The 288,358-nt window shown below is 41.9% G+C and overlaps 1 protein-coding gene and 10 non-coding genes across 11 annotated transcripts; 2 read left to right on the top strand and 9 right to left on the bottom strand.

The window, feature by feature from the left end:
* The first annotated feature begins 61,610 nt into the window (after positions 1 to 61,610).
* On the top strand, positions 61,611 to 238,475 carry LOC117826857 (contactin-associated protein-like 4). The gene is made up of 24 exons (XM_034703237.1): positions 61,611 to 61,779; positions 114,777 to 114,887; positions 137,689 to 137,882; positions 145,087 to 145,234; positions 149,821 to 150,027; positions 158,352 to 158,527; positions 158,697 to 158,843; positions 160,969 to 161,236; positions 165,375 to 165,524; positions 165,843 to 166,017; positions 175,006 to 175,112; positions 183,118 to 183,237; positions 183,775 to 183,975; positions 187,893 to 188,055; positions 190,566 to 190,693; positions 191,897 to 192,067; positions 196,703 to 196,921; positions 211,530 to 211,769; positions 216,518 to 216,742; positions 218,474 to 218,607; positions 224,981 to 225,068; positions 234,211 to 234,429; positions 235,944 to 236,015; positions 237,534 to 238,475. The coding sequence occupies exons 1-24, from the start codon at positions 61,695 to 61,697 to the stop codon at positions 237,728 to 237,730; spliced, it is 3,945 nt and encodes a 1,314-aa protein (XP_034559128.1). The 5' UTR covers positions 61,611 to 61,694; the 3' UTR covers positions 237,731 to 238,475.
* On the bottom strand, positions 141,800 to 141,882 carry trnal-uaa. Its single transcript has one exon. It is a non-coding gene; the product is annotated as a tRNA-Leu (tRNA).
* On the bottom strand, positions 144,624 to 144,706 carry trnal-uaa. Its single transcript has one exon. It is a non-coding gene; the product is annotated as a tRNA-Leu (tRNA).
* Positions 152,728 to 152,811, bottom strand: trnal-caa. The gene has a single exon. It is a non-coding gene; the product is annotated as a tRNA-Leu (tRNA).
* On the bottom strand, positions 153,522 to 153,604 carry trnal-uaa. The gene has a single exon. It is a non-coding gene; the product is annotated as a tRNA-Leu (tRNA).
* trnal-uaa lies at positions 154,153 to 154,235 on the bottom strand. Its single transcript has one exon. It is a non-coding gene; the product is annotated as a tRNA-Leu (tRNA).
* On the top strand, positions 154,356 to 154,438 carry trnal-uaa. Its single transcript has one exon. It is a non-coding gene; the product is annotated as a tRNA-Leu (tRNA).
* Positions 155,414 to 155,496, bottom strand: trnal-uaa. The gene has a single exon. It is a non-coding gene; the product is annotated as a tRNA-Leu (tRNA).
* Positions 162,371 to 162,453, bottom strand: trnal-uaa. Its single transcript has one exon. It is a non-coding gene; the product is annotated as a tRNA-Leu (tRNA).
* Positions 163,080 to 163,162, bottom strand: trnal-uaa. The gene has a single exon. It is a non-coding gene; the product is annotated as a tRNA-Leu (tRNA).
* On the bottom strand, positions 163,789 to 163,871 carry trnal-uaa. The gene has a single exon. It is a non-coding gene; the product is annotated as a tRNA-Leu (tRNA).
* Positions 238,476 to 288,358: the final 49,883 nt, after the last annotated feature.

Below are 288,358 nucleotides of genomic sequence, written 5' to 3'. Positions count from 1 at the left end.
ATGCTATTGCAGTAATCGAGTCTTGAGGTGATGAAGGCGTGGATGAGAGTTTCAGCTGCTGTGAAGGAAAGGGAGGGGCGGAGACGGGCGATGTTTTTGAGGTGGAAGAAAGCAGTTTTTGAAATATTGTTAATGTGTTGTTGAAAGTTAAGTGACTGATCAAAAATGATACCAAGGTTACGGATGTGGGTGGATGCTGAAACAGTGGATTTATCAATAGTGAGTGAGAAGTCTGGGCAGGTGGAAGTGAGGGATTTTGGGCCTATGATGAGAATTTCGGATTTGTTACAATTGAGTTTGAGAAAGTTTGTTTGCATCCAGGAGTTTATTTCAGTGAGGCAGTTTGTGAGGGTGGTGTGGGAAGCAGCGGTGATGGATGTGGTTGAAATGTAAAGCTGGATGTCGTCGGCATAACAGTGGAAGTGGAGGCCGTGGCGGCGTATGATGTGACCAAGAGGGAGCATGTAGATGATGAAGAGGAGGGGACCAAGCGCTTTCAAAGTAAAATTAACAACAACTGCAAGCTATTAGGTAATTTATAACAACTCTGCCATAAATCCTTCTGTTTTGATCTCTAATTATACATCGTACATATAAAAATATATAGAAATAAGTAAATGTTGTTTGGGGAGTTAGAGGTCTTTAACAGTAAACTTTGTCATCATGTTAAATTTCAGTCAGTGTAGGGACCAAGGTTATTATAGTTAACGAAAACTAACGAAATAACGAAAACGAGAGGTGAAAAAACATTTTCGTTAACTGAAATAAAAATAAAAACGAGGCTTCACAAAAAAACGAAAACTAACTGAAACTGTATTGTGAGTTTACAAAACTAACTAAAATAAACTAAAATGATAGAGAACATGTCTTTAGTTTTCGTCTTAAACTCAGTATTTTGAGTGGATATGTAATAAAGTCAGAGACTGATCGGATGGACGTCTCTGCTCTCTGCTCTCTGCATCTGCGCGGGAGCGCGCCGAACGGAGCCTGCAGCTGACGGGCGCGCGCACTCACAGCGAGGCAGAACTGCAGGGGGATTAAATCGAGACGAACTCTCTCGCTCCGACTACCTGCCCTGTTTATAACCGTTCCTGTGTGAATGCCCAACAAGTAAGTATAATGAGACGGAGAACTGACTTTTCCTGTCCATAAGCATTCACGTGTGTTAAAACTCCCGAGAGAGAAAATAGACGCCATGAGCGCATGCGTCATCTCATATTATGAATCACCCATATGATCCTGTTCTGTTCATTTATCATTATAAGTGTTAATGGTTAATTGGTGGCAGTGGTATTAGAGTGATATGATTATTAGTATACTTGTAGTGGTAGCATCTGAATCATTATCTCTGTATCAATGATTATTGTTCATTGCTTATTTTATTGTTAAAGATGTATCAGTGAGTCACCATATTATTTAACACTATAGAGGGTCAGTAATGCTAGCCTAAGTGTCCATATTGTGACCATCACCCTTATGTTTGTGTATTTATTTGATGTGTTTCCGACCACACTCATACCTATTCCTCTGTGGCCTCATTGGGTCTGCTGTACTGTTGTGCTGTACAAGGAGAATATTCACTAAACGGTTAAAGCTCCCTCCTGTCTCCTGTCCAGTGTGTTCTGACCGACACCCCAGGGAGAGTACTATCCTACAGAGTATCCACCAGTATTCCCTATTTTTTAGGATATGAATTTTTTGTTTGTTTTCTGCCAGTTTCACTTCAGTTGGCTCATTCGCACAAGCAGGCACACGTCCACACTTTGCCTGCAGAGCGTTAATGGCAGCGAAAGTCAGGAGAAAGCGGCAGAGCCCCATTTGGGATTACTTTGAATATGACTGTCTCTGATAGGAGTAAGTGCCTTGCAATGGAAGGTGATAAAATATGTTGAAAATATGTTTCTCAAGGGGGAAAATCCCACTAATCTTAAAGTCCATTTGAAAAGCTCACACAAGACGGCTAACCTAGCATACCTTGTCAAGGCAAGAGAGAGCGGCCAGGCCCCTTACCCTGAAACAGAAGCTAACCCCCGGCCAGGCACACAGGCAAAAAAGACTAAAACTAATACTGAAACTAATAAAAACTAAACTAAAACTAAGCATTTTCAAAAAATAGAAACTAAACTAAACTAGCAAACCCGCTTCAAAAACTAATTAAAACTAAACTGAAATTGAAAACAAAAAGTCAAAACGAAATAAAAATAAAAACTAATGAAAAATGCAAAACTATAATAACCTTGGTAGGGACAGAAGTCGACAAGGTAAAAAAAGAGATGTTTGGACTGGTGTTTCACCCTTGTCCTCAGATAAACAGAAATCTCTCGCTGTTTATTTGCGGTTGAAATATCATTAAATTTGCACTTGATTAAGTTTGTGAAGTACAGTTATTTGCTGAACAAACTTTTGCCAGCTCATGTTTACTTTGTAATGATACTCTGACACAGTGAAATACCACAAGCTGTCATCTGTCTGCATTATAATTAACCAGAGAGCCAAATGGGAGACAAGTCAAGTATTGATGTGAATATCTGACAGCATTACAGCTTGTTACCAGAGCTGAATCAGAGGGGAAATGAGATCCACTGTTATGGCTGATGGTTTGTGCGCCCCATCAGGGCCTGGATGTGTGTGTGTGTGTGTGTGTGTGTGTGTGTGTGTGTGTGTGGGTGCTGAATGCATGTAGAAAGTGTCACCCTTCAACAAACCGCACAGAGAATCTGTCAACGTGACAGTAAAGCAGGACTCGGGCTGAAAACATCTGTCAACATCACCATAAACAACTCCTCCCCCCCCCACCTCGTGTTTCAGTGTCAGCTCAGACTGGATAATGTGCCGAGCAAGACGCTCAAATGAAAGATGATTATAAGCTTTGGAGGAATAACAGATACATTAAATCCCAAGCAAACAAAGGACTTTGAATGTAATAAAACTACTGTGCTGAGTTTCACTTCAGCAAAACTCTTGAAGGACAGGGTTACTATGGCGAACACCTGAACCGAGGCCAGTGCCAAAATACTCAACAGGTTCTATCTATCATAGTCTAATGATGATTTATACCTCTGGGAAATGATGCCAACGTCACAATGTAGCCAGCGTTGGCATTCAAGTTCTGCTCGACACTGCTTTGACGATGAATCCAGACCTCCTCCTCTGGTTCAGATACAGATTATGTAGAACCTGTATATAGAGATTACTGTATGTAACAACATCCTTCATATGTTCACCCCTCCTTATTGCTACGACCACGAGAGGCTGCTAACTCACTAAAGTATGGACATGGAGTCTAAAGAGTTGTAACAATCAGCTCATAGAGAGGAAAACTTGTCTCTTGCAATGTCAAGAAATCTTTCTGGGATCTTCACCTGCTGCCTTTGAACATGCCTGGGCACACTTGAATCCTGCCCCCCCATCACTTACTTTCACTCTCCCTGTCCCAATAAAGTTACTAACCACAGACCTTTCTGGAGTCCCTGAGCTCCCTTGTCTCGTAGATTCCTCTGAGTCGCTGCCGTAGATGGCCTGCTGCCGTGGACGTTCCAGACTCCAGCTGCAACAACTACTCCTATCTGTCTCTGCACTATCATCTCTCCCTCTCTTTATCTCCCTCTATCCCTCTCTCCAACACGGTCTCAGCAGATGTGTGTCTAACATGAGTCTGGTCCTGCTGGAGGTTTCTGCCTGTTAAAGGAAGTTTTTCCTTGCCACTGTAACTTGCTAAATGCTGCAAAGTGCTCTGCTCATGGTGGATTAAGATGAGATCAGACTGAGTCATGTCTGTAAGATGGGACTGGATCTTATCCTGTCTTGATGTTGGGTCTTTGTTAATAATAGAACATAGAGTACGGTCTAGACCTGCTCTGTTTGTAAAAGCACCTTGAGATAATGTTTGTTGTGATTTGGCGCTCTATCCAAATAAAGATTGAATGATTGATGCTGTTTTTATTGCTTCGATATTTTGTACTTCCGGTATATAACTTTTCATATTGAAAGCATCAATGTTTATACTTAGCAGGAAACAAAATATGCTGGTTTAAGAACAATTCATTCAAAGTAAATTAACAGTAACTGCAAGCTGTTGGGTCATTACAAAAAGAAAAGAACATGGATGAAACTTAATTGATCACCATATTTGTGCATCTTAAATATAATCAAAGGTCCCTCAGTTCTAAATACAGAAGCTGAAAACATTCCTCCAAATACCACTATAGTGTCCATTTAACAAGAAGAGAGACAAAAATAATCCCCAAAACAACCGCGAACACATTCAAGTCTCCCTTTTTAGTTCCCTAATCCTTTCATGCAAGTGACCGTTTGACATGCAACAAGATGAGCATTTACAGAGTGATTATACCAAACAGGCTGTCAGCCATGTGACTGTGATAAAATGTTCCTCCTCAATCTGTTAGGGCTTTGTCGCCACATCCTAATGGCGAGCAAATGGACATAAATAGTCCAATTAGAGCTATTTATGTGGAATAGGCCTTGAAATGTCTGCGTAGGGTGAAAAGTAAATGTCTGAGTGCATCGGCATTTATAATGTTTTAAAGAGCATGAACTGAAGAACACGCTCAGAATACTGAAGCTTTATTTGTTACGCTGCTTATTTCTATTTTGACTTCACTGGACCAGGGGAGAATCCTTGATTCAGCAAATAAAGCAGGAAAACCTCTGTCACATGAGTCCAACAGTCCGACAGCGAATAGGAGAGGGACTGGACATGGATCTGGTGGTTCCGCTAACAGCTACAGTGTTCCCGCCTGTCAGTCAAGTTAGTTGCTCCTCTAATTATGCACAGCTTTAATATCTTCAAAACTACTGAGCTATGGATAAATTCACGCCGTACAGTGTGTGCTGATAGAGAAATGAGCTATTTAGACCATAATCGTTTTTTGTACCAGGCTGTAAACATGTTTATTTCTGCTGTAAAGATCAGCTTTTTTGAATAGGTGTGTATGTGGTTTCCAGAGCTGTTGGAGCCAGCCTCCAGTGGACACTCTAGGCACTGCAGTTTTTAACACTTCCACGTCTTTATTTCTATTGGCTAGATGTTGCTGCTTGATCCATACCCTGTTCTTACATGGGTAACTTGAGCTGAGCATAAATCCTTCGTAAATTTGATTGAATCTGAGGATCTTAAAGGTTATAATATGCTTGGATTAAATCTTTGACTGGACTTGGATCTTGGGGACACTTTCTGTTGCAGTCTGACTTTCGATACGTTTTTTACGTTATTGTTAACGTCTGTTTCTTTTGAGCAGAATTGGCGCTCAGATGTATTTGAGGTAATGTCAGTACACAACTTAAGAAGATACCTAATAGAATCGATTCTAAAATTTGTGATGCTGAAATATAAGACTTAAAAACAAAACACCTCATCAGGGTTAGACCTCCTCCTGGCGTACTAACTCAGATCTCAGGTTTTTTTTTTCCACTCTGGCACAATGACTTCTCTACTCCAGAGTTCATCAGCGGCTCATCAGAAGGATTAGATGACTGAGCTTCGACCTCGATAAACGTGAGAGAGTAAATGTGTGTGCTCTATCTCCCTGGGGAGCTCCATTCAGCATCTGAACACACAGCTCCAGTGTCTTTCTCTGTTCATTGACCTCCTGCCAGCTGATGAAACCTGCCCGCTCTTTTATTTCCATACAGACACAAAAAACACCTTTATTCCTCTCTGTCTATCTGCTCTCTTTCTCTAGTGCTCGTTTATTCTGTCCATATTGGAATACTCTTTCTTGTCCCATATCTTTGTCTTGCTTTCTCTCATTACCTTCCACTATTTCCTTTTATCCTTTTTTTTTACTCCTCTTTGTGTTGAGACACATTACTCTGACCACAGAACTTTGAATACACTTAAATCTGTTATCTCTCTAAAGGTCTGTGACCCTTTTGGGCTGCAGCAACCTCACCAAGGAGGGATTGGATGCACCTCAAAAGACGAATAAACGCAGATACTTTTAACATAATTCATGTCAGTATGAAGGAGGGTAACAGACATTTGTTTGCAGAGTTTCTGCTTCTAGCAAGAGTGAGCAAGAGTATCTTTACTGACATTTTTCTAAAAATGAGCAGCTCTGTTGCAGGGATAGTTGGCTACTGTAATGACCAGCTACAATAAAAGGTACAAATTGTGCTGTCTGAACAGGATCTGGAACCTGGATCAGCACCTCCTTTGTCAATTATAAAATCTCCTAAATAACTTTTATTATCTTTTACTACTTACATTACTTGAATCTCTTTTTTTCCAATTTGCATGTATATTTAATCTCATTGAAAAAAGGAGAGAGGGGGTGTTAAGACCAACATGGTCTCAGCAGATGTGTGTCTAACATGAGTCTGGTCCTGCTGGAGGTTTCTGCCTGTTAAAGGAAGTTTGTCCTTGCCACTGTAACTTGCTAAATGCTGCAAAGTGCTCTGCTCATGGTGAATTAAGATGAGATCAGACTGAGTCCTGTCTGTAAGATGGGACTGGATCTTATCCTGTCTTGATGTTGGGTCTTTGTTAATAATAGAACATAGAGTACGGTCTAGACCTGCTCTGTTTGTAAAAGCATCTTCAGATAACGTTTGTTGTGAGTTGGTGCTATATAAATAAAGGTTAAACAGTAAACACAAGTTTGCATCCTTAATATTGTTCACTGCTGTGCTGTTGTGTGTTGATAATTTGAGAGTGACAAGTGTGATAATTTTGGTTAATGCCAATAAATAGGAGGGCATATAATCACTATAAGTCCTGTGGTGTACAAGTGATGTGAAATGGTGAAATTCTCGATGAACGTGCTGTTGAAGGTGAAATTGTTGTTGTTTGTGCTGAAAATGACGAAATAAGTTAATGTGGCGCTGTCCATGGTGCTGAAGCAGAGCAGCTTGACAGCCTGTCACTCAGAGAGAGAGGTGCACACAGTGAACAGCTGATTCTACGCACTTCTCTTAAAGGTGACATATCATGCAAAATTGACTTTTTAATGGTTCTCAACCTGAAATATGTGTCCCTGGCATGTCTACAAACCCCCCGAGAATGAAAAAAATCCATTCTGCCCCTGTTCTGATTTCTACACCTTTCTGTAAATGTGTGTGAAACGAGCCGTTTCAGACTTCCGTGTTTTTGTTACGTAACAACAATATCCGGTCTGTCACGGAGTCAGAGCTCGGAGCTTGTTCAGCCCATAGACTGTATAAAATAATACTGAATCCCTCCCCCGTTTTTCATTACCTGCACAAATGTGTGCTAACAAGGAGCTTAGGAGGGAGGCATGCTAGTTGTAGGCTGTCTTAATAAACACAAAGGTCGGTTTTACTCCCCACGTCTGCAGATTTGAAGATCTAGTGGATGATTTTTATTTATCATGGATAAGTGCTAGCGCTGGTTAGCATAGCTACATAGCTACATGTTCGTAGCTGTAGCTGTGTAGCAAGACACACGTCGACATACTGACAAATAAAACAACAAGAAACACTAAATCTGTGACCAATCCTTCAGAAAGGTCCTGCTGCCTTTCTGGCAGAGGTCGGTTTTACTCCCCACGTCTGCAGATTTGAAGATCTAGTGGATGATTTTTATTTATCATGGATAAGTGCTAGCGCTAGTTAGCATAGCCACATAGCTACATGTTCGTGGCTGTGTACCAAGACACACGTCTACATACTGATAAATAAAACAACAAGAAACACTAAATCTGTGACCAATCCTTCAGAAAGGTTCTGCTGCAGGCGCCTCTCCGTCAGGATCAGATTCTGGATCAGATTCAGAGGGTTGAAGTAACGTGATCTCTGAGCAGCCGTATATATTCAGCCAACATGTAAACATTAGATCAACGTGCTGGAGAGCCGAGGCACATCCACTTCCTGAGGGGGCGTGGTCAGAGGGAAAACAGAGTGTTCTGAGGAGGACTGAAGAAGAGGGTTTTTCAGGCTTGCCAAAATCTGATTTCAAAGTGTTTTTTTGAGCATAAACTTTAAAGACATGTTTTGGGGACCTCTTAGACCAATATATATTGATGAAAAAAGCGTGATATGTCACCTTTAAATTGATTTTGAGGTTTGCCTGTGAATAATCCAGCGTGCCTCAGGCTCTGTGCATTTTTGATGCATACAGTGACCTGACCCGCTAGACCAGCTCTCTCTGTCTGTGCTCCTGTATTTCTGGATTTACAAATCAAGCACTGGAGGAGCTGCATGATCAGGTGGTATTATACATCAAACTATCCCCACTCATCCGTCGAAGAGTAATGGCACCAACTGGATTCAGAAGCCCAACAATCTGACTTTTGGTCAAGTTGGAAGCTGGATGAGGGGCAGGTGGGTTTCGGCCTCCTAGCAAACAGCTATAGTGTCATCGCCTGTCTGTCAAATTAGTCACGCCCTAATTATGTAAATATATAACTCCTGGCCATTTGCAGAAGTAGAGAAATGGGTGCTTTGTTTTTTCTGGGGAGATAGTCATTTTTAGTATGGGTGTTAGCTGGGTCTCTAGGCTTTTATCCAGTCCCAAGTGGACACTCAGGGAACTGCACTTTTTTAAACTTGCATGTTGGCTTCAGTTTTCAACACTGGGGTCTACTGCAGAATGCTCTACACCTTCACTATGATAATAGTCTTTATCACATTGCTGTCTGAAGTACTTGATTCTGATTGGTCAATGCATAACAATGATCATTTGTTGCACTGGAGCCCAGCCTGTTGCAGGGGATGCTGCTCTGATCACAAACTCTGGAGGATTGTCAAGAAATCGAGCCTCAGGAAAAAGAAAATGTGTTGATGGTTGTTTTATGTATATAAATATTATACTTCCTACTACCTTTTACTGATTTTATGTAAAGAAAATGGGGAAACCAGTGAGAGGTATCTACTGTAGTCAGATGAAGTGAACATATGGTGTGGTTTACACTGAAAGAAGTCCCACTTTTATTTCAAGAACTAACTGGCAGACAGACAAAGTCAAACCTGCCAGATTCGGATCACATTCCAGTCACACAGCAGTCAGGTTTGGTTTTAAGAAAAAGTTTCTATTCAAAACTACTTTCGGTTGAAACAGTAGATGCTCAGGCGCTGCATAGAAAAAGTCAGAGGGCCAGGATCTTGAAATCTGGCTCTGCTTCAGCGTGATTCTCTGCTCTCTACTCTGCTCTCTACTCTGATCATGTTCTGCTCCTCTTCACAACGACTGACACGAGGAAAACTTTTAATCTCTTCTCCTTTTCTGACAGACTGACGGCGCTGTGTAGGCTGGAGGTGGTGCACAAAGGTCATGTTGGAGAGGAAGAATAAATGATTTTGTTTTGCCTCTGGAACATATTCTGCTTGTCTGATTTTCAGTTTATTTCCTCCCACTGAAAGAGTTGTCTGTCTCTGCAGTGTTGCTGCAAACTCTTCAGTGGTTTAATTAGAAAGGCGCAAACATAAATCCAACAAAGTGTCTGTTAAATCCTGCAATAACCTTTATGAACTGATGTGTCTCGCAGTATAATGCGTCTACATCTTGTGTCACATCGGTTGTTGTTAGTTAAATGCGAGTTTTCAAGGTCTGTTGCATAATCACATCATTTTCTTGTCAGCTTAATGTGTTCATGTCAAACCTGTGTTACATCAACACTGATTGTTTGAATTTGTTTACTGTAAATCCACTCCTGTGTAATTTATGTCAGCTGAGCATTATTCAATTAGCGCTTCTTTCTGCATGAACCCATTTACCGTCAGATCAGTCTGAATCTAGCAGACCGGCAGTGTAAACAAGGAACAGTCAGTGTGTCAGAGCCTCCAACAGTTCTGACGTTACTGCCGGCAGCGATGATGACTTTTCCTAAACAGTGCTGTTGTTTTTATAACAGTGTGAGCTGTGCTGTGAAGCTCTCTGTCTCTCTGTGCTCTCAGCAGACAAATAAATAAGCCATGACGGAAAACGGCTTTAAAACATGCTGGAAAAGTGTGTTTATTTTTCTAAATATTCTCTGCACAAACATGATGAATCTGAACACCAGGGTCTGTAAAGTGTTATGGTTTTATGTTTGTAGTTAGCAGAGTAGTAGTATTCACCAATCACGTATCAGCAGGCTTTGGTATATGCATAAAAACAGTCAGTATGGAGAGCAAAAGCAAGCAGGATGCACCAGCTCCCATCAGTGGCTAATCTCTATATTTAGATATCTTCAGTCAAGTGCAGCTGACTGCAACGGAAAAGGTCAAGCTGACATCCGTTCAACAAACAAGCATTTTGCGGGTTGTTTGCTTTTCCGCCTGACTAGAGCTGAGCGGGTTTATTCGACTTAATGATTAAACATCGTCACACTTGCTGGTTGGCACCAAGTGGCAACCACCTGTCTAAAAATACGAGTCCAATAAGGAAGTGCTATAAACTGCAGTTCATCGAGGATCCGCTTGAGGCTGGCTCCGGAAGTACCGGAAGTCACATACACATGAATGGGAAAAAGACGATGTTTACAGCAGAAATAAACGTGTTTACAGCCTGGTACAAAAGACGAGTGTAGTCTGGATAGCTCATTTCCTAACGGTTCACACTGTGAGGGGGGTGAATTTTTTTCTAACGCGGCAATATTGAAGATATTGAGATAACAAGTCTTCCAATGAGAATCACAGCTGACTGCTAGGAGGCTCAAACTCCTCTTCTTTACGTCACACTGGCTCGACAGAAGCAATATGGCTGCCACCGCCGCCGATTGGTCTCAAATCAGCAACAGATGGGTGACATCATGGATCCTATGTCCATATTTCATACAGTCTATGGTTTGCACCTGAATCACTGGTTGGTCTGGCTAATTATAAATGGTCTTATAATTGTATGCTGGAAATGCTGGTTGTATGTAGTCACTAAGCTGAAAGGCTGCCACCAGCCAGGGCGGTAGCTATGGTGAATGGCTACTGCCATAATGCCTGCACAGAAGAAATGTGGCCGCTCACAATGTCGATTGTAAATATTTTGATCTGGAAAATGGAGATAAAGTTGTATGCAGGCTGTGTCGAGCTAAGAGATATGTAACCAGCACAAGCATGTGGATGTTCACCTGCAAGGAGGGCTGAAGGCTCTGCTAGTGTTAGCCACACTTTGCAAACCAATTTGACACTGTTGACCTGTGATCCTGTGTTTAGCTGTGGTTAACAAGTCGGCACAATTTTGACTGTTTAACTGAGTGTTGTCTTAGTATCATCGGCTAAATCACTAAAGACTCCTATGAAACACATCTTCAATACTTGATCTCCTGTGCAATACTTCATACCCATGTGCAATATTGTAATTTAATCTATAACATTATTTATTATTATATTCATCTGCAAAAAATGTGCACTCTGACTTAAACCTGGAGTTGGTAGTCAGATTCAGATCCACTTTTTGTTATACTGGTTAAAATTATCTTTCTGTCCTGATGATAATCAATACATTATGGGCCTGATCTGCTAAGATCCCAAATAACGAGCGCTAATTTGCGTGTGCAAATAATAATTTAGCACGTGTTATTTCTGGGCGTATTGCGGGTGATCTACTAAGACTGCGTGCGCAAATGATAACGAGTGCAAAAGTGGTGCGGACCGCCCTATTTTAATGAGGATTTTGCGTGTGCTATCGGCTGTCACCATGGAGAGTTTTAGAGAACAGAGTGGCCTTAAGTGATAAATGAAGTTTGAAGACATGGAGTTGGAGGTTTTAGTGGAGGAGGGAAATAAACACATCAGTGAACTCCAGCAGAGACATCTCAGTGTTAGAAACACGATTTGGGAGGCCATCTGTCCCAGGGAGCAACTTTCAGGTGAACGTTTTCAATGCCTGATATCATCATCCAGCAACTGTCCCAAAGATTCACCAGCTTAAATGGAACTGGGAACATGTTTGAGTCAATTCACCCCAACACACTGCTGCAAGCACGAGATGAGGAGTTACGCAGAGCTGCCTGGTGCAGCTCAGAGAGCGCTCATTCTCCAAGTTAAAACTAACTAAAAACCCCTTGATGAGCACGATGGGACAGAATAGACTGAGTGGACATATCATGTTATCTATTGAGAATGACAGATCAAAGAAAATGGACATACAGTGCATTGTGGACAAGTCTGCGGAGCTTAAGACTCGTCCAAACAGTGGTGAGTAGGCCGAGTACTTCATATTGATTTTTTGTTTGTATGTGAAGATGTGGGCCGCTGTGCCAATTTGACTAAACTTTATATCTGTTGATACAGTGACCTACTGTGCTCTCATTATATGAAAAAGTTAAAGTGGGTGTCAGAATGATGCGGTCACTATCCGTGGTGCTGAACTGCTTTGAATTTGTGTTGTTTTATTATTATTATTTTGTTCTCTTGGTTTGATTGACTAAAAACATGTAGTAATGCTTGTAAGCCCCGCTGTTGCGGGCATGTTGTAAAGCGATGTTATGATGAGCTTTACAGTGACCGCAGCCAAGTGTGCGTAACGCTGTGCCAGTTTGCACCTGCCTTTCAAACATGCTAAATATAGACGCAAATACAGCGCTCGCTATCTGCTTCAGGTTTGATAAATCACATTGCGTGTGCTAAATGATTACATTTGCATCTCCTCCTCCCAGTATTTTGCGCGTTCTGATGATCTGCATGTATTCTGCATATTCATGAAGGCAAACACACTAAATGTTTTGCGAGTGCTATTTTGCTCATTTGACAGACGCAATCCTCGGTGCTCCCGGTTAGTACGTCAGCTTTGCGCACGCTATCAAGTTTGCACGTGTTTTTATACACGCAAACCTTTAGTAGATCGGGCCCAATGTGTTCTTAAAAAAAGAGGTAAAAAAAGTCTCTATCTACAGCCGGAGTAAACCTGGGAAAACACCAACCAATCCCTGCCATCAGGAGACAAATGATGAAACCAATCAAATCCCTTCCTTCTGTCTGCCCGCCTCCTGCAAAGCGTACATTTCATGTTTGTTTGTGTTTTTAACTTTCACTATGAGAATGTTTTGGTGTTTTCTTACCGCTGAGTGAGACATGAGTTGACGTAGTGCAAAACACAAACCATGTGCTGAGGACCGGTTTTGAATCAGTCACCATCATATGATCCCGAATCAGGGGCGCTCTTTCATGGGAGCGGGGGCGTTGTTTGGGAGGAGCTCTGAAGGGTCCTCAGAGTCCTGAGGAAATGCTACATTCAAATTCATGCTAGTTTTCCGTGACTACCAGCCCTAGCTTTAAGCAATTTATTTATGTCTTTAAATAGTACTTCTATACTTTTCTTTGTACAGATAGTATTCTTAAGGTATTTTTTGGGGCATTTTTGCCTTTAATGGACAGGACAGCTGAAGAGAGACAGGAAATGTGGGGAGCAGAGAGTGGGGGAGGACAAGCAGTTAATGATCGAGGCAGGAATCGATCCTGCCCCTATGTCGAGCTTTTAGACTAAGCTTTTAGGTTTCTATATTTATTGCCCTTACTGTCTTGTCATGTCTTGTCATGTCTTGTCATGTCATGTCACTGTATTTAACACAAACTGAGCAAACTGAAACACGTTGTGTGTAAACAAGAACTGAAGTCTTTCTTCATCAGACTTGGAAAACAAATCTTGATAATCTTCTAACATTTGTTGAAAAGAAGACATCTAAGAACATGGTATGATGGACAGTAGAACAAAAAGTGCATTTCATTTTCACCTCCTCCAGATCACACAAGGAGCACTTCCTCTCCTCCTGAGGTACTATATAAGGTACTCTAGTCTATAATAGGGATCAATAGTAAGTGTATTAACCACAGGGAATCTCCGTCAGCTGGGCTCCTATATTGACGAACTGGCTGGTGAACCGGAACAGAAGCTAGGCAGTCAACTGTTACAGCTGGGGTCAGCTCCACCACATATTTTAACAAACTCCACCAAAGCACCACCTCAGCACAAGTGTACACTCTTATACGCACATAGGTGTTCACGTGAAAGTTTCCTGCCTCCACCTTTGATTCCCTTAAACAGCTACAAATGTACATTTTTTTTTCCTCAGTCCATTTTGTTTTTACTTCCATCCAATTTCTCTTGAATGTCTGCCATGACAAACTTATGATTTCCAATCTCTGAAGTTGATGCTTGTAAGATACAATTAGCCAGCAGGGCCATTAGCCTGCCAGTCAGGCCCTGACGAGGCGAATCAGCGGGGGCCTCTGCCTGTTATATCACTGCGGGGACTAATGAGGCATGTCAGAGCCAAGAGCTGCTCTGCTGACAACGGAAACTGCACGATTTATTTCTTTGAAAGTCCGGACAGAGCCTACAAATCATCTCTGCCCATGATTACAGTGATGATGAAGACAGGGGAAATGTCCCTCATCTTTCAGTGGTCTTTAAAGGTCTTCATTTGGAAAACAGCCTTCTTGATCTGGAGTGGGAATTAATCAACACCTCTCTGCAAATACCAGGGATACACGCTTTTTAAAAAACACGTCTCTCAACCTTCAGAGCCAAAAAACAGCCTCAGCAATTAACACGCTTTCCTTCACCCACTTCAAAAGGGATTTAGTTTCTTTTGTCACATATCAGCCTTTGAATGGAGCTGAAATGAAGGGATTGGATTTAATTTACAAGGATGTCTTTGTGTGTTCTGGATTAGCATATTTAAGGGAGGTCAAGACTAAAGAGGACGTTTAAAAGGCCTGATCTCTACTTTCTTTTGATCAGGGGTCTGTGAACAGGATGTGATGACAACCTGCCTGGACTTGACCCTTGATATTTGAGGAAAAGATTCTCATGAGCCATTAAAAACAAACTCACACGCACAAAGAGCTGCTCACCAAAAGCAGGTTTGGGTTTGGTGCCTCCGTAAACCTGTGACACACTGGCTGATTTTCAGGATTTACAGGAAATCACCTCTGAAAAGAAATAAACGAGCAGCCTGAAGACGTGAGGGAACAAATCTTCACAAACAAATAATCGTTGTGTGTTAGCTGACAGGAGCAGAGGCGTTGATAATTCTTTCGGGTACAAGCTTTCGGTTCGCTGTGATCTCCGCATCTTGATCTTCCTCGTTTATATTCCAGACGAGACACTCAGACTGTGTCAAATTGGTGATAATTACACCGAGCTCACAGAGTCTCACTGATACAGCCAATGTAAAGTGACCGAGACCAGTCCAGCTCTGATGATGGTAGAAACAGTTTGGCAGAACATTCCAACAATCCTCTGCTGTGTTTCATGAGAGAATCAGCCTGCCATTGGCTGGTTTAGGATGAAGCTGTAAGCAGATCATTGTTGTGATCCCAGCCTATGCTTTGTTGCTATCAGATGTATCTAGAAGGATATCGGTTCACTTTCTGATCATAACTCAGAGTGTACGAGAGTATCTCTGTGGAACAAGTGTACGAGAAAAGGGCTGCCGTTTCCTCAAACCACTGAGCCAAACACCTGCAACTGATCAAGATCAATATCACTGCTTGTGAATTAACATGGACAACACGCCTCCATCTCCTCGCGTTGTGAGATGTGGGGCCAAAACACTGCCTCAGTGGGTGCTGACATATTGTGCTGCATTCAGAGCGACATGCACAGTAGGGAACTAAGTGGTGGAGTCCTGGAATTGACGTCACGTCTTCCTCTAACCAAAACATGCATTCAACTCACAGATGCAACGTCAGAGAGGCCTCAGGTTGGTACAAGTGCAAACTTCTGGTCTTAGAATATGAAGCTCATGTGGGAGTGCTAAAAACTGTAGTTCATCAAGCGTCTGCTTGAGGCTGGCTGCAGAAACACCGGAAACCACATACACACCAATTCAAAGAAGATGATCTTTACAGCAGAAATAAACATGTTCAAAAAACAGTTTAGGTCTGAATAGCTCATTTCTCCATCAGCACACACTGTACGGGTGTTCATTTCTTTTATAACTCGGTATTTTCGAAGATATTAAACTTACGAGTTTTGCCCAAATAAGGACATGGCTGACTTGATTGACAGGCAGGCACCTTGTAGCTGTCAGCAAAAGTTCTAAAGGCCCGTCTCTTAACCTCACACTAGCTCGGCAGACGTTAGGTTGAGTTCAGCATTTCCAATATGGCAGCCGCCGACCATAGGCTTCAAAACAGCGCTTCAGAAACAGATGGGTGACGCCACGGATACTACATCCATTTTCTATATAGTCTATGGTTTTGATTCAGTTGTGTCGTCTGAAACATACTCTGAGGTTGGAATTCCTTCGCTATCCAAGATGGCTGCTCCAGGATTAACAGTAAAAAGAGTGTGTTGTTATCGCCTGGTATTGGCTAACAATGTTAACAGAATCAAAAACGAATGGCCGAACAACTTTATGACTTTGTTTTCAACTTGTAACTGTAATGCAGTCAGCTCAGATGTGACGTCATTCCCTGCTATGACATCCGACTTCTGAGGTACATCGATCATAAAACCATAACATCAATGTTCCTGAAAACACATTAATTTCAAAGTTCTGTTAAAATGTTATTTGTTTGGGGTGAAAGGAGGATGGGAATGACTATTGGACCAAAACTATCTGTTTGGTGACATCACACATTTTATTTTTTTTATCAATTTAGTTGAACTGCCCCTTTTAATGCTGTCAAATTCTGTCCCTCAAGCATCCTGGGCATACTCTATCTAAAAAATATCACCTAAATTGATTGTTAATTACAGTAAATAGCATCCATTTAATCACAATTAAGATTGTGAGCTGTTGAATGTCAACATAACGGTGTCACTTTTCATTTCCATGTTTATTCATTACAGACACAAAAAGGAACAGATGATGGAATGTGGATTTTTTTTTCTCTTTGGTCGGGTCAGGGCATTAATTAATCCCTCCGTGACAAGAAAGGGAATATTAAGCAGCTCATTAGACCTGGCAGAACCTGAATGAGTGTAACTAGGAATAAATGACCTGCTTTTAACACCTTTGAGGAGAATTAAAATGCGTCTGCAGTTTGCACCTTCAAAGACAAAGATTAAGAAAGAGCTGGATAAAGGCACCAAGGAAAGAACAACCATTCTCTCCCTTTCTCTTCCAGATTAAGGTTTGACCAAATAGTTTGGCTTTCTGGCCCTAAAGCAGCAATAATCCATTAACCTTTTGAACCTGCAGCCGCTGAAGCACAAACAGCTCTGATTCAGTGGAGTCATTAGCGTCTCCATTAATTCCACTCAGGAGTTCAGATCCAGCAGTTTAACCAGCCTGTGGACTAAATAAGCATTACTTCAGCTCATTACAGCAGAGTCCAAATACTCAGCTCAGAGGAAATGTCACAATTCAAACATCTCTGAGCAGGTCAAACATTTAGACGGTGAATCAAAAGAACATTAGTGACATTTTGAAGGTGAGCGCTGTGACAGTCTCGAGCTCGGAGGATCTGTGCAGCTTGGACATAAAAATGCTGAATTGCCGGATGATTGCTTGACCTTTGCAGCAAAGAGCTGATGGGAAATGAGGTGTTAAACTTATTCTGTGTCAGTCTGAGCATGAGTGTCCCTGCAAACTGAGTCAGACCTTTGACAGGACTGAGCAAGAATCTCCTGTGCTGTAAAAAACGATCCGACAGTTTTATGGTCAGGTGTTGACGTCTCAAGAGCATCGTGTTCTCCTTTTTAAAGGAACCATTGTGCATTGTCTCATCATCCAAGGCGCCATTAGATTGATGTTACATCCATAATGATGGATGACATGATGGACGTAAAGCTATTTTTTTTACAGCAAGTATTAAAACTATGACTGGAATGGCTGCAGAGAATAAGGACAGGTTTTTTAATCAGCTGAACATCCAGAATATTGTTACACAATCTAGATTCTGACACTGGTCGTCATGATTGTGTCTTTGAATGTCCAGCTCTCGTTGTTTCTGTTGATGTACTGTAAAATCTTATTTTTCTCAGATATTCTTTAGATAAATGTTGGTTGAAATGACAACAATTAAGTCATATCTTTATGATCAAAATCGTTGTTCATGGAAATCAGCCTAAATCAACCAAAACAGATTAACCCCATTTCCTGAAGCATTCAAAAGTTGGTTGACCCCAAACTGAAGCTAAAAGTAGACTCAAAATAAATCCTAATTCAGCTGAGTTTGAAGACAAATGCATACCTACATCTGCCATTCAGGGTCTGGGAGGCAGACACCCTCTCTTCTTTTAAGAGTAGTCTTCAAACTTTCCTTTTTGATAAAGCTTATAGTTAGAGCTGGATCAGGCTTGGACCAGCTCTTAGTTATGCTGCTATAGGCTTAGATTATTTTAACTCTCCCTGTCCTATTAAAGTCATTAACTATTGACCTTTCTGGAGTCCCTGAGCTCCCTTGTCTCGTAGATTCCTCTGGATCTCTTCCGTAGACAGCCTGCTGCTGTGGATGTGCCAGACTCCAGCAGCAACTGCTACTATCCGTCTCACCACTATCATCTCTCTCTCTTTAACTTCCCCTATCCCTCTTTCCAACTCTGTCTCAGCAGATACTTTTGAAGTTACCTTTTTGCTCACATGCACTCAGTCATTAAGTTTCCTCAGCTGTATTTGCATGATGAAATCTCTCTTTACTGCTCATGTTATTTGTATCATATTCTGGTTTGGATAAAGAGCAAACTTGTTCTACTTTTGAGCAACTTTGTTCACCGTGTCTTTGCCATCGTGTGCAGAGACGTGAAGACAAAAGATGAAACCAAACTTACTTCAAAATGTTCAGGATAAAATCCACAAAGGTCCGAACGAAAACATCAGGGAGCACAAGAAGGAGAGTCACAAGGGAGGAAACACAGAGGCTGTTTGCAAAACTGCCTACTACATACTGTGTTTGAATTTAGTATGTAGTATGTTGGATCTGGTCTGCAGTATGCTGGGCCAGACGTCGCTGAATTTCGGGTTTCAGAAAACGGAAGTAAACAACGGCCAAGCTGATAGAGAAACTGCTTCTTTAGCATCACTTATGATTTAAAAAGTTAGGAAGTGGTTTATGGAATTTAATCATTTTCACAGCACCTAAAAACTGAGTTCCCCGTCAAATAAAGAAGAGGAAAGAAATCTGGAATCCAAATCAGTACGTACTGTTAGTATGGTAGGCCGTTTCTTCTTCTTCTTCTTCTTCTTCTTCTTCTTCTTCAAATTATATTCCGGCAGGCTGTACTCTAGGTAGTGTAATGCTGCCCTCCACAGGCTAGGTTTTAATACCTATATCATATTCTGGCATTCAGACCAGTTGATTTCATTAACCGTAATACCACTCTACCAATTAGTGGAAACTGTTTATCAGAGGAAAAGTAGGCAGTTTCAAAAACAGCCAGAGACTAAATACACACAAGATAATGAGCAACAGGTGTGGACTCAGATCACAGGTGAAACCAATGAGGGTAATCAAAGTGGAGGAATACACAGAAGGGCAGGAAGTAAAGCTAAACAAGACTAACAGGGAGGAAGAACTACAAAATAAAAGTGCAGGAAACCAGACTTCTATCGTATCTCTCTTCATCTCCCGCTATCCCTCTCTCCAATACGGTCTCAGCAGATGTGTGTCTAACATGAGTCTGGTCCTGCTGGAGGTTTCTGCCTGTTAAAGGAAGTTTGTCCTTGCCACTGTAACTTGCTAAATGCTGCAAAGTGCTCTGCTCATGGTGAATTAAGATGAGCTCAGACTGAGTCCTGACTGTAGGAGGGGACTGGATCTTATCCTGTCTTGATGTTGGGTCTTTGTTAATGATAGAACATAGAGTACGGTCTAGACCTGCTCTGTTTGGAAAGAGTCTTCAGATAACATTGGTTGTGATTTGGCGTTATATAAATAAAGATTGATTGACATACGTATATCTTTGCGTGAATAATGTGTTGCTCAGTGGGATAAAACCAATATGAACAATGTTACAATGTTACAATGTTACAATGTTACAATGTCATTTAGCAGACGCTTTTATCCAAAGCGACGTACATACGAGAACAAGAACAACACAAGCAAAGATCTAGACAAGAGGAAACAAGATCAGTAAGAGTAACAAAGTGCTTCAAGTCAATCTGGGTGCAGGTACTGCCAAGCAGTGTAAAGGCAATGCACAAAAATAAGTAAGGAATTTTTATTTTTATTTTTTTTTCCTCTGAAATAAGGAACATCTACAATGAAGCAACCAACCAATTTAAGACCTTCCATTATCATCATCAACAATTAACATCACCACAATAATGACCAAAGTACCAAGTGCTGGGTCCCTAGAGAGCTAACACCGATTCCCAGAGTAGAGCAGGACAGTGCGAGTCAACTGTAGCTGGAAGACATGATCTGCCACTGGGGACAACAGTGGAGAACAGTCTAGCTAAGTGCATAGTGCTTCCTAAAGAGCTGGGTCTTTAGCTGTCTTTTGAAAGTAGAGAGGGACTCTGCAGATCGAATGGAGTTGGCCAATTCATTCCACCATTTAGGGGCAACAGAAGAGAAGAGTCGAGCTAGTGATTTTGAGGCCTTGTGTGCTGGAAGCACTAGGGGCTTTTCAGAGGCTGAGTGCAGCGGGCGAGAAAGGCAGTAGACCTGGATGAGGGGTTCCAGGTAAACTGGAGCAGTTTTGGTTACTGCAATGTAAAGCAATTCTTACTGGAGTCTTGATTTGAGTTCATCCACACTCCAACACATCAGTCTAACCAGCTGCATCTGCATGCTTAGCTCAAAGGTGGTGGCTCTATTCCATTTGACTCAAAGTGAATGTTGTTGAACTTGTCAATGAAAGGTTCGGAGGTGTAGTTACTTTCCATCTCAGCAGGAAGCAGGAAGAAGCTGCGGCTACAAAACTACAGTATGCCAAAAAGGACAAAATAGCACACGATTAAAAAAAACTACCTAGACCTTATTGCATCATGATTTAAAGCTTTGCAATAAACACAGATCTGTGTTTAACATGAATTATAATAAGGATTACACAAGGTCAGATGATAGCGCTAATTAAGGATCTGATAGATGTACCTAAGCTGCTTTGAGTCACTCTTCTATGCTGTGGAAAGAAAATGATCACTTCTGCTGTGATACATGCCGATTATATCACCCTTCTCCTGCTTCCTCTTTGCTTCTAGTGCTGATGTTTTCTTATTTGTCGTGCTGCTCGTGGTGTTTTGTAATTGAGGCGATCTGCTGTACAGAAATGTCCTCACCTGCTGGGAAATTGAGGTCAAAGCTTTCACTGTGTTTGTTTTGTTCAGAACATCTGAAACACATCAGCTGTGGATGCACCAACATCCAGTAGCAGCTTCCATCCTCTCCATCTCCATCTCCATCTCCCTCTCCTCCTCCCCTTTTCTCGTGGTCAGTAATGGATGTTTACATGGGAGGAGAAATAGTTTGCTCAGATCAGGCGCAACTCTGTCAGCAGGAGATTGGAGGAGGGGGAACAAGTGTCAGCTGTGACAGGAAGAAACCCTGCAGAGGAAATGACTGACTGACAGGGGGAAAGACAAGGGGGGAGAAAGAGGGGAGAGAACAAGACAGGCAGGCAGAGAGAGAGAGAGACAGGAATACGATGGCGTATAGTCAGGGACACAGGAGGAGGAAATCACATAAGTGAAGAGGAAAATTAATCTAAATGCAGAATGTAGCCTGAGGCAGTGCAAAATGCATTAAGAGTTAGGGAAGAGCAGGAAATTATGTTATTACTGAGGAGTGTGACGCAGGTTATTAGAATTGAGTAATTGTCCAAACGTATGTGCAGGCAATATGTTTTTTTAAATAGGTTTGAGCCCTGAAACCAGAGCAGCAGACCTGCAATACTTCACCAGACGAAACCCTCAAACCAGACGGACAGCAGCCCTCTCTTCATCTGTTTTTACCTTATAGACATTTAACTTTTTAATACTTTATTGGTAAGACAAACTATAGATTCATATTTGCATTAGTTTTAAGGAAGCATGAATCTCAGGGATAGAGGCTCTTTGATTCTCTCCAGCAACACTCGCTTTGTCTTTTCTCACAATTCCTTGAATCCATCTGTAAGGACCTTCTCACAAAAAAGCTCAACCATTAATCTTCTGCAGAAGTATGCATCTGGACTGTAATCATTTTTTTGAACATCTAATTAACATTTCCAATTATCTCTTTAATCAAATACTGCACTACAGTCTTCATTCTGTTTCCTCTTTCCAGCTGTCCTCATTGGACCTGCTGCATCGCTCCAAATGAACACGGCTGCTTGTGGTCTTTTAATATTCAGACAGAAATGCACAAGTGAAATGTAACAATAACAATCAATACTCTCAGCAGCAAAGGATTACAAACACTTCTCTTACAATGGCTGGTTCATTAAAAAAATCAGTTTTGAATTCAGGAAGAGTTCTCTGAGATTTGCAGGAGGAAATCAACTAGTATATCTTCTTTAGCAAGCAGGATTGTCATACTTAACTTTTTGAGCACTGATGCCGATGTAAAGATAATGTAGAGTTAGCTGGTGGTTATAAATATCAAATGCAAATAAGTGTCCCAACAGGGTGTGCAGGACCCTGGTGCAAAATGGAAGGGTCTCACTCATAGACTGTATAAAACGTGGAGCTATCCTCAGTAGCATGTTGGAAATTCTGCCTCAACCTAACTTTTGGTTGACCTACATGCTCCCCTTAGGTCAGATAATAAGAAACAACCAAATAAAATACCATAGCTATGCAGATGACACACACATTTACATCACCATATCACCAGGGGATTATAGTCCCATACAAACACTGAGTAAATGCATTGAACAAATCAATGACTGAACGAGCCAGAATTTTCTTCAGTTAAACAAAGAAAAAACTGAAATGATTGTTTTTGGAGCCAAGGAAGAAAGGTTAAAGGTTACTGCTCAGCTCCAATCTGCACAGATGAAATGTTAAAACCAAGCCAGAAACCTTGGTGTAATCATAGACTCAGACCTTAATTTCAGCAGCCACATTAAGACAATTACAAAGTCTGCCTACTATCACCTTAAGAATATATCAAGGATTAAAGGACTTATGTCTCAGCAGGATGCAGAAAAACTCCTCCATGCATTTATCTTTAGCAGACTAGACTACTGTAACGGGGTCTTTACAGGACTCCCTAAAAAGTCCATCAGACGGCTGCAGCTCATACAGAATGCTGCTGCTCGAGTCCTAACAAGGACCAAAAAAGTAGACCAAATTACTCCAGTTCTTAGATCTCTACACTGGCTTCCTGTCTGTCAGAGAATAGACTTTAAAATCCTGCTGATGGTTTATAAAGCACTGAATGGTTTAGGCCCAAAATACATTGCTGATCTGCTGCTACTTCATGAACCACCTCGACCTCTGAGGTCATCAGGTACTGGTCTGCTTTCAGTTCCTAGAGTCAGAACGAAACATGGTGAAGCAGCGTTTAGTCATTATGCACCACATATCTGGAACACACTCCCTGAAAGCTGCAGGTCTGCTCCAACTCTCACCTCTTTTAAATCAAAGACTAAGACTTTTTTATTTGCCACTGCCTTCCTATCTTAGATTATTTTAACACACTTTAAATTAAAATTTTAATGTAATTTTTAATATATTTCTAATTTTCCTTTTCTTTTCTGTTTTATCATATTTGTCATTTTAATTGTGTTCTTTTATGCCTGTCTGAATGTCTCCAATGCTTTTAATGTTTTAATGTAAAGAACATTGAGTTGCCCTCGTGTATGAAATGCGCTATACAAATAAAGCTGCCTTGCCTTGCCTTGCCTATAAAGAGGCAAGGAGGCGTACCTTCAGTCTCCTCGAAGCGTCAAGCTCCGGTCTTGAAATATGTAGCCCATGCCGAAGTGCTACAAACTGCAGTTCATCGAGCATCCACTTGAGGCTGGCTGCAGAAACACAGGAAACCACATACACACCCATTCAAAGAGGACGATCTTTACAGCAGAAATAAACATGTTTACAGACTGGTTAAAAAAAACACAGTTAAGTTCTGAATAGCTAATTTTTCTATCAGCACACACTGCATGGGATGAATTTTTCATACCTCGTTATTTTTGAAGATATTACACTTCCAAGTTTTGCCCAATTAACGGCATGGCTGACTTTATTGATATGCGGGCTCACTGTAGCTGTTAGTAAAAAGGTTAAAGGCCCGCCTCTCTAACTCACACTAGCTCGGACTAAGTTTGGTTGTGTTCAGCATTTCCAATTTTGCACCCGCTGACTCTTGGCTTCAAAACAGCGCTTCAATAACAGATGGGTGACGTCACAGATACTGCGTCCATTTTTTATACAGTCAATGGTCTCCTTGCTAACATCTTCCAGTGTGATAGCTGTCAGTCAAGTCAGCCGTACCCTTAATTTTGCAAACTCATAATAGTAAACTAATGAGTTATTACGAAATTCACCCGTTGATAGGTGTGTGTGTGTGGACACATAAATGAGCGATTCAGTTCAAAGCAATTTTTTAAACCAGCCTGTAAACATGTTTATTTCTGCTGTAAAGATCAGATTTTTTGAATGGGTGTGTATATGGTTTCTGAGACTTTTGGAGCCAGCCTCCAGTGGACACTTGAGGAACTGCAGTTTTTAGAACTTCATTTCTCAAGACCAGACATTGGTGTCAGCATGATAGATTTCTAATTCGCATAACCTCTAATTCACTACACATTAACTCATTTATTACCAGGCTATCACCTAAATACATAAACAACATTACACTGTACATTCAAACTCACAGTCAAAACAGTAGCCTTGTTATTTGTTTTAATTCACATAATACAACATTTACATTGATGGTAATGTTAGACAAGGTGAACAGGACTTTTTGTCATCATTCAGGTCTCCTTGTTCTCATAGCTTTACAGTCGACACACCTTAAAGGGCCGCACGTTAGTTCTGATATTTGCCTCATGTATGTTTAATGTTTGGATTCCCATTCACACAGTAAATTAGTTTAAATTCCTGCAGACTATAAGCACAAGACAGTGTTGTTGAGGTGTGTTTCCTGTTCATCACCGCACTTTAATATCAAACATTTAGCCACAGTCCTACAGTAGGAAGTGAGTATTAGCTAATAACCTTTGTATTGTGTGTTACTGTGTCAAAAGAGAGCAAAAACTCTTGACCTTTGGCACAAGTTCATTTTATTGTGGAACACTTAAGGTGATGACTGCAGCACTGTTTCTCTGACTGATGAACTCGCTCTGTGTTTTCTTTGCTCAGGGGCTCTGAGAGTGTGGTGGAGCATGACAGCCCGGAGCTTCACTGCAGGACTCAACGACTGACTGAGCGGGCGAGTGTGTCTGTTTGACTGACTGATTTTCTGAGGTTTGTATTTTGCTGAGGATCCCTGAGGAGTGTTATGAAGCGTGATATTAGACCCTGAGCTTCACATCAGGAGGCTTCAGAGTCCTTACAACCTCTGAGTATCTTCAGCTCGTCAGCTGTGACTGACAGATGCCCTCATCTGGAAAAGAAAGCAGCTAATGGAGAAAAAGGGGACTCAAGAGTGTGACATGACGAGGGCCGGGTCAGAAGACTAAACCTACTATTAGGACAGAGTCTGTCTAAAGATTATTGGAGAACACTGACGTGACCAAGACGTGAACCTGCTAATAGGAAATTGGACCAGCCATAGATGGCTGGACAACATGATGCCCTTGTTAAAGGTGCAGTTTGGCTGCCCAGTCACACCAGAGAGTGGGAAAGTCATGACAATGGGCCTTGGTGCTGCTGATGGCCATGTGGCACACTGACAAAGGCAAACAACTGTTCACACAAGATTTATTGTGGCAAAAATTAATTGTTATTGGTGTTTTTTGTCCATATTGGAAACACCGGACTCCACCTAACCTCATCTAGCTAGTGTGAGGTAAAGGGGTAGGCCTTTAGCCTTTTCGCCAACAGCTACAGGGTTCTCGCCAGTCAATCAAGTCAGCCATGACCTTATTTGGGCAAAACTCATAAGTTTAATATCTTCAAAAATAACAAGTTTAAAAAAAAAAAAAATCACCCTGTACTGTGTGTGGAAATAGAAATTAGCTATTCAGACCTAAACTGTTTTTTGAACCAGGCTGTAAACATGTTTATTTCTGCTGTAGAGATTGTCTTCTTTGAATTGGTGTGTATGTGGTTTCCTGTGTTTCTGCAGCCAGCCTCAAGTGGACCTTAGATGAAATGCAGTTTTATCACTTCCGCATGGGCTTCATATTTTAAGACCAGAGGTTACCGCATGGTGTCGCCACAAATCCTGTTAGGCCGACAGATGTAATTGACGTGGATTTTTTAAACATCTAACCTTTGTTAGAAGGGAAGTAAAACGTAGGCTACATACACACGTACACAACCAGTCAAAAGTTTGGACACACCTTCTCATTCAATGGTTTTTATTTATTTTAATTATTTTCGACATTGTAGATTAATACTGAAGACATCAAAACTAAGAAATAATCTGGTTTTGCCATAATCTGGATTACAACAGTAGTCAAATAGGGCTATCCATTGTGTACTAACCCTACCTCTGAACAACACAACTGATGGTCTCAAACACATTAAAAAGGCAAGTCATTCTACAAATGAAGTCTTGACAAGGCTCATGTTAATTAGAAACCATTCCAGGAGACCACTTCATGAAGCAGACTGAGAGAATACCAAGAGTGTGCAAAGCTGTCATGAAGGAAAAAGGGGGCTACTTTACAGATTCTAAAATGTTAAACATATTCTGCTTTGTTTAACACTTTTGTGTTCATTAAATAATTCCATATATGTTCTTTCATAGTTTTGATGTCTTCAGTATTAATCTACAGTGTTTACAATAATTCAAATAAATACAAACCCTTGAATGAGAAGGTGTTTCAGAACTATGACTGGTACTGTATATGTATTATTTCTCTCCATTTTCACAGAAATTCACATCAGAGGTACTCATGAATATTCCTCTGTCCTCATGAAAAGGTAGAAACTGTTGAAATCGCCCACATGAGCATGCTAGACGTGGTGATAATGTGTATTCAGTCTTTCACATCAGACACCACAGAAGAACATTGTGCTTACTGAGCTTCTTCTTGAAAAAGTGACAAATGTTAAGAGTGTTTTTTTAAACTAATAAGCATGATGCATCTATCTGCCCCTGCGCCATGGATAAAGTGAAGTAGTAAAGATAGGCTTCCTTCCAAACATGCCATCAAACTCAATGGGAGCATGCCTATGTTCCCACAGCGGTATGTTCCTACATTTCTAAGATGTTTTTCAAAATTAGGCCTTATGTTCCCACAGTTCCTTTTTCATAAATTTGTATCAGATTTTATCCCCCTTTCTCCCAATTTGGTAGCCAATCACACCCAACCTATTGTCCAGTACCAAAGTACTACAGATGGAATATATGTTTTAGCCAAATCTGGTGCTTCCAAAAGATCTTGTGGGAGGATAGGGCTTAAATTGAAGGGAAATGTAGGAGCACAAGACCTAATTTTGAAAATGTGCTAGAAATGTGGGAACATAGGGATGACCCCAACTCAGCAATACTGTGCAAACAAACCAATGTCTCGCCACCTTGTTGCCATGTGTAATTTGATGTAATGACGCCGCCATTTTCAAAAATCTCTGTTTCATCTGTCCCCATGAATACAGACACAACTTTGGGTAACACTTCATATTAACTACACACTTTTCAGCATTAGTTAAGCATTAATTAAGCATTAGTTAATACTTAACTCATCATCTGTAAAGCATTGTTCATACATTAATACTCATTTATATATCATGTACAAACACAGTTATACATGTTTTATTATTCATGAATATGACTCTCTATAATGTGTTAACTAACTCTTTGTTCATACTTTATAAATGATGGATTCACCAATTACAAATTAGCTATTATGGTCATTATAAACCAGTTATAAGCACATTTACAGGTTATGATTCTAACATTTAGTAAGGGTTAGTGAACACCTTATTACATAGCAAATTATGATTAATTAAGGTAGTCACAAATAATAAGCTGCTTGTTCATGGTTTTGTGAGCTGATCTAAAGTGAGGACTTTTTATGCTTTACAAAGAATTCATTAATGAAATTGAAGACCAGCAGCACCTTAAAACACAGAGGTCACAGATATTGATTCAACAGAATAAGGAAACAGACACAACACATTTACTTAAACTTGTATTTATTAAAAGGAAACAACCTCTGTATAAAACCGCATTTATCAAAACAACTCTTCATATGAACTTAAAATACTCTGCAACTGAAAATAAAAATCTCTCAAACTTAAAGTGCTCACAGTGGAAAAACTCAAATAAAATATGACATATCAAATATATGAAAAGACAGTAACATTTAAACGCTGGCTGTATAAAACCATTTGTAAACACAAGTTAAAATGCAGCTGCAAAACTGAACAATAACTTGGATTCTGTGTTTTAAGGTGCTGCTGGTCTTAAATCTCATTAATGAATGTGCTATGTAATAAGGTGTTCACTAACCCTTACTAAAGTTAGAATCATAACCTGTAAATGTGTTTATAACTGGTTTATAATGACCATAATAGCTCATTTGTATTTGGTGAATCCGTCATTTATAAAGTATGAACAAAGAGTTAGTTAATACATTAGAGAGTCATATGCATGAATAATAAAACATTTATAACTGTGTTTGTACATGATATATAAATGAGTATTAATGTATGAACAATGCTTTACAGATGATGAGTTAAGTATTAATTAATGCTTAATTAATGCTTTAAAGTGTGTAGTTAATATAAAGTGTTACTTTATATACTTACTTGGATACACTGAAAGTGTGTAGTTAATATAAAGTGTTACCAAACTTTGTTTTTAAAATCTCCACCTTGGAATGAGTTTTCCCAAACCTCCGCCTTCAGTGACCTAAAACTGTGTTAACATGGAGACAAGAGACCGAACGAAGAGAAAAAAGGAGGTTTTCAAAACTAACATTTGTATGACCGGGACCTAAAAGGCAATTATTTTCCCCCAGACTTTTAGCTGGATCATTTGGCTACAAACATACTCAAAGCCACTGCATTACCTCAGACCAGAGTTAGAGAACAAATCTTCTCTATAACTACATCAGTATGTTATTTACCTTTCCTCTCCTCTGATCAAACCTCTCCTCTGCTTATTATACCGGAGAACAAATCGATTCAACACTTGGTAAACACTTCTCTCAGTGTTCATAGAATGCTGTGAAATTATTGCAACATCTTGTTTTCTGTGAGAAAAATGTCTTCTGGTAAACACTAGAGCAGCACACTGAATCTATTTCTGTTTGTTTCTCAGCGTCTCTCAGGATGTTTGTTTGTTCCCGCCATCGTTCTTTAAGAGAAAGGAATTGACAAAAACAACATAATTGATTCACGGTGTATTCTCTGGTTCACAGAGAAAAATAATGGAAGAAAAAAACAGTGACGACACCTTGATAACCATCTACGATATGAAGAAGAGGATGTTGCTGTGAGACTCTGAGTTTGTCTCCTTTTTCCTTTTAATACCAAGAGAAAATATAACTCTCAGAAATAAGCTCTCAGATCAACACGACATTTCAACTCTGTGGCAAACCTCTCTCCGCCTGATCGGAGATAAACAGATATTGTTTATCCTTCATATCTTCGACAGAACTTGAGAAGATGTGCCGTCTCTTATCTTAAAAGAGCTGTTGCACGTCTAAAGTGTGTTAGGAAGATAAACCAAACACAGCTTTGTAGATTCAGACATCAGCTTCATGTATATCTATATTTTTCTGTCTGTTCAGATGTGATTTATTCCCACGTCAGACAAAGTAAACAAAGATCTGAAGCACAATTTTAACAGCTAACAGAAGATTTCCAGTTCCATTCATGAGGCTGTTTAAAGAAAGCAGATACACTTGAACTGCGAAGCATTTCTGCAAGTGCAAATGTGTTGAGATACTTTTTTTTCATCTCTCTATGAAATGTTCGCAAACAGTGTCTGATGGTTGATCAGCATTGCCTGCTAACAGGCCAATGCTGATTTTGGATACCGTAAAAGTTTGTATAAAAGCCTATCCCAATTAAAGCAAGGGTCTCTTTTAGTAGCTGGGTCTGACAATTAAAAGTTGGTCTCAATTCAAAGCCTGGATACTTTAACTGGTTTTCTTCCTTACAGTCCATGCAAGAAAGTGCTTGTTTTTTTTCTTGTCACTCAAATGCCACATGTGACATTTACTGAGAACAATGTGGTGACCTTAGTGCTGTCAGGTTGTCAAGTTTGAACAGTAAAAAGCAGCATGAGGCACATTTTCAATTTTTTTTCAAGAGAATGGGAGCTGAGCTGAACTTTAACTTAAGTCTGAGAAGGATCGTGAAAAGTCGACTGCATAGTAGTGGGAGGAGGAAGTTTAACGATCAGCTGGTGTGTATGTGCAAATAAATTCATAGCATGCGAGCACAGCATAGATCAGTGTTACCGCCAAATTCCACTGGATCCGTGTCCGTCACAGCACTCAAGACTTCTATGCCGGAGCACAACACATCAATCTTAACAGAGCAGATGTAGCGGGACAGGAAGTCAGGCACCAAAACAAAATGAAAACATCCGGTTCATTTTCAGAATAAAACACTCTGTGTTATCACCAGATCGTATTTCACTTAACTACAACAACAAACTGTCATGATGAGCGGAGCCAGGCCTGGAGTCAACAGGTCAGAGGTTTTCAGAGGACCAGAAAGACAACATGGATGAGGAGAGGAGGAGGAGGAGAATCCTAGATTCAGTAAATACTGCGGGAAAACCTCGGTCACAAAACTCCAGCTGTCCGGCGGTCTTGCTCTGTGCTGCTGGAAACTCAGCCTGTGGGTGTGGATGAGAGAGCACGGAGCCGGACCTCAGCAGATCGGAGACGGACTGGAACGGATGTGGTGGAAGGAAATGTATGTATGCTTGCTTCACAGTTGTAAATAAAGTCTCAACAGAAAGCCCATCTTTTCAGGGCAAACTTTTTTATCCATAATAATTAAAAGCCTGCCCCAAATAAAGGCCTGCAGAGCTTACAGATTGCAACACATAGAAGCCCGGTCTACTACTTGAAGTTTCATGGTATGCCTTCAGTCACTCCCCTTCACTACTCTTCATTGTCATGTGAGAGAGAGATAGCTAGCATGAAATCAGAAGAGCTAAGGAAAGAAGATGAGGAGAGAGCTGAGGGAATTAACTTTGTATGCCGCATTAAAGTCATCGAAAATTTTACTCTTGAAGTTTCTGATGGTGATGTGGTGAATGTGGATACACCAGCAACCATGAAGGCTCACAATTTTGAGAGAGAGTTGCTGAAGGACTTCTAAGCCTGTGGGATGGAGGTTGCAAGAAAAATTGCGTTCTCCACAGAATCCAAAAATTTTAAGTACGAAAGTTTGCCCAAACACGGATGGTGCCAAACTCCAGAAATGCTGGGACAAGTGTGTGGCTGAGAAGGATTCAGAATCGGGTTACTCTGTTAAAGCTTTTAATCCTTAGGATGAAATGAAATGTTAATATATGTATATTGTTTTTTTGCTCATGTAACTGTTACCTTAAGCATTTTCATTTGACCAGAGCTCCTTGTTGTAGTTTCCTTACATAAATGAGCTATTGAGCTCTGATGAGATGGTATCAAACACGTCAGAATCATGGCTTAATGGTGCTCAATGGCGATGATTGGAATTCCTGATGACCTGTTTTTTGTATAGTTGGAGAAATCGCCAATTCTTTGACCCATCAGTGCTGTCCGATGAAAAAATGAACCAATCCTATAGCTGCATATAAGACTAGCTGATATACAGCAGAGCCACACCTGCATCAGTCTTCCTCTGTTAGTGTGTTTAGCTTTGTGTGGTTGGCTGCTCTTCCCTCTGTCTGCAACACTCTACTGCATGTGTCAACTGCTGATAAGATCCTATCACAAGGTGAAATTAATTCCTCCAGAAAAAGTCAATTTTTCCTCGCACTCTGCTGGCTGACCATCCATCCATCCATCCTCCCTGCGTGTCTGTGCGCTGGCACAGTGACTGAAATGAGCAAACAAATCTGCTTCACAACAGCTCATTACAAGAAGGAATAAATCCAACTGAATACATGTTAAACTTGTGCATCAGTTTGAATAAGTCCTCACGACTGTGTCTCTCTGGACTGAAGGTTGGAGCTGTTCAGACGGAGACATTCAGCCAATATCCAAGGTGGTAATTATGATCTGCAAGATTAATTTCCTCGCTAGTTGAGCTGCTGGTCTCCAATAACGGAGGATTTTGGCTCTGATGAATTTCCTCTGGACAACATTTTTAATGAAGGAGGAGAGGAGAAAGTCTATTTTCAGGTTTAATGAAAACCTATTTTCCTCTTTTCCCCAAATGAGGTCATTAAAGACGATATTAGAGGAGCTCAGGTGGAGTCAGTGTACGATCCAGTTATCTGCACTGATCAAATTCACTCTCAACATCACACATTTTCTACTGAAAGCATACCATAGATACTTTCACAAGTAGAGTGCTGTATGTTATTTTATTTGCAATCCATCAGTCCTCATATCCAAGGTTGCGTTATCTTCCTGGCTCATCTTCAGTTTTATAGATTTCTCTCCTGTAGCCTACAGTTTTCTCCTCTCCTGCCCTTTCTCCACAGTCTCTCTTTTCTTTGCTCTCCCACCTTAACCAGACCCATCTCAAAGGCACCATCTCTCTGCACATGGTATTATTATCACCGTCAGTCCTGATTAAAGCTGCTACGTTGTTGGTAAGACAGAATTAAACACAAATGCATTTGAGGGATATTGTGGAGAAAGCAGATTTTGTTTTTGCAGATCATATAAAAGAGACAATGAAGTTGATAATTATTGTAAAATACTTCATTCAGGGGTGAATCTAAAGGGTGGCTAAGGGTGGCCGCGGCTGTTTGCCTTGTCAGAGGCAGGACTTGTGTTCGAACAAACTATTCGGGCTGTGCCCAAGTGGCAACCTCCGGTCTAAAAATATGAGTCAATGCGGAAGTGTTATAAGCTGCAGTTCATTGAGGATCTGCTTGAGGCTGGTTCCTTAAGTACCGGAAGTCACATACACATGAATGGGAAAAAGACGATCTTTACAGCAGAAATAAACATGTTTACAGCCTGGTACAAAAGATGAGTGTAGTCTGGATAGCTCATTTCTCGATGTCCTCTCACTGTGAGGGGATGAATTTTTTTCTAACGCGGCAATTTTGAAGATATTGAGATTACTAGTCTTCCAATGAGAGGCACAGCTGCCTGTGGGAACACTGCAGCTGTTGACTAGGAGGCTCAAAGCCCGCCTCTTTACGTCACACTGGCTCGACAGAAGCAATATGGCTGCCGCTGCCGATTGGCTTCAAAACAGCGTTCAGAAAAAGATGGGTGACATCACGGATACTACGTCCATATTTTATATAGTCTATGGCTGCGCTGTCATTGGCTGCTAGCACATTTTTTTGCATTTTAAGAGTTTTTTCTTTAAACCCTGACTTTAGACAAACACATTTTTTAGTCCTTAAAGACAAAGTTAAAAAGATTTAAATGTTACTGCACTGTTCTGTGACTTTTAAAAGTAGAAACAAAATATACACTGGAATATAAATATGGGAATTTACGGGATACTTAAATTAAAAGTGTGTGTGTGTGTGTGTGTGTGTGTGTGTGTGTGTGTGTGTGTGTGTGTGTGTGTGTGTGTGTGTGTGTGTGTGTGTGTGTGTGTGTGTGTGTGTGTGTAAAAACTCTAACTTTTAACCCCTAACTTGATTCTGACTGGTCAAAACTCCAGAACTACAGCAAAAGCAACACCGGGTACAACCTGCTCACACCTGTCCGACACATGCTCCCTCTGCCTGTTGACACTGTGGTAAAAACTTAAGTGTCATTCGTGTCCGGTCTGTCTTCGATCTGTAATGGCACCGGATCTGATAGGTTTCTATTCTGGTCAATGTGTTAACTTCCACTGGATCCACTCCGTTTCGTTCAGGTAATCTCTGATCTGGCAGTTCGGAGCCCTCTGGATCAGATATGTAAGACTTCTATTTTTGCCCGATGCCGGAGCACGACGCATCAATCTCAACAGAGCAGATGGAGCGGGACAGGAAGTCAGGCACCAAAACAAAATGAAAACATCTGGTTAATTTTCAGAATAAAACACTCTGTGTTATCACCAGATCGTATTTCACTTAACTACAACAACAAACCGTCATGATGAGCGGAGCCAGGCCTGGAGTCAACAGGTCAGAGGTTTTCAGAGGACCAGAAAGACAACATGGATGAGGAGAGGAGGAGAATCCTTGATTCACTGATTACCGCTGGGAAAATCTTGGTCACATGACTCCAGCTGTCCGGCGGTCCTGCTCTGTGCTGCATTCCGAAAACGCAACCGGTAGGTGTTGACGGAAGAAAGGCTAAGGAGCCGGACCACAGTGGATCTAAGATGGACCGGACACGGATCTGGTGGAAGCGCATTTTTCCCAATTTATAATTAAGTGTGCAGACTGCAAAGCTCTGAGAAGAAGAGCTGAACGAAGACAGAAGTGTTGTGTCAGATAAAATCAGCATATATGATTGACTGTTATTTTGATGTTAATTGTTACTGGGTTTCAGAGTGAGGACTACACTGACATTCATCTTGAAGCTGCTGAAAGTTTAGACTTGATGATGCTGATGTTTAATCTGTTGTGTGTCTCTGTTTAATCCAACAGTAAGCGTGTTAACTCTTGGCAGAGAGGAGCTGCAGTAAACCAACAAATCATCGGTCTGAAGCTTCCAGGAGGCTGCTGCCAGTCTGATCTGCTTTGTTCTGAAACAACAAAAACCTGAGTTTCCCTGCAGGAGACAAACCAACAGGATTAGTGAAGCTGCTGTCTGTAGCTGTCTAACATCAGTGTTTCAAGGATAAAACAGACGGAAAGTTATACTCTGATAACTTTTAATACCGTTTGGATCTTCTTTGTTCCTGACCTACCTTCATAAATCCTGGATTATAAAACACCTGGAGGCTGTTTTTAACTGTTATTGAGCCGGTCGTGTTGTGTAAAACATTCATATTTATAGTTTCTGCCAGGAGGAGTTATTCCAAGGTGAGGTAATATCAGGTGAGTAAGCCGAGTTGTTGCTAGATTTGGCTTCACCTCTATCCAGCACAGTGATGGTCTCACCTGACTTATAATGAAGCTGGATTGTGAGAGTGTTTCCAACAGTTTGTATGATTTCTTACAAAAGTAAAGGGCAGTGTTTGTTTAGCTTTTGGTGCAAACTCATGAGGTTAAGTGGAGGAAAAAACTGAATGTACTTACTTTAATGATCCAACCATTCATGAGCCACTGACCCATGCCATCACTCATATTTTAGATACAATGACTGAGAAGAGCCTTGAAACTGTAAATGTAGAACTTTAAATAAAAAAAAATGTGACTCTTTCCAGGTCTTATGCATGCAATGATATAATAATATAAGAACATTCTTGTGGTGTCTGTGTTTAATTTTCAGCAGCAAATGAGCACTTAACACAAAAACACTGCAAAAACTGAAAACTAAGAAATGTTTTGTCTTATTTCTTGTAACAAATATCCAAATAGATTTAAAATAACTCGCAAACACCTGACAAGTCCGATTTAACGTCTTATTTCAAGATATTACAAGACAAAAATAAGGCCAGAGTTGTTTGTAATAAGTATAATAATCTTCCAATGGGATATGTTTTTATTATAAAGCTTATAATTAGAGCTGGAGTAGGCTTGGACCAGCTCTTAGTTATGCTGCTATAGGCTTAGACTGCTGGGGGAACTGGTGCACTAGGATCCTGTCTTTCCCTCTCTCCTCTCTCCCTGCCTGTCTCTTGCTTTAACTCTCCCTGTCCCAGTAAAGTTCCTAACCATAGACCTTTCTGGAGTCCCTGAGCTCCCTTGTCCCGTAGGTTCCTCTGAGTCTCTGCTGTGAAAGTGCCAGACTCCAGCTGCTACAACTACTAGAATCCATCTCACCACTATCATATCTCTCTCTCTTCATCTCCCTCTATCCCCCTCTCCATCACAGTCTCTTCAGATGTGTGTCTAACATGAATCTGGTCCTGCCTGTTAAAGGAAGTTTGTCCTTGTCACTGTAACTTGCTAAATGCTGCAAAGTGCTCTGCTCATGGTGGATTAAGATGAGATCAGACTGAGTCCTGTCTGTAAGATGGGACTGGATCTTATCCTGTCTTGATGTTGGGTCTTTGTTAATAATAGAACAGAGTACGGTCTAGACCTGCTCTGTTTGGAAAGAGTCTGAGGAGAACATTTGTTGTGATTTGGTGCTATACAAATAAAGATTGATTGATTGATAAGTAAAATTTAGTTTCTTGAAATAAGAATATTTTTTTAAATCAAGGAACTTAATATGTACATTTTTCTTATTCCACTGGCAGATTTTTCAGAAGTCATCACAAGCAACTCAGGCCTCATTTTTAGCTCATAATATCCTGAAATTGGAAATACATTTTATGGACTTGTCAGGTGAACGTGTCTTAGATTAAATGCAATTGGATATATTTTACCTGAATAAAGAAAAAATCCCTTAGTTTTGAGTTTTTTGCAGTGAAGACAAACTCTGCCTTTAGGCAAAATTTTGCTGTTGGAGAAAAATGTTGGAAAAATGTACATTTTTTTCTGATGATGGTGCAAAATAAGCAGGATCATTTAAGTAGGAGGAGAGAAGAAGAAGGTGCACCATAAGCAGTAAGGATGATTATCAGCGTCTTTAGTGTTTATCCTCTGGGAATAATGAATGTCTCCACCACATGTCTCGACAATCAATCAGGTTTTATTTCAAATCTTTAAGCCTCCACCAAAGTGATGAAGTCACTATCAGACCAACAATAAAGCTCCTGTTACCAATATGACCCACTGCTATAGCATCACTACACTGTTTTGAATGATTGGGAACTCTTTGGTTTCTCAAAGCATCATATTCTAATCAGTTTCCAAAGATATCACAGCTCACACTTTGTTTAAATATCATGCAGTATTCTGTTGTCGGGTAGACTTACATGAGTCAGAAATACTGCAACATACGTCAATATTACCCCGCCGTGTGCTCTGCAAAGTAGAGTAAACCTTTGAGGCCTTGCACACATCTGATGAAGACAAACTGTGGTGTAGAAAGGCTTCGCTCCATGTTGCTTCCGACAGTTTGGAAACTAAAACACTTTGCTAACCTTTGGGACAAATATTATGATCAACTTTTATATTGCTGTGCCCTCTTTTCACTCCATAACTTTGAATGCTGAGAGAGAATTGTTAACCAGCAGACAAGGGAAGAGGAGAAGAAGTAAAAGGGGAAATTTGAGTTAAATACTCAGTGAAATAATATTGTTCTGAGTAAACAAATGCCTCGAGTGTATTCATCAGACTGGAAAGATATCTGCTCCAAACAATTATGGATTTTCTTCATTTGCTTCCCACAGATAAACTGCACAACAGAGAGTGTGTGAAAACTTATGAAGGAGAGAGTAAATCCTGACTTATGTTAAGACAAGCAAAACTTTCACTTGAACTCTACTTGCACTCGTGAAGCTGTTCTACTGACAGTATTAACCTGCGTTTGAGAGCCAGCGGTGATGAAGATCTACAGATGACAGACGGAGACCCTGAAGTCCACCCGGCAGAGGCAGAGAGTGCGTCTCAGATGATGAAGATAGCCACAGGTTTCCTCAGAGTGGCAGCCTGCAGGCATCTCACATCATCTGTCAGGTAAGGATTGAACCAGTCACACCCACTGCTCTGCAGCTCTACCTGACAATCTACCTTCTGACATACGACTGTCAGAGAAAAGCCGGGGTTTAAATAATGTCAGACGTCTTCATAAAACGTTCTGATTGTGTCCAAAAGGTTTTAGAAGTCTAAACCAACCTACGGTAACTTTAACTCCTACAATGCAGACGGACATTCATCAAGCAATACTCCCCAAGGTATTCCAGACTCTTACACATTCCCCTACTGAGGGGCAGCAGTCTGAGTCATAAGCCCCGCCTCCTCCATGTTAACAGATGGGACATGGGTCAACTAGAAAAGTTAAATTCACATCAAATAAACGTTTCTCTAGAAGATAACTCTCATCATGCTCAGGAATTCATTTTCTGGACAGGTTAAGTTTTAATTTGTTATTTGGTGTTAGAAACATTTTTGATTGACAGCTCTGTTGACCAATGAGGACTCCTGCAGCGTTCTTTACTGGATTAAAGGAAAGGAGGAACGAAGAGAGACAATTAAAACCCTAACACAAGAGTCATTGAACTTTCTGTGACCATGACAGCCAAATTCCATCAGATCCATGTCCGGTCTGTCTCTGATCCGTCACGGCACCGGATCTGATAGGTTTCTATTCTAGACTTCTATGTTTGCCGGATGCCGGAACACGACGCATCAATCTCAACAGAGCAGACGGAGCGGGACAGGAAGTCAGGCACCAAAACAAAATGAAAACATCTGGTTAATTTTCAGAATAAAACACTGTGTTATCACCAGATCGTATTTCACTTAACTACAACAACAAACCGTCATGATGAGTGGAGCCAGGCCTAGAGTCAACAGGTCAGAGGTTTTCATAGGACCAGAAAGACAACATGGATGAGGAGAGGAGGAGGAGAATCCTTGATTCAGTGATTACTGCAGGAAAACCTGTTCGGCAGTCCTGCTCTGTGCTGCATTCTGAAAATGCAACCGGACAAAAGAAATACACTTGCTTCAAATCATACCCTCAATGAAACATACAAAATGAGCACAGAGCTAGAACAACACAGAAAGGAAGCCATGCAAAATACAACTCAGCTCAATTTTTCTACCTCAAATTAAATGAACCGACTGCCAGTTGTTGCATTTGCCACTATCAAACTAATAAACTGATTTTAACCTTTAAAACTTCATCAAAAAAAAGTGTTCATTTTTACTATATTTAATGAAATAGTTAAATTATATATTATTTAATATGTGTGTTTCAATCATTTTAATGGTATTTATATTTATTTAATAAAAAGTATAAATAATAATAAAAAAACTGTCAATACAAGGACACAACACCAGCAGAGCACAGACTCAGCACATGCCAATCACTCTGATGACAGAAGCAAAAGAAGTCCAAAAGTCCAAAATGTCCAGTTTCTCACCGGCTGCTTCCTCAGTTCTTTGCAGATCATCCATTCTGAACAGTTCCACCACGGATCTACTCTCTAGAGCAATCTTTCAGTAAGTACAGCCCTTTATTTTTGGCACTGCTCTCCCAGCGTGTGCTCATCACCTGCTCCAGGTGCGCTTAGCGTGACAGATAAAGTCCTTCCGTGGGGATGTGAGGAATTTCTATCGTTTAATTATCTATTCATTACCTTGATAATCTATTTATATTTTATCTATCATTATAGAATATACCTTTTTCTTTTTATACATGTAACTAAGACAATTACATAGATCAATCACATTTAACTACTTTAATACATTAAAGACTATTTTATTCATTTATTTATTTTATTTTTGCAGTTCGACTTGACAGTATGCCTTGGCACTACCAGCACAATATGTCAGCGTCTACCGAGGCGGTATTATGGAGTCACATCTTACAAAGAAGGAGTATGGAGGCACAGAGTTCAAGTAATATACTGTCAATGTTTGAACCTATAGCATTTGTAAAGATGTATGTGCATATTTTCATGCCGCTAAAGAGTGGATTGAGTTGTATTTGATATGCATTGACAATAAAGGACCTACTGTATCTATTAAAGTAAGAAGACATGCTGCAATTATCTACAAAAAAAGCTCTGTAGCACATGCTGATAAGATAGGCAGTGTGTCCTCGGTGAAGACTTTCGGCTCTACAACACTTTAAAGAAAAGTTACCTTCTGTGGCTCGCTTTCCAAAACATGAACAGATGTCTGTCCTCAGCACAAACAGTCACAAACACAGACAGTATTCTGTGCCATCTGTGTCACTCCACTGTCACCACTGAAATCATCTCTAAGTGTTTTGCAGAGCTCACTTGTCCAAACAATGGTCATACATATACATGGGGTACATGTGTCATTATGTGGCTCTGTTCAAGCTGCCTGACAGTTTGTTTTCCTTTCGGCAGGTTGAACACTTCACTCTGCTGAATGTGTGACAGGCTGTATCACTCTGTACCTGCTGCCCAGGGAGCTGTGAAATCCACTCTTGCAGGCTGTTCTAACTTTCAATCTGTTAAAATGTCTTCATCCCTAATGTGTAAAATGCAGAGCTTTGATTGTAACCAGCAGAACATGAGGAACAACCTTATTTCTGTGCTTTGCAAACAGAAATTTAGTTTTTGCATGAGAACTTTTTGTATATTTAATCTCTGCAAAACTGTTTTCAAAAGAAATTCTCACTATCTTTCACTCAGGTGAACTTCTTTTCATACACGTACGAGTACTAGAGTGTTTTGTTTTCAGAAATAAATGCCCTACAGGCGCTAAGATAAAGTCTTGAAGTACACTGATGTAGCCACGCTCTCCAGTAACAGTTTGATCCTAACAAGAGTTGGAATTGACGCAGCAGTAGCAGAGATATTGTATTCATATTCCATGCTTTCTACTTAGCACTTTAGTCAGAGATTCATGCATGCCTGTGTTATGATGGAAGAAAATTATCCAGCTTTTTTCTTTTTTTGAAAGACAAGACAAACAAAGACACAAAGAAAATTATATAAGAAGACAACTACAATGGTGACAGGCACATATTTAAAATGTCCAAATGTAGCTACTCTGTGTGTGTGAGTGTGAGTGTGAGTGTGTGTGTGTGTGTGTGTGTGTGTGTGTGTGTGTGTGTGTGTGTGTGTGAAGAAGTCAAACATCTTTGGTAGCACAGTTAACATCTGGTATTTTTCCTCTGGCCATTGAGGTCAGTTGATTCAAAAATAGTATAGTTATGTGATTTGAATGAAGTGGAAACAGAGTCGCATTTTCTTCTGTACTGTACAGTATGATGACCTCACAGAGATATTGTTTCATGAAATTGCCTTTAAAAATCCTGAAATATTGTGGTGGAGAGATGTGCAAAAAGTACAATGATTGTTTAATTCTGACGTGTTGAAAGTTGCTAATTTTGTATCAAAAGCCTGGAAAAGAAGACATGATAGTGTTTTAAGTGGTGCGCATTTTTATTTTTAACTTTTATTCTGTTATAATTTTCTCCCTCAGTTTCCTTTCAAGGAATGATCATGCTGTGCGCTCTGACCCTGGACTGTACAAATTTATGGTGTCTTGTAAGCCCATGCGGGCTGGGCATATGATTGTATGCATGACTCAATAAAAAAGTAAAAAATTCAAACTAATAATAATAAAAATAATAATAATAGTAAATATGATTATAATAATTACAATAAATGTTGTGATAATGATATGAATAATGATAATAAATAAACAAATAAAATCAATAAGTACATCACCATGATACATTACTATAATCATCATAATACATTAAATAAATATAGCAATACAAAATATCATTATAACAATAATAATTTAATAATAAAAATAATAAAAATAAATGACAATAGCACAATAAATGAATAAATAAAATAAAAAACGTATGCAGCTTTGACCATCTACCCTTCAGCAGGATTAAGGAGTGTGCAATTTAAGCCATGCAAGGTTATGTTTTTTGACCATATCCCACCACCACATTTTTAAACTGCTGGTCATTGACGTTTCTGGTTGTCATTATGAAAACGTACTCTGATAATCTCTGGAAAAGGTTGAAGTCACTTTCAGCAAAAAAGTTTGTTCTCTGTTCCCAGCAGATGAAACTCAGAATAACCCCTGAGTCTCCTCTGGAGCAGACTAAAGATTCAACTACTGAGCAGTACTGTATGACAATGTGAACCTATTGATGATTGGAGGAACACTTTACATCTTGTAATTGCATGACTATAAAACCAACCATGACCAGAGGGACTTTCATCTGGAAACCACAAACACACCCCAGAAGCTTCACGTATGTCCAGGGGGCTGGAGCTCCAAACGCAAGCTCAGCAGGATAAACCCAGCCTTATGTGGATAAAAGTACTCACCTTCTTCCTTCTACGTGCATCTCTTGAGCCAAACATGGTTAAATCCACTACCTTTTCTTGAGGATACAGAGAACTCTTCATGCATCCTTTACACGTACCGTTCTGAGCTGTAGACAAGAAGTTTGTTCCCTTGAAAAACATCTGAAAAAAGTGTGATTGTCTTTAATTCAGGGTTTAGTATTTAAATGTCATGTCACACTAAGGCAGGAACAAAAGAGGAGGGACCAATATGCAGATGGAAAAGAAAGGTTAAAAAACAAAAACATACTTTCTTCAACAAGTCCAGAAATCACAGAGAACGCCAAAAGGAACATCATGTGGACGGGTTTGACTAACACAGGAGAGGGGAAACAGAGATACTAAATACACACAGAGTATCAAGCAATAGGTGTGGACACAGGTGAAACTAATGAATGCAAAATGGAGGGAAACACACAAGGGCAGGAAGTAGAACTAAACCAGACACACAGGGAGCAAGAACTTCAAAATAAAAGACTAGACTAGAACCACAAGGAATACAACACAGGACAAGGTACCAAGAGACACAAGGAAGACTTGAGGAACTTAATATAATGCAGAATATAAACAGAACAAAAGACAACTTTATGACAGGAAATCAAACAGACAGGACTCAGTCTGATCTCATCTTAATCCACTGCCGCACATTGCAGCATTTAGCAAGTTACAGTGGCAAGGACAAACTTCCTTTAACAGGCAGAAACCTCCAGCAGGACCAGACTCATGTTAGACACACATCTGCTGAGACCGTGTTGGAGAGAGGGATAGAGGTAGATGAAGAGAGAGACGATAGAAGTCTTGTTTCCTGCACTTTTATTTTGTAGTTCTTCCTCCCTGTTAGTCTTGTTTAGCTTTACTTCCTGCCCTTGTGTGTTTTCCTCCACTTTGATTACCCTCATTGGTTTCACCTGTGATCTGAGTCCACACCTGTAGCTCATTACCTTGTGTGTACTTAGTCTCTGGCTGTTTTTGAAACTGCCTACTTTTCCTCTGATAAACAGTTTCCACTAATTGGTAGAGTGGTATTACGGTTTATGAAATCAACTGGCCTGAATGCCAGAATATGATATAGGTATTAAAACCTAGCCTGTGGAGGGCAGCATTACACTACCCAGAGTACAGCCTGCTGGAATATCATTCGAAGAAGAAGAAGAAGAAGAAGAAGAAGAAGAAACGGCCTACCATATTAACAGTACGTACTGATTTGGATTACAGATTTCTTTCCTCTTCTTTTTTTGACGGGGAACTCAGTTTTTAGGTGCTGTGAAAATGATTAAATTCCATAAACCACTTCCTAACTTTTTAAATCATAAGTGATGCTAAAGAAGCAGTTTCTCTATCAGCTTGGCCATTGTTTACTTCTGTTTTCTGAAAACCGGAAATTCAGCGACGTCTGGCCCAGCATACTGCAGACCAGATCCAACATACTACATACTAAATTCAAACACAGTATGTAGTAGGCAGTTTTGAAAACAGCCTCTGTGTCTCCTCCTTTGTGACTCTCCTTCTTGTGCCCCCTGATGTTTTCGTTCGGACCTTTTGTGGATTTTATCCTGAACATTTTGAAGTAAGTTTGGTTTCATCTTTTGTCTTCACGTCTCTGCACACGATGGCAAAGACACGGTGAACAAAGTTGCTCAAAAGTAGAACATGTTTGCTCTTTATCCAAACCAGAATATGATACAAATGACATGAGCAGTAAAGAGAGATTTCATCATGCGAATACAGCTGAGGAAACTGAATGACTGAGTGCATGTGAGAGCAAAAAGGTAACTTCAAAAGTATCTGTGTGAGGCCCACTTAGCCACAGCAGTGCTTCAAGCTAAAAGGTTTATTTATACCAAAAAGCTTTCACTCCTGCTGTGACAATGATACCATGTTTAACAGGTATAATGTGTACCATGGTAACACTCTTATATACATTCATCCTAACATGAAACACACCTCACAGCTGAGGGGGTTGGGACTGTCTTTAGTTTTGCAGGTTTCAAACCAGAACATGTGGAAGTAGAAGAAGGTTTGCAATGATTTCAGTAAAATTATTTTATAGATATTTAGGGGAAGTGAATCTCAGTGTTTCAATCATTAGCTGATGAGACACTGGAGGAGTAAAAGCTGGATGATCATCAGATCAGAAGGATTCCCTTCCGAGGAAACATGATTGTACAAGGCCGCTCATGAGGGGGGGCCAAGTTGTTGTAGGGGCCCATGGAGGTCAGCAATAACACTTAATACTATATTTTATTTATTTATTTATTTATATATATCAGAGTCAGTAACATCTTTTAAATGTCTTCTTAAGACCCATTTTTGACAACTTTTTATTTTAATTTATTAATATTTGTACTTTTTTATCAAACTAATGAATTGTTTTGATTTGATTTTATTTATTTTTTTTAATTTTTTTTTTCCTTTAGTATTTTAATGTTGCTAATTAATCCTTTTACATTTTCTATTTTCTCTGATGTGATGTCATCTTCTTTGTAAAACCTTCTTTAATGCTTTTATTTACTTATCCATTTTAATTTATTTATGGATTTTTTGAAAACCTCTTTAATGATTTATTGGTCCACTGTCTCACCACTTTATTCTGTTAAATTTGCATTTATTCTTTTACATCTTTTGCGTTGTTTTGCATTGTTAGATTTTCTACATTCCTGTCTGTCAAAGGTTTATTTTGTCCTCCAAATCCTGCCATGCTTGTTGAATCCTGCCATGCCTCACAAACATTTTTTTTTAAAGGTGCTTTACAAATAAAATTGTTATTTGAGCTAATATAATCATACATATATATAATAAATCAGTTTTATTAAACACGGGCTAATTTATATTAGTTTTTTTTAGATTAATCTTTGTTATCTTATTTATTCATTCTTTCTATTAATATTCTGATCTTCTTAGTTTCAAGCTAATGAAAGCAGGAATGATGGTAAGTTTTATAAAGCTTTAAAAGCTGTCTATCAGGCCCCTGAATCATGTGTACAGGTAAATGACTACAGAACTGGGTGGTTCCCTACACCTTCTGGTGTAAAGCAGGGGGATGTGCTCTCTCCCACTCTGTTTTCAATTTATATAAATGACCTTATAACAGAAATTAAGGATACTGCCATTGGTGTCAGAGTGGGTGAACTAAGAGTCTCCACCCTGCTGTATACACAGATGACATAGTCCTCCTTGCAGAGACTGAAAATGACCTCCAGAGTGTGTTAAATATTGTCGAATGCTGGTGTAATAAATGGAGATTGAAGATAAACAAAGATAAAACCCAGGTTATACATTTTAGGAAGAGGGGACAGCTTCAGACAAAGTTTGAATTTTGTTTTGGTTCAACTGCCCTGTCATTCACTGAGAAATACAAATATCTTGGACTCACTGTAGATGAACATCTCTCATTTGATGAAGGAATACAAGTTCTCTCAGACTCTGCAGGTAGAGCTTTAGGAGCTGTTAAATAAAGTTAAACTATGTAGTGACCTTGGTTACAAGACGTACACACAACTGTTTAAATCATGTGTCTGTCCGATTTCAGATTACTGTGCAGGAGTCTGGGGTTATTTTAAACAATCTAAGTGTGAAGTAGTTCAGAACAGAGCTATGTGTTATTTTCTGGGTGTACATAAAAATGCCCCCAAACTTGCATTGTATGGTGACATGGGATGGGAACCTTGTGACATACGGCATATGGGCGACATGGTGAGACTGTTGAATAGATTAATTAATATGCCAGACAACCGGCTAACTAAACAAATATTCTACTGGGATTATTCTAACAGCTACACCTGGACCTCAGAGCTTGCGAAAATATTTGACAAGGTAGGTCTCCAATATATTTATAGAAACATGTTAACCTGTAGTGTGAGTCAGATTAAAACAAAACTATCTGACACTTACAAACACAAATGGTTAGAAGAAGTCCTGTGTAAGCCCAAACTAAGAACATATAGTCTGTTAAAATTTTTTATCGGCCACAGCTTTATGTAACTCTTCACCTAACCAGAGCTCAGAGGTCTGTCTGTGCTCAGCTGAGATGTGGTATCCTTCCTCTGGCATTAGAAACAGGTCGCTTCCACTCTGTTCCAGAGGAGGAGAGAAAGTGCTCCTTGTGTGATCTGGAGGAAGTTGAAAATGAAATGCATTTTTTATTCTACTGTCCTTCATATCATGATCTCAGGTGCCTCCTTTTCAACAAAATATCAGAAAACTGTCCTGATTTGTTTTGCATGTCTCATGAAGATAGACTTCAGTTCCTGTTTACACATGAAGTGTTTCAGTTTGCTCAGTTTGTGTTAAATGCTGTTCAGCTGCGTAGGAGCACACTCTGTCTGATTTAGTTGTTGTCACTGCCAAATGTCTGAAGTGTACCACTGTGCTTTTGAATTACTTTAGGTCATTGTTGGACATGTGCGGTATTGTAACTGCTCTTCTTTCTTCTATTTTTTCTTTCTCTTCTTATGTTGTTGCTCCTATTTTGTTTTGTAGTGTCTTGTAAGTCCATATGGGCTGGCCACCTGAAGGTACACTACATGATGAATAATAAACTAAAAAAACAAAAAAACAAAACAAAAAAAAACTTGTTAAGTATTGTGTGTAAGAGCAAATGTAATGACTAAATCCCTCCCCCGGGACAAATAATGTATTTCTGATTCTGATAATCATTTTGATAAATTTGCCAAATCTGAGTTTGGACTCAATGCCACCTAAAAATCTACTACTTGCTGCTCGGTCTGTGGCTTCTTTGTCGCAGGCCGAGCGAGAGAGGAAAGCAAAAGAAGGCTGCAGACATTTTTTATTTGCATTTTTAAAAATGGTGATTTTGATTCCTGTGTTGAGTGCTCGCTCATGACTCTTTGATGACTACATTCTCTGACCAATCAGTGGCCGGCAGTCCGTCGACGTCACCTTTTAGTATCGGCTCAGCTCACTTGGAACCAGAGCTGGACACCAGGTACCGCGCCCGTGGAAACGCAACACAAACCGAGTAGAGTCGGGTCAAGTGGAGTAGAGTAGGGCTGAGGCGGGCCGGTGGAAAAGGGCCATTAGTCTTGGGGAATACCAATTTATTTAGTAGAGGAGCATACTTTTTGAGTCAATCTTCACACACTGCTCTCTTGACTTTAGATAAGAAGCCATTCAACTTTAAACGTCTTCTTTAGGTCATAAAGCACTTTACATTTCAACAAATAAACAAGTTTCTGTTTCTGTGGCGTGTTTATGTCGAGAGCCAAACTGTGCAGAATATAAAATTTGATTTGAATGAAAAAAATCACAACTTTTTCTGAAACCTTTGACAACACAGCAGGAATAGAGATGAGGTGATGTTTATGACAACATTTAAAAATGTTAGAAAAACCTTGAAAACCTTAATATTAGCCAAACATTTGGACTATTACAAATTACTTTGCTCCCCCCAAAGACAAAGAAAGAGGAGTGTATAAGGGGGAAAGATGATTGAGGTTAATGTGTGGTTTAATCAGATCTGTAGTGGGGTCACTCACCTTTTTTAGGACCCCAGTCGTTGCTTTTGGCCACCCTGTGTGTAGCAAATTTAATTCAATCCTTAAAATATTTAATAAAATCATTTATTTTCTGATGATTTTTGCTTACATTTGAAAACATTGTCACTATTTGCGAAACTTACAAAAACTGTTGTTGATGTGTTTACCCTGACTTCTTTACGTCATACATTTCCTCACCTGTCTCTAAATTAAGATCTCACACCTCATAAACTGAGCTGCTGTCGTCTTTAGAGAGGGAATGAGCTTTTCAGGTGTTTCTGTTATTAAGTACCCTGAGAGTGCAAATGACTTCACTCTCACTGGGCTGAATGTGCTCTGTTAAATGAGTAAAGGAATTAACATTGAATACATTCTAAACACATCAGCACTTTGGCAGAAAGTGACTCCCAAAAGCTACCCAAACATTCTTTTAACAGACTTTAAAAGAAAACAGAGCAGGTCTAGACTGTACTCTATGTTCTATTATTAACAAAGACCCAACATCAAGACAGGATAAGATCCAGTCCCATCTTACAGACAGGACTCAGTCTGATCTCATCTTAATCCACCATGAGCAGAGCACTTTGCAGCATTTAGCAAGTTACAGTGGCAAGGACAAACTTCCTTTAACAGGCAGAAACCTCCAGCAGGACCAGACTCATGTTAGACACACATCTGCTGAAACCGTGTTGGAGAGAGGGATAGATGGAGATGAAGAGAGAGGGAGAGATGATAGTGATGAGATGGATAGTAGTAGTTGTAGCAGCTGGAGTCTGGCACGTCCACAGCAGCAGAGATCCAGAGGAACCTACGAGACAAGGGAGCTCAGGGACACTAGAAAGCTCTATGGTTAGTAACTTTAATGGGACAGGAAGAGTTAAAGTAAGTGACAGGCAGACAGAGGAGAGAGAGGGAAGTGATACGGTGAAACACACTACGAGATAATCAGTTTTTGGGCCTCCTCTGATCTGCTTTGATGACGGTTGTTTACTCAAAGTCATGTTTGACTCTGAGATTTTGTGAGATTTCCAGTTTTAAGAATTTACTCAACACACTGTAAGAATTTTTTTTTTTTCAAATCTGTCATCTGTTCTCATCATGTGTGGGGTCTCTCACATTTTCAACATCTGTTAAGATTTTAAGAGTCATTCAGGCGTGAATGTATAATTGGGATTTAACCCTAGTTTGACTCTGTTCAGTGAATTGGTGGTTGTCTCAGACTTGTCTCAGCATATATATATATACATATTTTTGATTCATGTTGAAAGAGCTGAATATTCATGAACAAACCGTGGAGATCTGAGGAAACATTGACTCTGGATTTGTTGGTGAATCTGTTTGTTTTGCTGGATAAATATTGATCGGAGGCTTTGTGTTTGTGTAGTTCACTGCGGTGTCCTCTCTGATCTAAGGCGTCTGATCATATTTGCTATGTTTTTGTCTGATACTGACGAGAGGAGCTCTTTTAAAAGTTTGACTTTTCAGAGTACTTCTCTGGAGTAAACTTTGACACATTAAGTGATCATTTCAAAAGCGTCTCTTTGATCGGTCAATGAAAGCTGTCAGGAGGTCACACCCACAGTGAGCCATGTGTAAACACTGAACTGAAGTATTAAAGGCTCTGTAGCATCAATGTTGAGTTTATCGTCGTGTGATGTGCGTTGTTTCTGAGCCGCTGCCTCGTCTCCTTTTTGTCACCACACCTATATTTATGTAGAATAGCAGATGGAGTGAGCTGCTGATGGATGCACTCTGACTCTGCTTTAAATTCACAGCAGCAGCTGCAGGCTGCTGGAGGCCTGCTGCTTGGCCGGCCGGCCAGTTGGCTGAAACAGAAAAGACACTCAGAGTTTCTTTGAAAGCAGAAATCAAGCTGTGGAGCTAAAGATGAGGAGGGAGGGGGAGATCACGTGCGGCCCTCTTTGTACTGTACACTGATGTGTGTAGTACAAGGAGTGAAGCTTGTTCCTTTTAAATGACAGAAAATGAACGCCCTGTTCAAGAACTACAGAGCTTATTATTATTATTATTATTATTATTATTATTATTATTATTATTATTATTATTATTATTATTATTATTATTATTATTATTATGTGGAGGGTGTTTTGTTCCCTCAGTGCAGTCTGGCAGGCTCTGACCTCCTGCTAGGCTGCTAACACACAGAGCTGACATCCTGAACTGCTTTTTAAGTTACCCTCTGTTTCACAGCCTCCTAACTCGCTCTGCTCTCACTTTGTGTAAGTTCACAGCCTCACAGCAGGCTGAACACAGAATCCAATAAAGGCTGGAGACTGCAGTTTGCTTTTTTAAGATTTTAATGGAGGTAGTTTAGGAACTCTGGGAACAGTGGTGGACACGGGACTTAATAATACAGAGTGCAGATGAAAATTCAGACTAAATTGAGACCATAGGTGTCATGGTTTGGAAAAAAATTGGGAACCTAAATGCAGACTGTGAAGATTTATTGATACCAAAGGATCAAAAAGACAAAATCAAAATGCTAATTTGAAGTGAAAAACAAAAAACAAAGGAGGTAAAAGAACACTCAAGAGACATTGGAGATCACAGGGAAAAGATGCAGGTAAGACTCAACAAGCTGACCTAGGAGGGAGGCATGTTTGACACAACACACAGGTGACACTTTGCAGCATTTAGCAAGTTACAGTGACAAGGACAAACTTCCTTTAACAGGCAGAAACCTCCAGCAGGACTAGACTCATGTTAGACACACATCTGCTGAGACCGTGTTGGAGAGAGGGATAGAGGGAGATGAAGAGAGAGAGATGATAGTGGTGAGACTGATAGTAGTAGTTGTAGTATTAGTAGTTGAGGTCCAGAGGAACCTACGAGACAAGGGAGCTCAGGGACTCCAGAAAGGTCTGTGGTTAGTAACTTTGATGGGATGGTGGAGGGAGATAGGACCCCACCGTGTCAGGTTGATAGTTCCTCAGCAGTCTAAGCCTATAGCAGAATAACTAAGAGTTGTTTTATCCTTATTGCCAATGATATCGCTTTTTTTATAAAAACAAGATTTGGTCTTAAAGTATGTTTCTGACATCTGAGTCTTTATAAGGATGCTCGTCTTGTAATCAGGCGCATCCTATTTTTGGGCCATGACAGTGCCTGCTGCACATCAGCTCACCCTGACTCCTGCAGACTTTTGACTTGGATGATGGAGGGAAAACAGTCTTCATGACGTTGGGATGAACAAATACTCTCCCCACTGGAAAATACACATGTGAATGGGTGACAATCATAAAAGGCGCTTGCTTATTTGTACGCACTTCATTGTGTAGTGAAATTGCACTGACATTTCCATGCTCCCCTGCAGGGATGAGTCAAAAGGAGTCTGCTGTTATGTCCACAATGCAGAGTATACGAGGTAGGATGCAGATGCACTGATCAGATACTTGTATAAACGAAATTCCTTCCTGATATCCGAGCTCTTTCCCAAGTCCCTAAGGACGAGCCCCATCGCTCTGTGAAGGAAATTTATTTGACGTCTCCTATCTGTGATCTTATCTCCCCCCTGTCGCCGCTCAAAGCTCACGACCTCAAACGGCACTTTGTAAATCAGAGCGTCCCCCTCAGGCTCTACTCCCTCTTGACCTCAGCTTGAAACGTTGATCCACCTGTCAATCTCGCGCCTTCTGAAAAGAACTGCAGGATCATTAAGCCCCTTTCATTTGAGGAAAAAGGACCATAATGCAACTTGTTTTTCAAACAGATAATCACAGCCTCACTCTGTTGTTTTAAAGAAACAAATATCTTAATGAGAAGTTCCTGGGATTTGTTTTCAAATCATTACCCCGAGGTATATCGCACACAAAACTCTTAAGTCTTTTCATTACAATCCCATTTTGCACATTTCTGTGAAAGCACACTTCTCTTTGAAATGAAACAAATTGCTTTCCTCACATTTCCCATTGTGGCCCAGTTTCGCTCACGGCTGCCAAGAGATTTTATCAAACCTTTGAGACGCCGCAACAAGTAATCTTCCCTCAACAAAACCGAAATAGCACCATTCTACTTTTTCCACAGGAGGTAGAGCCGAGAATGGGGAAATGATTTTTCTAACAATGAAAGAAGGCAACAAAAGTCACATAAAGAAGGTGACATTGTTGTGCACTTGAGTAGGAAGAGTGGAGGATTGTGGGAGGGAAGCTGAGCTATGGCGAGCACAGCCAACAGGCAGAGAACGTCTTCATTAAATAACATGTTGCACCTCTCAGGTTGGCATAGTTTTAAAATCTGTCACCCGTCTGACTCAGCCATTAAACAACCAGCTGCTCTCTCAGTGTGAGGTGTGTCCGCGGGCCACTGAGGTGTGTGTCGCTCACGTTGAGTGTGATCCCTTGTTCCTCAGTCTCTGTGTTATCTGATTCCCCCGCTGTGTTTGCTCTCAACAGGTTTTTTATCTTCTGACTCCCCTGCTGTCTGTACTCTCTCTGGGTTTTCATTATGAGACTCCCCTGCTGGCTCTTTCTGCACGCCTTCCTCTCTGCTCTCTGTTTTCAGGGCTTTTTCTTTAACATACAGACCCTGATGAATGCAGCTAAGAGCCCCTCTCCCATGTGGGTTCACAGTCACCCCTCTTGTCCCCTGACTCGGCTGTGCATCTGAGTCGACACAGAGCTGTGTCAGTCAGGTTTTCACAGCAGCAGGATGAATAATGGCTCAGTCGCACTGGATCCACATCTCACTGTTCTTCATTTTAATGCTGTTACAAACAGAGCAGACTGCTCTGACCTGGCCCGTTCAGAAAGAATATTCTTTCTGGTCAGGAAGGGCGATCTATACCATTGTTATGCAGGTTCATATCCACTTAAACACTTGATTTGATCGTGTCTGATCTAAATGATCTTGGCTATATTTCTCAAGTCAGAGCCGCTCAAAGGCAAAGACGATCCTTTAAGCGCCTCACCACGAGGATGGAGGGTCACTTATTTTAGGAGCATCAAATTAAACTTGAAACAGGCTATAGACTTGTTACCATTGCCAAAATACTAAGGACTTTGGGACCTTGTGTCAAGACCCTAGACTGTATAATAAATGGACGTAGTATCCGTGACGTCACCCATCTATTTTGATGCCATATTGGAAATGCTAAAGGCAACAGTCTGTCGAACTAGTGTGAGGTAAAGAGGCGGGCATTAAGCCTTTTCGTTAACAGCTACAAGATGCCCGTTAATCGAGTCAGCCAAGACCTTAAATGGGCAAAACTCGTAACCTTAATATATTCAAAATGCAGAGTTATGAAATAATTCACCTCACCCGTCTAGTGTGTGCCAAGAGAGAAAAAAACTATTCAGACTAAACTACTTCCTCGAACCAGGCTGTAAACATGTTTATTTCTGCTGTTAAGATTGTCTTCTTTGAATGGGTGTGTATTTGGTTTCTGGTGTTCCTGCAGTTTGTAACACTTCACTGCACTGGCTTCAATTCTCGCTTGGGAGGGGGTTCTGAAAAGTTTTCCCAAAGGATTAACCACTAATATCTCAAGTGATGAAAGTGGAAAGGGAAAGAGACAATAATAATGAGCAAATAAACAAAACAAAGCTTGGGTAAGGCAAACTAAATCACCGCTGCCGAGCAGCTGACCAGAAAGCGAACTCTCTGGGAGATCCCTGAAAAACTCCTTTAGGAAACACAAAGACGGTCCAAATGGCTTTAAGGGTGAACAAAATCCGCTTGGATGAAAAGTAGGCCCAGCGACAACCTACTACTATAGTAAGAAACTAGAAACTGATGTTATATCACCACATTACTTCATATTACTCCACCACTCATACTCTGTTTGCATTGTCAGAGTGTGAGAGCATGTTTTGAGTCTGTATTAAAAAAGTTTTCAGGAGAAGCTCATTAAACTAAACCCCAACACCCCAAGTAGTGCACAGATCTGCACTGAGCTGTTCAGTCGTAGTATGTTTTTGGACTAAAAATACTTTTGTACTTCTTTTTTTTTAATTTGACCTTCAGCTTGCTAGGAGCAAAAAGTTTACAGCCATGTATCACTGAATATCTGAATATACAGAACGAAGGTAGAGATGGAGATCACGCTGCAGGAGTGCTCGGAGAAGTTTCTTTTAAGATGTGAAACTTTCTCCTCTCTGAAGTCTTCTCATGCTGATTCAAATCAACCACATCCATGTTACCCTTTCTGGAACAATGTGCATTTAACTTCACCTTAAATACTTGAATTATTAGAACATTTTAACAAGTGACCTTTACGGCTATACAATTCCAACAGACACCTGCAGGGCAATCAAGCGTATATCTGCTTTAGACTCAGCATGAATAACTGAAATGTCAAATTTATTTCCCTGAGCCAGTCAGATTATTATTTTCCAACTGGTAACCTATGAGGAAAAACTAAACTGAAGCAGAGGTGTTATTGTAGTCTGAGCGACGTCACCCATTTGTTTCTGAAGCAGACTTTTGAAGCCAATCGACAGCCGGCCCCCATATTGGAAATGCTGACTCAAACAAGCTTGAGGTGGAGTTGAGGCGGGCCTTTAGCCTCCTCGCTATCAGCTACAGTGTGCTGGCTTAGCCAAGTTAGCCATGCTCCTAATAATGCAACATTCTTAACCTTGATAACTTCAAACTATAACCCGGGACTTCCACCAGATCCGTGTGCATCCGTCTCTGATCCGCTGCTGTCCTGCTCCGTGCTCTCTAGTCGGTCAACACACCGGTTACATTTTCAGAACGCAGCACGGAGCAGGACTGCCGGACAGCTGGAGTCATGTGACCGAGGTTTTCCAGCGGTAATTACTGGATCAAGGATTCTCCTCCTCCTCTCCTCATCCATGTTGTCTTTCTGGTCCTCTGAAAACCTCTGACCTGTTGACTCCAGGCCTGGCTCCGCTCATCATGACAGTTTATTGTTGTAGTTATCGAGCTGATCTGGTGATAACACAGTGTTTTATTCTGAAAATGAACCGGATGTTTTCATTTTGTTTTGGTGAAACCTGACTTCCTGTCCCGCTCCATCTGCTCTGTTGAGATTGATGCGTCGTGCTCCGCCATCCAGCAAAAATAAAAGTCTTAAGCATCTGATCCAGAGGGCTCCGACCTGCCGGGTCAGAGACTGAGCCAGATAGCAACGGAGCGGATCCAATGGAAGTTAACACATTGGCTAGAATAGAACCGTAGGGACCGGACACGGATCTGGTGGAATTTGGCCATAAGTAATTTAACAAATTCTTCCCCCGTACAGTCTGAGAAATGAAAAATTGATTTTGAACCACTCTGTAATCATATTTATTTCTAATGTCAAGATCAGCCTTTTTGAATGGGTGTGTATGTGGCCTCCAGTGCCCTTGCAGCCAGCCTCTAGTGGATGATTGAGGAACTGCAGTTTTTCACACTTCTGCGTTAGTTTCATTTCTCAAGACTAGAGGCTGCTGCTCATTTTCTGTTGTAACAGAGAGGCAAATCCCTGCAGCGCTGTCACATGCCATCACTTGATCACTGTGCCACAGTTCCTTCTCATTGCAAACACCAACACCTGCTTTAACACGGTGAGGAGGTGCTGCTCTCTGGTTAATGAGTGTGGCTCTGCTCTGAAGTGTCAATCCACCTTGTTAGTCAAAAAACCCCACTGTTGTACTACTTTACTTTTAACCGCCATTGTGGCTGCATCTGTGTGAGGGGAAGTCAATCTCTGTTGTGTGTGGACTGAAGTCAAAACTACGGGGGCCCTGAAGGTCAAAACAAATTTACAAAAGATGAAACACTTTTACAAAGTTGGAGACAAAATAACATTTTGGAAAACATTTTTACATTTTATAAAACAAAGTTACATTAGCAAAACACTTTTACCAAAGCCAAAACAAATTTACAAAATAAAAAAAACACTTTTACAAGCGGTGAGACTATTTTACAAACAACTGAACACTTTTACCATTTCTGAAACAAATTAACATTTCATTTTTTACGGAAAGGCAATGTACCAAATACTGGAAATGATCCAGAAGTGATGGAGTGAGGGGTCATTTAGTTTGTTTTGATGGAGAGAAACCAAACAGAGCGACGATACACAAAGTGTAGGAACCCAGAACATCCTCAGGTCTCAGAGAGAGCTGTCAGACGTCAGATGAAAAAGCATCATGTCTCTGGAAAAAACTCTGTCATATCTCCACAAAACCTTCGTCATGTGTCAGAATTCAGATTAAACGGCCTCAGACTACACAGACTCATACTTAAAGCTGGGGTTGGAAGTCAGATTTAGATACACTTTTTATCATACTGGTTAAAATGATCTTTATGTCCTGATGGTAATCAATAATGTGTTCTTAAAAAAGAGTGAAAAAAAGCCTCTATCTACAGCTGGAGTAAACCTGGGAAAACGCCAACCAATCCCTGCCATCAGGAGCCAAATGATGAAACCAATCAAATCCCGTCCTGCCGTTCTGCCCGCCTCCCGTGCGTACATTTCATGTTTGTTTGTGTTTTAAACTTTCACTATAATGTTTTGGTGTTTTCTTACCACAGAGTGAGACATGAGTTGACGTAGTGCAAAACACAAACGATGTGCTGAGGACCGGTTTTGAATCAGTCATGATCATATGGTCACGAATCAGCGGCGCTCGTGCATGTGAGCGGGGGTGTCCTTTTGGAGGAGCTCCAAGGGGAAGGGGGGAGGGGTTAGACGGAGTCCTGAGGAAATGCTACACTCAAATTCATGCTAGTTTTCCAAGGCTGCCATCCCTAGGTTTAACGGCCTCATACCAAACAGACTCGTAGTGTTTTGCTAATCTAATTTTGTTTTATTAAATGTAAAATGTTGTCCTTCAGGGTCCCCATATAAAACTGTGTACATAAAACAAAATGCATGCTCAAACCGGTGATGACGGTGCAGCAGAGTCATTGGTGATGGTATGGGAACTGATAAGATGGCTTTCCACCGATCAATGCATGATTTTGAGTGTTTTGTCCACTTCATATGATTCAAACCAAATGAGTCTTACCACTGCCACTTTTCGTTTTACACGTGGAAACAAGCTTTCAGCAGCCACTTAAATATCAAGTAGAGTGACCTTTGAATGTACCTAGTTTAGAGAAAAGTGCAACCAATGACCTTTAAACATGCGGCACAGAGAGGCTGTAACACTTACACAGACTTCTGCCCGGCAATCAAAGGTGATACTGCCTATGACCGTGGTTTGGAAACTCAGACTCAAACATCTAGTGCAATCTGAAAAATCCTGCTCATCCCTGGTCCCGGCACATCCTGCTGGTCTTAATCGAGACTGGAAAAACAAGGAAATGAATCTTGTAGATGAGAAAAGAGAGAATAAAATCTAGGTAAAGTTGACGTGATGTCTGAATCCTCACAATCCTCAATCCCCATCCAGCTTTTCAAACCCTGTCATTACAGTAAGCACGATTCATCTGCAGAGTACCTCCTGCTGTACTCCTTTCTGATTCCCTGTCACCACCACATACGATCAGAGGGCTCCACTCTCTCGTGACCTGGATAGGATCACGTAGATCTTCTCATATCTATTCTGAGTTCTCGTTATTTTCCGTAGAGTCTACATGATCTTCCTCCCACTCTTTCTATTTTGGTTTGTTGTCTTTCGCGCATCAGCACACACTTCTGTCAGTCTGTCACAGTCTCACTCAGTCTCATTTCACGGCTAACGATCCGAACGACGCATGATATTTGATCCCCCCCGGGGGCTACATCGGCACAAACTCCCCAGGTATATCTGTTCTGAAACAGGATGGACTTTAATGATGACATTTCACTCCTTTCTGCTCTTGACTCATCCTCCTCTTATCTGTTCTGCCTCATCCTCATAAATTAGCTTAAGTTACCTGTCTCTCTTCAAGCAAACTTTCTGAGCAACCTGAGCATTCATCCTAAGGGAGCGTTAAAGACGAGGCACGTCATACTTTTGACGTGCCTTTTCTTTTTATTTCATGACTCCTAGCAACACTTAAAGATAGCACATTGGGTCAATCAGTTGGTTTGAGTACCGTATTAGTTCAGCATAAATGGCTTTAAATGAGTTGTAATGCAGGCTGTTTGTGAACCTGAATAATTTGGGGTCCCCCGACTTCTAGTCTTCTTGTCCAGCAGGCCATTATTCAGTTACTGGGGGTAAGGTCAAACAGATGGGTTGGCACAAAATGCCACACATGCATATAGTTTGGCAGAATATAGAGAGCAGGACAGTCACCAGCTGTCCCTGTTAGCATGCACCAACATTTCATAAGACCTCCCTCAGAGTTATTCCTACAACCTGATTTAGATCGCTGCTGTAGTTCTAAAAGTAAAATACCTTCTCAGGGGAAATACTTTAGTTTGTTTAGTTTATTCACACACATCATCACAAAAGTACATCTTTGTTTGACTGGTTTCATCCTAAACTGCAGGTAATGTTTATTAGCCAATGACGAGCCCCTAAACCTCAGATGCTTTGAGACCCAGATGCTGACTTGAGACAAGAAAGGCATGTGGAGGGAGGGTCCTTGTCTTTCTTCCTCCAGACATTCTGTATTGTTTTATTGTGTTGCTTTCATCTGTGGTGGTTAAATGATTAATATTGAATCCTCTATATGTCAATAACAAATCTCAGGGTGTGGAGTCTTTTAAGGTGTTTAGGTTGGGGTGTCACAAAGCCAATATTTTTAATGATGCCATTAAAAACCAAATGATATTTATACCCCTTCTGTTACAAGCACCACAAAAATCAACTCCTGGGCCTCCACTGGAAAGAGTCACTGAACTCAAACATTCAACAACCTGTTCGTATATGAAAGCAAAATAATAATTTTCCTAAACCTGTGTTGCCTTTATCTCAAATAAAATATTCACATAAGGTATGTGATGGTTTGTGTACATGTCAGTATCTTTTAATTTTCTAACTAATGTACTCATTGTAGGAGCTGTATTCTACTTTATTTCTATTTTGCATAGTTTGTTCATTTTCTGCATTTATTTATCGTCGTTTTTACAGTCGTTTAACTCTCCTCTGCCTCGCTCAGTAGCTCACCCTCTTCCAGCTGAACGCTCCGGGGCTGTCATTGGTTAATCAGCAGTGGCACTCTTAGTCTCTCATCCAATAACACAGTGGCACGCCCTTATCGTCAACCTATCACTTTCCTGCTGCTCTTGACTGACTCAAGCATTCTTTTGTCCTTTTGCACAGCCAGAGAAAAGTCCTTACATGACAGGTCACAGTTTACAGATATTTGAAGTTCATGTTTGATCAGCTCTGTGCTGCATCTGTGTCTTTAGTCTGATCATTTAATGGCCATCAGAGAGAAAATCCTCTCCACACTTTTTTGCAGGACTTAACGCATTTGCGCTAACTGATGCTCGTGAGGGGGCCTGTGATTGGATGACAGGCGGTGTGATTGGCACATGATCTGCCACTGTTGTTTTATCTGATCTAAGATCTGTAGAGTGCAGTCTGCTGTATTTACAAGAGTTAATAGTCAATATATGGGACAATTGAGGTCTTGTATGAAACAAACCAATTTAGCCCAATATACGGGATGTTCCAGCTAATACAGGACAGTTTGCAACCCTATGCGCACCCCTTCACCTCCCCATCCCGACCTGGTCTCCGCAATGTCTTAAATTTCGTGGTAATCCTCAGCTACCACCACCATTGTCTGGACCCTAGGGGGATTTCTTCTGCTGCCAAAGTCAGACATCCTACACTCACGAAATATCCCCATAGAGTCCTTAAGTCCTCTTCATCATCTACCTCCTTCCCCTCGGTAATATCTTCCGCAAATTCAACATTCACTTCCACTGTTACGCAGATGACACCCAGCTCTACCTCACCACTAACCCCTCATCCACTCTCCCACCCACCTCCCTCACTGATTGCATCTCTGAAATAAAAACCTGGTTCACCCTAAATTTCCTTAAACAGTAATAAAACCGAGGTTCTCCTCATTGGCACCAAATCCACTCTATCCAAATCCAATAGTTTCTCACTCACCATTGATAACTCCTCCGTCTCACCCTCCCCTCAGGTTAAGAGTCTGGGTGTCATCCTTGACAGCACATTATCCTTTCAATCACACATCAATAACATCACCCGGACTGCCTACTTCCATCTTCGTAACATCAATCGTCTCCGCCCCTCCCTCACCCCCCACACTGCCGCCATCCTTGTCCACAGCCTTGTCACTTCCCGTCTGGACTACTGCAACTCTCTCCTCTTCGGCCTCCCTCGCAAATCCCTCCATAAACTCCAACTGGTCCAGAATTCAGCTGCCCGTATCATTGCCCGAACCCCCTCCATCCACCACATCACTCCTGTCCTCCAACAGCTCCACTGGCTCCCTGTTCAGTTCCGTATTCAATTCAAAGTCCTCCTGTTAACATTCAAGACCATCCACAACCTCGCCCCCCCATATCTGTCCGACCTCCTCCATGTTCCCACTCCCTCCCGCTCCCTCAGATCCTCTTCCTCCATACACCTGTCTGTCCCCTCCGCCCGTCTCACCACTATGGGGAGCCGAGCATTCAGCCGCTCTGCTCCCCGTCTCTGGAACTCATGACCACCTCAACTCAGAAACACAGATTCTTTCCCCCATTTCAAATCACAACTCAAAACATATCTGTTCAAAACCGCTTACTCCGTCTGACTCCTATTGCTCTGTCATTTTGTTATTGTTTCTATTTTTTCTTACCCCTTGTTAGTTTATATTGTTTTCATTTTTGACTCTGATTTTGTTTCCTTTAATGTAAATTCGTGTATGTATGTATAAATATATCTGTGCGGTGTCCTTGAGTGCCGAGAAAGGCGCCTTTCAATAAAATGTATTATTATTATTATTATTAAGCCAAAGACTTTCTGTCACGTTCCATTATTCATCAAGTTGTAATAAATAACATTTCATTCCTCAAACTTTGTCTCTCCTGATTGAAAGGCAGTAGTTGTATTTGGCCTGAGTCCTCTGGTGTGTCCTCTACAGGTGTCAGTACAAAGCCAAGGAGCTAAATGCTTTTAAATCTCTTTTAAAAATCACATTTTTATGGTGGATGTCACATGAGTGTGTTTTAATCCAGAATTTTTTAATTATTTTGCAGGTAGTATTTATATGCAGGATTTTATATTTTATATTTCTGACCTGTTGATTGTTTTAATCTTTTATCTTTTGTTGTTTTTATTTCTTCCAACATTCTTTTATTCCCCTTTATTGTTGGCGGTCACAACCTTTTTTATGTCTCTTTATATCGCTTCTTTTTGCCGTTATCTCCCTGCAGTTTCTTTTTAAACTTGTAGTCGTTGTCTTCCTCGCATTTCTCTTTTATTGCCTATTAGTTTCTTTCTTATTTGTAAAGCACTTTGTAACCCTGTTTTGAAAAGTGCTATATAAATAAAGAGTATTATTATCTTTATAAGTGTGAACAGACACTTTCATGTAGGTGCTTTGTTGATCAATATCTGCGGCCTTAGGTACGGTGGCCCTAAAGGTAAACGGCACAAACAATTCATGACCACAAAGAACATTTCAGGGAACGTCAAAAACGTTTCACGGTCTTGTGACATCCTGTAGTTTTAAAACTTGTTTTTTTGTTTTATGTAAGTACCTGCCTTAGGACTACAGATGAAATTGAGATATTGTGCTAATTCTTGCATATTTACATTGAGGCATACTGTTGAAATGTCCATTAATGTGCATTGTCCAAATTAAATGAACTCAAATTAAATTACATTAAATTACACTTAATGCAAAAATATTAAATTAAACATGAAACTATTTACTAAAAACATCATATTTTCTGAACTACCACTGAAATGATTGGGTTTTTGAGTTGACCTTCAGGGCCACCGCATTTGGGAGCAAGCTAACTCTTCAGGTGAGGTCATGCTGTAGTCGTTTTTTTCTCCATGGTTGTCTCCTTTCTGTGTCCCACCTGGTTTATTTCTACAATGTGATGAAACAAAGACCTATTTCCACTTTCTGTGAAACAAACCACATTCCTTCAAACGAGAACTAATGCGCATAGGTGCCGAACACAATAATTCACGTCAGTGTGAGAACCTGCGCCTATTTAAGCCTGGCCCCAGCCTCAAAGCTGCTGAATGGCTGAGAAAACAACAGACAGCTCAGCAGACTTCATTGACCCTCCTCTCTCCCCCTCTCTCTCGGGCTCCCTCTTTCTCTCTCTCCCCCTCTCTCTCTCTCTCTTCACTTGTGTTGGAGGAGATCTCTTTTGGAGCTGGAGAGGAGAGGTTGTCCGTCTCTCCTCCAGCAGCTGCCGGGCTTCTCTGTAGCCCTTCGCCGCCTCATCATGGATCTGTGGACTAAAAGAGTCGCTTGGATTATCGTTCATGCCACCTTGATTCTCTCCAGCTCGTACGGGACAACCGGTGAAGGTGAGCTGGCTGTGCACGTTTTAACTTTTGACTCCCCGGATGAGACGAAGCGAGTCCGGGTAACGCGCACCCGGAGGGGCAGCTCTGCGGGGCTCCATGTGTTATTCACAGCGCTTGGAAAAATGCTAGGCTTCTTGATGCATTATTTGTTATTTTAATCAGGACAAAATGCAGGAATTTCTCTTTGGGCGCTGACATGTAGCTGCACTCTGTTACGCACCAGCGCACACTTGCTGTTGTTGGAGTTTAAGTGGTTTGATGTGGGTGAGAGTGATTCGAGTTAAGTGTTTTAAAAGTTTAAGAGATCATGTTGACAGTATTTTATAGTTATAGCCATGTAAGCAGGTAGTTGGTACTCTAGTCACATGATTTCAGAAACATTATTCCTCGCTTTGCCGCATTTTTACCAGCTGTTGAACTCTTCCAGGGTTAGGATTAAACATTCCGCACTGAGAAGCTTTGTGCACTCAGAGGATGCAATTGCATTGCATAGATGTGCTTCAACAGGCATCCGCTTTCTCTCTCTGATCCCAAAGTAATATGACATTGTCACCCACACGTGTTGAAAAATCCCACTTCATCCACCGTGTGCGTAAAAACATCGCTGTCGCTGCGCTTGAGATGGATGTGGCGCTCAGAGGAGCGTGATGGTCATCCTGATAGTGAGCCACGGTTTAGCTCTGCTTACACACTCCGGAGAGCAGCCAGGGTGTGAGGATTTGAGTGTTGGAGAAAGAGATTTGTAGGTGTGTGCGCAAATTTGGGAGTTCAGGATGGAGTGAAGAGCTTTCTGGTTTTTACCTCTGTGATTAAGAAACTAAGAAGAAACTCATAATAGTCAGGCACTGTAAACAAACAAAAAAAATATTTCTCCTGCATGTAAGGGGGAGAAAAAGGGAGAGAGATATATGTGAATGGATGGAGAAAGTCTGAATGAAGGGGGGATAGAAACAGAGATGAAATGAGATGAATCTCTGCGTAATGAGACACGCTTAGATAGAATTGAAGCAGATGGCGGTAAAAGTTCCTCTATCCTTCCTCAGATTTATTCCCCTCTTTTGAAAGTTCTGCATGCATCATCTCCCTCTTTCTTTGAGTCTTGTTTTCTGTGTTCAGTGTTTCTATTCTCGCCTCTGCATTCTCTAAAAAGGCAGAGGCGACACCAACCATCCCTCCTGTCCTCTCCGTGACAGAGCATCTCTCACACATCATCATGAGACTGTCATACAAAGCACAGCAATCACTCGTGTGTGATGGTTCTGCTGCAGTTTAATGGAAAGGCAGTGGACTGTAAGACGCTCTGAGATTGACATAAGACAGATCGCTTCTTCTGCGGTCTGACTGATGAGGACAGGAGTGATGAAAGGAGGAGTGTGCTCTCAAAAGACATCAGTAGTTTCTTTTTATCCTTCCTTGTTCTTCCTTGAGATGATCTGTATTCCTCTCATTTCCTCTAAAGTCTCTTCCCTTCTTTTCTGTGCTGTCTCTCGTCTTTCTTCTTGTTGCATGATGTGTTCCCGCTGTTTTCTGTCAGCTTCTGTCCACCTCCTCTCTCCTTGTTGCATGCAGGCTTCCTCTTCTTCTTCCCTTTTCTGTTTTTCCATGCCTGCTGTCTTGCTCTGTCCCTCCTCTTCCCTCCTGCTGTATCTGAATCAGAGAGCTGCCGCTGTGTCGCTGCATCTCTCCTCCCTAATTCTTCTTCTCCACCCCCTCCTCCTGCTTGTTTTCCTCCTGTTTCGTGGCTACACCTCATTTCTCTCTGTACCTTCACTCTCTCCTCCTGCTGTTTCCTCTCTCCTTTCTTCTTCAGGTGATTTGATGTTTCCGTCATCGCCTCCTTCTGTGCAGCTGTTACAAGCTCGTGACCCAGGCGGATGCAAATGCTCCAGTTTGTCCCTGTCAGGATGTAAAAGCCTCAGAGCAGCACTTAAAACACAACTGCAGACTAAACCATCCGCTGAGGCTCAGACTGGTCTTGTTGTTTCAGGGTTTGCAGCTCTTTAAAGTGATGAGACAATCAAAGATGCATTGCATTCATTTGCTTATCATTTTTTGATGATAGATGTGTGCATATTTCACAGTCTGATCTCACATAATTGGAAATAAACTCCTGTTATATCAGAGTTTTAAGTTAAGGTTCAGTTTCCTGCAGGTCCAGCTTTAGTCGCTCTATCTCTCATTCTTCCACTTTGGTTTCATGTCTCTTATTCTCCCTCTCCTCCGTCTATCTCTCCGTTTCAGAGCAGCCTGAACCTGCGGCACGCTCATCATGCACGGACCATAAACCACAGTGGTATAATAAGTTTAGACTGCAGGGATGGAGCGATCCAAGGTGCAGGTTTTAGACTGAGCATCACACCTCCTTCCCGCCCTGCAGTCAGCGCTCTGTTCATTACGGGGGTGGTCCTAAATGACAACAAAGTACAAATACATATTTTAACAGCCACAGATGGTGCTCCGATGACTTGTTAGCCTGAGGAGTGGGGCACTGGGGTTTATGTGATGAGATTCCGAGAAGTCGGAGAGTGAAACAGCATCCTGCAGGGCAGTAAAGTCACTGTGCGTTTAATCGCCTTCTGATTTTACCAGCAGGACACACTCACTGTGTGTTTGGAAATAGTTTCTTACATGAAGGCAGATTGGCCATATGTTTCATAGACCATTATGTAGGAGGAAGTGGTGATAAGACAGAAGCCAGTGACTCTATTACAGACAGGACCTGCTGTGTTATTAAATAATCAACAACAGATTTATTTCAAGGTTCACAAAGCCGTGTTCCAGCTTTTGAGGAATATTATTGCTTTGAAAAACTGATAGAATATAAAAGCTCTTTCCAAACAGTCGCTCTAACACAACTTGAAGAACACTGTAAACTCTGGTGTCTAACGACCAAATGCCACCAGATCCGTGTCCAGTCCGTCTTTGATCCGTGTCTGGTACATCTCTGATCCGTCACAGCACCGGATCAGATAGGTTTCTATTCTAGTCAATGTGTTAACTTCCACTGGATCTGCTCTGTTGCGTTCTGGCTGCGTCTCTGATCCGGCAGGTCGGTGCCCTCCGGATCAGATACACAGGACTTCTATTTTTGCCATATGCCGAAGCAGATGGAGCGGGACAGGAAGTCAGGCACCAAAACAAAATAAAAACATCCGGTTAATTTTCAGAATAAAACACTCTGTGTTATCACCAGATCGTATTTCACTTAACCACAACAACAAACCGTCATGATGAGCTGAGCCAGGCCTGGAGTCAACAGGTCAGAGGTTTTCAGAGGACCAGAAAGACAACATGGATGAGGAGAGGAGGAGGAGAATCCTTGATCCAGTGATCCAGGAAAAACCTTGGTCACATGACTCCAGCTGTCTGGCGGTCCTGCTCCGGACTGCATTCTGAAAATGCAAGGGTGTTAATGGACGAGAGAGCATGGGACCAGACCGCACCGAATCGGAAACGGACCGGACACAGATCTGGTGGAAGTCCTGTGTCAGATGCGTTTCTCACAAATCTTTTAATCTGAAAAGTGGGCTTCGTCCTCCATACCAGTGCATCCAAAACTCATGTATAAAATGCTGAGAGTGCTATTTGTTTGTTCTTCTGCATGTTATCAAAAACCCAAATGGACAGCACTCCAACAACTTCATCTTTCTTCTTCATTGCTGCACAGACGTTTCAGGTTTAAGCCTACTGACGGTATTTTATGTGGAAGATAAAGTGCTATATAAGCTTTGTCATGGCAAGCCAGTGCAGCCGACACTCCTTATGATGACACGATCCAAAATAAAAGCAGTTGCTTCGCTACACAAAGCATGCTGGGATACACAGAAAGAAGACTAGGCTGGTGACGCCTCTTTTTACAGCTTCTCTTTTCATAGTCATGCATTATAAGATAACAGTGGTGTACCAGTGCAACAATAAACCTTTCAGAGTTTTGGTTTGATTGAAAGATTTCTTCATTGTAAATGAGAAGTGACCGGTGGAGGTGGTTGGTGCAGCTCAGGGTCAATGACTGTAGCTTCCAGGATTGTAGTGCTCCTGTATACATGATTTATTTCATGTTTATTTTTGTATGCACTTTAATAACTGTATGCTCAGGTTTATTTTTATGCATGGTGGGACTTCCTGTCATGATGTTTGTTCTGGTACTTTACGTTGAGGATGCATGACTGATGTCCATAGCCACTGATGAGACAATGTTCCAGCTGCTCTGATAAATGGACCAAATAAACCTTACATGTTAACATACAGAGATGATTGTCTGTTTGAGATGAAAACAAGGTACTTGTGCTGAAAGAAAGGCTGAGCGCTCAGTGAAGAAATCCACCCCACTATGCCCTCTACAGATAAGTTTAGTAGCCTAACCCATGGCTCCTGATGTCCCCCAAAGCCTCAGATAGAAAGGACAGATGGGTAGTGAGAGCCAGCACATCACTGAGGTTATCAAGTGGGCTCCTCCCTTCACAGATGTTTCCTTTAGTAAGGCCCACAACACCTCAGAGAGGCTAAACAGTTAACTCTGGCGACCCAGAGCAATACCCCTTCATGCCAGCTCCTGCTGTCCATCCTTAAAGCGCAACTGGTGGGTGTCAACGGCTCAGAGAGCACGGAACCTGACCGCAGCGGATCAGAGGTGAACCAGACACGGATCTGGTGGAAGTCCTGGGTCAGTCAAAACTGACTGGATGTTGTAAAATCAAAACAGTGAGCTGAAAGACACTGAAACCTCCTTGTCTTCATTTTAACAGTCATTCTTCGTCTGTATCTCATAGTCTGGTGGGCAAACCTTAAGGCTAGAAAACTCCTGTATAGTTTCCAGCATCAACACAAACATTTGTGTTTCAGACCTTTATCTAAAGTACAGCGCAAGCTTCTGTCAACAGAAACAATTTTGCACCCATGTTTAACATGATACCATGATAAATCTGCGGTAAAAGGGCAAAGAGGCCAAGCTTTCTCAGCCTAGAGAAAAACAACTCTTAGTATATGCAGCCTCAGGGCATGATGTGCTCTGAATAAAGAGTGCAGCTGTCATCATACGTCCATGTCTACCACAAACATGTCAACCAGATTTAACTTTTTTGGGTACCCATACACTAAATCTTAAATTAAAACAAGTTACCACTGAACTCTGGCTGCTCTGTAACTGAACTCACTGAATGAAGAAGGAAGAAGAAGTGTAATACTTTATCACGAGGAGGATTTGGAGGTCACAAATCAATCCGATCTGGAGGAACTCACTGAGGAATTTACCTTTGCAGCTTTAAAAACCTGAGGTCTTCTCTTCCTTCAGAGTGCAGGAAGAAACAGTTTGTTTCAGAGCTGTCAAAGGAGGGAAAACTCACAGAGTTTGACTGTTCAGTCTCTTCTGCGGCACAGTGTCAGGAAAAAACGTGCACCAATGGTGTAGATGGAAACAAAGATACCGGACCAAGACAAATGTAATGTTTTATTTCCTCAGGTTGGTGTTTCAGGTCTCTTCCCATTCAGACAGATTTACAACCAATTCATGGTGAACCTTTAATGGTGAAGCAGACACCACTTTAATTGGAAGTCGCAAGTAAGTACAACACACAGCAGCCTACAGCTTTGTTTTACTCTCTGTTGCAAAAATGTGCCCTTTGGGTTTCTAAAAGGTGGTGGAGGAAATGAAACTCCCCACAGACAACCTCTGATTCCATCAAAATGATAGACTCATTAAAGAAATGGACCCAAAACAAAGGAGAAGAGGGAATTACTAGACTGGAGGTGGGTGTGGGTGGATTTGTTGGAACGGAAACTGGTCAAAAAACGAATACCTATTCCAACGCACCCTCTAACAGAACATACAGAAAGCAAACTGATGACTCTGTGGATACAAAAACGACTGTACAGGAAAAACTCAGCCTCATAATATCACCTCTGTGTCATACTACCAGATCACAGAGCCAGAAATCCATGCCGTGACTTGATTTACCGACATGACAACACCCAAACAATCATCACAACTGACGTACAACCATTTGAAGAAAGAAAGGTGGGGCTAGACGTCACCTGGAAATGCAAACAGAAGTAACTCACCTGGTTGCAGAGGTGTGTCTGTTCCTCGCCAACATTTCTGTTATCAGTCTGTCCCGACATCATAAAGGCAGGGATGTTGCTGCCACAGCTTGACAACGTTTTCTTCTGTCTCATAGTTCCATCCTGCAGCACCAACTTTATCATTCTTCCTTCACTTCAGCGTTTTGTTTGTTTATGCTTGTGACTTTTGCACATGCATAGTGCTCTGTGCTCTCATTGGTCAATGTCACACAACACACGCAATGAAACCATCAATTTTTCAGGTCCTGAAAGTGACGATCAGACTATAATCATGCTTATAACGTGAAGTCCAACCTCAGCGTTTCATTGGACTTTAACCAGGTCCGTGTCCATCCGTCTCTGATCCGCTGCGAGCTCTCTTGTTCGTCAACACCCACCAGTTGCGTTTTCAGAACACAGCACGGAGCAGGACAGCTGGAGTCATGTGACCGAGGTTTTCCCGCGGTAGTCACTGAATCAAGGATCCTCCTCCTCCTCCTCTCCTCATCCATGTTGTCTTTCTGGTCCTCTGAAAACCTCTGACCTGTTGACTCCAGGCCTGGCTCCGCTCATCATGACGGTTTGTTGTTGTAGTTAAGTGAAATACGATCTGGTGATAACACAGAGTGTTTTATTCTGAAAATTAACCGGATGTTTTCATTTTGTTTTGGTGAAACCTGACTTCCTGTCCCGCTCCATCTGCTCTGTTGAGATTGATGCATCGTGCTCCGGCATCCAGCAGAAATAGAAGTCCTGTGTAACTGATCTGGAGGGCTCTGATCTGCCGGATCAGAGACGCAGCCGGAACGCAACGGAGTGGATCCAGTGGAAGTTAACACATTGACTAGAATGGAAACCTATCAGATCCTGTGCTGTGAAAGGATCTGAGACAGACCGGACACAGCATTGGTGGGATTTGGCCGTTAGACACAGTTTTTGGATCTCTGTCCATAAAAAGTTTCCTCACATTTACGTACGAAGAAAAGTCAGAAACTGTAATTAAGCTCTTTCTCCTTGCCTGATGTTGACATGAAAGTCTGAGCTGAATTTCATCAGTCTGTGTGATAACTATTGAGACACACATGCTCGTCTTGTGGCAAGCGTCAGATTCACCCTGTGGATGATTCTTCCTCCTCGTTATTAGGAAAGTCTGCTTTATCGCTCCTAACAGGCAGAAACACAAAAGCAGAAAGCGTTTCATTTCTTCTTCTTTTGTACTTTTTATTGGTGTTCTCTAATCTCTGTCTCTAATTGTGCCCTCAGAAACTTCACGCTCCTGTGACTGACTCTGTTCTGCTTTATTTTGCTGTTTCTCTGAGCAGGGTTTGAAAAGGTACAGTGCTGCCTTGAAAGCGTTTTTACATTAATTAGAGAGTAATTTAATTAGTTATGTTTTCTCTGTTGCCTTCAGGTACTCCTCTGATTCGTGGGTTGCTTCTGTTTTATTCATCTGTTTCTCAAAGCATCAGAAACTCAGAGCTTTCCTAACGTGTCAGGCTTGGTTATGTTGTTCTGCGCTCTTGTTAATTGTTAACTGTACCGTGAAACTACACATAGGAGACACGTGTTTGGCTCATACGCCATTAGCGTGTGCTTGATTTCCTCTTATGTGCCTGCTGTTGACATATGATTAAAAGAGTCTGTATCAGTTAGAAGTGGGTTTGATTGAAGAGTGCAAGCTGCTCTGATTAAAGCGTTTGGATATGTGATTCTCAGTCTGTCCCACACGTTGTTACTGCTGGGATAAACATTAAGATATATTTGTGTGGTGAGGGGGTGACTTTACAGCTGCAGTGAGAAATGTTTCAAAAAGGCAGTTTGCATCTCAAGCTCTCTCGTCTCTGGTTGTTCCTGTTTTACAGTAACTCTGATGTGAAGTACTCATGTCAGTATTTATTCTATATACATCATTAAACATCCTTTAATCATTGTGAAGGCATAGCAGCCTCAGCTGCAACTTAACAAACCGCAACATACAGAAATTAAGGTTGGGCATTTCAAGCTTAAATACCATTCGGTAATCCCTGGCATTTATTCAGCGATTATTCATGATCAAGCTCTCTGACTGCAGGTTTGAAACATTAAGTTGAGAAAACAGCGACTCACACAACACTTGTTGCGCTGCAGGTGTAGACAGTAAACCCCACAGACTGTATAAATAATGGACGTAGTTTCTGTGACGTCACCCATCTGTTTCTGAAGCCCTTTTTTTGAGCCGATCGTCGGTGGGTTCCATATTGGAAATGCTGAACACAACTTCTTTGGAGCTAGTGTGACATAAAGAGGCGGGCTTTGAGCCTCCTTGCTAACAGCTACAGTGTCCCTGCCTGTCAGTCAAGTCCCCCCCCCCCCGTACAGTGTGTGCTGATAGAGAAATTCGCTATTCAGACTACACTCATTTTTTGTACCAGGCTGTAAACATTTTTATTTCTGCTGCTCTTCTTTGAATGGGTGTGTATGTGGTTGTGGGTACCTCTGGAGCAAGCCTCAAGTGGACACTCAATGAACTGCAGTTTTTAACACTTCTGCAATGGCTTCAATTCTTGCGGCTGGATGTTGCCGCTCGGTAAAAACTTTATGAGACACCCAGAGCCGGCCCTAGCTGACTTGGTGCCCTAGGCAATATTTCAAAGGATGCCCCTTGTATTGTATCCAACTGCACCAACAATCACATCACATATACACTTAAAGAAAACTGACATACAGTTTTATGTTTACTGGTTTTCTTCATTTAAAATAAAAAAATCCCTCCTAAAGAACATTAATAAAAATGTAATAACACTGATATTTAGCAGGGGAAAAAATATACAATTTCAAAATTCATAATTTAATTTGTTTTACAGGTAGGTGTTCTTCCTGCATGTCCCTCGGCTTGCAGCACCTCCAACGGTGCCTGTTTTGGTTAGCTGCAGGGTCATCAGCTGGGGACCACCGCTCATTGATGTTTCGCCCCTTAGCCCTTAATAGTAGTATAATTAATTCAGTCATTATATAAAAACAATAATTGTCACAGTACAGACACTTTCAACAAAGCAACAGTCATGTATTAAGTGATGACTGAAAAGGCAGAAGCAAAATGTCTATTTAAGCCTAGACTACATTTTCAACCCCCACTACAATTTAACCCCAATTTATATTGGATAAACAATATTACTTTTCCTATTATCTTCAAATTTTCTCCCTTACTCATTTAGGGGGCAAGCGGTGCCCCTATGGATGGCTGGTGCCCCTAGCATTTGCCTATACTGCCTTTGCCACGGGCCGGCCCTGGAGACACCCGTCTTGAAACGGTCTGTGTAACAGATGCGTTAACCAGCACCAGGACGAGGTGCTGCTAGAAGCAGGTCTGTCTTGACCTCCATGTCGGTGTTTCTGTGACCCAGCAGTTTGGCGTGTATGTTTGCATTTTACAGCCATGCTCAGTCTCTACGATTATCTCTGTCTCTGATTCTCACACCACCACACAGGCATTTCCAGTGTCTGTCTGTAATGCTTTCTTCTTCTTTTGCTATTTAATGCAGTTAGCATTCTTCTTCTGTTACTTAATGTGGTTAGCAAACAGCTTTAAGATGCTCTATAACCACTGTGTGACTAGATAAACATATTACAACCAGGCACTGATGAAAAGGATGAAAAATTGTTATTTCAAAATGAGATAATATTTACAGTAACTCTTCTATTTTTAATAAGAAATCAATTATTCGAACATTCAAAAATCATGTCCCATCCCTAACAGAGCTAAAGGTCATAGTGGATTTGCAGCCAGGTAGAAAAAAAGCACCTTTAGTTCCTGATTGTGGTCACCAGATCCTACATTTCCCAAAATGTAAAGCAAACACCAAGCTTTCACTGCTTGGTAAATGTTAACTCTTTACCAATGCTTGACACGTTTTTGACCTTGTCCAGCATGATGTCTGCAGAGTTTCACATCTCAAACCAGAACCTAAATTAGTCTGTGGACATCAAGACTTTTGAAATCTCTGCATGTGTCTCCCAAGAATGTAAGTCTTTTAACTTTTAATTCAATATCTTCTAAAGCCCAGGATGACACTAAACTGGACATGTTGTGTAAAACCAGTTGAAACATGTCAGATTGCATCTCTGTTGATAATAATAGCTGTGTGCGTCCTGCCAAGTGGACAGTGTGTGATAAAATTACCCGTCTTCCTTCCTGCTGTGGTTTTAAATTAATCCTATCGGCCCTGGGTGTTTTAAGCAAACATAAGGTTAAAGTTTATGTAAGCACATTAATATGAGGAAGTTACTGCCTTGAGTTAAAGAGACACATCTGACCTGCTGTTAAACGCAGTAACTCTCCCTCCCTCTGCAGGACTTCCTCAGGCTTTACATTAAACAGCTGCAGTGGAAAGCTGTTTGAGTGCAGAAGTGGTCCGAAATCAGAGGCTGTAGTGAACATTAAAGCTCCTCAGAGTGAAGTACATTCAAACAGCAGGCGATAAGAAAGAAAGCATCAGATTTAAGAGACGGGAAGTTAAGTTGTGATTAAATTAAGGGTTTAAAGTTATGATATGAAAAGATATTGTACTTCCATAACAAGTGCAGCAAAAGTACTGTATTGATCCAATAAAAGACGACCCCTCCTGTTAGGTACTTTCCATTTGTGTGCCCTCTGTAGACCCAGTACTATCCTGTCTCTTTCCTCATCCCATCTTGAAGCTCATAAAGATGCATCACTGTTCATTTTAGTCTTTTCATGAAGAGTCAAAAACTCCTCACAGGGTTGTTTTAAAAAGGACAACAATGTCAGATGAAAACAGTGATGACAGAAATACACTGTGTGACACAAAGTGTGTTGTTTGTGTTCTCACCAGCCCTCTCTGAGGCTTTCAGATGGATGACTGTTCCAGTAATGGGCATACCTTTCTCTCATTTTCAGTAACATACTCACATACTCTGCTGTCTCTGCTTTTAAGACTGCGGTTATATTTTCTCTGACAGAGTTTTTAAGACAGATGTTTGGGCACGCCATCTTTGGACACGTTGCTTTATTGCTTTCTAGTTGTTTGATGTCTCTGCCGCACTGATAACCATCATCTTAAAGGTACAGTGTGCATTATTAAGCAGCATTTAGTTGAACAGACTTGGTAATGTAATATCTATAAGTATGTTTTAAATAAGTGTGTACTCATCTGAATAGAATAGTTTTGTTTTTGTCAGAATAAGGCTTTGAGACATGGTCAGGCAGGTCCCCTTACACAGAGGCCGACATCTTGCACTGCCATGTTTCTGCAGCAGCACAGAACGGACAAACTAGTAACACACCTGTTTTTCACTAAGTGAGTGAGCGTGCAAAATGCATCATTTGGACGACAAAGAAGAAGAGAGTGGTGGTTGTTGCAGAGAGGAATAAGCTTCCGTAGAAGTTTTTGAAGGTAAAAACATGACAAGTGGAGGATCGTACATACTCATATGAGCAAGGGAGCGTTTCAATCTAGAATCTGACCTCTAGATATCCCTAAATACTCCTGTGTGTACACACTGCTCCTTTAAAATCGTCATCATAACTCCGCCTCAGTTGTTGAATACCTTGGTCTGTTTTTGAGCCACTTTACCCAGAGGATCACTGTCTCTCTCCACCTTTCATCCCCCTGGTGCTGAAGTTATGAGTGACCGCCGGCTTCAGTAATGAGAGGTTCACTCTGGGGCTCAATGTGCTCTATACAATACAAGTAAATATTATAGATGTACAAAGTTTTTTGAGTTACAAAGGTATAATAAGAGAAAACACAGAGAACATGAAACACTGTTTAAAAAAATAAAAAATGAAAAAATAAAATAATAATAATAATAAAATGTATATGTTTAGAAAATAAATAATAAGAATGAAATAAATAATAATAATATAACAAATAAAGACAATACAAAATGAATAATAATAATAATAATAATAATAATGATGATGATGATTGTACTGAAGGTTCTGATATTTATATAAGATTCCATAAAAGAGGGCATATGTTTTATGAGGGAGTTCGTTTATCATAATTTCCCAGGTTTCATATTCTGCCTGTAATATGTCTGTTTGCAAATGAGTTCTAGTTCGTTCTGCGGAGGTTTACGTGATGTTGCTTACTGTTATCAGTGTGCGCGCGGTGACTTGGACTTTTATAATATACTGGAGCGGAGAAGTTTAGAGTGTGTTTTTTGTCGGCGAGTGTGTTTTTTGTCGGCGAGTTTGTCCCAGATGGTGAGTGGCAGAAGTTTTACTTACCTCCACCTTGGTGAACGGCGTCGAGGGTTTTGTTTATCCCAGAGGAGTGAACACACTTTGAGAGGCGTACGTGTGTTATCAGCCCGGCTGCCTGCGGAGATACCCCCTTTAGCGAGCTAGCAAACTAAGTTAGCTCACTCCACGGAACCGAGAGGACCCCGTAGCCATAAGCGGTGTGTCGCGGTCTGCAGGGGCAGACTGTGAACATCATTTGGACTGGGCAGCGTCTTACCGGACCCACCGTCATCCTGGACCCACCGTCATCCCGGACCCACTGTCATCACAGCAGTCAGCCACCCTCTCCGTCAAACCCCCACACCGGCTCTCAACAACCACGTGCACTCTCCCGCTGTCCTGCGGAGGAGCAGTTTTCTCCGCCTCTCCTCCAGCAACCGCGGCAATGTTGGCCAGAACATTTGTTATGTTATATTATAAATACTAATTCGGGCGCCCAACTAAATTTAGAGTAATAATTGTGTAGAGTGATAAGAAGTTGAATATTATTAACCTTTTATCCTCCCCCCAAGTGCAATAAATTGTGAATAAGTGTCCATTTGGTTTCCTCTCGCTCTCTCTAGACCTCAGGTAAATTTAGTTTATTTGTTTGGGTAATTTAGTACATTTATTTAAGAAGTTAAGGCATCTGCCAATCCCCTAAGGTGAGAAATTACATACAGTCCTTTAAGCTCCAGCACAATGATGATGCGAATAATAATAAAAGTAACAATAATAAGAATAATTTGTTAATTTTATTATTATTATATTATAATAATACAAATGAAAATAAACTAATAAGATTAATAATAAAATAAAATAATAATAAAACACTCAAGACACTTCAGAAAAACAATGAAAAACCCTTAAAAAAAAAAAAAAAAGCAAATAAAAGAATAGACAGAGAAAGAGACCACGCAGTAACAATGAGTTTTGGGGACAATCTATCATGATTGTATTGTTATTAACAACAAATACAAACCTCATTGGCTGTCATTTGAACCTTTTTCCTTATACCTATGAAAGTCAATGTATGGTTGAAATCAATCTGAGGCTGTTAAAATAGGAACAAGATGTTTAGGATGAATGAATAAAACATCAGCCTAGAGTTACATAAATCTGTTTACTAACATTTACTCTGTTTATTTTACTAACTCTGCTGAATGGATGAGATTTAATAGGATAAAGGTGACGGTCAGACAACCTGACAGAGACAGGCAGCAGCTGCAAAAAGAATTTACCGCCTCAAAAGCAAATTACTTTTGGAAAAATAGTGATATGTTGCAGTTATAAGCCACAGCCTCAAGGACCTCCAGCTCGCTCCATCCAAGGTGTTGTCCTTCAGCAGTTTATTCCTGGGAGACCCGCCTCCTCCATTTGTTCATCATTCACCCAATAATCGTCCACGACTTTCCTCCACACGTTATTTGTTGTGATGCGGTGCCAGCGCCGGGGGCAAGGTCTGTCTGAAGCTGTTTGTCAGAGTGAACTGAAGGAGCTAAAATTACAGCCCAAGAGGTTATGATGTTTGTGTTTCTGCTTTCACAATAATTTAGCATCCGAGCGGCATGAACCACGAGCACAACAAGCTGGGTGTCATATTGAGTTATTAATGAGAGAGAGGCACTTTGACTGGATTACTCCCGAGCATACAGATTTCAGATGTGCATTTCTACAAGCTGCAAAGGAAAACGCTCTGATCCCTAGAGAGCATAAAACACCCTGGTCACTCTCCTTACATTAACTGAAGCCGTTTTTACATATAAATCTCAGACATTTTCTGAACAATCAAATCCTGACATTGACTGGAGCTTCCCTCTGACACATTGTGAGGTTAAGGAGTCTTACATAGTGGTATCTATTTGAGGGATATTGTACAGTGAGCAGGTTGTTCTTGCTGACAGGGTGAGTGGGAGCCTGACGTGAAACTGGGGGGGAGGGGGTCTCGTTTCCCCCTGAAGGAGTTCCTCTGCTATACCAACCTGCTCACCATACATTATACATGATCCTGCTTATTAAACACCAGTGGTGGACAAAGTACATGTCTTCATTACTTAAGTCAAAGTATAGATCCTCCAGGTCAAATATTACTTCAAGATAAGTGAAAGTTGTTCAGTCAGATTATTACTTGAGTTAAAATACTGAAGTTCTCGCTTTTAAAAATACTTAAGTATTCAAACTACTTCTTAAAATATCTGAAAACATTGTATTTTCACAATACAATAGTGCAGTCAAGAATACATAGGAGTACATTCAGTTACATTATGTTTATTTAGAAACCATTACTTGAAATCTCTAAAAACTAAACCATGGAATAAAAAAAGACACTAAGGGCCCGACCTACTAAAGGTTTGCGTGTATAAAAACACGTGCAAACTTGATAGCGCGCGCAAAGCTGACGTACTAACCAGGAGCACCGAGGATTGCGTCTGTCAAATGAGCAAAATAGCACTCGCTATCCATTTAGCGTGTTTGCCTTCATGAATATGCAGAATACATGTAGATCATATGAACGCGCAAAACACTGGGAGGAGGAGATGCAAATATAATCACTTAGCACACGCAATGTGATTTATCAAACCTGAAGCAGATAGCGAGTGGTGTTTTTGCGTCTATATTTAGCACGTTTGAAAGGCAGGTGCAAACTGGCACAGCATTACGCACACATGGCTGTGGTCACTGTAAAGCTCATCATAACATCACTTTACAACATGCCCGAAACAGCGGGGCTTGCAAGCATTACTACAGTTTTTACACACAGTTATGTCATTTTTAAGTCAATCAAACGGACATGAAGTCTAACAAACCAAGAGAACAACAAAAATACAACATAAATTCTAAGCAGTTCAGCACCACGGATAGCGACCGCATCATTCTGACACCCACTTTAACTGTTTTAACTAATGAGAGCACAGTAGGTCACTGTATCAACAGCTATAAAGTTTAGTAAAATTGGCACAGCGGCCCACATGTTCACATACAAACAAAAAATCAATATGAACTAGGCCTACTCACCACTGTTTGAAGGAGCCTTAAGCTCCGCGGACATGTCCACGATACACTGTATGTCCATTTTCTTTGATCTGTCATTCTCAATAGATAACATGACATGTCCACTCAGTCTCTCCTGTCCCACCGTGCTCATCAAGGGGTTTTTAGTTAGTTTTAACTTGGTGAATGAGCGCTCAGAAGGTGCAACGGGATGGGAAGAGTAAAAAATAAAAGCAGGGACAGGCCTCATCACATCGCTCTCTAAACTCCATCAAAACGCTGATTGCGTTTTGAGGAGAGTAGTTGCGTTTATTTCATTGGCAGATCTTCTGTTTTTTCTCATAGCATTCACCTTTGCTGGAGTTCACCGATGTGTTTATTTCCCTCCGCCACAAAGATCTCCAACTCCATGGCTTCAAACTTCATTTATCGCTTAAGACCACTCTGTTCTCTCAAACTCTCCATGGTGACAGTCGATAGCACACGCAAAATACTCATTAAAGGGCGGTCTGTATCACTTTTGCACCTGTTATCATTTGCGCACGCAGTCATAGTAGATCACCCACAACACGCCCAGAAATAGCACGTGCAAAATTATTATTTGCACACGCAAATTAGCGCTCGTTATTTGGGATCTTAGTAGATCAGGCCCTAAGTTACTCCAAGCACAGACAACTTAGTTTGAAATGTTCATCTGGAATGAAACAAACGTTAAGTAGCTCAACACGCTTTCTCAGGTTGGACTGTGAATGTTTGTATGTTTGGGTAGAGTGGGAGACAGGGAGAACACTTCAAACCAGCTCAGGTGGAGAATTAAAGCCATCATTACCACCTCTAAATGAACTGCCTGATCTGAGTGAAATTTGCTCTGTGTTTGCTCCACGTTCAACTGTGGAGACGCATGATATACAGGTACACCTAAACCACTGAGACAAACAGAACTACACAGACACAGTTTACTGTCTTGGGATCAGATTTCAGAAAAGAGAACAAAATAGAAATGTAGTGAAGTAAAAGTACAATAATTGTCTTCTAAATGTAGTGGAGTAAAAGTAAGGAGTTCCCCCCCAAAAAATGTACTTAAGTACAGTACTCAAGTAAATTTGTTACTGTCATTACTGTTAAACAGATACATACTTAATAAACACATAATTTTATGCCATATATTTATTTGTAAATTGTTATATTGATTTAAAAGTGATTGTTTCTTCAATTACAAGATCTGCGTCACACTCACATTTCAGCTGTTTCCATATTAATGACCAACCCTGTAGCCTTTTTAAAAGTTGCTAACTTAGCTGCTGTTACTCACATTAATCTGAACATTTCTACTGACAGTGAGGTTGGTGTCGCACAGGATTGAGTTCTTTTGTCACCCGAAAGAAAAGAAAAGAAAATCCCAGAAGCCTTTGCTCTGTTTAAGATTCCCTCCCACTTCAAGGCAGGTAGCTGCGTACCAGCAGCGGGTCAACCTATAGTTGTGTCAGTGATGTGTAGCTAGCTAATTCAACTAGTCCTTGAGTGAGAACACAGCGCTGACACCTTATTCTTTTGGTAACATTCCCATTGGTTTGAGTTTTGGGGCAAACCTGCCAATGTTGGACTGTGAAAAAGAGGGAGACTTTTCTTTACCCAGCAACCCCATCCACATAAAACCCTAAACTGCTCCTGTAACCGCTAGTAGCAAGAAAAGGAAAGGAGGTGAACCAAGCAGAGTTCAATTTGGAGGCATGTTTCTTCTTCTTTGGACTTGTTTCAGCCATTTTCAACAGCAAGCTCTGCAGAGTAGTGAGCTGTTGCAGTAAGTGATGCACAAATATGCCAGGTTGAGTGGTTTGTGCATGCCTGTCACTGCCTGGTTGGATTGCCAGGTCTTATTATTATTATTGAAGGTGAAATAGAGAGATAATCCGTAGAAATTAAAAGTCGGGATAAAGGGGTTAAAATGAGGGAGACTTCCATCCAAATAAGGAGTGCCGAAGACAAGAGCTTCAAATCTGAAGAAACATCTGCAAGCTAAACATAGTTCTGCAACGCAGGTGGTGAGGTCCATTAAGGAGGAGAAAGATGCCGCTGGTGCTACAGCACAGTAACAACAACACCAAGCTTTTAGCTCAGCTCAGGGAGGAGAGGAAAAAAGACTACACGAAGACGCTGCCTGCCGTTAAGTGCTGTGCTCTCCCTGCTGGGGAACTGCAGGAACTATCGACGCCTGCACCAGCTACCGGTGGAAACTCTGAGGGCGAGCTTTTTGAAATTTAAAGAGGAGAGGAGTACGGCCTTTGTAAGGAATGCAACAAGTTATTTTTAGAAGTATTGCACCCAGCACAGGGTACGCATTTGTTCAATAGCACTACGACATATTTGAGGATGCATCTATGATACAAACAGAATAGTGGAAAACATAATACAGGCAACTGAAACAAGCTGTAAAATGTATGTTTAGTTGAAAGATGAAATTAGAAACAGAAATGACGTCTTCCTCTTCATCTGCAGATCATGTTCACGGCAACACTGAGAGCTAAACAGGGTCACGTTACAATCAATACACGGACCAGCTATGATATTGCACAGCACATAATTTATTCATATAATACTGTCTTCTGTGGCAGTGAAAGAAATGAAATGTTTTTCCTGTAAGACATTAATCATGTTACTCATCATCCACACGTGAAGGGCGGAGGGATGCAGTCACTTTCCCGGCTGTCGTCTTCAGGTATGCTCTCTGTCTCTCTCTCTCTTTCTCTCTCCTCGTCATCAGTCTTTCCTGAAGGTTTTATCTCCCCTCTGAGCTGATTTAGAGCCACTGGAGTGTGCACCGTAATCATAGCCTAATGACAGATAATCTCAAGAACACTAAATGACTTTAATCCAGGCCTAATGACAGATAATACCACCACACTCCTGCAGTGTGTGTGTATGCTGATCTGCATTTTCAGCCTCGCTCCTGTGTGTTAAGATAGTCGTGGCTGACTGCTTCCCCTGAGTTGCAGGATTCCCAGCCACCCTCATTGAGTCTAGTTTTAAACCTAAGGCTGTTTTTAGCTTGGCTGGATAACATTTAGCACGTACCAGGACTCTGAGCTTCAAATTATGTATTTTTTTTGTCAATACCAATGAGATGAAAAAATATTAACATCAACAAAATATGTTTAACGTTGTGGTCCAAAAGTTGCACTTTTAATCACTTTTGCATTTTTACACATTCAAAGCAGGTATAGACTGTACTCTTTGTTATTTACAGAGACCTAACATTAAACCACAATGAGCAAAACAAGCAAAAAATGTCCTTTTAACAGGCAGAAGACAGAACCAGACTCATTCCCTCAATCTCAATCAAGAAATCTGTATTTATACAGAGCCAAATCACAACAAATGTTGTCTGGAGACTCTTTCCAAAAAGAGCAGGTCTAGACCATACTCTATGTTCTATTATTAACGAAGACCCAACATCAAGACAGGATAAGATCCAGTCCCATCTTACAGACAGGACTCAGTCTGATCTCATCTTAATCCACCATGAGCAGAGCACTTTGCAGCATTTAGCAAGTTACAGTGGCAAGGACAAACTTCCTTTAATAGGCAGAAACCTCCAGCAGGACCAGACTCATTTTAGACACCTTTGTATCTTAAAGAGCTCATGGTGCCCTATTACCCCTACACTCCCAGCATGCAGGTCTGCTTATCGTACATAAAGTCTCTAAAAATAGTATGGGAGGTAGAGCCTTCAGTTATCAGGCACCTCTCCTTTGGAATCATCTACCAGTCAGGGTCCGGGAGGCAGACACCCTCTCTACTTTAAGAGTAGGCTTCAAACTTTCCTTTTTGATAAAGTTTATAGTTAGAGCTGGATCAGGCTTGGACCAGCTCTTAGTTATGCTGCTATAGGCTTAGACTGCCAGGGGGGAACTGACACACTGGGATCCTTTCAGTGCCTGTCACTTACTTTAACTCTCCCTGTCCTATTAAAGTCACTAATTATAGACCTTTCTAGAGTCCCTGAGCTCCCTTGTCCCGTAGGTTCCTCTGAGTCTCTGAGCATTTAGCAAGTTACAGTGGCAAGGACAAACTTCCTTTACAGGCAGAAACCTCCAGCAGGACCAGACTCATGTTTAGACACACATCTGTTGAGACTGAGTTGGAGAGAGGGATAGAGGGAGATGAAGAGAGAGAGAGATGATAGTGGTGAGACAGATAGTAGTAGTTGTAGCAGCAGCTGGAGTCTGGCACGTCCACAGCAGCAGGAACCTACAAGACAAGGTTGCTCAGGGACTCCAGAAAGGTCTATGGTTAGTAACTTTAATGGAACAGGGGAAGTTAAAGTAAGTGTGGTGGGTGAGACATGATCCCAATGTGTCAGTGTGCCAGTTCTCCCCTGCAGTGTAGGCCTATAGCAGCATAACTTAGAGCATGGTCCAAGCTTCAGCCAGCTCTAACTATAAACTTAATCAAAAAGAGAGGCTACTGTGAAAAGTAGAGAGGGTGTCTGCCTCCTTGACCCTGACTGGTAGATGATTCCAAAGGAGAGGTTCCTGATAACTGAAGGCTCGACCTCCCATACTACTTTTATAGACGTTAGGTGTGATGAGCAGGCCTGCACGTGGGAGTGTAGTGTTCTAGAGGGGTAATAAGGCACTATGAGCACTTTTAGATATGATGGAAATAAGTCTTTTTTTATCATCAACCCTTGAGCAAGAACCTGGACCCCAGAAGCTTAAGATAACAGAGAACATGCTGAGCTAATATTAGCAGCAGCTGAAGAAGTGATGGTTAACTTTTGTTTTCAACGTGAAACTGTTTTTAATGGATTTTAATAAGGTTTGTTTGCTTCTGGTACAGGCTACTTCTGCATCTCCTTGTTGATGATGACAGCTTAAATAGTTTTACTCAAAGGCAAACTGAGCACCTAGCACCTCTGTGTGCACTCCTGTGACCGCTGCATTTAGCTGTATGCAAACAGTTGTTTTAAAATATGTGAGCAGTCACTTTACGGCATGATATTAAGCGAACTTGAGCATCAATGCGACATGAGAGCCTTTTTTCCTGCAGGTCTCTGTGACATGTGGGGTTAGACAGCATTCAGCAACATCATGAGATGCTGGCACTATCATGCTGCAATAATACACTGAAAGTAGCTCAGTTTGGTACCCAGCCCTCGTTATTAACAGGCTCAGTTAATCTATTCCTGCAGAGAGGAAGAGGGACGCCCTGTTCTGCCTCAAAGTCAGACATAGAGTTTGAGGAGTTGTTTGCGAGTCGGATGCTTTGTCAGGTGAAACAGACTGTTGGAAAAGATGAGGTGAGATTCATTCATATTCAGACAGGTGCCACCTTTTTATTTTTTTATTTTACAGACTGTCCTCCAGTTGTCCTGTGATATGACCACAAAGAGGCAGACACGACAGGCAGGTGATCATGTTTGTTTTCCTTTAACTTGTCACTGCTGTGTCCACTTGTGACATCAAATTAAAGACAGTGCAGTTTGGTTATTTAAATATTTGAAGCTGAGGGGAGTTATTGCTGTTCTGTGTGCAGAATGACAAATCAGTAGTGTTATTATTCACCCGATGAATTCTCCTAAAAGACTTGGTAATTGAGATTGTGAGGCTCCGGTGGAATATGAGGAGTGTTTGATTAAATCTCTGAGCTCATGAGACATCTTTAATCTCTCGCAGGATTAATCTGGTGGAGAAAATGCTGAGGTTTGTGCAAATTCAGCAGCCTATTTGCAGGGGTGGCAGTGCCCTGTCTGGTGTGAATTTATTGCTTTTCAGTGTACTGGTTGTTTGCGGAGAGTAGAACATAAACCTGTGAATGTAAAATATCGGATGTGGTAAAGCCTCCTGATGCTTTATGATTCATGAGAGGGCAGCAGCAGCGAGCGACAGGATGGGGAAATGGGGACATTCAGCTGAGGGTAAATTCCCTTCATATTTCTTCTTTAGTGTCATTTATGGAAATGTGTGCATGCAAAGTGGAGCCATGAATGAGATTCGATGAAGTCAAGGTTACAGAGCAAATGTGGAGCCACTAGTCATGAATTTGGATTTATTGAACCAACAACAGGTAGTAAAGTGGCGAACTCACGTAGGTGCGGTCCATGTATTTGATTTCAGGACCTGCTGGATTGCTTGTTTTTTTCAAACTCTGGTTCCCCCCAAAATAAAGCCATGTATCCAGCGGCCAGAAGTCTTCTTCCTCCCAGACCTGCTGTCAGCCCGTTTCTTCTCCAGAGAGATCCAGAGGTATGACGTGGAGCTGCTGGAGCAGAGCTTCCCTGTCTTCACGCCTGAGTTTGAGAGCATCTACCACCAGCCTCCAGCTCGCAGTGTCTCCACCCTCCCCCTTCTGGGGAAAGCAAAAAGTACTCCTCGTGGGAAGTGGTGGACCTACTACCTGGCCAACCAAGGCACCCCTCTGGTTCTCAACATGAGACAGTGTCCCCGGGCCTGAAGGGTGCTGGGCCAACTGCGCACCTTCATCGCCAACGTGTTCGGAAACGCCTGCTTCTCTGTGTTGACACCCATAGCTCTCATCTCCAAGCATTACGGTCCAAGAAATTGTCAGGCTGCGCTGCAAACTTTGGTCTCAGAGTGCCCCCTTCCTGTGAGCTTGTGGTTGGTGGAGAGTGGTCTGAGGGCAGCTGTCTGCTTTTTGATGACTCCGTCCTCCACAGGGCCATCCACGAGGGTGGTGCAAAGGATGGTCCCAGAGTGGGTCTCCATGGTGGAACTCTGACCTCATATATCAAATCTTTGGATGTCAAGAAGAAGGCTTGGTTGTGCCTCTATTTCTGGATCTCTCACCATCTATGGAAAGGTCTCAAAGCCTGCACCCTCCATGTTACCAGATGGTACATGAGTCAAACTACAGAGTTAATACAAACCTCACATACATGTCTCAAACCTGCTTTCTGTCATTTGTCTTACCATGCTGAGTTTTGTCTAAGGGTTCATTCTTCTGAGTTGACTTATTTGTTGCTTTTAAATGGTTATAACACTATGATTGACAGCTCTGTTGACTAATGCAGCTCCTGCGGTGCAGTGTGCACCGGATTAGCAGCAGAAGAAAAGGGAAGGCAACGGGAGACATTCAATGTACTTAGAGTCTGAACTTCTATGCGTACAAACTTCATCACCATAACAATATAGTGCAGTATGTCAGCACCTGATGTGGAGGGTCCTTGGGTTTACTTATGCACAACAGGAAGAGGTAGAGATACGTCATCAATAGAGCAAGTGTTATCAACTCTGTTTTAACCAGTCTCAATTTTCTCTATTTACAAAGCGCCAAATCACAGCAAATGTTATTTACAAAAATAGTATAACCCAACAGCAAGACGGGATAAGATCCAGTCCCATCTTACAGACGGGACTCAGTCTGATCTCATCTTAATCCACCATGAGCAGAGCACTTTGCAGCATTTAGCAAATTACTGTGGCAAGGACAAACTTCCTTTAACAGGCAGAAACCTCCAGCAGGACCAGACTCATGTTAGAAAGTATGGATAGAGGAGAATAAGAGAATAAGAGAGAGGGAGAAAGATGATAGTGATGAGACAGATAGTAGTAGTTGTTTCAGCTGGAGTCTGGAATGTCCACAGCAACAGGCCGTCTACGGCAGAGACTCAGAGGAACCTACGGGACAAGGGAGCTCAGGGACTCTAGAAAGGTCTATAATTAGTGACTTTAATAGGACAGGGAGAGTTAAAGTAAGTGACAGGCACTGAAAGGATCCCAGTGTGTCAGTTCCCCCCTGGCAGTCTAAGCCTATAGCAGCATAACTAAGAGCTGGTCCAAGCCTGATCCAGCTCTAACTATAAGCGTTATCAAAAAGGAAAGTTTGAAGCCTACTCTTAAAGTAGAGAGGGTGTCTGCCTCCCGGACCCTGACTGGTAGATGATTCCAAAGGAGAGGTGCCTGATAACTGAAGGCTCTACCTCCCATACTATTTTTAGAGACTTTATGTACGATAAGCAGACCTGCATACTGGGAGTGTCGGGGTAATAGGGCACCATGAGCTCTTTAAGATACAAAGGTGTCTAAAATGAGTCTGGTCCTGCTGGAGGTTTCTGCCTGTTAAAGGAAGTTTGTCCTTGCCACTGTAACTTGCTAAATGCTGCAAAGTGCTCTGCTCATGGTGGATTAAGATGAGATCAGACTGAGTCCTGTCTGTAAGATGGGACTGGATCTGATCCTGTCTTGATGTTGGGTCTTTGTTAATTATAGAACATGGAGTATGGTCTAGACCTGCTCTGTTTGGAAAGAGTCTTCAGATAATGTTTGTTGTGATATGGTGCTATATTAATACAGATTGATTGATTGTTTGATTGACTGATTGATTGAAGTGTTCGTCACCTTGTGTTTAGGAGGGAAAGAGAGAGAATCATTTGTTTGTTGTTTACGTCTTGCTTCAGCAGACTCCCAACATAATTGTGAGTAAAATCCACCTCTCAGATTATTGTTTTTTGGATGGTAAGCCTTTGAACTTGAGTGCCTTGCTTATTTTCCCTGCCGGCTTTGCAGAGAAAAATATACTTAAGACATAAATGTGCTCTTAAAGCTACACATAAAGCCCAAAAAACAACCAATAGAACAAGTCCTAATGTCTACATAACAGATATAACGCCTTTTTTGTAAGCTGCAGATTTAAAAGACCTTGTTTAATGCAGGTTTTTATCAGTCCTGTCTTTATAACACCTTGGTTACTACTCAGGCCTTGGCGGATGTTACTGTTGTAGCCTCGTACAATAACCCTGTGCAACAGCTTCACCTCCCAAGCTCTGCACCCACACATGTGGGCCCAATTAAAGCGCTTTGTTTGTGAGATAAACCTGGCAACATATGCTACTGGAAAAACACCAGGCTCCAAAGCTGAGAGAGACATCCTACATTGTTTGGCAGATGTTGTTTGTTTTGCTGTTGTCAGTGTTGGAAATAGTTCTAGTAAAATGAAGTGATGCTACTGGTTAAATTAAGCGTCACTACCCTCAGAGAAATGCAGCAAACTAAGCTACAGGAGCCCAGCTGAAGCAGCTTCCTGCACTTCTTGGTTAGTAAAACAGCTAATAAAATCTGATTCAGAAAACGGCGTCATCACTAAATGTATTTCAGACTCTAACACTTCTAGTGCCATTACTGTCTCTTTGGCTGCTGTGTTTGCTCAGTGTTTCAGTTATGCAAAGCTTACACAGGCTCTGCTTCAGTCCTGGCATCGCCTGTCCTTTCACTTTAACCCGCTACAAATGATGAAATACGTAGAGGCTGGAGAGAGAGAGAGAGAGAGAGAGAGAGAGAGAGAGAGAGAGAGAGAGAGAGAGAGAGAGAGAGAGAGAGAGAGAGAGAGAGAGAGAGAGAGAGAGAGAGAGAGAGAGAGAGAGAGAGAGAGAGAGAGAGAGAGAGAGAGAGAGAGAGAGAGAGAGAGAGAGAGAGAGAGAGAAAGAGACAGGTGGTGTCGCTGAGCTCAGACTGCTCTGGGAATTTTAATGTCACATTTTCATACGTCCTCTCTATTTTAGAATAATAAGTTTCACCTTGAATAACTGAGAGCGCCCCCGTAATTCCCTTACTTATGAACTGCATTATTCTAAATTTGCAAGGCTAATTGGCCAATATCTGTCTTCAGTAAAACTGCATCTACATAACTCTTATTCCTCGCAGTCCGGGGCTCTAATGTGTCCTCGTCACATCCGTAGATAGATGCTGATCACAGCTTAATGCTGTCGCTGCCGTGGACTTTATGAAGTCACTGCCGCGTGACCGGCGCTCTGCAGACCGGCGCTCTGCCCTGACTGCTGATGAGAGGAAGCAGGCAGGTCAGTTTGTATCAGAGAGGAGCACAGAGCTGAGTCAGTGGTCATTAAAGACGGAGTTTCAACACAAAACAGAGTTTAATCAGAGCTAATGTGAGGACAGAGGAGGTGGAGAATAAGAAAGTCAGAGGAGCGTCTGCAGGCTGTCTGGTTGTAGTATTCCCTCTGTGTTTCTCACAACTGCAGTGACATTTTCTGCTGCCTTTCCCATTTCATCCCTCAATGACTCTGTTGTTTGTGTGTACGCGCCACCATCTGCTTTCTGGAGGCAGGGACTCACATCTCTGAGATGGTTTCACTTCATAAGACCAAGCAGGAGGAGGAGGATGACAGGTAGGACAGCAGGTATGAAGGACAGTGAGGAGAGAAGCGGGAGGGGGACTCAAGAGAAAAGGAGAAGCAGAAGAGGTAAGGGGAGTGGAGGGGAATAGCAGTGGAAGGAGTGTGAAAGAGGATATTGGTGATCAGGTATGGTTCTTTCTCCACCTGATCTACAACTTTCACCCTTCCTTCTCAGTGTGAATGTGTGCTCTCAGTTTTACAGAAGCCTTCAAGATATGTATTTTTAAGCATGCACAGAAATGAATATTAATACCCAGCCGCAGAAAAGTAACTCTTGTAATATTTGAGATTTGAAAGAGGAAACACTCCCTTCTCTGTTCCTCACGCCGCTTTCAAACGACTAAACAAAGACCGAACAAGATGTTTGAGTAAAGACTACAGAGTGCTTCCGATGCGTACTTTAACACACAGTAAAGCCATTAACTTAAATTTGTATGTAAGCAATGGTTGATGAAAAATAATTTATATGCAGTCTATTTGATCTTCTACCACATTCATTGGTGATTATTGATTAAAAATAAAGATAGTAGACTGTTTTCAGCAGGGTGATAACTAGTAGTTGACAGCAGTGGTTTAAACAGCAAATGCTGATAATTAGAGAGCAGGTCAGCTGATCCCTGATATATAATGCTGATATCACATTACTGTCCTGTTGGGTTTTTATTTTGTGAATTATTTTTTTTTCAGTGACATTTTTGGGGCATTTTTGCTTTTATTTGATTGAACAGCTGCAGAGAGACAGGAAATGTGGGGAACAGAGGTCGGGGAAAAACATGCAGCAATTGGTTGAGGTCAGTAGTTGAACCAGCAACCGCTAGACGAGGACTATAGCTTCTGTATATGGGGCGCTTACATCAGACTTCCACCAGATCAGTGTCCGGTCTGTCTCCGATCCGCTGTGGTCCGGCTCCATGTTCTCTCATCCGTCAACACCCACAGAATGCAGCACAGAGCAGGCCCGCCAGAAAGCTGTTTTCCAGCGGTAATTACTGAATCAAAGATTCTCCTCCTCCTCTCCTCCTCCATGTTGTCTTTCTGGTCATCTGAAAACCTCTGACCTGTTGACTCCAGGCCTGGCTCCGCTCATCATGACGGTTTGTTGTTGTAGTTAAGTGAAATACGATCTGGTGATAACACAGAGTGTTTTATTCTGAAAATTAACCGGATGTTTTAATTTTGTTTTGGTGAAACCTGACTTCCTGTCCCGCTCCATCTGCTCTGTTGAGATTGATGCGTCGTGCTCTGGCATCCAGCAAAAATCGAAGTCTTGAGTATCTGATCCGGAGGACTCCGACCTGCCGGATCCGAGATGCAGCCAGAATGCAACAGAGCGGATCCAGTGGAAGTTAACACATTGACTAGAATAGAAACCTTTCAGATCTGGACCGGACATGGATCTGGTAGAATCTGTTGTAGACTGCTCGGCCAACAGCACTCCCTTCTTACATACTTAGTTCTCGTCTTTGCTTTTGTGCTAACTTGTCGTGCATTAGGCTGATGTCATTTATTTCAGTCTTGATGTTGGATATTTTCTGCATTTGACTCAAGAGTTTGTTCTGTCAAGTCAAAGTGTCATCTGCTTCTGTTCATAGAGCATGAGCAGATATTGTGCAGCTCTCAGTTCTGTATATCTTGCTTTACCAGAGGGCTTAATGCATCGGTTAGAGGGCAATCGTATATAATAACTTAATCCCACCAGTCTCTGACCTTTGACCCTCCTGCAGAGGTAAGAAAAAAGATGATGTTCCTACAGGGATATTTTTCTGCATGGCTTATCATGATAAAAAAATTACATCTCCTCTGAACAGATACAAAACAGAGCCTCAGAGCGGTCTGATGCTCCTCGGGGAACAGAGACGAGCTGCTGGAGGGTCATATCACAACAGTGTGATGGATTTTACTCTGGTGGACCCAGCAACAAAAATTGAATTTCAGTGAAGTACATTATCAACTCAGTGATAAAACACTTCAAGCTTCAGTGAAAGATTAAATTAAAGACAGGCTGACAACAAATGTGTGTAATACTGGACTGTACTGTGATCCTCAGCTTCCAATCTATCAGCTCCACCATCACCAGCAGCTCTCTTACAGGAGGTGGACTCCATCTTTGGTGTTAAGACTTTCAGTGATACTCCTGTGCCTCAAAAAGACCTCTGAATATCTTCTTCCAAGCGAGCTGTAAATGTTTAGCTTCTCGTGCACTGAGCAAAGCAAACCCTGATTTTCCAGGACTTGGATATGACCAACAAACTATGACATAAGATGTTCTCCTCTGTATCCCAAAGTTTTCACACCAGCCACAATTACAGTTTCCTCTAAAAGTCGACTAGCTCACAAAGTTCTGCATCAGTGTTCGTCTCCTCAACTTCTCGAAAGGACAGAAACTCTTTTTTAAGTTAGTTAAAAAGAGTTGTCTTTGTGTTTGCAGCCTCGGGAAAGCAGAGGTCTGTGTGAGTGTTGGGGAGGTAGCAGAAGATGGAGAACATCAAATTATCTGCAGAGAAGCTTCTTTTTTTTTTTTTTAGGGAAGCACTTATCTTCTAATGCGTCCTGAGGGAGGATGGCTGTGAAGTAAAACTAAGTACATGCTGTGACTGCAGCTGCTGGTGAAAGGTGTACACACACACACACACACACACACACACACACACACACGCAAAAACACACACGCAGAGAAAGCTCATCGGTAAACCACTTCTTGAGGGGCTTTTATATAACCCTGCTGCAGCACCAGTAGAGCGGTACCATACGCAGGTGTAGAGGGTTTTTTTTGTCTCTGAAGCATTGCTGGAAAGTAATGAGGTTTCTGCTTTCTGCAACAAACAGCCGTAAAGTCGTGGATTATGTTCATCATTTTGAGGAGGCGGCTGTGCATTGATCTTAAAGTCAGTGTCAGCTGTTACTAAAACGAGAACAAGATGATTTATTCAACTGAAAGCATCATGTTAGTTCAAACTCAGCCTACTGTACATCAGCTGCTCTTAACACCAGCCCCTATCAGCTGACAGCTCAGCTGATTACATCTGCGCATCCAATTGGCTAATCTCCAAAATATGTGTTCTACTTAATCTGCTTCAGTCTGCTTTCTCTTCCTGCTCCCTCTGCAAACTGCTTTTCAACCCTCCTCCACCCCAGCTCCTCTGTCCTGCTGTGTCTGATTTTACCAGCGTCATATGTATTGTGATGATGCTGGCTCTGGTCTTTGCTGCTGCTCTCCCTGCCTTTGCTTTTCATGTATGCACATGAAACAGAGGGGAGGTGTGCTCTCCCCACCTCAGGCTTTGGCATTCCACATAGGCACATGAAAGGACAGGGGGCTCCCAGAGCAGAGCCATACTGCTCAACATAACTTATTGCATGCAAATAATTAATTCAGTTGAGGAGAGTGGTCCTGACTGATGCATTTTAGTGGAAATAAATGATACCACTTTTAACTTGGGACCCCCTGTGACCCCCTTATTGACCTCTGACAGTCCTTGGACTCCACTTTGCGAAACACTCCAATAACCCTTAAAATAAAAGATATCTTAAATCAAAGGAAACTGCTTTTCAACCCTCCTCCACCCGAGCTCCTCTTTCCTGCTGTGTCTGATTTTACAAGTTTCATTTGTATTGTCACTGATGCTCGCTCACTTCTGTACCCCAGGAGGTCTTTGCTGCTGCTCTCCCTGCCTTGGCTTTTCATGTATGCATATGGAAGAGAGGGAAGGTGTGGTCTCCAAACTTCAGGCTTTGGCATTCCACGTTTGCACATAAAAGATAACTTAAATCACAGGAAACTGCTTTGCAATCCTCCTTCATCCCCAGCTCCTCCTTTCCGCTGTGTCTGACTTAACCAGTGTCATATGTATCGTCACTGATGCTCGCTCTGTTCTGTACCCTGTGTGGTCTTTGCTGCTGCTCTCCCTGCCTTAGCTTTTCATGCTTGCACATGAAACAGAGGGGAGGCTTTTGCATTCTATGTGGGCACATGGAAGGGCAGGGAGCTCCCAGAACACAGACATACAGCCAAATATCATGTATAGCATGCATATAATTAATTCATTTGGCAAGTGGTCCTGACTGAAATATTATAGTGGAAATAATGATACCACTCTCAAATTAGAACCTCCTGGAACCCCCTTAATGATCTCCGAGAGTCCCTGGACTCAACTTTGAGAACCATTCCAATAACACTTTCACTAGCAAGAACCAAACCAACAACAGGATGTAATATGACAATTATTTATTGATTTAATTGGAATAGTGATTCTGAATTTGACATTGAACTTCTTGCTTATACTGGTTTTGGGAAGCTTGTTAGGGGATCCTCCGTAGCTCCTGGGCACGATGAAAAAAAGCGGGAAAGAATAGGACGAAAGGGGGTGGGAGGGCAAAATCTGAGAAAGATGGGGAGGAGAGATATATATTTGGATTTATAAGAGGGCCAGAAGAGGCATGGTTGAGGTGTGGTCCTGCTCCTGAAACTTTGCTATATAGCATCACTAAAATAAGGGATGGCTTAAATCACAGGTTGGAGCCTTACGATAACAATTTAAAATCTGAAAGAGAGGGATGACTAACCACGTTCATATTCTTTCTTTCTGCTCTTGACAAGTTATATCTTGCACCTTTTGCTAGCGTGGCCCTCTTGTGCATCTTTGCAGCACCATGCTGCGTTCAGTAATGCTCACCTCTGCGGCATGAAGTGCAGAAGGCTTTTGTTGAGTCACCGCTGACCTGCTACACCCACAATACCTCAGAACTTTGTCAGGTGGTGTAAGCCTTAAATGTGAGTGGTGCATAAACTCCATCCTGAATCAGAATAATGTTCAAACTAGGCTTCATTTGAATTTACATATAGATGATGCAGCCCGGTGCTGGGTTTGTATTTAGTCAATAATCATTGTCATGAGCGTTTTGCTTCAATAAAGACGTCATTTCTCTAAGATCTGTAGATTATATGGGAATAAGGGTTTTAAAATTATGTTCTGGCATCAATATTTTCTACATTATACATCTGTCAGCTGAAGCACTGCTGATTTTTTCTCTATTTTATGACCCACTTTGGTCCTGCTCATTTTAATGTGTCACTTTTGAAATAAATTGATTTTGCTGAGCTGCAGGGATAATGTGAATATCTGTGTGCTTTTTGCCTGAATGACAAAAACAAACGGTCTGTTTTTATGGAGATGTGCTGATAGTTTCAATTAAGAAGCAAATATATTCAAATCACTTACTTAGTGCATCTGGTGGATTAGTAGATATTTATGATCATATCTCCCCCTGAAGTCATTATTACCAGTGATGTAGCCCACAGTGATCCTCCTGAATCTGCATAATTCAGCCGTTATGATCGACAGCGAATGTTTTGTTTGATCTGAACCAGTAATTCTTGTTTTCTAAGCAGAATCTTTTCACTCGCTCCGTGTTGATGTGAGTTAAACCTGGCGGTTTAAAGAGAAAGAGATTTTAAATGGCTCGCCGCTGTTTTGATCACTTCATTTGGTTGATGTCTGTCTCCCACACAGACACCCACATCGCCGCTCATGTGTGATGAGCCTCAGCAAGAGCCGTTATTGTTTTATCCTTTCAGAGGCAGCGGTGGATCAGTGTAATGCAGAGGGCTGCAAGCATTAGGACGCTGTTTGTGTGGGCTGCTCTCTGTACATATACAATAAATTGCTTTCATGAACCGTGTGAGGCTGAGAGGTCTTTTGACACCAAGCTTTTAAAAGGTCTCTGTGGAGGGCTGGGCTCCTCCTGGAGATAAATAGCCCTCCTCATGAACTGATGTCAATCTTGTGGTGTGCAAAGTCTGGGACTGACACTAAAACATTAAGTCTGTCATTTTAGGGAAGTCAAGAGAAATGGTGTGATGTTTGAAAAGTAGTTTAACCCAGGGTGCGATTTGTGAAAAAAACAGAGGGGGGGTGGGGTGGGTGGGGGGATCTCCAAAAAAATGTCACAAATTTTGTAAGCTTGCAAACAAAAATAACGAATATTCCTTTTTCTGGGACAACCTCTCTCCAACACATTAAAATGTAGCCATTATGTATTTTAATTAGTTGATGTATTCACATAAGTAATCAGTTATCACAAAATTACAATAGATGTCAAAACATAGCAATTCTCACCCTGACTTTAACCCAAGTAATAATCTAATGGAACAATTTCCACTTGTATTGGATTAATATTTGACCAGGAGGAGTCTTTCTGTGTGGAGTTTGCATGTTCTCCCCATGCATGCGTGGGTCCTCTCCCGGTACTCCGGCTTCCTCCCAGAGTCCAAAAACATGCACTCCAGGTTAATTAGTTACACTAAATTGCCCTTAGGTGTGAGTGTGTGTGTGAATGGTTATCTGTCTTTCCATGTTTTCCCTGTGATTGGTTGGCGACCTGTCCAGGGTGTAACCTGCCTTGCGCCCAAAGTCAGCTGGGATATGCTCCAGCCCCCCGTGACCCAAAACGGGATACGCGGTCAAGATAATGGATGGGTGGTCTACAAACACAATTGCACACCAACAAGGCTAATAAATCAAAATAAGTAAATGAGTGTTACTGTATCAGTGAAATATCAAGATGAATGGAACACCCGCATCAACACATTATATAAGAAGGTTCAAGTTTCAAGGTTCAAGGGCCTGAATTCAAACCCTGATATTTTAACTGTCACAAATATGAGCAGTTTAGTGTCCTGAGGAAGAAGCAGGATCGCTTTAAGAAAACTGCAGTGAAACCAAGCAACGCTGTCTGCTGTTTGACCTCTGGAGCCAGATGTAGTTTTTGACCATTTGATTTTTGCATTTAGTCAGCAAAGACTTGTTGATAATCAGTTACTAAAGATTATGTCTATTAATATTACTTAAGATTATTATTTATTACCAGGGCTGCAGGCTGCAAGGAACCACTCTGTAAGTGAGTTTTAAATGTAGGCCTAATTCTTTTCTTTTTGAAACACAAAGAGTTGACTTGTATTGGGTGTAAAGAGTTACTAGCCCTTTGAGAAGAACACAGACCTATAAGCTGATGTGAGTTGGACCTTGACATGTAGCTGCCATACAACATAAATCCTTGACTTCAATGATGCATTTAAACACATTTTATTGCAACACATTCACAACAACTACAACAACTTAATGCTGGCAAAAGCCAAATTTTATTTTGCAGTGAGCCCCAGCTGTTGATGCTTGGGCTTATTGTCTTTGTTTCTTGTTCTATTTATTTTTCTTGAAAGGTTTACAGAACCAAGAGATGAACCTGTTCATCTTGGTTTTCTCTGTATTGACCTTCTCTCTGGCTCCTGCCTGCTGCTCCTGCGCATGCAGCTCCAGCTGGGTCAGCTCTCTGCCTGGTTCTGTTGTTTCCCTCTTGATGGGGATGTTGAGGCAGTATGGGGTCTCGTCTCCTGGCTTTGTGTCAGGCGCAAAACTCACAGATGGCTTGAGATAGTTCATGATCTCTGAAGATATGAGACTGCAGGCTGACAAAGCAGCCTGAGCATCCTCCATGAGGTCTTCTCTCTTCAGGGGGGTGTTCGGCAAAACATCTCTCAGTTTGGCTTTGATTGGCTGATGTAGTTTCCGGCTAATTTTGACCTCTTCTTTTGGGTCTTTGAGGCGGTTGAGATGTTTAAGAAAGATTCGGTTCTTTTCGTACTTCTTGGCCTCCTTTTGGAGCAACATGTGGATGTGCTCCACCATCTCATCATCAAAGTCCTGGCTCCTCTGGCTCCTCGGTGTGCAGAAGTTTTGGGGTTTAAAGAGCTTCAACAGGACTTGTTTGATGGTGGATTGCTCCACCACAGCTCTGTTAGTCTGCAGATTTTGTTGTGCAGTTTGGTCATTATCAGCCATAAGCTGGTCAACAGACAGTTCAGGTAGTTGTAGGTTTTGGGCTCCATCATCATATTGTTGTTCTTTAGAGTCGGAGACTTGTTTGTGGTCCTCACTGCAAGGTTCTTGCTGCAGGCAGCAGGTATCATCTGCAGTTTTCTCCTCCTCTTCAGAATCAACCACAAAGTCCTTCTCATCCCCAGACTCAATGTCCTGGAGGGACTGAGCAGGCTCAATAAGAGGTTTCTGGTTCTCCAGGATCTCCTTGTCCGATGTTTTTGGGAACGCTCTCTGGAAGATCTTCGTGCGTCTTATCCAGGGTCCATACTGCTCCAACATTTCCTCCTTGATGTTCTCAGGAAGAAACTGGGAGAAGAGCAGGCCGTCTTCATCAAAGGGTATCTGTGGGGGAATCCACACATCTTCAGACTGGTCCTTGTAGATCTGAAGGACAGACTCAATGATTTGGTCCGGGATGAAGCTCAGGAGTGCCTGGTCTTTGTTCACCACTAGCTTCCTTATCCTGTTTGTTGTCCCAAACCTCTCCATGACGCTGCAGACGAGAAGTGCGACAGCTCTCCAAGCCTCACAGGAAGGAGGAGGGAGGTCTTTGTCCACACAGACACCAGGGTCTTTCCTCAGGGTCTCCAGAGTTGTTGCACTCAAGTTGAGACAGAGTGTCAGCAGTTGTTGTTGGTCTAGATGTGAGCTAGTGTTGCTTTCCAGAGGGAACAGCTTCAGTAGCAGCTGGACCAGCAGATCCTCAACCAGGTCAGTGCTTACAGTGACCACAGCAGGGACAGAAAGGCTGGAAACGTCTTCCACAGGGGAAGCGTTGAAGCTGTCGCCAGTTTGAGCCTCAGCTCTCTGCATATTGGAGTTCATCATCTCAACAAAGTGGATACCAGTGAAAGTTTGCAAGAAGCAAAAGTTAAAGCACAATCAAAAACAACGAGCAGACACGATCAAACAGTGACTTGCTTGTAGAGAGGGTTTGTGTGAAATGAGACATTTGAAATTTTCTCCTGAAACAGTGTTGGTACTGTGACATCATAAAGTTACATTATTATGCAATGTGATGATATCACAGTTGCATTGAATTCAGGCAGCAGCCCTGTCCACTTTAACTCTGTTTGTCTCTTTAGGTATTTCATGTATATCTTAATGGCCCTCCCAAAGCAAAGCTTGTCTCCTTTGTGTTGAAAACATTACCTGTATACCACACAACAGGTCTCTGTCCAGGATTTGAACCCTAAACTATATCACTGAAAGCACACAGGTCCTGCCACCTCACCACAGGCCTGCCTGGCAGTGCATATCTAACTGAGATTTAGGTGTTTTCATTGAAACATTTTTAAAAGCACATGTTAGACAGTGTGAAAAAAATGTTTCTCACATTGAAAGCCTCAGTGCAGGATGTGAACCAAGAATTATCTTGTTGAAGATTGTCAGTGCTAACAACCACACAATTGACATGCCTGTAATGATCAGAGTTCTTTCTCCAAACTAATCAGAAAGACTACCATCCTGTAACTGTTCCTAAAGTCATTAGATTACATGTTATCAGAGTACTCCCAAAAAAGCATTCAGATTACCTCTAATTAGAGTACTTTTCCCATGTTATGATAAAAACTTCAGTAACTTATAGGAAAGGTGGGGTAGTATCCTCTCTCTACCCTATATAAATATATATGAGGGGTGCAACAATACGTGTATCTGTATCGAATTGTTCGATACAGTGGTCACGGTTCGGTACGCCCTATGAACCGAACTATACGCAATTTTTTATTCATTTGATCAACTTCTGAAGAGGCGCTCTGTGCTGAAAGTTCAGTGGATCTGTGCTCGACTCCTCCGGGCTGCATTGTCAAGCGCAGGTCCACTGAACTGCATGCTCCTCACTGCACGTGAAATCTATATTTCACCATACAAGGGTCTGCTGGGTTCAAATGGTCACGTATGTGTGTGTGAGTGCGCGCCCGCATGAGAGGGAAGCACGAGCAGAGTTGTTCCGTGGTCCTGTAGTGATGCTAGACTGGGTGATGTGGTTTTAAAGTGCGTATATGCATTACTTGTGGTCTTACACTGCATGCTGTGTAAGACTAAATTATATTCATATGATATCAATAACTGTATTAATCTTAGAATAATGAACTTAAAGTATTTAACATTATTTATAACATTTAGAATTAAATTAACAACTTTAGAACATACAACCCTAAACTATTCTAACAAGTGCCATGCCAGTGTAAGATGAGATTTCTCACCAAATAGTCCTTATTTCATTCTAATTTTATTTGTATCATTGAGTTCTTTAGTGGGGGCTGCACGGTGGTGCACTGGGTTGCCTCACAGCTAGAAGGATCCTGGTTCGAATCCCCGGCCGGGCGGGTGCCTCCCTGTGTGGAGTCTGCATGTTCTCCCTGTGCATGCGTGGGTTCTCTCCGGGTTCTCCGGGTTCTCCGGCTTCCTCCCACAATCCAAAAACATGCTCAGGTTGATTGATCACTCTAAATTGCCCGTAGGTGTGAGTGTGTGCATGAATGGTTGTCTGTCTCTCTGTGTTAGCTCTGTGATAGGTTGGCGACCTGTCCAGGGTGTACCCTGCCTTCCGCCCAAAGTCAGCTTGGATATGCTCCAGCCCCCCGTGACCCCCAACGGGATAAGCGGTCAAGATAATGGATGGGTGGTCTACAAACACAATTGCACACCAACAAGGCTAATAAATCGAAATAAGTAAATGAGTGTTACTGTATCAGTGAAATATCAAGATGAATGGAACACCCGCATCAACACATTATATAAGAAGGTTCAAGGTTCAAGGTTCAAGGGCCTGAATTCAAACCCTGATATTCGAACTGTCACAAATATGAGCAGTTTAGTGTCCTGAGGAAGAAGCAGGATCGCTTTAAGAAAACTGCTGTGAAACCAAGAAACGCTGTCTGCTGTTTGACCTCTGGAGCCAGATGTAGTTTTTGACCATTTTATTTTTGCATTTAGTCAGCAAAGACTTGTTGATAATCAGTTACTAAAGATTATGTCTATTAATATTACTTAAGATTATTATTTATTACCAGGGCTGCAGGTTGCAAGGAACCACTCTGTAAGTGAGTTTTAAATGTAGGCCTAATTCTTTTCTTTTTGAAACACAAAGAGTTGACTTGTATTGGGTGTAAAGAGTTACTAGCCCTTTGAGAAGAACACAGACCTATAAGCTGATGTGAGTTGGACCTTGACATGTAGCTGCCATACAACATAAATCCTTGACTTCAATGATGCATTTAAACACATTTTATTGCAACACATTCACAACAACTACAACAACTTAATGCTGGCAAAAGCCAAATTTTATTTTGCAGTGAGCCCCAGCTGTTGATGCTTGGGCTTATTGTCTTTGTTTCTTGTTCTATTTATTTTTCTTGAAAGGTTTACAGAACCAAGAGATGAACCTGTTCATCTTGGTTTTCTCTGTATTGACCTTCTCTCTGGCTCCTGCCTGCTGCTCCTGCGCATGCAGCTCCAGCTGGGTCAGCTCTCTGCCTGGTTCTGTCGTTTCCCTCTTGATGGGGATGTTGAGGCAGTATGGGGTCTCGTCTCCTGGCTTTGTGTCAGGCGCAAAACTCACAGATGGCTTGAGATAGTTCATGATCTCTGAAGATATGAGACTGCAGGCTGACAAAGCAGCCTGAGCGTCCTCCATGAGGTCTTCTCTCTTCAGGCGGGTGTTCGGCAAAACATCTCTCAGTTTGGCTTTGATTGGCCGATGTAGTTTCCGGCTAATTTTGACCTCTTCTTTTGGGTCTTTGAGGCGGTTGAGATGTTTAAGAAAGATTCGGTTCTTTTCGTACTTCTTGGCCTCCTTTTGGAGCAACATGTGGATGTGCTCCACCATCTCATCATCAAAGTCCTGGCTCCTCTGGCTCCTCGGTGTGCAGAAGTTTGGGGGTTTAAAGAGCTTCAACAGGACTTGTTTGATAGTGGATTGCTCCACCACAGCTCTGTTAGTCTGCAGATTTTGTTGTGCAGTTTGGTCATTATCAGCCATAAGCTGGTCAACAGACAGTTCAGGTAGTTGTAGGTTTTGGGCTCCATCATCATATTGTTGTTCTTCAGAGTCAGAGACTTGTTTGTGGTCCTCACTGCAAGGTTCTTGCTGCAGGCAGCAGGTATCATCTGCAGTTTTCTCCTCCTCTTCAGAATCAACCACAAAGTCCTTCTCATCCCCAGACTCAATGTCCTGGAGTGACTGAGCAGGCTCAATAAGAGGTTTCTGGTTCTCCAGGATCTCCTTGTCCGATGTTTTTGGGAACGCTCTCTGGAAGATCTTCATGCGTCTTATCCAGGGTCCATACTGCTCCAACATTTCCTCCTTGATGTTCTCAGGAAGAAACTGGGAGAAGAGCAGGCCGTCTTCATCAAAGGGTATCTGTGGGGGGATCCACACATCTTCAGACTGGTCCTTGTAGATCTGAAGGACAGACTCAATGATGTGGTCCGGGATGAAGCTCAGGAGTGCCGGGTCTTTGTTCACCACTAGCTTCCTTATCCTGTTTGTTGTCCCAAACCTCTCCATGACGCTGCAGACGAGAAGTGCGACAGCTCTCCAAGCCTCACAGGAAGGAGGAGGGAGGTCTTCGTCCACAGAGACACCAGGGTCTTTCCTCAGGGTCTCCAGAGTTGTTGCACTCAAATTGAGACAGAGTGTCAGCAGTTGTTGTTGGTCTAGATGTGAGCTAGTGTTGCTTTCCAGTGGGAACAGCTTCAGTAGCAGCTGGACCAGCAGATCCTCAACCAGTTCAGTGCTTACAGTGACCACAGCAGGGACAGAAAGGCTGTAAACGTCTTCCACAGGGGAAGCGTTGAAGCTGTCGCCGGTTTGAGCCTCAGCTCTCTGCATGTTGGAGTTCATCATCTCAACAAAGTGGATATCAGTGAACGTTTGCAAGAAGCAAAAGTTAAAGCACAATCAAAAACAACGAGCAGACACGATCAAACAGTGACTTGCTTGTAGAGAGGGTTTGTGTGAAATGAGACATTTGAAATTTTCTCCTGAAACAGTGTTGGTACTGTGACATCATAAAGTTACATTATTATGCAATGTGATGATATCACAGTTGCATTGAATTCAGGCAGCAGCCCTGTCCACTTTAACTCTGTTTGTCTCTTTAGGTCTTTTCATGTATATCTTAATGGCACTCCCAAAGCAAAGCTTGTCTCCTTTGTCTTGAAAACATTACCTGTATACCACACAATAGGTCTCTGTCCAGGATTTGAACCCTAAACTATATCACTGAAAGCACGCAGGTCCTACCACCTCACCACAGGCCTGCCTGGTAGTGCATATCTAACTGAGATTTAGGTGTTTTCATTGAAACATTTTTAAAAGCACATGTTAGACAGTGTGAAAAAAATGTTTCTCACATTGAAAGCCTCAGTGCAGGATGTGAACCAAGAATTATCTTGTTGAAGTTTGTCAGTGCTAACAACCACACAATTGACATGCCTGTAATGATCAGAGTTCTTTCTCCAAACTAATCAGAAAGACTACCATCCTGTAACTGTTCCTAAAGTCATTAGATTACATGTTATCAGAGTACTCCCAAAAAAGCATTCAGATTACATCTAATCAGAGTACTTTTCCCATGTTATGATGAAAACTTCAGTAACTTATAGGAAAGGTGGGGTAGTATCCTCTCTCTACCCTATATAAATATATATGAGGGGTGCAACGATACGTGTATCTGTATCGAACCGTTCGATACAGTGGTCACGGTTCGGTACGCCCTATGAACCGAACTATATGCAATTTTTTATTCATTTCATCAACTTCTGACGAGGCGCTCTGTGCTGAAAGTTCAGTGGATCTGCGCTGACTCCTCCGGGCTACATTGTCGAGCGCAGGTCCACTGAACTGCATGCTCCTCACTGCACGTGAAATCTATATTTCACCATACAACGGTCTGCTGGGTTCATATGGTCACGTATGTGTGTGTGAGCGCGCGCCCGCATGAGAGGGAAGCACGAGCAGAGTTGTTCCGTGGTCCTTTAGTGATGCTAGACTGGGTGATGTGGTTTTAAAGTGCGTATATGCATTACTTGTGGTCTTACACTGCATGCTGTGTAAGACTAAATTATATTCATATGATATCAATAACTGTATTAATCTTAGAATAATGAACTTAAAGTATCTAACATTAGTTCTAACATTTAGAATTAAATTAACAACTTTAGAACACACAACCCTAAACTCTTCTAACAAGTGCCATGCCAGTGTAAGATGAGATTTCTCACCAAATAGTCCTTATTTCATTCTAATTTTATTTGTATCATTGAGTTCTTTAGTGAAGTTCAAAATTCGTATATTTCATATATTGCACTGCCTCTTTAAGGTTACTCAGGGTGACATGGTTTTGAGTCGAAGTGAAGGTGTCACATGAGTTCGATGTGCTGTTGTCCTACGTTGATGAAGAGTCATTAAAGGCATCACGACGCACAGCAGTTGTCAAGTGGTCTTTCTTCCCCACAGCCCTCAAGTGTGATTTAATTAAGTTCCTAGTTAACCCTGTTGAAGTTTAACAGTTCTGAAGAGATACTTAAACAAGTTACGGCGTTACACTCATTTTGTCATTCGACTTTTTCACAGTTTTATCCATCCTCCCGTTAATATAAGTTGGATCAATGCGCGTTCCTCTCTCCATCGATCAGAGGCTCGACGCAACCTCCTACCACCAAGCTTTGGCAGTAGGGAGAGGAGGGCGGAGGCATAGGTGAACATAAAGCTGCACCTTCTACCTGTGGAATCTCCAGAGATGCTGGCAGCTGGATGTCGTTATCCCTCGCATTATCTGCTCTTGACTTTTTCGGTTCAATTTTTGTTGAAAAAAATTAGGAAATGCTTTGTTGCCATTTCATGTCAGTAGACATCTCGCATTACGTTGCTAGTAAACTTAAAACGTAGCCTGAACTATATTGTGATATATATATTTGTTCACTTGTCAGGAGGCTGGTCGGTTGAACTATATTGTGATATATATATTTGTTCACTTGTCAGGAGGCTGGTCGGTTGAACTATATTGTGATATATATATTTGTTCACTTGTCAGGAGGCTGGTCGGTTGAACTATATTGTGATATATATATTTGTTCACTTGTCAGGAGGCTGGTCGGTTGAACTATATTGTGATATATATATTTGTTCACTTGTCAGGAGGCTGGTCGGTTGGCACCATCTTCTGGCGGTAGGAAATGTATTTAATATTACCAGAGGGGGGAATGAGACGTATCCCCCCGGAGATAAAAACTGTACAACCAGAGGGGGGGATGTAAAAAAAGAGGGGGGGAAATCCCCCCATCCCCCCAGCAATTTGCACCCTGGTTTAACCCCTCGTGTTTGGCTAGAGTGGGCCCACTTCACCTTGAAACCAAACCCTGAAAGCAGCAGGGCTCACTAGGGATATCTGATGTCTCAGCATATTATAGGTAGAAGCAAAACTCCTTTAACGCTTCCAGTTTAAATGTTCATCTCAAGAACCACCGTCCTGAACAGCTCAGAGTTTCTGAAAAGTAAGAACGATGAAGCGTTGGCATCAGTGAAAACCTGTCAGCAGCCTTAAAGTCGGGTAAATTCTTATACTGTCGCGACTTAGTGTTCTTAACAAGGCAAAAAAGGGGTGTATGTGTTGGTATTGGTATGAGTATTGGCCAGAATGAGTTTGAAAACTTCAACACGTTTGATACCATTCGACCCGTATGCCTCACTACATCACAGGTAGTTAAATAGTTCTGTCAGCACCTCTGACTGTACATGAAGAAAGACGTTTCTCCACCTCCTCCTGTTGTGCAAAACTAAAACCAAATCCAAAACAGGTGCTGATACGTTAAGCCATATTGTACTGCAATTCAGTCTCAGCAGATGTGTGTCTAACATGAGTCTGGTCCTGCTGGAGGTTTCTGCCTGTTAAAGGAAGTTTGTCCTTGCCACTGTAACTTGCTAAATGCTGCAAAGTGCTCTGCTCATGGTGGATTAAGATGAGATCAGACTGAGTCCTGTCTGTAAGATGGGACTGGATCTTATCCTGTCTTGATGTTGGGTCTTTGTTAATGATGGAACATAGAGTACGGTCGTAAAAGCATCTTCAGATAATGGTGGAGCCGTGATGAACAAACATTTAACTTACTGATCAAATAGCAAAGATCCCTCAGGTACGTCCACTCTCGCCTTCCCTTCTGGATCTGTCATCAAAGCTATCTGTTACACTCCTTTTAATAGCATCAAGTAACCATGTACTACTAAACTCTTAGAAAATGACCCCTCATTGAGATATTAGCATGCTAAGATCGAGCAGTAATGACAGAAACCATGTGTGAGAACTTAATTTGATGTGTATTTTGATATGACATGTCCCATCTGCTAACATGAAGGAGGCAGGCTTTGTGACATGTACTGCAGCCAGTCAGTAGGGGGAGCCTCAAATGTTTTGGCTTCACTTCTAGGGTGTATCATGTTGTCTATTTTCTTATACAGTCTGTTATTCACTGAGCAGAATAAGTGCTAGAAGCTTGATTTTGCAAACCTTTGACCAAACCAGCAAGCTACTTAGCCCCTTCTTCATTGTTTATGCTAAGCTAACCCTAACCTTAACTGATTGGTGCTTAAACCTTACCACCAAGGTTTAAAAGTGGTATGCATGGCTCTTGATGGTGCAGCAGTCTTCAGGTCAGTACTCAGTATAGGTGTTAATAATATGGCATTTTTATGCAGTACCCTTCATTATGTAAAACCTCCCTCTAGCGTCAGTTTACGTGTCCCAGTATTAACCACATTAGAAGCCCTGATGAGGACTCTGCAGCACCGCCGTAGATGGGAGATGCCATATGTTGGTATGAAGCCCGATCAGACTTCCTCATCCTGTGCTATTAATTACGTGTCAGAGCAATGCTAATTAAACGAGGAGAGGAGAGCTCCTGCCATGTCCTTACTTCAGGGTATTAGTTAGCACAGTACGCTGCTCTGCATTTCAATTAATCAATTAACAAGTTGGGCCACAGGCGGCTTCAGAACAGATACTGGCTCCTGTTGAATAATTCAGCCGTTTATATCAGCTCACACGGTGTGAGGAGGACTGACATTTATTAATGAATTCAAACAACACAACATGTATGACTCTTACTTTTGGTTTTGTGTTCATCTTCAGCTGCTGATGCCCTCTGTCTCTATAATGAGGTTATCTTTAACACAGGATTCTTTTTTAAAAATTCTCTACAGAGAAATATTCAAGCATTTAATGACTACCTTTTTTTTGACATGATTGAGTTTGGACAGGAAAAGGGAAACTTTTTACAGTATTCATGGAACAAATCAAAAAGGATTTAAAGGGATAGTTCAGGTTTTTTTAAGTAGGGTGGTATGAGTTTTATGTCACTAGTAATTGCAGTAGCCGCAACGGATGCCACTCAGCTCGGCCCCTGTAATGAGAAACTCCAGGGAGAAACAGCACACAAGCTCAGCTACATATTTCTTTAGATGGGCTGGTTGCAAGATGAGCACTCAGGTCGGAGTCTTTCAAAATAAGCTGAACTTCGTGGCCCAGTTTGCAGAAAACTGTAGCCTAGCTTGCGTGCTGTTTCTCTATTCAGTTTCTCATTAAAGGGGCCGAGCTGAGCGGTATCCATTGTAGCTAGTACAATAACTAGTGACAAAAAACTCATACAACCCCACTTCAAAAACACTGCAATAAGTCCCAGAAGAAAAAAAACAGCAACTCCAAGTGTTTATTAAGACATCTTCGTCATTCATAGATTCACTTCAAGGGAATATGAGATTTGTCTTGAAAGAATATTTACATGTGGGTTGATTTATTTTATGCACTCTAGTTTAATAGTGACTCAGTCAGGCTGAGGTGGAGTCCAGAGTTCAGTTCCATGTGGAAAAACATGAACTGTGATTAATTCAACACACCATTAGCGCTCTGACACACTGGCTTACTCCCCTTTTTGGAAAAGCTTGTCATTTAGGTTGAAACTAAATGTCATTGACCGGGTTTTACATGTGAGAAACAAAAACAATGGTTCTGGGAAAAACAGAGAGTGTGCATGTGTAGGAGTTAGAAAAATCAGGGTTGCAATCAAGTAGCCGTTGAAGGAATTAAATAATGGCTATCCATAATCGCATGAACTTTCACATCATACCTGTCGTGCAGCAATTTTCTAGCCTGGCAGTCCAATATGAACATGCTGTTACGAACAAATTTCACCAGATCCGTGTCCAGTCTATCCCCGATCCGTAACGGCACCGGATCTGATAGGTTTCTATTCTAGTCGATGTGTTAACTTCCACTGGACCCGCTCCGTTGTGTTACAGCTGCGTCTCTGATCCAGCAGGTCGGAGCTCTCCGGATCAGATACACAAGACTTCTATGTTTGCCGTATGCCGGAGCACGACGCATCAATCTCAACAGAGCAGATGGAGCGGGACAGGAAGTCAGGCACCAAAAAAAAAAGAAAACATCGGGTTAATTTTCAGAATAAAACACTCTGTGTTATCACCAGATTGTATTTCACTTAACTACAACAACAAACCAAAGTCATGATGAACGGAGCCAGGCCTGGAGTCAACAGGTCAGAGGTTTTCAGAGGACCAGAAAGACAACATGGATGAGGAGAGGAGGAGGAGAATCCTTGATTCAGTCATTACCACGGGAAAACCTTGGTCACATGACTCCAGCTGTCTGGCGGTCCTGCTCCATGCTGCTTTCTGAAAACACAACCTTTGGGTGTTGAGGGATGAGAGAGCACGGAGACAGACCGGACACTGATCTGAAGGAAGTCCAATGTTTTTTGTTCACCGTCACCGTTGCATTTTTGTTTTATTTTATTTTTTTAATTTAACCTTTATTTAACCAGATAAGTCCCATTGAGGTCAAGACCTCCTTTTCAAGGGCGACCTGGCCAAGAGGTCAGCAGCACACGTCAGAATAAATGGCACAACTCAACAACATGGAACATATATGCAGACAGTATGTAGAAGCAAACAATAATAATTTAAAAAGTGCAACTTATTTTCAAGTAAAGTGCAGTTTGTGAATATAAAACAGCATTTTAAAAACACAGGCACTGTTCTGGGGTCTTTCTTTCATTTAAGATAGACTTAAAGGTGTCCAGAGAGATGAGATCCGACAGATTCAAGTCCTTCTGGAGTTTATTCCAAGCAGTAGGAGCAGCAAAACTGAACGCTCTCTTACTGAACTCTGTCCGAACACGGGGAACACACATCCGCAAGGTGTCGCAGGAGCGCAAGGCATAGTGACTTCCTGATATCTGAAGATAAACACATAAATACATTGGGACCAAGCCAAGTAGACATTTGTAAATTAGATGAAGCCAATGTCTTTGCCTGCGCACACTCAGGGATGGCCAGTCGGCTCTGACATAAAGCTCACAGTGGTGAGTGAGGCGTTTGCAACCCGTGACAAACCTCAGCGCGCAGTGATATACACTATTTAAAGACAACAAACATTTAGCGGAGGCTCCCAAGTACAAGACATCACCATAATCAATAAGAGGCAAGAATGTTGCAGACACTTAACTTCCATTTGCAACCAAGCAAGTGTAAGCTAGCCAGCTAGCTCAGAGAGTTCGTTCTGCAAATCAGCAACTCTTATAGAACAACAACTTTGATTAACTAATAAAAGGATTCACATAAGAATGATTTCTAGACAAAAAAGTGCCTAATATCTTGCCTGATTAAATCACTGTTAAATAACTGAAAACATTTAATGATAAAGGAATAAAATGGGATCAACACATTGACAGATTCATGGAGACAGATGTTCTTTCCCTGCTTGTCTTCTGCTCAGAAGTTGAAGTCAACTTGTTCTGACATCATCCTTGTTTCACATAATGCTACACAGATACACAACACTGTATTTGTACATTTGCACTGCTTTCAAATCTCTGAGGTTCAGCCTGGATGTAGAAGTGGTGCGGATTAGTAAAATGAACATTGACGTTTTCTGCTTGAGGATGATTGTTAGCGCTCTGGAGCAAAAACAAGCAAGTCTGCAGCCTCATTATCCCGCTCGCTGCTACGCACTCTGAATGGATAAATACGTCTCCGCTCTGCTCACACTGAGACACACTGAACTCTGCGTTTGTGGGGCTTTTGGAGCTCTGAGGAGCAGGACCTTGTGTTCACTGCTGTTTGTTGAGGTGATGGATGGAGCTCATCGGTATTCAGGGTCTCCGGCTCTGTCACGGACTCTGTTGGCTCTTTGCTATTCACCAGAACCGTAAAGAAGTGGACAATGCAGGTGAATGAGGCGTGCTCTAACCCTCTGTGTGTCTCCGCCAAGAATTAGTCTGCCTATCATGTCAGAGTTGATTAATTGAGCTTGACAGAGCCAAGGCCACGGCTCTCCAGAGATTTTGTTTTTGGTCTTTGGAGACTTTTTACTGCTGTCAGATTCACAGTTTATTCACCCTGAATGATAAAACTGACACCGTGGATGAATGGATGAGCTGCTGGAGAGACTCCCTCCCTCTGGTGGAAATGATTAAACATTCACTGGATGGGATGATATTTTATTGAGATAAAAAGCTTCATCCCATCACTCAAATGTCAATATCAAAACGCTGCATTGATTTTGTTTTAATGGAAAGAAAGACAGCTGAGTGTTTGATCTTTTTATTTCTGTTATTCTGTACTACTTAAGCTTTGAGACGGCAGCATCACCCCTCGCTCTGCCTTTATCCTGGAGGAGAAGTCGTCTTTTCAAGAACGCCTCAGTTGCCTCTTGTCGCTCAATCACCTCCTCTACGTATTTCCTCCTCTGAAGGCTCTGAAGTGCTCTTATCTCAAAGCGAAAGCACTGCTCGTTTTGGGTCTTTATTCTCCACAGAAAGAAAAATGACAGACTGCTGATTGGTTGATCAATCACAAGTTATTCAGAACGGATGTTAGCTGCACTCATGTTTATAGAAGAAACTAATCATTGTCTGATTACAGCCGGATGGGGTGTCATCACAGCAGTGCGCCTGCTTTTGCTCTCCATACATCATGCTTACACCTAAGCCTGCTGGAAGGTGACTTGTCAGTACTAATCAGACTACAGATGTACAACGAACAGCAACTGGAACATGTCCCATTTTACATTTTTATTTAGAATCTGTAAACTGACGTCATGGGAAATGTAGGCCTAAATAAAGGTTGTTACAGACACCTACCCCCTGCCAGAGGACTCAGGCATTAAAAGTAATGATTTAAAAAATGGCCGCTCTTTATTTTTATGGTCTCATTTGCTTTTGTAGGTCTTAAAGAGACGTCAGTATTAATTAAAGCCTCTTTCGTAACTACTTAAAAACTCCTCACAGGAGCTTTAAGTGTCTGCAATTACCTTTTATTACCAATAATGACCAAATATTTCAGCGTCTAAGACAAAAAAGCTCTAAAAACAAAAAAAAGGCAGGATTGTCTTCTCATTCACTTACTCTATTCTCCTGTTGATCCGGATGCCTTAAAGGGGACATATCACGCTTTTTTCATCAATATATATTGGTCTAAGAGGTCCCCAAAACATGTCTTTAAAGTTTATGCTCAAAAAAACACTTTGAAATCAGATTTTGGTCTGCCTGAAAAGTCCTCTTCTTCAGTCCTCCTCAGAACACTCTGTTTTCCCTCTGACCACGCCCCCTCCGGAAGTGGATGTGCCTCGGCTCTCCAGCACATTGATCTAATGTTTACATGTTGGCTGAATATACACGGCTGCTCAGAGATCACGTTACTTCAACCCTCTGAATCTGATCCAGAATCTGATCCTGACGGAGAGGCGCCTGTAGCAGGACCTTTCTGAACGATTGGTCATAGATTTAGTGTTTCTTGTTGTTTTATTTATCAGTATGTAGACTTGTGTCTTGGTACACAGCTACGAACATGTAGCTATGTGGCTATGCTAACTAGCGCTAGCACTTATCCATGATAAATAAAAATCATCCACTAGATCTTCAAATCTGCAGACGTGGGGAGTAAAACCGACCTCTGCCAGAAAGGCAGCGGGACCTTTCTGAAGGATTGGTCACAGATTCTGTGTTTCATGTTGTTTTATTTGTCAGTATGTCGATGTGTGTCTTAGTACACAGCTACAGCTACGACATGTAGCTATGTAGCTATGCTAACTAGCGCTAGCACTTATCCATGATAAATAAAAATCATCCACTAGATCTTCAAATCTGCAGACGTAGGGAGTAAAACCGACCTTTGTGTTTATTAAGACAGCCTACAACTAGCATGCCTCCCTCCTAAGCTCCTTGTTAGCACACATGTGTGCAGGTAATGAAAAACGGAGGGGGGATTCAGTATTATTTTATACAGTCTATGGGCTGAACAAGCTCCGAGCTCTGACTCTGTGACAGACCGGATATTGTTGTTACGTACCAAAAACCCGGAAGTCTGAAACGGCTCGTTTCACACACATTTACAGAAAGGTGGAGAAATCAGAACAGGGGCAGAATGGATTTTTTTCATTCTCGGGGGGTTTGTAGACATGCCAGGGAAACATATTTCAGGTAGAGAACCATTAAAAAGTCAATTTTGCATGATATGTCACCTTTAAATGTGAACGCCTGAATAATGTTTTGACGCTCGGTAAGACGTGGAGTCTGACAGAAGGAGAAAAGGAGGTGTGTTTGTTTTTGTGCTGAGGAGGAATGTGCAGCAGTTTAATATTCAGGATGGCTCTCTGTTGGACACAGCCGGGGTCAGAGTCGAGGTTCAGCGGCTGCAGAGTCCAGCAGGTATTCAACATTTAGCTCCGCTTTCCTCTGAGCTGTCTGTGTTTGTGCTCCACTGGTCACACTCTCAGGGACGTCGCCTCTCAAATGCCAAAGCCCCGCCGAGGAGAAGCGACCCGGTGTTTTTACTCCTCCTCTCTCCCTCGCTCTCTGCTTAGTGTTTCCTCAGCAAGACCGCACTCTCAACGCACATTATCTCCTCAGGGATTACAGCACTCGGCGATGGAGAGGCGTCCCTTTCATTTCAGCTCTTCAGATGGCTGTAATTCACCTGCGTCTCACGCCGAGGGCTGCTCCACCTCCCGCAGAAACAAGTGTGTGTCAGGCCAAGGCCTGCGGGGATAAAGACCATCAGGAGGAGATCAGAGGAGCGCATAGCTGGAGGCCGATTGTTATAGTAGACCAGATTTATGAATTAAATATGAATGAAGATCAAAACAACTCCATCACTAAGAGTGCATTTATCATAGATTATCTCTTAGATTTAATGTGACAGTACATCACTTTAATGATAACTGCTGTTACTCACTGTCCTAAACAGACTTCAGACTTAACACCAGATTATTCCACCATCAAAGAGAAATCACTCAGAGGAGAAGTCTCTGAATAATAGCTTGAGTGTTAGAATAAATATGCACTGATTTAAAAACTCCTCATTTGCATTTATTAAAGATACTATGTGTGAAGTAATCAACATCATTAGATCCTTACTGACTGCACTGGGGAGTGATTTAATTAACAGTGCTGGGATTTCAAACATTCAGATTATGGATGTTAAATAAGAGTTATGTAATAACTACAGCTAGCCTGAGAAATAAAAAAGACAGCGCGTTAAAATACAGAGAAAAGAGAAATATAATCATGATTCATGTTTCCTCAGTGTTGAAGTCAGTGTGGGTATTTGCTAAAAAAAAAGGATCAATGTGGAAGGGTAACGGCCAAATTCCACCAGATCCATGTCTGGTCCATGTCTGATCCGTCACAGCACCGTAGCTGATAGGTTTCTATTCTAGTCAATGTGTTAACTTCCACTGGATCCGCTCCAATGCGTTCCAGCTGTGTCTCTGAGCCGGCAGGTTGGAGTCCTCTGGATCAGATCCACAAGACTTCTATTTCTGCCGGATGCCGGAGCACGACGCATCAATCTCAACAGAGCAGATGGAGCGGGACAGGAAGTCAGGCACCAAAACAAAATAAAAACATCCAGTTAATTTTCAGAATAAAACACTCTGTGTTATCACCAGATCGTATTTCACTTAACTACAACAACAAACTGTCATGATGAGCGGAGCCAGGCCTGGAGTCAACAGGTCAGAGGTTTTCAGAGGACCAGGAAGACAACATGGATGAGGAGAGGAGGAGGAGGAGAATCCTTGATTCAGGGATTACTGCGGGAAAACCTCAGTCACATGACTCCAGCTGTCTGGCGGTCCTGCTCTGTGAGGTGTTCAGAAAACGCAACCGGTGGGTGTTGACGGACCAGAGAGCACGGAGCCGGGCTGCAGCAGGTTGGAGACGGATCTGACACAGATCTGGTGGAAATCCGCTGTTAGGATGCAAGAGACTTTGACGAGGACAAGTCGTAATGGCTAGTTGACAGGGTCAGAGCATCTCAAAGGCTGCACCTCTCATGGGGTGATCAGAAGCTACCTAAAAGTGGTCAAAGGAGGAAAACTGGTGAACCTTCAACAGGATGAGAGACCAAGACTGGCCTGCTGCTGCTGCTGGAGCTCAAATCGCTTAAAAAAAGTCAACACTTGCTCTGATAGAAAGACGTCAGAACACATTGCAGTTTATTTCATATGAGGCTGCGTAGCTGCAGAACCGGGAGGGGGTATTTGTTGACCCTGCCTGCCTCCAAAAGGGCACACCAGCAGAACTGGGCTCCAGACCAATGGAAGGAAACAACCTTGAATAACATAGCAATGAATTCAAGGTGTTGACTTGATCTCCAAATCCCTCAGATCTCAGTGCAATCCAGCATCTGTGGGATGATGTGTTGAACAAAGTGGGGTCAGTGGATAGTTCAGGGCTTCGAGACTTTAGACAGAACTTGTACTAGAAAGACAGATTCACCCCATGTCTCCTTTGTTCACTTTGAAGAACAGCTCAGACCTCGTAGAAGATGAACTGCTGGACGGATAATCCAGTACTGTATTGAAGTCTGTCCGTCTTCCTCGTTTTGATTTCGGGTATGTCTCTCTTTAAAAGTCAGTGTGTGTTGGGCATGCTGAGGCAGATGAAGACAGTCGTGTTGACGGAGTAATTGAAGCTGCAACCTCGTCAGTGTTGTGGGTCTGATCGACCGCAGCGTGAATCATAGTAATTGGCTCTTGTCTCAGAGGTGGAGAACAAAATCCATTAACAGAGAGGCTTTAGATGGAGGCAGGGTTAGTTTGACTTTAGCTTACAGTTTGGAGCTCCAGAGGAATGAAGCAAACATTCACTGTGGTGTTGTTCGTGAACCTCTGTGTGTGTGTGTGTGTGTGTGTGTGTGTGTGTGTGTGTGTGTGTGTGTGTGTGTGTGCTGTGTATACCGTTTAGAGCATTAGTCCTCTAAATGAAGATATAAATATGACTGCTCTGCCTCATTATACTTCACATTTCAGTCTTATATTCTTTAGCTTCCCGGTCTCAGCTTTACTCTATGAAAAGTACATCAATCTATCTTTATTTATCAAGCGCCAAATTGCAACAAACGTTTTCTCAAGACTAGAGCAAGACTCTATGTTCTATTATTAACAAAGATCCAACATCAAGACAGGATAAGATCCAGTCCATTCCTTAAATTCTCTCCTCAAAATGGACTGAGCCTGCTTTCGTAGTCCTCCATGCATGCAGGGGGCTCTTTGTTTGGACGTTTCAGCACGAAGGATGGCACAGATCAAGGCTTTTTTTCCAGACTTAAGCTGCTGTATGTGTGACTTTTTCAAAGGAATCTTGGACCACTGTCAATGCTCCATCCTGGTCGTGCTGAAAGCCTCTGGTAACCCAAATCAACAAAAACGTTCTACCTATGACATTATTCACATTTACATACTATTATATATATTTAAAATATTTCATCTGAACTTTAATCCATTTTTGAAGTATTATCAGTCAAGTTTTTGATACAGTTCTAACGCTAGGATAATGAAGGCGGGGTTAACTTGCATATTTATGATGAAATAAATACCTAACCAATCAGAAATGAAACACTGAGTCACATGCACACATGTTCAACAGAACGTCTCCTGACATCTTAGCCAGCTCAGAGTTTAGACAAACAGCTCCGTCTGACACCCGGAGCCGAGCTCCTCTGCGGGCACATACTACACTTCAGCCTCCTCTGCTCCGGGCGTCCCATGGTCCTGATGCCCCGGAGACTACGGAGTGATAAAACTAATAAATGATAGAAGTCCTGATTCTGAAGTTCTTTGTGACTCAGCACTCAGAGACCATTTGAAATGAATAATTTTCAGATTCTAGAGTTTTTATGTCTTTAGATTCAGAGTCAGACGGCTCAAACTTGCAGGCTGTGAACTCTCTCTTGACCTGTCAATCAAAGAGTTAGGCCACGCCCACACATTTCTGAGAAATGTTCTGACCTGTAAAATAAGCTGTTTTTGAACAGAGTGTTTTCAGAGTTGTGGATGTTTATTTTCAGTCAGATTTTTGTTGAAGCTTCATTACACATTACATTTTGATATTCTATGTGAATTCTAAATATTCCATTTACGTTTCCAGACGCTTTAACATGACTTCTCTCACTTTGTGAGCTTTGGTTTTGCGTCATAACACTTAATTCCATCTTCCTTCTTACCTGCTCTTCCTGTGTGACTGAAGATAAACCAGTTACAAGGCTAATTATTTTAGATGAACTGTAACATAAGACGTTTCTATCACAGCCGATCATTCATGAAGCATTAAAATGTGAATCATGTGAAGGTTTCTGACACGGCTGATTCGTCTCCATCAGCATCCATTCTGTAATGAGCCGCTCAGAACACCATTCATCTCCACAACACGACTCCATTACAACATTCATTTATCCAAGTGGACATTATTACACTCTTCATTTGTCTAATATGGAGCTATTACAGCTGAAAGTCCTCTCTCCACCTGGGAACATTAAACCTGCTCCTCAGTCATTAGACTCCACTCTGCTGCTCTTTGGCTGATATTCAGACTCGGCAGGAAAGATGACGAGCCTGTCGTCTCTGATTTTAGTTTCAAACTCTTTCAGAACGACAGAGGAGAAATGGTGAAAGGCAAAAGTGTGAGCTCCAGTTCTGCTGTTTTTAACAACTCAACAGCTTTTCATTTGGAGAGATTATAATCCAGCTGTGTGGGATATTCTGATTCTGATCTCTACTCTCTTGACCTCTCTGCTGCGTTTTGTCCAACTATACTCATTCATTATCATGCTACGAGAGGAGACGCTCCTGCTCCAACCTGCTGCTGTTCTGTGTGAGACTGCAGCAGCAAGTCAAAGGCCTGTTTCCGCCGAGCTGACATTAAACCTGCAGCTCAGAGATAAAGCCGCTCTCCTCTTCAGCTGCTAAATGGAGTATATCCAGGCTGGAAAATGTGATGCTGCGGCTCAGTTACTTCTGGTATCCTGCTTTGATGAACCAGTAAATGCTGTATCACTCAGGATAAGTGTTGTGGTACCTATGTTAGAACATTTTCAGTATTCAGAGCCTCTGCAGAGATTAAAGGATGCTGTTGGAAAAATATGAGGTGGAGATTTTTAAGAGCTATGGGTGAAGACTTTGGTGAAGACTTTCAAATGCATCTCTTCAGAAAAGTACTGTATGTTACACAGCAGTTATCGTAGGATCATCTAAACGAGTAGCTTTGCATCTGTTTGATCGCTATGTGCATGCTGATATCTGCTGATTACTTTGGAAAAAAACACTGAATCAAAGAAAGAAAGAAAATAAAGCCCTAACCCTATATATTCTCTCTCTGCTTTGTGATTGGTTGACAGAGGTGTGTGACAGCTCGCTGGTGTCCAATCTGCCGCCATCATCCTTCAGAAGCTCCTCCCAGCTGTCCAGCAGTCACGCTCCAGGCTTCGCCAAACTCAACAGAAGAGACGGTAAGAAAGAGTTATGCTGCAAATGTAGCTGAATGAAGCTCCTTAAGTTCACAATGCTGGGCTCTGGCATTCATTCTGTGCCCATGTGTCTATTTATTGCACTGTGCATGTAAACCTGATGAGTTTGAGATGAGATTCTATCTTAAACCCCTCAGCTGGAGACTACAGGTGGATGCAGAGGAGGTGGTGGGGATGAAAGTATGAGCACAGGGCTCATGCAGGGCAGTAATGGCATTGAAAGAGCAGAAGGAGGGCTGGATATCTTGCAGCTTTATGAGACATGTAGGAGACAGAAGAGAGGAGACAGAATGAAGGAGATAAAAGAAAGGAGACTTGAGAGGACACAAAGCTAGGATAAATACAAGAAGACAGAGAGGGGACAGAAGGGATGAGACATGTTAACAGGACATACAGTAATATAAGGAAGGAGACATGTGAGGAGTCAAAAAGGAGGAGACGTGATGAGACAGATGGAAGGAGACATGTAAGAAGACAGAATGAATGAGACATATGAGGAGACCGAAAAGAGGAGACATGTTCGGAGACAGAAGGGAGGAGACATGTTAGAAGACAGAAGAGAGGAGACATGTGAGGAGACAAAAAGTAGGAGAAACATTAGGAACTGAGTTAGAAATTATAGTAGACATACAGTATGAGGAGACAGAAGAGAGGAGACATGTGAGGAGACATATAAGGTGACATTAGGAGAAAAAAGGGAAAAGGTGTGTTAAGAGACAGAAGGGAGGAGACATGTTAACAGGGCATAAAAGGAAGGAGACATGTGATGAGTCAAAAAGGAGGAGATATGTGATGAGACAGATGGAAGGAGACATGTAAGAAGATGGAAAGGAAGAGTGTGTGTTAGGAGACAGAGGGGAGGAGACAGAAGGGAGGATTCAGAGACATGAGCAGAGACAGACGAGAGGAGACATGTTTGGAGACAGAAGGGAGGAGACATGTTAACAGGACATAGAAGGCAGGAGACATGTGATGAGTCAAAAAGGAGGAGATATGTGATGAGACAGATGGAAGGAGACATGTAAGAAGATGGAAGGGAAGAGTGTGTGTTAGGAGACAGAAGGGAGGATTCAGAGACATGAGCAGACACAGACGAGAGGAGACATGTTTGGAGACAGAAGGGAGGAGACATGTTAGAAGACAGAAGGAGGAGACATGTTTGGAGACAGAAGGGAGGAGACATGTTAGAAGACAGATGGAAGGAGACATGTAAGAAGATGGAAGGGAAGAGTGTGTGTTAGGAGACAGAGGGGAGGAGACAGGAGGGAGGATTCAGAGACATGAGCAGAGACAGACGAGAGGAGACATGTTTGAAGACAGAAGGGAGGAGACATGTTAGAAGACAGAAGGGAGGAGACATGTTCGGAGACAGAAGGGAGGAGACATGTTAGAAGACAGAAGGGAGGAGACATGTTAGAAGACAGAAGGGAGGAGACATGTTCGGAGACAGAAGGGAGGAGACATGTTAGAAGACAGAAGGGAGGAGACATGTTCGGAGACAGAAGGGAGGAGACATGTTAGGAGACATGTTAGGAGACATGTGAGGAGACATGTTCGGAAACAGAAGGATGGAGTCATGTTAGAAGACAGAAGGGAGGAGACATGTTCTGAGAGAGAAGGGAGGAGACATGTTAGAAGAAAGAAGGAAAGGAGACATGTTCGGAGACAGAAGGGAGGAGACATGTTAGATGACAGAAGGAAGGAGACATGTTCGGAGACAGAAGAGAGGAGACATGTCAGAAGACAGAAGGGAGGAGACATGTTCGGAGACAGAAGGGAGGAGACATGTTCGGAGACAGAAGAGAGGAGACATGCTGGAGGACAGAAGGGAGGAGACATGTTTGGAGACAGAAGGGAGGACACATGTTAGAAGACAGAAGGGAGGACACATGTTAGAAGACAGAAGGGAGGAGACATGTTAGAAGACAGAAGGGAGGAGACATGCTAGAAGACAGAGGAGAGGAGACATGTGAGGAGACAAAAAGTAGGAGACACATTAGGAACTAACTTAGAAATTATAGTAGACATACAGTATGTGAGGAGACATATAAGGTGACATTAGGAGACAGAAGGGAAGAGGTGTGTTATGAGACAGAAGGGAGAAGACATGTTAACAGGACATAAAAGGAAGGAGACATGTGATGAGTCACAAAGGAGGAGATGTGTGATGAGACAGATGGAAGGAGACATGTAAGAAGATGGAAGGGAAGAGTGTGTGTTTGGAGACAGAAGGGAGGACTCTGAGACATGAGCAGAGACAGACGAGAGGAGACATGTTTGGAGACAGATGGAAGGAGATATGTGATTAGAAAGAAGGGAGGAAATAGAGGAGGAGACAGAAGGGAGGAGACATGTTCGGAGACAGAAGGGAGGAGACATGTTAGGAGACATGTGAGGAGACATGTGAGGAGACAGAAGGGAGGAGTCATGTAAGAAGACAGAAGGGAGGAGAGGTGAGGAGACAGAAGGGAGGAGACATGCTAGAAGACAAAGGAGAGGAGACATGTGAGGAGACAGAAGGAGGGAGACATGTGAGGAGACAGAAGGGAGGAGACATGCTAGAGGACAGAAGGGAGGAGACATGTTAGAAGACCGAAGGGAGGAGACATGTTCGGAGACAGAAGGGAGGAGACATGTTAGAAGACAGAAGGGAGGAGACATGTGAGGAGACAGAAGGGAGGAGACATGCTAGAAGACAGAGGAGAGGAGACATGTGAGGAGACAGAAGGGAGGAGACATGTTCGGAGACAGAAGGGAGGAGTCATGTTAGAAGACAGAAGGGAGGAGACATGCAAGAAGACAGAGGAGAGGAGACATGTGAGGAGACAAAAAGTAGGAGACACATTAGGAACTAAGTTAGAAATTATAGTAGACATACAGTATGAGGAGAAAGAAGAGAGGAGACATGTGAGGAGACATATAAGGTGACATTAGGAGAAAGAAGGGAAGAGGTGTGTTAAGAGACAGAAGGGAGAAGACATGTTAACAGGACATAAAAGGAAGGAGACATGTGATGAGTCACAAAGGAGGAGATATGTGATGAGACAGATGAAAGGAGACATGTAAGAAGATGGAAGGGAAGAGTGTGTGTTAGGAGACAGAAGGGAGGACTCTGAGACATGAGCAGAGACAGACGAGAGGAGACATGTTTGGAGACAGATGGAAGGAGATATGTGATTAGACAGAAGGGAGGAAATATAGGAGGAGACAGAAGAGAGGAGACATGTGAGGAGACATAAGGGAGAAGACATGTAAGGAGACAGTTTGGAGGAGACATGTGTGGAGACATAAGGGAGGAGACATGTCAGGAGACATGGGGAGACAGAATGCATTATGCATATGAGGAGACAGAACTGAGGATACATGTTAGGAGACAGAAGAGAGGAGACATGTGAGCAGACAGAAGGGAGGAGACATGTGAGGAGACAGAAGGGAGGAGACATGTGAGGAGACAGAAGGTAGGAGACATGTGAGGAGACAGAAGGTAGGAGACATGTGAGGAGACATACAACCAAAAATGATGGCTCTGATTGAAGGACAGCCATTCAGCACCAAAGGCGGTCCAGACTCTTTGTTTTTAAGCTTTCAGTCCAGCTTCGTGCTTCACCTTTCAAAGTTTGCACTTTGGATTCTTCACTAAGGGAAGTTCTTCATGTTTAAATATCTATCAGACATCAAGCTGGCAGAGATTCATGCTCCTGCTTCAGAGATCTATGAATGCACTAAATGTGGATAGAGGATAATCTAAACTGCCCTCTCCATCGTTTTGTCTCTGTGGTGTTTTTATAGAGGGGAGTGGAACTCGTGGTTTACTGAGATGTTGCTCTGCAGATTGGAGCTCAGTGCTTTAAAAGACTTTATTTAAGTACAGACCTCAAAGAGGGAAACAAAGCAGAAAAGCTAACTAACAGAGAAGTTTCCTCTGGATTCACAAAGACTGACAGATAACTCACCAGTGACTCGTTTAGAGCGAGACGGAGGATCAGAATAACTTGAAAGAGACAACAGAATAAAAGAGAGAACAAGCAATAGCTGCTTTGTCCCGGCTTTATTCTCTGTAGATGCTGTGAGTGTTGCCAGAAGGATAAATGTGAATGCTGTTTATTCATCCAACATAAAAAGCCTGCAGGGATCCCCGTGCTGGATGCTGATGTGAGGCTCTGACAAACTGAAGATCACGGTTTATTGTGCAGCTTTCTGCAGGGAGCGAGCTTCGCTGCTTTATCCTCACATCAAAGCTCAGAGTCAGCTGGGGGGGTGAGAGAGGTTTAATATGGATCTGAATGATACTCACCACCTGGAGATCTGTAGGAAGCCCGCAGAACACATCTCAGTGCTCGGTTTGATGGTCCAAACTTTATGAAAATGGTGCTTCTGCTGTGTGAAGCTGCTCGTCTGCTTTTGTACTTGGCTGATGTGCACGTGAACAGGGTTACAAAGTGCTCCTCAACATGCTGCATGCTATGAACTTCTGTTATCTCTTCAAAAGACAAGTCAAAGTACCATAGTGGAGATTTTGGTATTTTTGTGGTCTGAAGTGGTTTGAAGTGAGATTTGGAAGAATTCATGTGTGTCTATATTTGGTGGGTTGGTCAACTATTTTGCCCTTTTCCCACATATCCAAAAGTATCACTCAACACCTGATAGCATACCGATTTGTGTATTTGGGGGTTAAGTAATTAATTTGTATTAATTGTTTGTCACAACAGATGACACCACTTCTCAGTTATGAGCTGGCTTCACTGAGGCTGTCTCACTGCAGCTGTGCCCAGGGGTGAAAGATGGAGAGACAGTGAAAAAAGCTGCACAAAAGTGGTACAAGTTATCAAAAGGCAGCAGAAACCATAGACTATATAAAAATGGATGTAGTATCTGTGGCGTCACCCATCTGTTTCTGAAGAGGAGTTTTGAGGCCAATCGGCAGCGGCAGCCGTATTGGAAATGCTGAACTCAACCTAACTGCTGTCGAGCAAGTGTGACATAAGGAGGCGGGCTTTGAGCCTCCTAGCCAACAGCTGCAGTGTTCCCGCCTGTCAATCAAGTCAGCTGTGCCTCTCATTGGAAAACTCGTAATCTTAATATCTTCTTTGAATTGGTGTGTATGTGGTTTCTGATACTTCCGGGTGCCGGCCTCAAGCAGATCCGCGATCAACTGCAGTTTTTAGCACTTCTGCATGGGACTCATATTTTTAGACCGGATGTTGCCGCTCTGCAGAAACATTATACTGTATATGTGAAATATGCATGTGAAAAAATCTGAAAACTTGTTAGTATGTTACTGAAATAACTGATCAAAGGTATGCCCATCGCCAGATCCATCATTCATCCAACAGTCACAGGTGGTTTTATAAATGTTGGTATCAAAATACTGATAGCATAACTGTTTCATATACAGACATGATCACACTTTATTTGGTGTCCATAGTCTGTATAATTAATGGTCGTAGTATCCGTGACGTCACCCATCTGTTTCTGAAGCGCTGTTTTGAAGTCAATCGCCAGAGGGTGCCATATTGGAAATGCTAAACTCAACATAAAACGTCAGAGCAGCACAGTACAGAATTTGTCCCTGTGAGCCTCATTGTGTACTTGTTTGCATGTAAGGACGTGTCAAAAGATCATGGAAAGCCTCTTAGAGTTCAAAGTAGACAGCCTTTAGTTATTTGCTTGTCACTATAAGACAGTTTTAGCCTTAAAAACCACATCCGTGTTGGTTTCTCTCTTTAACCAGCAGTTTTTAGCACTTCAGCTTGGTTGTATCATTATTGCCAAATCAAATGGTTTTCTTTTTACAAATACGATTGGGTTCACACAAAGCCATTTTCCAGGAGCATCATATCTATCTTAAGATTAGTGTCGTCATATATTCAGGCCTACAGGGTAATTTGTGTTTTTCTGCATAAAAAGGTCAACTTTTTGTAGAGAATTTGTCCCTGTCCCCTGAGCCTCATTATGTACTTGTTTGCATGTAAGGAAGTGTCAAAAGATCATGGAAAGCATCTTAGAGTTCAAAGTAGATAGCCTTTAGTTATTTGCTTGTCACTATAAGACAGTTTTAGCCTTAAAAACCACATCCATGTTGGTTTCTCTCTTTAACCAGCAGTAATTGGTAGCTTGGATGTTTATGCCTCAAACTGCCTGTGAAAAGGTTCACCCGTCTCCCTCTCATTAATAATAATCATGTCAATATTAGAAAAGGCAGGGATCAGGAGTGGGAGTGTAATGAATCACTAAGCCACTGCTGATAGCATCATAAGCCATCACCTCGCTGCTGCGTTTCTCACATTTCGCGCTTGTTGTTCAGAGATTAGGAGAGCTGTTTGTGTGGCATATCCTCCCCAGCTGTATCAACGGTACAAAGCTGACACAACTCCAGCTGTTTGCTGAGGAAATCGATGAATAAATGAACGTCTCTTTCCATCCCCTGCTGCTGCTGTTAACTCACTGCCTCCTCCTGTCATTCTCAGGGGAGGTTTGCTTTTAGTTCATTTACTGGCTCAATGAAATGATTATAAAGCCTTAAGTCACCGCCTACCAGATAAATACAGGTGTCTTATACACAGCTTTGAGGATTCTAGACCTTCATCGATAAAGTTTAATCAGAATTCAATCCAGCTGAGTTTGATTTGCCAACAGGTGGATCTCTAGTGACTGGTTTGGTTTCTATTGAAGCTCTGCGGCTGTGTTTTGGCCTCAGGCACTTCATGAAACCAAAGCTGATGTTGTGTTTTACACCATTCAAGCCTGAAACACTGGAGGCTTTGTTCTGACCAGGCTTTAATAGTTATGAAGTTAAGTAGAATCCAAATAAGGGTTTTTGACGTGGGAAATAGATCGGCAGATTTGGTAAGTTGAAAGCTAAATTATATTACCTGACTGTGTAAAATACTTGATTCTGTTGGTCAAAACCTAAAAATAGTAATACACTCAATAGCAAAATCAATCAATCAGTCAATCTTTATATATACAGCACCAAATCACAACAGACCTTATCTGAAGACTTTTCAAACAGAGCAGGTCTAGACCGTACTCTATGTTCTATTATTAACAAAGACCCAACATCAAGACAGGATAAGATCCAGTCCCATCTTACAGACAGGACTCAGTCTGATCTCATCTTAATCCACCATGAGCAGAGCACTTTGCAGCATTTAGCAAGTTACAGTGGCAAGGACAAACTTCCTTTAACAGGCAGAAACCTCCAGCAGGACCAGACTCATGTTAGACACACATCTGCTGAGACCATGTTGGAGAGAGGGATAGTGGGAGATGAAGAGAGAAAGAGATGATAGTGGTGAAACGGATAGTTGTAGAAGCTGGAATCTGGCTCGTCCATAACAGCAGGCCATCTACAGCAGAGATCCAGAGGAACCCATGAGACAAGGAAGCTCAGGGACTCCAGAAAGATCTATGGTTAGTAACTTTGAAGGGACAGGCAGAGAGAGAGGAGAGAGGGAAAGACAGGATCCCAGTGTGGCAGTTCCCCTGGAAGTCTAAGCCTATAGCAGCATAACTAAGAGCTGGTCCAAGCCTGATCCAGTTCTAACTATAAGCTTTATCAAAAAGGAAAGTTTGAAGCCTACTCTTAAAAGTTGAGAGGGTGTCTGCCTCATTGCCGCAGCATTTAGCAAGTTACAGGGCAAGGACAAACTTCCTTTAACAGGCAGAAACCTCCAGCAGGACCAGACTCATGTTAGACACACATCTGCTGAGACCGTGTTGGAGAGAGAGATTGAGGAAGATGAAGAGGGGTGCCTAGGACAACCGATCATATACAGTACATCACATCAAATCAATCTAAGGGAAGGAGTCTGGCACATTTCACCTCTGCCTATTGACACTGTGGCAAACAACATTAGATTCATTAGCATCCGTGTATTCTTTGGTTGCAGACCAGGAGGCTATATCTAGCTATGAAGTATACCTATTGACCCTACCTCTCCCATGCATGTAGTCTGTCTTCGGGTAGATCTGGCCCCTTTGTGTAGCTATAAATACAGTAAGTCTCCTCTGTTCAGGCCTGTGCTTTGCTTTACAGATTAGACCACGCTGAACCGACAGCTGAGATGTCAACAATCTCTCTTTGAGGTGATATTCGGCACATTGTTTTATCTCACACAGCTTAGCAGTGATACATGGACTAAGGCATGCATGGAGATACAGACATTCTGTCTTTATACACTACACTCTTTTTAAAAGGTGGCAGTCGGGTTTTTGTGCATGCACATCATTTTCAAAGCGAGGTCCAGAATTGTTCTGAAAGACTCTGGCAGGCAGCTGATTGGATGAATGTCTCTTTCACAAAGGACCTGCAGGATGAATGAGTCACTATTTTGGGCTCCCTGCTGCACTGTTTTGATCCTGATTCTGGGTTATTTCTTCATTTTGATTTTCCAGTTTTGCTTTTGATCTTTCATCTCTACCTTCACCTCCTTTTTCTTTCCCTCCTTGCTTTAGATTAAGCTCTTTTAAATTATTCTTTTGCATTCCTTCTGCAGTCACATGCTCACTTTTAATTTATCCAGCTGTGCCTTCTTGCCAAATGTTAATAGCACTCTTCGTATTTTCTTTTCTTTGGAAACACGAACAATTATCAGTTTTGCTGCTGCAATTAGGCTGAAATAGACTTTATAATTGTACCACAGTAATCACTTTCTAAATGAGTGGGATGTGAAGGCGGTTTAATTGGACCCTGCTCTGGTTGTGTGTATGGATTACCAACTAATCAAGTATTGATTTACATGTGCACACTGTGTGTACTGTACTCTAAAGTTGTGTTGTTACACTTGAAAATTAAGTGTTGTACTTCGCCTGTAGGAGACATCCAATGTTTTTCAGCCTCCTGCTGCACCGGCCCATTAGGACTCTGACATGTTATCAGGCTGCTGAAATTACCAGCCAGACTTGTTATTCTCATGCAAATTATTAGCTCTCACTCCGGGCCCAAATGAACAGTCTGTCTGTTACCTCCATCTCCCTCCTTCCTTTCAGCGACCTGTCTATGCACAGCTCAGCCCGTTTACTTTCCTTCCTGCTGCTTTTTTCCTCTGCCTGTCCGGCCCTTTCCGTTCCGCTTGACTCTCCCTGCCTGTGCTCTTGTCTCTCCACTGGACCTGTCAGGTGGAATATCGGTGCATTATTAATGATTCAGCAGTCCTTTCTTCACATATCTGTCCATCTGTTCTTTATGGTGTAGCTGCTGTCCAGAGCGGACTCACGTCAAGCTTGGTTTGTCTTCAACAGTGAAGCAGAGGGAGATCTGTGCAGGCTGACCGGCTCTCATCCTCACCTGTTATACAAGCTCTACTGCTCTAATAACAAGAGAGAGACAAATTGAGTTGGTGTCAGGTGTCAGAGCCCTTACAGCTGAAGTGGATCCCTGAAGTATGGGGGATGAAGTGAGTGGTAAGCCCATCAAAGGTTAGGTTTTTGTTTTATGCCTCAGAATCAGCCGTTAGCTTCTGGAAACAAAATGAAAGTAGTGCCTAGACATATATTGCCATTATTGTGTAGGTTGTCAAAGCAAGCACGTCACAAGAGACTAGCCTGGGAGATTTCTGTGAAGGTTCTCAGTCATCCAGGTCATCCAGGTCATTATAATTCAAAGCTTGACACAAGGTCTCTAATCTGCTGCAGTCCGTCTCCAAGCTCTCTCATCCGTCAACACCCACCAGCTGCGTTTGCATGGACAGAATATTCTCCTCCTCTCCTCATCCATGTTGTCTTTCTGGTCCTCTGAAAACCTCTGACCTGTTGACTCCAGGCCTGGCTCCGCTCATCATGACGGTTTGTTGTTGTAGTTAAGTGAAATACGATCTGGTGATAACACAGAGTGTTTTATTCTGAAAATTAACCGGATGTTTTCATTTTGTTTTGGTGCCTGACTTCCTGTCCCGCTCCATCTGCTCTGTTGAGATTGATGCGTCGCGCTCCAGCATCCGGCAAAAATAGAAGTCTTGTGTATCTGATCTTGAGGGCTCCGTCCTGCTAGATCAGAATCGCAGCCGGAACGCATTGGAGCGGATCCAGTGGAAGTTAACACATTGACAAGTATAGAAACCTATCAGATCTGGTGCTGTGATGGATCCGTGACAGACCAGGTGGAATTTGGCAGTCAGGGTCATCTGTATGCTAATGTTTATCACATGGAGTTGTTAGCAGAGTCGTTGGCAAAGTTCCTGGAATCGTTAAGGTCTTGGGCCATAAGTGGGTTGTTGGGGTCACAGGGTCCTCGGTGAGTGAGGCCTTACTTGTTTGGATCGAGAATTCAAAGTATCTTATATATTGGAGATAAGTGCTGTCTCAGGCCACCACCTCTGTCAAGGGAAGGTCGTACAAGCTGAACATAGATGTCTTCCTTGACACCTCTTTAGAACCAGAATCTGAATTTTGCCGGCCTCAAAAGAGCTTGTCATTGAGATGTTAATTTACAGGATGATACTTTGTTATCTGCATCTCAACTTAAAGCGAAGTTGGTTCCTGTAGTCTGCTCATTTCTTGGCTGTCTTTTCATGCTCTCACACCAGCTGAAGAGTTTTCTTTCCTGGGAGACAAACCCTGCAGCCTGTGCACTCCCAAAGCAGAGATACTCAGTCAGCCATTTTTTCTTCCACCTAACATGAAGTATCACATCTGGTGTTAATCACCAGCTTTAAAATCAACATTTGTAATGCAGTTTGGAGCAGAAAACAGAAAATATCCACTCGTAGGCTCAACCCTTCATTGATGCCAAAATCACAGTGAAGAGGTGAGTGTGATCTGAATAATCACGACTATTAGAGCGATAGATTTGATGAACACCCCCATCTCCATCTCTAATGATAACAGGTAGTGCTGGGCGATAATTCGATAACGATAATTATCGTGATATATTTTTTCTCTATATAAATATAAAACATGTTCGATAAAAATTTGATATAAATAAACCCGTTACTTACACCCCCACTTAAAATGGAGGGGGTCACTAATGAGCCTTAAACGCTAGTTGCCACCCAACATTTGACAGAACAAGAAGACAGCATTGAACAGCCAATCATGTTGCAGGGTTGGAGGTAGGCGGGGCTTAAAGACGTTTGGAACGGAATGTGAACACAGCTGAAATTTACCAGCTCAAAGCAGAGTAGTTAGTCTGACACTGTGTTAACTCTGAGTTAACTATCAACTTAATACACTTCATTAAATATACTTTCAGGATGTGGGTAAAGGAAGAGCACAAAGACAACTTCTGCTGCTTATTTCCAACACGTTTAATGTCCACCGCGAACGTAGGACAACTGAACACTGAATGATCGTGATGCATTCACTGCACTGTGGGAAACAACATCACTCTGCCCGTAACCTTTAGTAACCTTAAAGTGGAGAGCACAACTCAAAACAATGCTCTATAAACTGATACACAGTAAACAATTTGACATATATTTGTTGTAAATTTAAATCAAATTATGGAAATTATCTCAATCTGAGAAAAATAAGAATCTACAAACTAAAACTTCACAGAAATCTAATTTTACACAAAAGACCTGTTTCCTGTAAGCACCATCAGAAATGATGGATTCAAGAAGTTCATCAGAAAACTAGATACAGATACAAACTAACAAATTGTCTGGTTTCTTCAACTTTCACTGGACCAAAAATCTGACTTTACATTTAAATGAAATATTGATTTCATATTTATTGGGATAATTATCGATATTGACTGGTATGAAATATTTTAAAGTGATAACATAATTTTCAATATTGCCTAACACTAATTGCAGGACAGTAAACAAACAAAGCAGGATGCAACGCTAAAACTAACTGATCTGGGGCGGGTCTGGTAGTGAAAAGACTTCCACGAAGGCTGCTCTCATGCATCCTCCTTCATCGTTTCTCTGATTCCCATCCTCTCTCTCCCCACCACCAAGACTTTGCAGCTTTATCAGCTGTAGTCAATATCTTCAGTAACCTCCCAATCACCCCCATTCTTCACAATTTTTGATCAGCTCCATCATCTTATCAGCCTCAGATGAAATCAGCCAACACCTCCACCACCAGTGTCTAAACGCCATGGTGGGATAGATTTTGTGTACAGCAGACACCCTTCGATCACTCTACATCCCCTCAAGTGCTAAAGAAACTCTGACAATAAATCAATCATCTTCATAAAATAAATACTTATCTTTAATTCATAAACTTGTCTCCTACTATATTTAACAGTTTTCATGCAAAGCAGGGAGGAAATATAAATCTTACAGATCTTCGTTCTTACGAGGCAAAACAGGCGTACATGAATTTGGCAGAGCTTTTGCAAACAGGTCAATTATATCTGTTTTAATCATTGAATGGATGTAGACAGGCAGAGAACAGCTGTTAGAACAATGTTATAAAGGTTTCCTTTCCTTCTCCATCTCCGTCTCCGTCTCCTAAACTCCAACCCCTTCCTCCCATGTGTCAAAGGAGACCAATTATACTCCTAATCGTCTCTCAGTATGTCAGTCTGGGACACCTTTACAGTAGCTTTGAAAAACTCCTTCATTTCAGCTCGTTTCAGCCTCTTCCTGTAAGACTTCACTTTGGTTGCTTTTCCAGTGATATGAAGTTAGACAGAGCTTGTGGGTGTTACTTTTCACACAGCTTTGTAGTCATGAAACTACCCTGAAGTTATGCGTTTATAGAAAACTTCTGAGACTAGCCGTTATAACTATTCGCAGTATTGTTTGGTGCCTTCCTCAAGGACACCTCAGCAGCGCCCGCCTCTCCTGCTACCAGCCCAATTTCCAGACTTTGGTTTGCAAGCAGAGTTTCCTAAAGACTAAGCTACAGCCGCCCCACAGCCCCATTATGATTTAATATGTACCTGAATCATTCATTTTGCCCCTTATATAAACATGTATTATTACACTTATCTGGATGCACGACTGTCTTATTAACCCTGAACCTACACGGCAATTGTGCGGGACTAAATATTCAAAAAAATGATTGAAATGTAGCGTCTGATTTCCCCACGACCACACACTCATTGTCCTGTATCAATAAGTATGTCTTTTACATATAAGGGGAAGGTATGAAGTCTTGAGCTTAAAGTGGGTCGTACCAACGGCACTAACATGTGGATTAGTACAAGAACTCCAAACTGAAGAATCAAGCTCTCAGGGGTATCTTTGTCACCACTGTTGGCTGGATCTATAAGGTTATTTTTCAGATTCTGCATCCCAGCCTTTGTGTACCCTGCTGCAGCTGTCACATTTCAAGATGCAGGCTTCAGGGAAGAGGACCCAAGTGCAGACACACCAGCAGAGCGGGTTGAATTAAAGGTCAGCAAGTTATGCTTGACAACTTGAAGACAGTGTGAAAAAGGCAAACAGAGTCTGACAGGGTTAAGAGCTGGAAGGCCGGTCACAGATAGGCAGAAGGTCTGAAAACACAGTTGGTGGAAACAGGAAGCCGACAGGACACTATAGAGAAACGGCTTAATATGACGGCAGCAAACTTTGCTGTAGAGGAGAAATGGGAGGTGTGAAGTGCGATATATACAGGGGCTTTATGAGGCAACAAGGCACATAAGGAAATCATGGACAGGTGTGAAGGGAAGCAGTTAAAAGGGGTAAGACTGGAAAATTGGAGGGGATGTGTTGGACAGGATAAGATAGAAACAGCTTGCATAGAAACAGCAATGTCATTATGGAAGCAGCATCTGTTTATATGGCATCATTCTGAAAGCATGAATCCAAACGCAGACTTTTTCCTACAGTTCAGAGAGACATGTGAGTATATCAACGGTTTTGCTTCATCACATTTAAGTTTAGGAACAGTCCGACCAATATTTTTTAAATATTGTGAAAGATGTGAAACAAGCACAACCAACAAATCAGATATTTGTGAACAGATGAAAAGATGCATAGTTGGTCTTATAATACTTGGCAGTCTTCAATGTATTGCTGTCAGTATTTTGCCGTGTTTCATATGTTTTTATGTATAAATCACTCCGAACAGATCACCCCTGTGTCAGATTTAACAATTCTACGACCCAAAAACAGACAGAGGGAACAGTTCAATAGATGTATTTTTAAAGCAAAGTTGGCTGTGGGGTTTGAAGCTGGGAAGGAACAGATGATCTAGCTGCTGGGCAGGTTGAGGCAAACAGATGAAATTCCTGGAAGATCTGAAGACAACAAGACACACTAGTGAGGAGACACAATTGAAACACCAGGAATGAGGAAGCAGCCATGACACCCTGGTGTTTGATGTTGTAGATGACAGGCAGGGTGAGTGGAAAGGATAGACAAGCATGCAGGGTTTTGATTTCTCAGATTAAGTTAATTAATTCATGCCAACTACAAGAAAGAACACAAACATCTATTTAGTATGTTATTAAGGTCCTCCTTCAAACTCCCTGAAAAAAACAGATTATAACATTTTCCTGACAGCCCAGCTCGGTCTCAGCAGATGTGTGTCTAACATGAGTCTGGTCCTGCTGAAGGTTTCTGCCTGTTAAAGGAAGTTTGTCCTTGCCACTGTAACTTGCTAAATGCTGCAAAGTGCTCTGCTCATGGTGGATTAAGATGAGATCAGACTGAGATCAGACTAAGCCCTGTCTGTAAAATGGGACTGGATCTTATCCTGTCTTGATGTTGGGTCTTTGTTAATAATAGAACATAGAGTACGGTCTAGACCTGCTCTGTTTGGAAAAGCAGCTTAAGATAACGCTTGTTGTGATTTGGTGCTTTATAAATAAAGATTGATTGATTGATTGATTGATTGATTGATTGATTGATTGATTGATTGATTGATTGATTGCCTTCTACTCATGATCAATAAACAATAAACACAGACCAACCAGTTTTCAGTTTCCCCCTAACTGTTATACCCTGTTACCTGCTCTCTTGAACCAATCAGGGAGTAGCTCTATGATTGGTGGTATCTTGACTTAGGTGTGGCCAAGCTTCCTTAATGAAATGCACATTGAAGGTTTTGAAAAGCTTGAGCAGATGCAGGTGCAAATCAGTAAATGAGAGTATCATAAGTGCAGAAATTAATTGCAGATTTGGTGATCCTCTCTCCAAGGGAATTTAAGTAAATAGGAAATGACAGTGGGCCAAGAACTGAACCTTGTGGGACGCCTTGAGCATCACTCACACAGTTGTATGTAACATAATATTGTGGTTGTGATTGGTGTGTGGGGATCAGATTTGCTGTGTAGGAATAAAAATATAGGATGTCTTTCCCACTGGCGGTTGTTTCACTCCTCCTTGATCTGTAAACAAACAGCATAAGAGAGACCACGTTTCTAAATGGCCAGCAGAGCAGCGATGTCTTAAAGTTTATACTATGTTTCTCAGTGGATGGCCAGAGTTGCTACCTTTACAGGCGCTGGAGGAGAAAGTAGCACGGAGATCTCTTTGATTTAAGGTGACAGCTGTAACAGAAAGTGTTCAGACTGTCAGCCATCAGTTCACTTCTGTTTCAATTATATCTGACAGGATGGACACAATCAGTCTTTCTAACACCTCTCAGTCTCCGAGTCATGTCCATCTGATCTCTTCCTCTTTCCCTCTGCAGTGTAATCCTCACAAGGAAAGGTCAGAGTGTCTGCTCTTTTTTGTTCTTCTGTCACTGGACACGTCTGTTAGTCAAGTGCTTATTAGCTTTGGCCTTTAGCTCTAGAAAGATCAGGCTCCCGCAGCCAGCAGACCGACACTGATTCATTTTCACTGCTGAGCTTTCTCGACCTGCCAAAACACATTTTTCAGACACATTTTTTGACTAGTAGCAAAATTTGACTGCCCTTCCCAGACATTGACAGAATCTGGCATTACTTCAACCCAGAAATCAAGAACTGAGAAAGATTTAACTGCAAAGTCAAAATATAACTGTGCAACAAGGCTGGCCTTCTGCTGCTCTGATGAAAAGGACCAGATATTTTAACCTGATATATAAAATGGTCTCTTTTCAGTTTTGGACTACTCACATAAAAGAACCTCATGATACATAAGATAAAAAGGAAGCATATGACATGACATTTGTCATCTCGCAAATCATTTAGCGTGTTTGCCTTCATGAATATGCAGAACACATGTAGATCATCAGGACGCGCAAAATACTGGGAGGAGGAGATGCAAATGTAATCATTTAGCACACACAATTTGATTTATCAAACCCTGAAGCAGATAGCGAGCACTGTATTTGCGTCTATATTTAGCACGTTTGTGAGGCAGGTGCAAACTGGCACAGCATTACGCACACATGGCTGCGGTCACTGTAAAGCTCATCATAACATCACTTTACAACATGCCTGCAAAAGCTGGGCTTACAAGCATTACTACATGTTTTAGTCAATCAAACCAAGAGAACAAAATAATAAATAAATAAATAAAACAACACAAATTCAAAGCAGTTCAGCACCACGGATAGCGACCGCATCATTCTGACACCCATTTTAACTTTTTCATATAATGAGAGCACAGTAGGTCACTGTATCAACAGATATAAAGTTTAGTCAAATTGGCACAGCGGCTCACATGTTCAGATACAAACAAAAAACTAATATGAAGTACTCGGCCTACTCACCACTGTCTGGACGAGCCTTAAGCTCCGCGGACTTGTCCACGATGCACTGTATGTCCATTTTCTTTGATCTGTCATTCTCAATAGATAACATGACATGTCCACTCAGTCTATTCTGTCCCATCGTGCTCATCAAGGGGTTTTTAGTTAGTTTTAACTTGGAGAATGAGCGCTCACTAAGGCAGCTCTGCAGCTCTTGGGGTGAATTGACTCAAACATGTTCCCAGTTCCATTTAAGCTGGTGAATCTTTGGGACAGTTGCTGGATGATGATATCGGGCATTAAAAACGTTCACCTGAAAGTTGCTCTCTGCGTCAGTGAGGCGACTGTCTTCATCCAAATGACGCCTAACTTTTCAAATCGCTCTCTAAACTCCATCAAAACACTGATTGTGTTTTGGAGTAGAGTAGATGCGTTTATTTCATCTGCAGATCTTCTGTTTTTTCTCACATCCTTCACCTTTTCACAGATGGCCTCCCAAATCGCGTTTCTAATGCTGAGATGTCTCTGCTCGTTTATTTCCCTCCTCAACAAAGACCTCCAACTCCATGGCTTCAAACTTCATTTATACATTTTAACTCTCCATGGTGACAGCCGATAGCACACACAAAATCCACGTAAAATAGGGCGGCCCGCACCACTTTTGCACTTGTTATCATTTGCGCACGCAGTCTTAGTAGATCACCCGCAACACGCCCAGAAATAACACGTGCAAAATTATTATTTGCACACGCAAATTAGCGCTCGTTATTTGGGATCTTAGTAGATCAGGCCCTTACTGTATTCCCCATTCCTATTTGCTTCAAGAGGTTGCATATTTGTTTTCCCTGTCAAAGCCAACACGTTGCATGTTGCTCCAGTAGAAAAAACTTTTGAATCAGGATCATGAGGTTATGAAACTTTGCCCAATTTATGAGAAGTCTTGGTTAAAGGCTGATGGCCATGTCTCTCGGAGTATCTTGAAGTACATCCTGTAGAGTAAGTTCCAGAGCTGATAATAAAGAGCCAGCTTGCGCCTTTATTACAGAGGTTGAAGCTTTTGCCTTTATCCTTCGACATAAATCAACCGAGGCCCTTTCATGAATGATGTCAAGCCCTATAAAAAGTTTGTCTTGTCATCTTTCCTGCTTTTGATTTTTATGGGAAAAGATTTTAAAAAGCATCTAATTTCCAATGTTTAAACAGAAATTATAATTCTGACTATCCAACTAGTCCACAGGTAGGAAAACCCTCAGGGAACACTCAAGATTGAGCACAATTTATTTCGCAAAGCTGAACACAACATCACAGAGTGACATAGACGACCTGTTGCTGTGGACTTGCCAGACTCCAGCTGCTACAACTACTACTATCCGTCTCACCACCGTCTAACATGAGTCTGGTCCTGCTGGAGGTTTCTGCCTGTTAAAGGAAGTTTGTCCTTGCCACTGTAACTTGCTAAACGCTGCAAAGTGCTCTGCTCATGGTGGATTAAGATAAGATCAGACTGAGTCCTGTCTATAAGATGGGACTGGATCTGATCCTGTCTTGATGTTGGGTCTTTGTTATAATAGAACATAGAGTACGGTCTAGACCTGCTCTGTTTGGAAAGAGTCTTCAGATAACATTTGTTGGGATTTGGCGCTATATAAGCAAAGATTGATTGATTGATTGAGTGTGCAGGTAGCAAAGTGTGGCTGATAATAGCAGAGCTAGCACCACAAGCCTCAGGTCTGCCTTGCTTTGTCTTAATTTTTCAGATTAAAATACTGCCAAACTGTGAAAACCAAACCGTCCATATCTGTAGCAGCTGTTTTAGTTCTTTATAAAATTGCCCTAACAATGCTTTCCTGTCATTCATCCCGTCAAAACCTGCCCCACTTTGGATAAATTACTCTGGTTTGGCTTGACCTGAATCAAGTTGGAGGGAAGTGTGTCTGAACCAGGCGTATCTACCAGAGAAATTAAAATATGACCCTTCAGACTCATCTGTTTGCGAAGCGAGGTGTCCTCCAGCAGGGCTGCAGCTAGTGGCAGCCAAACATCGTTGTAATACTTTGGGCCTGAAGGAAGGTCAAATTGAGCGTAAGATTAGCAGCCTGTAAAGTATCATGGAAGTATGTTGTGAAGCTTGGTGGGGAAGAATCTGAGCTTGAAGGTTGTATTTATAAATATGGAGAGCACACCTTCATCTCGTCCCACTGTGAAAACATGAAGCCAAATACCACCACAATGGGCACTGATTGTCATGATACTTGACTGACAATGTCTAGCTGTCACAAAGTTTCAACACTTCCCCGTGGTTCCTGCTTGTTTAGTCAATATGACCTTAGAAATAAAGCCAAGTGCCAAACCTGACACCCCAGCATGAAGATGTCTAAGAACTACAGTCATGGAGGGAAGTATTGGCACCCCTGGAGTTTTTCAGAAAATACGCCATTTCTCCCTGAAATTGTTGCAATTACAAATGTTTTTGTTGTACACGTTTATTGCATTTATGTGCTTTGTAGCAACACAAAAAAACAGAAGAAAAAAGGCAAAATTGACAAAATTCTAAATTTGTGTGGAAGTTGACTGAGGATGTTTATCCACCAGTCGAACTATCCTGCATTACATTCTTTTGTCAATTTTTCTCTTCCGTCCATGTCCAGGGAGATTAGCCACAGTTCCATGGGTTCGAAATTTCTTGATTCTATTGTGCACAGTGGACAAAGGAATGGGAAGATCTCTGGAGATGGTCTTGTAACCTTGAGATTGTTCATATTTTTCCACAATTTTGCTTCTTAAGTCCTCAGATAATTCTCGGCTCTTCTTTTTCTTCTCCATGCTTGGTATGACACACACAGGCACACAACACAAAGGTTGGTTGGACTTATATACATTCTAACTGACTTCAGGTGTGATTTCTATATTGCCAGCACCTGTTACCTGCCACATGTGAGTTTGAATGAGAATCACATGCTGGAAAGAAAATGATTTACCCACAGTTTTAAAAGGGTGCCAATAATTTTTTCCAGCTAGTTTTTTTTATCTTTGTGTAAAATTATGTCAATTTTGGCTTTTTTCTTCTGTTTTTTTGTATTGCTCCAAAGCACATAAATGCAATAAACGTGTACGACAAAAACATTTGTAATTACAACAATTTCTGGGAGAAATGGTGAAATTCCAGGGTTGCCAATACTTTTGTCCATGACTGTACTTCTATTAATGATGGCTGTGTTTGTTAAAGTGTCTTCATAGGCCTGCAGGCACCACATGGCCTTCATTTATGACTAAACAGCTCAGTGCCGTCTTCCTCAGGCTTTGAATACTTTGTGTTTGTCGCTCGGTTTCAAAGTGCTTCCTGCTGCCGTAACAGAAAAGCAGACAGCTGGAACAAGTGACATTATCCTGTTTGTTCTTTAATGATTTCCTCGAGCTCTTCAACTCCCAGTGTTTGTATTTGTACAGCCTCTCTTCAGTCTCTTTCGTAGAATCAGAGCTCCTTTATTATGTGCTTTGCTCTCTTTATTTGTGTGTCTGTTTTCCAGTACTCAGTGGGACGCTGGTCAGCAGCCCGCTTCTTCAGAATCATCCATCTGGTGCTTGAGCTCTGAGGCATCGCTTGGCCTGACAAAGCACTTTCTAACACATGCAAACAAACACATGCTCAAATAAGCACACACGCACACACATATTCTGGCCCAGTCTTTCTCTTGTAACAGTTTTCTCTGTTTCTGAAAACACAGAAATTCAGCTGCAGTGGACTTGTATCTGGCTGATCAATAACATCACAGTGTTTATTGAAAATGCTTTGGGATAAGGGACTTTGTTAAAAGCATGATGAAACACTTGACACAGAAATTGCTACAAGGCTTTATTGAAAGCTGCACTCTTGAATTACAAAGATCAGCATGTTTCCCCAAACTCTTGTTTTCATTTCTCAATGTATTGATCAAGGAAGCAGCCGATCAATATGTTACAAGAAGGTTCCTTATTGCTGATTTATATTACGAGAAATAACACAAACCTGCACTTCTACTTTAAAGCTGATCAATACTTGGCACCACAACCTCCTATTGATGATACTATACAGCAAAGAACCCAGATGTTGTAAACAAACTGTGCAGCTGATCAATAGATCAAGCCACAGCCTTTTAGCAAGGCTATTTTTGGGGAAGGATGCAAATGGTCATGCACCCTGCGCAGCGAATCAATGTACGGTCCCACACCCTCCCACTGATGATGTCTTGTTTTTGAATAAATGTGTGGTAAATCTGTTCATCATGAGCCAAATCCACAGAACAGCCTTTCAAAGAGGTCAAGGAAGAAAGATGTGTAGGATCTCGCTGAGAGGATCTTACAACATTTGAGGGGAGAAAATGTTCCCTTACATGTTTGGAGGATGAAAAATGTAGGAATGAATCTCTTGTGGAGGTCAAAGGGCATTATCAGAAGATACAAACTAAAAAAAGAAACACTGAAGAGCAAATGTTCACCCAGTTATCAGAGATTTCATGAATTGTTTTAACTCAAGCAGCCTGTTTTTGAAAATGTTGGTCAACTGGTCCAACAGCTTGGTTCACTGAATATCTGCTTAACTAATAGATGGATTTTCATGAAATGCGGTAGATGTACAGTGGGGCAAAAAAGTATTTAGTCAGCCACTGATTTTGCAAGTTCTCCTACTTAGAAAGATGAGAGAGGTCTGTAATTTTCATCAGAGGTACACTTCAACTATGAGAGACAAAATGAGAAAAAAAAATCCAGGAAATCACATTGTAGGATTTTTAAAGAATTTATTTGTAAATTATGGTGGAAAATCAGTATTTGATCAATAACAAAAGTTCAACTCAATACTTTGTAACATAACCTTTGTTGGCAATAACAGAGGTCAAATGTTTCCTGTAAGTCTTCACCAGGTTTGGTGACTAAATACTTTTTTGCCCCACTGTATGTATGCTCCGATACGCCTAAAGATGTCAAAGTCTCCCATCCTTTACTACAAAAGGACAAGAAAAAACAGATCCACACTCACTTTCAACTAGAAGCTGTTGCAAGCAAATATATGAGTGAGAGAGCAAGAAGTGTTGGTTGACCATTGTTGAGTTAGAGTTAAAAGTGCTGGTAGAGTAAACAATGTGGCAAAACTGAAATGTGATGCTATTGCCTGATTGTTTCTCATTTTTATACTCTAAATCAGGGGTTCCCAAATTTTTCAGCCTGCGACCCCATATAGGTGCCAAAGACTCAAGACCCCCACTCTCCCTCAAAGTGATTTAATGTGGCTTCATTTGTCTGCAAAAAACTAGCCTACCTATGGTGGCCCTGAAGTGCAAATCACAACGGCAAATCAGAAAACACAACGGCATTTCAGAAAACACAACGGCTAATCAGAAAACACAACGGCTAATCAGAAAACACTACGGCAATTCAGCATTTCTATCACTGATTTGCCGTTGTGTTTTCTGATTTGCCGTTGTGATTTACACTTCAGGGCCACCCTACCTACCTATATGAGCATACGGCTGTGTATCCTGTGCCTTTATGAATTAACCTACTGCTACTAAAGAAAGGCAGAAAACTCAATACATTTTCTATTTTCAAGATTTTATTCAAAGTTTAGCTACTATTTTTGTAGATATTTTTTACTATGATGGGTAAAATTGAAAATGTTAAGATAACTTAACAAAAAACATTCCGGGAGATATCTCACGACCCCCAACTAGCCCCTCCCCTTTGAGCTCCTCCAAAACGACGCCCCCCGCTCACATGCACGAGCGCCGCTGATTCACGACCATATGATGGTGACTGATTCCAAACCGGTCCTCAGATCATTGTTTGTGTTTTGCACTACGTCAACTCAAGTTTCACTCTGTGGTAAGAAAACACCAAAACATTCTCATAGTGAAAGTTAAAAACACAAACAAACATGAAATGTACGCTTTGCAGGAGGCGGGCAGAACAGCAGAACTGGATTTGATTGGTTTCATCATTTGGCTCATGATGGCAGGGATTGGTTGGTGTTTTCCCAGGTTTACTCCGGCTGTAGATAGCAGCTTTTTTTACCTCTTTTTTTAAGAACTCATTATGTATTGATTGACATCAGGACATAAAGATCATTTTAACCAGTATAACAAAAAGTGTATCTAAATCTGACTACCAACCCCAGCTTTAAGTCATCATACAGATATTTACACCGGTGACTCAGAGCACACTACAGCTCGTACCTTGCTTTAAGCAATGAAATTAATTCTCTCTTTATTTCTCCCTGTCCCTGCAGGAGCTGGAGGCTGGTCCCCCCTCACCTCAGACAGGTATCAGTGGTTGGAGGTCGACCTGGGCGAGCGGACCAAGATCACCGCTGTGGCAACTCAGGGTCGCTACGGCAGCTCTGATTGGCTGACGTCGTACCTGCTGATGTTCAGCGACACGGGACACAACTGGAAACAGTACAGACAGGAGGACAGCATCGGGGTGAGTCCATGTCTAAGAGAAAAATGCCATAAATAGCATCAGATGGAATATATCAGTAACAGACGAAGCAGTGATGTGTGCTTATTTGCGCTGCTGGTGTTACGGATAAGGAAGCAACGGGACATCAAGTGGCTCCTCAGACAGCAGCACAACACAATAACAAACACTGAGAAAGTTCAGCTTTGTGCTGTGTTTGAAGTCTCTGCTCTGATGTGATGAAGCTGTTTTTTCCCTGAAATCACTGAATAAGCTGCATTTTTCCACTTTGTGCTGTCGTCTGACTGAAAACAGTCTGTAACGGGTTGTTTTGTTACACAAGACTACAAAAACAGTTCAATGATGTCAAACTCAGAGGAATACAGCTCCATTATTTAGTAATAGATCCCAGATTTGTCCCAGCGTATTAACAGAGAAACATTAACTTTCAAACAATACTCTCCTGATGAAAGAGACAAAGATCATTCTGTGAGCGACACAGAGGAGTTTATCTCTAATGTACGACGGCATATTAGGGCCTTTGTTTGAAATTAGAAAATAACAAAAGACCCAGAGGAGAAGAGTCATATTCTGAGATTAAAGCAGAAATATGTGAGAAACCCAATCCTTGGAAAATAAGTATTTATGGAAGTCAGGTTGCTTCACTTTGGAACATCCTGTTCACGCAACAGATGCAGCCAGTAAACAAGGGATGTCCCATGCATTGTAAGTGAGGATTAGTGTCTGTGGGAAACATGGCTCCATCACTTCCCTAACCTTACCTGACAGACACAAAACTACAGCGTAAACTAGTGTTGAAATAACAGAGGACGTTATCTTTTAATCAGAGCACAGGAACCACAGTTAATCTGAGGTTACTATCAGAACACACAGCCGCCCCAGCTGTTGCTCGGAGTCGCTCTTCTGTGGGTGTCTGGGAGGGAACAGACATCAGATGACTGGTCTGGATGATTGATGAAGGCAGGACTGGGGTAGACTGGATGACAGCCAGAAGTTGGTGGTTCAGAGTGATGCATTATTGGGAATCCCGCCAATCGAGCGGTAACGTGTCGTGCTAAGCTGGTGGCATTTCACACGGAGGTCTCATTCAGGCCTGGTGGATAAATCACCATCCTTTAATCTATTTCTTCTTTAATGTAATGAAACAATAGAAAGTCTCAAATAGAGGATTCAACCTCAAGGTCTAGTGGTGTGAAATCCACCTTAAGTACTGATACAAATATACACACAGTGTCCTGTAGATGCAGAATCAGGTCATGAATATAAAAGTAAACACCACTCAGGTTCATTACAGCTGCTTCCTCGGGACGACCACAGTCATATTTACAGTAGCTGGTGTTTAGCAGCTCAGGTCTGCAGGGATCAGTCCGTCCTAAGGAGATAATCACAGTCATCAGGAGTCTTTGACTTCTCATTAATAATGGATGATCTGATGAGAGAGCTCTGCTGACTTCGCGATCTTGTTGCCAAAACACTTATCTGCTTTTGACGGACGCAGAGCGGGAATGTAGAGAGGGCTGGTGTCACTCTGCTGGCTGAGACACTGAAATCAAAGAGGAAATATTCCACGGTGTCTTGTTGTAGTGCTTAAAATGTAAGATCTCGTCTGTCATTTGATTATTTTTGTTTTTCAAATTACCCCTTAATGCCTCAGACGCTGCCTTTGAACGTATAATAATCTACCTAAGTACTCTTTTATACCACCATAAGTCAAAAAACTGTTTCCCCATCAGCTTCTCTCTGTAGACCTGAGTCAGACGATCAGCAGAGGCAGTGAGGCGTCTTCCCCGGGTAGACACATTTCCTTGTTGCACAAGTGTCCGAGTATCGTGTCAGGCTTGTTTTTGTCCCACACTGGTGATGGTACATGCTTCCGCGTGCAGTCACAGGAATCGTAAGCAGCCTCTGATCCTGTTTCTGCAGAAAGCGAACACAGTGACAAATCCTGGGAGTTGAGTTTCTCACATGCCTGCTCCTTCAGCTGAATGCCAAAGCACACGAGGGCCAACACACACGGAGAAATAATCTGTATTAACCTCCTGCTAATCTGTAAGAGAGCAGGAGCAGCTCTCAAAACTTGAAAATATGTTGATCTGACACTCTTCATAAACTGAACACAAACCATTTCAGAGAGCATCTGAACTCTCAGCCGAGCTTACAGCCTGTCAGAGGAACAGGTTAGCTGCAGAGATGTTGGATCCACCAGAAGATGTTTCCTGGCTGGGTTTCCGCTCTTCGTTTCAGGGCTGAGAACAAGTACAATGTAGAGAAAAAGCAAGAACTTCTCACCTGCTGTGGTTAACAGACGTATAAGAAACATCTGACCACCCCTCACTCTGCATCTGTGATTCACAGTCTACTAACAAAGTCTCGCAATTAAAAGTGTGAACCTCTGCAGTTCTCCTTCTCTGTGTGAGAAAAGCTCCCTGTTCCCCCTCCCCCTGTCTCAAACACTTTTCACTCTCAGGTCGTGTTTGTCAAAGAAAATCGTGTTGTTTTTTCCTCAAAGTCGTTTGCTGAGCTGAAGTCTTCTGGCTCACCAGCTTTGTGGGAACAAACTGTGTTCAGCTGCTTTGTCTATAAAAAGCTGCCACATGACCCGTGAGTCTCACTGATGCCTCCGAGCTGTGCCTTATATTTACATAATGTACACTACTATCATACACATCAAACAAAGGCTTCATTTTTATGACTGTGATGTGTCCTCATGCCTCCCACAACCCGAGATAGATGGAGCCAGCAGAGCAGTGACACCTTTGCACCAGTGTTTCATGTCGCTAGGCCCACAATATCTAAAGCCCGGCTTATACTTCAGTGTTGACCCTACGCCATATCAATAAATCAATCTTTATCAAACAGACCAAATCACAACAAATGTTACAGGTCTAGATCCTACTCTATGTTCTATTATTAACAAAGACCCAACATCAAGACAGGATAAGATCCAGTCCCATCTTACAGACAGGACTCAGTCTGATCTCATCTTAATCCACCATGAGCAGAGCACTTTGCAGCATTTAGCAAGTTACAGTGGCAAGGACAAACTTCCTTTAACAGGCATTGACCTCCAGCAGGATCAGACTCATGTTAGACACACATCTGCTGAGACCGTGTTGGAGAGATGAAGAGAGACAGAGAGATGATAGTGGTGAGATGGATAGTAGTAGTTGAAGCAGCTGAAGTCTGGCACGTCTCTGACAGAGATCAAGAGGAACGTACGAGACAAGGGAGCTCAGGGACTCCAGGAGGGTTATTAACTTTAATGGGACATGAAGAGTTAAAGTAAGTGACAGGCAGAGAGGAGAGAGGGGATCCCAGTGTGTCAGTCTAAGCCTATAGCAGCATAACTAAGAGCTGGTCCAAGCCTGAGCCAGCTCTAACTATAAGCTTTATCAAAAAGGAAAGTTTGGAGCCTATTCTTGAAAGTAGAGAGGGTGTCTGCCTCCTGGACCCTGATTTGTAAATGATTCCAAAGGAGAGGGTCCTGATAACTGAAGGCTCTACCTCCCATATTATTATTAGAGACTTTAGGTAGGCCTAAAGGCCTGCATGTTGGGAGCGTAGTGTTCGTAGGGGTAATAGGGCACTATGAGCTCTTTAACATATAAAGGTGTCAGACTCATGTTAGAGAGACATCTGCTGAGACCGTGTTTGGGTAGGAGGTTACTCAATGTCTTATTTCTTTTGATAATTTCACCTGAAGAACCTTGATTTGCTTGCCGTGACTCTATCCGAGGTCACGATGTCCACATGCAGAAGTGTCCTTGAGTCTTGTGTCATTACGTGGTCTAAATGGGGGACCATTGCATGTAATGTCAAAGTGCTTTGAGTAATCAGGAGACTTCAGAGAGTGCTATATTAACACAGTCTGTTTGATAATAGAACTGATGACACAACACTGCTGTCAGTTGCAATCAGACTACCAGGAGTGGGGTTCGAACCCACGAGGGCTGTTGCCCATTGGATCTTAAGTCCAACGCCTTAACCACTCGGCCATCCTGGTACCTGTTTTAGGCTTATTTCACCACAAGAAAATTTAGGAGACTTAATGTGCAACTAAATATTTCCCAGTGCTATCTTGCCAGCTTGTTGATGTTATCAATCACTTACCTGATGCCGGACCCTGACTGGTAGATGATTCCAAAGGAGAGGTGCCTGATAACTGATAAGGCTCGACCTCCCATACTACTTTGAGAGACTTTGGGTGTGACGAGCAGGCCTGCATGCTGGGAGCATAGCGTTCTAGAGGGGTAATAGGACACTATGAGCTCCACTGTGGCCGATGCAGTGATGAGCACTACATACGATGTTCGGCAATTCCCGAAGTTCTGTAAATGCAAGGAATACGATGTCATTTAGTCAACCAATCACAGGGCTTTTGTAGTTTCGTTTCGGAGGATGTGCACGTCAGGCTACCTCTTATACACTGCAATTCCACAATAGTGCTTCAGCGGAGTTCTGCCATCATTATGTCTTTGTACTCACACATTGCATCCCGAAGAGTGGTGTCCCAGTGTGTGATTACACATCGCATTAAGGTGTTGACGAAGTGCGAGAAGCACAGCTTGTAAACACACAGCGGGAGCGCCACAAACACCAACACTCAGACATGCACATAAAAACAACGCTTGTTCTGCTCCGCAGGCTCCAACACTACACATCGACACCTTCTACACATCGACACCTTCTACCTCCCATAATGCCTCTGTTACTACCTAAGGATCAGAGCTGGAACGACTTTCCATGCATTGAACACTGCATACGAGGGGTAACGGGTGTGAATATCCTGCCTTGAAATGGCAGCATGTAAGATCCTCTTGTGGGCCTGCCTTAAATAGATGAATACACATATTAGAGAATCAGACACACACACACTTGTATCATGCACTTTTATAGGGCGATTATCTTTAACTCAACACAGTGTCTCTTTTCAAGAAATGAGGAGGTCCGGCGTCAATTTCTCCTGATTAAGGAGGGATTAATGAGTTAATTATGTGTCTAAGCTTTTATTCAGCAGAGGGAGAGCCAGTTAACCTGCACGTCAACTTCAAGGCAGAGATGTAATTAGGATAGATTGCCAGATGGGAGAGATGGAGAAGGATGAGCAGAGCGATCCATCAAGCATTCAGCAGTCAGCCCAGAGTCAGAGGAGACAGACGGATGGGTTGATCTTTATATTCAAAATATTCAATAGAAAATTATCCTGAATAATTCAGAATTATATAGTTTGAATAACTTAGTAGCTGCAACTGCTTCATTTGAAAGTTGTTAGTGTCCTTTCAGATGTACTGTTTGATCCTCTTTTAGTCTGACACAGTCTGATGCTAACAGCTCTGCAGAAAAGGACCATAAGTTACCTTTTTATGTGACTCAAATGTTCAAATAGAGCTTATTGTTGCAGAAGGATTCATCTGAGTCAAGAGCTGCATCTTGAGCATGGTTGGAGCTGCTTCATAATAAAGATGTAAGTTTGTATTATTTTCCCTCCTGCCCCTGAGACAGTTGGTCAGAAGCAGCTGTGGCTCAGTGGAAGAGTTGGTCGACTCTCGATCCAAAGGTCGGGGACTCGAGTCACAGGCACAGATGGAGCCACCTGTGAGTCCAAGCCCATGGGGACACATTCTCAATCTTTATTTATAGAGCCCGAAATCACAACAATGTTATCTGAAGACTCTCTAGACCGTACTCTACATGTTCTATTATTAACAAAGACCCAACATCAAGACAGGATAAGATCCAGTCGCATCTTACAGACAGGACTCAGTCTGATCTCATCTTAATCCACCATGAGCAGAGCACTTTGCAGCATTTAGCAAGTTACAGTGGCAAGGACAAACTTCCTTTAACAGGCAGAAACCTCCAGCAGGACCAGACTCATGTTAGACACACATCTGCTGAGACCGTGTTGGAAAGAGGGATAGAGGGAGATGAAGCGAGAGAGAGATGATAGTGGTGAGATGGATAGTAGTAGTTGAAGCAGCTGGAGTCTGGCACGTCCACAGCAGCAGAGATCCAGAGGAACCTACGAGACAAGGGAGCTCAGGAACTCCAGAAAGGTCTATGGTTAGTAACTTTTAAGGGATAGGAATAATTAAAGTAAGTGATATGGGGGGAATGGGAGAGAGGGGATCAGGGTTCAATTTTCCAGGCAGTTACGCCTATAGCAGCATAACTAAGAGCTGGTCCAAGCCTGAGCCAGCTCTAACTATAAGCTTTATCAAAAAGGAAAGTTTGAAGCCTATTCTTAAAAGTAGAGAGGGTGTCTGCCTCCTGGACCCTGATTTGTAAATGATTCCAAAGGAGAGGGTCCTGATAACTGAAGGCTCTACCTCCCATATTATTATTAGAGACTTTAGGTAGGCCTAAATGCCTGCATGTTGGGAGCGTAGTGTTCGTAGGGTAATAGGGCACTATGAGCTCTTTAACATACAAAGGTGTCAGACTCATGTTAGAGAGACATCTGCTGTGACCGTGTTTGGGTAGGAGGTTACTCAATGTCATATTTCTTTTGATAATTTCACCTGAAGAACCTTGATTTGCTTGCCGTGACTCTATCCGAGGTCACGATGTCCACATGCAGAAGTGTCCTTGAGTCTTGTGTCATTACGTGGTCTAAATGGGGGACCATTGCATGTAATGTCAAAGTGCTTTGAGTAATCAGGAGACTTCAGAGAGTGATATATTAACACAGTCTGTTTGATAATAGAACTGATGACACAACCCTGCTTTCAGTTGCAATCAGACTACCAGGAGTGGGGTTCGAACCCACGAGGGCTCTTGCCCATTGGATCTTAAGTCCAACGCCTTAACCACTCGGCCATCCTGGTACTTGTTTTAAGATTTGGATCTTAAGTCCAACACGTTAACCAATCGGCCATCCTGGTACCTGTTTTAGACTTATTTCAACACAACAAAAATGGGGAGACCTAAGATTTACTGTGCAGCTGAATTTTTCTAAGTACATGAAATGCTCAAAGGCCAAAGGTCAATCTTTCAAAAATGATGAGCTAAGGGTTTCCCCTGATAGATCAACCTGGTTGAACACACACATACTGTGCTGATGCTACTTCAGGACACTATACTACTCTTTTGCTTCAATATCTCCAAACAGAAAGGGACCTGACTTCAGTGAAGTGTCTGCTTTTTGTGCATGTTGAAGTAAAATGAAACCAGGGAGCACATTTTAATCATGTTTGTGTGTTTTCAGTCTTTTCCAGGTAACAGTAATGCAGACAGCGTGGTTCAGTACAAACTGCAGCAGCCTGTGATCGCCCGCTTCCTCCGTCTCATCCCTCTGGACTGGAACTCCAGCGGGAGGATCGGACTCCGGCTGGAGGCCTACGGATGTCCTCACAGTGAGTCTTTTCTCTCTCACAGGCCTGACATCACTCTCAGGGGTTTACTATAAGGGTTAGTCTAGTGTTTCTCAACTGGTGGGTCATGACCCAAAAGTGGGCCGCGGACTCGTTTTGAGTGGGTTGCGGGCCTTCGGCTGTGGCCCCCGAACTGTTATTCCTTCACTCTGTGTTTTGGTCGGGTCACCACGTGTTTACCGGGACTTGTCTCCATGTCAACGATATGCAGACAGACTGTTACTGGGTAACTTAGGGTTCACTGCTGCGAGTGCAATTTTTAACTTTCACTTTCCTTTTTGGAACAGTTCGCATATTGGCACTTTGCATATTGGCACTTTGCTGTAGGACCCTAGAATGAAAACGGTGTGTTCCAAGTTTGCTGCTCAAAGAAAAGTGGACGGTGAAACCTTTGAATTCACTCACCCTCCAACCACCACAAGACCCATGTGCTTAATATTCCAGGAGACTATAGCTATGATGAAGGTTTCCAATTTGAATCGGCATTATAACAGTCCCTCCAGGAAGTTGCGATTTCACGATCTCAACTATCAACGCAAATTCAACCAATCAGCGCGATTTTTTCGCGGCCTTGCAATTTTATACAATCACCGCAACTTTCCCCCAACTTTGACCAATTACCTTAATCTCAGCCCCTGTACATCATCGGTTTTGTCATCAATTTAACTTCCTAGGAACATAAACATAAGTCCTCACTTGATCGGCACTTTTCAACAATAAAACACGCACAGAGAACGGGTGAAGAGAGGGGACAGCAGGCAGGACAAGTGACCATGACAACATTGTTATTTATAGATTGAGGGGCTCAGTGTTCGCTTGGTCTCTACCTGCAGCAGGTGTGCTTTATGAACCAGCTCTCCTCACCTCCATGCATCTGTCTCATCTTCATTGATGATTTTTACCCCCCGGTGTGCGTTAGTGACAAAGACACAACCGGGGGACGTCTGTTTGATATTTGAGGTTTGACGTTGTTGCCGCTCTCACCGTAAAAAGCTCCGCGTCTACAGCTTGATTTAATCCAGTTTGCTGAAATATCAGACACATTCAGTAAGTTTTGATCAACTCCTGGTCAACAAAGAAGCAGATTCACTTCACTTCAGAGTGCCTGAACTGACTGACTGTGCCTCTGTCGCTGCGAGGTGCATTCAGGGACCGTCGTAAATGTGAAATACAGCCCTTTCATGACATTTTTCTATGAATCAAGAGAATCAAATACAGTCACAGTGGTCACATCAAGAACGTTTTCTAAAAACATCTGTAATTTATCGTAGTTACTTGCCCCTGAGATGTTATTGGGGAAAAAAATAAATAAAAAAAATCGCAACTTTCAACGCAATTTTTTCAAAAAGCTGTCGCAAATTCAGGCTTTTTGGGCCGCAACAATCACAAAAAAATCCCGCGAAATCCTGGAGGGACTGTTATAAGATGAAGCATATGAATTTTGAAGAGAAATTTCCTCAAAATTCAGAGGTAAGAACTACAAAATAAATGCACTGAAATCATCATATCAAGCTGCAAGCAGGACTCTTGACACATCTATGACACAAAAACACACAACAATATTTACTGTTGTGCTTATAAATATGTATACCCTGGCAGAATTTATGATTCCTTGGGTAGTTTCTGTTGTCATTGTGATATAAAAAGAGTAAACACAGTTGTTTGATAATAATTTGCTTCACCCAACCACTAACCATGAGTTTTTCTCTTATCTTTCATATTCTCTGAAAAATGGCCAAAAAAATCACAAATTCTGCCAGGGTATGTAAACTTTTGAGCACAACTGTAGTTCATATTTTTGTTGTTATTTTGAATGAAAAGGACATTTGTTTTGAATATTACAGTATTATTGCATTTGGTCTGACCGACCTCATTAAATGGACCTTTGGATCATTGAAAAAAAATATTTGTGGCCCTTTAGGATTTGTATTTGAGTACCCCTGGTGTAGAAGAAGACAATCAAAGTATTTTTCTTATGGGAAATAAGGATGGCTAAACGCAAATAATACAGCAGCTACATTACATATGGACTTTATTATATTGATAATACAGGACGACAAAAACCTCAGTGTGTTGTGTGCACCGAGGTGTTGGCAAGTGAAAGTATGAAGCCGTCAAAATTAAAGCGACATTTGGAAACAAAACTCTTCTCTCTTTTAGTAGCATAATTTTTTTTATAAAATGTTATGTTATGCCAAAACTACATATTTTTTAATAACTAGTTCTCACTAGTTAGACTTATTTGTTTCATGTTTGTGCATAATATTCTTGAAACCTTGTGTCCCTAATATGCACTTTTTGATTTACATTAAAATGCAGCTGAAAGGGCATATTTCTTCTTCTAGCATCGCCACTTGCTGGCTGTTTTGGGTTTACCAGTACACTTGTTTATTTTGTGTATTGGCATAATCTGATATTCTGTATCTCAGGTTCAAACTGCACCATCTTTATATGAAATCAATTTGATAAATTGAAAAATGTTCCTTGATTTGGGTTGCGACTTATCGCCAAGGGGTGATGGTGGGTCCAGAAGCCAGACCAGTGGTCTAGATGACCACACACGCAGGACTGAATTTGTTTAAACTTCTTAGTGAAATGCATCCAGGCTGTGTGATTCTGGTCTTGTCCTGTAGAAGTGTTTCTAACAAAGAACTATCTCATCCCCCTTTATCTTAAATGTCTAACATGCAACTCTCAGTGAATATTTGGCTTGATAAAGGCTGTTTGGGCAGCATGGTGTTTATCGTCTCATCTGAATCTGACCCTGACGATAGCTGACATTAAAAATAGATACATAGAATCAATTAATCGTGTCTCTACTGTCGCTCATAGAGAGGCATCAGAATTAATTTCAGTCTGTTTCCTTACCAGCTGAAAACTTCCTACAGAAGCTTTATCCATCCATTATCTTGACCGCTTATCCCGTTAGGGGTCACGGGGGGCTGGAGCCAATCCCAGCTGACTTAGGGCGGAAGGCAGGGTACACCCTGGACAGGTCGCCAACCTATCACAGGGCTACAGAAGCTTTAAGTGAAACACATTAAACCTATGATCAATGTATTTATGAGGAACAACAGGAGAGTAAACACTATTTTTCTGTTAACTTTTGAACTTTTAATTGGCTGACAGATTGTTTTCCTGACAATAACAATGATGTGCTGTGTCCTCTGAATACTTGTTTTTTTTAGTGTCTCATACAATTCAATTCACACCACTGTTAGTGAAGAAGAAACACTGTCACACTCTTCTTCTGTAAGTAAGGAAACATATTTTTTCTCAACGGTTTAATTGGCTCCTTCCCATTTTGGGATTTCAATACAGTTTTGCAGGATAAACTCTGGCAGCAACACAATGAAACTAACACTTCACACTGTTTGTACACACTCAATGTCTCCTGGTGTTTTTAACTCACTGCTGCTCTCATGGTGGAGCTCACAGGTTCTTTGCTGTATCCATCATCCACATGCTTTGACAGTGAAAATGATCACCTGACCTGTGTCACGTCATGGGAACATTTTTTTGCTGTTGATAAAAGCTCCTCTGCTCGGGTCAGTTGGACGTACTGTATGTGAACACAGCAAGCAACGAATCAAAGCTAAAAACATCCACTGCTTCAGCTGCTGGTTTTGTCCAGCTCATCAAACCAGGAGAATTACCTCCTCATCATTAGACCCTTCACTTTATCCAAGCTGCTCTTGAACCTTTACGTACTGCTGTCAGAGCTTCCTGGCCTTCAAGTGACACTGCTCAGCTGACTTCTGGCCCATGTTCTCACTCACAAATAAACTTTTATATTTTTGCCCAAATGTCAAGGAGGCATTGACCTCCTCCTTGCTCCAAGTAAACCTACGACTCATTTTGTTGTAGTTGGCGTAATGGAGCAGGCTTACATCAATGCAAATGGTCAAATTCCACCAAATCTGTGTCCAGTCCGTATCAGCACTAGATCTGATAGGTTTCTATTCTAGTCAATGTGTTAACTTCCACTGTATCCGCTTCGTTGCGTTCCAGCTCCGTTTGATCCGACAGAACAGAGCCCTCTGGATCAGATACACAAGACTTCTATTTTAGCCGGATGCTGGAGGAGAGGAGGAGGTGAATCCTTGAACCTCGGTCACATGACTCCAGCTGTCCAGCGCTCCTGCTCTGTGATGCGTTCTGAGAATGCAGCGGATCGGAGATGGACCGAACATGGATCTAGCATAAGTCCGATGTCACTGTTAGATCAGTTAGGTTTTGACTTAATGACATGTTGATGAGAAGCTTCTGCAGCCATGACTAACTCCTGGAAGATACATACCTGGCCTGCATAGATAATTCTAGTATAAGGACCTAAAATCTGATGAGACAGAGTCAGAAAAAAACAGGACAGAGGGTTAGACAAAAACAAAACAACACAAAAGTAAGGCTTGTTATGTTGACATCAGAGTTACAGACCGTAGGAAGGACAAGAATCCTGATTTTATTCCTTCTTAGTGAAGAATGTGAGAATAAAGTGAGACCTTTTTGTTTGCTTTAGTTGTGCTTCATGGTTTGAAGCCCTCTCACCTCTACTTCCTCTCTTTCAGGCTCTGATGTCCTGAGTCTAGACGGCTTCAGCAGCAGTCTGGTGTTCAGGTCGAGTCCCGGGCCGAGGCAGACGTCCAGAGATGTCCTCTCTCTGCAGTTTAAAACCCTGAGGAATTCTGGGACGCTGCTGCACGCGGAGGGAGAGGGAGGACTCGGTCTCAGTCTGGAGCTGGAGAGAGGGAAGCTGCTGCTGCTGCTCAGAAAAGGTACAACACAGAAGATACCTGTATACACTCACAGATCCTGATATTTGCTAGGATGTTTGAGGAGACATTTTTTTCTGAGTGAATCTAGAAGTATTTTAAATTTAAATAAAGGTGCAGAGCATTTGTATGAATCGGAGGACAATAGAAACCCCTCTGAGAAACTTTAGATTGGTTGTGGTTGGGTGGAGACAGACGACGCGCACGCTGCTGCCTGATTGGTTGAATCTTATCTCACGCTCTGCTGTCTGCTTACAGCCATGATGGATGGTTCCCGCTCGCTGTAGCATGTGTTAGGGGCCGGACTCGGTATGACTTGATGCATGGCTCACAGGCTGTACAGAGGAGTGTATGTGTGTGTGTGTGTGTGTGTGTGTGTGTGTGTGTGTGTGTGTGTGTGTGTGTGTGTGTGTGTGTGTATGTGTGTATGTGTGTATGTGTGTATGTGTGTGTGTAAACAGGGTTAAACCAGAGGTTGTTTGGCTGCCATGCTGAATCATCACCATATGGCTCACCTCTCCTCAGGAACCCCATCTGGCTGCTGAAACCCTTCCTTCACCCATCCGCGCGCCTTTCCCTCCACCACCCCGTCTACATCCCTCCATCTTCTCCTCCGTTTGCCTCTCTCTCTCTGCACTTTCATATCTCTCAAAACACTCCTCCTCTTCTATCTTTTCATCTCTCCCTCAGTCTACCTCTCTGCCATGTGTCTTTTTCAGATATTCTCTCATCCCTACATCCTTATCTTCACTCATCCATCTTTTCTTTCATCCATATTTTTTGCAGCCTCATGCCAAGTTATCTCTGACTCCCCAAAAGAGAGCGAATCCTATAAGGACAGATGGGCTGCACATGAAGGAGAGGCAGTGTGTCTTGAAGAAAGTTTGTCTCCTGTCTCACTCGATACAAAGTTAGGTTCAAAATATTACACAGGTTCAGATCTTTGGGAGATGTTTAAGGTTGTAAACATGTAAATAAAATGGATCAATTAGTCTGCACTGTGTTATGGAATGAAGACAAAATATCACACCATCAAGGACACCATCGTGTTTTGTTTGTTGCTTTCCAGTGTGCTTGAGAACCTATTTGAGCAGGACTGGATACCTCAACTATATTTAAAAGAACCACACAAACCTTTGCAAGTTATTTTGAGCCTGCAATAACTTCACCACAGGACATTTTGTTCCTGACATGCTCATCTTAAAGAAAGACGGTGCTACTTTTTAAGAAGACAGCTACTTTTGAAAGAGTGTGTCATTTTAAAGAAAGTCTGTCCACATGTAGAGAGAGCGGCCAAGAGAGAGGAAATGAAATAGAAATGATAGAGGAGAATAAAGAGAGCTCTTCCACTGCAACAGTCCAACACTGAAAAACAGCAGAATCATCTCTTTTTCTGTTCCTCTTACATCTCCTTTCTGGCTTTCTCCATTTTTCTGTCCTAATTACTGTTGTTTGCTTTCACAGATCACTGGTTCCTGCAGCAGAAGAGGCCATTTGCTTTCCCTTTTAAATGCACTCTCTTCATCCATCTCACCATGTTCTTTTGTTCCTCTCTTGACATTTTGGCATGCTCTTGTGGTTCTAAGCCCTTGTTCTTGTTCTTTTGCTTTCACTCCAGTGCACTTTATCGTTCTTCCTCTCTTTATTACCGTCTCTGCCCTCCTTCCAGTTCATTCTTTCACTCTTTGTCTCGCTGTCTCTATCAGATTTTTAGGTTGCAGATTGTGTAATTTGGGTCATAAGCTGTGTGCACTGACCCTGAGCTCATGCGCGGGCTCCTCTGCTTTGTTGCACTCTCACATCCAGGTCCGAGCCCCCTGGAGCAGATGCATTACGCTTCAAGAGGCAACTCTTAGTAACAGCCATGCACAGACACAACAATGCTTTTCCTGAAAACAGCAGAAACAAAACTGTAAAAGTTGTACAAGCTTGTATTTGACTGTTTTGATTTACATCTTATGAGCCAAAAATGGGGACAGCAACTTTGGGATCCAACCAAAATATCCAAGCCTCCCTCATTCAGGCTTGAATCTTCAAACAGTCCCTAAAAACAAGAACACATTATTTAAGACTCTGACAGATCCCCTGAGTCAGGTAGTTGCAGTACTAACAGCTTGTAAACATGATGTTCTATAATGAGATTAACAAGTTGAAATCATCCCCCTCTGCTACTTCCATCATGTTGTCAGGTCGATGTGTTTTGCTTCCTCACAGCTCAGCCTCCTCAGTTGTTTTACATTAGAAACAGACATTGCATCCAACGGTGTGGAAATATTCTGCACTACTATTGCTCTTTCTAAAGTGTTGCAATCACCCGTACATCCACAGATAAGTTACCAGGAGTGGGGTTTGAACCCATGAGGGCTTTTGCCCATTGGATCTTAAGTTTAATGTCTTAACCACTTGGCCATCCTGGTGACTTTTGCAGGTTGTCTTGTAGTCATCATATCTAGTATTGTTATTAGCAAACTGTTCGGTGGCATCTAGTCAGACATATTTTTGTTGCGACTCTATTTTATTGCTCTTTGCATGACCAAACTATAAAATATACATTTCAAGCGCACTGTTTTAGTGCACTCCTTGGACCAACTGATAAATATTTCTGACCATATTTGGTGCATGCCATTCCTAACTCTAATGTCATTTAAAACAAGTCCAATCAGGTACTGACAAAGAATTTAGCATCACTAGTCAGCATGAAACTACCAGGAGTGGGGTTCGAGACCCACAAGGACTGTTGCCCATTGGATCTTGAGTCCAACACCTTAACCACTCGGCCATCCTGGTGACTTTTGCTCAATGTTTTGTCAATTCAAAGTAAAAATAGTCATCATCTCCAGTATTTTTATTAGCAAATTGTTCAGTGGCATCTAGTCAGACACATTTTTGTTGTTACTATATTTAATAACTCTTTGCACGACCAAAAACTATAGTATATACAGTTCAAGCTCACTGTTTTAGCGCTTAATGCTGCACTCTTTGGACACATTGATCAATGGTCCTGACAGTATTCAGTGCATGCCATTCCTAACTTTCTCTACATAATTCCTCTCTTTTGAACTGTCTAAAGGGACAAAAGTCCATCAGATATTTCGCCCATGTTTATACATTACAAGATTTAATCCAGTTTCAAGATTAGCACTCATGAAGATGAGCATAGTAAGGATGACTGTTTCCAACTCACAGTAGGCTATTAGCTGAATTGCAGCAACCATATAAATCCTGTCCCTCTTCAACTATGCTCTTAAGTAAAGGGGCGAAAGTCCATCAGATATTTCACTCATGCCTGTACATAGATCTATTCCAGTTTCAAGATAAGCACTCACAGAGGCAAGCTTTTGACACACACACAAAGTAATGATGTCTGTTAACAACTCACAGTAACCTATTAGCTGAATTGCACCATGTCATTTAACACAACAGCTATCAGGTACTGACAAAGGAGTGCTCAGGATCTCTGTTGCCTTTCCTTTTATCATTACTAATGAGCATGAAACTACCAGGAGTGGGGTTCGAACCCACGAGGGCTAATGCCCATTGGATCTTAAGTCCAACACCTTAACCACTCGGCCATCCTGGTGACTTTCTCGAAGTATGTTGTCAATCAAAACTATTAATCTCCAGTATTTTTGTTGACACATTTTTCATTGGTATCTTGTCAGACACAGTTTTGTTGCTTCTATATGTTATATCTCTTTGCACGACCAAAAACTGAAAGATATACACAATATTTCCAGCTCAATGTTCTCTTTGGACCAATTGATCAATAGTCCTGACGGTATTTGGTGCTTGCCATTCCTAAGTCTCTCTACATAAATCCTGTCTCTCTTAAACTTTCTTGTCAAGTAAAGAGGCAAAAGTCAATCAGATATTTTGCTCATGCCTGCACAAGATTCATTCTGGTTTCAAGATTAGCACTGTTGGCCATGGAGGTGTACCATGAGCTTTTGATGCACACACAGCAAGGATGCCTGTTGCCGACTCACTGAAAGCTATTAGCCAAATTACATCATGTGATTTAACACAACTCCAATCAGGTACTGACAAATATGTATTCAGGACCACAAAGCTTTTAGTCCTGGTTTTCTTTGTTGCCTCAGCTTTTATCAGTACTGGTCAGCATTAAACTACCAGGAGTGGGGTTTGAACCCACGAGGGCATTTGCCCATTGGATCTTAAGTCCAACGCCTTAACCACTCGGCCATCCTGGTGGCTTGTGACTGTTGGGTTGTGTCATTTTAGCTTGAAGAGTTCCAATACAGTCCCAAAGTATGCTGAGGCAGCTTGAGAAGTTAGGTTTTATCTTGATTAACACTTCTGTTATTTTTTCAACCAGGATGGCCGAGTGGTTAAGGCGTTGGACTTAAGATCCAATGGGCAAAAGCCCTCGTGGGTTCAAACCCCACTCCTGGTAGACTGAGTTAACAAGTCAGGTAGCTTATTTAGCAGGTGCATGCTGATAGGTGGAAGGTGACATCACACAGAATCTCATAAAATGAACCAACCAGTATGATTTTGAACCTAAGCTGAGTCTACACTGTGTGAATGTGATGCCTGATCATGGAGCTGAATTTATGGTGTGTCAGAACTTTGGGTTGGCAGATTGTAAACTCTTGCACAGAGAAAGAAGAGCTGTGAGCCAATAACTTAACTCCAGGCTGTTGTTCTTAGCTTGAGGAGTTCCAGCACAACCCTTAAGTATGCTGAAGCTCCGTGAGGTTTAATACATTAACTACACGCTGCCACCTCTGTGGACTAAAACCACTCTGCAGCCTCTTTCTGTCAAAAAACTGTGCCCCTCTCCGTTTTACGGTAGTGTTCTGTATCTTCAATGGCTCATGAATCATTCTAGTCCTCTTGTGAGGAATTTTACCTCATAAACATTTAACAAATAGATTAAAGAAAGAAGTACAAACTCTACTCTAAAGCTTGTCAGGACCTGTGTGAAGATATTAGCTGAAAGGCCAGGCATGGACTGTATGACTGTAGAGATGTTGCAGTGGAACGTGAACTCACATTGTAAGAGCACGGCCAAAGCTTACATTTTATGAGCTCACACTTTATGTTTTAAATATGTCTTTGACAAATGTCGATAAAGTTTTCTTTGATAACTCCCATATATGGAAGTTGAGTATTGGATATGACTTCACGCCATGGTGTTGTCAGATGGGGTCTGACATGAAGAAAACGCCCTGGAGTTAAGGAATTGGCTCATGGCTCTACTTTCACTGTGCAGTTTGCCAACTACATTTCTTGCATGCTATACATTCAGGAGAACTGACATATACATCTAAAGTCAGGCAGGGTAAATCATCGGGAAGAGCCATGTTTTGAGACTTTCAGTCAGGTGTCACTACCAAAGTAAAGAAGTTCAGTTGTCAAGTCAGTCTACCAGGAGTGGGGTTTGAACCCACGAGGGCTGTTGCCCATTGGAACTTAAGTCCAACGCCTTAACCACTCGGCCATCCTGGTGATGGTCAGGAGTATAAAAAGGACATTGAAACTTCATGCTCAACAAAGGTCCTCTCAGTCAATCGACCAGTCAAATGTTATTTGTATTGTCAAATCATTGTCAATCATTATCTTAAGACACTTTACATAAAGAACAGGTCTACACTGAACTTTTTATTATTTCCTTTACACACTGGGATCCCCTCTCTCTCCTCTCTCTGCCTGTCACTTACTTTAACTCTCCCTGTCCCGTTAAAGTTACTAACCATAGACCTTTCTGGAGTCCCTGAGCACCCTTGTCTCGTAAGTTCCTCTGGATCTCTGCTGCCGTGGATGTGCCAGACCCCAGCGGCTACAACTACTACTATCCATCTCATCACTATCATCTCTCTCTCTCTTCATCTCCCTCTATCCCTCTCTCCAACTCGGTCTCAGCAGATGTGTGGTCTAATATGAGTCTGGTCCTGCTGGAGGTTTCTGCCTGTTAAAGGAAGTTTGTCCTTGCCACTGTAAATTGCTAAATGCTGCTCTGCTCATGGTGGATTAAGATGAGATCTGCTCTGTTTGGAAAGAGTCTTCAGATAACATTTGTTGTGATTTGGCTGAGGATTAATTGATGGACTTGGACCAAGCCTTGAGCAGAACCAGACTCATGTTGAACAATCATCTTCTGTTACTGGATAGAATATCCAGAGAAAAAGAGCCTCCATGTTCACAGCAGACAGTGTAACATGCAGACACCTTTATTAAGCTTGTCGTCACAGTCAGTCATTTCTTAAAAGATACAAACCTTACCAAAAAACAACTCGATTAATCTAAACAACCTACACTGTGTGTAAAGATAACTGATATCCCAAAGACCGTTTCTTATTGAAAACGATGTTTGGAGCTGATTACAGATGAAGCAGTCTCTGATAAGGGCTCCTCATTGTCTTCTTGTGATATCAGATTCAGAGTCACAGTGAAAAAGTGAGAGTAAAAGAGGTTTAAGAACATGAAAGAGTTCAGCAGAAGCTGCAGAACTGACTCTCCTTGAGTCTAATAGAGACCCCTGGAGTCGTTAGAAGTTTACTTCATTCTTTGAAGACTCTGCTGAGCGTGCTGGTCTTCTTCAGCTGCTACCTTTCTTGCACAGTTACTCACTTCCTTGACTTTTCTAGAGCTCTCATACTTCAGTGATGATCATATATATAGATATATTACCACATTGGACTTTAATGTGCACACACACGCTCCAAAGATGAAAAATGTTTCGATTTCTGAGACCCCTCGACCTGTCCTCTGTACCGCCATCACCCTGATGTTTAAATTTTTCAAATCTGCTGACCCTGAGCTTGTTAATATTTTCTCTGCACATTCATGGTCCCCTCAGGAAGTAACCTATTGATTTGTAGTGACCCACCCCAATCACAATTCATATCACAGTCTGGCTCAAGGACTCATTGACAGCGGGCCTTACACACTGTTGCAGTCCAAACCGATATTTTCCAATGCGGTCCAAAAAAATGAAACGACTGACCGCCCTATCTGAAACATTATGTTCAATCATTCCAAAATAATACACAACACATTCATTTATTATCTCTCCTTGAGGACTTTAGGAGTACTAAACCTAAACTCCAGAGACAGGTAGAGCTCAAACACAGAGATAAAGGAGAACGAGAGCTCTAAACATTCATATCAATTCATTCTCTACTACTTTGCCCCTCAGACCTTGTCTATTGATTCCACCTCTCTCTTTTCAGTCGTATTGCTTGTAATCAAATCACCATAAAGGTCCACTTTCTGTCCTCTCCACCCCCTTCAACATTTTATTTGTTATCAAGTGTTGCCATCATTCTCCTCACATTGATTTAACTGTCTCGCTCAGACTGTAATCAAATAAATCATCACCAAAAATGTGTTGACAAGACGCACTTCTCTTTTCTTGCTGAGGCTGAGTCTGAACTCTCTCTCTCTTTGGATGAAGCTGTTTTGACCATAGACTGTATAACAAATGGATGTAGTATCTGTGACCTCATCCATCTGTTTCTGAAGCCTATCGTTGGCAGGTGCCATACTGGAAATGCTGAACTCAACTTAACGTCTGTCGAGCTAGTGTGAGGTAAAGAGGCGGACCTTTAGCCTCTTTGCTAACAGCTACAGTGTGCCCACCAGTCCATCAAGTCAGCTGTGCCTCTTGTGAGAAAAAAGTCATCCCCTGCAGTGTGCCGATAGAAAAATTAGCTATTCAGACTGAAATATTTTTTTGTTCCAGGCTGTAAACATGTTTATTTCTGCTGTAAAGATCGTCTTCTTAGAATGGGTGTGTATGTGGTTTCCGGAGCCAGCCTCAAGTGGACACTCAAAGAACTGCAGTTTTTAACACTTCAGCATTGGCTTCAATTCTTGTGTCCGCTTGTTTTTTCTTCGTTAAGAAACAGTCAAATGTTTCATCAAATATCGGGTGAACATGGGTCTCTGTCTCTCTTTGAACCTCTCTCTATAGAATATGTGACTGACTGTATTCAGCGCTGTCTCTCTCTCTCTCTCTCTCTCTCCCTCTGAGCAGAATTTACAAAGTTTCTTCCACAGTCCTCTGAGTGATGCAGAAGTGCATGGACTAATTTGGACCGTCTGGAGCTCATCTATCATTAATGATGTCTCACAATGTTTCCTCTGCAGTTTTAGAGATTATCACGTATTTGGTTCCAGTTCTCAGCATCCAGATCTTTCATATCCTCTAATGCAATGAAACGGCGCTGGCCTCTTTGTGGGACGTACTGCGGAAATTAAGATATTCATCAAAATGAGGGATCATGTGTTGGCCTGGTGTTCACAATATTTAAACACTTTTTATATCCTTCTTTTTCACTTCTTCTCTTCTTCTCTTCCAGGTAGGACTTCGCCATCTGAGCCCCGGCGTCTCGCTTCCCTCGGCAGCTTGTTGGACGATCAGCATTGGCACCACTTGGCGTTTGAGCGGCGCAGCTCTCACCTTAACCTCACAGTGGACAAACACATGGAGAGGGTTCAACTCTCTGCAGAGTTCAGCCACTGGGACATCAAGAAGGTAAGAATGTACACAAGAAAAAACAGTAAACATGCACACACTTCAGACATGTTTCTAGGATTCACAAAACTGGAAAGCCCCTCAATGTTCTCAATCACAAGAGGCCCAAAAGAAGTACAGGTTCTGTTTGAATTATTGAAAGTGCATGTGTGTTTTCGTCCCACTACAGTTGAGTGTAGGAGCAGTCCAGAGCCTTGGTGCTCAGAAATCAATCGCCTCCAAGAAGAACTTCCACGGCTGTCTGGAGAACCTGCAGCACAACAGCCTGAACCTGATAGAGCTGGTGAAACACAAAGACCACCAAGTTACTGTCACGGTAAGTTAACTACTGTAAAGTTTCAGCAATCAATACAGTAGCAACATATTAACCAAAAAGCAGGGGCGTTGTAATGGGGGGGAAAGTGGGACTGACTACCTAGGGCCCAAGTGGGGAGGGGGGGCCCCTAATAAGATAAAGATAAGATATTACTTAGAGATTAATGGGCCTGAAAGCTTTCTACTACCCTTTTCTTTTGTTTTGTTATAACTGCAATAAGAAAACTAAAATTGTCTGAATATGTAAACAAACATTCAGAATCCCTTTCTGGAAAAATGGGGAGTCTCTGTTTACATCTGGACTGCAGCTGTCTGTCAGCAGCAGGCAGCTCCTGGGGTGCTGAGTGTACAGCGGCTGTGGAACAGACCATGAGCCTTGATCAATCAATGTGGATGAACGATTAATAAGATAAAAACACATATACAATGGGCTATTAGTGAGATTTAAACAGCTGTCCTACTTAAAAAGCTTGTCATTGTCATATTTGGCTGAATCTGATTGAAAGTAAACTGTAGGTTTTTAGAGTTTTATTTGACTTCATGAGGTTAGATTATACCAAATAAAGGCACTTGGCTTCAAATAATCTTGTTTACAGAGGTGGACAGTCTGAAGGTCAATATTGTGTGGAAATGGAAAGTCAGGAGTAGTAATATTAGAAGCCAGTACTGTGATCTTTAAAGTGATGCACAGTCTACTTTGTCCATGTAGACAACAGCAGCTCTGAGTTTGCTTCTCTTTCTCTGTTAGTGCGCTGGTGGCTTTTTATCTAGAGCATCAAATAGAGGACAAGAGCTGCTTAAACTGCCTCTGTATGTGACCCTCCTTTAAATTCCTTTTGGACATTTACACGCTGATCAAATATTCCGCTTGGTGTTTTTGTGACCTGTTTTTTTGAACGCTGAGGAATTATGCAACACAGTGCATACAGAACGACAGAGCAGTGTGCAGATACCGTAGAGATGTTTTATTTCGTTTTAAGTGAAGGGATAGCTTGATTCTTCTTCTTGTTGTTCATTATTGATCACAGTGGAGTGAGTGCAGTCCCCCTGTATGTGTTTTAGATTCATGTTTCCCCTGCGGGATTCAATTTAAGAGGTGAAATATTGGCTTTACTATTCAAGCACTGTAGTTGCTGGTTGATGGTGCTGCTGCTGTTAAATGAAGCCCGAACAAAGGAGTGTTGACGCTGGTTAGACTCTTACTAATGCCTTCTCATCTTGGCTATTAAGACCTTCAGATGTTTCTGCGTTCAAGATGAGCAGAGCAAGCTCATCAGGGAGAGTCTGTGAAGCGTTTCTGCTGGGACTAATAAATGTTCTCTCATTACAGTACTGAGCCAGGCAGCAGAAAAGAACATGAATTCTTTGTAAAGAGGTTCAGAGATTTCACATGCACGGCTGAAGATCTAATAGAGGCAATTTTATGATTTGGCTCTTACGGTACTAGCCACAAAGTTATGGTCCAATTTAATACGGAGACTAAATGGTGCTCTGCAAAGGGCCATTAATACAAAGGAAATAAGGATGTGCATGTTGAAGTGCTGGTTTGTCGTGTTGTAGACTTTTGAGGGTTTTTAAGGTTACATTGCAATGTGTGTTGTGCTCTCACACAGCCCACTCCAACGTGAGTTATAGAGCATCACTTTAACTGCACCACAAAGGGCTTTTAGATGTCGTCTGTGTTTCCTGAGCATTATAAAGATAGCAGACTGATATTCCCTGCAGAGAGCAGGGACTGTAATTTATTACTGCTGCAGCCTTTGCAATGGACCTGGTGCCATTACCACCACTCAGAACAATGGACTGTAACAGAGATGTCCAGATATTGTAGGAATGCCTTACTGTTTGCTCTCCTTTATTTCTTATCGCCTTTACCTCCAGGCGAGGTGACTTTGGTATGTTTTAAGTTTGCCTTCCTAATCTTATTCCAAGCTTTGCTCTTATCATTATGGAAGTCCTGAATCATGTCCTCCTTAAGGAGACTTACTGATGAGATCATTGTGACATGAGGTCACATCGGCCCGCCCTCTGCAGCTGATTAATATTCATGTTTGATGTTGTTTTATCTCTCAAGTAATCAGTTTTTTTTCCCTGTCCCCTCTTCTTCCTCCCGGTTTCTCTCTCAGGGCAATGTGACCTTTTCTTGTGCTGAGCCAGTTTCTGTTGCCGTGACTTTCCCCGGCCCCGGGAGCTTCCTCCAGCTGCCGACAGCGACAACATCCTCCTCAGGGGGCGTGTCTATAGGGTTTCAGTTCAGGACATGGAACAAGGCAGGGCTTCTGCTCACCTTTGACCTCGTCCAAGAAGGGGGCGTGGTCTGGATGTACCTGAGTGAGGCCAGACTTCGGCTGCAGATCCATAAAGCTGGCAGGGCGCTGCTGGAGCTCAGTGCAGGTTGGTTTTTATACCCGGCTCTTTCAGTTAGAAGTTTGAAAAAAGTACTAAAGATGCAGTCTGCAGTATTTTGCGACATTTAGCAGAACAGACTTTGTAGAAATGGAGTATGATATTTATGAGTTTAAATGAGTGTATAATCACCTAAATATAAAATATATTTTTGTTGATTTTGTCAGCTTAGAATGAGCTTTTTATGTCTACAAATACACACAGGCGCCATCTTGAACCGCCATGTTGCTACAGCTGCACAGAGCGGACAAACTTGTTACAGCCTCAGTCCTTTTTGTATTTAGTGAGTGGTCACGCAAAATGCAACGATTGGGAGAAAAAGAAGAAAAGAGTGGTTGATATGCGCGAAATAAATTGTATTGATGTTTTTCAATGGTAAAAACTTGACTAACGTAGGATCATATTTATCATGCATCACTGGAGCTTCTTGTCCTCGAAGGACGCCGCCGTTTCACCGATGGGAGGAGTGAACAAGGGAGTGTTTCAATCTAGAATCTGACCTCTAAATGTTGCCAAATATTTACTATTTCTGCTCATTGTAGGTTTATATAATGCATAAATACAAAGCTGATTTTACAGTCATGCATACTCAGACAGACACCAATAAAATACCATGCTACATGCTAACAAAAAGTAAGGCTGCAGAGCTGTGATAGTGTCAATTTTTAGTCTTTCTATAAACTTTTATAATCTATATCTCACTTTTTAATCCTGCTTGCATTTTTACCAGGAAGTAAACGCTTGCTTGTGATAACGGAGAAGAATACACTTAACTGAGCTATAAAGTTAGAAGTTGAAATAAAGAATACATAACAGAGAGGAGACTTTGACCTGTAGCTAGATTTAGAAACTGAGGTAGAAAGTGTAGCTGGACTCTGATGAATGAAAGTGAGACCTTTCTAAAGTTAAAGGTTTGCTCCTTAAGGTTTAAACATGTTACCCTCTACCTTTTAATCAGTCTTTGTCACTTCATTGTCATTGCCTTGTCATCTTTGATACTACAATTATCAACCACAATACTGTCGTCTCACTCACCACCAGATTGTTCCAGTGATAGGTAGATTCTAGCTGAAATAGCCTACCATAATATTTAATGACAGTTACTGTTTGTAATCATCACATTACCAGGAGTGGGGTTTGAACCCACGAGGGCTGATGCCCATTGGATCTTAAGTCCAACGCCTTAACCACTCGGCCATCCTGGTTACAGTAACCACCAGTTTTTGTAGAAACAAAAGGAAAATCAAAACCTTTAACTTGTAGCAAAACCTCTAATCTTACAAAAGGTAGGCAGTTTTCAAAACCCCCTTCTATACTAGCAGTACGTATTGATTTGGCCAAAAATCAGAATGTAGTAAGTAGTATGTGAACAAAAACAAAATTTGCAGAACTCAGTTTTTAGGTGCTGTGAAAATTATTAAATTCCATATAAACCACTTCTCAATTTTTTTACTCACAAGTGATGCTAAAGAAGCAGTTTTTCTATCAGCTCGGCTGTTGTTTATTTCCGCTTTCTGAAACTGGAAATTCAGTGACGTCTGGCTCAGCATACTGCAGACCAGATCCAACACAACAGTCATACTACAGACTAAATTCAAACGCAGTATGTAGTAGACAGTATCGCCTACCTACTACAGTACATTCATAGGTAGTACTTTGCAGGCCGTTTCGAAAACAGCCTTTGTCTTTGTCATGTCACTGAATATTCATTGCCTTGTCTTCTTTGACAAGTTATCAACCACAATACTGCCGTCTCTCACCATCACAATCACATTGTTCCGGTGATAGTAAGGTTCTAGCTGAATATAATCATCATTTGTCCTCATTAAAGTACCAGGAGTGGGGTTCGAACCCACGAGGGCTGTTGCCCATTGGATCTTAAGTCCAACGCCTTAACCACTCGGCCATCCTGGTTTCAATAGTGACCAGTTTTTGCAGAGACAAAAGGAAAATCAAAACCTTTAACTTGTAACACAACCTCTAATCCTACAAAAGGTAGGCAGTTTTCAAAACCCCCTTCTATACTAGCAGTACGTATTGATTTGGCCAAAAATCAGAATGTAGTAAGTAGTATGTGAACAAAAACAAAATTTGCAGAACTCAGTTTTTAGGTGCTGTGAAAATTATTAAATTCCATATAAACCACTTCTTAATTTTTTAACTCACAAGTGATGCTAAAGAAGCAGTTTTTCTATCAGCTCGGCTGTTGTTTATTTCCGCTTTCTGAAACTGGAAATTCAGTGACGTCTGGCTCAGCATACTGCAGACCAGATCCAACACAACAGTCATACTACAGACTAAATTCAAACGCGGTATGTAGTAGACAGTACCACCTACCTACTACAGTACATTCATAGGTAGTACTTTGCAGGCCGTTTCGAAAACCGCCTTTGTCTTTGTCATGTCACTGAATATTCATTGCCTTGTCTTCTTTGACAAGTTATCAACCACAATACTGCCGTCTCTCACCGTCACAATCACATTGTTCCAGTGATAGTAAGGTTCTAGCTGAATATAATCATCATTCGTCCTCATTAAAGTACCAGGAGTGGGGTTCGAACCCACGAGGGCTGATGCCCATTGGATCTTAAGTCCAACACCTTAACCACTCGGCCATCCTGGTTTCAATAGTGACCAGTTTTTGCAGAAACAAAAGGAAAATCAAAACCTTTAACTTGTAACAAAACCTTCAATCCTACAAAAGGTTGGCAGTTTTCAAAACTGCCTACTATACTAGCAGTAAGACAAAACTCCCCAGATGTCTACTGATTCAGCAAAATTTCTCAGTATGCAGCGGACCAGTCTCCCTCACGTTCTGTTTCCTATAATGCACAGCGCTAGCATTACACTTCTTTTTTCCATATATGAAGGGAAGCACTCAGTTTTTAGGTGTTGTGAAAATTATTAAATTCCAAATAAACCACTTCTTAACTTTTTAAATCATAAGTGATGTTAAAGAAGCAGTTTCTCTATCAGCTTGGCCGTAGTATAACTTCCGAAACTGGAAATTCAGTGACATCTGGCTCAGCGTACTGCATAACAGATCGAATGGAACAGTCATACTGCAGACTGAATTCAAACACAGTATGTAGTATGCAGTCCCTAATGCCTACTGCATTTGTAGGTAGTATGTAGCAGGCCGTTTCGAAAAACAGCCATAGTGTTGGTGAGTTAGTTAGCCTTGCATGCTAGCTACTGTACCGTGTGTGAGAGTGTATACTTATTCAAATGCATTACACTTCAGCCTCTCTTGTTCTTCTATTGGGTAAAAAACAAAGCTCCTTCTGAAGCATCACTCTTACCAAATTCAGAGTGTGTCCTCTGCATGTCTTGTTAAAGAGTCATGCAGTAATATTTCACATGAGTCACACTTTAAAGTCAGTTCGTCTCATTCCTCTCAGATTTGAGCTGTTTCACTTTAAATGCATCAAAACTTTCTGCACACAAAGACGTCTCTGCGTGTAACCGGTGCCCTTTTCACTTTCTCATCCCCGTCTTTCAGACAGCCTGAGTCCGTCACTGATGGTGTATTTACACCCGAGTATGTGGTCACACACCGTCATCACTCTGTGCAGCACGCTGTGCAGACGATTGCACAGTGCAAAGTAGTCAGCAAGAAAAATGGAGGAGATAATGAGATATCGATTTATTCCCTCGACACCTAAGAACACACAGATTGACGCAGCAGGTGCAGCCCGGCTGGCACTTGTTGCAGGTCAATCAAACAAACAGATGATACGGAAGTAAAGAAGACGGCTGTGTTAGCTGCACTCCTCTACTCCTGACGGCTTGTGCAATCTATTTGTATCTCTTCTTCTCACCCAGCAGGCGATCTTGACACATTTCAGCTGCAGGGTTTTAATTTCGACTGATAAAATTCTGAAAGTGTGAGGGAAATATTCTCTAGCAGTTTGATGCATGTGCAGCATGTTGTGCTGTGATAGGACATTTAATTTGTGCATCACCACATGAGTGCTCGTGCTTGGCCTCAGCCCTGAAAAGAGTTCTGGCGCTGCCAAAATCTGCTGCAGGTCTTAACGGCTCGATGTGCAGCCGTGAGCAAACAGCGGGGGAATAAATTCAGCAGTGTGTGTGTGTGTGTGTTAATGATGTTTTTGTTTCGCAGGTTCTGCTCTGAATGACGGTCAGTGGCATTCAGTGGAGCTCAGCTCAAGACGAGGCCGTCTGAGCATCACTGTGGATAAAGACGAGGGGGGCAGCGCTCAGGCCAGCCCCTCGTTCCCCGTCACTGCAGAAAGTCACGTCTTCTTTGGTGGTAAGACGACGACAGGTCCTCTTTATTTTCATTCAAAATTAAACCCTGTCAAGCCCCAGGCAGCAGGCGAACTTCAGACTTCAGATCTAAAAGGAGTTGAATGAAATAATTTTCATGCAGTCAATCTCTAACATTACACACAATTTAATTTTCCAGCCGCTGGTGACATTAGACTTCTTATCCACCAGTTGTCACCTTCCTGTCTCGGACAGACTTCTCATATCTTTCGTTTTCAGTCAGCTCATCATTAGAAACGTGTTTTATATTTACAGTAACACCTCTCTCTCTCTTATGGACTTCTCTTAATTCTTCTTCCAGGGTGTCCTTCTGAAGATGATGACACTCATCAATGCAGAAACCCCTTTAACGTTTTCCAGGGCTGCATGCGTCTCTTAACTCTGGACAGCCAGACCGTGGACCTGATCCTGGTGCAGCAGAAGCAGTTGGGGGTCTACAGCAACCTGCAGATTGACATGTGTGGAATCTTCGACAGGTTAGTCTCTCTTTAGGATGCATTGTTACAATAAAGTAACACTCTGAACAGATAGAGCTTTATCACCCACAGTGAACTTTGTGGAGTGTCAATAAATCAGGATCCTTTGGTTTACTTTAGACACAGACAGGCTGACCGGTGTCAGTGGAGACATTTTATAGCACTGTCAAATGAAACTCCACTCTCTGGTTGATCCAGTGTCTCAAAGCTTTCAGGAGGTACTCTGTGAGAAGGTGTGAGTAAATACTGCTGTACCACCAAACCCTGACATAATGATTGTATGATGATAGACTCAATTCGATCCCTTGCTCTTCATTGGATATCACCTACCAGGAGCAGGAGCTGAACCCAGGACTAGGAGACTTTATGGCTGCAAAAGCACCGTGCAGAAATCACAGGTTGTTGCTTTCTCCACTTAGAGTTGTCCAAAATGACATAAATCACAAAAGCGATGACAGTACAGGCTAAAGTAACACTTTTATCAAACACAGGAGTGAAGGAAAAGCATTTTCTCAAAAGACAGCTCCTCAGTTGATGTGTTCATGGAGACTGCAGTATACCTCCCAAGATTCTAAGGGGCATTGGCTGTATAAATGTAAATGCGAGTCGCTGCCATAGACGGCCTGATGCTGTGGACGTGCCGGACTCCAGCAGCAACAGCTACAACTACTACTATCCATCTCACCACTATCATCTCTCTCTCTCTTCATCTCCCTCTATCCCTCTCTCCAACACGGTCTCAGCAGATGTGTGTCTAACATGAGTCTGGTCCTGCTGGAGGTTTCTGCCTGTTAAAGGAAGTTTGTCCTTGCCACTGTAACTTGCTAAATGCTGCAAAGTGCTCTGCTCATGGTGGATTAAGATGAGATCAGACTGAGTCATGTCTGTAAGATGGGACTGGATCTTATCCTGTCTTGATGTTGGGTCTTTGTTAATAATAGAACATAGAGTCCGGTCTAGACCTGCTGTGTTTGGAAAGAGTCTTCAGATAATGTTTTTTGTGATTTGGTGCTATATAAATAAAGATTGATTGATTGATTGAATGAACTTATATCTGGGCAGAAAACTTGTGCTCGTTCGCTGGATGTTGAAAACTTCAGGAATGCTTTGTCCTGCAGCATTTAAGCAGAGTTTAATAAAAAGTTCCTCATGCTGAACAGTGATTTGACAGGAAGTAATGGCTCTATTGTTGGTCTGCCACACAGAGGTGTGTTTTGCTGGTTTTAAAGCTGTAGTGTTTTTCTGTCTTTGATTATTTTGTCCAACAAGGCAACTTTTAGTTTTTTTTGAAACGTCATTTTTCTTTGTTATGTTCTTTAGATGAAGCTCAGGCAGCAGTTTAAAAAGAGATGACCTCAGCCTGGAGACAAACAGATTCACACACAAGATAATGAGCCTGCAGAACAAACTCTGAATCTCAAAACTTTCTCTGAGTAGAGACGTGAGGATTGTATTTTTACTGATATTTGCCACATAGCTCTCGGTGTCTTCTGTTTGGACTCTGCTCTGCACAGATGAGTGTTCAGATTGTGTGTCTTTATTTGGCTCCTCGACGCAGACATACAATTACAAAAGGGGGTTTACAAAAAACATCACTATCTATTATATAAAGGAGGAGGTTGGTTTGTGTTGATTTTGGCGCCCCCTGTGGACAAAGTGGTATCCATCTTCTCTTTGCTGATTTTTTCCTGTGCATGTGCAAGTAGTGATTTTTTAATTGCTTACCTGCTTTATTTTAAAAGTCAAATGTATGACTCATAGGACATCTTTGCTGTGGAAAGCCTGTTTTGGCAGCGTGCAGTTGGCTGCTACTTCCTGCCAGCAGTCTCTGACATTAAAATGAGAAAATAGAAATGATCCGTCTTTCTGCTGATGGTCTGGTTTGCTTTTGTAGGTCATAACGAGGCATTTCTATTTTTTTTAAAATCTGTTTCATAACTGCTTAAAACTCCACATAGGAACTTTAATAAATGCTTGTGATCTATGGAGTTAGATTGGCTTCAATGGATGGCAACAAGTGGTGACTGAAAAGAAAGTTTGGAGAAAGGATGAATGCTTTGCAAGAAGAGCTGAAAGGTTACAAGCATTACCAAGATAGAGAGTTGGTGTGCTCTCTCAAAACTACTTGAAAACTACTCTGTAGTCTGTACTGTCCCAACGTGGACAGTAAAATTATATACAATCTGACAGCAGCAAAAAGAAAAGAACGGATTGCGTTTCAGCTCAAGGCTTTCTTCAGCGTATCTCCAACTGGATGGGTGTGTCCAATTTATCACAATTGTTGCCAGGTGACAAAAAAAACCCAGCTGTTCCAACTCTAGGAGGGGTGATCGAGTTACGATACAATACAATATCCTTTATTTTCCCGTAGGGAAATTTGTCCTTTGACATCAGTGCTGCACACGTTACCTGCTCTTTAAAAAATTAAAATGACAACACGAACACACATGAAAAATACAATCAGAAATACACAGATTTATTGCATACTTACAAGTTAGTAGAGTCCTCCAGAGAGAGGCTCATTGGACCCATCATCTACAGACGGGGTCTCCTGGGGGCTTAAATGAGGAGTTTTCTTTCTCCTGTTTTCTGTAACATTTGGAATTTTGTATTTTGGTAATCTATTTTCTGATCGCAAAGTGGAGAGGTTGTCAAGGTGTTTTTTGTATTTTTTGTATTCTTTATGTATTTTTTGTGTATTTTTATTTTTTCTTCATTTTTGTTTTTGTATATTTTTGTGTAAATGTATTTTATCTGAATTTTTGTTTTTGTGTATTTTTGTATATTTTTATTTTATCTCAATTTGGTTTTTTTTGTTTTATTTATTTTTTGTGTATTTTTTATTATTCCTTATTTATTAAACAAGTTATATATTTCTATTTTTTCCTGTGATTCTTGTGTTTGCCTTGGTATTATTTTGCAGGATTTTGGTACAGGAATTTTTCGTGTCACCTGGCAACATTTGTGATAAATTGGACACACCCACCCAGTTTGGTGAGATGCTGAAGAAATGCATTAGTTTTTTTTTTTTGCTGCTGTCAGATTGTTGACATAAAAAGTATTTCAACATAATTGCGAGTGCTGACATTTTTCAATTATATTACATACATTTAATACATTTCTGATTAAGGCTTGATAACTTGCTTTGGTACTGCTGTTTGCTTAACATTCATGCAAGAGAAGAATCAAAACTTGAAGGGAAATGAAATTGGACAGAGCAATTTCAAACCTGAAGATAAAAGTTTCCAGGTTAAGATGACAAGATGATTTATGAAAGTATACGTCTATCGTCACTTGAAATCTAATAGTGGAGTTGCATCTCAGAAGATGACAGAAAGATGGAGAAGAAAAGAGAGAGAGAGAAAGCGGGAGCACGTAGAAGAAATTGTTCGTTTTCGTGTCACGCCAAATAGCTGCACAATTAATGAGACAATTACAGCAATTATAAAACCTTCCTCTAGGGAACAACACACACACACACACACACACACACACACACACACACACACACACACACACACACACACACACACACGCCTCGCACCATGGATACAACTTTCTGTAACCATCAAAAACACACAAATATTGAACACACCAAGTATATTTGCAAGATAAGAAGAATCTGCTCGACTGGTTTTAATTAAACGTCTCCTGTTTTCTGCATTCATCAGATTTTTATTCAGTAGACTTTCTGCACAGATCTGACTGCTTGCTGAAACAAACCTATAAAAACAGCTCTTCCCAGTAAAGAGTGAGAAAAAAATCGACCATATGCTCTCTCGCTGTAATCCTGCTTATTGAATTTCGGGCCCATGGGATATATTGTGCTGTAAAGTCGGCTGGAAAATAGACTCGGTGACACAGCTTGGATGTGGCGGGCGGTCATACGTCAGGGCAGGTTATTATATCTGCAGTGTGTTTTATGATTGTTGCCTGTAGCGCAGAGTATTAAAAGCCAGAGCAAACGCTGGTTTAAGACAAACGTGGAGCTCAGAGCCACAACAAGACTCTCTATTACAGTATTAGTTCATAAGTTCAACCCTTTGTGTAATATCAGGTCTCATGAAAGCATGAACAATGTGAGCTTAGATAATAAAACATTTTAACTAAGGAGTGTAAGCATGTTTAATCGTTGTCATTATCATTGCAGTCACCTCATTGATCATCGTCCTCTACTGGTTAATGAAAAAGCGTCTGTTCTCATGTCGTGTTTGCACAAACGCTCACTTAAAGGTGTAGCAAGAACTTCTAGAGCTCCCCCTAGTGACCAGATGCAGTATAGATTGTAAAGCCTGCCTCCTCCATTGTAACAGATGGAGCATGGGCCAAACTAGAAAACTAAAATACAAGTCAAATGAAGCATTCTCAAGCATGCAGTTCATTCTTATCACCCTTAATTAGGTTCAAGTCTTTATTAATTATTTGATGCTAAGCTAAAGGAACTAACATCATGATTGACCACTCTAGCAGTTTTTAAAAACTGTTTTTGGAGGGTACAGAGAGCAAAAACATTAAAATCACTGACAGAAGAGTGAGTAACTTTCGTGATAGTCTGCTTCAAATTCAAGCCTGGATTATACTTTGGTGTCGAATCGACCGCGTAGGTCTGCGTAGGTCAAGTAGCCGATGAGCACCTCCTCCAAAATGTAACTACTCGTCGGTTTGACGTGGACCACAAGCCCTTTGATTGGTCCGCTCAACGGCATTGTATTTCCTGCATTTACAGCACTTCTGGGATCGTCACACATCAACAGTGTATTTCATCTCCTCCTCTGTATTCTTCATGTAATCATGTCTGTATGATAAACAGCAACATGTATCAGCTGTAGATTAACAGAACACGCTCTGAATCTCTGTGGAAAAGTAAACAGAGATTGTAGTGGTGGCCGGAAACAGGCAACCGGCTATCAGAGAGACCACACTGCCCTCAAGCGTTTCGGCAGAGTATTGCTGCGCGACCCGGACACATTGACACACAAGTATGTGGTGCTCATATCCGCGTTGACCACTGCTGCGTAGGATGGACACAGAAGTATAAATCAGCCTTTACACAAGAATCGGATGTGAAGGATCCCTCACCTTTTATCAGCAAGTTTGTTTTCTTTAGCAGAAGGGGCGTGGCGCCCATCCTGCGGCTCCACAAGCCAAATTGCTTCTTTGCATGCCTTGGCTCCAAAGTGCACCAGTGCAATATGACAGCACCCATCACAGCTATATTTTGGCTTCATTTTTCAGTGTTGGAGGAGATGCGTCATCCATTTTTATGTATAGCCAATAGTTCTGGGATGTATTTCAACTACTGGACAATCTAATATATTTGAACAATTACCTAATGAAGCACAGGAGCTATCAGGGTAATGTCATAGGTCGGAGGTGTGTCACCTTGTTCCCATTTTGTGTCTAAAACATTCCCTTACTATTGCTGTCCTTGTTACCTCGTATCATCTTCCTAACCATCTCTGTCCTTTCCGTCCTTCTCCTTTCCCATCCACGTCTTTTTCTCTCTTGGTTTCCCCGACGAGGCGAGGCAGCTTCTTTTCCCGTACAGCACATTTTATCCACTGAGGCAACGAGATTTACAGAGTTATAAAACAAAATAAAAGACACAGAAATACAATAAAGAGAAGAGAAGCAGTAAGAGATAGTGAAAGAGACTTAGAGGCTGTAATGTGATTGATCTGAAGCTGTGGGAGAAACACGTCTCAGTGTGTGCACCAGGTTTTTAAAGTGTGAGAATATAACAAACACAGTTAGTCTTGGTGTTACATGCTCCAAGTGTGTCCTGTTTTATTTTGAAGTTCCTGCTCCCTGTGTGTCTGGTTGAGTTCTACTTCCTGCTCTTGTGTGTTTTCCTCCTGTTTGATTACCCTCATTAGTTTCACCTGGGTCTTGTGTCACACCTGTGTCTTATTTCCTGTGTTCTTCGTACATCTTCTCCCCTGTGATTCCGGCCTTTCTGCAGTTTTCGTCGGACGTTTGTTTCAAAGTAAATCTCAGTTTTTGTTGTGTCTTGTTTCACACCTGTGTCTTATTTCCTGTGTTCTTCGTACATCTTCTTCCCTGTGATTCCTGACTCTTTGCAGTTTTCGTCGGACGTTTGTTTCAAAGTAAATCTCAGTTTTTGTTGTTTCGAACATTATGTTTATGAACATGTTTTTGAGCAGTCTGAAATCAGGCCCTTACTCTTTTTTAAACTGAATTGTGCTGAATGATGCTTCTTCTCCCCCTGGGCGTTTATTGACAGAAGCATGGATCACTCAGCAGGACCAAGACTCTGGGGTTCCCTCCAGTAATGAGATGAGTGTGCTTCATGTGACAGAAGTTTAAGTGTTATATTTCTAGTGTGGTCGGGTTAAAGTGGCCACATGGCTCACAGGGTGCTGCGGGACACAGGCTGTTTAAATTGGTGGTCTGTGGACGCCTCAGGGCTGAATATGATGCTGCTTCTGTGAATGACATTTCAATGGATGTGTGCTTTAGACGAGACTGTGTGCAGTCCGACTCAACTGGTTCTCCATCTGTGACACTGCAATGTTTGTCTCTGAGGGAGGAACTGTTTCATGATGCACGATGCATGATGACTGTCTGTGCTCCATGTGTGTGCAGTTAGAAGAGCAGTAGATGGCTTATATATCTACTCTTTTGTGTATCTTTTAAGTAAAGTTGGGCACTTTGAAGCTGTTTGGAGGAGACTTAAGCCCTGCTGTTTCCCTGTGGTGGGGTTGACTGAAAGTGAGTTAGTCAGCCTTACAATGCCTCTTCAGAAACCAGTGGGTGATGTCACTGAGACTATGCACAAGTTTTATACAGTCTGTGAAACTAACTAGCTCATCTTAGATCAAAGTGTATAGAGATAAATGGAAAGAAAATCTCTCTGTTCTTCCAAGCCGCTCAGTCAGGGCTCCTGTCTTCATTAAGGAGAAGCTACAGTCATCCAGAATTATTGGGGTTAAAACACATTCATTCTCTTGAACACACAAACATTTACTACCTAAACTGTTAATACCTTTTTTTGTCATATCAAAAGTGAATTGAGTCATTTACACTGATGTGACTAATAAACCAATAGAAAATGCAGGTTTTATATTGAGGTGTGTTATTGTAGCCAACCTGAATGCCTTTCAGATGCATCATCTTATATCCATGAAGCAAGCTTTATCAGCTCAATTGACCCTGGCGAAACACTGCAACATCCTGCAGATCAGAATAATCTTTATAAAAGGATACTCAAGACTTACCTTTTAATCTGGCTTTTAACTTGGAGTGATTTATTTTTGGTGCTGGACTGCATTATTACCATTATTACCATTGTTTTAGCATCATTTTGTTTTTATTTTCTAAAACCTTATTTTATTTTATTTTATTTCATATTGTTGTATCTTATGTTTTATTTTATTTTGTATGTATTGTATCTTTTTTTAGTATTGTTTTTATTGTATTGTGTCTTGTTTTATTTTTATTTTATTTCAATTTTTTGTTATTTATCTGATTGTATTTTATTGATTTTATTGTAATGATTTTATTTTCATTTGCAAGTATATTATATTACTGCGCCAGTACCACATCAACTAACTATTACCATGTAAACATGAACAATACCATGTTTCTTAAAGACAAGAGTATCCCCCTGTGCCTAAAACTCAAGCCAAAACAACACTGGATTAAACTGAGCAGTCAGACTATGTTTGCTTCTTTGAGTGGTCTGATTGACAGCTACATTGAGATTTTGTGTATCTTGATAATTCAGAAAACCTGTTGTTTTTTTTTCATAAAAAAACATTTCTTGTAATTCTGAGATATACATCTATTTCATTCATAAAAAGAGATTTTTTTCTCTCTTCAGTGAATGTAATATGCTTCAATAGTTTCTTATAATAGAGTGGGAATGCCTGTGGCCTGCATGGGCGCATATCGATTTAGCCACCTGTTTCAGTCAGACTGATTTGCATTAGAAGAGTGTACTTGTGCATAAGTACATTTAGAGTTACTGTGAGATAAGAAGTTAAGACTGACCTGAAATAACAATGAATACAACCCACTAACCAGGTTTAGGGATTAGGGCTCGATAAGGTATCCTTCTTAATATTTTCCGTCAAAAGGAAAATGTCCCTCTCATCCATAAAATGAAACAGATCTGTGAGAAAGTAAAGTGATTTCTTATCCCCCTGAAGATTTGTGAGCAGTGGTTCAATTGAAGTGTCTGTTCTGTCAAAGTTGGAAATAAAATGCTTCAAAAATATTTTTTCTTGATTTGTTGCCGAAATAGAAAACATACATTCCTCCAGATACTGTTTACATCCGCTGCATTATTACCAATCCTTCCTCTCATATTTGACAATGAAACAGATAGAATGCATAAGAGGAACATTTGAAATGCTGTCTTTTTATAGAATAAAAAGGCTTTACAATATGCTAATTTTGTCTCTTTTTGTTGTTTTGTTTTTGTAAGTAAAGTCAGATCCTGAAATCACTTCTAGCTCATCGATACTTCCTCCTTTCACCTCAAAAGTGATCCCAAAAGGTCAAAGGTCGTACCCTCAGAGACAGTTTTCATATCAAAGTGTCCACACACGTATCGATTAGTGTGGCCATTTTAAGATAGATGAAGCAGATAAATCATAAAACACACTTCTGTGTCTTCTCAGACGAACCGACGATAAAAAGTTTACTTCTCTTGAAAGTAAGGGATGGGAGGTTTTTATTGGCATTGACTTCTTTTGTCCTCCTTGAAATGTTTGTCTGCTGTAAAACCTGAAGAATTGTTTCCAAATGTTCAAGCTGCCAAAACAAGCAAATGGATTTTTCAACCTTGCTGTCTTAGATTGTATAAAAGAATATATAACAATACATTTTCTCTCTTTTTTTCACACGGATCCTGACAGAAGAAATAAATCAACGTCCTCCCACATGCATAACTCTGCGGGTATCAGCGAGGGGAGAACTTAGCGATAAACTTTGCTGATTTTTGTCTCTGTGTGTTTCTCTCAGGTGTTCTCCCAGCCGCTGCGAGCATGGCGGTCTCTGCAGTCAGTCCTGGACCGTGTTTCACTGTAACTGCTCTGACAGCGGATACAGCGGAGCCATCTGCCACAGCTGTAAGTCACCTGTCAATCTAGTGTCAACACATGTTATTGCGAGTAGACGGCGGGTGCAGACTGAGCTATAGAGCCCTTGATAGCCTACTAGAACCTCTCACTTTCATTGTGTTTGTATTCTGTAGCCTTAAGCACCCATCAGGTCCAGAGCTTTAATCATATGACACAGCTGCCCTGTTAGATTTTGCACAAAGCCCCCAAAAATCAAGAAGTATTACTCTGCTGACGTTTAATCTTGACCCTCAGGTTTCTGTAGAAATAAGAACCAAGATGGATTAATATCACCTGAAATTAGAGATACTGAAACAACTGGAATCCCTTGTTAGCATGGCTCCCAATCACAATCCACTAAATGGTGGAATGAATTGGCCAACTCCATTCGATCTGCAGAGTCCCTCTCTACTTCCAAAAGACAGCTAAAGACCCAGCTCTTTAGGAAGCACTATGCACTTAGCTAGACTGTTCTCCACTGTTGTCCCCAGTGGCAGATCATGTCTTCCAGCTACGATTGACTCACACTGTCCTGCTCTATTCTGGGAATCTGTGTTCAGGTCTGGAGTGACCCAGCACTTGGTACTTTGGTCATTATTGTGGTGATGTTAATTGTTGATGATGATAATGGAAGGTCTTAAATGGTTTGGTTGCTTCATTGTAGATGTTCCTTATTTTAATTTAAAAAAAAAAAGAAAATCCTTATTTATTTTTGTGCATTGCCTTTACACTGCTTGACAGTACCTTCACCCAAATTGACTTGAAGCACTTTGTTACTCTTACTGATCTTGTTTCCTCTTGTCTAGATCTTTGCTTGTGTTGTTCTTGTTCTCGTATGTACATCGCTTTGGATAAAAGCGTCTGCTAAATGACATTGTAACATTGTAACATTGTAACACAGATAAAAAAGAGTTTTCTCTTTGTAAAAATCACCACAAACTCAAAAGCCTGGCAAAGTGTCACAGCAGCATCACCTGTAACTTTTCCTGTGTAGTCTGCTCATGTCTAGAAACAGTCATGGCCTTTAGATACAGAGACAGCAAATGAAACGGCTGAGGATGACACCATCCACTTTCAAGCCTTGTAAGTGGATGGATTATGTTATGTAATACCTCCTTGAGCGGGCCCTTGGTGAGGGAATACGAGTAACAAAGATCTGTAATGTGTTCTTAATAGAGCTCACATGGTTCTTCATATTGCAAAGTTGTACATTTAATACGTTTTATCTATGGCATTAAAACAAAAATGTTGCTTGGTACATAATTGTGCAAAAACAATATATATTGATATATATGTAAAAAGAACATTTGCATAAAATTGGTAATTTGGCCCAAGCAGTGATCCTATTTTAATTTATATCTAAGGACTACAACTTTTACTACTTTTTACAGCCTGTAGGGCTGTAGGGAGAGAGTGAGGGATGATGTGCACCAAATATGAGACTGGGAATATCCCCTACAGCTGGTGCAACAAGGACAGTAGCCTCTGTACATGCGACGCATGCTATGTTACTTCTGAATTAAAGGTAAACGGTAAACATACTTTATTAATTCCCAGGGGGAAATTCAGTTTTTCACTCATGTTCTTTTTTGATCATGCTACATGTAGTTTGATATACATGCAATCATGCACAAACATGGAGGCTGCCACCCGAGCAGTTGGGCGTTCAGTGCCTTGCTCAAGGGGACCAGTTTGATGTACCAGCACCTTTCCAGCCACCAGATCACTTGCCAAACTTTGTCCACTCTGGGACTTAAACCTGCGGCCCTTTCCGATTCCCAAGCCATGGCCTTATGGACTGAGCTAATGTTTGGTTAGTAAGTAATTAATCAGCAAATTATGGGAAATAGAATCCGGACAGGATGAGGACAAGCGTTCCATGGTGATGGATTCCACCTGTTGCCGTGGATTGAACATGAAACTGTCCTCATTCAGCTCTCTTTCTTCTCTGAGCTCTGCAGTTCACACACCTTTAAAAAGAAACTAATGTCACAACTTTGAACTCTGCTGCTATCATCACCACCGCTCATGGTTTAAGTTTCTTTGTAGAGATCGATCACCTAAAGTTTCTCTCACCTGCTCCGCTCTTTGATAATTTCTGGAAAGGATCCAAATTGGAAAATGTCCGTAGCCTGCCAATTTAGTATGCTAACCAAAAACTAGCATTTTGGCCACATTGTTTTGATGCTAACAGAAGCTAATGGTTTTACCTCACCTTATGGTCTATGGTGTAAACAATCAGAAGCTAAATATGTTGGAACTCTTTTCCGCAGATTGGTTTGACATGACGTGTGAACAGTTTGCCTCTGGTGTTGCTCATGTCAGTTAAAGTTAATAACCGTTGTCAATGGGTTTTGACCAATCAGAATCAAGCATCTCACACAGCCGGAAGATCAGTAAGAGAGTGGGGTAATAAAGTATTTTTATAGTAAAGTTTTTACACTGTAGGCAAGTCTTAGTGAGGAGGTCGACGTGGATTTATAGAGCGTACAGATTACAGGTACTTAGCACTGATTTCCACTGTCATCTCCCTCACAGCCAGTAGGTTCCTTGTTTAAATCCCAAGGGGTCTGCTCTGTGTGGAGTATGCTTGTTCTCCTCGTTGAGACATGGGTTGCCTCAGAGTCCAAAGACATGCTTTCCTGGTAATTGGCTCAGAATTAGCCGTAGGTGTGATCGTGTGCATACATTTGGCTTGAGATCGACTGGCAACCTTTTCAGGGAGTAACACAACACCCTCCAAATGTCATCCAGAATCAGCTACAGCTCTTGCAACTCCAAACAGGATAGCTAATGACCATATAAATTGGGTTTGGTTGGATTTAGCAAACAACAGAGCTGGGGTTGAATTTAGCAGTCAAATGTGGTGTTGTGAATCATCCAGCCTTCCATCTACCCCCTCATAGGCGGTTACAGGCATTAAAACTTACAACACAGAGGTCGTCAGTCTTGTTTCTGATGCTCTTTTTTTTTGCTTTTGTAGGTCATAAAGAGGCCTTAGTATGAATTTTAATCTGTTCAAAAACAAGCTGAGATCTCCTCCCAGAGGCCTTTTTGAGAGTTTAAGGTCCTTGTTAAGTAGTAACAAGGTTAAACATGTTTTCTGCTACAAAAACATTTTCAATATTCTACTTCTAAGAACGTGTTTATCCTCTAACCTTGACCAGGTCTTGATATGAGTCATAATAAAAAAAACTTTCATCGTACTTTAGTGCCTGTAAGTACGTTCTGTAATGCAAGTGTGCAAAAATTAGAGGCAATGTTTTGCAAGAATGCTTCCTGGTGTAGAAATGAAATATTAACCATGCAGCATTGGTTTCCTCCAACATGCAAATTGATTGTATGTGTTGCCCGGTCTGCCTCTGTAGCTAGAGGGGCAACTGGATATTTCCTGTTGTCTCAACGTGTGGTGAAATGCTGTGGCAAGAATAGGAGAGACACATGTTGAGCTGCTGTTATCATCTCAGAAGGAAGTTTATTCTCCTAAAGACCAAGACATACTTCAGGTATCAATAACAGAATAGCAATCAAAAGGTATTCAGTTTCAGTCTTGTTTTCAAAAACATGGCCATAACCTAAGTTATAAAACTACAGTAAGTCAAACATTAAATTCAACAATCAAAACCTCTCTGTAAGGTTGCTTTATAAACTATTTTCATTTAACATCCAGTCTCAAACAAACATTCAAAATTTTAAGTCTGAGAAACACAACGAATGAATTACATTTTTAATCCCTCTGTTTTAAACCACATGAAATGTAATTTTTAATATAAACTGTATTATGGTTTTTCAACCTGTTGTTTTATCATTTGTACAAAATAATTGTATTATTTATTAAAGAAATACACTTTATCAGTACCGTTTCCCCCACAAGTCTCACACAAAAAAAAGGGTATAATACTCCTTTAACGACGCTTTCACTCACTCAGACTTTCTACAAAAGCGCCATGGCTTTATTCACAAAATAACTACATGAAAATATTACTAGTCATGGCATTAAACCTTTAACTTGTATGTGCTACAACACTGACCAGAAAATAAACATGCATGAGAAAATCTTCTCATAGTTTAAGTGAATTAAGTTCAACAGACAGTTCAGTAGTTTCTCCGTTTCTAAGGATTAGTTCTTTATACTCTCTCTCACTACTCCACGTGCCAAAACCGCTAGCATTAGCATGGTTAGCATTCGGACTTAAACTCATGTTTACACACTTCTGCCTAAAAACGATCTTATTCACCCACTCGTGCGAACATAAGGTGCTCAGTACTAATGTTTTAAAACTGTTGAAGTCTGCTATTTATGACTTTTTGAGTGCATTTTACTAACCTGTGGCAAGAATAGGAGAGACACACGTTGAGCTGCTGTTATCATCTCAGAAGGAAGTTTATTCTTCCTCTGTGCTCCAACGCTACTCTATGCCACCAGCGCCACTGCGCCCCCTAGTGTATGGATGTGGACTAGCTACATAGAAACGGAAACTGCTGAGAAACCATAGAATTGAAACTATGGAAAATAAACATAAATAAATATAAATAAATTATAGGGGTCTCTGTTTTAATCTACAGACGAGAGACGACTGATTTCAACTCTCTACATATGTAAAAGGAATTTCTTGAAAGATTTAGAGAGCTCGGAAAGATAAATAGTGATTAGAACCATATGTGCAAAAAGTGAATGAATCATAGACAGAGCAGCAGGTGATGAATTTCCTTTTACACACACTTTCCGCGAAACGGGCAAATTGAAGAGAACTCACCAACAAACCTGTAGTGTTCTGTTTTTCTGCTTTTATGCACGTGTCAGCTCCTCCATCACTCATATCAAAGGTACATACGAGACTTTTCAAGTTGGCAGCACTTAATGGCAAAGAGGCTTTTTTACAGTTCACAATAATACACAAGAAATCTTTAGTTATTCTGAGGTCGTCAATCACAGGCACACTTAGAGGCCATTTTGTTCAGTAATCACAGACTTGTTCAGCCTTTTATTGCGGCTGATCCAAGATCATGACAGAACAAATAAAAGGTTGTTTTTGTGGCTGCAGCCCAGGAAGCTTTATTGAAACGCCTTCATACCTTCCACGTTGAATATTTATGTAATCCGTATGTCGGTGAGTGATATGATGGAGGTTAATGATGCTGTGGGTGCCAAATACTGAATTGAAACAGAAGCAGGGAGGTTAGCTCTTTATTTATAAAGCGCCAAATATCAACAAAAATTGTAATCTGCAGACTCTTTCCAAACAGAGCAGGTCTAGACCGTACTCTATGTTCTATTATTAACAAAGACCCAACATCAAGACAGGATAAGATCCAGTCCCATCTTACAGACAGGACTCAGTCTGATCTCATCTTAATCCACCATGAGCAGAGCACTTTGCAGCATTTAGCAAGTTACAGTAGCAAGGACAAACTTCCTTAAACAGGCAGAAACCTCCAGCAGGACCAGACTCATGTTAGACACACATCTACTGAGACTGAATTGGAGAGAGGGATAGAGGGAGATGAAGAGAGAGAGGTAGTTGTAGCAGTTGGAGTCTGACACGTCTACGGCAGAGATCCAGAGGAACCTATGAGACAAGGGAGCTCAGGGACACCAGAAGAGTCTATTGTTAGTAACTTTAATAGGACAGGGAGAGTTAAAGGAAGTGACAGGCAGACAGAGAAGAGGGAGGGGATTCCAGTGTGTCAGTTCCCCTGGCGGTCTAAGCCTATACCAGCATAACTAAGAGCTGGTCCAAGCCTGATCCAGCTCTAACTATAAGCTTTATCAAAAAGGAAAGTTTGAAGCCTACTCTTAAAAGTAGAGAGGGTGTCTGCCTCCCAGACCCTGACTGGTAGATGATTCCAAAGAAGAGGGGCCTGATAACTGAAGGCTCGACCTCCCATACTACTTTTAGATACTTTAGGTACAATGAACAGGCCTGCATGTTGGGAGCGTAGTGTTCTAGAGGGGTAATAGGGCACTATGAGCTCTTTAAATTCTAGTCTAGATTGAATGGGAAGCCAGTATAGAGAGGCTAACACTGGAGAGATGTGCTCTCCCTTCCTAGTTCTAGTCAGTACTCAAGCTGCAGCATCCTCGAATACAGAAGAGCAGTTTCCCGTCACGGTTCAACTCTGGTTTTATTTGAATGCTGATTGTTCTGTGGAGATCTTCTCTCACTGAGGGATGTAATGAATGAAAGACTCAGAGCAGAGTGTGGGAACCTTTAGATGCAGTCTGTGTGTTTGTGTAATTGGAGACTTTTAGAGACAGAGAGGAAGATGCGAGGCTGATTAGGTGGGAAGTTGTGTTCTCACTCTATACGCTCCCATCAGTCACTTCTGTTCTCTCCACCTGGGTTTGCTTTACTCATGTTGCAGGAATGACTCTCGGTGACTCCCTCAGTAGCTGAATATGAGTGATTAGGCTCCTGTAGTCCTGCACACTGTGGGCCAGATCTACTAAAGGTTTGCGTGTATAAAAACACGTGCAAACTTGATAGCGCGCGCAAAGCTGACGTACTAACCGGGAGCACCGAGGATTGCGTCTGTCAAATGAGCAAAATAGCACTCGCAAATCATTTAGCGTGTTTGCCTTCATGAATATGCAGAATACATGCAGATCATCAGAACGCGCAAAATACTGGGAGGAGGAGATGCAAATGTAATCATTTAGCACACGCAATGTGATTTATCAAACCTGAAGCAGATAGCGCGCGCTGTATTTGCGTCTATATTTAGCATGTTTGAAAGGCAGGTGCAAACTGGCACAGCGTTACGCACACTTGGCTGCGGTCACTGTAAAGCTCATCATAACATCACTTTACAACATGCCCGCAAAAGCTGGGCTTACAAGCATTACTACAGTTTTTAGTCAATCAAACCAAGAGAACAAAATAATTATAATAAAACAACACAAATTCAAAGCAGTTCAGCACCACGGATAGCGACCGCATCATTCCGACACCGTCTTTAACTTTTTCATATAATGAGAGCACAGTAGGTCACTGTATCAACAGATATAAAGTTTAGTCAAATTGGCACAGCGGCCCACATGTTCACATACAAACAAAAAATCAATATGAAGTACTCGGCCTACTCACCACTGTTTGGACGAGCCTTAAGCTCCGCGGACTTGTCCACGATGCACTGTATGTCCATTTTCTTTGATCTGTCATTCTCAATAAATAACATGACATGTCCACTCAGTCTATTCTGTCCCATCGTGCTCATCAAGGGGTTTTTAGTTAGTTTTAACTTGGAGAATGAGCGCTCACTGAGCTGCGCCAGGCAGCTCTGCGTAACTCCTCATCTCGAGCTTTCAGCAGTGTGTTGGGGCGAATTGACTCAAACATGTTCCCAGTTCCATTTAAGCTGGTGAATCTTTGGGACAGTTGCTGGATGATGATATCAGGCATTGAAAACGTTCACCCGAAAGTTGCTCCCTGGGACAGTGAGGCAACTGTCTTCATCCAAGTGAAGCCTAACTTTTCTAGAGCAAGAGTGGCAGACTAGGCCTCATCAAATCGCTCTCTAAACTCCATCAAAACACTGATTGTGTTTTGGAGTAGAGTAGATGTGTTTATTTCATTGGCAGATCTTCTGTTTTTTCTCACATCATTCACCTTTTCACAGATGGCCTCCCAAATCGTGTTTCTAACGCTGAGATGTCTCTGCTGGAGTTCACCGATGTGTTTGTTTCCCTCTTCCACAAAGACCTCCAACTCCATGGCTTCAAACTTCATTTATCGCTTAAGACCACTCTGTTCTCTCAAACTCTACATGGTGACAGCCGATAGCACACGCAGAATCCTCATTAAAATAGGGCGGTCCGCACGCAGTCATAGTAGATCACTCGCAACACGCCCAGAAATAACATGTGCAAAATTATTATTTGCACACGCAAATTAGCGCTCGCTATTTGGGATCTTAGTAGATCAGGCCCTGTGTGATCCTCGTCCCCTCACAGCTGATGTGTTGATGTTGATGTTGATTCATATTGCAGCTGATCTCATTATTTTCCTCCCAGCTGTGTACGAGCAGTCCTGCGAGGCGTACAAACACAACGGCAACACGTCGGGACATTTCTACATCGACGTGGACGGCAGTGGACCAATCAAACCACAGCTGGTGTACTGCAACATGACGGGTAACACACACACACACACACACACACACACACTCTCATAATCACTCAACGTTTATGATAAACAACATAATTGTAAATGATGATGCTTCTGTTGTCATTTATTTTCCACCCTCTTTCTTATCATCTCTTTCTCTCTCTCTTTTAACTTCAACCTCTCTCTCCCTCATTCATCTCTCAGTCCGTTCATGTCTCTGTGCTTCACATCATTTTTTATCATCTTGATTACATTTCTCTTTCTCTTCTTAATGTACATCCCCCTCGCCATCTGTTTCTGTGTTCTACGTGATTTACATAACTGGAAACATTTGAATGCTTACAGTTGATGAATGAAATGTGAGTCTTTGAACGTTTTCCCTTTCTTAGCTTCTCCTTTTTTCTCTTAGTATGTCTTTGTAAATTACGCACATTTACTGGAAACATGTATGCAGACACCTGAAGTTTCACTCACTGCTGATAAAACACTTCATTCCACTGAGAAGGCTCTACATTAGAATAAGTCCTGCAATCCAACTCTTGTGTCTGTGTGTCCATCTGCAGAGGACAACACGTGGATGGTAATCCAGCACAACAACTCAGAGCTCACCAGAGTCCGACCATCTCCAGGCGTGAACCAGCATTCATTCCACTTTGACTACTCCACTAAAGAGCAGCAGCTATTGGTTGCCATCAGCCAATCAGAGCACTGCGAACAGAAACTGTCCTACCACTGCAGGAAGTCCCGCCTCCTCAACACTCCAGGTGAGTCTTTGGCTGAAACTGACACCAACCACTGCTCACTGATCTATGAGAATTCACCATCTGTAGTGCTGGAGTGAGAATCATGAACCCCCATACAGTGGACTCACCACTCACTGTTTCCCACAATGCATTGTGAAAAGTTAGTGTTTGGCATATACTTCAGTGCAATGCATGTGTAAAGGAAAGGGATGGACAGTTGAGTAAAGACTAACCAGTGTCACGTCTTTTTGTACTTTAGATTAGAATGATTTGAATCCTCAATGATTGATCAATGAAACACAGAAAATTTTAAGTTTGGTGGCATTTTCATACTAATTTCAAATCTGTTTTATAAAGAGTGAGGTAATCTTGACAGAGTATTGGTTTTTTTTTTCCTGATGATAATGATGATGTATGAGACACACAGGTATGAGCTTACCGCCAGATTCCAGCAGATCCGTCAGATCAGTCAAGGCACCGGATCTGATAGTTTTCTATTCCAGTCAATGTGCCGGAGCACAACGCATCAATCTCAACAGAGCAGATGGAGCGGGACAGGAAGTCAGGCACCAAAACAAAATGAAAAATCTGGTTAATTTTCAGAATAAAACACACTGTGTTATCACCAGATCGTATTTCACTTAACTACAACAACAAACCGTCATGATGAGCGGAGCCAGGCCTGGAGTCAACAGGTCAGAGGTTTTCAGAGGACCAGAAAGACAACATGGATGAGGAGAGGAGGAGGAGAATCCTTGATCCAATATTTACCGCTGGAAAACCTCGGTCACATGACTCCAGCTGTCCGGCGGTCCTGCTCCGTGCTGCATTCTGAAACAAAACCAGTGGGTATTCACGGATGAGAGAGGACGGAGTCGGACCGTAGCGGATCGGAGACCGATCCGACAAGGATCTGGTGGAAGTCCAATGTTAGTCTATATGTAAAAGATTACCAAATGCATTGTTGTGCGAAAATAACGTTAAGTTATTTATCAAAAATCTAGTTTTCATATTTTTCTTTATGAAAATATGCTCATTATGACAGTTATTGTGAAATTCAGCTTGTTATTTTTATTGATTCTTGGCTGGCCTTTGGCGCTATGTTTGAAGTATGCAACAGCATTGAGGTCTGACACAGGCGGCAACCTCCGGTCTTGATATTTGTTATTTGAAAACCAGAAGTATAGACATGCTATCTGTAAATTTAGGATGAATAACACCAGGATCCCTAAGGTAAGTGGAAGGTATAAAGGCCTGGATAGAAAACAAAGGATTTGTAATCTCTGTAATGATGATGTGTGGGTGATGATTACCATATTTTGTTTGAATGCAAGAACACAAGCATTCTGAGTTATAGAGAGATGTTGATATCAAAGTATTATTTAAATGTCCCTCTCTTTTAAATTAATTCTATTGTCGCAATCAGATAAGTGTAATGGCCATTTCTTGTTCAGGTTATGATGTCAGCCTGATGGATAAAATTAACTTATGGAGAAACAAATGGTTGTCTTTTGTCAAGTTTTATTATCAGCAGTCTTTGCAAAGAGGGAGAAAGCAGTGACAACGAGTGAACTTCTCTCAGTTGAAGTCAGTCTTCTTCCCCAAAAGTGCACAAAAACAGAGTATAAGAACCAGTGAAAACACGTGTGGCATATGACAGGAAGCTCTTCCAAAAAAGGTAAAATCTTCTAGTCTAACAGAGATCATTGGCTAAGTAAAAAACAGGACACATGAGAGAGCATAACAGGATACGTAAGCAAGCATTGTGAGAAAGCTAGGATGGGAGAACAGGAAACCTCCCATCTGCAGCCTTGGAGAAACTCTGCACCAGCACAAGTTTCCATCAAACCTCCCATCTGCGATCTTTGGAGAAATTGCACCTGCAACAGTTCCTATCAGTCTTACACAAGCACAGAGAAACACAGAGAACAGCAGTTTATTCAGTAATTTTCCACCACATAAGCCAAAAGTTATCTGTAAATAAGGGGAATTTTTTGAAGACTGTCCTTCCATTGTTTAAATTAGATCTGTTGTACTTCATCCATGCCGTGTGCCATCATTATATATTTTTTGTTATTTGTAATTTATGATCTATTTGTGCCTCCATACAATGTGATCATGGTCTGAGCGTCAAAATGAAATATGAAGCCAATGTGGAAATACTAAAAACTGCAGCTCCTTGAGTGTCCACTTGAGGCTGGCCCCAAAAGCTCCTGAAGCCACATACACACCCATTCAAAAGAGCCGATCTTTACAGCAGAAATAAACAGGTTTACAGCCTGGTACAAAAAAACAATTAAGGTCTGAATAGATAATTTATCTTTCGGGTTGACTGTGAGGGGGTGAATTGGTTAAGAACTTATTAGTTTTGAAGATATTAAGGTGTAGAGTTTTGCATAATTGGAGGCATGGCTGAATGGCGAGCATCCTGTATCTGTTAGCGAAGATTAAGGCGCGCCACAACTCCATGTCTTTGAATCCTGTTAGGTCAACTGAAAGTTATGATGAAACTTTGCATCAGAAATGTTTCCGGACACAGCATATGTTTTCAGATTCAGAAGACTTTGTTTATCCTAAAGGGCAGTTCAGTTTAGGCAGCCTGCCAGACCGTGTATCCTCTCACAGCCGGTTTAACCACGCTGGCTCCGATTTTCTCTGACAGGGAATCCAGCCAGAAAAAACAAAACGTCATCTGCTCTGGCTGTCTCTAAAAACTTAACTCAGACTAAATGATGACAAGAAAATATCATTTTAAGCACAAAATATTCAGTTAATGTGTTCTTATTTTTGCCAAGAGCTCAATTTACTCTGGTTGTAACTGTTGAATCTAACATATTTGTTTTAAATGTGCTGTGTTTGACTTTAACTTCAACAGAATGAGATATGACACATCATTTTGTATGAAAACAAAGCTCTGGAGAATCTAACTCCCTGCAGCTCTACACATCTTTTCTGATAAAACCAAATGACTCATGCTTGAGAACTAAATCAGGTTTTGGGGATGTTCTCTTTTTTTAAGCGAGCCAGACAGATGGATTTAAAGCTATTTGTTCACGTCTCCCGTGTTTGAAATCGGCGTTAACTTTGACAGTTAACCAACAAGCTAACAAATCATTATTAAAGCTTTGAGTTAGAGTCAGTTAAACAACCGAGAACAATGTTGACTCTCATCATTTACTTGTGTTAAACTCTGCCGATGGCAAAGTGGAGGACAAACTATTTATGATTAGCAATTATACAGACATAAAATTAACATTTATTCAATGCATAACAAATCTTTGTCCGTCAGTGTGGTTGGCAGTGAAACATGACACAGTTCAGGGCAAACAGAAGATGGATTGAAGAAAGAGGGGGAAGAGGAGGAAGCAGGACAAATGTGTGGATGGATGGAGGGAGAGTTTTATTTTCTGGGCATTAAGCTTATACTCGCAGCAGTTACATCAACAACATAAGAAAGAGCAGAACATGCTGGAAGCAGAGCTGTGATGGCAACATTTATGGAGAGACGTGACACTCAAACACATGAGGAAGAAGTCATGCAGAGGACACCACTGGCTTCTCTGTTTTCAGTTCAGAGGTGCACAGGTACTGAGCTGTTCTACATGTAACTTCCTCTCATGTGCAGCGATCAGGAACAAACAACATGTGCAGAAAAGGAAGAGAACAAAAGGTAAGTCTTGGGAGTCTTGGTTGAAAAAGTGGAGCCTAACAGACACAAAATGCAAACGTTTTGTTCTCTCTGTGTGAGTCCTTCTTTCTGCACAATGGACGGATCTTTCCTGATCCCACTGTTCTTGTGTTAAAGTTACTTAGAACAGAGTTTTTTTGCAGTATTTCGTCCACATCCATCATAGTTTCTGACCTCTAATTTAATAGCTCAGGTAAACCAAATGTTCTCTCATGTAAGACGATGAATGTGTTGTTGTTGTGTTTTTCAGAGGGTTCACCCTTCAGCTGGTGGTTCGGCGGTCCTGGTCCTGGTAGTCCTCGAACTTACTGGGGTGGAGCTCAACCCGGGAGTCAGCAGTGTGCCTGCGGCTTGCAGGGCGACTGTGTGGACCCTCAACACTACTGCAACTGTGACGCAGACCGCATTGAGTGGTACTGAACTTAAAACACATGCTTCTTTATTTTCTCATCATTTAGATTCACAAGGTGAAACCTGTTTTGAGTATCTGGCTTCTTTAAATTTACAAAATCAGAGTTAGGCGACTACCAGCTTGCATTTTTTCAAAACACAAGACTGACAGGTGCATAAGTCAAAAAAGTGAATACCATTTTGAACAAGGACAGCAAATTAGTCAGTGATTTTTATACAAATACTGTTTTCTATCTTTTTTTTTAGTGGCATCAGTCCTTTGAATGTTAGAAAGTTATGTAGAACATGTTACTCTGAAGTAAGGGATAAAAAAAAAATTGAATCCCGACAGGCTGAACAGCACCAGAACATAAAGTGGAGGGGTCATGTCCCAACCTAGAGGGATTTTAATTTGTGTAGCCGACTTTGTAGAGATCAGCATCTTAGAGATGAGGTCACCAGCTCTTCTGCCGTGGCCTGAATCACAAGACTGGATCTTTCTCCTCTTTTCCCTATAAGAGTTTGTTTTTAGAAATATACTCTGGAATATTTCTAAGAAGTATCAGGAGCTACGGCCCGAAACTGGTTGAAAAACTCTGCGTTCACTCATAGAGCTCACCTGGGTAATTTTGAGAAGTTTGCAGGAAGTTGTGCAAGTGAGAACAAAGCTAAAGATGGATGGGGCCCAGTAGCTCCTCAGTGCTCACATACTGTCATTATAGACCAGCCTGAGAGAGAAACCAACATTTTTTGCCACAGTGTTAACAGGCAGAGGGGAAATCAATTAATCAATCAATCAATCTTTATTTGTATTAGTGCCAAATCACAACAAATGTTATCTGAAGAATCTTTCCAAACAGAGCAGGTCTAGACCGTACTCTTATGTTCTATTATTAACAAAGACCCAACATCAAGATAGGATCGGATCCAGTCCCATCTTACAGACAGGACTCAGTCTGATCTCATCTTAATCCACCATGAGCAGAGCACTTTGCAGCATTTAGGAAGTTACAGTGACAAGGACAAACTTCCTTTAACAGGCAGAAACCTCCAGCAGGACCAGACTCATGTTAGACAGACATTTGCTGAGACTGAATTGGAGAGAGGGATAGAGGGAGATGAAGAGAGAGAGATAGTAGTAGTTGTAGCATCTGGAGTCTGGCACGACAGCAACAGGCTAGGGGAACCTACGGTCTAAATGTGACAGACTGCTTTATTGACTTGATTTGACGTGTGTGATCAGGTTCTCTCTGGCTTTACTTTTGCTGTTGAGAGTTAATTATTATGGTTATGGGGTTTTGACTAAACAGAATGAAGTATTAATAATAATATCTCATAAATGTCTGTTTGCTCGACTAAAACAGCTTAAAAAAAACAGACTCCCCTTTGAGGAGAGTTTGAATTTTTCATCCTGAGGCCTACTTTTTCATATTTTGGGGTCTAAATAACTAATATGGCATAAAAGCTCGGGGGGATGGCTGCAGCAAAGGCACTGTTTAAGCTCTTATGTGTTCTCTTTGCATAAAGACAGGATGACAAAATGAGGAAGGAGTTTATATTTAAATTATACTGTTTGATTTTAAGGACATTTGATGATAAAGTTTGGAAAGTGACATTATTGAATGAACTTCTCATTGAGACCTGAATAAGATAAACCCCCAGAGTATAAATATTCATGATGGACTTCCACATTGTTGGTGGTGTTGCAGATCTGAAGATGCTTTCGAAACCAAACATCAGAAAAGAGAATTGTAATCATTTCCCAGATGCATAATTTATGACTATGTGCCCGACAGCACAGCAGCAAACTGTCCCAGTTTAACTTTGTCAGTTTAGCAAACAGGAAACCATCATCAATGAATGAAGTGGAGGAGGAAGTGTTTTAACCTCTCCTCCAGCTGAAAGCCTTTCCCGACCTCCTTCTTTCTATCATTTCTGGGTTCAAGCTGTTTGTTCAGCGCTTTATTTTTACAGACTGATGCTGCCATCGCCTCTCTTCAATATTTCATCAGACTCTCAAAGTGCAGTAAACACTCCTCGCTTCCAGTCCTTTCAGTCCTGGATGTATTTTAGAGCACAACTTTCCTAAAGCGGCAGGGCTAACGGGCGGATTATCTCCATTACATCGAGCTGCATGTGGGCGTAAATGGACAGGCGGTGTCTCGTTTTGGGAGTTTTCGCTCCCAACAAAAAAAAGAAGACTGTCAGGATGGTTCAAATTCAGTTGGAATAAATTGTCCCTGAGAGATTGCACCTTCACTCTGCAATGTTTACATCAGCTAGTAACAACATGTGCTCTTGTCTGGGGAGTGATGTAACAGTAAAAACACCAAACATAAATCTACACAAGAAAACAGAGTTGTTGTTGTTTTCTGTTTTGGCTCCACTCCCTTCTTTCCTCCTGTTCCTTTTTGTTGAACTGAAGCATGATTTCAAATTGTGATTTCTCTCTCTCTCTCTCTCTCTCTCTCTCTCTCTCTGTCTCTCTCTCTCTCCCTCCCTCTCTTTTCTTTGCTGTTCTCTTCCCCTGCAGGGCTGAGGACTCTGGCCTGCTCACCCATAAGGAGAGCCTCCCTGTCAAGTCTCTGGTGCTGGGTGACGTCCAGAGGTCGGGGTCAGAGGCCGCCTACAGGGTGGGACCCCTGCGGTGCCATGGAGACAGTAAGTTCATCTCCATGAAAGTGACTGCTGCTTAGTTTGTCAATAAGAGAAGTTTCACAAGTCTTCCTGAGTTTCATCACTGAGGAACCTTCTAGTTTGATGATATCTAACCAATTTGAAGTTTGATTGTTTGTTAAGAAGCTTCAATCAATCAATCTTTATTTAAATAGCCCCAAGTCCCAACAAATGTTATCTAAAGACTCTTTCCAAACAGAGCAGGTCTAGACCGTACTCTATGTTCTATTATTAACAAAGACCCAACATCAAGACAGGATCAGATCCAGTCCCATCTTACAGACAGGACTCAGTCTGATCTCATCTTAATCCACCATGAACAGAGCACTTTGCAGCATTTAGCAAGTTATAGTGGCAAGGACAAACTTCCTTTAACAGGCAGAAACCTCCAGCAGGACCAGACTCATGTTAGACACACATCTGCTGAGACTGAGTTGGAGAGAGAGAGATAGTGGGAGATGAAGAGAGAGAGAGATGATAGCAGTGAGACGGAGTGTAGCAGTTGTAGCAGCTGGAGTCTGTCATGTCTAAAGCTGAGATCCAGAGGAAACTACGAGACAAGGGAGCTTAGGGAGTCCAGAAAGATCTATGGTTAGTGACTTTAATGGGACAGTCTAAGTCCATAGCAGCATAACTAAGAGCTGGTGAAAGCCTGATCCAGCAGTTAAGGGACAAGGACACGCTTTCTTTAACAGGCAGAAACCTCGAGCAGGACCAGACTCATGTTAGACACACATCTGCTGAGACTGTGTTGGAGAAAGGGGTAGAGGGAGATGGAGAGAGAAAGAAAGTTGTAGCAGAGGGAGTCTGGCATGCCTACGGCAGAGATCCAGAGGAACCTATGAGACAAGGGAGCTCAGGGACTCCAGAAAGGTCTATGATTAGTGACTCTAATGGCACAGGGAGAGTTAAAGTAAGAGTCAGGCAGAAAGAAGGGAGAGAGGGGATCCCAGTGTGTCAGTTCCCCTTGCAGTCTAAGCCTATAGCAGCATAAGTAAGAGCTGCTCCAAGCCTGAGCCAGCTTTTTTCAGCTGTACATCAAAAGTATGATTACTCATAATAAAAACTCTTCAAAGGACTTTAAGATGGATCAATCAGACCTAAATATCACAGCTATAAACCTACTGTCTGATCTGTAATCCTGATTTGATTCCAATTTCAAATGTACGGTTTCATTGTGTCTCTCAGAGAACTTCTGGAACGCAGCCTTCTTCGACAAAGAGACGTCGTACCTCCACTTCCCCACCTTCCACGGAGAGCTGAGCGCAGATATCTCCTTCCTGTTCAAAACCACGGCCGCCTCCGGAGTGTTCCTGGAAAACCTGGGCATCAAAGACTTCATCCGGATCGAACTGAGCTGTGAGTAAGAGCTGCGAAGATGAAGACTGAATCTGTGTCAAACAAGCTTCAAGGGGATTTGTGTGTCTTCTAAGCCCTTTACGACGTTTGAGTGAGTTATTTATAGTTTGGCTACAAAAGTAATCGACTGTTCCTTATTTCTATTTAAGTGTCAGAAAGTGATGCAACTGAAGGAAACTTTGGGTTTGTCAGTTTTATTGGATTTCTGGAGAAGTACTTTTTATTTCCGTTGAACTGTGCTGCACCTTTTAAAAATCCCTCACTTATGTCTTTCCAGTGCATGGATTGAAGAGTGTGGAAGCTGTACATGAGGGTCTGATTACATTTCCAGTTTATATATCCACCTTTACCATTCAGAGTTAAGGAAACGTGCTGTTTTTTTTGTGTCCTCAGGCAGCTTCGTATGGATTGTGCGTTCTCACTGCTGCTGCTGTTGTTTTTTTTCCTAATGGCGTTCTGCTCCAGATCGCATTACTTGTTGTTTCTCGATCAATTTTCTACCCACACAGACCGCAGCTGAACACTCTGCACAGTCACACATCTCCCTGTGTGCTGGCACATGGGACGCAACACAGCAAATAAAATGTAGTCGAGATGAGATCCATAAAAATGCGAGTCATCAACACTGCAGTGTGTGTGTGTGTTTTTTTGCACCCTTATTTTTAATTTAGCGCTTTTATGAACTCTCAGGGGCATTCGAGCCGTGACCCTCCATTAATTCCTGCCTTTTGTGTGAGGAACACATTTAGGCAGCTATAGGGTGTCATTTGGATTATGACAGTAATAACTAACAGAGTGTTATTTATTTTTATGGGTGCCATGGTAATGTGGCCGGGTGTGAGATGTATGTTTATAGCCTCCCATAGATTGTGTCATTTAAAATATAGCTGTATTATCCAGCAAGGTGTCCTTGTGCCGGTATGGTTATGACAGCATCGCGCCTGGAACGAGGTGCACATTTACGGGTGGCAGTGATGTGTGTAGTGTGAAATAGCTTGTGTAGATGCCTTGAATCTTTTATCAGTGTTGCCTTTTGAAGCTCTTTACCTCACTCCACCTTTCTTCTTTGGTTTCTTTCGGGTATTTCTGCTTTTTCTGTGTTATATTGCATTTTGGATGAGGTTGCTCTAGGAATAAGATGTAAAAAGACACACACAGACTCTAACTCAGGGACGCTGCTGCACAAACTGCCCCTCTCCTTGGGGAAATCATTGCCAGTGTGGGTGTTCCAGCTCTGAATGCTGCTGCTCTGATGCCAGTTCCCTCAGATCTCTTGGTAACACTGCGGCTCCGACTGAGAACAATTTTATAAATGAAGTTACAAGAGGATGCTGGGGCACTGTTTCATCTTGCATTGTTTTCCTGGAGTAATACATCCTCCCTCTCCAGCAGCACAGCACAAAGAGTGATGGTTTGCTTGGCCTGCACTCTCTTAAATCTCTTGCTGTTGGTGGAGAGAACAGAGGGAGGCGAGCGGCACCCTGAGAGGAGTAAACATAGACGTTCAGCACTGAGGAGCTGTCCGTGGTGCTGAAACAAAGGCAGCACCACAGAGCTCAGGAGACTTCTGTGGTACTGACTCCAGATGCAGAGGCTCAGATGGGACTTTGCTAAGTTTAAAATGTTAAAATAATCATGGCAAAACATGTTTTGAGTGAATTCAAATGTGATGAAATAGTAAAATATGATATTTAATGAATGACTAATTCATTATTTTGTGGAGGACATCTGTCTTTGAATACGTTTCTTCAGGTTTGAGTGGAAGTTTTGTGGTGTGGGTTCAAATGTTTTATCTTTATCTTTAAGGCAAGGTCTTTTATTCACCATTTAAGCCTGCCGTATATTTCATTTTGTTCTCTTTCAGTATACACTACCAGTCAAAAGTTTGGAAACACTTTCTCATTGAAGGATTTGTATTTATTTTAATTATTTGAAATACTGTAGACTAATACTGAAGACATCAAAACTATGAAAGAATTATTGAAAGAACAGAAAAGTGTTAAACAAAGCAGAATCTGTTTTATATTTTACATTCTGTAAAGTAGCCCCCTTTTTCCTTCATGACAGCTTTGCACACTCTTGGTATTCTCTCAGTCTGCTTCATGAAGTGGTCTCCTGGAATGGTTTCTAATGAACATGAGCCTTGTCAAGAGTACATTTGTAGAATGACTTGTCTTCTTAATGTGTTTGAGACCATCAGTTGTGTTGTTCAGAGGTAGGGTTAGTACACAATGGATAGCCCTATTTGACTACTGTTGTAATCCAGATTATGGCAAAACCAGATTATTTCATAGTTTTGATGTCTTCAGTATTAATCTACAATGTTGAAAATAATGAAAATAATGAAAAAACATTGAATGAGAAGGTGTGTTCAAACTTTTGACTGGTAGCGTACGTGCAGATAAAGCATTTTCTCTCACTAGGGTTCAACTTGGATCAGATAAAATACTATCTCTAGCCCTGGTAGGGTTTGTAATTTTCCTGCATAAGGCATATTGACTTTATTCACTGTGCAGTTAGGTAGTTCTACCATAGGGGGTGTTTCTCAGTCAACAAGCTTCTTACTTTTTTTTAAAGAAATTAAAGGTAGAATTAATCTCCTGACATACACTTCTTATCTGTTTAAATGTTCACCTTATCTTTAGATTAGAATTGATGAGCAGACAGTTCAACATTTCCCTGTGAGACGTAACGAAGTACCTCTAAATGTTGCTCCAGGAGATTGCTAAAGTAAATGCACTTTATTAAACAGTGCTTTAAGTGGCTGTGTCTACTAACGCAGTTTCTTTACGCTGACAGCTCTCAGCTTTTTCTCTCTTACAACAGTTCAACTTTTTTAAAACACCACCGCACTCATTAATGTCACTGCCTGATCACCGACCAATCAAAATCAAGAAGGGGTGGGACTTCTGATTTCAGCTTTGTAAGCAACTATGGCCGAGGTCCGTACGGAAGAGAAAAGTTATCACACTCGTTTTTTCGAGGCACAATTTCCAAGTTTAGAACTACTGCTAATGCTATGACAAGATTTCTATCAATAGTTTCACAGTTTCTTGATGAAATGCTGTTGAATGAAAGCAAATATTAAGTATACTGAGAATTTTTAAACAGTCACTGATACGGGAAGCGGAAGTGCTGTGGGACGGCTTGAACAGTAAACACTTGTGAGTCATGGGCGCTCCCAATGCAAAATATTGCGTTATTGGACACAGCACCTTACGTTATAAATTTCTACAATTAATAAAAAATACCAAAATAGAATGCTGATATTTATAACATTCTGTCGCACAAACAAAGAACCTCTGCATATCTGAATCTCCATGCTCCTGTAGGCTACAAATATGTCTTCTTTTTAGTCTGATCTTCCTTAATTATCCAGCGATGTAAAGACTTATGAGGTCTTTATTATCGCTTGCTGTACCTCGTGTTAGGCTAAAAACAAGAGGTGACCATGCCTTTGAGCTTGTGGCTCCAACCCTTTGGGTGTCTTCAGTATTAATCTACAGTGTTTCAAATAATTAAAATAAATACAAACCCTTGAATGAGAAGGTTTGTCCAAACTCTTGCTGGGTAGTGTATATATATTATACATATATTGGGTCATTCTTTGCCTCTATTGTTAGGACAGCTGAACAGAAATAGGAACTGTTGGGAACTGGGAGTAGGGGAAGACATGCAGCAAATGGTGGTGGTCAGGAGTTTAGCCTGTGGCTGCTGCAACAAAGACTACAGCCTCCACATGCGAGGCCAACGGGGCTCAGGCATTACAATTATAACAGAGACCTTTTGTTACATCAGGACACATCAGAGTACTAAAAATACCCTGATGATAAGTGATGTTCAGATAATTATTTCCTCTTTGAAATGCTGGTTGTAAATTGTGTCAGAGTATTGCCAGTTGAAAGTATATACTTAATGGCTGCAGACAACAGGCCCTGATAGTCTGCACCTGCCTCTACCTTGGGAGTTGCCTCGCCGGTGTGACTGTTTTTTTCACTGCAGGGCTCGCTAATTAGAAACATAGAAAGGTTTAGCAGTATACAAAGAAATATAGCTCAGCCTAGTTCTTTCATAGTCGGTCCATAACTTCTTGCCAGACCCAGAGGTCTTTAGTTCGTTCTTATCCTGAGAGAGCTGGACTCAGTCTGCTTCATTAGAGGCTCTGTTTGCTTCAGTGTTTGTTGTTCTTTTTTGAGTAAAGGAGTAATTAAACGACTTCACAGGGAGCCCTACATTTCCCCATCTGCTTGTAACGTCTCCTTACATTCGAGTCCAACCTGCATGCTTGTTAGAGCTCCCGCTTCTTTTCCCATATGTGGCATTGGCAGTTGTGAGACAGACTGTAAGAGCTGTGTGAGAATAAGCAGCAGTAAAGTAAAGATTCATTCAAGCTTTTTATGGAGGAATGCACCAGCTGTCCTCCGCCTCAATCCCATGGAGAGTTTCCAGAAGTTTGTTTTTATTAACTCAGAAAAGAGGACGTCACATTCTGATTTGGGGTTTTCTGAAGGTTCTAAATTAACATCAGCTTCTATTAGATTTGGCTTCACTTGATTAAGTTTTTGTAGAAGATCAAAATGTAATCATCTAAACTGATCACCCTCCCTGTCTCCTCCATCTCTTCCCCTCGAGCAGCCTCCACTGAGGTGGTTTTCTCCTTCGACGTGGGTAACGGGCCGCTGGAGGTTCGGGTGGAGTCGAACGTGCCGCTGAACGACAACCGATGGCACCGAATCCGAGCCGAGCGAAACGTCAAAGAGGCGTCTCTACGACTGGATGGGCTTCCCATCGCCACACAAGAAGCTCCCGCTGACGGACACTTCCACCTGCAGCTCAACAGCCAGCTGTTCATAGGTGAGGAATGAGATGCATGCCTTAAGTTTTAGAAAGGAGAAAAAGTCCCCATAGCCTTGTTGTGTTTTCCCGTCTTTGAGAAGCTCTTTATGTCTAAAAGCCTCTTTTAACAGTGCACATATGAGTGAGTATCTGAGTTACCTTAGGCCTCATTAGTCTCCTCTGTTGTGTTTGTGGTCCTTCCTCAATCCACCAGAGACTGGAAATGAAAGTCTGATCTCTGTCTCTGCATAACTAAGGCACCAACCTCCACAGACTTTGCCTCGTTCCTCTTATCCTCTCTGTTATTCAGTGTTTCTGTCTCTGCATCATGAGAAGAGAACTGGTGCTCACATTGTTTTATTGTCTCTTTGCACAGTGTCTCAGTTGAGCTCACAACAGGCGTTATTCTAGAAAACACAGGCAAGAGCAAAAAAAGTCAAATAAAAAGGAGGCTGTTCTTATTGTGCGTACTGGGGATGATGTTCAACAAAAAGAAAGATAGCTGAGGCCTCAAAAAAATAAAGCACATGCTTATTCCTGAGTTCTGGAAAGAGTGCTGGAAATACATTTTAAAAAAGACTTTTAAGTCGTCTGGACATGTGTAGGTCAAATTTATATCTCAGAAGGCTTTAAAGTACTAGTTAAAGGTAACCTGCAGTGATTTATTTTTATGGTGTAGTCAAAAAACTTAAACATGAACTTTAAATTAACAGTATGCTGAAATCACAGACATTGGATTGCATGTTGGTTTTCTTATGTCAGCCGATGTCAAGTAGAAACATTCATATATTGGGACGAAGAGCAACTCTCCCTCATTTGTTAACCCATCATTAAAATTAAAGTTCAGGGACATCTGTTCTGTAGGGAGTCTGCTGCCTGCTGGTTACTCACAGCAGTGCATTTTAGACACTTTCGGCAAAATTCCACCAGATCCGTGTCCGGTCCTTCTCTGATCCATCACGACCCGGGATCTGATGGGTTTCTATTCCAGTCAATCTGTTAACTTCCACTGGATCCGCTCTGTTGCGTTCTGGCTGATCCGGCAGGTCGGAACCCTCCGGATCAGATACACAATACTTCTATTTCTGCCGGATGCCGGAGCACGACGCATCAATCAACAGAGCAGATGGAGCGGGACAGGAAGTCAGGCATAAAAGAAAAATCGTTTTTCACTTAACTACAACAACAAACCGTCATGATGAGCAGAGCCAGGCCTGGAGTCAACAGGTCAGAGGTTTTCAGAGGACCAGAAAGACAACATGGATGAGGAGAGGAGGAGGAGAATCCTTGATTCAGTAATTAACGGGTGAAAACCTCGGTCACATGACTCCAGCCGCATCGGTCCTGCTCCGTGCTGCGTTCTGAAAACTCAACCGGTGGGTGTTGACAGACGAGAGAGCACAGAGCCGGCCTGCAGCGGAGACAGACCGGACACCGGGTGGAAATCTGATGTTAGACCAAGATTTTTCATATATCAGAACCCAAACCTCAAGACAGCAAGTTTTTAACGCAGTCCTGAAAACTAGGGAGGCACAATGCCAATTTTTTTACAAATCCTTATAGGGACTGCTGTGGATGATATCTGACCACTGTTTCTGCTGAGTCTCAGTTTCACTGTAAGAAAGACGTTACACAGAGGCTTCAGTCTGGCTCACTTCAGCTGTTTGAATCCAAAAACTGAACTTATTTTCTTGTGTTTACTTGCAACTGATTGGTCTTAGGTTTGTTGAAGTAATAACCTGATGATGCATGCTTTTCCAGCACTGACCATGACCCGAGCGTGCATCAGGGAGCGCTGAATACCCAGAGCAGTGTGTTAAGTGATTTCCTTCCAGTCAATATCTGTTAGTAATCTATAAATGAATCTGTCTCTGCGAGGAATTCATTAGAGGCTCATGTAATTAACAATAAACATGCTGAAAATCTCTTATATAGACTCAATCAATACTGCCGCTGAGGTTAGCACCAGTTCAGTTCTACTAATAAACTCCTCCATTTGACCTCTCATTCTCTGTTTATTGATCTACAGGAGTAAAAATACAAAACCCATCGTGCTTTATCAATGAGCAAATATTATTTGAGTCACTTCATATCAGTAAATACAGAGAGGAGAGAAAATACACCAAACATTGATGAGACTGGCTGCTGCAGCAGGGAAACTGAGTCGAGTATTGATTTGTTGAATAATCTGCTCTGAGGTCACCAACCACACAAGACATTATGAGTACAGCACACAGCACACCAGGGTGAGTCAGATAGATTTGTTTGTTGAAATGAACCGAGTTATGTCCCCGGAGGAATTTATGAAAAAACTTGACATGAAGGTCTAGATTTGACCTTCCACTCTCTTTTGTATCTTAGAGTCCCTGATAATCTATTCTTAGGCAACCTGAAATGTGAAGCGTGTATGTTTCTAAATATGCTAAAGTATTTGCTCATCTTATGTGCACCAATAAGTAAAGGATAATGTATGGTTAGCAGGTTGTTATGGGAAAAAGAATCCTGACAGGGTGAGACAAGAGTTCAGGGACATCTGTTCTGTAGGGAGTCTGCTGCCTGCTGGTTACTCACAGCAGTGCATTTTAGACACTTTCTGCCAAATTCCACCAGATCCGTGTCCAGTCCATCTCTGATCCATCACGACCCGGGATCTGATGGGTTTCTATTCTAGTCAATCTGTTAACTTCCACTGGATCCGCTCTGTTGCGTTCTGGCTGTCTCTCTGATCCGGCAGGTCAGAACCCTCCGGATCAGATACACAATACTTCTATTTCTGCCGGATGCCGGAGCACGACGCATCAATCTCAACAGAGCAGATGGACCGGGACAGGAAGTCAGGAATAAAAGAAAAATTGTTTTTCACTTAACTACAACAACAAACCGTCATGATGAGCGGAGCCAGGCCTGGAGTCAACAGGTCAGAGGTTTTCAGAGGACCAGAAAGACAACATGGATGAGGAGAGGAGGAGGAGAATCCTTGATTCAGTAATTAACGGGTGAAAACCTCGGTCACATGAATCCAGCTGCATCGGTCCTGCATTATGAGTACAGCAAACAGCACACCAGGGTGAGTCAGATAGATTTGTTTGTTGAAATGAACCGAGTTATGTCCCCGGAGGAATTTATGAAAAAACTTGACATGAAGGTCTAGATTTGACCTTCCACTCTCTTTTGTATCTTAGGTAAAGGATAATGGTTAGCAGGTTGTTATGGGAAAAGAATCCCGATAGTGTGAGACAAGACCCCAATGCGAAGTGATGGATTCTCATTTGCCTGTTGTGGTGGATTGAACATGAAACTGTCCTCATTCAGCTCTCCTTCTTCTCTGAGCTCTGCGGTTCACACACCTTTAAAAAGAAACTAATGTCACAACTTTGAACCCTGCTGCTATCATCACCACCGCTCATGGTTTAACTTTCTTTGTAGAGATCGCTAACCTAAAGTTTCTCTCACCTTCTCCGCTCCTTCATCATATTGATGGACAGGACCCATATGTAAACGTCCGTAGCCTGCTGATTTAACATGCTAACCGAAACTAACGTTTTAGCTACATTGCTTAACAATATGATGCTAACGGAAGCTAATGGTTTTACCTTATGGTCTATGGTGTCAACAAGCAGAAGCTAAATGTGTCTGAACTCTTTTCCGTGGATTGATTTGACATGACGTGTGATCAGTTTGTCTCTGGCGTTGCTCATGTTGGTGAAAGGTAATAACCAGTGTAAGGGGTTGTCAAGGGGTTTGGACCAATCAGAATCAAGCTTCTTACACAACCCGAAGATCAGTAAGAAAGCCTGGTAGTAACAATAATATAATAATAAAAAAATATTTATAGAGCGCTTTCAATCAAAGTGCTCAAACAAATACAAAGACACAGCACACCATAAGAAACATCAGCAGTAGACTATAGTAAACAGGGGGGATTCAGCTTTGCTTTAAATACATCATCCAAACATGCTAACCTAATCTTGACAGGGAGACTGTTCCATAGAGTGGGAAAGGCCCGATCACCAATAGTCTTTTTTCTGACCTTAGGGACACTTAAAAGGCCAGTCCCCTGAGAGCAAAGTGCCTGAGCAGGCACATATGGATCCAGCAGGTCAGTGAGATAAGAGGGTGCAGAGCCATTTACAATTTTAAAAGTCAACACTTTAAAATCTGCTCTGGTATGAACATCCTCATCTAGCTCTCTCCTACATCACTGACCTTCTGCAGCCATACAATCACTCCCGCAACCTCCGCTCCACCAATGCCAACCTCCTCACCCCTCCACATAACCCAAGCACCGAACCTGGGGGGACAGGGCCTTCTCTGTCCCCACCCTCTGGAACTCTCTCCCCCAACACCTCAGACTCTCTCCCTCACTCTCCAACTTCAAATCCGGATTCAAAACCCACCTATTTACAAAAGCTTTCAATGTATAATTGATTTTAAACAATGTCTCTGTGTTTTTATTTATCTACTCTTATTGCATATCTATTGTTTAATTTATTTTGTGTAAAGTGTCATATTTGCAAATTGATGAGGAAAAAGGTTGCTCTTGTTTGGACTTCTGAGTATACTAACAACTGCAGCTCGTCCACAGATTCATAAGTCTTATGGTTGTATGAATTAATAAAGCAAAGTGTTGTCCTCTATTAATCCATAAACCCTACTTCAATAAACAGTGTATTTATGAGACTTAATTATTCCATGTACAGATTTATTAGCCTGTGAATTACATTGTTTGGATTAATAGTCTGTTTTATTGCACGGGTTTATAAGCCATAGGATTGCTCCTCCAGTTTCTTTATTGCCTGATATTCAGAGGTGTAAAATATCTACTCACAGCACTTTCAATTGAAAGGTTTCTGCATTCATTGCCAGCAGCGTTTCTCATTGCTCGTGGTACTGCCTGGTTTGGAAAGATAATCAGCAGTATATCGGCGCTGCTTTTGCATCCATGTTGACGAGTGTGTTGAGATGTTTCCATTCTGCAGTCTGGTACTATATTTACTTAGATGTAATTAGGCTGCTCCTGACACATTGTTTGGCTTCAGCTTCACAAATCCTCCATGTGATTGCAGAAATGAAATAGTCACATTGGATGCTTACTATTATTGCCGGGCGAAAACCAGCACAAGCCCCCTGAGATTGTTTTCCTTGCAGTGAAATTTGGTTTCCAATCAGTATGTGGTTTTGGTCCCCTGTGCAGGAGGCACTGCTAGCAGGTAAGAGAGGAAATAAAAACAAATTGGATTCAAGAGAGGCTGAGGAATGTTTGTATTTCTGACCTAATTAAGTCTAAAGTTGAACATTTCAGAACATTGCATGTTTCTGTTTATAAGCTGCCACTAGATTACTAAGTGCAACGTATAAAGAGGAGCAGGAGTGCAGGAATAAGAGCTCCATATTTAATGCTAGATCATAGACTATATAATTAATGGACGTAGTATCTGTGACGTCACCCATCTGTTTCTGAAGTGCTGTTTTGAGGCTTGTCGGCGGCGGCAGCCATATTGCTGCTGTCGAGCGATTGTGACGTAAAGAGGCGGGCTTTGAACCTCCTAACCAACAGCTACAGTGTTTCCGCCTGTCAATCAAGTCAGCTGTGCCTCTTGTAATGGAAAACTCGTAATTTCATTATGTTTGAAATTGCCACGTTATGAAAAAAATCACCCCCTGTACAGTGTGTGCCGATCGGGAAATGAGCTATCCAGACTACACTTGTTTTTTGTACCAGGCTGTAAACATGTTTATTTCTGCTGTTAAGATTGTCTTTTTTGAATTGGTGTGTATGTGGTTTCCGGAGTACTTCTGGGGTGATTTTGGCGCCCCATGTGGACAAAGTGAACCTCGATCAACGATCACCTCTCTCACTACTGAGAGAATTGGGAGTGCGTGCACAGAATTTGAGAAAGACAGTATGGAAATGTCAGACGAAGTAGATAAAACTGGTCAGTGGATCTGGATGAGGAAAAATAATATCAGTTGGGGCCAAAATAGAATGAAGGAATTATTCAGGATGGGGGAGCAAAGCTGAATGCTCTCTTACCTAATTCTATCCGAACATGGGGAACACATATTTGTAAGATGTCACAGGAGCACAATGTACAGTTGCTTTTTGATCTTTGTAGATACACATACAAATAAGTTGGGACCAAGCTAAGAAGGGATTTATAAATCAGACGTGGCCAATGTGTAAACCTGTGTACACTCTGAGACTGCCAGCCAGCTTTGATGTAAGATATGATGGGCAGCGGGAGTTGGCATGGAGGGGAGTACACTGGATAACCCCAGTGATTTGCTGGCTCTTTCTCTCCATCTGTTCTTTCTATCTCAGGCTTTGGGGGACATCAGGAGCCATGGGGTAGGTACTAAACTTATTAGTAGAGGGCGTAGTGGGGTGGGTTTTTTCAATGAGCTCTCATCCTTCTTTCAGCACAAGTACCTTGTGTTTAACTCAAACTATTATCTCATTGCTTATCTTCCCCTGTACATGTGTGAGTAGTGTTTTCTGACTAAAAGTCTTGTTTTTTAACTTTTACTGCTGCAGATACACCACTCACTGTGAATATTTGCTGTCAATCACCTCGTCTGACACCTACCCCTTTGAAGCAGATGCAGGCATGAAATATTACAAAATATAAATGAATATTTTTTTTGCTTTTGGTCCTGTTTGTTTTTGGAGGTCATATAGAGGTCTCACATTTAATTTCAGACTGTTTTTTAACCAGCTTAAAATTCCTCACAGGAGCATTCAATTGAGTTTACTTTCATTAAAGCAGCTATATGAAACTTTTCATTTTGTGTCAACTTTGGCGTCCCCTGTGGACATGTTTTGCCAACTTGCGCTGGTTTGTGTATTAAAAACTTGAAACAATCTCAGAACCAATCTGCAATTGACTGATGATGGGACGATGGCTAACTTTTTTGGGGTACTAGCTAGCGATTAGCCATAAACCACACCCAGCCAAGACTTTGTTTTCTGTATTGTTCACAGTCCATGGTAGAAATTGAGAAGCGACCATGTGTTCAAATCAAAGCTGTTTTTTCTTGGTTCATGACACAATAATCTGTTTTTGCTGAGTCTCAGCTTCTCTGTAAATAAGACGTTACACAGAGGTTTCCATCTAGTTTACTTTAGCTGTATGAACCTAAAAATTACACAAATCTTTTTGTAATTGATTGGTATTAAGGCTGCTTCAAATAACATGGTGATGCAGATCTGTAAAGAGTAAACATGCATGCTCTGTCAGGTCTGTCTTCAAGAGGAGAAGGGAGAAACCTTTACAATGTTTGTCTGCTGAATGGAGGCTACATCAGTCATTGCTGATGCATTCAAGGAAGGTGGGAAATCTCATTTGGCTTCTTAACAACAGATTTGTCACTGAAGCAGAATTTTTTGCTCTCGCATGCATTATGTGTTTAGATAAATAAATGGGGATGGGTGCGGGGATGTCATAATGGCCTGTTTTTGCTGTCTAAACAGACTGTTGACGTGTGATTGGTTCGATACTTCTCGGCTACAACGTCCCTCATGTAGAGTAAAGATTACTCAATGCAAAACACACCTAAGGGTTAAAGCAGTGTCCACAGTTCCACAGGTGTTTACTCATAAAGCAAAAAAGTAAGGAAAATGACTTTAATGACCCTGATGAAAAGGATCAAAAACATCCAACGTGTCACAAACCATCCTGAGGAGAACTTCAATGTGTGTACCAAACTCCCTAGCGATCTGTTTCATACTGGTAATCCATTGCAGCAGTTATTGAGATATTTCATCCCGTGCCCGAGCTTCGATCCAACAATATTACCCCTCCTCCAGCACTGCCGCTGGTGTTGCTAAAATTGGAAGCTTAAATGATGATTAAAAAGTAATCATCAGTTACAGCCTGGCTGAACTCTTTGATCATTAATTAGATCCGGTGTGTTTTATTGCATAATAACCTGCTTTCATGTCAGGCCTCCACTCCCCTTCCCTCCTCTCTCCTCCTCTCCTCCTCTCTCAGGCTGTACTGATGGATATTTGGCTGTAACTCTCTCTGCTCCTGAATCTTCTTCTGCTAACTCCTCAGATGTTCATGTAAATCTCTCTTTCTACCCTTCTGGGCCTGCAGGTCGAGGTTATTTGAATTTTAAGCCACACGCTTTGCCTTTGATGCTCTGTTTGATCTCTGTTTCAGTAATTGTTTTTCCAGTTCACCCTCTTACTGTATGCCTCAGTGCAGAGTGTGATCTCCTGTTCAAAGGTTGTGTGAGGTGAAACTCTCACTGATCTTAAAGCCTCTGGAAACGTAAATGGAATATATAGAATTCAAATAGAATATCAAAATGTAAGGTGTAATCAAGCTTTAACCAATATATGAGTGAAAATAAACATCCACAACTCTGAAAAAACTCTGTTAAAAAGCAGCTTATTTTACAGGTCTGAGCATTTCTCAGGACTGTGTGGGCGTGGCCTAACTCTTTGATTGACAGGTCAAGAGAGAGTTCACAGCCTGCATGTTTGAGCCGTCTGACTCTGAATCTAAAGACATCAAAACTCCAGAATCTGAAAATGATTCATTTACAATGGTCTCTGAGTGCTGAGTCACAGAATACTTCAGAATCAGGACTTCTATCATTTATTAGTTTTATCACTCCGTAGTCTCTGGGGCATCAGGACCATGAGACGCCCGGAGCAGAGGAGGCTGAAGTGTAGTATGTGCACGCAGAAGAGCTTGGCTCCGAGTGTCAGACGGAAAGTTAGTGAACTGGTCCTGAGGGAAAGTTAGTGAACCGGTCCTGGGGAATGTTAAAGAACCGGTCCTGAGGAAAGTTAGTGAACCGATCCTGGGGAAAGTTAGTAAACCGGTCCCGGGGAAAGTTAGTGAACCGGTCCTGGGGAAAGTTAAAGAACCGGTCCTGAGGAAAGTTAGTGAACCGGTCCTGGGGAAAGTCAGTGAACCGGTCCTGGGGAAAGTCAGTGAACCGGTCCTGGGGAAAGTTAAAGAACCGGTCCTGAGGAAAGTTAGTGAACCGATCCTGGGGAAAGTTAGTGAACCGGTCCCGGGGAAAGTTAGTGAACCGGTCCTGAGGAAAGTTAGTGAACTGGTCCTGAGGAAAGTTAGTGAACCGGTCCCGGGGAATGTTAGTGAACCGGTCCTGAGGAAAGTTAGTGAACTGGTCCTGAGGAAAGTTAGTGAACCGGTCCTGGGGAAAGTTAGTGAACCAGTCCTGAGGAAAGTTAGTGAACCGGTCCTGGGGAAAGTTAGTGAACTGGTCCTGAGGAAAGTTAGTGAACAGGTCCTGGGGAAAGTCAGTGAACCGGTCCTGGGGAAAGTCAGTGAACCGGTCCTGGGGAAAGTTAAAGAACCGGTCCTGAGGAAAGTTAGTGAACCGATCCTGGGGAAAGTTAGTGAACCGGTCCCGGGGAAAGTTAGTGAACCGGTCCTGAGGAAAGTTAGTGAACTGGTCCTGAGGAAAGTTAGTGAACCGGTCCCGGGGAAAGTTAGTGAACTGGTCCTGAGGAAAGTTAGTGAACTGGTCCTGAGGAAAGTTAGTGAACCGGTCCTGGGGAAAGTTAGTGAACCAGTCCTGAGGAAAGTTAGTGAACCGGTCCTGGGGAAAGTTAGTGAACTGGTCCTGAGGAAAGTTAGTGAACAGGTCCTGAGGAAAGTTAGTGAACCGGTCCTGGGGAAAGTTAGTGAACCGGTCCTGAGGAAAGTTAGTGAACCGGTCCTGGGGAAAGTCAGTGAACTGGTCCTGAGGAAAGTTAGTGAACCGGTCCTGGGGAAAGTTAGTGAACCGGTCCTGGGGAAAGTTAAAGAACCAGTCCTGAGGAAAGTTAGTGAACCGGTCCTGAGGTAAATGAACAGAGCATATGCCGGACTGCTTTAGCAACTCAGACGCGGGTCAACTCAAATGCGGCCCAAAGTTTCCCCAAATCCACCGCAGTTAGGGAAATAGAAGAATGACAACAAGCTGTTATCTTCAGCGGTGGATGTGCAGACAGAGACACACGAGCACAGCGGTGCAAAGAGCAGAGAGACAGCTCTACAGACAGATTACAGGCAGTAAGTGATTAGCAACTAGCTAACAGCTAAGACAACACTGAGGGGAGCTGGCTGAGACGTCAGGAGATGGTCTGAGCAGGAGCAGAGTAGTTTTGTTGAACATGTGTGCACATGACTCAGTGTTTCATTTCTGATTGGTTAGATATTTATTTGGTCATCAATATCCAAGTTAACCCCGCCTTCTTTATTCTAGCATCAGAACAGTATCAAAAACCTGACTGATAATATTTCAAAAATTGATTAAAGTTCAGTTCCAATATTTTAAATATCTATTATAGGATGTAAATGTGACTATAAGTATCATAGGTAGAACGTGTTTGTTGATTTGGGTTACCAGAGGCTTCAAACTCTTTTGGTCAGAGGTGAAGTTTATCTCCTACTGATCCTACCTGATCCTAAGTGATAGCTGTAAAAATGTCTCTAATTGTTGAGAGGACTACTGGATGAAACCGTCACAGGCCAGGCCGAGTTCCTAGATTTATTGTTTGTTAAGCTGTTCAAAGTTTGCAGGCTCTGAAAGTTTCAATCTCCATGGCTCTCTACAGATTCGAAGTGTCTCATCTTTCTGTGTGTGCAGGGATTTCAACCATCTTTTTGAAGGTGTCCTTGAGTTCTGAAAAAGCTCCTGAAATCTAATATATCATAATTATCAGATAAAAGCACTAATGAAGTAAACAACACTGTAGCAAAATAAGGAGGGCTATTTTCAGAGGGTTCTTCTTTTATCTGAAGTGATGATGATTTTATTTATACTGCGCTGTTAAAAACAAAGGCTTTAACAGACAAACCAACAACATGAATTAAGACCAAAGATGAAGGATGAGCCAAACAAGTAAAAAAACACAAACAATAAAAAGGAGGTAAAAGCAGTAAAGAGAGATTACATAATAAAAAGAGGGGTAGAAACAGGAACAGAGATACAAGTAATAGTAAAACAATAACAGGATATTATTATAGTTTGTAGCATACCGATAGTTTTAAACAGGACAATAGATGGGGGCAAAGGTTGTGAAGAGGTTTTTACTACAAAAAGGCAGGTGATTATTGGCAGCTGTAATCTTGATGGAGTTGGGGTGACTCAGAGACTCAATGGAGCTGGCAGGGAAGACATGTTGACTGAGGGGAATGTGGTACAGGTAACACTGAGTGACTTGAGACAGATTTGTGATACAGTTCAGATGATCAGAGGCTGTGGAAATTTGAGACACAGGACAATCCATGTATAAACACAAGTAATGCAACATGAGAAAAATACAAAGATGGAGTGGACTCTATAACTGGAAGAAAGAAAAATCCAGAGCTCAAGGCCCTGCCTCGTGTGTGTGGATACCTTTTGAAACATAGTCTTTTTCTCCACATTACGTCCACACAGCTTTTAATTTCAGTGGAAACAGAGATTTTGGGAAACGCCTTACAATGGGACAGAGTTTTAACGACTCTTGCGCTTGTGTCAACAACAAAAACAAACGTTTTAGGAACTGTTGACATCATCATTATCTCAACTTGCACATGGGAATTGTTTTTTTTTATGTCTGTTCCGTATGAAGTTTAATTGCTAGTTTACGAGAAAACCTAGCTGTTCTTCATCCTTATACTACGACGTGAGTCAATTCAAGTCAAACTTTATTTATAGAGCACATTTAAAACAACCTCAGTTGACCAAAGTGCTGTACAGATATTAAAATACAATATAATCGTACACAATATAACAATAAATAAAAACAATAAAATAATAGTAAGAGCTCAATTTAGGAAGTAAAAGAGTAAAAAAGTAAAAAAGTAAAAAAGCAGTGAGGCCGAATAAATATATCAAATTCACATACTGTTTAATTTGGCACTCCGTACAAGAGGTGTTTTTTTTGCTTGCTCAAGGAGACACTCAATATGCATGCATGGACGTTATCTGCAACGTCGCCCATCTGTCTCTTAAGCCCTATTTTGAAGCGGATCGTTGGCGGTTGCAATGTTGGAAATGCTGAACACAACCTAACTTTGTCCAATCTAGTGTGAGGTAAAGAGGCTGGCTTTAAGCCTCCTCATCAATCAAGTCAGTCATGTCCTTAAAGCTGGGGTTGGTAATCAGATTTAGATAAACTTTTTGTTATACTGGTTAAAAGGATCTTTATGTCCTGATGGCATTCAATACATAATGTGTTCTTAAAAAAGAACCAAAAAAAGCTGCTATCTACAGCCGGAGTAAACCTGGGAAAACACTAACCAATCACCGTTTTTTGGGTGCCAAAATTTTAAACCATCCAAATCCTGCCCGCCTCCTGCGCGTACATTTCCCCGGCGTGCACTCCTCGTCCCCGTCTCCTGCCTCTGCTTCCCCTGACTCTATTTCCTGCTCCTCTCGCTCCACCTCAGGCCTGTCCTCTCTGACCTGATAAAGTGCTTTGCTCAGGACTGTAGTCCGGATCAGAGTCTGAAAAGCTCTCACCACGGGGGCTCTGACAAGCAGAAGAATTAATGACATTCAGTAAGTCCTACAGAAATGTAGATGTACTGTAGCGTCCGTCCAGACGCTGTAGTGATGACGAGCCGATTCGTGAACACGTTGATCTTTAATAACCGGTCACTGTCGGCCGTGATCACGCCAACCAACAAAACAACAATCAATGTTTGAATGAATGAAGAACTTCTCCTCTTGTCTCTCCTCTCTCCAGCTCACACACTCTACACCTCTCCTGATGCCTTCACTGACCGTCAACACTGTAGGAATTAAGAAAATCTACACTGAACACGTTTAACAAACAGTAGAGCTGTTACAGTATTATATATCTGTTATAACTTTTATGACGTCATTTCGGAGGAGCTCCGAGGGGAGGGGCGGAGGGGTTAGACGGAGTCCTGAGGAAATGCTACATTCAAATTCATGCTAGTTTTCCAAGACTGCCAACCCCAGCTTTAAATGGGCAAAACGCGGAATCTTAATATCTTCTTAACTATTGCATTATAAAAAAATTCATCCCGTACAGTGTGTGCCAATAGAGAAATTAGTTATCCAGACCTAAACTGTTTTTTGAACCAGGCTGTAAACATGTTTATTCCTGCTGTAAAGATCATCTTCTTTGAATGGGTGTGTATGTGGTTTCCTGTGTTTCTGCAGCCAGCCTCTAGTGGACGCTCAATGAACTGCAGTTTTTAACGCTTCTGAATAGGCTTCATATTTTAAGACCAGAGGTTGCTGCTTGGTTTAAATGTGACATTCTGATCACCATAGCTTAATGGCCTGGCATGACGTAAGCATTTTTTAACCCTGTCTTGGGGACAGAGAAATGATCAAAAACACGTCTAGTGTGCACAGGAAGAAACGTCTCTTAAATATCTGTATTCGTGTGGACATGGTCTCAGTGTGGCATCTAATCAAGAACAGGTGAGGATCAGGTGAGTGTGGAGAGACCAGCCTCTTAAAAGAAGCAAAAAACACAGCAGCACTGTAGGTAAACACAGAGATATCTAACAGTATAGTAAACTACATATTGAGATCATGACAGATATAAAAACAATCAAGAGTTACAGAGGAGATAAAATCTGATGAAAGCAATAAAGTAAATAAAGCAATAAAAATGATTAAAGCCATAAAAAGGACAATATAGCAGTCAGATATGACGCAAAGTGAAGGGATGATAAAGTGCATGAATGAGTATACTACCCCATAAGTTTTATCCCCTCCTTTTTGACCCTCAAACAAATGCAATTTGCAGCAACAGTGTGACCTATGGGTGTGATTAATATGCAAGAGTTTAAAAACAAACATAAGTCAGTAATCAATTCCAGATAAATCAATCCTTTAATTGTTTCATTTGGCCATTTTTCAGCTCTCAAATTGTCATAAAGTGTGTACATCTGTGACATTGCAAGTTCCAAATGTGGTATAAATCTTTAGTTTCCATTCATTTCATCACTTTCTAACTCTATCCATCTCTATCTCGTATCAGAGCAAAGTGTTGGGCCCGACAGAGCTCAATGTTTGGTGTGAAAAGATTCTACTGTTGAATGCTGGGAGGTTGTCAGCTGGCGTATGTGAACTCTGAGGACAGAGACAACTAGGACTGTGATCTTTGCCCAAATATGGGGTTTGAAATCCTGCTGCATAAAATAAGTTTTTAAAAAAGGTAAAAAGTTGTGAGTCACATTTGACCAGACACAGAGACCGACAGGAATTCAGCGAGGCAGCCAGCTCCACAGTTAGCCAGTCACCAGCAAGGAAACTGCTGCATAGATAAACCTTAAGACAAGTGATGAAAGTCATGTCCCTGGTTTTGTTTTCCACCTGCAGCGTGTTGCCTCGGAGCTGTTCCGTAGTTGTGGCATTTCCTGAGAGGAGTGTTGACAGTTTGGAGCTTGTGTTGGGGGCAGAGGCGACATGTGGATGTGCTGCAGCTGACAGGAGGAGGAGTAATGGAAAACAAGAGAGAAAGAAAACGTCCCAAACTTAATCACACAATGAGAAAGACTAAGACAGAGAGGAGAGATAAAGTAATATTTATTCCGGAGACACTCGCTTTGATTCCTTCGTGCTTTGATATTAACTGCGTGTGACATGAGATACAGAAAAATGCAATGCACTTTTTCTGTGTTGTCAGGAGGCACAGCATCCAGGCAGAAGGGCTTTCGAGGGTGTATTCGCTCCCTGCAGCTGAACGGCCACACCCTGGACCTGGAGGAGAGGGCAAAGATCACACCCGGGGTTCGAGCCGGCTGCCCGGGTCACTGCAGCAGCTACGGCTCGCTCTGCCAGAACCAAGGCCGCTGTGTCGAGAGAGACAACGGATTCCACTGTGACTGCAGCCTGTCAGCATACACTGGAGTATTCTGCCATACAGGTACACACACACACACACACACACACACACACACACACACACACACACACACACACACACACACACACACACACACACACACACAGTCAGATCGTTGTAATCCAAATATTGATCCAAAAAGCCTCTGAACTTGGTTGAAGTTGAAGAATATTAACCCTAGGCCCCTCTCCCTATGGTATCATCTACCAGTCAGGGTCTGGGAGGCAGACACCCTCTCTTTTCTCTCGTCTTTTAGGAGTAGGCTTCACATTTTTATAGTTGATAAAGCTTATAGTTAGAGCTGGCACAGGCTTTGACCAGCTCTAATTCTGCTGTAGGCTTAGACTGACACACTGGGATCCCTTCTCTCTCCTCTCTCTAACTGTCTTTTAATTTAACTCTCCCTGTCCTATTAAAGTTACTAACCATAGACCTTTCCTCTGAGTCGCTGCTGTAGACGTCCTGCTGCTGTGGACGTTCCAGACTCCAGCTGCTACAACTATTTCTCTCTTCATCTCCCTCTATCCCTCTCTCCAACACGGTCTCAGCAGGTGTGTGTCTAACATGAGTCTGGTCCTGCTGGAGGTTTCTGCCTGTTAAAGGAAGTTTGTCCTTGCCACTGTAACTTGCTAAATGCTGCAAAGTGCTCTGCTCATGGTGGATTAAAATGAGATCAGACTGAGTCCTGTCTGCAAGATGGGACTGGATCTTATCCTGTCTTGATGTTGGGGGGTAAACCTGCTCTGTTGTGAAGAGTCTTCAGATAACCATTGTTGGGATTTGGGGCTATTTAAATAAAGATTGATTGATTGAAGCTTCTTAACAAACAAACTTCTCAACAAACAAACTTTCATGGAGATGAAAGGGACGGTTATTTTAAGCCAAAAGACTATTCGATAATCATTGGCATCTATTTGAGACCATTATTCAAATAAGAACCCCCCCACACACACACACAAACACAGTGTGAGATTGGGAGATGGGAGAAAATCACTGTGATTGTCGTTAATGTTTTCTTCTTCTTTTTGCTATTCATTGCAGTCAGCATTCTTCTTCTTTTGCTATTTAATGCGGTTAGCTAACAGCTTTAAGACGCTCCATAGCCACCGTCTAGTGGGAGTACTGTTTTACAACCAGGCACCGGTGAAAACAATGAAAAATTTTACTTTTAAAATGAGAAAATATTCAAAGTAACTCTTCGATTTTCACTAAGTGAAGGAGTATTTGAATATTTGAAAATAATTTCCCATCCCTATTTATAATAGAACAGAGAGTACGGTCTAGACCTGCTCTTTTTGGAAAGAGTTTTCAAATGACTTATGTTGTGAATTGGCGTTGTACAAATAAAGATTGATTGATAACCCTTTAACTGAAAGATTTCTTCAGTTCAGAATTGACTTGTTGATGGAGTTAGAAATATAAGCCTCTTTAGGTCATGGGCATGAAACAAAGTTTGCACAGTGGTTATAAACCTGAAGCAGTTGCAAAAGTTTATCTTCAACCCAAATGACGCTGATCCACCAACCTGTCAGAGTCCTCTCCAGCCACTTTAAAGACGCAGCTCATACTGATACTTCCTGCCTCCTTTCTTTACTTTAACTGTTCCAAGGTTAAGCTGCTATGATGCTTTGTGTGAGCTTTGCTGCCTTTAGCAGGAGGAGACACTGTCTGAGCAGAGTCTTTCACTTTGCTGGATGAACCCTGAATGTCTAGGTTTCCACTGACATAACGTCTACTCAGTCAATTAATGCACACAGGCAGTTATTTCCATGGTACTGTAACATGACATATTCTCACACTGAACTCCATAGACCTCAATTAATGGAAATGCAAGCGAAAGAGGCCGACACTCAGCTCAGGGCGCGTGTGTGTGGGTGTTTTTCTGCTGCTGTTAAAAGGTTAAGAGTCTGCATCTTTCCAGTGAACCTTTTACTGCACTTAACTCTCATCAAGAAGTACTTAGCTACCATGGGACATCAAAGGATTCATGCAAATAGCGCCTGTTTGATGTGCTGAAGTCAATGTAAGTCTTGCGTTTGATGTTTAATTCACTGCACTAATAATGCATCATCACGTTGAACTCTGAGTCTGAGTTCAGGAACTTAAGTGAGTGGAGCGCTTTTTACAAGTACTTTATTTGCCCTCTTCTGAACCGCTGCTGGTGTCTCCTCTCTCATCTGCAGCTACGTCAGCCGGCCAAGGCACTGAAAGGGAATCACTTTGATGCTTTTGTGAATTTATAATTTTAAAGACCCTTCTCTTGACTAAGTATTAATGTTGTTTTCTCACCGTGCGATGCAGTCACAGCTCTGTAGACGCTCTTTATACTTTATAGATCTAAAAACTCTGAGCCATTCATTCTCATACTGAAACAAAGTAAAGTGTTACTCTACATGTATTAATTCTACCCTGCCAAATAAACAATTATGTTCTTCCTGGATATATTGAACTATTATTCTACTAGAGGGAAACAAAAGAGGCAAAGTGAAATAAATGGTGTTCATGCATAAAAAGTCAATGCTTCCCCCCCTTCAATGAGAATTATCAATAAAACTACAACAAGGTTATAAAATGCTGCAAAAGACTTCTGTCTGCCGAGGCTGTGAATCACAGCAGCAGTGAGAGCATGCAGAGATTCTGTTCTTTAAATAATGCTGAGATGAAGAAATGCAAGAGCTAAGCACAGTTTTGTTAACAGTTTTTTTTATAATCTTTATTCAAACAGCGCCAAATCACAACAAACGTTATCCTCAGACTCTTTCCAAACAGAGCAGGTCTAGACCGTACTCTATGTTCTATTATTAACAAAGACCCAACATCAAGACTGGATCTGATCCAGTCCCATCTTACAGTCAGGACTCAGTCTGATCTCATCTTAATCCACCATGAGCAGAGCACTTTGCAGTATTTAGCAAGTTACAGTGGCAAGGACAAACTTCCTTTAACAGGCAGAAACCTCCAGCAGGACCAGACTCATGTTAGACACACATCTGCTGAGACTGAGTTGGAGAAAGAGATGGAGGGAGATGAACAGCGAGAGAGAGATGATAGTGGTGAGACTGATAGTAGTGGTTGTAGCAGCTGGAGTCTGGCACGTCAACAGCAGCAGGCCTTTTAGGGCAAAGATCCAGAGCAACCTACGAGACAAGGGAGCTCAGGGACTCCAGAAAGGTCTATGGTTAGTAACTTTAATAGGACAGGAAGACTTAAAGTAAGTGATTGGCAGACAGAGAAGAGAGACTGTTTTTGTTTTGTACGTTTTTGTCCTGACAACACATCAAGATATCTAATGCAGGCAGAAACCTCAAGCAGAACCAGACTCACGTTAGACAGACATCTACTTCGACCGAGTTGGGGTTGGAAAGAGGGAAAGAGGAGATGAAGAGAGAGAGATGATAGTGGTGAGATGGAGTGTAGTAGTTGTAGCAGCTGGAGTCTAGCACGTCCACAGCAGCAGAGATCCAGAGGAACCCACGAGACAAGGGAGCTCAGGGACTCCAGGAAGGTCTATGGTTGGTAACTTTAAAGGGACAGGAAGAGTTAAAGTAAGTGATGGAGGGTGGGGCTGAGGGGGGTGAGATAGGATCGAAGTGCGTCAGTGTGCCAGTTCTCTCTGCAGTCTAAGCCTATAGCAGCAGTGGTGTGTCCAGAGGGGTGGCCAAGGGTGACACTGGCACCCCTTGAAATCCAATTGGCCACTCCAGGGGCCACCCCAAAATCCTAAACTATGATTGGCTGTTTGCCTTGTCAGAGGTGGGGTTTCTATTAAAATCTACAATTTGGGATGAGTTAAAAGGCTGACAGTAGATTTCGTTATTAGTGCCCTCAAATGTGACTTTGAAAAAACATCTTTTGTAAGTCCTTAAAGAATTAAGATTAGAAGATTTATGCCAATTTGTCATGTCTTTTTTAAGTCAGAAGGGATATAACGACTGTTTAATACTTTAATGAAAGTAGGTTGTGAAGACAGAAAGGGTAAATGTTATTTATTTGTAAATGCACTGGCCACCTCTGCCTATGTGAGAGCCTCAGTTGGGCCACCCCGGTCAAAAAGTTCTGGAAACGCCCCTGCATAGCAGCATAACTAGACCTAACATCAAGACAGGATAAGATCCAGTCCCATCTTACAGACAGGACTCAGTCTGATCTCATCTTAATCCCCCATGAGCAGAGCACTTTGCAGCATTTAGCAAGTTACAGTGGCAAGGACAAACTTCCTTTAACAGGCAGAAACCTCCAGCAGGACCAGACTCATGTTAGACACACATCTGCTGAGACCGTGTTGGGGTTGGAAAAAGGGATAGAGGGAGATGAAAAGAGAGGGAGAGAGATGATAATGGTAAGACGGATAATAGTAGTTGCAGCTGCTGGAGTCTTGCACGTCCACAGCAGGCCAGAGCAAACCTACGAGACAAGGGAGCTCTATAGATCTAGTGACTGTGGTGTGACAGAAGACAAGCAGATAGGATCCCAGTGTGTCAGTTCTTCCGGCAGTCTAAGCCTACAGCAGCAGAACTTAGAGCTGGCCCAAGCCTAAGCCAGCAGTTGAACTCCTGTTTCCTCCTGTCTGCAGGTCAAAGTGTCCATGAGCAGGGTATTGAACCCCAAATTGCTCCCAAAGGCTTTGCTACAGGTGTGCAAACCTGAGAGCAGGCATAAAGACTGATGATCTGATTGGCATTTCATGGAAGCAATTCTCATCACAACATCTCAAACCTCCGCCCATGATTCAAAAAGTGAACCGGCTTGAATGTGTGTTTTCACTCCAGAGGTATCAGCCAGCTTCAAATCAGGGACCTCGGTCACCTACACCTTCAAGGAGCCTTACGAGTTGAGTAAGAACAGCAGCGCTCTGCCGTCCTCCATCTACTCGGACATGACACTGAGAGGAGAGAACGTCTCTCTGAGCTTCAGGACCAATCAGAGTCCAGCTGTGCTGTTCTACATCAGCTCCTACTACAGAGAGTACCTGGCCCTGCTCATCAACAAGCACGGTGAGGAGGCTTTTATTTTGAAGGGGTCTGTTTGTTGGCAGGTTTTTGTTTAATTTAATGTTGCCTCTTATTTTTCCTGTTCTTTGTTTTTTATTGATTTAATCAAAACAAGTTTATCCACAGTTTGAAGTGTTTCCTTTTCATTCACAATCCTCTCCTCCTTCATGCTTCACCTCTTTGAACTCATCCTTTTTCTCTTGAAGTGAAATATTATTCATGAAAATCTTCTTTTAAGATAATTCTTCTATTCCTTCCTTTTGTACTTTCAATGCCCCCTTTCCTCACCTCTTAGCTGAATACATCATCTTACTGTTCTACCTCTCTCCTCGTCTTTTAAACTATTCTCTCCATTCATCAAACTTTACATAAAACTTCTGTCAAGGCCTTTTATTCTGCTGGTCTTGATTTTCCTCCACCCATTATTTTACTCTCCTAACATCTCCAAGTCTCTCATCTTACCTTTCCTCCCCTCTTTCTTTCATCCTGACATCGACCCCTCCTTGTTTCCTCCTCGTCTTCCTCATCTCCTCCTCTACTCTGAAGCTCTACCAGATCTATCAGGATCTGTCAGATCTCTCCTCTCTCTGATTCGCCCCGTCAGTCTGTACCTCCATTTAATCCGTCCAGCAGGGCCGTCTATTAGCTTTAGTCTCCTGCAGACATAAAGAAGTGTTCACAGGTCCTCTCTCTGAGACCTGAGGAGTGCAGCTGAGGGAATAAGAGTCTGGTGGGTGCTAATGGGTGACAGGTCGGCGTGCTGCTGGAGAAAACAGCTGAAAACTTGCTGATGTGTTTTATCAACTTCAGTGTGAAATAATTACGCTCACTTTTAAGAGAAGCAGGAGGCACTTTAAATCTGAAATCACATTTTCAGCCTCCAGAAGTTTAATAAAATCCGCACTTTGCTGCTAGATTAGCTGCAGATTGACTTGTTCTGGTGTTAATGAGTCAGAGGACAGCGGGGCATTAAGGTTTTCATGCTGACCGAGGAGTCGTCAGGTAAATGCACTCAAACTGATGCGCCCATTAAACTCCTGAGAGCTTTACCTTGTGATGCTTCTTCCTTTCTTCTTCTTCTTCTGCTGCAGAAAAACATCGCCTCAAACCAAACACAGGAACTCCTCGTTAATCACTTACAAGAATACATGTTTTTATAATCAGACAAAAAAGCCACCGGGACAGCTCTCACATTCAATTATTATTCCTTTACCACGCTAATAACAAGAAAAATATAACAATAATCTTTCTGAAATGGTCTTTATTGAAATAATAATGATACTCTGGGGTAAAACGATGGTGGAGAGTTTCCCTCTGAAGGACAAGGTGTCATTAAAAGCCCAAAGACATCACAGGGATTTTAAATATCTCATAATCTTCTGAATATTAATAATATTAATTAGACCTGGAGTTGTTATTGATATAGAATGAATGTCTAATCCTCTTAATATGGAATCATTACTGACTCAGATACTCATCTCCCCGATTCATCAGTGAAGTGAAAAAAACATCTTTTATAGATAAGTAAAGATTAGAGAGGAGACGTGGAGGTTTTGTAAAGAGAGAAAGTTTATGTTTGGAAAACTTTGTGTGTGACTGTGTGTGTGTGTGACTGTGTGTGTGTGTGTGTGTGTGTGTGTGTGTGTGTGTGTGTGTGTGTGTGTGTGTGTGTGTGTGTGTGTGTGTGTGTGTGTGTGTGTGTGACTGGTTGTGTTTCTCTGTGTGTGTGTGAAGATAAGCTGGAGGTGAGATACAAGCTGGACAGCAGCAGAGAGGCTGAGGTGTTGAGGAGCAGAGCAAGGAGCCTGGCCAACGGACAGCTTCACACTGTGAGCATCCGGAGACTGACGGACTCTGTGTCTGTGCAGGTAATCACACACACACACACACACCTACACACACACACACACACACACACACACACACACACACACACACACACACACACACTCACTCACTCACTCACTCACACCATGCTGTTATTATAAACACAACCACAAGAGTAACTGAACGTTCCTAAGCCTGCTTCAAGTCAACAGTTCTGCTGTGGACTGGACTCACTTGAGGGTGAGTTTAATGCATGTTTTGGTCGCAAGGTTGCTTGTGCACAAGTCTTTGCTCTCTTGCTGATTGGTTCCATTTACCAATTAGACAAAACCAAAGAAAAGGATCAAAAATGCAGACTCAAAAGAAAGGTTTAATTAACACTAAATCAAAACTTACTCAATACAAACCTACGGAAAAACACAAGAACACTCAGAACGCAGGAAGATAACACTCGGGTAAGACTGGACAATGAACTGACACATAAAAAAATCAATCAATAAATAAAATAGATAAAAACATCAGCACCTCTAAGTCTGAGGTCATGGTGCTCTGTCGGAAAAGGTGGCTTGCCCTCTCCGGGTCGGAGGAGAGTCTTCACCCCAAGTGGAGGAGTTTAAGTATCTTGGGGTCTTGTTCACGAGTGAGAAGGAGTGCCAGATTGACGGACAGATCGGGGCAGCGTCTGCAGTGATGCAGACCCTGTAGCGGTCTGTCGTGGTGAAGAGAGAGCTGAGCCAGAAGGCAAGGCTCTCAATTTACCGGTCAATCTATGTTCCAACCCTCACCTATGATCACGAGCTGTGGGTAGTGACCGAAAGAAGAAGATTGCAATTACAAGCGGCCGAAATGAGCTTTCTCAACAGGGTGTCTGGGCTCAGCCTTAGAGATAGGGTCAGGACCTCAGACATCCGGGAGAGGCTCAAAGTAGAGCCACTGCTCCTCCGCATCGAGAGGAGCCAGATGAGGTGGTTCGGGCATGTCCGTCTGGGAGGAGGCCACGGGGAAGACCCAGGGCACGCTGGTGAGATTATATATATTAGAAAGCCTCCCAGAAGAGCTGGTGGAAGTGGCTGGGGAAAGGACTGTAAGGGCTTCCCTGCTGAGACTGTTGCCCCACGACTCGGACCCGGATAAGCGTAGGGAGATGGATGGATGAAAAATATACAAATAAAAGCACTACAGGACAATTAAAGGGTTTTTAGGAAGAAGACAACATCACATCAGAGACTGGAAACTAGCTCGCCCCCCATTATATGATCGCTGGATCAGAGAAGTCCTCTGCAACCTTAAGCTGGAAAAACTCAGATTCTCCTTGAAAAACTCCTCTATAACATTTCAAAGAAATATGGAATCCTTTTCTAACATTTGCAAAATCCCTTACTTTAATACCTGATTCTGATGATGAGTAATTCACCTTACTCCCACTCTTTCCACTCTTCTTCTCCAACTGCTGCACCTTCTGCTTGTTTGTAATTTTTTTAATTTAATTTAATTTATTTTCTCTCTGTCTTTTGTTTATTATTTATCTATTGTTTTTCTTTCTTTCTTTCTTTTCCCCTGTTGTGTGACTGTGTGTGTAGTGTGTGTCCACCAGCCTCCGTACAGTCTGGACCTGAACTGGGTGGGTGGGGCGGAGGGGTTAAAGACAATACTGTAATCCTGTGCCTTATTGTTTAAAGCAACTTGACATGTTCAAAACTTAATAATAAAAAAAAAGAGTTTGAAAAAAAAAAGAGAAGATAAAAAAGGGTAGATTAAGAACACTAAGAGTATAGATGAAAAAGGAAATAATAAAACAATAAATGATCAAATAAATAAATTCAAATACATTTTTAAAATGAAAAATAAAAAGCAATTTAAAAGGTGAATTCACGTAAAAGCATGTTGTCACTGATCTCCTGAGGGAGGTCGCTCCAAGGTCGAGGGGCTCTGTTAGAAAAAGCACAATCCAATTTGGATTTGAGCCTCGACTTTGGAACGACCAGAAGGGTCCAAGGCTGTGAGATGGCTCGTATGGTGTCAGCATTTCCACAATGTAGCTCGGGGCAAGACCCAGACGAGCTTTAAAAGTGGTCAGTAAAATGTTTAAATCAGTTCTAGTCTTTTAGAACTGAATCCCTCATCTTTTTAATTCTCAAAGAACACTTAAACATGAACCATAATCAGCAGGTTTTACTTCAATAACAAACCTGTGCATGATATTCTCCATTTGAAACAGTGGAAATCCTTCTTTATCGGAAAACATGCAAAACAAATGTCATTATTACTCCAATTTTCCAGCACAAAGCATCCATCTGTGGCACATGGCTTGCAGAATGTGCTCTCCTAAGATTGCAACAGCCTAAAGGGAGATGTGAGAGTTCATACTGAGAGAGAGAGAAGGTAGGGAATGCAGAGAGAGATGTGAAAGTTGTTAGAAAGTTAGAGAGAAGGAAGGACATTCAGGAAAGGACACAGGCTGGTACTGGACCTATAGGGTGCCACGGTGCAGCTAAAATAACTATCTGTACCACTTCAGAGGTAATGGCTCACCTGCTGTCACTCAGAATAGCACACACTAATGATCTAGAAGAAGTGGATCTCATGTGTGGGTCATTAAATCTGTGGAAGGTAGAGGCAGAGTCCCGTCTTCATGCCGCTGTGTTGTTCCCCTGTGTAATAACAAAGCTGCAGATCTACGGCAGGGCAGCAGGGACAAACTCCACATTAGAAGAGCCTCAGATGAAATATGAAGCCTCTTAATCAGATCTGAATCTACTGATGTCTTATCTTGTTTGGAGCAGCTTCAGATGATGTATGAGGTTAACTTCATGTAACCAGGAGCCGGCAGCCTGAATGCGTGTTTAATTATCTACAGTCTGAGATGAAATACAAGGTGACCCAGACATGCATGGTCTCCTGATTCAGTGTGTGTGTGAGCGCGGTGAAATATGAGGTGTGTCTCATCCTGCCACTTTCCATCACCTTGAATCATTATATCGTTAGCAACATACTCCGGGGACATCAGGCACACGCACAAGGGTTTCAGTTCTGTTTCCTGATGACCGGCGGGATGCAGTCTCCTTACAGGACTCACGTGTGCACAGTATCCTCTCCTCTCCAGTCCACTCCCCCTGAGGAGGAGCCCTGCTGAAAAATGACTCACTGAAGCCTGAATCACTCCAGGCTACCAAAACACTGCGTCCTCTGTTTTTGTTATCAGAGAGCGCAGTGTCCGGAGTTTTCCTCTGAGGGTTTGTCGTTGGTTTTCCAGCACGCTCCAGTTATCACACATTTGAGGAAAGACACTCAGGTTGTAACATGTTGAAACAATGATTTTTTACCTCGCAAAGTCAGCCATCCACTGCACCATTTCCTCAGTTTTGTGTATTTTAGTCTCTTAATGTGCACCATCTCATCTCTCTGGGTGAGACCTGCTTTTTTTCTGTTAAACCAATCTTAAGTCTTAGGGATGAAAGCATCTTGAAGCGATGCTGGTGGCATGAGAACATCCACAGCTCCGGTCCAGACAGACATCATGTTTTAATGAGACTGGATGGATTGACATTTTATACACTTCCTTGAGCGGATTTCTGATGACTTAGTGACGCTCTGACTTCTCCTCCAGCATCATCACCAGGGCTGACATGTGTTTGTTCTGATTGAAGGAAGTCTTAAAACTGTTGCATTAATTGAGACTTTGGCAAACTCACCGGGTTGAACCACGATAACCGACGTTTCCCCAACTTTTTATTTAGCACCAGCAGCAGCTACGGCTTTGGACTTAATTTATTTGGAATTTGAGGAACATGTCCTTACTCTCACTCTAACTTAAGGACCTGTGAGGAGCTTTCAGTTTGCGTTGATTTTGGCACCCCCTGTGGAGAAAGCTGTAGTTAACGGAGCAGGCTGGAGCGAAAAGGTCTAGAGGGACTGTTGTTGAGTCTTACTTGTGACAGCAAAAAGTTTTCTTGGTTCATTGTGTGTAAACTGTAAACATTAGCTCACAGTTTACACACCTGATCCACCAGGTAACTCTGGATCTCTCCTGCTCCAGTTTAGCTCTGAAGTTTCTCCTTTTTTCCTCCGGTGCATTAAATCTCTTTTTCCTCTGTGGACTCTGGCTCATAAAGGTGTTCACGTGTGTCAGCAGTAAATGGCATGACATCGGCGCGGTCAGAATCCCTCAGTATTAAGTTTATTTGTATTTTTGTCTCTTTGAAGCTGCAGGCCTGAACAGCTGATCAGTGCGCTGCAGGCTGAGGAGCACGTCTATGTTGCGTCCACAAATAATGCAAAAACCCAAAGGGTTATCTGATGTGACGTGAAAGTGAAGTGCTGACAAAAATCACAAGTGGAGCGTACACCTAACCCAAGATGAGAGCTGGGGTCTTAAGGCTGATTTATACTTCTGCGTCTCCCCTACGCAGCAGGGGCTGACGCGGACATGAGCCCCACAAACTTGTGCGTCGGTGTGTCTGTGTCGCGCAGCAATTCTCCGCCGAAACACTTGAGGGCAGTGTGGTCTCTCTGATAGCCGGTCGCCTGCTTCCGGTCCCGCTACGATCTCTGTTTACTTTTCCACAGAGATTCAGAGCGTGTTATGTTAATCTACAGCTGATACATGTTGCTGTTTATCATACAGACATGATTACATGAAGGATAGAGAGGAGGAGATGAAATACACGGCCGATGTGCGGCCGATGTCCGGGATCCCGGAAGTGTTGTAAATGCGGGAAATACAAAGCCGCCGAACCAATCACAGGGCTTGAGGTCCGCGTCGGCTCTACGGGGAGTTACATTTTGGAGGAGGTGCACGTCAGCTACGTGCGTAGGACTCGGCGTAGGTACGGGAGCTACGCGGACCCCTGGCGTAGGGTACGCCGTTGATTCAACGCAGAAGTATAAATCAGCCTTTAGTTTTTCCAAAACTTAGGTACAGTATGTGAATTGTGAAGGTAATGCCTTTGTGCACTTTTGTTCGTTGAGGTATGTATTACTTAAAGACTAAAAGAAGAAAAGAAAATGGGAGCGGTACAGGAGCGGGAGTCATTCTGAATGGGAGCAGGATGGGAGTGGGAGTCATTTTACCGGGAGTGGGACGGGACAAGATTTATTTCTGTGGGAGTGGGATGGGACAGGAGTGAAAATCCACTCCCGTGTCACCCTCTACTCCACCAACCCAGCAAGCTGCCAGCTCAAGCCAAATTCAGTCCAGACTAGGCTGTAATAAACTTCTATTTAAATAAAAATAAAATCATAACATAAAAAACAATAAATACAATCAGATAAAATAAAAGCAGATAAATACCACTAAATAATAATAATATTTAATAATATTTAAGCGACTTTGAGTACTAAGAAAAGCGCCATATAAATTCTATGAATTATTATTATTATTAAATAAAATCAAATCATTACAATACAATCATTAAAATAAAAGCAGATGGATACTAGAAAAGTAAAATAGAATCATACAATAAACTCATTAAAATAAATTAGATAAATGCCAGATATAATACAATAAAATTGATAAAATCAGATTAATATAAGACAAATAAAATTAGATTAAAAAATAACATAAACTAAGACAATAAAATATGAAATTAGAATTATGCTAAAACAATTATAATAATCATAATAATGCAGTCCAAGGCTAAAAAGGAATTACTATAACTAAACTGGACTACTGGACCTCTTCGAACTCATTCAAACCATCTGATGCTTAAGTACCACAGGTTCACTCTGAGCTTGGAAATCTGACTTTGTGCTCCAAATATGTGGAATTACTTACAACAGACTTTCAAGAAGGACACTCTTGTTTCTCCTTGACAATTCAAGTCAATTATCTCAGATCGCTTCATCTCGGGGTGCAGGTGTTTTCACTGAGTGTGACTCTTTTGCTTTACTTGGGTTTGTATTAGTTGTATCTCGACATCATTGTAAGAATATTTAAGGCTTTAAAAAAGGTTGATGATGATGAAGCTATCAGCATTTAAAGTCATCTAGAAGTGAGAAATACCAAAGAGAAGCAGCTCTAAGCTTTGGTGTTAAAAGGATTCTAAATGTTGAAGTCTAAAACTTTCTCTTGACTGTCTGTCCTTTGTACTGCAACATGAGGAGACTCTGCAGACTAGCCCTCATTAAATAATATCCAGTGGAGATCCTCACCCTGAATGTTTTTCACAGAGTATGGACTTTTTTCTCCCTCTGAGCCTGTGACATGAAGCATGAAGAGAAAAACTGTTGTAGAGATGTAACTTTAAATATATGGAGTGTCAAATTCTGATGTTTGACAACCACATCGAGAAAACAGTGAAACAAACAACATTCCAACTTTGAGTCATTGTAAAGATACTGCTTTTCAATTAGACGAAGGAGACTACAAAGAGTTTAACTCACATTAAAGAGAGAGATGTGTTCTCTTTGTTTCAGATCGACCAAAACCCCAGAGAAGACTTCAACCTGACATCTGACGGAGAGTTCAACGCCATCAAGTCTCTGGTGTTGGGCAGAGTGCACGGTAAGTGAGGAAACAGTAAAAGCAGAGACAAGGCCTCTTTACTTAGAGAGCACTCAGACTGGCACTTATCTAAACAACACGGAGATGCTCGGACTCATGCAACACTCAAAGTGTGCCCTCTTATAAAAACTAAAGTAGTAAGTACACAAATCTGTTTTCAAACACAATGAAAATATAAATCAATTTATCATATTAGGTGCTAAGAAGTGCTGAGAAGAGGTTTAGAAAAACATGTTCAGCTTAAAGTGAAGTTTGGCAACATAATGTGCCTGTTCTTTTGTTACACTCTAAACAGAGGCGCACATCTACCTCAGCATGTTTTAAACGTGTGCATATTTGATGCTGTTAAGTTAAAGCAGAGGTCATATAGATTAATAAAGCACTAGACATTCACTCACTCACATTTTGTGACTTTTCAAACGTCATACCTCTTAAGTCCAGGATGTTTTTTTCACATAGATTGAGTATGTAAGTCTTAACAGCCTTAACTTCAAACTTTACACGTTTGAAACTAAATAGGTGTGATGCACCACAAATTATATAAAAGATGTAGACCTTGAAAACACAATATAGACCAGGTTGTTTGTGGACTTCTGTTTTGAAACCTTGAGTTTTGACAGCTGCTTGTTTTTGTCTTTTTGGATAAAGATGTGACTGTTTTTGATTTTGTTTTGTTTTTTAATGGGAGCTGCTTCAGAGCTTGATAGATACTGATACCCACTATCCTTATAATGATACTCAAATTTCACCCACCAAAGAAGCTGGAGCATAGTCAGTGTTCTGCTATAAAGTTGGGCATTTTAATATGAAGCCTAATCAAGATTGTCTCACTTTTGGAGCCAACCTCAAGTGGCCATTTGAGGAACTGCAGGTTTTGGCACTTCCTTATTTGCTACACATTCTGCCCAAGCGGCAACCTCCAGTCTAAAAATATGAGTCAATGTGGAAGTGTTAAAAGCTGCAGTTCATCGAGGATCCGCTTGAGGCTGGCTCCGGAAGTACCGGAAGTCACATACACATGAATGGGAAAAAGACGATCTTTACAGCATTAATAAACATGTTTACAGCCTGGTTCAAAAGACGAGTGTAGTCTGAACAGCTCATTTCTCGATGTCCTCTCACTGTGAGGGGGGTGAATTTTTTTCTAATTCGGCAATTTCGAAGATATTGAGATTACTAGTCTTCCAATGAGAGGCACAGCTGCCTGCAGGAACAGTGTAGCTGTTGGCTAGGAGGCTCAAAGCCCGCCTCTTTACGTCACACTGGCTAGACAGAAGCAATATGGCTGCCGCTGCCGATTGGCTTCAAAACAGCGTTCAGAAACAGATGGGTGATGTCACGTATACTACGTCCATATTTTTTACAGTCTATGATTCTGCCCTGTTGCTTTTCTACACAAGACTATGTCATATGACTATCTGGAGTTTTCACCAAAGGTTGTATTAAACATGGAGGTAGTTTTACTGCCTTCACCTGTTGATTTCTGCAGGGTTTTGATGCCAAACGATTGCAGTTGCCATATTGAAAGTTGCTGACACAACCTGATTTTCAATCAGTCTAACCACAGGCAAAGAGGTGGAGCTGAGGAAGGCCTTTACGGCCAAATTCCTCCTGATCTGTGTCCGGTCTGTCTCTGATCTGTCACAGCACAGGATCTGATAGTCAATGTGTTAACTTCCACTGGATCCACTCTGTTGCATTTAGGCTTTGTCTCTGATCTGGATGCTGGAGCACGATGCATCAATCTCAACAGAGCAGATGGAGCGGGACAGGAAGTCAGGCACCAAAACAAAATGAAAACATCCGGTTAATTTTCAGAATAAAACACTCTGTGTTATCACCAGATCGTATTTCACTTAACTACAACAACAAACCGTCATGATGAGCGGAGCCAGGCCTGGAGGCAACAGGTCAGAGGTTTTCAGAGGACCAGAAAGACAACATGGATGAGGAGAGGAGGAGGAGAATCCTTGATTCAGTCATTACCACGGGGAAACCCTTGGTCACATGACTCCAGCTGTCCGGTAGTCCTGACACAGATCTGGTGGAAGTGTTGTTGCAATCAAGTACAACTCGCCTTGCTACCAAATAATGCAAATATATGCATTTCCCTTAACTTTAATATTATAGAAACAAATGAGCAATACAAAAAAAGTCTCTGTGAACAATGTGAACAAGCAAAGAAATGAGAAGATAAAAATGTTTTAATATCAGGCTGTAAAAATGTTTAAATCGACTGTAATAACTATCCGTTTAATTTGGGCTCAATGGGGATTCTTTGGCTTTTGGAGCCAGCCCCAAGTGGACACTCGAGGAACTGCAGTTTATTTTTATGCTTGGTTTTATGATCCATATCAACATTCATCAGTGATGCTGGCTGTAGTCAAAAGGGGGTGTAGTTTTAAGTGGATTTAGTGAGGTATCATTTGCAGAGGTGCATTATGTTGGTTATTCAATTATCTTAACTCGCTCTAATCCAGGATCTCAAACTGTTTGGCCAAAGCTCTCTCTGTCTTCAGTTATTGGGTCGTCCTCTGTCCTGCTACCGAAGCGGAACAGAAGTCCATTTAGTGGAGGCTTTATTGCATAGCGCCTCCAAACAGGGTTGTTTTATTGCACTGTTGTCTCAAATTAGCAGTGAAGTCCTGGACGGGGACCTGTTACAGAGCTGGGGTGAGACTGTAATTTAGCTCGGTCACGGCTCCATCAGAGAGGGACGGGTACTGTGAGCGGCTGAGAGGCGAGCAGAGAAGCTGAAATGTTACAATGAAAGGAAAGACGAAAAGTTATCATAAAGTAATAGCATATTAAAATATATATCTTAAAAATATTGTATATCATCTGGTCATTATTCCTACTTTTTAATAGGATGCAGTTATTGGGGTGAAGGAGGTGCAGAGGTTGCCTTCGTATGCTAATTAAACTAACAGAGTATTTTAATGGGATGCCACAAAAGCAAACAAAATGTTCTTTTTATTAAATCCAATACAGACTTTGACCTTGTTAGGCTTTTTCTAATCTCTCAGTGCCTAAATAAATTGGTTTCAGCCTTTAAGTATCTCCCTCCATTAAAAATATAATTTGACACGCTGTTAAAGGCTTGCAAATTCCTAGCTAAGTAACATGCTCGTTATGTGAGGCACACAAGAGACATGTCTTCTGGAAACCCTTACACAAATCATCCAGTTTCTGCAGTCTTTAAGGTCGTAAAGCTCCAGTGTAGTGTGAGTCAGCTTTGTGTGTTTTAACCCCGCCATGTCAGCATGTGACCGGTCCTCCCCTCCGTCAAACCAGAGGAGTCAGAGAGTCAGATCAGGATCAGAAAAGCGTCAGGAAAGTGGGTTTTCTGTCGCTCCCTGCCAGCCCTGTCATCCATCAGCCTAACTAATGGACCCGGAAGGAACACAGAGAGGCAGAGAGGCAGAGAGAGGTGATGGAGTGAGGAGTGTTTCTGCTGAGAGGCTGCTGTAATGTCTCCTGCTGCTCTCATCAACATGCAGATGTGTTCTGGTAAAACCACTGTCACCTCTCAGTCATGCACTCAGACACTGATGCAGCTGTTTACAGCGGTAATGTCAGTTTTCACAGCTGCTGTTTACTCTGCTGTGAGGAGGAAGAGAAGGAGGAGAAGGATGAAGGGATTAAAGTCGATATAACGCACAGATAGAGGTGAGAGTGAAAACCTGTCTGGTGGAGTGATAGATGCAGACAGAGAGCCGAGTCGCTGGCAGCTTGTCTGCAGTAATGAGGGTGTTGAGTGTGTGTTTGGTTTTCCCTCTGATTGGACAGAGATGAGCATTATGGATCCTGACTTAATGACAGTTTGTGTCCTGCAGTCTCGGTAAATAAGCGAATGTACAACAGAATAATGTACACAACATAATGATTAGACGTGTTTTCAGGTGTTTAATCAGTCCAAGTCAATCTACTGCACGCCAACGTTCCCACAATGAGGAGACTCTGACTGCAGCTGAGTCAACAAACCTGTAGGTAAAAAATGACGGATATTTATCTACGAATGTGACACTGCTTCAGATCCGGGAAAAAATATGCTTCATTAGGAGATCTAAAGGTGCATTTCGACCAAGAGCTCCAGGGTCTTTTAGCCCCAAGACTACTTTCCCCTGAACTAAAAGGTTCCTGTGCCCCCATTGTTGTCTGCGTTTTGACCGCGGGCTGAAGTCCCGGGTAGATTGTGCAAATCAGGCCAGTGAAGAAAAAAAAAAAGTAAATGCACTACACCACCAGACCAGTAGAGGGCAGTAAAACAAAGAGGAAGCCATTCATCAGAGATGACACCATAGAAGCAGACGGACAGGCAGGTATTATTATGAGCAACACAACAGTTAGCCTGTTAGCATGAAGAGACTCAGCTGGCGCTGTTTTAGATGGTGCTATATTTCATCACAGATGGATTCACTGAATCAACACGTGAGAGGAGATCAGCGCGAGTAGCAAAGACGTTTCAACACGGCTTTAAAATCCTTATGAACTCAAAAAGCCGTGGAAGAGATCGGACGGTGTTTTGGTTTAAACAGCGACCCTGTTAACTGGAGACTCTCAGCCGGATGCATCCCTCATGAACGTCTTTAGACGATCATTAAATATCTGATGAGGATATTTTGAAATCTTAATAAAAACTAAACTAGTTTGCATTCCCAGGAACTCCCTCTGTGTTTCAACAGCTGTGTAAACTCCACAAACACTGACACGTTCAGCTGAAGGCCTCCAGTTTACAGGGTCACTTTTAAAACCGTAACACCGGGAGAGACGCACTCACGGTGGGCTAGAAGACTACTGTTACAAGCTGCTAAATCAAGAGAATCTCAGCTTCTTCTTTTGAAAAGTACACACACATACAAAAAAGATAGAACAAATAAAAACTAATGAAAGAAAGAGAAATCAAGTGAATCACAGATGTGTGTGATGTTATTGTGGACGGCGGGCGGAATAAACACACTGCAGTTAATCTACCAATCAGACACGTTCAGCTTTGCACGTCCTGCCCCGTGAAAGCCCCGGGACCTTTGAAAAGTACTACCCCTCTAGCAGGGGCTTTTTAGGGGGGAGATTATGTACCCTTGAACTAAATTTAGACCCTGGGTCCACCGGTTGAAACGCACGTAGTTCAGGGGTAAAATCCCTGCGTAGAAACCGCCTTAACATGCCTTATATTCTCCTGAATGCGTACAAGCTTGTAGCAGACATAACATACGTGGCTCTGCATCTTTCATCCCAGTATATACGTGATTAATTTGCCCTTTGCACACTGAAAGTCTGCAACAACGCCACTAGAAACTCATGCATTTGTACTTTTATATTGATCCTGCAACAGCGTGATATTGTCGTCTCAGTGAGTCCACATCAGGCACAGCAGTAGGACGACTTTGTCAATCAATCAATCAATCACTCAGACTTAATTCATAAAGTTCTTTTCATACAATGACATTGTAACACAAAGTGCTGTAAATAAAAACAACTTAAAATAGAATAACTTTTAAAAAGGGATATATAGAAATGAAAATAAAAAGATCCCCCATCCTAATCCCAGCCCCAGCCTCGACTCCAAACCCACCCCCCAATCCAAAGGTTAAGAACATGATTTATGCAACAATAATAATAATAACAATGAAAATAAAATAAATAAATAAATGAAAAATAAAAAAGAAGTTGCTGAACGAACTGAGGAAACGCTCTCATGATATCTTAGTGAGGAAACACTGGAGGTAAAATAAGATGTTAAAACTCAACACAGGAAATTAAACTCACCAAAATAAAGATAATAAAAGACTAAAATATGAAAACATTAAAAGAGAATAAGATGATATACTTAAAATAAATAAATAAATAAAAACATAAAAATGCAATAAAATAAAAAGTGACAACATTTTGAACTAAATAAATAAATAAAGTAGGGTGAAATAAAACTTCTTTAAGAATGTCCCACCATCATGAAACTTTAAACACTCAGATTGAAGGCAAGATGTCACAGGAGCATAAATACCTCACCTTGAACTGGTGGTATGAAAAGGCCTATTAACTCTTTATTTGAAAGCATTGTTGTGGATCTAGTGTGTTATGAATGTTTGCAATGAGATCTAAACCATGTCCAAAGGTTCCCTCACTCATCAGCAGTTATTGGGAGCACCTGTGGTCTCCCTCAGCTGGTGGCAATCAGCTCAGGGAGGTTATATGAGGAGGCTGAGGTCTTCTTGTTCTGTTGGATTTTGCTCACAAGAGGGTCAAAACCTTCAGTTGTCTTTTTTGGTAAATGAGTGAGAGTTTGAGTTTGGATGCATGAGTTCTTCCCGATCAATGACTCGCGCTTCCTTTTTGTTTTTGGCCAAATTATTTAGTTTGTCCATCTTTTGATAGAATTAGTGGGAGTCATATTTCCTACAGCATCTTTAAGAAAACAGAAGGTTTCTTTCTTTGACTTTCTTATTGAGTCCAGTTGTAGTTAGTTTCCCACACACGTGATCCCTGTCCTTCAGGTTTTGTTTTGGGGGAAACATAACAGCATGGAAATGAGGCTCCAGTGTGCAAAAAGTCTACTTTAGCTGGCAACATCCCTTTTTTTCCATTAAAGCAGTAAACCTCAGTAGCTCTTTAATGTCCTTTTTTAACTTTTTGTCTCCAAGCTCAATGTCATAACGCTCAACAAGCTCCAACAGTTGCTCTCTATTGCAACTACTCAAAAGTTCCTCAGAAGGGGAATGAATGAAATTCGCAACAGCAGCCATGACTGGACAGCAACAACTCCCAAGGCGCAACAAGAACCAAAACTTTCCCACTAGCTACCTACTCAAAGACTAACTAATCTTGCCCCTAGTCTTCATGCAGCTACTAACAGTGGGTACTTACACTCTCAAAACCACTGGAACCAAAAGGGCAACTTTAAAACAGGGACCCCTTCAATTCCAGGGAGGTGCCCCCTCAGAGACAACTGCTCAAACACTTTCACTGCAGCACTACCAGGAATCATGAATGAATCACAAAGGGGAAACGCTCCTTCAGCCTACCAGGGAAAGCTTTTACTCAAGCGTTTGCACATCAAACAACCAATACTGGCCAAATGGCTCAAGTTAACACAGGGGGCCGGTCTACTGAAGGGTTGCGTGTATAAAAACATGTGCAAACTTGATAGCGCACGCAAAGCAGATGTACTAACCAGGAGCACCGAGGATTGCGTCTGTCAAACGAGCAAAATAGCACTCGCTATCCATTTAGCGTGTTTGCCTTCATGAATACATGTAGATCATCAGAGCACACAAAATACTGGGAGGAGGAGATGCGAATGTGATCATTTAGCACATGCAATTTGATTTATCAAACCTGAAGCAGATAGCGTGCGGTGTTTTTGTGTCTATATTTAGAACTTTTGAAAGGCAGGTGCAAACTGGCACAGCGTTACGCACAAATGGCTGCAGTCACTGTGGCGAGAAGGAGGCATAGGTGCAATGACAGACAACGGAGAGAAAGAATCTTCCGTCTGCGTGCCAACATTTTTGGACGGTCAGAAATAAAAATAGTAGAGACATATCGTCTATCCAGCAATGCCATTTTTGAGCTGCTGGATGACCTAATTAAGGGCTGATTTGGAGCCAGTCACAAAAAGGAGCCATGCCATATCTCCTATGGAGAAACTCCTTGAAACACTGCATTTTCTTGTGTCTGGATCATTCCAGTGCACCGGCATCTCCCAGTGTCCACCCATGCGTAATGAACAAGTGTCCCAGCAGAGCGCACACAACATTGGACACAGCTCTCACCTCCTGATCAATGGCCTGTAACCCATCCGTCTGACTTCTTTGTTGCTGCGGCAACTCCCGATCACAGTCATCACAATAATCTGGACGCCTTCAGGGCTCTGCTGAGGGGTTTTCTGGTCTGAGCTGATTTGAGGAGTACGGCGGGGATTGTCAGAAATCTGATGAAGATTCTCCGTTTAAGAAAAAAGAGAGACATTATTTTTACAGACAACTCACTAAAACTCACAAATCACGATTTTTTTCCATTCTATATTCAATGAGACACACGAAGCAAATTCATTTTGAACTAATACCAAATAATAAAATACCTCTCCTCTGCATTTTACAATGGCTTATTGATCACAACGGTTAGAGAAGACACAGCTGATATATTTGATGAAAAAAAGGTATTAAAAGTGTGTCTTACAGGTTGAATTTTATAGATACAGAGATCTAGAATGAGGTTCAGACATGAAATTTACAACCAAATGAGGATGTAGGCTTGGCCTGGTGGTTAAGTGGCATGCCCCATGTACAGGGGCTACAGTCCTCAAGCCCAAGTTCGTAGCCTGCGGGCGGCACAGGTTTGCAGAGTGCAGGGAGCCCAGGTTTGCAGCCTGCGGGCAGCCAAGGTTCACATTGTCAGGCGGCCCAGGTTCACATTGTCGGGCGGCCCAGGTTCACATCGGCGAGTGGCCCAGGTGTGCAGCCTGCAGGCGGCCCAGGCTCACATTGTTGGGCGGTCCAGGTTCACATCAGCGAGTGGCCCAGGTTCGCAGCGTGCGGGCAGCCCAGGTTTGTGGCCCAATTTGGCAGCCTGCGTATGGCCCAGGTTTGTGGCCCAGGTTCGCAGTGTGCGGGGAGCCCAGGTTTGCAGCCTGCTGGGCTGCCCAGGTTGGCAGCCTGCTGGCCCTCACTGTGTGTCACATACTGCTTTCCCTCCCAGTTCCCTGCTCTGTGTGTTTTTAAATGCAGATGATTAAAATTCACATCAATCTAAATTGACCCAAACTTTTGGGTTCTTGGACTGTTCTCCAGCCGATGCTTTGACCTCCTTTGCTCTCCACATGGACCTTTTACCTGCAATCAAACATGAAAGGTCAAAACTAACCAGGCAACAAAGTAAAACCAGAACACAGAATCTGTCTCTCACTTACAGATTTTGCATTCATATGAGGATATCTGTTTACAGTGATTAATCAAACCTTAATTAGATTACGTCTCTTGTTGCAGAGACGACAAACAAGAGTCATGATGAGTAATTTCACATCACCGTCTGGTTTAATGTTTGAAAACATCCTGGAGTCAGATTTGTGTCGGTTGGGAGCAGGAAAAGTTTCTTATTATGCAGTTTACATCAATGATACTCATTCAACTCTCCATCCTCACAGGGTCTGATGATCTGGATCCAGACCTGGCCCGGGTGTCGTCTCTGGGTTTCACCGGCTGTCTGTCTGTGGTCCACTTTAACACCATCAGCCCTCTGAAAGCTGCTCTGCTCCACCCACACACCAGCCCTGTCATCATCAGCGGACCTTTAGTCCAGTCCAACTGTGGCTCCTCGGCTTCAGCCAATCCCTACGCAGTGGAGAACACACACCACCTGTCAGGTAAGAGGGTTGGGTCTTAGAATATTAATACACTCATGATAAAGTCTGAGTAGAGCCCCCATTATGAGTCTGTCCCCATCTCCTCCTCCATGGTTCCTCTTGAGTTGCGACCCACAACAGTAACTACAACCGCAGCCCAGCCTGTGTGTGAATACCATGACAGCAGGAGCCATCACCTGTTTGAAACTGCTTCCAAACAAACAATGTCACAGGTGCCATTTTTATCCATAACCCCCAGGAGTTATGTCACAACCCCCATTAAGGTCAGGACCTTAACAGCAGAATCCCACCAGATCCGTCTCCAGTCTGTCTACTATCCATCACGGCACCAAAGTTAAAAGGTTTTTATTCTAGTCAATGTGTTAACTTCAACTGGATCCACTCAGATGATGAGCGGAGCCAGGCCTGGAGTCAACAGGTCAGAGGTTTTCAGAGGACCATAAAGACAACATGGATGAGGAGAGGAGGAGTAATTACTGAGGGAAAACCTCGTTGACATGACTCCAGTTGTCCAGCGGTCCTTCTCCGTGCTGCGTTCTGAAAACACAGCCGGTGGGTGTAAACGGACGAGAGAGCACAGAGCACAGACGTACCCGACACGGATCTGGTGAAAATCAGATGTCAGGTTGAGAATCACTGACTTATCAAACATGTCGCGCTGCTCTCACATACATTTGCTGTAAAATATTTAAAAGCAAAACTCCCGACTTGTGGTGCCTCTTTAAGCATCCTGGAAGGAACTGTTGCTGGATAAGACTGCACATGAACACATCTGCTTATGTTGAAGGGCCAAGCCTGAAGTGGATAGAGCACACCTCCTCTCTCTTTAATGTGCATGCATGAAAAGTGAAGGCAGGGAGAGCATCAGCAAAGACTGCTGGAGATAATCAGTCAGTGCAAATGAGCAGTTATTGGACTGGAAGCATTAAATAAGAAGCTGGTTGTTGACATTATATTCAAACTCTCTCCATCTTCTCTGGGGTAAATCTCCTCTCACTAAAGCAGCGTGTGTCCTCTCTGTCTTTACATTCTGTGTGTCTTAATTGCATGAAAGCTGATTTTGCTACTTACAGGAGGCTCATTAATAGCATACAGTCCCCTCCTTGTTTGTTGGAGAGTAATGACAGCGTGATCAATGCTTTAATTAAATTAGATCACACAGGGGGAAAGTTTCCTCCGGGACTTGATTTCCTCTGAGCTCGCTGTCATCCACTTTGTGAAGCTTTATTAGAGTCATTGAAAAGCTGATGCAGTATTCCCCCACCTCCTCCCAATGACTTTGTGATCTTGTCTATCGATTGTCTTTTTGCTTTTGTATTCTCTTGTCTGATCTAATTGGTTTATGCATTTGCTAATTACCCTTTCAACTTATTATATGACTTCCTCTTTGTGTCAATTTGCATGTTCTGCTGCTTGGTGCATGTTAATTTTTCCTCTTCTCTTATTTCCCCCTTGTCTTCTTCCTCCTGCTCTCTCTCTCTCTCTCTCTCTCTCTCTCTCTCTCTCTCTTTTAGACCAGTCTGGTTCTGTGGGTTCAGGGGAACCTTTAGTCAATGCCATCAGGACTGACTCAGCTCTGATTGGAGGTATTAAGCTTTTTCAATGTATTGAACTGTACTTGAACAGCAACCCTTGTCATCTTCAAGAATATGCAGACACTCCATTCCATAAGTATGTGGAGTTATTGCAGAAGTATAAACCAGGCTTAACTCTGGCTGATCTAAAACAATTTAAGAGGTGGAGTTGAGGCCATGACCTTGCTGTGCCACCTGTCAGTCAAATCAGCTATGTCCCTAATTTGGATTAATTATATATAAATATTAGACTTAATATGATCAAAACAGATGTGTTACTAAAACTCACCTCATGTACAGTGTGTACAAATGAAGAAATTAGCTATAGAGACCAAACTGTTTCTTGTACAAGGCTGTACGTTTACTTTCTAATATTGGTGCTAATGTGGCTTCCTCAGCTTTTAGAGACAGCCTCTAGTGGACACTGGAAGAACTGCAGGTTTTGTACTTCAGAGGTTATCTCTTGGTTGCAGCCTTGTATTAAAGTCTTGGTTTCTATTTGTCAATCAATCAATCTTTGTTTATATAGCGCCAGATCCCAACAAATGTTACCTGAAGACTCTTTCCAAACAGAGCAGGTCTAGACCGTACTCTATGTTCTATTATCAACAAAGACCCAACATCAAGACAGGATAAGATCCAGTCCCATCTTACAGACAGGACTCAGTCTGATCTCATCTTAATCCACCATGAGCAGAGCACTTTGCAGCATTTAGCAAGTTACAGTGGCAAGGACAAACTTCCTTAAACAGGCAGAAACCTCCAGCAGGACCAGACTCATGTTAGACACACATCTGCTGAGACTGAGATGGTGTTAGTGGGAATGCTTTTCTTCAACAAACTGTTACTCAAGACAAAATTCAAGACAAATACATAAAAAAATAAAGTCTAAAGGTTACACCTCGCTCTCACTGGGTTGAACAAAGTTGAGCTCAAAACGTTAAGCTTCTAGAAATAGTGAAGCGACGTCCCGGGCTAGAGTCCATTTAAAACTCATTTAAAACTTTGTTGCCCTGCCAGCACAGATTGATTCAAAGGGAAGTCTGAAAAGGTTCAATCTATACTCTTATAGATAGAAAAGGTGAGACATGGAGAAAAGTCATTTAAAACTGTCCATTAAGCTGGCCTGGCTCTGTCTCAGTGCACAAAGGGCAGCTCACCTAATTAAACATTTGCAGGAAAGACTCGCTGATGAGAAAACTTTTCTGCAGTTATCGTAAAAAGAGTGGAGTCTTTATAATGTAATGTAGTATTAAATTGATTTCAGGCTTATTTTGAAATTCCAATTAGGGGAAACCTGCCCTCATATTCCTGAATGTGCTCAGCAGAGCAGAAGAGTCCGATAGATACAAAAGATTGAAAATGAGTTTAATGTACTTGGAAGTTAGATTAGAGAGATAATCACAACGTTAGGAAATTAAACGGCTGGAGATGAAATTGGCAGATTTTTTCAGATTTGAGGCGTTCAACTCTTTAAATATTAAAAAAATTATATGTTATATCATATCGTATCCCTCCTCTCTCCTGCAGGTGTCATAGCAGTGGTGATCTTTGTGGTCGTGACCGGCTTGGCCATAACAGCCAGATTCCTCTACAGGAGAAAAGAGACGTATCGAAACCAGGAGGTGAAGGGGGTCAAACAGGAGGACAGTCAGGACTTCCCCTTTAATAACCACACTGACTCCCAGAATGCCTCTGGGGAAAACCCAAAGGAGTATTTTATTTAATGGGAGGCTTGATGGACTGCAGAGACGTGGAGCAGACCGGTTGTGTCCTGAGGACTTCACGCTGCACTCAGAGCCAATCAGAGACTTCGCCGACTGAAGAGTGGCGGCGAACGGGAACGACTCCCGGTGTTGGGTTTCTGTCGCTCTTCTGTAAATTGTTCATATAAACTTGCAACCGTGTTGGACTCCTGAGGTGTTGATATCCTTGTTTTAACTGTAAATATCTCCAATGTAAATGTTGATTTAGTGTCTTTGTAACAACCTCTGGCTGATGTCACTTTGTAATATTGAACTGTTGGATATGATGCTGGTTTCAGTAGCTTTTGATGGTGTACGGTTGGGTAAAACTTTCAGCTACACTCATATAATTTGCGTTCTTTTTAAATGCTTGACCTTGAGATTGGCAGGATGTCATTTACACCCTGCAGAGGTTAAGTTATTATACATGACATGATTTCACCATCCTTTATAGGATTGCTCAGAGCCTTCCAGTAACATTTGAAGGTTTTTGTCACCCTACCAACTTCTCTTAACTGACAACGATAACAAATGCATTAACACTTTAACATGGGAGATCCAGGTTACTTTGGCGAGTGTTTCTGTTCTTGCTGATGTCATTATTGTCCTGTAACTTCTTGCTTGTATGCTGAACTAAAACAGCTTGTGAGAATGAAAAATCTAAACTCCTGAGCCCTACTGCCCACAAATACATGGAAAAAGTTTAGTAAATTTCTGCAGCAGTGTCTCAGCTTAGTTTTACTTAAAGCTCCAGTGAGCCCCCTCCCTTGTGGCGGTACCCCTTAAACCTTTACTGGTTTTGTCTGTGCAAGTGTAGCTATGAAAGGTTACACTGTCACTGTGAATCTTTGCTTTAAAAAAATTCAGATTCATCTGCATGCCGCACATTATCTCCTGACACCTACCGCCTCACAGCAGTTACAGACATTGAATGGAACTTTTCATCTTGAATTCAGTCGTCTTGTTTGCTTTTGGAGGTCATAATCAGTCATTACTGTTCATTTTAGTCTGTTTCCTAACCAGCTAAAAACTCCTCAAGAGGGCTCTAAACATGCTCACGTCAGTATAAGTACATTTACTTGAGTCATACCCCTAAAAAGATTCAATGTAATGAAGTAATAAGTGAGAATTTTCTCAACTTTGATGTCAACAATGATTCTTAAAATCGTCTTTAATCAGTATTTGATAAATTCAAATAATTTCAGAAGCTTTATTTTCTTTAAATTCTGGTTCCTGTTATTTAACCTTAATAAATACCACAAATTAAATATTACAGGAACTTTTTGTTTGAGAATAATTGCGTGAATGTTTGAAGGAGTGCAGACTTTAAATATCTGAGCTATGATCGGGGTCATTGATAAAACTTTCTCAAGTGTCTTTATTCTATTGCAACTTGTCCCATTGTCAAAAGCTGTAGGACAGATGTCACACCCCTTCCTCTAACCAAAACACACATTTAACTTACCGATAAAATGTCAAAAATCCCTCTGATCACATCAGTACGGATTCTTGTGTTGTTTTGAAGCGTACATTTATCGCTTTGGAAAGTTTGATGACTCTCTTGATAAGTTTTCTCTCACTGTTCCTCCTCTACTCAGCTAATCTGGTCAAGAAGGCTGACAGCCATTAACACCCAATAATTAAAACTAAACTCTGTAAAATGAACACTTTCACATAAATCATCCCAATTAAGAGCTTACTATAATGACACAAAGCATGTTTGAGAAAATGTATTGACGTGTAACCTAATTTTCTAGTTTGACTCCTGTTCCATCAGTTTTAATGGAGGAGGCGGGTCTTAAGACCTATATTGCAGCCCGTTACTAGAGGGAGCTCTAAAGTGGCTCCACTCCGTTCATGTTTTATACAGTCTCTGTTCTTGATCCGTATATCGTTCAGTCACATGTTCTCTCGGTTACTGTCTCTTTAAAGCTGGGGTTGGCAGTCTCGGAAAACTAGCATGAATTTGAATGTAGCATTTCCTCAGGACTCTGTCTCTGTCTCTGGATTTGAATGGTTTAAAATTTTGGGACCCAAAAAACGCTGATTGGTTGGTGTTTTCCCAGGTTTACTCCGGCTGTAGATAGTGTCTTTCTTCACTCTTTTTTTAAGAACACATTATGTATTGAATTCCATCAGGACATAAAGATCATTTTAACCAGTATAACAAAAAGTGTATCTAAATCTGATTACCAACCCCAGCTTTAAGAGCCAACATCATCACTCTGCTCTCTCTCTCACTGTGCACACTTAAAAGTTTTCTCCATCCTGCTGTACGCATCCTGCTGGGAGCTTCCTCTCCCTCTCTGTAAATGTCTCTGAAGAGTAAAGCTTTTGATGCTGACAGCAGCACAGACTCTGTAACAGTAAGGCTGTCTGTCACCTCAATCTCTGCAGGCAGAGACAGTTAATGTGTTTCTGAAATGCTAATCAGTCAGACAGGTGCGTTTGGACTCGATTTAAAGAAGAGAGATGATCAAAATGTGAGAGACTTTATCCGTGATGCAGTGATGTACTGGAGACATTAATTCTGATATTCTCAAAGAAAATAAAGTAAATCCTCACGTGTGTGGAGCGAGGGCGGATCAGCAGCAGCTGTTTTTCAAACATACATCGTCGTCTCAGCGAGAGCGCAAAGCACAGATGGGATTTTAATGACAAAAGTTGATCAAACTTTAAAGTGAGTCTTTACACTTAATCCCTGTGCGGATTTTTTAAAAGTCATTACACAACAACAGTAAGTGAACAGATGAAACAGGCATTGTTTTCTGCTGCGTTTCTGTCACTGGTGTTAACAAGCACTTGTGTTGTGTGTGCTGGGTGCCTCTGCTGCTCTATTTCAGCAGCAGCTGCTCACTCTGTACTCTTTAACTCAGATACTTTACATGATCACACAACTTTGAGATAAATGCAAACAAACTTTCAGAATCAGAGTTGTTTTATATTATCCTGGTGAGGGTTGCAGGTTTATTCAGGAAAGAAAAAAAAGTGAAAAGCTTTAAAATTCTGTTGCAGAATGATGTTGAATTTGGTGCTTCTTTGGGGGACAGGTCTGCCTCCAAACTAGATCTTACTCTAAAGGCACCTCTGGGCTAAATGAAAAAGATCAAATTAAAAAAATGACCGAGTTTTCTAACCTTTGATTAACACAAAATTAAGAAACCTCAGAAGGGTTAAATGCAAAACTGTTTTCACTCCAAACACTCAAATCTTAGCACGTTTGTTTATCTCATTTCTACTCAAAAATATCTCATCAGACTCGATACACATCCCACTAATCTGACAAGTACAGATAAAAATCTGATTTCAAGATGTTACAAGAAAAAAAAGATCTCAATTGCTTGTAATGATAAAAAAACATCCGTCTATCTTGCTAAATTAACTCCTCAAGTTTCTTGAAATAAGACTTTCTGACAGTCGTTAAGATATGAGTTTTGCAGCTTAAACAGACAAAAGCTAACTGTTAAAATGTTTAAAGCTTTCATAAAGACTCTCAACTGGTTGTAAAACAAACTGCAGTTAATACTGATGCCTCTTTATGGCCTACAAAGGCAAACAAGACCATCAACACAAAGATTGATGCCTGAAACTGACATGTACAGGACAAGATCAGCTAAGTGGAAAGATGTGCTGTACATCTTTGTCCACAGGGGGCGCCAACGTCAACTCAAGCGTAAAGTTCCTTACAGCAGCTTTAACAGAAAAGTCAAAATAATTAGCAAACAGACCTTTTAGTTGTGAATTTTGCGGCTACGTTTAGTGAAACCATTATTAAGTGTCCATTACACAAACATTAAATTAAACTGCACACCTGAAGTTACATTGGATTTCCACCAGATCCGTGTCCGGTCCGTCTCTGATCCCCTACGGCTCGATTCTGTTCTCTCTTCTCCATTTAACATCTACTGGTTGCATTTACAGAACAGAGCACGGGGCAGGACTGCCAGACAGCTGGAGTCATGTGACCGAGGTTTTCCCACAGTAATCACTGAATCATGGATTCTCCTCCTCCTCTCCTCATCCATGTTGTCTTTCTGGTCCTCTGAAAACCTCTGACCTGTTGACTCCAGGCCTGGCTCCGCTCATCATGACGGTTTGTTGTTGTAGTTAAGTGAAATACGATCTGGTGATAACACAGAGTGTTTTATTCTGAAAATTAACCAGATGTTTTCATTTTGTTTTGGTGAAACCTGACTTCCTGTCCCGCTCCATCTGCTTTGTTGCGACTGATGCATCGTGCTCGGGCAAAAATAGAAGTCTTGTTTATCTGATCTGTTGTGTTTTGACCTGCTCAGTCAGAGACACAGACAGAACGCATTGGAGCGGATCCAGTGGAAGTTAACACATTGACTAGAAGAGAAACCTATCAGATCTGATGCTAACCAGAGATGGACCAGACACGGATCTGTTGAAAGTTGGCCGTTACTTTCAGATAAAGTTTTATCTCTTGGAGGTTTGAAGTGAAGCTGAAAGGTTCTCAGTGTCTCTATAATGACGTTATGGTCCTCAGTGTTGGTCATCGGTGAGTAAAAGTGATGTCAGTGAGTTTGAGTGACATGCCATAAAAAAATGTCCAGAAGATTTTGAACATACTCTGGTTGTTTGGTTACAGACAAAAATCCTGTTTGATGAAAATAAAATGTTTTTTTCCAAACACTTGATTTCTCTCCCTCTCCATGTTGGATTCTAACCCGAATATTTATACGGTAGATGAAAATGTCCTTCTCATTGCAAAGGTGCTAATTGTTTAGTGTGAGCATACGCTATTTCTGAAAGCTGTTAACATTCTGCAGACAGAGAGACGAGGGAAATATGCTAAGCGGTGAGGCACCCAGGGGCAGAGGAGGTCAAAGTGATTCATCGTTTAGAGCCACTTAACCTCTCCGCCTGTAAAAACACTCAGACGCTCCAAGGTTATGAGAGGACTCAGCTGCCCCAGATCTGTGATCCCAGATGGATTCATTCAAATCTCCTCCTAATGGTTGGGATGCAAAACCGAGGGTGCTTCTGAATCCTGTCATTTACCTGCAGAATTAATGAGCAGAGGGTAGAGCACCATCTGCCTAATAATCGGGAGGAAAGGGTCAAGTTTAGGATGTGATTCAGATGTTTCTTTTGAACATCTTATCAAGTAATCTGAGCTGAAGTTAAGGAAGAGTTGAGAAAGTTTGCTGCACTAAAGCTGAGTCACATTTGTTGAAAAGCACACTGGTCCCAGCTGATTGACTCCCCACATGAAGTTTATTCAGCTGCAGATTTAACTCCAATAGTTTAATGCAGCAGACATCTGTGTTGATGCTGAGCGCTAATGAGGCAGCCTAAAGACAACTCACTGCCTCTGATTCCTTCCCTGGGTTGGATCCACGGCTCCTCTCCTGCTCTCTGTATGATACAGATATTTTGTTGTCTCTCTCGTCTCCCTCCTCCCTCTCTGCTGCTGCTGTTAGCAGTCAGGTGGGAGGAGGTGATTAAGAGGGGCAGGTAGTGCAGAGACTGGCTCTCTGGCTGAGCAGCATGAGGTGAGGAGTGTTCGTTTGCTCCCTCCTCACCTTTCTTTTACCCCATGTAGGTTCTTTTTGCCAGCATGTTTTAGATTGTTGGGCTTTGTTTGTTTTTTGTGTTAGTCTGGGTTGGAAACTACAAGAGTCTAGATATCCGTCTTTTATTTTCTTAGGTGTAGTTTTTGGTTCCTACTTTGTTTAGGGGAAGTCCAGTCCCTTTTGGTTCCCTTGTTTTCTTTTCTTGATTTTGAACATTTTGGGGGTTTCATTTCTTTAAATAAAGCTTGTTGGTTGAATCTATACATCTTGTCTGACGTCCCTTTTTATACGTTTCCACTTTAGAGCCTTAGTTTCTGTCATTAGGGAGGCCGTAACTGTCATCCTTTATCCAAGACTCTTTCCAAACAGAGCAGGTCTAGACCGTACTCTATGTTCTATTATTAACAAAGACCCAACATCAAGACAGGATAAGATCCAGTCCCATCTTACAGACAGGACTCAGTCTGATCTCATCTTAATACACCATGAGCAGAGCACTTTGCAGCACTTTAGCAAGTTACAGTGGCAAGGACAAACTTCCTTTAACATGCAGAAACCTCCAGCAGGACCAGACTCATGTTAGACACACATCTGCTGAGACTGAGTTGGAGAAAGAGATGGAGGGAGATGAAGAGTGAGAGAGAGATAATAGTGGTGAGACTGATAGTAGTGGTTGTAGCAGCTGGAGTCTGGCACGTCCACAGCAGCAGGCCTTTTAGGGCAAAGATCCAGAGGAACCTACAAGACAAGAGAGCTCAGGGACTCTAGAAAGGTCTATGGTTAGTAACTTTAATGGGACAGAAGACAGACAGAGGGGATCCCTGTGTTTCAGTTCCCCTGGCAGTCTAAGACTACAGCAACATTACTATTATTATTAACAAAGACCCAACAAGGACAAACTTCCTTTTAACATGCAGAAACCTTGAGCAGGACCAGACTCATGTTAGACACACATCTGTCAGGCTAGTCTCTAACATTTCCAGATCACATGATGTCCCACACACATTTGTAATATCAAAGAAGCAACATACATAAATGTGACTTTCAGAAATAACAGTAACCCTCACCCTTCGTCACTGAAGAACATTTACAAAATAGTAATATTGATATTAGTGCCTGAATTTGACGAAAACTATACCTGTATCCCAACAGAAGTTCTTGCTGAATTGAAATTGTAATGTCTGTAATCTTTAAATTACATTTGAATGAGAAAAGTTGAATTAAAGCAGTAGCATCGGTGAACACCAGTTAAAAATACACTTCGATGTCAGTGTTGAATTCAAATAATTCAGTTTTCTTCTACTTTTCCTCCTCCATGAATAAATCACTGGGTTATCTTAATCCTTAAATTACCTGCATTTCTTTACCCTTGAAGTCTCTAGTGTGCAGGCTTCAGGAGAGAGCTCTGTGTTCCTCTGTGAGAAGCTCCAGATGAGAGGATCCTTCTGCTGTAGGCTTAGATTCCCGAGGGAACTGGCATACTGGGATCCTTTATTTCCCTTTCTTTCTCCTCTCTCTGCCTGTCATTTACTTAAAGTCCTCCTGTCCCATTAAAGTTACTAACCATAGACCTTTCTGGAGTCCCTGAGCTCCCTTGTCTCATAGGTTCCTCTGGATCTCTGCTGCTGTGGACGTGCCAGACTCCAGCTGCTACAACTACTACTATCCGTCTCACCACTATCAGCTCCCTCTCTCTTCATCTCCCTCTATCCCTCTCTCCAACACGGTCTCAGCAGATGTGTGTCTAACATGAGTCTGGTCCTGCTGGAGGTTTCTGCCTGTTAAAGGAAGTTTGTCCTTGCCACTGTAACTTGCTAAATGCTGCAAAGTGCTCTGCTCATGGTGGATTAAGATGAGATCAGACTGAGTCCTGTCTGTAAGATGGGACTGGATCTTATCCTGTCTTGATGTTAATAATAGAATAGAACCTGCTCTGTTTGGAAAGAGTCTTCAGATAACGTTGGTTGTGATTTGGTGCTGTATAAATAAAGGTTGATTGATAGAGCACTAAGAGAGACATCAACAAGGACTTGAGTATCAGCAGAGGCTGGAGACTAAAGCTGTGTGCAGGGAGGAGGGCTGGGGAGGACAGCGAGGTTGAAAGGTTACCTGAGGAGGACTCTGTGGCACATTTCAGGGTCTAATTTATTCACAGCAATTAGCAAAAGTGGCCATTACCATTTCAGGATAATTGCTGAGGTTACACAGCTCCACGTAGTCATAATGTCAATATCATTATATCTGAAAAAATGTTTCTGCATATTTAACTTCATATTATGAATATGTTATGATGATTTAATTAAAATCTACCACAAAATGCAGACAGGAGTCGAGCCCTCTGAAATAAAATCCCTTTAAATTGAATTATTGAAACGTGCTACATGTCGGAGTATGATGGATTATTTAGCTGGATTATAACGAGCTGTCCTAATTGGGCTGTTATTCCCTTGTTCTGTTTTACAGGCTGACTCATAAACTCACTGACTCTCCATCGCAGTCCTCCAGGAGGTGAAGGTGAAATTTACAGGAGCTTACAGACTCTTCATAGAGACTGCTTCTTGTGTGGTTATCAAACAATCTGCGGCCTATCCGATGAGCTCGCAGAATGCACACACAGATCGTGCAGAACAGCAGATACACTCGCTGGCTTTGTGGCATTCACAGATAAGATGAGTCTGATTGAAAGCTGAATGTCGTATTGATTTCTGTTATCAAGTACAAAACTGACAAAAAGGGAGACGACGTGAGCGCGAGCAGTGGAGACAGCGAAGATGATTGACAGATGGATAGTCTCTAAAGTTCAACTTGTATTCCATAAGGTCAACGTGGAGCTGGAATATTTTATTGTTCATGCTGTTTTTTAATTCTCTTTTCATTTCACAAACAAGACCACGCTGTTGTTCGGTGTGCAGATAGTGCAGGTAATACTCTATAATGAAACGTGTGCAATGATGTAGTGCCCATGTAGCGAATTGTACACTTTTTTTTTTCTTCTTTCTTCTCTTGTCTGCATATATATTTCTGGTTTGTGTCATGTTTGTCACAAACTGTCAAATATTAATGCAATTTATTCTTGCAGCAAAAGAAAAGAAAGAAAACCTTTTTCTTCTGTGCTTGTGACTGTGTGCATGAGACCATCACCATCCCTCTTAGAACTCTGGCCTATCTTTTATTGGCAGCTAATATCATGTTCTGTAAAAGAGGGCGTGCACACCTAGGTGGGCCAAAAAAAATAAATAAGAGAAAGTAAAAGGAAGATTACATAAGGATATACAAAGGGGCAAGGAAAGAGAAGGAGAGAGACCTAAGACACTTAGATGGAGAGGGACCATCTCACCATGACGCCAAAAACTCTGTGGGGTGATACTAATGATTAAGCAATCATTACTGAAGCTTGGGTCGCAGAGGGTTGCCGCCGTGCTGTGTTCTATTTGTGTAACAAGACCACCACTGGTGCAGATGATACCACCTGGATCAGATCAGCCGAGCGTTTCAGCCCAGCACCCGGGCCGCGAGAACAGTCAGACCGAACCCGCCGCGGGAGACCCAGGCCAGGGGACAAGCCAAGGACCCAGACCAGAAGCAAACAGGTACCGCCGGAGCACCCAGGGCAACCCCCAGGTCACCCAGCAGGAGGAAAGGGGGGCGAGGGGGGAGAGATCCCGCAGCCCCCCCAAGGAACACCTCCACAACACCGCCCCCACAGCCCCCCAAGACAGAGACAAAGGAGCCACCAGGGCCTAGGGGGCCCTGCACCAGGAGCAGACAGCCAGGCAGAACCAGAGCCCACCAACCGGCGCGCCGGAGCGGGGGGAGGGCGGAGGCGGCAGGGCCAATCCCCCCCGCCTCCCCCAGCCGGCCCGACCACTCCCCCCACCCACGCCCTGCGACTGATGGACCAGGCTGCGGGGGCATGGAGGGACACTCCAATGGCTGCCGTAGTAACACCCCCCCAGCTGCGCGCCACCCCACCCCCCAAAGAGGACCGCGAGGGAACCCCCGGGAAACCCGGCCCCGAGGGCAGCCGCGGACCAGGCCCCCACAGGGGAGGGGGCAGCAGGGGCACGGGGGGTGACAGGGACACCAGCCACCCACCCAGCCCCGATGGACCCCCAACGAGTAGGGCCGAGCCAAACACTAAGGCCCCGCCAAACCTGATCTGTGTGAATTGTACACTTAACAGAAATATAAACGCAACACTTTGGTTTTTGCTCCCATTTTTCATGAGCTGAACTCAAAGATCTAAAACCTTTTCTCAGATATTGTTCACAAATGTGTCTAAATCTGTGTTATTGAGCACTTCTCCTTTGTGGAGATAATCCATCCACCTCACAGGTGTGGCATATCAAGATGCTGATTAGACAGCATGATTTCTGCACAGGTGGGCCTTAGGCTGGCCACAATAAAAAGACACTCTAAAATGTGAAGTTTTACTGTATTGGGGGGGTCCAGGGGGGGCAGAAAACCAGTCAGTATCTGGTGTGACAACCATTTGCCTCACACAGTTCAACACGTCTCCTTCACATAGAGTTGATCAGGTTGTTGATTGTGGCCTGTGGCATTTTGGTCAACTCCTCTTTAATGTGCCAAGGTGCTGGATATCTGCAGGAACTGGAACACGCTGTCATATACGCTGATCCAGAGCATCCCAAATATGCTCAATGAGTGACATATCCGGTGAGTATGCTGGCCATGCAAGAACTGGGATGTTTTCAGCTTCCAGTAATTGTGTCCAGCTCCTTGCAATATTATCATGCTGCAACATGAGGTGATGGTCTTGGATGAATGGTACAACAATGGGCCTCAGGATCTCGTCACGGTGTCTCTGTGCATTCAAAATGCCATCATTAAAATGCACCTGTGTTTGCTGTCCATAACATACGCCTGCCCACACCATAACCATACTGCCACCGTGGGCTACTCATTCACAACGCTGACATCAGCATACTGCTCACCCACATGACGGCATACACGCTGTCTGCCATCTGCCCTGTACATCCGTGAAGAGAACACCTCTCCAAAGTGCCAGACACCATAGAATGTGAGCATTTGCCCACAGTTAGTGCAGAAATTCTTTGGTTGGGGCACTGGTGGCCTAGCGGTCTAAACGCCCCACATACAGAGGCTATAGTCCTCATCGCAGAGGTCGCATGTTCAATTCCAGCCTCGACCATTTGCTGCATGTCCTCCCCCTCTCTCTGCTCTCCCCATTCCCTGTCTCTCTTCAACTGTCCTATACATAAAGGCAAAAATGCCCAATAAATATAACTTAAATTATTTTTATTTTTTTTATATTTGGTTATGCAAACAGATTGTTGCAGCAGCTGTCTGGGTGGCTGGTCTCAGATGATCTTGGAGGTGAAGATGCTGGATGTGGAGCTCCTGGGCTGGTGTGGTTACACGTGGTCTGTGGTTGTGAGGCAGGTTGGATGCACTGCCAAATTGTGGCCTTGTGTTGTGTGATAAAACTGCACATTTTAGTGTCCTTTTATTGTGGCCAGCCTAAGGCACACCTGTGCAATAATAGTGCTGTCTAATCAGCATCTTGATATGCCACACCTGTGAGGTGGATGGATTAGCTCCACAAAGGAGAAGTGCTCACTAACATAGATTTAGACACATTTGTGAACAATATCTGAGAGAAATAGGCCTTTTGTGTACATAGAAAAAGTCTTGGATCTTTGAGTTCAGCTCGTGAAAAATGGGAGCAAAAACCAAAGTGTTGCATTTATATTTTTATTCAGTGTAGATAACACTTGAAAATAAATCCTAGAACACGTTTCCATCAGTGTTTGTTTCTAGCTTTCATTGTTTATTACCTTTTATTTCTGTAACTTGGGGAAAGAAGGACTTCGTTTTAAGTGCTAGCAGGGATGTTCAAAGCCAATGAAGGCAGATTCTGTTAGATTTGACAAATTCCATACAGCTAGCTGTCATTGTGAGACACCTGGGCAGGTGTGTGGTTATTAGTTGTGCAGCATGTCTCTTGGAAAAACAACAAACACAACAACATGAGATTATAAATCATTCAGAGATACAGCTTTTAATTTGCATCAAACAGAATCAGATTGTTCAAAAACTCGCCCCTGCATCAGGTCACATCGGATCGTCGTGTAAAGGAGAGATTTATCCCGAACTACTGGAGATATTGAGACAACGTGCCTTAGTGAAAATAAAAGTCTACAGTCAATCTGTATTCATGAACCAAACAACTGTCTTCAATAGACATCAGTGTTTGTTTCATCTCTCTGATCAATAATGTCATTTCCGCTGTAGTGGCACATCTAAAAACATAAAGTTAAGATCAAACAGGTCCGCTGATAAAAGCAGCTTTGATTACAGGCCCACCATGTTTGTCCTGATGCTCTGCTGGAGGGAATCTGTCCGCTCCAATCATGCTGCTGTTAATTATCCAGACCAACTACTGTACGTTTAATATTCTGAGCCACTGAGGAGAGTTTCACTGAAGAGTTTGAAGTCAAACAGATGAGTTTTTAGACGACTACAGATTGTCCTGCTAATTATCAGCCCACCTGCAGAATTAAGGGAGAGTCCACTATCACTCACGGTCACTGCTCGCTCTTTAGTGGACTAATGATCTGAAAGCTTTTCATCCAGTAGGAGTTTTCTTTTTTAGTTCAGAGCATATGATACATTTGGTTCCTGCTTTTTTTAAAAAGTTTACTAAAACAAATGAATTTCAAAAGCAATTATTAAAGAGACGGTATCATTTTAGGGACCTGGGGAGTTCAGCGTTCAGGGGGAGATATTAAAGAAGTAGATGAGAGTATTGTGAACAGATGAAGAGGAAGGTCCAAGGACGCATGCGTAGTGGCAGTTAGGGTTACGGCATGATGAGCCTCTGTTTCATTTTGAAGGGACAGGTCAGAAGAGCAGCCTGCAGCCACCTGAACTAAAATGAGGAGCATGGAGCATCTGGCCAAAATTAGCACATCAGCACCACGTTATCGTAACTATCAGGATTCTGAATCGATTGCGCAAGAATCTGAGTCTGTCACAAAGAAGAACAGGCTTATAGGCAGCCCGTGCATGCTTCGGCAACCGCTGTTTGTCTTCAACTGTTAAAAGGAACCGCGCCTGTGGGGACTAATGGTCATAAATCTGCTTTAATGTTTGTCTCATACTAGAATGCTTTGTTAAATAGACATGAAGAATTGTTATTTCTTTAAAGAGCGAAATTTATAACACATATTCTAACCTATGAGCGCAGCCATTGTTTTACAAGTGCAATGCATGCTGGGTTGATGACGTGTAATGGTTGCGTCTTGCCGAGCCACTGGTTTTCGCCGTGTTTACTCGCTGGTTTTCAGGAGCGTGAAAACCATAATAACGCCACACTGTGCTGCGTTTGGGTGTGATTTCCAGTCAAAGGAAAACAAGGGGATTGGTGTAAGTCCACACAGCTTTCCAAGAGACACAAAGAGAAGAAAGGAGTGGGAAATTGCTTGTGGACGTATACAACTTCCGAAGGACCGGCAGCTATGTTCTCGCCACTCCACTCCAGAACCATAGACCTTTCTGGAGTCCCTGAGCTCCATTGTCTCGTAGATTCCTCTGAGCTGCCGTAGACGTCCTCCTGCTGCGGACAATCTGGACTCCAGCTGATACGGACGTGCTGGACTCAAGCGGCAACAGCTTCTACGACTCGTCTCATCACTATCACCTCTCTCTCTTACTCCCCTCTATCTGTCTTTCCAGACCCAACTCAGTCGAGGCATGATGTCTGTCTAACATGAGTCTGGTTCTGCCTGAGGTTTCTGCCTGTTAAAAGGAAGTTTTTCCTCACCACTGTAACTAGCTAAATACTGCAATGTGCAATGCTCATGATGGATTAAGGTGGGGTCAGACTGAGTCTTACCCTGTCTTGGTGTTGGGTCTCTGTTCATAATTTGACATAGTGTGGTCTAGACCTCCTATGTTTGTAAAAGCGTCTTGAGATAACGTTTGTTGTGATTTGGCGCTATACAAATAAAGATTGATTGATTGATTGATTGATTGATTGAGATGCATTTGATGCATTTAGCCGACCCACGCTGGTGAAAGAGCTCACAGGTGCTGCTAGTTATAAACGGAGACTGAAGCCAAATGCTGTGCCATCAGTTTTCGTTCATAAACAGACAAAACGCCCACAAGAAAAGAGTGAAGTCCACACGAGGAAACGCCATAGGCAGGAGACGCTGGATGTGCTCCTGTCAACATCCCACACCTGCAGATGTAGCCTCTGATGGCGAACCATCAGGCACGATCACGACCACGACCACGACCACGACCACGACCACGGAGGAAGCTGACGACAAGTCCCCCGATCAGTCAACACAGCAGTCCGTAAGTGTACCGTGTTCTCCAAATAAGAGTGATGTTGATCAGACGGAAAAACACACATCTGATGCAGCGGTACAGTGGCCAGCTGATGCGCACCAACTTATTACTCAAGACCACGTTTCTGCTGCTAATTGTGAAAATGAGCTGAAAAAACAGTTTCAGGAGGACAGTCGGTCTCTGGATCTTTTCCTCTCAGATGATGACTTTTTCAGCGAGGGCAGTCAGCCACTGTACAGACAGTCTGATCCCAAATATAACTTCACAGAGCACGCAGGAATCACATGCTTCAGCTGACACGCACAAAGAAAACAGACTGTTGCAACCAAATGACGTCACTACCCAAAGATCATTGCGACGCAAAGAACAATGGCGGCCTACTAATGAAAATATTTTTTCCAGTTTTATACAAACTAAGATATTTTGAGAGATTTTATTATCGTTTTTATATAGCTGATACAAACATTGATCATATAGGACAATTTGTTTTGGTAGCCGGGGTTCCTTTTAAGTTCAACTTCACAAGATGATCCACGTTCCTCATTTTAGAGGAGACAGCAGCCTCCCTTCCACTATCACTCTACATGTTATTGTAGCTTACATATAGATAAACTAATCTGTAATCCCAACTCCTTTCTCATCAAATTACAAATTTGTTCTCGTAGGATCATTCTAATTTCTTAAATACAGGATTCCAGTCTTGTAAATTTACGGCTTTTGTCTCATAAGATAACGACTTAATTCTCTTACATTTCTGACTTTATTCTTGAAATCTCAACATTTTTTTAGTATAAAGAAAACTAACTTTTAGGGGGGGGGGGGGTAGGTTATGTTTTTGGCATTTTTGCCTTTGTTGGATAGGAAGGCAGGAGAGAGGCAGGAAATGTGGGGAATAGAGAGCCGGGAAAGACATGCAGCAAATAATCGAGGTCGGGAGTCGAGCCTGCGACTGCTGCGACGAGGGCGTCCGCTTAGGCAGCTAGGCCAACGGCGCCCTACATAACATTTTTATATTCCTTTATGTGGCCCTTATCCTACATATCATGGGGTAAAGCAGCAACCTCAGGTTGTGCAAGATAAAGCAAATATGGAAGTGAAAACTGCAGTTCCTTCAGTGTCCACTTGAAGCTGGCTCCAGAAGCTAAGATATCCCCATTAGGTCTCATTTTAAAATGTCTATTTTTACAGACAAATTATTCATGGATGCATCCTGGTTCCAAAAAATCTTTCAGTCTTGTTTGATGAGTTTTAGCATTTAGATTTGATCAATGTCATGTTGCATACTCAGAGAGTATCTGGTGGCTTTTATGGTTGAAGAGCACCTTGATTCTTCCACCCTGCTCTTTCTAACAGGAGATAACGCTGAAAAAAGTATATAGTTCCTGGAGAAACAGAGCTAATCTGTGGTGGAGAAATAACAGCAGAAGGAGAACTTTTACATCCTGGCTGCCTGCAGACAACACACACTTTTACAGGATTATCCTCAAACTCTCAGTCTCCCCTCCAAAACATTTCCACCTCCTCCGCTCAGTCTGCCTCAACACAGGGGAGCCAGTGCTCAGCCTGATACCTATCAGCTTATAGCCTCGCTATCATACAATAAATTGCTACCTCTGCAAACTCTTATCAGGCGGGTGGAGAGCCCTGAAGAAGAGGGTGCAGGTCTAGACTACGTACTTTCCATCAGTTTTGTTTCTGCTTTCCTCTTATGAGAAAGTGTGACGGGATCTTGTTCAAAGCACAGACCAACATGTAATCCTGCAAACCACAAACATTAAAGAGTGAGCCTAAAAGTACTTGAAGATTTTCACATCCTCCTCTGAGGTACTTCTTCTTCCTTGTGGTGCTCTTATCTCCCAGCCTCACTGAGGTCTTCAGTATAGGTCACCCCAATTTTGTCTGCTGAACTCTCCCTCTTAGTTATCACAGTACAAGTCAATTAAAATGATTATCTCAGGTGTTTGAGTTTGGCCTTTTCTGGGGATAAAACTCTCTTTATAGAAGAGCTAATTTCCCTGCACAGTGTTGATGAGAAAAGGTTAAAGAGCCAAGTCAGCTTTGATGATGTCATGTGTCTGTCAAACGAATCTCTTGTTCTTTAAGTTTGTGACTATCAGGACAGTTCCACGGGGAAGAGGCACACTGAAGTTTTCATGAAGCTCATGAAATAAAAGTCTTGGTACTCTTTCTGCTCACACTTGTCTGAAGTTACATTTCAAATAAAATACAAGGTACTTGTGCTCAAATGAAAAGGGTAAGTGCTCAGTGATGAAACCATCCCATTACGCCCTCATTCCACTGTTTATTATGCTCTATGAGAAGTCACATAACCCAACACATAACCCTTAATGCATGAAGATAAACGAGTACCGAGAGACACCACACACACTAAAATAGAGAAGAAAAGAAACAGACTAGAGCAGGGGTACTCAAATACAAATCTTAAAGGGCCACAAATATTATATTCAATGATCCAAAGGTCCATTTAATGAGGTCGGTCAGACCAAATGCAATAATACTGTAATATTCAAAGCAAATGTCCTTTTCATTCAAAATAACAACAAAAATATGAACTACAGTTGTGCTCAAAAGTTTACATACCCTGGCAGAATTTGTGATTTTTTTGGCCATTTTTCAGAGAATATGAAAGATAAGAGAAAAACTCATGGTTAGTGGTTGGGTGAAGCAAATTATTATCAAACAACTGTGTTTACTCTTTTTATATCACAATGACAGCAGAAACTACCCAAGGAATCATAAATTCTGCCAGGGTATACATACTTATAAGCACAACTGTAAATATTGTTGTGTGTTTTTGTGTCATAGATGTGTCAAGAGTCCTGCTTGCAGCTTGATATGATGATTTCAGTGCATTTATTTTGTAGTTCTTACCTCTGAATTTTGAGGAAATGTCTCTTCAAAATTCCTATGCTTCGTCTTATAATGCCGATTCAAATTGGAAACCTTCATCACAGCTATAGTCTCCTGGAATATTAAGCACATGGGTCTTGTGGTGGTTGGAGGGTGAGTGAATTCAAAAGTTTCACTGCTTTCTTCTTTCAATCGCTGATTTTCACCGTCCACTTTTCTTTGAGCAGCAAACTTGGAACACATCGTTTTCGTGCATTCTAGGGTCCTACAGCTGGCAAAGTGCCAATATGTGAACTGCTCCATAAACGAAAGTGGAAGTTAAAAATTGCACTTGCAGCAGTGGACCCTAAGAGACCCAGTAACAGCCTGTCTGCGCATCATTGACATGGAGACAAGTCCAGGTAAACACGCGGTGACCCGACCAAAACACAGAGTGAAGGAATAACAGTTCAGGGGCCACAAATAGGGGGCCAGGGGCCGCCTATTGAGGGCCTCTGGACTAGAGTCTGCAGCGAAAGAGAACAGGGGAAGGCAGAGCCATGGGGCAAGAAGCCTGTTTGGGCACGGACTCATCCCTGTCAGGTGAGGCTGTATGCTCTACCTCCCTCCACTCTCCGAATTGAATACAAACAGAGAGGAATGAAAGGAGAAAGCAAAGAGGCAAGTCTGTAGCTCAGACTGAGAGGCCTGCTCAGGCTAGAGCTCACCCTTGCCTTGTTAGGCTGTACGCTCTTCCTCCACCCTCCTCCTGCATTTACTTTTGAGAAGACAGGAGAGAAAGGAGAAAGCAAAGAGAAGTATACTAGAAAGAAAACAGGGAATGTAAAGCCAGGGTGAGAAGCCTGTTTGGGATAGAGCTCAACCCTCTTACTTGAGACTGCATACTCTACCTCCCCCTACTCCCACATTTTAATTATGGAAGAGTAGAGAGAAAACTGAGAGAAGAGTATGTAAAGATGTTGGAAAGAGTGCAGAGAAGACAGAGCCATGGTGAGATGCCTGTTTGGGTTAGAGCTCATCCCTCTCATGTAAGACTGTATGCTCTACCTCCCCCTAGTCCTGCATTTAATTGAGAGAAGACATGAGAGAAGAGGGACAGCAAAGAGCAGAGTCTGTAGAGGGGTGTTAGAATGAGACATGGTGAGAAACCTGTTTGGGCTATGACTCACCCCGTCACTTGAGACTGCACGCTCTACCTCCCCCTACTCCCACATTTTAATGTGGGAGGAGTGCAGAGAAAAGAGGAGATTAAATTATTTTATCTTCTTTTGTTTTTGCCCTGATTTGACATTATTTCTCCTCATTGTCTGACATTTACCACTGTTCACGAAATCTGTCCATGCATATGTAAGAATAATCTATTTCAGAATGAATAGAATCATCATGAGTCAATTTTCTGAAGCCAATCCTTCGTGTTGCTCAGGATCATCAACATCCTGAGGCTTTGTCTCTGCAGTGCTCCAGTGTCCAATATACCTGCTGCTCCTCTCCCATAACACCCACCTACACCCTGACATTTACTCTGGAGTCTTATTTTGTTGTTACCTTGCCACAGATACAATACTATTTTCAGCTCCACTTCTAAATGCCTTCTCCTGTGCAATTTACTCTCCTTTCTGTCAGCCACTTAGTTTTTTCAGAGCCTGTTTGTCGCCCTCAGACCTCCTGTCAACGCCTTTACTCTGAAATGTTCCTGCATAATCTCCTTCAGACTGAATATTAATCAGTGTACATTGCCTGTTTAGTCGTGATAAAAGACAGGGAGAGTGTGCTCAGAATTTAGATTAAGCAGCAAATGCTTCAACAGTTTTTAAACCCTGCAAATTAACAAAATTAAGTATCAGTATTTAACATTTTTATTCTTCACTTTTATAGTTGGCTGCCATTAATTTTTGTTTTATGGATACTGTGTGATTTTTGTTTTTGTTGTGTGGACCCTAGGAAGACTTGCGACCACATTGTGGAAGATAATGGGGATCCTAATAAAGAATTAAAGTTACAAGCCCTTGCAACTTCTCGCACGTTGGGGTGTGGCAAAAAGTCAGGGTGCTTAGCAGTTGCAGCGTTTGTTGGTGCTGCGGTGTCTTCAAGACACTTATCAGCTGTTTATGATCTGCTTTTCTTATTCTGAGAGACTGCTGTCGGCACCACGGACAGCTACACTAACCTGCATCCCAAAGTCCTTGGTTATACGCAAAATAGTTTTGGCTCTGTTATGTCACAGAGCATCCCAAACTTCTGCTCAAAGGAAAGATGATCGCAAGCAGAGGAGGAGAATTGGAGAAGCATGATGCAAGTCTTCTTTACAACATCAGCATAGTTTAATAATTGAGTAAATATCAGCATAAAAACAGTCACTGAAGTGTGCTTTGAGTCTTAGTCTTATGTTGATTTAAAAAACATTTGGTTTGTGATGAGCTGGCATTAACATTGTTTTTCACATCAGTGTTTAGAATAAAATATTGAGTGCAATGTCCCAAATAGTCTATTTATATCAAAGCTTCATTCTTGAATTAGATATCAGATTTTTTCAGAAGTTGTTACATTTATTGTCATATTAGCTTTTTACCATTGTGACTCAAAGAAAGTGAAATTTTGGTCAATACCTACCTGGGTGCATTTTCGGAACACAGCACAGAGCAGGACCCCCGGACAGCTGGAGTCACGTGACCGAAGTTTTCCCGCAGTAATTACTGAATCAAGGATTCTCCTCCTCTCCTCATCCATGTTGTCTTCCTGGTCCTCTGAAAACCTCTGACCTGTTGACTCCAGGCCTGGCTCCGCTCATCATGACGGTTTGTTGTTGTAGTTAAGTGAAATACGATCTGGTGATAACACAGAGTGTTTTTCTTTTTTTTAAGTTGTATTTTTTGGGGCTTTTTGCCTTTATTACATAGAACAGCTGAAGAGAGACAGTAAATGTGGGGAGTAGAGAGGAGGGAAGACATGCAGGAAATGGCCGACCGGTTTGGAATCGAACCAGCGACCCCTGCGACGAGGACTGTAGCCTCTGTACGTGGGGCGCTTACACCGCTAGGCAACCAGCGCCTAGACACAGAGTGTTTTATTCTGAAAATTAACCGGATGTTTTCATTTTGTTTTGGTGCCTGACTTCCTGTCCCGCTCCCTCTGCTCTGTTGAGATTGATGCTGCGTGCTCCGGCATCCAGTAAAAATAGAAGTCTTGTGTATCTGATCCAGAGGGCTCCGACCTGCTGGATCAGAGACGCAGCCGGATCGCAACAGAGCGGATCAAGTAGAAGTTAACACATTGACTAGAGTAGAAACCTATCAGATTCACACAAAATGCAGGCGGTGGGTGTTGATGGACAGGGGGAGCATGATGCCAACACACATCTTAGCACATGCAACCAGTGGAAGTTCAGAGATGGTGGAGTGATGGGGAGGCGATCTTACGTAAGTCTTATCCCTTCTCAAAGATCGATGTTTTTTCTGCTCCCAAGTTTTTGACATTTAAATTGCAAACCTTCACAAAACAGGCGGTTGTTCTGCATATAAGCTGGTGAACCCTATTTTTTCCATCACTTTTACCTTTCAGTCTCATCTCTCTCTCTCTCTCTCTCTCTCTCTCTCTCTCTCTCTCTCTCTCTCTCTCTCTCTCTCTCTCTCTCTGTCTCTCTCTCTCTCTCTTTTTCTCTTTACCCAGGCAGCAGGCGGCTGATCAGGCCTTCAGTCAGAGCAGATGTAGCTGTGATGTTTCCGGATGTTCTCATTTTGTTTTGGTGCCTGACTTCCTGTCCCGCTTCATCTGCTCTGTTGAGATTGATGTGTCGTGCTCTGGCATCCTGCAAAAATAGAAGTCCTGTGTATCTGATCTGGAGGATTTCGACACAGCCGGAATGCAACGGAGCGGATCCAGTGGAAGTTAACACATTGACTAGATTAGAAACCGATCAGATCTGAAGCCTTTACGGATCGGAGATGGACTGGACATGGATCTGGTGGAAGTTGGCCGTTAGGCATTAAAATAGTGCTAATTAAACTTGATTGCAACAAACCAATCATCTGGCAGTATTTTCATTCTAACAGGAAGAAATAGAAGGAACGTTTTCCTGTTAAACTCACTTTTAAATGAATTAGTGTTCATATTTGAACAGATAAAAATAAAGTTCAGCAAAGTTTCCTCCTGCCCACGTTTGAGAAACTTGGACAAAGTTCCAGTAAAGGTGTGTCAGGGTGATGTTGGTTGTTCATTAGTGCTGATGCCGTTTTAAAACACTGGACTGTCAGGAAAATAATTTTACTTTTGCCTCTAACTGACACCTGCATCACCCAGTGTATTCCACCCAATTTGGTAACCCCAGGAGAAATATTTACGGCTCAAGTAAGGTCGAGTTAGGCGCTGAGGGAATCATTAGTGCCATCCTGGGCATGCTGTCTGAATGGACACAACAACCACTGAGAAACATCACACAACATATCTCACAATTTATTCCCCCCAGTTTGACTGCAAGAGAAATGTCTGCAGGTAATGAATTAAACATAGCAGCAGGTAAAAATATATTAGTGCTTACATGGGGGGACATGAATAATGTATTTGCAAATAGATCTATTTAAACCAAGATAGGCTTTCTCAGCTCGTTTGTGTGTTCACACAGAGAGAAGCATAGCCCAGGCAGAGCTGGCGGCTATAGTTTAATTTCCCCATCGGGCAGATTTCGCCCTGTTGAAATGAGTTTTTAGAAAGCATTTCCATTTCTGCAGGATATATGAAGCATTTGTAAAGAAAATGTTGAGTTGAGATAAAGAAATGTTAGTGGAAGTGTCTGTTTGCCCCAAACAAGCTGACGATATTAGTCACTTGTTGTCAGTTTCTGATTCTAAATGACGCCAATCTCAGAATAAAGAGGCTGAAAATGTCAACATTTTAAACCAGCTGAGGAAACAGTGGATGCATTTTATTCAAAATCAAACAATCAGTCTTTGTGTAGCACCAATTCATAACAGTTATCTTAATACACTTCACAAAGAGAGCAGAGGTAGACTGAACTCTTTTTTATGTTATCTAAAAGACCAGTGGTGGACTAGTATCAAGAACAACAAAGTCAATATACCCGAGTACTGTACTTAAATAAAGGTTTTTGAGTACCTGTACTTCACTTCAGAGTTATTTTTGGGGGGGAACTCGGCTACATTTGAAAGACAATATCGTGCCTTTAAATCCACTGCATTTAAGTTTTCCTTACTCTCTGTTTTTGCTCTGAAGCCAGCCGATGAATCGTCTTTTCTCTCTTTTTTTAAAGTTCATATTTTGGCTTTTCTGCCTTTGTTTGGAGAGGAGAGGACAGCAGATAAAGAGGGAATTTAGGAGAGGGAGTGGGCGATGACATTGGGAAAAGCAGTAGGTTGGAATCAAGCCCTTGCCGCCTGCTTCAAGGACTTTAACCTCTCTACATTTGGCACATAAGTGTAACTACAAGGCCAAACCAGCACCTCTCTGCTCTTTTCTAAAATCTGATTGGAAAGAAGGTAAACTGTGTTCGTGTAGTTCTGCCTGTAGTTTGTCCAAGTGGTGTTTCCGTACCTGTATGTTGTGCATCTCCATTGGCGACCTTAGAGCAAAGGTCACTCAGATCAGGCTGCTCATTTAGGTCCTCCCCCAGAAAATGAAGTGCATCCAAAACTTAATTCCTGCATCATGATGAGTATTTTTGTAACAAATTGTGGTGAAAATTGAATTATTATAAAGTAAAACTCAATACTATTGATATATTGCTTTATTATTGATTACATTAAAATTAACATCAATATCATATTAAAATATGTGGGCATCCAGAGGGCACTTTTAGTATTTAATGACTGTGTGCATCCAGGGGTTTGTTTCCACATTAAGTTCAATAGAAGTGCATCAAGAGTGCACTTTTTCATGTTTTATACATTTGAGGGACTCCAGAGAGCACTTTTTGTTATGTTTTCTACATTTGAGGGACTCCAGAGAGCACTTTTTGTTATGTTTTATACATTTGAGGGACTCCAGAAAGCACTTTTTGTTTCCTTTTATACATTTGAGGGACTCCAGAGAGCACTTTTTGTTTCCTTTTATACATTTGAGGGACTCCAGAGAGCACTTTTTGTTACGTTTTATACATTTAAGGGACTCCCGAGAGCACGTTTTGTAATGTTTTATCTAATCCAAGAGGGCAGTCTGTTGAGGTTTTTTGAAAAGAAGATTTATTCATTTAAATATTTAATTTAACTTCATCACAGCCTTCAAAAATTCCCGGTCCAACCTGAGAAAGTGTTGAAGTCTGCAGCTAAACATCTGTTTTATTCAGATGAACATTTTAAACCAAGCTGACTGTGTTAGTGGAAACTCAATTACTGTTTTATTCTATATTTGGTTGTTCTTATTATATCAGAGCTGCAAAACTGCAAATCTGTAGCATGCAAGTTTAAAAGGAGTATCTATGCTTTGCTCTTTTCAACATTGAACCACCATGAGCAAACACTTTGCAACATTTAGCACATAACAGTGGCAAGGAAAGAGTTCTGCTGGAGCTGTGTTAGGCTAAGAGGATGGGAGAAACAGAGACAAACAAACAGAACAACAGCAACAGATATAACAGATGCATGGCTACAACGCTGGCAATAAAGTATGTGTGATATTATGACTCAAATATTAATGTATGAATGCTTCATTTTAACATGAGCAGCTTTGATGATCAGTTTCAAACAGGGGCGATGGTCTGTTAAACAGTGAGTGGGTTTGTTTGCACTTTGAGGGACCTATACTGCAAATAGAAAAGATGACAAGGAACTACTTCTCATACTTTTTCTTTGAACACTTTCAAAGCCTCTCATTAGATTATTGCATCCTTCAGTAATTAGGCTCTCATGTGTTTCACCTGTAGCTCCAGCTGTTTGACTTTACAAGTCATTAGGGCTTTCTTGTCTCTTTCTCGTGACACAAAATACAAGCTGTAAGTCAATGAGATGTTTAAAACAAACTTAGATCTTAAGAAACCTCAATATAGCACCTTTCATTCTGATCTATGTGAGATTTGACTGATTTAATTAAAAGGTTTTAATGTCCGTATGTCTATAAAAGCTGAGGAACTTCCACTTCTGTGTTTTATTCTCTGCTCATTATCCTGGACGACCATATATGGAAGCAACAGGGAGCCTATCAGAGGCCTCACCTGCTGATTGGAGTTGGGACCACCAGCTGTTGCAGTGATGATTTGATCTGTAAAGGGTAGAGCGTCACTTACTCTCAGTTTGAGAGCGGTGCAGCTGAAGCACGGCTGCCTACAAACAGTTGGAGGGTGGACATGGTTTATTTCTGACAACTCCGTGATTGAGACATTATTGCACTCAGAATAAGCTGAATAAGCAGATTGTACAAGTTTTTTTTATTTATATGGCCTTATCAGAGGTAACACCTGTGCCAATTAGCCCTTACACTGCTCCCACAAATCACTCCTGCGTCTGAGTCAGTGTATACTACTCCAATGAGTCTGTGTGTTGACCTTAACAGGTGATGAATATGAGGAGACACATTTGTACGTAAACTTTTGGACCCTGTGAAAAGTAGACAGCCAGACGTTTGCTTCAATTAAAGCAGTATACCAAGCAGTTGCAGCATCCAGCCTGACATCCAACCACATACTTCTTCACACCAAATTAGTTAAAATATTTGGGATATTTCAGAACCAAATATGTAGGATTGATTACAAAAAAATATGTAGAAAAATTAAAGTGAAAGACTTCAAAGCTCCCGTGAAGAACTTTCAGTTTCTTATGATACCTTGAATCTGTTGGCCTGTACATGTGTGCATGATGTGTTCTACATGTTTTAATCAAGAGGTTTTTATTATTTTTAAGGTAATATCACTGGCAGGATTTTACATTTCATTTTAGATATTTTTTGTTTTAGTTGTATGTATTTATATTTTTGTAATTCTATGTTAATATTTTATCTTTTATTTTTATTCTTCCAATATTATTTTATTTCCTTTTGTTTGTCTTCCTCACATTCCTCTTATTTTCTTTTAGTTTCTTTTTTACTCATAAAGCACTTTGTAAACTTGTTTTGAATATATAAATAAAGATTATTATTATCATTCTTTAATACGTGTATGGGTTCATGTGCTTATGTGTGCATGAATATGCATGTGTTTAAATAGGTATGTGTATGATATTTCTCTCATTAGACTAGCAGTGTGTTCACACTGTTCCTTGCTGTAAATTATCTGTTAATTCTATGTTTCTGTCGTTTTTTGGGGGGATTTTAAAAAATATATTTTTTTAAATTATTATTTTGAATTTATTTGTATTTTTTTATTTTGTTTCATTTCTACTTTTACCTGTTTTCTTTTTTTGTATCGTTTTTTAATTATTTGTGTCTTATGTGTTTGTAAAAACAAATTAATTTCAAATCAGAAAAAAAAGATTATTATTACTACAAAAAATCAGAAAGATCCAGCAGTTGTTTGACTTGAAGTTTATTACTCATCAAAAATCTCTGGAAAGCCATGGAATTTTTTTTTTAAAGGAAAGCATGCAATTAATCAACTTCTGACACCTAATCCTCTCCAGGGATTATAAACATAACAAAACTCTACAGAAGTAATTCATCTTGTCACTGTTGGTCTTGTTTGCTTGTGAAGGATATAAAGAAGCATTAATATTAATTACAGTCTGATTGGTGAGTAGATAAAAACTCCTCACAGGAGCTTTAATGTTTTATTTTATAGACAAGTAATCTTATCTTTTATCTTTGGCACAATTTGTCATATTTTGATGATTGATTTGATTTCTAGTTTCAGGTACAGTGTTTTGTCATTAATGCAGCCCATACACATTTTAAAGGGAACATGCAACTTCATTTTTGAGGAATTACGTTGCTCATAGCTTCCAGTACAAGTTTAATAACTTTCAACTCTGCGCGATCATTCTGTTCCTGCAAAGACTAATAACCCGTTTGGTATCCGTGCAGAGGTATAAATGAGTTTACTGATGTTCATGAGTTTCATAAGTCTCCAATCAACAAACATAACACGTTTCACACACCCGACTTCACTCTTTTTATTCTCCTGATATTTTTATTTCCACTGTCATAAAGCACATTGTTTTGATCTGATTCAGTCACAGGCAAACTTCCTCAAAAACTCAGCTCAGTCTGGTTCATGTCTTGACTTTTGAAACCCAAATTAAATTTCCAGGCAATCTAATCACTACTTTCCAATCTCCTGAGCTCGGCATGTTTACGCCGGCTGAAGATTGGGTCTTAGCTGAATTGATTAGGATCACTTCAGGTTGCTCAGATTTATTTGCACTCAACAGCAGCAGGGGGTTTTTCTACAAACACTTTGTCATCGGAGCCGAATGTGGATCAAGAAATACAGATTACATGATAAAGTTGTTTTTTCTGTGATGGTAATCAAATGTGAGGTATTTCCTGGAGGTAACGTGATATGTCAGCACTGGTGATGATCTAGAAACTGGGTTAAAAAGAGGCAAAACTGACCCTCTATGATCCTGGAGTTGTCACCTTTAGGGCCTATCTTCACTAACAGGAGTTTTTTGCACCGGCAGCACCCACTGCCTCAATTTCTGAGTGCTACTCACATGGCACCACAAAAGTTGTCTGGTGGCACTTCCACTTCTCTGAGTGGCCTGTTTTGAATTACTCTGTATGCTTCATATTTATGAAACCTAAACAAAAGGAATGAAATCATGTCCTGACATTAGCCTCAGCTGTAGACCTGGTTATTGTACGCTCAAAAAAATGCCCGGATTAGTTTGGCGAGTGTGGAAGCGTCTTAAAAGTGTCTTACTTTTAAGAGAGCGCTTACTTTACACTTTGGATGCTTTGCACAGAAAACCCTGAACTGTATTGGTTTGTGCAGAAAACAGATGCTGCAAGTGCAAAGAACGCTGCTAGTGGACACAGGCCCTTGAGCATCCAGCTGGAACATATCAGCTCTCAAACATGATCAATACTGGCCTTTGAGTTTCAAGACAGCGTTGACAGGAAATGTATTTTTTGACAGTGTGGTAGTTGGGTTGAGAAAACCTTTTGGGAACAGGCTGGTGTCAGAATTGACTCACATTTCTGAATTATTGGATTGTTCAGTCAGGCCTTTAAATCAATACTGGCGGACCTACCTGCAACATTTTCCCTCCTACATCTACTCACAAAGACGTCTCAAAATGAATTCTCACCTTTGCTTCAGTCTTCAAAAGTTTATAAAAATATGTATTGAGTCGCCCGAGGCCGTTTGCCATTTTTCTCCTTGTTGAGACTATGGAAACATTTTTGTACAGTTTCTGACCAAGACAGGATTTGATTTCTTGTGAAGTTGTCTGATTTTAAAGATTTACCAAACACTGAATTCAATAAGACAGCTCACCTTACAGAGGTTTAAAATATTGCAGCAGCTGATCATTGTTTTTTTTTGGCTCTGACCTCGACCTCGTCACTCCTCACGCATTGTTTTACATGCAGAAATATGAGGTGTGATCAGATGATTTCTTTGACTCCCTGCGCTGCAAAATCTCAAATCTTGGCATTTCACTAACAAGACCACGCCCCTCTTTATTACAATTATATTTGTATCAAGACCCACTGTAGAACGTAAACAAAACCATATCATTAAACATTAAAAACAAAACCACGCAGTAGTACAGTTTATTTTTTTTAATGTTTTTTAATTTTTTAATTTTTTTAATTTTTTTTTCTTCTTCTTCTTTTCTCTTCCTCTTGTCTGCATATATATTTCTCGTTTGTGTCATGTTTTTCACAAACTGTCAAATATTAATGCAATTTATTCTTGCAGCAAAAGAAAAGAAAGAAAACCTTTTTCTTCTGTGCTTGTGACTGTGTGCATGCGACCATCACCATCCCTCTTAGAACTCTGGCCTATCTTTTATTGACAGCTAATATCATGTTCTGTAAAAGAGGGCGTGCACACCTAGGTGGACCACAAAAAAAAAAAAAAAATTAAGAGAAAGTAAAAGAAAGATTATATATAAGGATATACAAAGGGACAGGGAAAGAGAAGGAGAGAGAGACCTAACACACTTAGATGGAGAGGGACCATCTCACCATGATGCCAAAAAAACTCCGTGGGGTGATACTAATGATTAAGCAACCCTTAGTGTCCACAATCATTACTGAAGCTTGGGTCGCAGAGGGTTGCCCCCGTGCTGTGTTCTATTTGTGTAACAAGACCACCACTGGTGCAGATGATACCACCTGGATCAGATCAGCCGAGCGGTTCGGCCCGGCACCCGGGCCTCGAGAGCAGTCAGACCGAAGGACCCAACCCGCCGCGGGAGACCCAGGCCAGGGGACAAGCCAAGGACCCAGACCGGAAGCAAACAGCTACCGCCGGAGCACCCAGGGCGACCCCCAGGTCACCCAGTAGGAGGAAAGGGGGGCGAGGGGGGAGAGGGACCACCCCACAACACCGCCCCCACAGCCCCCCAAGACAGAGCCAAAGGAGCCACCAGGGCCGAGGGGGCCCAGCACCAGGTGCAGACAGCCAGGCAGACGGGCAGGACCAGGACCAGAGCCCACCAACCGGCGTGCCGGAGCGGTGAGAGAGCGGAGGCGGCAGGGCCAATCCCCCCCGCCCCCCCCCAGACAGCCCGACCACTCCCCCCAGCCACGCATGGAGGGACACCCCAAAGTAGTACAGTTTAAAGGATTTTATTTAAGTAAGTTAAAGGATCAAGTAGGGAGGGATGAGTAGGGGTTGAGGAAAGGTGGGATGAGTGGGGCAGAAGAAAGGAGGGATGAGTAGGAGTCGAGGTAATGGGGGACAAACGGGTTGAGTAAAAGAGGGCAAGTAGGTGTTGAGGTTAGGAGGGACGAATAGGGGTTTAGGAAAGGAGGGACAAGTAGTGGTCAAGTTTAAGAGAAAAGAGTAGGAGTTAAGGAAAGGAGGGGCGAGAAGGGGTTCAAGAAAGAAGGGACAAATAGGGTTGGAGGCAAGGAGGGTCGAGTAGGGTCAGCGGTAAGGAGGGATGAGTAGGTGTCGAGGAAAGGAGGGATGAGTAGGGGTTGAGGTAAGGAGGGACGAGTGTAGGGCGAGGAAAGGAGGGACAAGTAGGGGTCGAGGAAAGGAGGGATGAGAAGGGGTCGAGTAAAGGAGGGATGAGAAGGGGTCGAGGAAAGGAGGGATGAGAAGGGGTCGAGGAAAGGAGGGTCAAGTAGGGGTCAAGGTAAGGAGGGATGAGTAGCGATTGAGGTAAGGAGGGATGGTTAGGGGACGAGGAAAGGAGGGACGAGATCTAATTAACAGCTCCAGGCACCACCCAAACGCCAGCACACTATTTAAATCCGGACCAGCTCCTGAAAGAGTCCTCTCAGTGTTGAGTATGACCCTGTTGTAGAAACGTGTACGTGTTTCCAGCTCCTGCATCACACAAAGATGAGTCAGAGGGGATGAGGAGGAATAAAGAGGGTTAACAGGTTAGAAATGTTTTGTACTGAAGATTGAAAAGAGCCAGAGCGAGATGAGGAGACAGAACGAGACAAAGAGCCAACAGAAGCCATGGAAAAGAGAGAAAAAAAGGAAGAAGGTTAAAGGGCTTGATGGAGAGCAGGAGGAGGGCTGATGGGGTTTCAGAGGCTCAGAGACACAGCAGGAAGTTCAGTCACTCATCTGTCTGCTGATGGAAACATCACAGCTACGTCTGCTCTGACTGAAGGCCTGCTATCAGCCGCCTGCAGCCTGGGTAAAGAGAAAAAGGACAGAGAGAGAGAGAGAGAGAGAGAGAGAGAGAGAAAGAGAGAGAGAGAGAGCGAGCTGAGACTGATAGGGTTCACCAGCTTATATGCAGAATGTCATTTCAACAATCTGTAGATCATGACAAAGAGAACAACCGCCTGTTTTGTGAAGGTTTGCAATTTAAATGTCAAAAACTTGGAAGCAGAAAAAACATCGACCTTTGTGAAGGGATAAGACTTACGGAAGATCGCCTCTCCATCACTCCACCAACTCTGAACTTCCACTGGTTGCATGTGCTAAGATGTGTTTTGGCATCATGCTCCCCCGTCCATCAACACCCACCGCCTGCATTTTGTGTGAATCTGATAGGTTTCTATTCTAGTCAATGTGTTAACTTCTACTGGATCCGCTCCGTTGCGTTCCGTCTGTGTCTCTGATCCAGCAGATCTAGGCCCTCCGGATCAGATACACAAGACTTCTATTTTTACTGGATGCCGGAGCACGACGCATCAATCTAAACAGAGCAGATGGAGCGGGACAGGAAGTCAGGTTTCACCAAAACAAAATGAAAACATCCGGTTAATTTTCAGAATAAAACACTCTGTGTTATCACCAGATCGTATTTCACTTAACTACAACAACAAACCGTCATGATGAGCGGAGCCAGGCCTGGAGTCAACAGGTCAGAGGTTTTCAGAGGACCAGGAAGACAACATGGATGAGGAGAGGAGGAGGAGAATCCTTGATTCTGTGATAACCACGGGAAAACCTCGGTCACATGACTCCAGCTGTCCGGCGGTCTTGCTCCGTGCTGCGTTCTGAAAACGCAACCAGTGGGTGTTGACGGACAAGAGAGCATCGAGCTGGACCGCAGCAGATCGGAGACAGACCGGACGTCTTATGTAGAGCTCAGCACCAGTTGGAAGACAAAGAATAGAGTTGTTGTGCACAAAATAATTTGATGGACGTTTTGGATTTTAAAAACTTGACAATTGAAGGATTATAGAGAGTTTCTTGTCCTCAAAGGCCGCCATTAGCTTCAATGACAGGAGAGGTGAGCAAGGGAGAGTTTTAATCTAGAATCTTGCTGTTAGATCTCGCTGGATATTCCCATTTCAACACACTGTTCCTTTAAAGCAGGGGTGTCCAAAGCATGGCCCGGGGGCCAATTGCGGCCCAAGGTCCATTTATTTATGGCCCCAAGCTTCTATCTTCAATTGTGTTATTTATAGTAAAGAAATTAACCACAGTTTCTTTCTACAAACAAAACTAAAGTATATCCAGAAACGTCTCAAAAAGCTTCATATGGACTACTTGTCTAAAGCCAAAGCTCTGGGAATTCTGCAAGACGGCAATAAAGAAGAAACACAAGAACAAGAAGTTGACAAGTTTTCAAATTAATGTTTTTATCATGATGTGAAAATGTTCTTGATGAACACTAAAACTTCAGAAGACACAAAAGAGGACACAAGACAAGATCAAATTATAAAATTGTGCAGAAAAGGCAAAATTTGGTGCATCAAAAATGTTCAGAACTCAGGAAAATAATTATTTTGTTCTTAAAATGTTGCCTGCTTGTCAGAAAGGTCTTAAAAACAACATGAAACAAGAAGTGTGATGAAATCTAGATCATGATCCTGCCATAGGAAAATAATGATACAATACTTTTTCCCACATTGCCGGACCCGAATGAAAAACACTTTCCTCCAGAAGAAGATAACGTTTTCTCATGTGTACATGGCTTGTGGAGAACTGAGGACTACCTAGTTACTGATTTATTGAGACAAAATTTAAAATGATTGTTATTAAATAAATATTTCATATATAACTTTTGGGATTCCTAAGTCTCAGTAGGAGCCACTGGCCCTGAGGTATTCTGACAACATCATATGTGGCCCTCTTTGAAAAAAGTTTGGACACCACTGCTTTAAAGTTTAAAAGCCTCAATATCAACCGGCTGAGGATGATGTAATTTGAAATTAGAAAGAACAAACTGACATTAATATCACAGGAAAATTAGCTTTAAATGAATCATAAGTTTGGAGTCAAAATGCAGATGATAAGTGTTCAAATCAGCTACAGTCAATTTGAAGGGATAGAGTGGCAAACACTCAGATGTTGAAATATAACAGGAGAGGCTGTAGTCATTAACAGGCAAATAGAACTTCTTTAAACATGTCTGACTGATAATAAAAACTAGTTAGTAGGCAAGGTCATGAGAGAAAGATGACAAGCATGATGAGAGGAGTGTGAGGGAAAAGTAAATGTTGGACGAGCGTCTGAGGAAAAAAGAGAGGAAGTCACTCAAGGTGAAATTTTCTTTAATTCTCACCTCACCCTGAAGTGTCTGCACGGCGACATCACTGACTCTTATTCTTAATTTTCACATTGTTTGGTTCCATGTCCAAGGACTTCTCCAAACGAACTGCTTTTGTGCTTTACAGAAACATCTCTCATCTTTCCCCCTCTCATCCTGTAACTGTGTTTTTGTCACTCAGCGGTGTAATCAGAGCGCCCACTCTGCAGACATCCAGTGCCTTTCCTGTGGACGCCAAACCCCCTCACTGAATGGAAAGAAGGTGAAAGGAAGATTCAGTTTTTGATGGAATTGCTGACGTTTCAATACATGCAAAAAAAACCTTGAAAACATTGCACATCCAAACCATTCAAGTTTCATGAAAAGATTCTACCCAAATGTGTGTGGGCCTCATTTCTTTGATTTCCTTACAGCTCCAGAATCCTGAAGGGTGTGTCCTAGAGTTTAGTTTCAAATATTCCACAGAGCCCTGACAGAGGTGTAATATTGTCTGTCTTTAAAAATGTTTAAAGTATGAAAAGATGAGGGTCCTTTAAATGTTAAGTGTTGTGATCAGGGCTGCTCCTAGACTCCAAAGTTAGAGTGGGCTGGTAAACCATTAGGGAGTAGAAGGGTGTTTTTTTAATTATTTTTTAAACTTTAAATGTATTTATTGTTTTGAATTGTATTTATTTATTTTTTGTTTAATCATTCATTAATTTATTTTTTTTTCTTTTCATTTGTTTATTAATTAATTAATTATGTTTATTTATTTTTGAATGTTAAAGGTTTTGTTTATTTTTGTGTTAATTCTTTATCTTTTGTATTTATTTCTTTATTTCTAATTTGTATTTGTTTATTTATTTATTTGTATCTCTATTTGTATTTGTTTATTTTTTGTATTTGTTTATTTATTTATCCATTATTTGTATTTATATATTTATATATTTTCTTTTTTTATTTTGACTATGCTATATCAATAAAGTGGATTGGATTGGGCAATGGCACCTCCCTTTTCTTGCCTAATTGCTCCACAATTATCTCAATAAAATCGTTATGACTTTTTTTTTGGCCGTGATAATTGTGAGATGAGCATTCACCTGTCAGCCCTGGACTCTACTTTTGTAGCTTCTGATGTTTTGCCTTGATTTGACCTTTAATCATAATTATGTATTCATCTATAACATCCTGTGAGGCCTCACAGAGGAAGTCGAGCTTTATGTTGCCTCAAACTAAAACACTGATGAGTTTTTATAATCTGCCTGTTCTCACATCACACTCCATTGCCGGTTGAAAACAGTGACACCAGGCAAACACACGCTTGCCAGATGGAAGTGGAAACTAGTGTTTTTTTTAAATGCTTTAGAGCCGAATGTCTCATCAGAGAACCATGAAGCAGATTTCAAATGCAAATAAAAGCGACACATGCTGCTCAAAGAAATTAACACTTTGAAAAGGGTCATCTCAATTTAGGAAGCTCACAATCTCTCTGCAGGCAGTTCTGTTTGGAGTGTTACATCCTCTGAGGGACTTTTGATGTGTTGGAATGAAGTCTGTAGATGCATAAAAAATCTTTCCTGTTGGAGATAAAGCTCATCACTCGCTCAAAATACAACACTTCTGGACAAATCTGCTTTGGACAGTCGGGGGACAAATTAATCTTTACAACAGGGAGGAATCCTGCAGCGTTTACTCTCAGCCTGACCAGAGCTAACACGGGTCAATGGAGGTGATTGTTTTGTGGTCACGGGGAGAGGAAAATAAAAACAGAGTTGAAGCTCTGCAGCCGACTGTCAGGGACGCTAATTGGTTTTGCTGCCTGAGGTGGAAAACAGTGCGATGTGTCTGCTGGATCCACGGCTGTAACTGCTGGTGATTGACAGTTTAAGGGTAAGAGATGGAGCTCAGGCTGACACAGGAGGCCGGGCACAGGGTGAGGACCAGTGGAGAGGTTTGTTTGCTCGCCAGGAGGCTGTACAGGTCTGAGGCCAGGGTGTGGGCTGAGGTGGAGCTGGGGTCAAAGCTGCTGGAGTTAAAGAGGCCAGGATGAGGTTTTTGGGTCGATTCTTCCTCATAGTGAACCAGAACTCCTCACTTGCGTCCTTAATGAGGGAGAGTTTGTATCTCGAAGTTGGGTCTGGGAGTCAACTTTTTTTCAGAGGAATCGCTTTCTTAGGGCACTTGATCAGAAGCATTGAATGGAATCAATCAATCTTTATTTATATAGCGCCAAATCACAACAAATGTTAACTCAAGCTTCTTTACAACAGAGCAGGTCTAGACCATACTCTATGTTCTATTATTAACAAAGACCCAACATCAAGACAGGATCAGATCCAGTCCCATCTTACAGACAGGACTCAGTCTGATCTCATCTTAATCCACCATGAGCAGAGCACTTTGCAGCATTTAGCAAGTTACAGTGGCAAGGACAAACTTCCTTTAACAGGCAGAAACCTCCAGCAGGACCAGACTCATGTTAGACACACATCTGCTGAGACCGTGTTGGAGAGAGGGATAGAGGGAGATAAAGAGACAGCGGATAGTGGTGAGTCGGATAGTAGTAGTTGTAGCAGCTGGAGTCTGGAACGTCCACAGCAGCGACAGTTTAGGCAGACAGGATCCCAGTGTGTCAGTTCCCCCGTCAGTTTAAGCGTATAGCAGCTTAGAGCTGGTCCAAGCCTGATCCAGCTCTAACTATAAACTTTATAAAACAGGAAAGTTTGAAGCCTACTCTTAAAAGTAGAGAGGGTGTCTGCCTCCCGGACCCTGACTGGTAGATGATTCCAAAGGAGAGGGTCCTGATAACTGAAGGCTCTACCTCCCACTTTGGGTACTACTAGCAGGCCTGCATGCATCAAAGTGGGTACAGCTGGGAGAGGTAGAGCATAAAGCCTGACCCGGCAAGGTTGAGCTTTAACCCAAACAGGCTCTCACCCTGACTCTGCCTTCCCTGACCGGCCTCTCTCTCTCTCTCTCTGTCTCTCTGTCTCTCTCTCTCTCTCTATCTGTTGGTGTGGGGTATAGTGGGAGGTCAGAACACTGGATCTGGGATCTAGGCATACTGTTGAGCATGTCCAAGGTTTGTGAGGCCTATAACTTAACAAACCTGGTAATGCATTTGCTCTCGCTGCCCATCTATCTTCATGCTCGGGTGTTGGGAGGCAAAGAAAACAGGAGCTTGGATAACAAGTATACGTGCTACTCAAACTGACCTCAATGACAAAACAGCAGCTCCATCTAGTGATGCTGCCTCTCTTGAAACTTAACAACACAGTATGTCTTAAAGGTACAGTACACAATGTCAACTCTTACAATCGTACAAAGTTGTTGTTGTTAATTGTTTTTTGATGTTTTGTGTTGTTCCTAGCACATAAAAAAACAAGATAAATAGAACAAGCTGTGCTTTTTATCGGATGTTATGTACTGACCATAGACTGTATAAAATATGGACGTAGTATCCGTGACGTCACCCATGTGTTCCTGAACGTTGTTTGGAAGCCAATCGACGGCGGCAGCCATATTGGAAATGCGGAACTCAACCAGGCAGAGTGTGGCGTAAAGGGGAGGAGTTTGAGCTTCGAGCCAACAGCTATGCGTTCCCGACCAGGAGTCACGTCATGTCCTTATTTGGGCAAAAACTCGGAATTTCAATATCTTCTGAACTGTCACGTTAGAAAAAAATTCAACCCCCCGTACAGTATGTGTCGTTAGAGACATTAGCTACTGTAGCCAAGCCGTTTTTTGAACCAGGCTGTAAACATGTTTATTAATGCTGCAAAGATTGTCTTTTTTGAATGGGTGTGTATGTGGTTTCTGGTGTTTCTGCAGCCAGCCTCAAGCAGATTCTCAATGTATTGAAGTTTATAACACTTCCGCATGGGCTTCATAGTTTGACACCGGAGGTTGCCTCTTGGTACTGACTAATACCGCTCTAAGCCAAAGACAACAGCTGACAAACTTGGAGCAGAAGGTACAGAACCTTTCTTAAATAACAAGATGTTGTTGCACTTTGCTGTTTAGTCAGATAAAAGAAGATAAGATGCCTTTATGAGCTTTAGAGGTTTAGCTTTGGACAGACCCAACAGTCTTTATTAGAAGCTTGAGTCATATTTAACAGTGACGTGAGAGAGGCTTCAAACCTGACTAACAACAAAGAGAGTGAGCGTGTCTCCAACCTTTCCCTAGAGTATCACACTCACTCTCGTGGTCTGACAGCAGCCCTCCACAGACGAGGATTTACAGAGTCCCTGACACTTTAAATAACACTTTTTCTACCTTAACTGTGCGCAGCACACGTTTTGTCACAGCTTGAGGCTGCACACATTCATTTCCTCACCAACTTGAACTCCGTTTTTCACACCTTGATTGCAAAGAAATATTCTCTCCATAACAAGCGCTCATAAATCACACACGCAGCAGTCAGAAGCAGCTGTGACATTTATACAAAAGTACTGGCTCGGCAGAGAAACAGCATGCTTCATGTAAAGAGGCTGAAGTCCTGGACCTTATTTACCATATCCTCTGAACAAAGACAACATAAAATAATCTGGATTCATAAACCTTCAATAATTCAAAGCCTGGAATCAGCCTCCAAGGTTATCTTGCACTGTTGGCAGTTAACTCCTGTCCCTCTGTGGGCGGCTCACTGATGTTTCTCATGATTATTCATGTTGACAGAGAGGATTGGATTCACTGACACTGACGGCTGGAGAGGGACCAAACGCAAGTTTTCGCCTGGAGCTGGACGGAAAAGGCAGAGGACAAACACGGCCTGAGGCTGAGATGAGTTTAACGAAGTCTTAAGGACAACAGCCACAGGAGGACTTCTAATCCAGCACACTTAAAGCACTTTCATGCAGTTTTTGACCCGCTGCAGGGCTCTCTGTCATCTGCGGTTCAGTCTGATATGATTTGGTGAAGTGTTGTCAGACAGTAGAAAGAGTTGGAGCCAAAAAGCATGTTTTATTTCATCTCTGTATAAACGCTGGCTCTGAACACTGGATGGAGCCTCGGCTTTTGGCAGCATCAAGCTTAGCTGCAGATCACTGGAGCAAAGTTTTCAACCATGTCAGCGTTTTGAAGAGCTCTGAGTTAAGTCTGAGTTTATCAACTTTATGTTTTGTTTTCTATTGGACGTAAAGACATTTTGTTTTAATCCAGAGAGAACAGAAATGATGCAACAGCCTCACTGTAATGCATACCTTTCTGGAGTCCAGGAGCTCCCTTGTCTCGTAGGTTCCTCTGAGTCGCTGCCATAGATGTGCCAGACTCCAGCTGCTAGAGCTTCACCTATCCGTCTCACCACGATCATCCTTCTCTCTCTCTTCATCTCCCTCTATCCCTCTCTCCAACACGGTCTCAGCAGATGTGTGTCTAACATGAGTCTGGTCCTGCTGGAGGTTTCTGCCTGTTAAAGGAAGTTTGTCCTTGCCACTGTAACTTGCTAAATGCTGCAAAGATCTCTGCTCATGGTGGATTAAGATGAGATCAGACTGAGTCCTGTCTGTAAGATGGGACTGGATCTGATCCTGTCTTGATGTTGGGTCTTTGTTAATAATAGAACATAGCACAGATGACGTCTTGTAACGTTGTGTGGTTTGTTTGTATGTTGATCTAGTAAATGGTGATGAAGATGTATGTAGGCTGTGTCCGATTAAACTGGCACAGGCATGTAGACTTTAACCTGCAAGGAGGCCTGAAGGCTGGTGGTGCTAGCTCTGCTAACTGTAGCCACACCCAGCAAACCAACTAGACATTGTTTTCTTACCATTAGATGTGTTGGTTAGTCTTGATTTGAATTCCTGTTCAATCGACTCAGATATTAGTCTCTTTAAAACATCAGTAGTTACAGGTATCAAAGATGACACTACAGAAATTGGCAGTTTTGTTGCTGAAGGCCTCATTTACATTTTGTAGGTCATAGAAAGGCATCACTGTTGATTTCAGTCTGTTTCATAACCAGCTGAAAACTCCTCACAGGGACTTTAAAATGTCACTTCCTATTTTATTTCTTATTGCAGGCGTTTGTTTAGTTTGGCAAACATGCTACACCCACTCAAAAGCAGCAAAAGACACTAAAGCTAGTCCCTAAGCACTAAAATACTTCATCTTTAACTACAAGAGTGAACATTTCAGTGTTTGAATGGACATGCTTTTTCTAGGTAGAAGGTATAATGGTGAAATCCCTTCCTCCCTGACCCTCTCTCCATTTGCAAGACAGACCAAGGCAGCAAACACTTATTTAACTCAACCTTTCACAAAGAGAAAAAGACTCTTCCTCTGGCTATACGACCCGCTGTGAAAGCAAACACTGAGGGAGGGGATTATTATGTGACACCCAGCTGCTTCACAGAACTGACTTACTGCAGGAAAAAAAGAGATGGAGCACTGCCACCTCTCTCATTGTGTTGGAGATACTGCACAGAGCAGGACTCTGATACATAGGAAAGATTAAAAAAAAGACTGGTTTGGAGTTAAATGCAGAGGTTTGTCAAGGATAGAGGAAAGGTTTGAGAGGGAGGGAAAGTGAGGAAGAAGAGAGGAGTCTAATGAGCTGAAGCTTCACAGCAGGAGAGCTGAGAGCAGTTTATTCTCCTCTCTCTGTTAATGACTTCTACTAAAGAAATGACAGCGATTTTCTTTAAGGCTGCAACTTTGACTAAAGGTTCTTCTCTTACCGAAGACTTTTACGGGCATTTCCTAATGACTTTAAGACTTTAAGGGCTTCTACTGCAAAAGTTTACTGATTCACTAATGTCTTTTTAATGATGTTCAGTAACGACTCGTATTAAAGACTTCACTACCTCAGATCTCTCCATGATAGTCTGTTCTGTCTGCTAAAACTTTAAGATGCCATTCAACGAGTTTCACTGTTGACAGCAAAACAATACCAAGGTCAAGTTGAGGTTATATTCAGACCACTAACTAATTCTGAAGTCCATCATTCTGTAGATTTAGTGCAGGTATTACAGAGTGAGTCTGTCTGCACCGCTCTCACGGCCAAATTCCATCAGATCCATCTTCAATCCGTCATGGCACTGGATCTGATAGGTTTCTATTCTAGTCAATTTGTTAACCCCCACTGGATCCGCTGCATAGCATATTTGGGCCGGCAGGTCGGATCACAACAGATGAGATACGCAAGACTGCGACTTCTGAAAACGCAACCGGTGGGTGTTGACGGACGACAGAGCACGGAGCCAGACTGCAGTGGATCGGAGACGGACCGGACACGGATCTGGTGGAAGTCCCGTGTAAGTAAACTTCCTCCACGTAGAGTCTGAAACACAGCGTCACTGTATCTCAAGAGCTTTTTGAACTCATGTTTGAAAGCAACATTTTTGCCTTGATGAGTTTCTGTTCACCTTGTAAAATAATGCAAAATCCACAGTTTACACCTGGTTTGCATTGCTGTTTATCTGCTTGCATATTTTGTTATTTAGCCATTTAACAGTGCCAGTAATCCCTTTTCCACTCATTCAGGTGCCTGTGACAAGAGCTGAAAAAAGAAGTCACAGTGCTGTTTTCCAAATCCATGACCACCATTCTCCCTCATGTTTAAAAAACTGGACTGAGTTACGCTACAAAGTTGCGAACCAATGCTTAAAGCTAGAGCAGTTTATCTATAATTCTTTCTAAGTCTTGTACATTCCCCTATTAACAGGCTCTCTTACAGATCTTCTGGTTGTGTAAGATGCTTAATTTTGATTGGTGAAAACTTTGGGTTGAGGTTAGGGTTAGGTTTGGAGTTAGGCTTGGGTTAGGGTTGGATTAGGATTGGGGTTAGGATTAGGGTCCAATTAGGGTTGGGGCTAGGGTTAGAGTTTTGGGTTTACGGTTGGGGTCAGGGTGAGGATTGGATTAGTGTTGGGGTAAGGGTTAGGGTTAGGGTTGGGGTTGGGGTTGGGGGTTGGGTGGGTTCATAGTTTTGAGTCTGTGCGCAGGCCTGCTGATCCAGTCTCTGATGGGTTTTGGTTCCCGATGGAGGATCATCACCAGGGTTAGGGTTAGGATTAGGGTGGAGATTGGATGCTGGCTCAGTGGAACAACGCCTACCCTTCATGCAGGGGACCCCGGTTTGAATCCCTGCACTGGAACACCCCATTGAAGCGGTCCTCGGGTCACAGGGCAGGTTGAGGGCACAATGTTGGATTGGGAGGCATCTGTCTACGGTGTAAAAGGCCCAGGTTCAAGACCTGGCCAAACCTCCACTTTCCTTTTAAAGGTTGGTACTGTGGCCAGTGGAATACATGTGTGGGGGAGAGGGGGGCTCGATTCCTGACCAAGGCAGCATTTAATTCTGCGTTGTATTTGCATCTCAGGGCCAGGAATCATATAGAGAAAGAAGGAGACCACACCAATAAATAAATCCATAAAAAAACACATTAAAAACAAGGGAAACAAGAATAAGTACTACATGCATAAATGCTGTCATATCAAGTGCTGTGTTCGATGTTCCTAGGTTGTTACCTGGGTATGCAGTCATCACTGAGATCATTTAATTTTTTTTATTTTTAGTCCGGCAGTGTTTCATTAGAATTAGATTTCCCTCAACCTTAGGCATGCAATTACAGTGCTAGAGATACCAACGTATCTATGAGTGCTCAAGGTTGATAATTTAATACAAAAGACACACAAAATATAATAACATGGCAGAGTTATTTAAATGCGGTTTTAGGGAACATGCAAATTCCATTCGTGTTAGAGCCCATAGGAGCAATAAATACATGCAACAATACCATAAAAGCTCATTAAAATCTAAAGGAAAAGGACACCATGATTCTAATGATTAAAGTTATTTAAACTGATCATTTCGGTATGCTGGAGGAGGTTTAAACACCTTTCATACATTCATATCTAGGGTAAGATAGGAATCCACATACAATTGATAAAATAATACTTCTGGTGAGCCCTTTTGAAACATGCAGGTAATGAATGTGCGGCCCACAATAAAGGTTGAACATCATGCATGAAATAAATATGAAACCCCAAATAATTAAAGCACACATGCACATGATTGATGTGGTCCCTACTTGGCAAAAGAGAAGGCAACAGAGAGAAAAGGATAAAACAACAATAAAAGCTACAATAAAATTAAATATTTATTCATAAAAGCTGGAAGCACAAATCGACAGCAAGGCCCAGAGGTAAGTCAGGAATGAAGCCCCTCTGTGGAGTATCCGGAGGAAAGGTTTGAGGGGTACGGGGTAGGTTTAGGGGTTGAGGTAAGAGGTTAGGGTTGAGCCTTGGTTGGGTGTATACTGAAATGTTGTACCAAAGGGGTCGAGGGTCTGCATCGTCCAATGTTGTACAGGTGCTGCTTAAGTCTAGGGTTGGGTTCAAGGCTAGGGTTGGTGTTGGATTTGGGAAGGGTTAGGGTTAGGGTAAGGGTTAAGGTTCGGGTTGGGGTTTTGGTGGGTTCATTGTTGTGAATATGTGCACAGGCCTGCTGATCTAATCTCTGATGGGTTTAGTATTGTTGTCTGATGTTCACCTGAATGGGTTCTGTGCCACCGATGAGGATCATCATCGGAAGCCGTGGGCAGAAGGCTGATACCTTGAGGAGAGGGACTCATAATGGAGATTGTTGGTTTCTTTGTTCATTTTTTCATGTTTTTTTCTGTGAGAATCCTTTTGAGAGGGTCAGTGCACCATTTTGTATTATGACTGAATGGTGGCTTAATGGCAAGACGCTCACCCCTCATTAACCTGAGTGATTTGGGGGGCCACTGGCACGACAAGGATGTTGTCTGCGCTTGATTGGCACCTCGCTCCTCGGCTCAGCTACAGGCCTCAGTTCGGGCCAGTCCCCCACATGCACAGAGTCCGGGGCCCCTTAGGCCCTCGTCTCTCTTCCTGAACTGGATGGTGACTCCGTTAGGGGTGAAGTAAAAGTCAACACAGATGATTGTGTAAGTCGATGCTTGTACCTGACTCTCCCAAAGTCTATTGCCTTCTCTAGCACCTGCTAGTCAAAAGGTGGGAGATCTTGGATGTTGCACACGATGACTTCATCACAGTGCTGTTTTAAGATAGCCATGTTCGCCTGCATCCAGCGGTCTGTGTTTTGTTTAACTTTGTCACAAGTGTGTTCACTGGGTGATGAGGGTTTAATGAAGGTCAGCTTGTTGACCTGTGGTACCATTCCTATGGGGCAATCTCCTGTGAGTTGGTGTTTTTCAATGATCTCTGCATGGTGGACAGCCTGCAAGAGTTTGAAATATTGTTTTTCAAATTTTTTCATCCGATATATGAACTCTGCAGGGTGCTACAGTATTTGTTTGGGCGACATTGTGTCTTTTGTATTGTGTTGGTCTTCTAGGAGGCATAACTCCGGAGACGCAATGGAGGAAACAAAAAACTAGAAGAAATTGAAAATAAAATCAAGAGACAAATACAAAGAAGGGAGGTGGGAAAAGGGAACAAATTGTTCGAGGTGCTGTTTTTTTTCTTGTTAATCCTTCAACTGTGATGGTTTATTTTCCTTTTGAGAGTTTTCTTTCCTAGAAAAGCAGAATAAAACTCAAATAACATTATCTGTGGTCATTTAAATGCACTTTTACAAACTTTAAAAGAGTGAGGGCCAAAGTCCCTCAACAACTTTCTAATAGTGGTAAACACACTGTGCTCCAAAAGCAGTGTTTTTGCCACTATTAAGAATGAGTGCTTATCCCTTGTTTTTTTTAAAGGGGCTCAGTCCTTCTAAAAAGTTATAAAAAGGACAGTTTAAAGTGCAATTTGCCAGAGAGAATTAAAGGAAGGATAAAAGGTTTAACTGAAAACAGGATTTTTTTTGTTCCTTTTGTGTTTTCTTAAAATCAGTCAGCAAAAGCACGACATCTCGAGAGCAATTTGTAAAAGATTTCCTAACGTTTCCCCACTCTAGTGGTTTCTTCAGTGGAATACATAAGGGCAACTGACAAGACATACAGCACATAGAAAGACACTCACAGGGGTCAGGCAATCAGAGGACGGGAGGCTCCTCCCCACACCTGTGTGTGATCAGCTCTGATTGAGCCTCAGGGTGTATAAGAGCAGCTCTCTCCTGAGCTTCAAATGGCAAACTAAAAGTTTGTTTGTTGCAGCACAGGCAGGTTAGGTTTGGGAAGTTTTTTTTTATTTTAAACATTTTTTTTGTTGTCCTTGTGGACTTCCAAAAGCTGCGTGGGCTTGCAACTTTTCATTTAATTCTTTTTTTTTTAAGTTTGAAAGAATAGATTTCCACCCCACTTCTCCCAAAGAGAAAAACACAATACAAAGACCATCAACCACAGAACAACAGAGAAGAATCAGACGCAGGTGTTAGCACTCCAGGATATCATCCTTGGGAGCCTGGGCTGTATTTGTTTGGTCACCACCCTTTATTGTTTCTATTTTATTTGGTTTCTTATAAACGTATCTATATATACAGGGATATTTTCACATGGCTTTTTGTTTAAGAGTTCTCCAGGGGATTGGAGAGGAAAATCAGCAACAAAGAATACAAAGTCATGCAAAAGGACAAAACAAAATTATATTTCAACAGTCCTGGGGTCTCATTTATAAATGAAACGAAACAGGGCCTGAAACTGGGGTATGCCAGTTTTTATGCCAAGTTTGGGATTTATAAAAAACAAACTTGAAGAGAAAACGTTCCTACCTGTAAGCAAACTCTGACCCATGCGTACGCTCATTTTAAAGGCAGCTGCGTACCCAAGCTGCTCAAATGCTCTCTATGTTTGGCAGCACAAACCTGTGTGAACAACTTTTTCTTTGATGAAGTTAAACAAAACATCTCACAGGAGTTGTCTTATGAAAACCTTCATTCAATGCTGAGGATTTCTTCAGCTCAGAACCTGACCCCAAACATTGATGAACTTGCATCCATGATGAGATGCTGAGTATCTGGCTTAGACTAGTGTGCATCACAGAGCAGCAGACTGAGCTGTAATATGTTTCCTTATTGCACTTTTTCTTTCTACCACAGAGCACATTTGTTTTTTCTTTGCAGGACTTTTTTTTGCTAATGTTGTTGGCCTGTGGAAAAATATTTTCATAAGAAATTGGTAAAGCTCATTCATAGGAAACCTGCAGATAGAGCAATAAGAAAATGAATGCAACAGATTTTTCATTTATTTAATGTTTATAGGCAATAACTTAAGATTTGCAGTTCAATGTTCAATATGTGCAATAAGTTCATTTCAATACATTTTGCAATTAACATTGAACCAGTCCAGCCCTTGACTTGCACTGATTTTTATATTTTGGACCTCTGTGTATTTGAGTTTGACACCCCTGTTTACATGAAGGTGTAGTTGGTTTTTGGTCTGTCAAACATATCGTTTTTTACAGACATTACATTCAATTAGAATTTTTGCCATACCAGAGCCCCTTGTTCTGTGTGCTTGTTCATAATGAACGACATGGATCTGAAATGTACATTTTGTTGTTTCTTGTTTGTTGTTAGCGAGGCGTTGGCAAGTTGGTCCTTCAAATTTGTATTTCTTTTAAAGGCTGATATTACATGATAATCTCTGAGGCTCTACGACGTCCTGAATGCTTTCAAAAAAAATTTGGCGATCAAATTAAATTGTTTCTCATTTTCTGAGAAAGTTGGTCGTCATCTATTGCGTATGCATGGTCTGAAGATGTTCTATTTTTGCAGTGTATGAATAAATTCAATTAAGAAATTATGCTGAATCCCAGATTTGTGCCTCAAACGTTCGTACGCACGGTTTAAGCACATATTTGTGTACGCACTCTTAGTGAATGAGGCCCAATGTTGGCCCCATTTCCGTTCTCCCTGTTCACCAGGGGGTTGATGTCCATGCCCTCTCCGTCCACTCTGGTGTCAACCTCCCACCTGTTAGAAAAATTGTGTTCCACTTTAATTAAATGGAGGAAGGTTCTGTTGTAGCCTTTTTTTTGAGTGCATCGAAGAGTATTTTTGTTGTCTTATCAACATCGTCACGTCTTTTACAAATCCTGTGAAAACGTATCAGTTCACAATTCCATCCAAGCGTATGCCTTGGATGGAAGCTGTTTATGTGTAGCAAGGCGTGTGTGTCAGTGGGCTGAAAATATACTTTTGTCCCTTATTTCCATTCTCCCTCATTCTCTCTCATAATGAAAACTAGCATGTCTAGGAATTTGATTTGTTATTTTTGTAAGTTAAGGGAATCATGCAGGTGCGTGTTCAGGAGTTCTATAAAATGTTTAAAATCTGCCTCCCAGTGAGTCCACATCCCAAAAATATCATCTAGGTATCAGATGTACAGCGATGGAACTTTTGGGCATTTGGGGAAGACAGTTCGTTCCCAGTCAGCTATATATATGTTGGCATATGCCAGGGCAAACTTTTTCCCCATCGCTGAGGATGCTGGAGGATCCGAGGAGGGGAATCCGCTCTGCTTTAGTTGTCCGGGCTGGGATCGAGGCCTCAAGAAGGCGAATGGGTGCGGTGTTCTTTATCTGTCTGAGGAAGCGTTTGGAGTAGCCCCTGTTTCTATGACTGTTGAGTGTGCGGGTGTAGTGTTGAAGTCTGCCAGTGAAGATGAGATGCGGTGGAGTCTAATGATCTGTGATTTGACTATGTCTTTGAATGTACGTTTAGGGTGATAACTTGCTTTGTGCAGTAGAGCGTGGGTGTCTGTCGCCTTGAAGTATACCTCTGTTTGTGTGTGGGGTTGAGGGGCTAGTAAGTGTACATGTTGCTCATCTATAGTGGTGCCCCTATGATGTCATCTAGGTTATGGAGGTAGAATGTAGGTTGTAGTGGACATTTAGCTAGGGCCTCTAGCTCCCATTCGCTCATATATATGTTGGCATATCTCTGTCCTGTTGGTTTGGAGGTAATGTTGGTTATTGAATTCAAAGTCGTTGTTATTGAGACAGATTTGCAGTCATTGTAAGATTTCCTTGTCCGGTCTACTGCTGTTGGGGTAACTGGTGAAGATGGACTGGATTGCCTTGAGGCCGGCTGCAGTGTTGATATTAGTGTATAAGCTATCTATGTCAATGGTGAATAGGTAGGCAGATGTGGGGACAGCCATGGGTCTGATAGTGTCCAGAAAGTGGTATGTGTCCTTGAGGTAACTGGGATATTTGGAGGAGAGGGGACACAGGAAGTGGTCTATGTATTGAGAAATTTTATATGAAGTGCTGTTGCAATCAGAGACTATGGGCCTGCCAGGAGGAACTTCCAAGGGTATTGTCCATGTATGGGGATCCTTGTGGATTTTAGGAAGCAGGTAGAACTGGGGGGGAGGCGTGGATTGTCTGGTCCGAGGAGGAAGTCCTTTTGCTTTGCTGTGATGATTTTCTGGTGGTAAAGTGATGTTATGATGTGTCGTAGTTGTGTTTGGGTATTGTGTTGTAGACTGTGTTGAATGGGCCGGTAGTACTTAGTGTCTGATAATTGCCTGTTTGCTTCAATGAGGTTTTGTTGCCTGCCCATGATTAGGATTTTTGAGCCTTTGTCCACCTGTTTGGTGATGATGTTGGGTTGCTGAGAAAGTTCCTTTTGGGCCCTGCTCTCAGTGTCCAGAAGGTTGTCTGGGGCATCGGTTGGAGGCTGGAATGAACACAGGGCCTGTGTGTCTGTTTTAATGAGTTGTAGTATTTTATTGTTGAGGTAGAGTGTGTTGGGTTCCCAGTTGGAAGGGTGTGTAAATGGGGTGTGTAGATAGTCTGGTGGGGAGTGGAAATAGTCAGTGAGTTTTATTCTTCGATGGTATTTGTGGAGATCCCATTGAAGTTCCTCCCAGTCAAATCTGGTGGAGCGTGGAACGAATGTGAGTCCCCTCTCCAGGAGTGAGATTTGAGCTGCTGATAGGTTGAGCACGTTGGAGGCAGAGTCCAAGCTGGGGCCCAATGAAGGTTCCTGTGGGGTTAGTTTAGGTATGGTGTTGGGGTGGGGGGTGTTCATGTGTGTATGTTTGGTCCGGTTAGGCTCCTTCTCTGTTATAAATTGAATTGCTTGCACCAGTAATTGAAGATGAGTTTGGCTGTCGTGGGGGTGGATGGATGTTGTTTGGAGGGATAAAGGTTATAAAATGCAATAAATCCTCATCAAGCCTGGTCTCCCCAACATAGAGTTTGTGGCAGGCCCTGCATCTTATTGCATACACTGCATTTTTAGTTGTAGGTTGCAGGGCCTGCCGCGGGTGAACGCCAGCTCTGGCAAAGGGATTAAAAATGTGGGGGAGACAAATAAAACCAATTTCTGAGCGCCGAAGCGCCTCCCTATGATGCTCGTCCCTGTTTAAGTTTGATCGGACGAGTACATCTTTTAGATTTTTATTCCTTCGATAGGCGGAGATCAGCCGGCAGTCTCCCAGCACGTCGCAGTCCCTCCTCGCCCCCTCAAAGTGTGTCCTCCAGGTGGACAGTATACCCTCTCTGATAGGTTAAAATCATGGGGACGAGGTTATGGATGGCCGGCTGAGGGCCGATGTTGATGTACCTATCTTTAAAGGTACGGTTGACCTCCGCCCTGATGTTTCTAAGGAGGCGCCTCGAGTAACCCCTGGGCCTCAGCGCACTAAAGAGGGGGCTGGTCGCCTCCTCCACATGCTCTGGGAAAGTGCAGATTCTGTGGAAACGCATCAGCTGGGACTTTATCAGACCTCTGTACGTGTGTCTGGGGTGGTAACTGTTCTTATGGGGGAGTGCATGTCGGTCTGTGTTTTGGAATTAGACTTTGGAGGCCAGGGTTATTTCCTTGTCGCTGGAGCTGCAGAAAAAGACGCATGTGTCCAGGAACTCTACTGGATGCGTTTGTAAGTTATGTTTTAGTTTTAGTTTTGGATGGCGTGTGTTGAAAATGTCCATGAAGGTCAAAAAGTCCTGTCGTGTGTGGTCCCAGAGGTCGAAGATGTCACCCAAGTACCGGAAGTACAGGAGGGGTTTGAGGGGTAGTTCGGTGATGGCTGTTTCCTCCTAATGGGCCAGGTAGATGTCTGCTTATGATGGTGCATACTTCCGGCCCATGGCACAACCGCACAGCTGGAGGTAGTGTTTAGGTTAGGGGTTGTAGAGGGGGGAGACAGGGGAGACAGGGGTAAGGAGGTCCAAATCGCAGGGTTGAGTGGTAAGGAGGGCCCACATTGGTAGGTGAGTGCCCTGCAGGTTTGGGCAGTGGGGGGAAGTCCAGGGGGGGGAGCTGGGTCAGAGGGACGTCCTCCTCGGTCAGGAACCCCCTGGTCAGGAGGTCCCTCAGGGTGGAAAGAGAGGAGGACGTTAGCCTCCGCCTGTATCTCACTCTCCCCCAATGGATAGCCTTTTCGAAGGCTGGCTGGCTGAATGGGGGGACGGTCTCCAGCTCCACAGCAACAATCTGGTCGTAGTGATGTTGTAGTATGGTCATATTGTGGTGCATCCAGGTGTTGGTGCTCTGTCTGACCTTTTCAAAGGTGCTGTTATTGGGTGAGGAGGGTTTGATGAATGATGTGAGTCTGTGTACTTGTTTTAACATGGAACCTGGAAATGAACCTTTACTGAGAGTGTTATTCATAATTTCTGAGTGGCGGATGGCTTGAAGGAATCTGAAATATTGCTTGTTTTGTAGATGGAGTTCTGGTTGAAGGTTATGTGAGGTGGGTGGGTAGGTGCTCGCTCCTGGGGGGAGAGTGGAGGAGCATTGTTTGGTGCTCCGCATCCCCTCCCTCCCAGGAGGAGCAGCAAGCGGTGAGTACCAGTTTGAAAGGGTTATTGTCATATTGCTGTGCTGAGGTAAGGGTTTATGGGATATAATTGATAAATAAATAAGAAAATACATAAATACATAAATATTGAAATGGCAGAGGGAAATATATATGTGTTTATGAGTACTTGTATGGTTCCTGGATGGGATGTTTGGATTGATAATGGAAGTAGGCTATGGAACACATGCACTGGGCAAGAAGTTTGGATAGACCAGTATAACAAATCATAATAGGACTAGAAAACATGCGTAAATAAATAAAATCTTAAAATAAAAGTGCATAACAACATTTTTTTTCCAAAAGAGGATAGAAAAATCAAAGTATATATGAGTGAAAACCGTTTTTTAAATATTCAACATGCATAACGTCAGAGTTGAGTTGGGGTTAGGGTTTGATTAGCTGCCGTTGAAAACACTTTGTCCCCTGCATAGTTTGTCTGTGTGTAGAGATTGAATGTAAATTAAACCAAAGCTTCTTTTATTCTTTGTCATACTTTTTTGAACTCTCCCTAACACGCAGATCTCAGCCCTGAAAACACAACATTTGGAGTCTGTCGTCGCCTCAGCTACCCCCCTCAAACTGAAGGATGTGTTGTTATAATAATATTTTGCGTTGTTATGAAATGCTTTATGGAAAATACAAAATACTCCCCACATCCACACATATATATTATATGCATAATACTGCTGAGAATTACATTTTCTTTGTGGAGGTGCTCTGGAGCTGTGGGCCATAAAGCCTGCCTCTAAGCTGCTGTGCTTGTGAGGCATAAAAGGATCATATATTTTGTTTTTGTGCTATCCGTGCACTATTGCGCGGTTGCTTTCTTGGAGATTTATTCTACATCTTTGCTTCATTGGCCCACTTGAGTGAGTTGCTTTGCATAAAGACATCGATTAGACACCTACAGTTAAATGCAGAGCCGGTGTCTGCAGCACAAAGAGATTCAGTGAGACGCAGACAGCGCTGAACTCGGAGCAGCCGCAGAGGGACCTGTGACAGACTGTTTCTCCCTGCGTGGCTGCTTTAATGACAGGCAGAAAACTCATTCAGCAGGACGAACAAATCACCGAGAGCAACCTCAGCAGGCATCTACGAACACATACAGACAATAGCACTGCTCCCGGCTGGAAAATCTATAACTCTGCTGGCGTCTTTGAATAGGAATGAAAGAGCTCACATATAAAACTGAAGGCTTCAGCTGTGCAGAGACAAAGAGAAGGAGTGGTCATGATGAAATCACACAGAAACATTAGACACAAAAATACCAGGAACCATATGGAGAAATGAATAAGAAGAGGGTCCATTGCATGTTTTATTTCCCCTCTGCAATGTCCCACTGAGTGAAGGCACCCACTCATGTCACATACATGATTATCTGACAAACTTTCCTTGAACACACAAGATTGAATGAATGTGTGAGTGCTGACGTAGCTCTCACAGAACCTGCAGAATCACTCAGGGGGGCTTACCCTGGTGTTGAACCCATGGGTCTGCTGTGATGCATGAAGACCCAGGAGGGGGAGGCAGGACGCTGGCAGAGGCGACCAATGAAAGACAAAGAGGGAATATTCGTGGAGTCTTGTTTAAACCCTGCAGGTTCTCCTTTGTTCAGATCTACCTAGCCAGGGGAATAAAGCTCCTCTCTGAGTGATGACTCACTGAGACTCATTAATCCAGCAGCCTACACATGAAGAAGCAATTTACATATAATCAGGCTGTTTACTTTCACAAACAGAGAAATATAGGAGGAAGACAACAAGTAAAATGTTACTTTAAGATTACAGATTTCACATGCATGAATATTTCTTCAATTGTACTTTGACTTTCTTGACTTTTCTTCTTAATATTAGCTAAAATATCTAAGAAGAACTAAACTTGGGTCACTCAAACTAAACCTCCATCTTTGTCATGCAATCATAGACCTGCAAAAAACATGGAGGAAGCCTAAGAGACGTCACCTAGGGGTTTCTGAATAAGCATCATGGAGCATTAAGATATCAGTTGCCATATTTGTTATGCTGACTTTAAGCCAATCCTGGCACCAGCAGAGTTGGAGCTGAGACGCACCTACTCGTCTGTTAACTCAGCCACACCCATAATTATGCAAATGTACACTACCGTTCAAAAGTTTGGGGTCACCCAGACAATTTTGTGTTTTCCACACTTTTATTTATC

Source organism: Notolabrus celidotus, chromosome 15, assembly GCF_009762535.1.
Source record: "Notolabrus celidotus isolate fNotCel1 chromosome 15, fNotCel1.pri, whole genome shotgun sequence".
Classification (NCBI taxonomy): domain Eukaryota; kingdom Metazoa; phylum Chordata; class Actinopteri; order Labriformes; family Labridae; genus Notolabrus; species Notolabrus celidotus.
The sequence above is the reverse complement of the archived record's forward strand: the minus strand, read 5'-3'. Positions and strand labels throughout refer to the sequence as shown.

What these genes read in the sequence shown, in the direction of transcription:
- LOC117826857 (XM_034703237.1), top strand. Translation starts at nt 61,695, where the DNA reads ATGGATCTGTGGACTAAAAGAGTCGCTTGGATTATCGTTCATGCCACC. An exon ending in CGGAGCCATCTGCCACAGCT is followed by an intron (nt 175,113 to 183,117) that starts GTAAGTCACCTG and finishes TTTTCCTCCCAG; the next exon opens with CTGTGTACGAGCAGTCCTGC. An exon ending in CATCCGGATCGAACTGAGCT is followed by an intron (nt 192,068 to 196,702) that starts GTGAGTAAGAGC and finishes CCCCTCGAGCAG; the next exon opens with CCTCCACTGAGGTGGTTTTC.